The sequence below is a fragment of the Falco punctatus genome (genome assembly GCF_963210335.1).
Source record: "Falco punctatus genome assembly, chromosome: 4".
NCBI lineage: Eukaryota > Metazoa > Chordata > Aves > Falconiformes > Falconidae > Falco > Falco punctatus.
Window position 1 is genome coordinate 31,194,205 of NC_137583.1, and position 281,568 is coordinate 31,475,772.

Consider the following 281,568-nt stretch of genomic DNA (forward strand, 5'->3'; position numbering starts at 1 on the left):
GGTAGAAAGAAACAATAATAAATGATGTTTTTTATTAAGAAATATTACCTACAAATTTTATTTCTATTCCAAGGGCCTCCAACAGCCAGCAATGTAATAAAGAGGAAAAAGATGGGAAGGGGAAAATTAGAATAATGAAGATGATCAAATAAAAACACACGCATATATATGCCTTAAGTCAATAACACCTAGCTGTTGTGGTTGAGTTTGAGGTTTTTTGCAATGAAAGAAAGGCCACATTTCATAAATTGATACAAATTATCCTGGAATCAAAATGAAAACGGCTACAAAAGAGGTGGTGAAATATTATCAGTCAGGAATGGGAACATGGGTCCCTCCATCACTGTCACCAGGTGCACAGAGCTCAGCTCCAGGGCCTACTGCTCCACCACGAGGGTTTTGGCTGGTCCCAGGAGCCCCAGGAGATGCTGTGGTCTCCCCTCCAGCCTCCACATGACTCCAAAACCACTTGGGTACCACCTGCGGCTGGGTACAGCAGTGTGAGGCAGAGGCAGCCTGCCCTCTGCTCCTACCAGGCATGGGGGAAAATCCCTGACCTTCACAATGATGCGTTTTAAAGACTCGTTTGGGAGTTGGGGGAAATTGAGCTACCAGCTTTCGTGAGGCTCCTTGGTCCTGCTCCTCAACCTTCCATCATCACCAGCAAGCCTTTGTAAATCAGAAACACCATTTATTTTCTTCCAGAAGTGTGATCCTGCCTAAGAGCACCTCCTCCCACAGACACGTGCAGCATGGATGCAGCCAGAGCCATCAGCGGGGCTTTGTACCAGCTCTGGGCAATTCCAAAGAACCAGGTCAGTATAAAGCACTTCAAGGTAACACCATCACAGCCATACTGGGACTTAACTAACAGAGCACCAGCTCTCCCATTACACCATGCTCGTGGAGGTACCCTCTGCGTGAGCCTGGTACAGCTCCTGGTGTTGCCCCTATATGCCACGGGAGTAAGACACCACCTGGGAATACTCCTCTGCCTCCTACCCTGACTTACATCCACTTCTTGCCGTGACGGACACGACAGACCCGTCCCAGGGCTGGGTTGCATCTCTGCAGTGGCAGTCACCCATCATTAACCAGGTGACTCAGGGATTTTTCCCGAGCTGCTGCCCAGTTCCCAGCTGGTAGCAGAAGTTTTTGCCATCTGCCCTCAACGTGTGTGACCTTGCACTGCTGGCACTCTTAGATTTAGTATCTTCTACTCATGTTGAGATCATCAGGGTCTTCTGGTATGACATTATGTGCCTCTGAACTGAGGGTGCTTCCCAGGATTGCATCTCCAGAGCCTTTCATTAGCCTAAGACTAATTTTTATACCAAGGGCATTCATTAAAATATTATATGATAAAAAAATTGTCATTCCTGAAATCTGCCCTTGAGAAACTTGGTGAACTGACAGCCCCTTGCTCAGTGCCTCTCTGCTCCACACCATCCCACCTTTTATCCAACTAATTCCCACCTCCTCTGGTTTAGTTAATAGGACATGAGACAGGTGAGGCAGCCAGGCTGTGAAACTGCCCAGGAAGTGAATTTGGGGGTAATAATGGAAAAAGATGACATGATTTAGAGAAGAGACTGGTATGCATACACACATCTTTCAAAGGTGACCCAGCTCCGAGGTGTGCATCTCAGCAGCCTTGCCTTGGTGGAGAGGAGGGGACCATACAGATGCTCTCAGGGACAGACCAAAGCCATCTGCGGTCCCAGCCATGGCCTGGCACAGTGTGACCCTCCATTCCCATGTCCTGCTGGTCACTCCCTTCTCAGAAGGTGGAAGTGATGTCTGGATTTAAAGGTTTAAATCCGATTTTGCTTAGGAAACACCCTGAAACCTTCCTCTTTGCACACACCCTTCCACAGTGATGCCGGCGCTCCACAGCAGGACCCTCAGCCCACTCCTAGGGAACCACAGACCTGTCCCAGCAGATTTTAACATGGAAGGGAGCAGCGTTACAGCATTGCCACATCCCAGAGGGATGTCGCTATTAGTACTCACTGGATGTGGATCACTGAAGTTAGTATCCATGTGTATAATAAAAAAGAGACCAACAGAGAGGATACTAGAAGTACAAGGGACCAGGAAGAGAAGGTACCCAATGGATGGAGGAAACCACAATATCCACAAGGAGCCATTCTGGAGCTCGGCTGATGGGAAGGGCAGGGCACATGTCCTCATGGCCCAAAGTCTTAACTCTTCCCTCCGTCTGAATGGCAGGCAAGAAGTAACCTCAGTGATTGCATATCTTTGTGTGACCCCATCTAAAACTTTCGGCATCAGATAAACAACTCCCAAGGGTCAATTAACAGGTCTTGAGATGATTAGAGTCTGACACTGATGAAACCCAGCAGTAATTAGCAAATTAAAAAAAAAAAACAACCTTTTGATTAGTACTCAGCATAATTCCCTCCAATTATTCAAAGTTCATGACTACAGGGGGTGGAATATCTCCAGGAATATTTATTTATATCCCTATTTTTTTCCAATCAACTTTGTGAATCTAGTTAATCATCAGCACTTGAACTTGTTAACTTGGAGAGTTTCAGAGCTGTCACTCTGTCTGATTGCTGGAGACAGCCTGGGGAAGAGTTTGGGGAGCACAGAGAATCCAAATACCTGTCTCAGGCAAAGAAAAAGAAACAAAAACCCAAGAAGAAAGCAAAAAAAAAAAAAAAAAAAAGAATCCAACTCATTGCAGCAGAGGAGAAAATAAAAAAATAAAAATACAATGTTTTCCCTCTGTTTAGAGTCACAGCTTGGTGCTGGCATGTTTTGCATCAGCCTGTCAGATGGTGCTTTGCAAAGGCAGGCAGTACACCTCCTTCTGCACACGGACAAAATCCTCTCTGAAGAGATGCTCATGCCTGCAAAGCCCAGTTTCTGAGCAGGAGCAGCCCAGGCAGCCAAGCTGCTCCTGAAAATATGCTCCATGGTAATGCAGGCAAAGAATGGCCTTAAGCTACTAAGCTTCTTGTCTGCAGGTGCAGTACATCAGTCCCCCAGCCAGCCCTGCATTGTGGCTGGGGCAGGGCTGACCTGCCCATCATCCACGGGAAGCAAGGGCAAGCCACAAAAAAAAAGCTAGAATTGCTCTGGAAGTCATCGTTGCCTGCAGGGAAGCTTTGCTAAAGCATTTCATGCCTGTCTTCAGATGGTATAAGAACAGTTTTCTTGCCCTAAATCCTCCTACATCCTTTCCAGCAGGAGGGAAGGCACCAGGGACCATGAAATCTCTCCTCCCCATCCCTTCCCAAAGCTGCCCCAGCGACCAGTGCTCACAGCTGTCTGAATGCCAAGATGGGGTGGGGAGCAGCATCCCCACACTGCTGTTGGGGGGTGAGTGTGTGACCCCATCCCACAGTCCCATCTGCCCCAGAACTACTGCTGTCTCCTTGCTCTCATAGATGCCTCCAGACCTATGGGAGAGGCAGCTGAACAGGGAGCCAGAGATGCCACCACCTCAAAGGACGGTCGGAGCACCACGGGGCTTTTTTGGAAAAATGATGCAATGGAGCCAGTGCAAACCTTGGGGATTAAAGCTACACTTTGCAGAGAGGACAGGCACCCTCTCATCTCCTGACACAAGGTCTCAGCAGCTCCATCTCTGCTGGCCTTTGCTTCCTACAAGCCATGGTGCTTGGGCAGAGACACTGTCCATCCTGGTGGCAAGCAGGGACTGTGCTTGCTGACCTACATGGGCAAGTGCCGTGGGCATGGAGATGTGACCACCTGGAGAGTGGCCTTGCCACTGAGCTGCAACTTCTCCACCCTCTGCTTCATTAAAACCTTCCTCCCTGCCTGAGTGAGCCCTGAAGGATGGAGGAGACTAGTCCCAGATAGGAACTGATACGCTTAAACCTTTCAAAGCCATTTTTCATTGGACTTTTCTATATTCATCACTGCAGACTAACAGAGATTTTCTCTCTAGTTTAGATGATTTTTTTTTTAATTTAATCCTATCCAGTGAGAGCCCTCTAGGGAGCTCCTAACCCTGCTTTAATAACATGCTCATTAGCGAGGTTATTCAGGGAGTGGTTTCTGTTTGACACTCCAGCATCTTTCCAATTAATGTTGCTTTAAAACAAGCAAACCTTAAAAAAGAGAGAATATCAAACAGCTCAGAGTCAGCACTGCAGGAAGCCAGCAATTTCCTCTGGATTTTCATCTCCCTTCTCTCCAAAATTTGGTTCTTAGTATCTCAGCCATTTGCTGAGACAGGACTAAATTAAAAGACTATGAGGCCCTGCCATCCAGGTAGCTCAGGGATGTCAAACCATCAGCCAGCACACCAAGTGGAACACCAAGGGTGGTTTTGTTGAACTGGGTTAGGTCCTGCATGGTGCACTCTCTGGGTCAGACATGTGCAGGGTTGTACCGATGAACACAGGCACTCCCACGGGCCAAGGGACAACAGAGAGACATTTCTTGCCATCTCTGCAACTGGAAATCCCCCAATCAGGTCAACACCTCCCAGCACAGGAGCTCTTTCCCTTGGTCCCTCACTTGGGCATGGCAGCACAGGCTGCTGTAGCAGCCGGCAGGATCCCCGGTAGGGAGGCTGTATGAGCGAAGGGATGTTGCCACAGTTGCTGGAGCAGGGACACAAAACTCCTCTGATATGTCTCCAGGTGACCCGGCTTACCTATATATTTAGAGAATTACTTTTCCCTTTGGCTGTTATCCCGTAATAGGATGCTCTAAGGGATAGAACAGCTCAGAACTGAGTTCTCAGCTCATCTCCATCCAGTGACCTCATACATGGTATTTGCCAGGTATGTGCCTCAGTTTCCCTTCCAAGAAGGAAAGCTCTGGACACACATCCCACAGCGAGGTGCTGATGCCTCTTGGCAGCCAAGAAGAGGGAGAGCCTTGTGCAGCAGGTGCTGCTGTGAAGGTGAAGCATTGCAACATCAGGACACAAGCTACCGAAAATGGTTTCAAAACATGCTCAATTTGCCAACGATAAGCAGGACTGAAGCACTTCCTTCGCTGCCCACCACTTCCCCTGCTGCAGTAACAGGACCTATTAATTTCATTTTAGATGTAGAAAATTGGAATCTGGATTGGAAGCAGGGAAAGCAAAGGCACGCACAGCACACAGCCCACTGCAAAGAAGTACAACCCTTGGCAAGTCAGCAGCTGCAAAGGGAGTGTGACAGGGACAAATTCTGCACTGTCAGAGGGCCAGCACCGCTCCACCGACCAAAAAGAGCTGCAGCCATTTGCACCCCAGCTGAGCGTGGCCCCAGAGGTCTGAGAGCAAGCGCTGCTTGGGCCAGCAATGAAATCAAAGCAGGAAAACAGCAAGAGAAGAGATAAGAGGGTTAAGAGCCTGCAAATTCCTAGAGCTGGTAACAATACCAAGAAGAGATTTGCACAGGGCTTCCCTCTGTGTTGTCCTCAAGTAATTCCCCACGATTTGGACTGAAATAAGTGGATAATTGTGTTGCCTACCACAGCTTGCCGAGCACATGCCTCTGCCTGTGACGCAGGGAATAATGTCGGCGTTACCTGGTTGTATGAACAGCTAAACTCTGAGCGAGTCTGCTGGCATCCTCTGCTCTCGATTATCACAAGTCCCCCTTAGGCTCTTCTCTTTGCCTTCCCCAGTCTTACGCAGAATTTTGGCTCTTTCCTTGTTAATTAAATGACAACCATCTGCAGTCAGAGCTTGAATTACACCTGCCTAAAGCGATCCACAGTGATTGGAATTGTCGTATCATTTTGATTGCAAAGATTCCCATGCAAGTCAAAACAAGCAGGGAGCGCAGGCATATGCTGAGAGCTATTACCAGGGCTGCAAGACAGCTTCCTTTCTGCTGACACGCACCCAAGGCCTATCCCGAGCTCTTCTCTGCAAGAGCTTAAGAGCAAGACTGAGCAGAATTTTTTTTTTTTTTTTCCCTTGGGCTCTGGCTCCCTGCAATGGTTTTCAGTGGGAGCAGAAGATGCTGACGCCGGCCAGAGCTGTTTGTGGGACCCGAGGTAGTGCTAGAGATGAGGCACAGACCACGTGCATCCAGCTCCGCTGTTTCAGGATTATTTCTTTACATCAGGCTTGCAGCAGCTGGTGTTTCCCTGTCTTTGTTTTATGACTGTGGTGGAAGAAGAAAAGCCAATGAAAGGGATATAACTGAAATAGGGCAAGTTAGAAGCAGGCACGTAAAGATGAAAGAGCAGAGATCAATGAGGCTATGTGGAAGCTCTCCCCACAAGCGTTGTGCCAGGATTTCCCTAAGGATTGTCCACTCCTCTCCACGCTGCACTGCGGTGCTACCACCAGTCCTCCTCTGCAGTCGCTCTCCACTCCCCCGTAAAGTCTTCATGATACACGCAGCAAATGGGATAGCCAAGCCTTCCCAGTATGTTGGGAAAAGCCCGTCCCCGTTTGAAACAGGCAGAGCTCATGGGCGGCCGTGATGGCACAGCTACGTCAGGAGCGCTGGGGGGACCTGCAGCTCGGGGAGAAGAGGGTCAGGCATCAGCTGAACCCCTGATCCCCTACTGCCACCAGCTCTCCCATTGAACCAGCCACAATGTTTTCAGTAAGTATCAAACCAGTCAGTAAATGGACAATCCAAGAAGCAAAATCATTTGTGAAAACAGGCTGAATTTGGGAAAACTGCAATGAAAATCCCTGGGGGAGGGAGGCAGAGGGAAGACGTTGCCCTTTTGTAAAAGAAAATTTCCACTGTGGTTTCAAACAGAAGTTTTCTTTAAGACCAGACCTCACTTTCAAAGCAAAGCCGGGAGAAGGCAGGAAAACTTCTTGACAGGTCAAATAACCTAAAGGAACACATTTCAATCCAGGTCCAGTGAGAGAGCTGGGGTCCCCAGCTGAAAGACGAAGGGAGGCAGGGGGGGACCTGAACCAAATTTCCTCCCCTAATTGATTGGATCAGGTACCAGCCAAAAGCTCTCTTGACTCACCAGCTCTGCTCTCCAGCCGAGGGCTGTGCCAGGGGCACCCACAGGACACTGCTGGGGTACATCTTCCTCCTGCTCAATCCTGCTGCGGTGTCATCACTCAGTAATTGCCGTGCCCCTTTCTGCTGCTACAGAAACAGCCATGATGTCATCCCCACAGATGAGGAGGTAGCACAGGAGCTCCCAGGAAGGGCAGAGAGGTCACACAGGATCGTGTCCTCCCTGTGCCAAACCCCAGGCCCCCTGTCCCCAGGCATGCAGAGGTGTGCCAGGGAAGGCAAGAGCTGCAGGAGGAGAGTTGAACAGCTTTCTGTCCTCAGGAAGCACATTTTAAGCTTTCCATTAAAAAAAGTCACATTTTTTAAAGGTCTGGAATAGATTCTTCAACGTATTGGTTTGGAGCAATAATGACATCCAGTGGCTGGTTAGCTTAGTCCTCAAGGGGAATTGTGCAGGAGCATCCCCTGTCCTGTCCCTGTTCAAGGGTGTTAAACTGGGACAGGCTGGAGCAGACAGTGTTTTGCAGGTCACTCCAGGCTTCTCTTGCACCCGGAAGGAACAGCACTAGGACAAGCCCTACAGCTACTCCAGCAGCTAGAGAACTTGCTCCCAGGACGTGCTCCCACTGAATCCTCCCCAGCAAGCCCCAAGCCTGCTTCTTTTGAAGTTAAAAGTCTCTTGATTTCAGGGAGGGAGCAGAATGAGAGCCAAGAGCTCTGCTTCTTCTGGCTGCCCTGGGCATACCCTGAGCTTGCTGGAGGAGCCACATACAGTGAACACCAGCTACAGAAGCAAGCCAGGCAGTGTGGGCACCATACACTGACACAGATTGTGGCACTGGGTGACAAGAGCTGGAACATTTGAGGCCAGGCTGAGCTTTCTATGCCCAGGGAAAGCAGGGAACCCTGAAGCACTGGGACAGCATGACAGGGTACATGGACCACAGGATGCCAACACAGGACAACTCGGTGGGGCGTTGATGTGCTCATGACAAAAGTGACACCGACCACTACGCCCGACAGCTTTCTCAGCACTGCCCTGAAAGGGGTCCCCAGGCATGTACACAGTGGGGAAGGGGACAATGCCTGGGGCAAATTTCAACTCCAGACACCTCAGCACAGGAGAAGAACTTTTGTCTACATGGTGGGCAGAGGCACATCTCCTTGGTGTCGGGGAGGTGGTCTGGATTCAGTATCTCCTCCCAGCCACACTGTCCCTCCCTCAGTCCCAGCCAGGATGCATGTGTGGCATTTGCAGAAGCAGTGGCTGGACATCCTCTTGGCAGCCCTCCTCCTGCAAGGTCAGGCTCCCAAGCAGGCACAAAGCCAACCCCAAAATCCCAAGCAGCATCTCAGGGCCTCTGGCAAGAAACAGGGAGTTCTTGTCCCTTTTGGCCAAACCAGGGGCTGGGACAGCACCATTTGAATATCTGAGGCATAGCATATCAGCAGGATTTACATGGGATGAAATGAGACTTAGTGTTTGGGCCTCAGCCACCACAGTGGCTTCATCACGTCCCCTAATGACAGCAAAGGCAGGAGAATGATTTATTTGAAGCCAAAGCCCAGCTGTTGGGTGTTTAAGGTGTCTGACTGCATCTCTTGCAGAAAGCCAGGTTGGCAAAGCCTGTCAGGAGTGGTTTCTCCTCTCAGCCCTGCCAATGATTACTGGGTCAGGCGGAGGTTTTGCTCTGGAGCTGATGGCTTTACATGCATGGATGTCCCCAGTTCCCCTCAAGGCTCCAGCAGCAAATGCAGCTCAGCTCACATGCGCATGCCCAGACCCTGAGCAAGTCACTGAGACATGAAGAATATAGTTACGCAAGCAGAGGAGCGAGCACTAGTGCCTCTGCCCTGGCAGCTCACGAGATGGGCTGAGCTGGCAGAGGGGCTGGCAGAGATAGGGCTGCCAGTGCCACCGGCGGCAGCCGAGCATCCCACTGGGGCTGCACTTGCCATAGGGGCTCTGGCACCCTGCATCACTGCCAGAATGGACCAGATGATTGGGATCGATGTGACTGTAGGCCATGGCCACGGCATGGTCTCAGGAATCTCTCACCCCTCCGCAGTAGCCACGAAGCTCTCCATCGCATGTGCTGTGATGTGTGAGGTTTGTCCCATGCCTGCTTTTCACCTGCTTCTCATCTCAGCTGTAACTGAACCTCAGGAAGAGCCACCTTTGCCCTGGATTAGTAGGTGGAGACATTCATCTCAAAGGAGCCTGGGAGAATGCTGAAGTCAATTAAGCCAGAGGTACTAATTGCAGAGAGTCAACAAGCATCTCTCACTGCCCTGGAAAACATGCAAAGACCCATGAACAATCAGGAACCCAGAAGATTAGTTGATTTAAGGATCATTTCTTTTAAAATCCATTTTAACAGTAAGGTTACCACCTTACTGCATGATCTGTGCTCTCCACAGTGGCTTGCATTTCCCCAACACCGACTGCACCGGTTTCTACCACAGCCTAGAAGCACACATGCACCTTCATTTCAGTGAGCTGGTGGCTGCAATGGCCTTGCTCACGCTCTTCGCTCCTCCAAGGGGATCGCTGTGGCTGCCCTGCACCCAAGCACGGCTGCAGGGGGGAAGGTCCTCTTGCCATTGCTGTTAGCAGGGCAGGTCCACGGTTTAACAGTTGTACCAGCCTCAAAACTGTCTCTCTCCAGCTCACAGGGGAAAGGCACTCTGCCAACATGGTGCTTCTCTGCTGGGTGTTTCACCCAGGTGATGAATGAACAGGTTTCTTGTTCTTTTCTGCTTTTAAAATTAATAGCAAGTGCTCAGAGTCATGTCTGCACGAGAGATGCACTGCAGAGTCCAACGTGTCTCTCTCCTGCTGTTTCTGACAGGCCACCAGTGTTTCAGCAACTCCAGGAGAGGAGAAGCCCTGAGGCTCTCCCTTTGAAGTGCCATGTGCCAGTGTGACAAGGAAACCTCTGCTGAAGTGAGGGAGAGATGAGCCACAGCTGGCCCACGTATTACCTTGGCCAACACATCAACTGGATGGGACACCTTCATCTTTGCCGAGCCTTGGCCAGACACTGCCTGGGTCCAGGAGCCTGTCAGTCTCAGCCAGCTCTTCTCAGCCAGCTGCTGATGCACAGAGAGCAGGAGGCAATCCAGGGCCAGCCACGCTGCAGAGGTTTCTCCCACAAGAAGAAGAAAGAGATTGTTGCACAAGTGCAGGAAAAACTCCTCAAATGTTTGGCAGGGATTTGGGGGGGGGGGGGGGGGGGGGGCAGGGGGGCCACGAGCATACAGCACAGTGCCAGAGCAGGGAGGCAGGACACAGGTCCAACCCCAGCCAAAGGCAGGTGCATGGCCACGGGCAATGCTGCCAGCTGGTTTGCAACCTCATTTTGTACAGACGCTGTCTTCCCTGCTTTCAGTTCATTGCTGTTGCTCATTTCTGTTCTGTGGGGAAAGGAAGGGGGAAAGGAGGAAAACAGGAAAAAAAGGAAAGAAAAAGGAAAGGGAAAAAAGAGAGAAAAATGAGAAAAGCTATTGCAGACCCAAAGGACCCTTCCAGCCCAACATTTAATAGGCTTTCTCCTGTTATATTAGCACTAGACAATCAAACTGTTCAGCACAAGGTTATTTCCCTCTAGGATAGAGTGGTGACTTGGCGAATGCTTAAGGAGATCTAACAGACATGTTATTGCATTCCTGAAGGCTGAGGGATCACCAATGACCCATGCTGGTCTCTAATTGCCTCTGTGCTGCTGGGCACGCTGCGTTTGGAACCAGACAAACCGGAGGTCTCAGCTGAGGGAAGTCACCCCAAGCCCTGCCTTTGCCTCGGGGAGGAGGGGACCCCATTCCCTGGCCAGCCTCCGATATTTGGCATTCCTCTCGCCACTCACCTGTGCAGACACGCGGCTCCGCTGGGCTTCCCAGCGCACTGTTGCCAGCTGCCATTGAATAGCTGCCACTTCGCCCCCCTGAGAGGTCTGTTTCCTAATGCCGCCATCAAATCCTCCATCACTTTGCAAAGTGCTGCGGGAACAAATACAAACCGTACCGACAGCATCCTCCCCGCAGCAGGCTCTGGGCCTGCGTGGGGACCCGCTGAGCACACCGAGTGCTGTGTGCCCAGCGACCTGCTGCCCACTGCCACCACGGGTCCCCAGCCCCAGCCAGCCTGACTGCTAAGAAGTGGGTTTGGGTTATGTAAACTCTTTTTTTTTCTCTCGCAGCTCATGCCCATGAGGTACAGTTTTGTCAGTCAGTAATTAGGGAAAATAATTTCTTTCCTTCCTTTAGGCAGGGCTCCTTACATCCTTATACCTTAGCCTGAATCTCCCTGACTTTCCTGCACAGATTTAATTTCCTTAACCTTTTGTTCTGTAACTCCTCACTGCAACTTCCCACTTTGCTTTATTGCCATGCCCCAAGCTGGGTGGGATTCCCCTGTGATCTCCCCTGTGCTGTGCGACACAAAACAGGTCCTGGGTCTTACATGCAGAACCTCCCAGTGGCACATCACCTGCCACAGGATCTTCTCTCACCCTTTCTTTATCTCTCTTTCTCTCTTTCTCTTCCTTCCTTTCTTTCTTTCTTTCTTTTCTTTCTTTTTCTTTCTTTCTTTCTTTTCTTTCTTTCTTTCTTTCTTTCTTTCTTTTCTTTCTTTCTTTCTTTTTCTTTCTTTCTTTCTTTTTCTTTTTTTCTTTCTTTCTTTCTCTCTCTCTTTTCTTTCCTTCCTTTTTCCTTTTTATTTTTTCCTTTTTTATCTTTTTCTCTTCATTTCTTTCTTCTTCTCTTTCTTTTTCTTTCATACCTTATTTCCTTTCAATGCTCTGATTTCAACCCACGGTCACCATTTCTGTCCTACTGTCCCCCTCTTCATTTAATCAGGCCTCTGATTTACCCAGATCAAGTTATATTATCAAGAATAAAAATACCCATGTAGTTAAAGCTCTGGGGCTGTGAGATACGGGTTTAACTCCCAGCCCTGCCACATTTTGTTTGTGCAGTAAGGTGCTTAGATATGACAGAAGTGACTCCCACAGAAAATCCCTCCTAGGCTTATTTATAGAGGACGGTACAGTGCATTTGAACATCCAGCCTCTACAGGTGCAGAGTTGCTCAATCCCACATCTTCCTATTCCATGCCGCTCTTCTGTGGAGTTTAGAAACCTCGATACCTCCCCAGCCTGGCACTGCTACGTTGCTAGCATAAATCCCAGCTCCCCTGTGCTGCAGCAGGCCATTTAAATCTCTTTTAAATGACATTACCTTTTTCTTGTATATTTTTGATCCAAAGTACAGGGGAAAGCTAAGAGAGGGAAAACAGCATTCTAACTTGGTGATGAAGCAGTTCATAAGCAAGTCAGCTTATATGTGGGTTTGGGTGATACAGAAATTGGCTAGTGGGAAGAATATTTACAGGAGTCTTTTCCCAGCTTTGGAATTAGAGAAAATAATCCTACTAAATTAAACAAAAGTGATAATAATGTAAAAGAGTGCTTCTTAAACATAACAGCTTCCTTCCTTGCCAGCAACATAGAACTCAATGTTTTCAACACATGTGTAATGCATTTTTAATGTAAACAGCGTGAGGCATAATTCCAGCATAGGATATGAAACAGAAAGTAAAATTGTTCAGGAAGGGAACTGGGGAAATTGCTAACACTGCACACAGAATGAAACTTTCTCTAAAGCCCAATCTCTGGCTGCAGGGCATTACAGCATCAATACCATTATCGCTGCGCACCATGGACAGATTATTGCTATTAATTATGTTAGCAAAATAAAGGATCCTTTCTGGATGGACTGGATGGACAACGTTAAGCCATGCTGGAAAAGCTGGATAAACCTCATTAAGGAGAATTTGGCACTGGGAGAGATAAGGCTGCATGCTCACCGAGTTCAGGATACTTCAAAAGGAAAAATGGCTTGTGATAATGGATTTCTCAGGAGTCAGGACATGACTGGGCACCTCACTCATCCTGCAACCAGCTGCTGACAGGGGAGGGGAGGTCTTTCTGGGAAAAGGCCCTCCACTCACCTTGCCACCTTCTCAGCCAAGTGCTGTAATGGTGCTGCAGCTTAACTGTAATTCTGGGGTCACAAGCCTCTGCCCCCTTGTTTCAGTGCTCCTTGATTAACGAGCATGTAGTGAAAGGGCTGTGGCCCCGGGCCCGCAGGCAACAGGATGGAAGATCCCTGGGGAGCTGCTGTTCCGGATGGTTCCCAGGCTGTTGGGCTGCACCTTCTCCTGTGTTTGCTCCATCTTGTGTTTGCATGGAAGACACAGTGAGGGATGAAGGAGTAGGTTTATTATGCATGCAGACAAGAGTGATCAGGGAGGGATGGCAAGGACACTTTGGGGACAAGGCTAGAATTCAAAATTATTTAGACAAGCTGGATGAAATGGCCCCAAATATTGAGGTGAAATGCAAACTGGGGACAACCACAAGGCACTGCCTTTCAGCAGGAGGCACAGTCTGCTCACATCCAGGGTGGGAATGAATGGAAGCACGGCCTTTCTTTCAGAAAGGAGCTGGGATAATGCAGACACAAGGCAAGGGTCTGTTATGAGAAGGCATGGGTTCTTGCAGCTCTGTACCAAATGAGGAACGGTCCCTCTCCTTACGTAGCATAAGAAGTAGCAGAGGAGGGATGTTAGCCTTGTCTCTCCCCCAGCTGAACTGCCAAGTCAAGGCCTTTAAATGATAACCTTCACGAGGAAGAAAACAGCCCGTTCTTTGTAGCTGCAGCAGGCAGGACAAGGTGGTGTGGGTTTAAATTGCAGTGACAGCAGATGAGATTAGATGTGGCGGACTGCCTAACAGGGTCTCTGAAGCAAATAACCTTGGGGTATTGGGGGGACTCCATGTCAAGGGACTTAATAGCACGAGAACTTTTCTCTGCTGTTAGTGTACACATCTCTTCTACCTTTTGTGGTGTCTAAAATGCCATCTTTGTCATGAGAGGAACTTGGGAATTTTACTCGTGCTCGAGGAGAGGAGCTGGTCTGGGTTCCCTTGAAGCGTTCTCCCTAGCACAGAGGAGGCAAGGCCAGCGCATTGTTTTACATACTAACACTGCTCTGAATATTGGGAAAAGATAGAAGTGATGCTATTTTTGAAGGCAATATTGAACACAAATAGACATGGCAAGGTGCCATCTTCAAAACATAACTGTTTCCAATAGAGCTGGGTGAGGCATTCAAAGAGTCTTTTGAAAAATCCATTACAGCTCAAAACAAAGAGCTTCTCAGGATGACAGACACATAGGTGCCTCCTTCAGCTCATTCATTAAATAGAAAAATCAGGCCCGTTTTCTCCTCATTTTCTTTCATTCAGATTCAGCCCCTCCAGGAAAAAAAAAAAACGAAACCCAACATTGAAGTTTCTGTTGCAGGGAAGAAGGCAGCACCATTCCAAGTTTTAACAGATCTTCTGTTGATCAGGCTTACATCCGCTGCATGCTGCCTCCAGTAGAGCTCTCGGCTCCACTGCACTGCTAGTGGCATGGAAGGGACTTAGCAGGCAAGCAGAGAAGAGCTCACCAGCCTGCACCCCTCAGCCAGCACTCGAAGCTTCAATACACAGAAGCCTTTCAAGGCTGAAAAGCCCAGGCTTTTACCCTTCCACTGGTAGGTCTTTGAACACCTCTGGGTCTTCATAATGGCAGCGTCTGCTTCATCATTTCCATTTCTGCATGAGTCACAGTTTCCCTCATGTACTACTTTTCCTTTCCCGCTCTGCCTCAGATAAGATTTCAGTGTCCCAGAGCAGAGATTTGAAAAACCTCAGGCAATGGATTCATGTCCAGAAAAAAAATTAATCTTATCTATGACAAAAAGGGAAAAGGAAAGGGGGGGAAAAATGTGTTTGTAGTAAAATTGTTAAGAGACCAAATTGGTGCTTCCTTAGGAAGTCCCTGGGTTGTAAAGTGCCATTTAACGTGCACATGATGTGAAATATGAATAGGGCAGGGGTTTGACTCACCCCCAATACAAACCAAGGGAAGAGCTTGAGTCGGCAACACAAGCAGCAATTTGAAGAGGAAAAGGAAAGCCTTTCATTTCACTCTGGATGTGCCTCCAGCCATAGCAGAGGGACAGAGGAAGAAATACAAGTTAGGAAATGCCAAGATGTGGAGATGTGAGCTGAGGGTGCCGGCAGCCTGCCTTGGACACATGCCAGATGAAAGCCGCAGGTAAACACAATTCTTTCCCGGTCACGAATCCCACAACCATTGCAAACTTGTGCATGTGAGCAAGGACCTCAGACTGAAAAGGAACAATACACACTTCAGCTGTGGATCCCCAAGCACTGGGTCACGCTAATCAACCAACCCACACGGTTCCTCTGGCAGTGAGGTTTTTAAAAGACTATTTTAGGAGACAGGACAAGGATCAAATTTTTGAGAAAACCACCAGGACTAGTAATACGATTCTTTAGAAGAAGCTTGTTCTATGTGTTTGCAAGGGAGCTGAATTCTGGGGAGATAAGGCCCTTCTCTATGAGAAGTCCTCAGGACCCATCCTCGGTTGTGCCGTCCAACTGTCCCAGCAAGACAGCATTGGTGCCCACGTCCTGCCTGGCTGACCCATGCTCTGGACCAAGCAGTGCTGGGGCTCAGGCGCTGAGGACAAACCAAAGCCATTTTTGGTGCATTCTCTATTTCCAGCTGCAGCACAATCAAATCCATCAAATGGGAAGAGGAGTTCAGTTGTCACTGTCACATCCTGAAGGAAGGCTGGGCTGACTCAATTAGAAGACACACATGAGTATTGATTATTGCCAAGTACAAATTCTCTCTCTTCAACTGTGTGGTACACCGTTAGTTTATTTGCCTCCTCCAGGTTATTCTTAATTTCAAAATAACATGATTGTTGTTGTTCCAAATGTACAATACCAATTGACAATATAATATAGCTTGTAATACTGCAGTCCCTACTGGCCTCTGATGAGTTAGTAATTCAACCATCTCATTTCCTCTTTTTTTTTTTTTTTTTTTTTTTTCATTTTTGCTTGTGGATTCCACTCTCTCTGAAAATGTATTTCTTGTTTCTGTTCAAAGCAAAGCCACCTTGCAGCCGTAGGCTGTCTGAAAGATTTTTCTTGCCCTTCGACTCCACCATAGAGGAGGCGGGATCTGTTCCAAAGCTCTCCTCCTGTAATCGCAGCCATTAGTCACGTATCTCATTCCTAGGGAAACTTGTGCCCAAGGCACCAGCGTGTGGCAAGGGCAGGTTCCTGGGAACCAGCTGCTCTCTGTATACTGGGACAACTGTTTTGGAGGGGATAGTAGAGCCTGTGAGCTCCCTACCTCAGTTTACAAGCAAAACGCAAAGGCTGGCACTAAGCAAGGGAAGGATGTAGCAAGCTGAGGTGTTCCAGGTATTAGATCCTCACCGAATGCATCTGCCTACAGATCCCACTTCCTTCAAGTGGGAATTCATCACCTCTGCCTCTGGGAAAAAAGCCATTAGAGTACCTTGCTATAGACTTATGAGCCCAAAAAACGGTCTCCTGTGGCTGAAAACAGAGATCTCAGGGTCCTGCAGCTCGATCAGAGCAATCAGAAAGGTCCAGCTTTCTACACAAGCATCACCACTCTCCTGTCCTTGCAGTGCAGCCTGGGAGCTCAACTTCTCTCGCACCTGCAGTTTCTTGCGTGGAACCGTCAAAATGCACTGACTGCATTCAATAAGCCTAGGGACTCAGAGGTCCCATGATCTCACCCGAAGATATTAAAATTCTCCATCTTCCTCTTGCCTGATGAAAGAGGGATGAACTGTGCTTGGGCCAGTTAGAAATTAAACTATTTCAAGTGTGTAATGTCTATTGCTCTCCTTGGGGATGACTCAGGATGTGAGCTACACATTTCTGGTGGAACGGTACTGGAGAGGACAGCAGGGCCAGCACTTCAGCTCTGTATTTATGAGTATCATCAGAAAAGCTTTATTGGATACATATTTTGCATCCCTTTCTCTGGAGGATCCAACTGACTTTCACAACATTTTTGTTTTCTTGCCTTCAGTAACTGATTTTATACATGTATGTATATGTTATCCAGGGTGGGATTTTGGTAAGAATTCCTCAAAGTATGGAGAAACAGTGGGTGTTTTCCACTTGACACAGGGAGGAACCATGGAACTCCAACCTGAGTGCAAGTCCAAAGGGGCTGCAGTGGCTCTGACCCTTCTGCCTGTTACAGCATCGTGCTTCCCTCCTCTAAAGGAGAACTGCCACGTGCTTGCCTTGCACAAAGGCCGCCTGCCAAAGCTGCTTTTTCTTTTGGCCCCCCACCAAGATGTGCTTTTTTCTCTGTTTAAGCCACCTGTCAAGGGCACCCAAGTGCCCTCCTTGAGGGCTAATTGTGAGAAGTGCCAGGTTCCCTGAAGGCTGAACGCCAAGAGGTACTCCTCTCGCCAGTGATCCCCGCCAAGGAGCCTTGGGTGGCATTTCAGGGGATGTAAAGTCTTCAGCGGGCCCAAAGTCCTGCCTGCCCAGCACTGAGCCCAGCTTCCCCTAGGGCAGTGCTCACACGGTGACACAACTGAAACAGGGGACCACTACACAGCTAAACCCACCTGCGTTCAGATGTACCACAGGGGGATTCAGTACCAGCCCATGTTCAGCACCTTGATTTTGGCCTCTGTACCAGATGCCCTCCTCAGAGTGAGTTCTCCTTTCTCCAGAGGGTGAGAGGTCCTAGCATTTCCTCTCAAACAGGGAAAAAGGAAGCAATATCTTGCAAGTTTTCACAAAACCAGCATGTCCCATGGGTAGTTTGGGTCAATCAAACGTTTTTCTTTTCTCTCTTTTCCCATGCAAGATAAAATGTGGATGAAAAATTGACACGAAGTAAAATGACTGCAACTTTGTTTGAAAAATCATCAAAGCAGCACACTGTAACCTAAAAGTTACTTTTGAAAAGAGAGTGATAAAAAACAATATGGCCTAATGTGTCAAAATAACATTTCCAATAAAAATTGCTTTGACCACATTTTTTTCTTTTGAGAAACTCTTCATTGCACGATTCCCAAAAGGACCATTCCTGGTGATAGCATGAGGAGATCATCCAGGAATTTTCTCCTCTTATACTTTCTTTTAAGGCAGTGGCAACATGCATTGGCCTCTCCTGCTCTCTTCCTGTACTGTCTTTGAGAATTGTCGTCTTTAATACAAAGGTCTTGTTATTATTCTTCACCGTGGGGAGCACGCATGTGAGACACACAACATTATAGACCCTTGCAGACTTCACAGCTGTGTCATGTTTGCCTGCAATAACAGGGAATTGGTCTGAACTGACACAGGTGTCCCCAAGACAGCAGTGATGTATCAGAAGTGCCAGCACATGAAGGAAAGCAAACCTGATGTGAAGGTTGTGCTACACGTCTTGCCCCATTCATATTCCTAAGCCCAACGTGCATCTGTTAGTTGATGCACATGTATAGAGCAGGTATTTAGATGGGGCGGTGTGTGCTTACGCACTCGTCAGCACAGCATTGAGATGTCCAGCACGTAGTAGAAATATATATAGGAAATGATAGTTGGAGCATGATTGTGTGATCCCTCAGCTCGCGATAGTACATGCTGAACTCTGTCCACACGAGCAGGATGGTACAGACCTGAACAGAGCATAATGAATGCCCTTCTTCATCACGCAGGTGTCACTTCTCCTGACTCAGATTCAATTACACTCATGGAGCTGATTGCAGATTTCAGCCTACTCTTGCATATCAAGAGCATATTCAATGTTCCAGGGACTCGATGAAACAAAATGTCAGCATGTGGTCTTCCTTACAGCCCCTGGGTCTTGTTCACCCCTGGTGAAGCTACATAAAGGAGGAGTTTGGCCTATTTTGTCAGATGCAGGGATATCTCTAGAATAGTATGTTCAATCCTTTATGTCAGGCCATCTATCTCTTCTCAGAAAAATGCCTCTGTGATTACTTATCTGTTTGCTGGGGTTTTAAAATGTAGAATTATACAGTAGCCCTCAAACAGAAGGAGGGGGGAATGAAAATGTTTAATTTAAAAGTTTATCTAGTCAAAGTAAAGTTAGGGGAAACACTGAGCATCTCAGGTGCTGGTTAACCTATAAATGAAAAATAATGACGACAGGCAAGAAGAATATTAAATGAAGTGAATTCTCAGGGGAATAGTATCTTGGCTTATATACAAGTCTGAGCTGCTGCAGGAGAGGAATGGGATGGCTGGGCGAGGAAAGAGGAGACAATCAGTGTCTTCCCATGGAAAACAAGGGAAAACCTCAGTGGGGCTCGGGTAGTATGGAAAACATCTCCACTTACAAAACAGTCTAGGTCACATTTACCCCACATAACAGCAGTGATGGGGTTTGCCCTCAAAAACAAAAAGTTCCATGCTCACATACAACTTAACGACACATGCAGCCGACATAGAGCCTGTAAGGGTTGTTCCCTTTGCATGGAGCTCCTGCTTGACTGTATAGAAGGAGCTGTAGTGTCAGGAAAGCGCCCACAGAGATGGAGTTGCACAGTGCTCTCTCTCTTCCAGACAGGGATCCTGTCTTTTGGCAACACACACTGGCTTTGTGCAGATACAGACCCCTTCACAATTTATGGCAGGCTGCCTCAACACGGTCCCTGGATGCTTTCCTTTTACCCATGCAGGCATGTGAGACCCAGGCCCAGTGCAAGAGGCATCAAATCCCAAGCAGGCCACTCGTCTGGCGGCAAAGATGAGTACTGACGCATTTTTCTCTTAGTCCTGCTCTCTCCAGCTTCTCTGTGGGAGCTGATGCTGCTGGACCCATGTTGCATTGTTGTGTAGATAAGCAGAAATTCCTCTCAAAAGCTCTGACTTGGCTTCCAAGTCAACAGCAAATAAACTACTGCAAAGAATGCTGAGTTGTAATGCGGGTCCCAGCTGGTTTTGGGAATATTGTTCTGTTGGAAACCATATTTCATGGTATGTAACTGTGACAGGGTTTTCTGAAGAAGGCAAACATGTGGGAACATTTCTCAGTCCCTGGAAGTTAATGGTTGTTCCTTAGCACAGATTTACAATTTAATTGAAAAATTGAGAGAAGGAGAAGAAATTTTGATTAACGCCGCTCTTGATCATCAAAGCTTTCACTAGGCACCACCTGGTTCTGCCAGCCCAACCCAGAACATGCATTAGAGGGCTGACAGCATAAACATTCAGAGAGGACAATAAAGCAAGAATGAGGTGAATAATGGTCTCGCTTGCTCAGCAGTAACTCCATGACATGAGTAGCTATTCCACATTTATGTGGCTGCAGAAGCTCAGCTTGGCCTGGTGCCTTCTCGACACTGAACATTTTTCCTGCCTTCTGATCTTTAGGACCTTTCCCCAACAAGCATCCCTTCAGGGTCCTATTTGTAATGTTTGCATGATATATCAGGAAACATCTCTAAAAAGAGACATCGGTCTACAGCATGGAATCCTCTCTGGGAAATTATCTGGGAAGTGCTGCAGGCTGTGAAGGGGAGATCTGTTACCATTCAAGAGCTGTCCCATTCAAAAACTGCTGAAGCAAATAGCAAAAATGCTCTGAGTCAACCCCTGAACCAAAGTCCCAGCCAATATCAGGGAGCCCTATTCTGTTAGAAGAGCCTCTTTTCAGGTAAGACTTTCATCCAAGGTTATCCGAACACTTGCAATCAAGTGGCATTTTGTGCTAACATTAATCCTAGTGTCCTGGCCACATTCCAGTTCGAGTAACAATGTTCTGCCAACCTAAATTCCTCCAGAGGTTTCAGCAGGATGCAATTTTCTTCTTCCTTTTTGTCTTCCATTTCTGGGTGGTTAATCCTGGACAGTGTGAAAGACTGACCATGTTCCACCCCAGTGCTGGCAGCATCTCACTGGTGGGGAAAGCGGACCTTGAAGTGAACAGGACCAAAATACTGTGTGAAAACACATTATTAATGATAAGTGGCTTTTAAAACACATTTCTACTTCTCTTTAAAATTCTGGTATCAATTTAAAATGTAGAGCTGGAATACTACTGACATTCCTGAGAAAGATTATTGGCAATCCCAAGCAATCAGAATGGAGAAGTGCATTTTAAATCGCAATCAATACACTTATGACACAAATGAAAGGGAGATGTTATATAAGGATTTTTTTTCCACTGGAGAGAGACCTGACAGCCAGTTACGGCACTGAGGAAAGGAAGTCATCCAGATGGACTCTCCGTCACACTAATGAAGCCGTCTCATAACTGTAACAGAGACCTCATGTATCTGCTGTGACACTTAGCAAATCCGGGCATGAATAAATAACCAAAGTCCAATTGAATTAACCTCCAGCTGATCAGCACTACTAAACAAATTATCCTAAACTCTGAACAAGATTAGAAGGACTGGCACAGGCCAGAATCATGTGGCAGGAGTGTTAATTCAGTTTAACAAGTTTAAACCTAATCCCCCAGTGTTCTCTGATCTCAGGGTTTCAGGGCAAACTGGTTCCAAAATGCTCTTGGAAGAGATAGGAAAGGAGGCTGACACGAAGTTAAGAGCAAACACATGAGCTCAGCCTACAGTCACCTAGAGAAACAGCACAAGAATCGCAAGTGCAGAGCAGAGAAGGACTTAGGCAGAGCATGTCTTACAGAGACAAAAGAGATTAGGAAAATGACATTAATTTCCTTATGGAATATTCCAACCTCATTTCCAGGATGAAACCTAAAAAGCTGATAGCACATCTGCTTTTCTTGATTATCATGTTTCTTGTACAGAAACAGGAGATAAGCACCCGTGAAATAAGGGACAATACTTTATTTTCATGCATATTTTCTCCAGTATATGATTGTATTTTTCTCCTAAGAGTACATTTGTACTGTCCATCAAATGCACAACTCAATTATCACAACCTTCAGTTCATTACTTAGAATGGCACTAACAAACAATTCCAATACTTATTTCTTTTTTATGTTCATTCATAAAATAATTTATGTGATCAGTTAAAATTAACTTCAAACTTCAGCTTTAACAGGCTCAACATTTTGCAGGTTCTGAAATGTCAAATCTGCTTTCAAGAGAAAATATTATTCTGTTACTCTCTAGAGAAAGGAGCAAACGTAGTAAACTACAAGTTTTCTGAAATGGAGATAACTAGAATGTGAAGCACTTCTAAATACAAATTCCTGCTGCATATGCACATGCCTCACAAAATCTTTCAAACCACAATATTCCTCATAAATGTATTTCCAATCTTCCGTCACATAGGTAAGTCCTTCAATATGGCTTCCAGTTTCCTAAAATCTCACACCTTTTCAGAGAGAGCAAGTGAATCAGGTCAGTATACATAGATGAAGACTGAGATCTGAGAGCCTGAGAGCCCACTGAAGGGTAGGTATTTTCCTTGTCATGGTATGTCTTTATACAGGTCTGACACTGATTCTGTACGGTGATCTACAGCATAACTAATGTTTTATGCGCTAAACTTCAGCACCAAAGAGGATTTTAATTTTGACTAGATGGCAAAAAAATTTAATGTACTACAAAAGAGAAAGTATTCAGACACCAGGCATTTCCACCATTTCTATCTTCAATATCTATAAAGAACTTATAAATCAGATGGGGCCAACCTTCACCTAATATTCAAGAGTAATTCATATTACCCAGAAATCATTTTATTATTGTTCCATTAGCAAGGCACAGAGTTGCCCATTTTGTTCAGAAATGTCTCACTGTTTCCACATATTTAAGTTTTGCAAAATGAATAGCTCCTGTAATTCTGAAATTTCTGCTACATGACCCTCAAAATCGAATCATGACCTGTCTACTGCATACTTTGCTGTTATTTATGCAGTATATAAACAAAAAGTAAATATTTATTCTCATTTTCCACTGTGCGCACTGACTGATATCTCCCAAAGTTAACGGCAGCATTATGAACTGCAAATGATGATACATTGTAAAAGTTGAAACCATTTGGTTAGATGCCTTTCACATTTTCAAATATTCCCAATGCAATTTCATAACTGTCTTGAACATAATGAGACAATGGATTTTTCCTCTTTCAACTGTGTAATAATGAACAACTATTAGAAACACTTTATTATTTCCAGAGTTTGAGGGATCAGTGACCACAGAGAAAATATGCCCTTTTCAACCAAGTTTTTAATTGTTTTCTCACTTGAAAGAGGAGCTAATTTATTACTGGCAGCGCACAAGGCATTTGTCTCATCAAGATATATCATTTTAACTATGGGTGAATTCTAGACAACAACACTATTTAATTTGCTGTCACAATTAAGTGATTAATACAACTGACTATACTGTTAGTATCATACTAATACTCTGTCATTCTCTTGTTGCTTCTACAAGAGCCATGTTGTTATTCTCTGTGCTTTCGCACTTCTTAGGAACAGAGTGGTATGAGTTTTGTTCTTAGAAGCTATGCCACAATTATTTTTACTTTCCACTCCACACGCATGCCGTCTTTCACCTGACAGACCACCATGAGCACCTGAAAAGCTCCTACATAAACTATAGTGAGCTTTATGGCAATTACTGCTGTCTTTACTGATCCATGGAAATAATTTTTTCAGCCATTCCAGTATGCAAAGTCTCTGCTGTTCACAGGGTGGATCTGTTGATGGATGATACCATCCACAGGTGCTGTCATGGTCATGATCTATGTAGGTCTGTTATTTGACAAAAGAAAATTATGTGAACAGTACTCAAACTCAATCTTGCTTCATGATGACTCTGTCTGCTCCATACCCCCTGGCTCCTGAGTCCAGTACAGCCAGCTGTTATCTCATGATAAATATCGGGGATAAAATTATCATTAGACAGCACCACGTTGACTGCATGATGTAATCCTGACTCTTCTAGGTAGCTGGAGCTCTTTTAGCTCTCTTAGGTAGTCTGGAGCTATTCTGGAGATGTATTTCATACATTTCAAGAAGGTCATTTTCATTTCAGTGGTTGTTGAAATAATTTCTGGATATTTTTTGCAAAGAATTGTAGGATCTGCTAGATTTAAGAGTACTGAATCTATGAAAGCTATTGCTGTTCAAGATCAAGCACCCCAGAAACTGTTTTCAACAACATCCTTCTGCAGGTGTGACTCGTCTCACTTTTGCCAGGCTCTGTGATCTCAGCAGTAGCCCCTTCTGAAACTCTCCCCCAGCACCACAGGAGCTCCATCCTCATCCCAGCCTCATGGATCTGAACTCCTCCTTCCCCAGCCTCCACAGCAGCTCAGAAAAAACAAATGACACAGCATAACAAAGTCCTACAAGGGCTGGAGTACTCCTCTATTTATAGGTCGCTAAATGTGACTAAAACAAAAAACTTGCAAAGAGCTCCAGTCAAATTGCTACCTAGATGCTTCCAGGCCCAGCCAGGGTGTGCTGGCTTACTGCCACGTTTTTAAGTCCTACCCTGCACACTGAGCTCCACAGGAAAATACACTAGTGCTTTATGTGGGCAGTTACTATTTACACAAGCATTAATGAACATTCCCATGTTGTTTCCTTACTAAGTTGCAAATGCAAGAAAACAAAACAATAGCATGACCTGACAGTCTCAGGCACAGAAATACATCCAGCATTTCCATTTCAGATGTGCAGCTGAGTGCAGCTCACACAGAAAGAGAACAATTTGGGTTTGAGCATTATGTTTACTTTTTCTTAAAAGACTGTGGGTTTTCTGGCTAAATTCTACACTGGGGTAAAAAAGAAAAGGTTTAATCAGCAACTAAATAGCTTAGGGTGGTTCTGCAATGCCCGATTGATTGGCTTAGCCTTCCTCTTACTCATACAACAAATGAAATAAGAGATGTCCCATACAGCAAGAGCCACGTGGACAACTTAAGAACAAAGCAAACCTCTTAGATTTGTCTCTCAGAATAAGAAATGATACTACTCATCATCCTAGGGAGCAAAGAAAAGGGGCCAATGCACAGAACAGCCAGAATCCCCTCACCTTCCTTCAAAATACGAGCACATAAAATGAGAGCCTCAGAGCTTTAACTCTGAGGATGCTGTTCAGCTACCACCTAATCCTGGACTCATGTGAACTCCTCAGCTGCTCACACTTTAACCTCAGGCTTCCCTGCAAACCTGACATCCCGTTTCTGTCCATGCGCAGAAGCAGTTAGGTTTTGGTCATGCTTGGTAGGTCCATATCTACGTCAGGCTGAGATCTAGAAGCCAGGAGATAAAACAGCCAACTTCAGCCACAGCAGGCTTAACTCCTGACTGCGGATAGCCAGGTTCAAAGCTGCGTTTCCACTTTGCACCAAGCAGTGACACTTTCCACCAACTCCAGAGAGAGCCAGCCAGGGAGACCAGACTTCTGGGGCTAAAACTCATCTTTGAGAACAGTCCCAGATGTGCCTCTTCACCCGCTTCCCCAAGAGCCTCAATTCAGGAGTTTCCTGAACACAGCCTCTGCCGGACTCTATTTAAATGCAGCGGGAACCACTTGAAAGCACCAGGAGGTGGATTTCTGCCATCCCTCCTACTCCTTTGACACAACGGCCCCATGGAGAGAGTGCTCAGACGACCCCACACCACCTCCATCCCCCCGACCTCGCTGTGGCCGTAATAAGGGGAAGAGGAGCACTCTGATATTGTCTGGCCAGAGGAATGTACTTAAAGGCAGCTCTGCTTCATGTACCTGATTTATAACAAGGGTCAGAATAATTCCCAGCAGCTCCCGCATCAGGGAACAAACTAATTCCTTTCCTCTCTCCTTGGCTGCGCAGCCCAGAGCCCAGCTGCACCTGAGGTTCCAGCTCACAGTCTATATTCTGCATCATAAAAGATACAAGAGAGAAATCTAAACTAGAGAAGTAATAACCTGTAAACTAATAAACCAACCCAGCACTTTGATAGCTAGGCGCTCCCAAGAGCAGGGATTATTAATGGATGTCCTGAAACACTGTGTGTCTAGTTTTCAAGAGAAGTGGGAAATATTTCTGATGCTCTGTGGATCTCACGCATTTGCTCTATAAAATCAGTTCAGATAAATGCAAAGATTATTATAAAAGCAGCCTCCTTCTACACACACTGAGGCACTTAAGCAGTTTAAAAAGAAGAGTAGGAAGAAACTGCTCAAATAAATAATAATAAAGGTATAAGGCTGCAATATTATGGGTAGTTTTTCTTGTCAAAGTATGGGGCTGCACAGTCATTGATTTTCTCTGGTAATTGAGATAGTGACATGCATGACTTATGTTTCTTCAGCAGCAAGTGTATGGGAGTGGAAGAAGAGATACTGAAATCCTGCAGAATCTCCAGCCGAGCATCTGATGGCTCTGAACTGCTGTCTGTCTTGATTCTTTATTTCCCTCGGACCGTAAAATGGGGCATATTAATAATCTTTTATGTCGAAAGAGAGTTTATGAAGCTAAATGTAATAATGCTTGCAATGTGATTAGGGATCTTTGAAGGAAAAGTGCTGTAGATAACAGGAGTGTAAGTACAGATACATGTCCTTCTCAGCCAGAAAATGCTGGGAAGCAGGTGGCAGGCAGAGAGACCCCTCAGGAAAGGTCCCATTAACTGCCATGGTGTGTACTCTCAAGTCTCCATCAGTCTGCCTCAGTCACACAGACAACAGAAGCCTTCTCCTTAGTTGTTTGTTTATTTTTTCTTACTGTATTTACTTTCAGGGATAAAAATTTAGTGCTTAGTTACCTCCTGCCATCTGCTTCTCGAGTTTGCTATATCCCACCTCAGCTCCATGCCAAAATGAGATATCCAATTGAATGAGACTGTTAAAAGTTAACTCTTCCGTCCCAAATTAATGCAAAACAGTGAAGTATGGTGCCTCCATGTATATCAGAACTAGAGTGGACTTCTCTTTGTCCTCCTGTCATGAAAAATAAAATGGAGGCTGGCAAGGACGGCAGGAAGAGTCCGGTCCTTTGTGTTTCCTTAAGTAAAATTATTCTCTGGAGAAGGCAGAGCAGGAGTAAACTTCTCTGTGTGTCAGGAGGCTTTAGTGACAAGAGCTGCTATTATCTCCATCAAACAGGCACAGCCTCGAGTGATTGTGGTAAGCAAGAAAGAGGAACGTTGTTTTTTCTCAGTGCTGGAAAGCAGAAAAAAAAAATATTTGCCAGATTGCAAAGAGTTCCGAAAAGGTATCCAGCCTCTCTGGCTGAATTAACCACAAGAATAACCTGCTTTTCCGTGGACCTCTGCTGCTCTCTAACGGTGCCTTAAAGGATTCTCAGCACAAAGTTTAGAGGCTCTTCCTGTAGTCGTTTTGTGAAAACTTTTAATGCAAACCAAAAAAACATTCACGAGGTCCTGAAGAGATGTTATCAGGACAGGTAACCCACAGCTCGGGTAGCTACAGCTGCAGCCACAGCCTGGATATTTTGTGTGGTGGGAATGACAGTAAAGCAGAGCCAACACACAGAAAGGTTTGGAGCATATTTTAGAAACGGTAATTGCATTAGTCCGGAAGGTAGCAAACCTCCGAGAAACACCAATTTTCACAGCTTTGTATAAATTGAATGTACAAAATTATTATTCGTGAGTACTACTATTTTGATGAAAAATATTAGCACTGGATTAACTGTATGCAGTTAACAGACACTGAGTTTGCACGTATTGCTCCTGGGACATAAACATTTCTTTTGGCACTCTGTGTCCCCATCTCCTGCTACAGCACCAGCAGCTGCCACGGCTTGCCCAGGCCCCAGGCTTCGCTCCTGAGGCAGCTGGCCCACGCGTGGGCCGTTCTGGCATGGAACTGGCCACCGCTTGTCCGTCAGCCCCCAGGCAGGAGGCTGGCCAGCCTGCCGGGCACCGGCCGGGGCAGGGCTGAGGCCAAGGCCTCTCCGATGGACCCAAACCCGCCTGACTTTGATGGGAAGGCTCGCTCGGGGCCTTCGGGTGGGAGCGGTCGCCCATGTCGGAATGAGGAGGAGGAAAATAAAATATCAGAACTGGCAGGGGCTGCCCAAGCGCAGGTTCCCCCCTCCCCCCACAGGCCCTGAGGAGGGGCCCAGGCCGCAGACAGGCCTCCCGCCGGCTGCCAGCGCCGCCGCCCGCACACGGGCACAGAGCGGCCGGGCCGGGCGAAGGGCGCGGTGCGGGGCCGGCGAGGGGGCGGGAGATGGCGCCTGGCCGGCCGAGCGCGGCGGGTAATGGCGGCACGGCGCTGAGGGGAGGGCAGCGGCCGCCCTGCGCCATCTCCCCGCGCCGCGGCCCGGCGCAGGGCGGGGGGAGGCGCCGCTTCCGCCGCGGCGGGGCGGGCCTGGCCGGGGAGCGGCGGCGCGGCGGGGCCCGGCGCGGGTAGGGGCGCCGGCAGCCTGTGCTGGGCCTCGGCCCGGGGCTGGTGCCGCCCTCGGGAAGCGCCGGGGCCTGCGGGGCTGGGGGTGGGAAGCGGGGCCCGGGGGTCGCCCCTCGGTGCCGGCCACCGGGAGGGCACGGCGGCCCGGGCCGGGGGGCGGCCCGCTCCGCAGGTGCCGTCGCTGTTAAACACGATTATCACGGAGCCCTGTAAATGGCAGCTGGTGCTGAGGGGGGTGCAGGCCGGTGCTGCGGGGCGGCGGAATTCCCCCCTCTCCAGTCGGGGGTGTGCGGTGCCGACCCTTGTTCCTGCACAGACATACACCTCCGGATGCCTTTGTGCCCTGTAATTAAGTTAACCCCGGGTATTTGGTGTGGAGAGAAGGATTTGGGCTTTTTATAGCCTGTCACCTGTGTCTGTAACCTTACTTTGTTATTACTGTTGTGTTCTTGCTACTTTATCAGCAGCGATGGAAGCGAGGCCTATCGTGACATCCAAGCAGCGAGAGGAGGTGGTCCACGGGGTCCCGACGGAGGTGGTGTGCACGGCGTTCTCCAACTCCGTCCTCGTGGTGGTCACGCAGTACGGCAAGATGGGGACAATCGTCTACGTGGACCCCAACACGGTCGGTGACAACGTGGGCAGGCCCTCACTTACCACAAAGGTGCTACTGGGCAAGGATGAGGTGAGAGTGGATCTACAGTGCACTGGCAGCAAGGATAAGGGGAAAATGTAGTAGGTGGGGGTGTGCAAGTTGCCAGGGAGCTGATGAATCACAGCAGTTAAGCAGTGTTTGTACAGTGGTAAGATTAATTTTAAAATCTCTTCTGAGGAAGAGGGGTTCATCGGAAAAGTATGTGTGCTCATCTGCTCTTTGACTTAACAAAAGTTGAACTAACTGTGAGTGGCTTGGGGATCTGTTATTTTGTGTCCTACAGGATATGGATCGCTTTGCCATGTTTATGGAAGGTTTGATAAAGTTCATGTTGGTTTAAGAGTTGCAAGATCAAACACAGCCTTTGATAACCTTTTTTTGGGTTTCTGTTACAGTGAGTTTGTTTTCCTTTTCAAGTTTCTTTTCTCACCCCCATCCTATCTATGCCAGCCCCATAATGGACTTTAGTTGCCCTCTCCCAAGTGTGCCTGCCAGCACCTTCCCTTGATAAAGTTTAATTTGCTTTGCTTCAACAAAATAAGTTTTTATCAACCATTTCACAGAGCTGGCGAGAAGGCAGAAGAAAAGGTGTTTCACAAAGGGTAAACTAGTCAAGCATTAAAGCAAAGTTACAGAGCTACAAGATTATAAGGCTTTCCATCAGGGTTGGAGCTATCAAATATTACTTGCTAACCTTAACTAGAAAATCTCTAGCAACAGAAGTTCCTGATTCTATCTGCAGCTTCCCCTTATGGAGTTCTTGTTCTTCAGCAGTGGCCTTCCTTTTCTGGACAGGAGATGCTTTGCTTTCCCTGGTGTGATACCTGCTAAGGCTGACCACATCCACCCCCAGGCTAGTTTTGTGTTTTATTTGGAAATGGGAAGTGCCTTTGTTTACTTTGTTACATAGTATTTTTAAATCATTTTACCAACTTACTCAATCTAAACTTTAAGAAAACGCTTTTACTAGGTTGCTGCCTTCCTGTTTGTCACCGTTAACATCCCTGTTTGGGATGGTGCACATTTCCAAACCTAACTGGTAGCTAAAATCAAGCAAACTCATCCTTCTGATAAATGCATAACTGTGGATGTACATACAACCTAGATGAGCTGAATGGTTCAAAGCTGCACCAGGGGAGGTTTAGACTGGACATTAGGAAGCATTTCTTTACCAAGAGGGTGGTTAAACACAGGAACAGGCTTCCTAAAGAGGTGGTCGATGCCCCAAGCCTGTCAGTGTTCAAAAGGCATGTGGACAATGCCCTTAACAACATGTTTTAACTTGTTCAGCCCTGAATTGGTTAGGCAGTTGGACTAGATGGTCATTGTAGGTCCCTTCCAACTGAAATAGCCTGTGCTATTCTGTTTTAGTTTATTATTGTTAAAGAAACCTTATTAACAAGATTATATCCCTTTTCTTCACTCCTTCAGCCTCACTACTTATTTCTGGTTTTCATTATTCTATTAAAATTACAAACAACATGTCTTTTACACATGGCGTGCAAAAACTGTGTATACAATACCAGTTTGGGGTGTCTAGGAATTGCAGAAATAACAGTTTTTTTCCAGAGCTTGTCAGCGGAACATACCCTCTTCAGCAACAAGTTTTTAAAAGAATGTTGTACTTGGAGCCTTCTTCAGAAAGCTGGCTATGATTGAAATAGAGGCATTTTGATCCATGGCATTTCATATAATTTGATACTTGGTGACGTAGTTTGGGTGGGAGGATTAGTGGAAGGAAAGATTCTCCCAAGTTTTCCAAACCAGTGCAAAAGTCGATACAAGTGCAGCTCCAGTTAAGTTGTTTCAGGGTGGTTTGGGTGGCTGTCACTCATGGATCCAAACTCTTTCCTTTTAAGCTAGTTAAGAAAGTACTTTCCAAAGTTCCCTGTACCATGGCTTGGCTATGCTGACCAGCCAAACTGCCTGTCTGTTCCCAATCACATTTGAACAGCTCAGCAAGCTGCACGCTCACTCCAAGTCCAGTACCGACAGGTTCTTGATGTTCTCTGTGTCTTTGCAGGACTCTTCCTCTCCTAACAGCTGTGGAAGGGCTCTCCCAGCTGTAAGAGTGTACATCTATATACCTTTGCTTTTCAGCCCCTCGTTCATGTTTGTGCCAAAAACCTGGTGGCGTTTGTGTCTCAGGAAGCTGGGAACAAACCTGTTCTTCTCGCCATGGCTTTAAAGGACAAGACCATGGAAGGAATACAAGCTCTACGGGAAGTGATCCGAAGTTGCCAAGTGTGGTAAAGTTGTGCCATCTGGATTCAAGGAAATGATCTTGAGTCCATGACTCATCACCACCTATTTGAAAGGACAAGAAATGAAAATGATGGAATGTCTTTGTGTTGCTTTTGGATGAACCGAGGAATTTTGTTAATTTTTCTCTACTGTGTAGAATACTTGAGGGTTTTGTTACTGTGACAGGTTTGCAGTCCATATAGTCAGTGATGAGACAAGAACAACTGTCTCTACATACAAGAGAAGTATTATTTTTATCACATTGGGTGGGATGTGGATTTGGGAAGCAGCACGGCTCTGCGTTTGTGTCCTGAGGAGCGATAGATGCCAAGCTCTGTAGCTACGCTGTACCGCAAAGGGGAACACCCAGTGCAGAGTGAATAAAAGAAACATTGGCTAATCTAATTTTACCTGTTTTCTTTATTGCTCTCTGAAGATCACTTCAACTGAAATACAAACCCCAGTAACAAATCAACAGTTGTATAATAGGAAAGATTTTCTTTCTGTTTTTTAAGGAAATAAGTCCTATATCACCGCTTTGTCCTTATGTCAGACCCTTTCCTGATGTAGTCTGAATCCATGGCTTCTACTTGCGCTCTGGTTTTAAAGAGAGGCAGATAGTTATGCTCTGCAAATTTCATGAAAGCTGACATCAGGGTGGAAGACGAAAAACCAAAGTAGTGAAAAAAAGACAAAATAACAGCTGGTTATGGATTACATGGTACCAGCACATTGGAGAGGCAGCACATACATAGGTTGGACTACCTGCAACAAGCTGGCACTTCCCTGAAGCACCTGTTGTAGGAGATATGGGGAGAGAAGGGTTTGGGGGGTTACACAGGGGTGTTTCTCCGGAGTTGATGCAATACTTAATAGCCAAACCGTTGCCATTTGCTCGGAAAGCATACTTGGTTTTACCTCTTCTTGTAAAAATACCACCAAGTAGAAATTTTCAGAGAGCAAGCTGTTACACACCTCTGTCACTTACACACTTGACAGAGCAGAGGCCAGGGCTTGGGCTCGGGGCAGGGAGGACCTGTGCTGCGTTAGGACCTGTTGGTACAGCAGAATTGGTACAGAGCCTGTGCCTGCCCCATGTAGATCCAGCTGCTGGGTCATTTCTGGTGCTAAAAAAATCCCCTAAAAGTAGAAAAGCAGAAAATGGATTTCGAAAGGACTCTTTCCTCTGAAGTAAGGGTTATTTACAGTATTTAAGGGATTATGAGAAATGAAACTATTTTTTAAAAGTACATTCAAAACACTGCGGGCTTGCAGCTGCCCTTGACAAGAAATCTCATCTAAAAATAATTTTCCAAACCGTGCTTCCAAGAATCAAAGATTTGCATCTGTCAGAACTCCAAATTTTCCCTCTTTTACATCTTTTACATTTCGTTTTTTAAATTTTTTTATTATTATTATTTTTTGTCTAGAAGGGCCGAGAGGCATGTGGAATTTGTTAACGTCAGTCTTGGTTTGCTAGTAGGGATTCTTTCCTTACACAAAATTCAATGTATTTCCCAAATCCTGCTGCTCTTACGGTGTGCATAGCTCCAGCAACTTGTAGAAACCATACATTAATTAGCAAATTGAATGTAAATTGCATCTTCCTCTGTGGTGATACAGTGGCATACCACCGCTATGTCCTGAAGACCTGAGTTACTACCTAAAAGGCAATTGTGAGTTAACCACCTTGATGTCCTGGCCCTGTGTGCCATTGGGTCTGTACGGGATAGTGGGTAAAGAAAGGACATGGAGATCTCTCCGATGTGATGTGGGAGCCAGGACAGACTTACCCTGCTGCGTTTCCACGGGCAATAAATTAGACCACGAGCAATTGGTCCTTCGACTTTGCTCCTCTCTGCTCTGCAGTAAACTAGGGGAACGGCCTGCCTCAAAGAACAGGCACAAGCCTGCCGCTGCCACCAGCTGCCTGCCCTTTTGTCGTCACTGTCCTCCAGGTAAGGATTAATTCCCATTTGCGAGAAAACCTGCCTTTGCCACCCAGGCAGAGCTCTGGCCCACGGCCGCAGGACAAGTGCCCGGCTGGGGGCAGTGGCATAGGGCTGCGCCCTGGCTTTCCATCTGTGTTTGCTTTCCGGGCGTGGGTGCCAAGCGCGCCGGACTGGAAAGGTGAGTTGGGGAGTTTTTCCGAGGGAGGCAAAGGCCGACCTGCTGCTCCAGCTGCCGGGCCGGGGAGCAGCCGGGGTGAGTGGGGCGCTGGCAGGGCCCGCTGCCAGCGGGCGGGCAGGGCTGGGAGGGTGCCCGGAGGAGGAGTCCCCCACAGGTGCAGGTGGAGGAGGGCACAGGGGATGCGGAGGCAGGTGCACGGCAGCCAGACCCGCTCCGGGAGGAGCCCCGCAGGGTGAGTGGGGCCCTGGGGGGCACACAGCAGCCGGGGGTACCCCCCCACAGAGCAGAGTGGGTCCTGAGCACCCGGGGGAGTTGCTGGAGGGGCAGAGCCTGCTGGAAGAGCCCTGTGTGTGTGTCACCTGCTCCTCCAGACGGGCTTTAAGGAGGGCTTGACGCTGCCCTGACTCGATTTATAGCTATGCGCTGTGTAGGTCCTTCCTCCTGGGTGGCCTGGGGTTGGTATGGAGAGGCTGAGCAGGTAGATAACGCCGAGCCCTGGCTTTATCTGCTGAAAGCAATCAGGAGCAAAGGCATGTCTCCGGCACTGGCAGGGCTGAACCTGGATGCGCCCCTGCCCAGGGTGGGGGCCAGCGATCCCTCCCCCCTTACCTAGGCACACAGCCAGCACTGCAGCGGTACTAGTGGGGGCTGCTGGAGCTCACCTTTCCTTTCTGACTGCTCCAGCCCCACGGGGGCTGCCACCGAGGTAGGGATCTGTCCTGGGTGCTCTGGGACACCGGGAGGGATACGAGCTGGGAGTTGAGGCTCTGGCAGCCTGCGGATGGAGGGGAATCCTTGGCAAAGTGAAAAGCCCTGTTTGCAGGTGGCCTGCCTTTAACATAGGTTTCACTGCTCAGTTGATCTGCTTAGTGCTCACTTAGCAGCTCTAATACCCCAGGCAGTGAGCGTAACAGGTAGATGCTGCGTGGCAGGTACCTGCAAGGTGTCTGAAAACTGCCAGACTGGATGTGGCACTGGTGCAGTCCTATTGAGGAGCTGAATTTTGCAGCTAATACTGTTCTCTGTGTCTCCTCGCTGCCTTTGTTTTGGAAGCAAATGGCCCTCTAACTGCATTGAATTGCCCGGCTACCTTGCACAGCCGGGATCTAATTACCTCTGGAGCTGGGAGCCCTGTCTCCGAGTGGCACCGAGCCTTTTGTTTTTAATGACTTGCTCCGGCCGTGTTCAGAGTGTGACAATGTGGGGGAGCCTGCCAGGACCAGCTGCTGGTGCCACCGTGCTTGTACTGCAATGGCTGGGAAAGCTAATGGGAGTTGGGATGTCTTGGGCCAAGCATCTGTGGCACAGCACTGCGTTGAAAACAGAATAAATGGGTCTAGTGATGAGCACAGCTCACTGCCATGTCCTGGGAAGCGAGCTGGATCACGTCCTTCCCTATTGTGAAGCTCTGGCAGAGGGAAAGTCTGGCCAAATGCAGCCTTATGGCCCCAACCAGCAGCAGGGCAGCCCCTAAAAAGACTGAGGAGTTATGGGGAATGGGGGACAGCCAGGCTTTCACCTCCCTCCCTGTGCCACAAGCTATCTCCGTCCTCCTGTTAATGTTTACAAGGCAGGTCTGGTGGTGGTGTGGTCTATCCAAAGACCAGATCCCTCCCCGGCTCTCCCTGGGATCCTTCCTCCTGCTGGCTAGGGCAGGGCCGTGGGATGGTCACAGGGAGGAAAAACCCAGCTCCACTGCCTCTGTAACACTATCGGCCCATTTCTCCAGCCATCTCCAGCTCCACTTCCCCACTCACAGGCGCAGGTATGCTGGGGTGAGCTCCTGGGACCTGGCCAGCACGCTGCTGCCCTGGGCATCTCCGCTTACAGGCGGCTCCTGCCAGGCGGAGGGGGGGAGGAAAGTATTTTTAGGTCTGTTGATCTGACACCAGCTGAGTTTCCTCTCCTGTGAGGTTGGGGTTCGGCAAGAGGGCAGGAGAGGAAGCAGCAGGGCGAGCTCTTGCTTTGGTTTGTTTTCTGTGTTTAGTTGGACTGAGGTCATTCCCTACCACTCTTATCTGTGGCAGATATTTTCTTGCCTCTCACCAGTTCATTGCTTACAGTTTTACCCCCAGGCAATAGTTACCCAGCAGCTAACATCTTTGTTTATTAACAGTGCACAAAGAAGCATCTATATTGTTAGAGCTCTGCTCACAGGTTGTTGGGGTTTCTTTTAAACCGCTATTGTTATACTTGGGGGGAAAAGCAGTTTTCCATAGATTAGCAGAAAGAGAGGCCAAACATAGCAGTTTATGCATCTGTTGGCCTTGAGATATGAAGCTGCCCCATAAATAAGAACATAATATGGTTGGTCCTTGCTGTCTGGAGCCACAGGGTACACGGTGTTCATATGCCCTGGCCACCCTCTGCGATGATGGGAATGCTCAGTGCCTTGAGGCAAATAGCCTTGGGGAAGACAGACCTGCCAGGGAGATGCTGGAGCACTTCAGCATCCTCAAAGGGAAGCAGCTCTGCCTTCGACATGGCAGGCTGGCTCCCTTGTGGTTAATTTGGGTGCAGGAGGGACTGCTGGCTGCCCTTCAGGTCTTGGGGTTGGTATTGCTGGCTTACCAAGACCGCTCCGATCCCAAAATGGATGAGGCTGGCCAAAATGCCAAACATCTGGCTTCCTGAGCAGCCTTGGGCTTTGCCCCAGCAGGCGATGCATGACAAAACGAGCCAAATCTGGGAGGAACCACAGGGATCCCAGTGTTTTCTGGGCTCCCAAGGAGGACCCTTCATTGTCCTGATGGCTCGTTGATAAGGGACTCATTATCATGGGTGAAGGATGTGTTTAACCCTTAAGTCTGTGGGTCCTGATGGAAAAGGGTCCTGAGCCACAAGTGTGGACTCACAGGGGCACAAATGTAGGCAGGTCTTTCCCTGGCAAACAGGATAGTGATCCCTGAGAAATCAAGGAGCAAGGCTGGGAAGGAGAAGTGTTTTGGGGGACACAGGGGCTGCATACAGCTCCTCGGAGAAAAGAGGGTCTGCTCTTGAAGGATGTTTGCATTTTCCTACTGGCAGAAGCAAACCCAACCATAGTGAATAGGCCGGTTTGGGTGAGGGACACCCTGGGAAAACCCTGGGGAGGAGATAAACCTCACAGGAGGTTTGTCTACACTGTGTGGGCTGTGAAATCTGCTGGGACCTTCCCCTTTACCAGCTTACCTTGGTCCTGCCTTCCTGCACCACTCCCCTTGTCTCTCCCTGCCTGCAGATGAGTAATGTCACACATGCCTTGCCCTCTCATGAGTCGCCCGGCACCCAGGGGTCCAGCACAGTGGATGGGCAGGCCTCAGCACCCTCATCCCCAGCCCTTGCCCTGCTCACGGCTGCGCACAACGATTCCCAGCATGACCAGCAGCTTTTTCTGACCACAACGGCGGCACAGGTCATCTCCGGCATCTTTGTGTGGTCAGCACTCATCATCACCTTCCACCAGGTACGGGCTGGAGCGCAGGCAGGGCTCAGTGCTGGGGTTCACGCAAAGACAAAATGATTGATTGGCCCCAGGTTCACCGCAAATCACTCAGCTCTGGATAAATATTTCCTCCTGTTGCTGCCCAGAGGCGATATCTTCATGTCAGGAGCCTGGTGCTGGCAGTTCGGGATGGTGGACTTTGCCCACTCGCTCCCCAGGTGGCTGCCAGAGCTGGGAGAGGCTGCAGGGCATCGGCAGTGCCCAGAGGCAACACGCAGTGGGGTTTCTCGTCTGGCACCCCCAGGGTCTGTGTCTTTGGGGTGCACACCACCAGCTGCTTTGAAACATACTGCCAATGGGCATGGGTTTGGGTGCTGAGCGGATCCCTGCTGCTGAAGGCAGCTCTGGGGCGAGCTGGTACCTCCGAGCACTGGGACAGGGCTGCACGAGAGCTGGCATGGAGGAGGGCATGCTCCTCACACAGCCCTGGGGAAGGGACCTAATTTCCACATTTTTGTGGAACTAGGGACTGGGATGGAGCCTGTTTCACGTGTCTGTTCACGACCATGGGCCTCTGGTGGAAAGCTGGAAGTGCTCTCACCCCCGGGAGGAGGGCTGAGATGGGACGAGCCTCCCGCCGCCCTGTGGGCTGGGGGTACCTCCCATTCCCCTCCTGACCAGTGATAGCTACAGCTCTGCACACTGGGCACTTTGCAGATCTACACACACCTGAGGAATTACACTGTCCCCAAGGAGCAGCGCTACATCATCCGCATCCTCTTCATCGTGCCCGTCTATGCCTTTGACTCCTGGCTCAGCCTCCTCCTCCTCGGAAGCCACCAGTACTACGTCTACTTCGACTCGGTGCGCGACTGCTATGAAGGTGAGTGCAGCCTCTCCTTGGCAGGGAGGCTGATGGCAAAGCAGGGCTCTCATCTCACTGACCTGTCTCTGGAGCATCCTGGATTGCGCAGAGTGGCAAATCTCCATCTCTTTCACTTCTCACTCTCCCTTCCTCTGTGCAGAGGTTTTCCCCTTCTTTCTCCATCAGCAGCAGGGAGGGGATAAACCCATGGGCAGACACGAGCTGGTGCCTTTCTGATGCCTGCCTGCAGCTTTAGAGGGACCCCAGCATCATGCTCCTGAGGAAAAAGGTTTTCTGGCTGCCTTTGGGGTGGAAATGCAGCTTCTCTAAAGCAGAAGGTAGACATACCTAAGAAATGGGAGAGCTGAGGTGTTTTGAGGTGCAGGGGAAGCTCATCAGAGTTGAGGCTGCTCTTCCACCTTGTTGCTCTCCCCCTGGGGAACAGAGGGGTGTGAGCATGTGTATTACTTCAAGTCTGGAGTATAGGAAAAATAAGTGATGGGAATGTCCAAGAAAACTGTGGAGGATCTGCTCCTTGCTGGCCACCAGCCGCTTGTGCTGCCCCTTAGCAATTCTGAGGTCCTTCCACACAGATGCTGCTGGCCATTGCACTCTTGCCTGGGCTTTTTTGGGGGTGTGGGGGCCAGCTCCACAAGTGCTGCTGGGACATCCAAGTGCTGCCACATGCATGTATGGACTCTGTGCGTATGGAGGAGCTGCTGCGTCTGCAACAAACCCTGTGCACATGGTGCGGTGCTTCTGACTCCGCTTGGAAGTCAGGTGGATTTGACCTGCTGCTCCCTTCACGGGGCTCCCAACCCACCAGTGTACCAAATCCTGATGTGGTGCTGGGGTGGATGAGAGAACATGTGAGCAGGAAGGAGTGTGAAATGTAACAACCCTCTCCTGGATCTCTATCAGCCCTGCTGATTGTGTCTGCCCTTGCCTTGCCAGCTTTTGTGATTTACAGCTTCTTGAGCCTGTGCTTTGAGTACCTCGGAGGGGAGAGCACCATCATGACAGAGATCCGAGGGAAGCCCATTGCGTAAGTCCCAGCATCCCAAGAGTTCCTCAGCCCTCCACCCGCTTTCCCCATCCAGCAGCCCTCACAACATCTCCTCGGCTTCTGCTTCCAGGTCCAGCTGCTTTTATGGGACCTGCTGCCTTCAGGGTATGTCCTACTCCATCGGGTTCCTGCGCTTCTGCAAGCAGGTGGGTACCCGCCAGGGTGCACCAGCTCCGCTCCCCTCCAATACGGGCTCTCTGGGTGGCAGGTCCCTTCCCTGCTGCCCTGCCGAGAAGGCTCTGCTTCGTCGCTCTCCCAAGATGCTCTTTTTGGGTTTGTTTTTTCCTCCGAGGGAGGCAGCTCACCCAGCTCGCCGGCACCTGGCCAGCAGCAGGGCGCCAGGCTCGCTGTCCTTGCCTCTGACTCACTGCTGAGTCAGGGTCTCCTCCCACTGCAGAGCTGAGATTGCCATCTCTGTCCAGCCCCAGGTTAGCCTGGACGGCTCTCAGCTCTCCAGGGCTGCACTGTGGGCTGAATCTGGCACTGCTCTGTCCCCAGGCCACCCAGTCCCCCCCCTTCAAGCGGCTACGCTGCTTTTCAGGAGCTGCCTTGCGGGAGCCCTGCTACCCTCCCGCCTGCAGACCCTGAGCTGGTTCCTATCTCATCCTGCAGCATTCTCCACTCCCATCACGGAGAACTGCTCTGTCCTCTGTCTCTGTCCCAGGAGCAGAGAGGGCTCATGCGGCAGGGCTGGGGCTGGCACGCGCTGCGGGGGTCGGTGGGTACCCCTGCTGCCCAGGGTACCCCGTGTCTCTCCCCTGTGCAGGCCACGCTGCAGTTCTGCGTCGTGAAACCCCTCATGGCAGTCATCACCATCGTCCTGCAGGCGTTTGGGAAGTACCACGACGGGGACTTCAAGTGAGGATGCTGGGTCACGTTGGGGAGGGTGAAGGGGACAGGACAGGTCCCTGCTCCATCACAAGGGACAGGGTGTCCTGCCAGCCCCCCGCCCCAGGGAGCTGCACCACAGGTAGTGAGGGCACAGAGAGCCCAAAGCACCAGGGAATGGAGACTCACTGGCCCCCAATAAGAAAGAGATGAAACTCCTGTGAGCCATAAGGTCACACCAACAGAGAAAAGCTGAGAGTGGCCCCCTGCTCCCCCATTTCTCCCTGCCTCTCCTTCCCCTCCTGAGCTGTGCTCTCCCCCACGACAAAGCTATGCACTTCTCCCCTCCCCATGTCATCCTTCTTTGCTTCCTGTTGCACTTGCTTCGCTTCCCACAGCCCAGGGCAGCAGCTCTCTCTCTTCCCACAGTGTCCGAAGCGGCTACCTCTACATCACCATAATCTACAACTTCTCCGTCAGCCTGGCACTTTATGCCCTCTTCCTCTTCTACTTCGCCACCATGGACCTGCTGCGCCCATTTAAACCAGTACTCAAGTTCATCACCATCAAGGCAGTCATCTTCCTCTCCTTCTGGCAAGGTGGGTCCCACCACAGATGCCCAGTGCTCCTCCTCTCATAGCCCCACCTGACCCAGGGATGCAGGACCAGAGCTGATCCCTCTCCCTTCCTCTGCACAGGGACACTGCTGGCAATCCTGGAGAAATGTGGGGTGATCCCTGAAGTTCAGATCATTGATGGGAAGGAAGTGGGAGCTGGGACAGTGGCTGCTGGCTACCAGAACTTCATCATCTGCATTGAGATGCTCTTTGCATCCATTGCCCTGCGCTACGCATTCACTTGCCAGGTGTACAGAGAGAAGAAAGAAAACTCAGCAGGTAACTTTTCCTCTCCTCTTCCTTCCTTCATCGGTGACTGAGGAAAGAGGAGACTCACACACACACCCTCCCCCTTATAGCATTACCAATGGGATGCTAAAAACCACCAGAGGAATTTCCTTCTCCAGTGCTCTGTGAGTTCCTTCTGCCTTTTCCCTCATGATACCCACAAGCCATAGCGAGTGGATAGGAAGAGGGACTTCTGTGTGGATGGGCAGAATTAGGGCATTTTGGTATTACAGCACATGCTGCTGGAGACAATCCATCCTCTTTGAAACAGAGCTGGGGTTGCCTTCCTTCTCCTAGGAACTCGTCACCGCAAGCTGACGTGTCCCACAATGAGCCCCTGATCTTGAATTTCTAAGGAAAAGTGTCACTCCAGTCTCAGAGTGCTTGGGTTCATGTCTGTCTGATGTCCCATCACCCTCCCACTCCTTCTTTTTCAGCAAACCTTGCCCCGATGCAGAGCATCTCAAGCGGGCTGAAGGAGACCATAAGCCCCCAGGACATCGTGCAGGATGCGATCCACAACTTCTCGCCCACATACCAGCAGTACATCCAGCAGTCAATGCAGGAGGCAGAGCACAAAGCACCAGGGGAGAATGGGCATGTAGCCTCCAAGACACATGGACCGAGCAGCAGAAAGAGCAAAAACATTGAGAAGAGAGTGCTGATCCCGTCCGATGAGGAGCTGTAGGAGACACTGGAGAGGACAGTGACACTGGAGAGGTTTAAACCCATGCAAATGGGAGGTGTCTCAAGGCTGAGATAACCTGGTCTAATCAGAGTATGAAGAAGCCAGGAACTCTACCCAATAAGCCAGTTCCTTGAAGGGAAGATGCAATAACCCAGGGAAAGGTTAAAACAAACAGTGCCAGCTTCTGCTGTCCCATCTCTACTGGTGTTAAGGATGGGGCTGTCTTTGCTTCTGCAACTAAGCAGCCCTGCATTGCTGCCCAATGCTTGTGTCTCTGTGCCAGCCCCATGCCCACGCTGGGGGATGCCAGGCGGGGGGGGGGGGGGGCAGGCTGCAGGACAGACCAGCCACCCTCACCCTCCTCTTACCTCCAAGCAGTGCTGAGGCCTGAGAGGAATGCTTTTCTCAGCACAGTTCTGCTCTAGTTTCTCCTGATTTGAGTAAAAATTGATCTCCAAGGGCCCCGTGGAGAAAACCGGCCCAGGAAGGTGACTTCACTTCACCTCAAAACCCGGTAACGGTTGAAAGACGTCATTCTTTATTTTTACATCTTTTCCCCCTCTCCTTCTCCCAGAAAAGCCTACTGAGTTGCGCAGAAGACCTTTACCAAGGGAGGAAGAGAAGTCATCCTCTTCTCCTTCCAGATGGAGATGCAGCTGCCTGCGTAACTCCCCCGGGGATCTGCGGTGGGACCTCGCTCCGGACTAATGCGGGGTCTTGCAGCTGCATTTCTGAGAGCTGCCTGTGACAGAAGTGCTTGTTTATGTCTAAACCAGCTTATCTCAGAATGGATCAGAAGTTAAAAGGGATTCCAGCTTCCTTATCAGAGTCTTTATTAGGGAACCAGACTGTGACTGGTGGTGGTAGGAATGCGCTTACTGGGAACTGTGTGTTCCTCCTAACCCTTCACTATTTACCGTCCCTGTCCCTGGGCTTTGCCCAACCTGTGGGAAGACAGGCGGGAGCTGCGCCCAGCTGGGTGATGGTGGTGGGGATAGGGACGCTGGGGGATGCTGTTGCTCAGAGCAGGACTGCTGGTGCAGGAAGACAGGGCATGGGAGGATTCTCCCCATATCAGCGATGGACAGTGCACATCCTTCTGTTAACTTCCTCTCTTCCTCCTCCCCAAATTTTAGTCCAATTTCTATTCCCTTGTTAATCAGAAGATCCCTGGGAACTTACTTTGGCACTGGCTGGGCTGTTGTTTGAGGGTGGAAGCTGGGTAGTGGAAGGACGAGGGCAAGTCTGCAACCTCAGATTTGCAGTCATTTGGCAAACCAACCAATGGATAAGGCTTAGAGCTGTTTTACACACAACTCCTAGCGTCTTGGGTTTTTTCCTCTGCTCTTAAGCTGCAAAATGTAAATCACAATGTGAAATTATTTTATTTATGAGGGTTTTTTTCTAATAAACAGCAGTTTCTACCAGGGAGCGAGCAAGTGTTTTCACTTAGCTCAGCAAGCAGAGTCCACGATCTGCCTGTTCCTGCTCTAATGCTGATGCTCTTAAGCTCAACGTCCTCTCTGCCCCTCAATGCTGGCCCAGCAGAAATACCTGCACACGCAGCATCCTGCACATTTTGGCATTCCACAGGATTTGTGCTCATCTTTTTCCCTTCACAAAGAGTGTGTGTGTCCCCCGCTTCCTCTCCTTGTGCTGCACCTCTTCCAACCCTTGCCTGGGCTGTGGATGCAGCAGTTCAGAGCTGCTGGATCTGCTGTAGCCGAACCGAACCCAGACTCCAGCACCACCAAGACAACCTCTATTTATTATTATTGGAGAAGTCTTACTGTGCTGGAAGCCCGGACTCCACACGAGCAGCCTATAGCTAAGCCAGTCTTGCAAGTCCCTCTGCTCCAAAGCACCACTGCTTATACCTGTTCAGCCGGCGAGACCGCTGCCACTTCTCCTGCAATGAGATCCATAAACAAGAGCCATATGCTCCATGCATCCAGGCATCCATCCAGGGTCTTGCGCATCCTGGGAGCAAGACTGTCCTGCCCACAAAGCACAGCCTCAGTGCTCAGGGACGAGGCTGCTTGGCCTTGTAACGCAGCCAGCACCGAAGCGGGGACATCTCTGAGCTGAACATCTTGGTCTTCTCCAACCCTTGGGGAAAGGGCTGGCCACAGCTGCAGGAACAGAGGCTGCTCCGGCTCCCGGGGTGAGGACAGACTGCAAAGGTGATGATGGCACATCTGCTGGCGAGCTCGCAGCCGCTGAGATAAAGACTTGCACAAGAACACAGCAAGAAACATAGTTGTACTTCACTGCACAAATGATCGACTCTGGTGCATAATGGGCTGCATTCATTGCTCTTGCCAGCAGGTGCAATTCCCACTGCAGACAGTAACATTTGCCTATTTATGTCAAGCCCTGATCACTGTATTATATGTAAAACAGGTTCTTCTTGCAAGCAAAACAAGGGGGGTGGGGGGTGGGGGGAATCAGCTGTGACTCATCCAAGTCAACAGCATGATACCAGCCTGAAGGAGCCGTGCTGGGCTGGACACCAGCTGGCTGCTGCACCGTGCAACAGCAGGCAACACTCCTCTCTCCAGCAGACGCGAGCTTGGCCTCCCAGTCGTCCTTTTTCTTGGAGAAAGGAGAGAGGCAAGAGCTTACAGCTCAGGCTGGGCGCTGTCACGGCCCTCAGGCCGTCACACTGTCAAAACACTTCCACAGGGGACAGAAACACCAACGGTGTCGTAGGCTGGACGAATTCCCCCGCAGACACGGTCCTGTGCTCCTCTGCTAACACATCTCCTCCACCTCTTCAGTAAGGACGCAGGGAACGCTGGCGATGAGCACACGGGTGACCTACACAGGAGCCCGGCTGTGCCTGGAGCCACGCCAGCAGGCAGCTTGGGAGGAACAGGCTTCTCTCGCTGCCAGCAGCAGGCTCTGGTGGTCGGCAGATTTGTTTTCCAGTTGTCGCTCGTCCTCAGGCTTTCCCCAAGGACGAGACGGGGCTGTATCGGTCCTCCCGGTGCTTTTTGGGCTGGTGTCGGGCATGCATCCTGGCGGGGCATGCTCTGCCATCGCATTCACCAGAGCTGGCGCCGACCGCGCTTCCCACCAGCGGAGGGGAAGGAAGGTGGCCGCTGGTGCCGCAGCGGAGCCAGTGCTCTCACACACGGCTGCTTGCCTCACAGCACCCAGTCGGAGGCAGAAAGGCTTTTTTTTGGGTGCTAGCGCCCACCAGCCAGCCCCTGGGTCCAGCTGCTGAGAGGCAGCAGGCTGCCAGACCTGCATCAGAGAGCAGGATCCGTGCTTTTGGAGGCCTGTTGGCAAAGATGTTTCTCCCCCCAGTTCCAGGACCTTCTCCTCCCATAACCATGGTGAAGGTTGTTGCCTCTCACTGCTGCACCTCCACCCGGCCCATTCCCGACACTTTTTTTCCTCCTGAACTAACCCTCCTCCATACTTCTAATAGACATGGCTGGGCTGGCCCACCTCCCTCTCTCCTGGTCGTCGAACCTCCAGGCAGGAGCTGAAGCAGCTGATGATTTTCTTGCTCAGCACAGTGACTGCAATTGCCCCCCAGGCTTCACCCACATCCCGGCTCAGCCAAGCCTGCCTGACCCCACCTCTGTGCGTAATGACCATCCATTACCTGCTGACACACAAAGCCTTCTCAGCCCTGCTTCTCTCCAGTTTGCTCTACCCCTAATTCTGACCTCGGCCAACGCACCCATCTGTCTCCAACCTCTTGCCTCAACCCAGCACATGCCAAGTGTTTTCCTCCTCCTGCTGTCCCCTGAAAAAAATCCACCACTTCCAATAGGGGATTAAAGGTATCACAGCCCCTAGGAGCTCACAGGCACAAGGTACCAGGCTCTTTAAAGCCCAAACAGGTGAAAACAGAAAGATGAAATATGGATGCAAGGAGTCAAAGCAGTTGATTCACAAGCAGTCGCATAGGAAACCAGTGAAGGGACATTGCATAACCCAAAGGAGGAGAAGGGAGCATCTTCTCCAGCACTGTGACCTGTCCCACAGCACAGGGTCTCCAAGCCATGAGTAGCCTTGCACAGCCACCTCTCACCATCATGACTGCAACAGCCTTGCGCTTCCATAAATACCCACCGACTATACACAAAGGCACAGCCTGTGTTAGAACAGACAGAGGTGGTTCGAGCGTGGGATCTACCAGACAAGCAGCTTGGACAAGAGCTACCCCTTAAGCATGTTCCAAACACGCCAAGGAAGCTCCACAGCAAGGCTGGGAGATGGGTGAGCTGGCTGTGCCGGGCTGGGTCAGATGCTTGCAAAAGCCCAACAGCAGTCACACTCACCCTAGCCCAGCCTGCCTCCCAAAAAACACATCGCCTGGCCCCAGTGCCATGGCTGGCTGCACGCTGCACCAGGGACAGGCGGGCAAAAAGCCCCCCCCCCAAGGAACACACTCCACCGAAAAATCAATTCAAGCTCCAAAACGCTGACCATAGACCAGGGCAAGTCTGAAACCAGAAAATGCTTTATTGGAAAGGTACAAAAAAACCAGTCACTGCAGCTAAATTTACAGCAATAAATTACGTTGTGGCTGTCAAGAGAAAGTAATGGACACATACACAGGGCTATTCGCCTTACAAACAGGAATCCACATTGCTTGGTATATCAATAATTTATTTTATAATAAAAAAGCAGCACAAAAATAAATATTGAAATGAAATTACTGAGTAACCACAGAGGATAGAATGAGCTGGTGATAAAAAACAACTTAAAACAGAAGACTCCTATCATTAAAAAAAATGAAAGCAAGTATCCACCATCTACGGAAACACCCCAGCAGACTGAAATACAGACGAAGGAAAACAAATCCACATTACAAAAGTTTTTTTTGTTTTTGTTTTGTTTCTTTTTTTTTTTTAAATAAAAACAATCATGACAATGAAGTTTAAATGATTTGAGAGAGAAAAAAAAAATGCCAACTTCTCCTCCTCCCCGGGGTCCGAGCCGTCCAGTGGCCTGACCGCCATGGCGCCTGGCCCTGCCACAGCTCACCTCCGCATCAGCTCGCCCGTCCCATCCCTCCCCAGCCGTGTCACCCAGGTCTCTAAGCGTGCGCTTTGCAGTCTCCTCCAGACGGTAGAGTTGGGCAAGAGCAGAGACGCTGACTTGCTTCAAAGGGATCTGGAGCTGCCCTGGAGGGAAAGGTTCCCCACTCCCCATAGAGAGCACAGCAAACACGTCTACACCAACACAGATGTCCCTCCCGGTCCCTGCCCAACGCTTTCGTCTTCTCCTGCCTCCCGCCCAGCCCTCGGTTCTGTCACACTGCAGATGGGGAGCAACCAAAGAAAGGCCAGGCCCAGAGGAGAGGACCCCAGCACCCAAATCCAGAGCCCCCGCTCCTCAGCGGGGCAGGGGAGGGGGGACACACACAAATTAAGAGGGGCAGAGAAGGGAGCCCCGGCATCCAAACTACTGCAGCAAAGAGACAAGCGAGAGGTATGGCTGCAGGGGAGCGCTGCCCGAGCCGCTCGGGGGACCCCCAGCCCCCCACGCGGTGCTCACCCTGGGTGTCAGGCTTGCAAGTGCAGGACGGAGAGAAAAAAAAAAGAAGAAAAAAAAAAAAAAAGAAAAACAAAACAAAACAAAAAAAACCAACAGAAACAAACCGAACCCCAGAGGAATGCAATGTGACAACCCCAAGCTGGAGGGCGCTCCAGGGTGGAGAAGCTGGGTCTCCAACGCGGTCAACAGCTTTCAGGTCATTCCTCCCTCCACGTTACCTTGCAATTCTGATCCCTCTGTGGAAGTTTAGCCAGGACATTTCATTCCCCTCCAGGTCACCACCCAGGGAGCCCTGGACTGGCAATTTCTTTTAATAAAGATTTACAGTATCAAACTTGGAAAAAAAATTATTTTTTTTTACGAAAAATCTGTACGATAAAATGTATATAATTATATATTTATATATATATTTCTCTCTCTTTAAATATTTCCACGTGGTCCTTATGGATATCCAATATGGATTACCTACCATGGCTATGGTATCAACAGCTTTAACAACACCCAGGCCTCTTGTTCATTATCGAGTGACCAGAGATTTAAGTGCCTACCAGCACTAAACTAGCAATCACTTGGACAAGCCTTTGGCACCCTTCCAAGAACTGGAAAAAAAGAAATACTTGGCTGCAAGGGAAGTGCCACGTAAAGATATGTTTCTCAACTCATTCCAACAGCAAGAAGACCCCACGGAACAAAGTTCGACCTCCGTTCCCCTCGGTGCGACTGGTCTGATTTCCCCGGCGGGGGGTCAAGGGCAGCCAGAGGGTGTTCCTATCTAGCCAGGAATGTTATGGAGCTCTGGAGCTGTTTTAAAGACTGGAAGCATTTGGGCATTTTCAAGTCAACTGGCCTTTTTCATTAAAGTTTTCATTTAAAGCCCCAACAGTGCCAGGAGTCTCCATTTTGCCTGTTTTCAGAGGCACCTGTAAGGTCTGGGAAAGTTTCCAATGTCTGTGAGCTGGAGAACATGAGAGGACCAGGAAATGACAGTAACATCTTTCTCTTCCTCAGCTTCTGCTGTGGGAGTCAATAACTGGTACTGATACACAGGACATTGATCTGCCTGTTCGGAGATAGGGAGGGAGTGGAGGAGAAATGAGGTAACGCTAAGTGTCATCCAAACTCTATGTGTTGGAAAATCACTTGAAGGAAACTCCCTGTTCCCCTCCATAACACGTGGATCTGGCAGGGGTAACGAGCCTTCAGGAAGCGTTTCACTTACACCCTTTCTGGCTCAGTAAGGTCAAGGATGTCGTTGTTGAGGACTGAACGAGAACCAAGTCTGAGGTTTCTCTTTTCATTAACCTATTTCACAACGGACCCTCCTGGGAAATCCAGAGACTCCGATGACAAGGTGAAAAAAAAAAGAAAACGCAAGCTAACAACTTCTTCCAAAGACAAGTAGGGCTTCACTAAATTTCAACAAACTTACTGCCATTCAAGGCAAGACCATGCCTCAAACAACAAATTATACTGGGTGTCAGATGCCAGTTCACTGTCCCCTTTGCAACAACAGCGGCACTTGATTATTCTCTTTCAGCCCAAAACACTCGTGAATTCTCCGTGATCCTTCTTTTCTGTTCTGGAGCCCAAATCCTCTAAGCTCTTCTCCTCATCTTAAACTTCAGCAATCTCATTCTCTTCTCACCTGTGTGACAACAGGCATCGTCCATTCCACAAGTCTCTGATCTGCCCTGCAAAACTCACAGTCCCTTTTCTTTCCTACTTCAAAAAGAAAAAAAAAAAACAAAAACAACAACAAAACACACAAACACCAACATAGCTAGTTTGTTTTTTTTTTTTTTTACAGTGACCTGGAAACATTCGTCTTTTCAGCGCTGCTGCGCAACAGCAGAATCTCTCCCTTCGGCTTCCCACCTCCTGCCCATTGTCAAGCCAGAAATCCCTCTCCCAAACCATTGCTCAGAGCCACACGAACAACTTCTTGACCCCAATTCTTCCATCCCCTACACGCACCCCCCGATTTTCCATCCTGCCCTCCGTGCACCTCTCGGGATAATTCACCCATTCGCCAGAGAAAGCATCAAGTTTCAGGGTTACATTCACACAGGTTGTCTGAACACTGAGGGTTGTTCACTGTACTCTTTGGATCCCAACTCCAGCACCTGACACGCTACGGAGAGGAAAAGACTCTTCTAGCTCCCATCCAACCTCCCCACAGCCCCTCTGGTCATCGAAGACTGGTGAGCCCAGCTCTCCAGCTAGGATGCTCATTGCTAACCTACCAACACTTTTAGCAAAGAGGAAGCTCTGCAACTTCTCTCCTCCTGTCTGAACGCTATTGCCCTCTAGTTACACTTCAGTGCTTTAAAAACATCTTTCTGAAATACTCTGCACAAACCCCTTCCCGTAGTGCTGATGCCAGCAGAACTGTCCCACCTTCTCACAGCCAGTTCTGCCTCCACCTGGTAATACTTGCAGCATTTTTCCTCCTAGTCTCCCCTTCTCCTCCCCGTCACACAGCTCTTCACAGCATTTACTGTGCCTCCTTCCCTTAAGCTTCAGGGAATCCAGAAAAAAAAAAAAAAAAAAAAAAAAGCAGCTGCTACTTCAAGACTGCGGATCATTTGGAAGAAATAAAACTGCATAAATATACCCAATTCACAGGCACACCTTAGGGAAGGAGCTATTGGGAAACTTGGGCTTGGAGTAAAGGAGGCTGCAATGTAGTTTTTACAGGCCACACAGGTAATGGGGCATATTAAAATATGTAAAATATATATTTTTCCATATTTTAACAGCATGGATTGAAAACAAAAGGCTATTCCTAATGGGTGTGGTCAGACCCAAGCATTAGTCTCCATTGTCCTCCCGCTCCCATCCACTCATAGCAGGATGAAATCTAATCCAAAAAGCCTATATCCCTGCCCTCGTAATATCAGATGGAAGTGGGGAAGGTAGGGGAGACCTTTCTTACAGGGAGTAGGATGCCTCTAAAGGAAACTCTTTTTTTCCATACATTCATCTCACGTGATGATTTCTACGGTCCATCTGTTTCCTGGCTCTTGAGCATCATTCACAAAGACTCCGGAGGCTCCTCAGGTTATCTTCTCCCAGGTGGAAAGCTGCCCACGGCTGAGAGGGGTTTGGGGAGGCAGGGGAAAGGAGGAAGCAGATCTTGCAATTTGTACTGCAGATAGAGCTCAAATCCTGGACACGAGAGGTTGATGGAGCCACCGAGTCCAGACAGAAGCAGCCAGTGAAGTTCCCTTTGTAGGTTTGGGGTCGGGGTTTTTTTCTTTTCTTTTTTTTCCTATTTTTTGCACTTTTGGAAGAGAATTGTTAAAATGCCAATTCTTGACATGACCAAGGACTCCGGAACAATGCATAAGAGCCTCTTCCCCTCCCCTCTGAAAGGCTGCTAGTTCCCCCCACCGAGGGCACTAGGACGCTGCTGAAAACGGCACAGAACTGGATGAGATTTCGGCTGATTTCACAATGGTGATGACACTGGTGGTGGCAACTTTGGTGGGGGTAATAGGCCCTCGCGCCACAGTACGAGCAAAGGTCTGGAGTGCTTCGTACTTGGAGCGCAAGGCATCCAGCTCTAGCTTCATGCTGCTGTTTTCTCTGGCCAGCTTCTCCACCTCTTGCTGCAGCTCAACCCGCTGCCTCTCCAGCTCCTCTTTCTGAGTCACGCGCTTGATGCGGCAGCTGGCAGCGTAGCCCCGGTTCTTCAGCGTGCGCCTCCGCTGCTTCAGACGGATGACCTCCTCTTTGGTGAGACCCCTCAGGTGCTGGTTCAGCTCCCGTACGGACATTGACACGAGTTCATCATCACTCAGCACTGGGGCATTCTCTCCTGACTCCTCCTTTACCTGCAAATACCAACAGCACAGGGGTAGCAGCAACCCTACATGAACGGATGTTCTGGACAGTGAAAAAAGACAGGCCACCCCTCGGCAATGCGACACCCCTACCTGGGAAACAACCCCAAAGCACTGTAGAGACCACACACTCCGCTAAAACATCTGGGTAAAACATGGCAGAGATCTGAGCACTGCTGTCGTCCAGGTTTGGGTAAGCCTCTTAAGTCAGAGAAAGCAGTGAACCTTACACATGTGAACTGAACAGTATGATTTTTCAGGAGATAAATGTAAAGCAGACTGAAGCCCTTTGTGTTTTCCTTTGTCAGGACCCGGAATTCATACTGAACGCTAAAGACAACACCTTTTCCCAGCACTACACCAGGACACCAGTGCAGCATCTCAAAAGCTGAACAGCCACTTGTTTAATTCAGTATTTTGTGGCTTTTCGTTGAAGGCTGCTCATCCAAGTAGCCAACAAAACTGACCCTGCTTGGCTTCAAGGACCACAGCTTGATTTGGTTTCGCTGGTGCACAGGCCAGACTCTGAAGTTACGTGAGAGACACCAAGGCTTTGTGCCTTTTTTCTCAAGCAGATTTGCTGCCACAATTATTACCAGAACTATAGAACCATTTAGGTTGTAAAAGACCTTTAAGATCATCGAGTCCAGAACCTTTAAGGCATCATCCTTTATGTCTCTTCAGAGACTGCAGGACATCTGGAACAAGGAGCTAAGAGACTGGAAAGAAACCGTGACAACGCACACACAACAGCCCATGCGTAGACCATCACCAAGCTGGCAGGTCCCAGACATTTACCATTTCATGGATGTGAGGGACACCAGCTGAACGCATCCTTTCGCCAGTGCCCCCCAGTCCCTGAGAGCAGAAGTACTTCACCGACAGGCCTGGGAGCACTGGTTTCAGGATGCTGCCGATACCTACTATAGCCAAAAGTCTCTTGGATAGCAACTGGGATACGCCAGCCTCCAAGCCATCCCAGAGACTTTAGACTTCTTTCTGGGTACTGCCAGTATTCTACTATCCTAACCTTTCCTGTAGGCAGTGCGACGTTGCATCGGCACCCGCATGTTAAGAGTCTCTCAGAGTGAGAAAGAACAGTCACGTATGACCAATGTCGCACGGAGCGTGGCTCTGCCACAGCCTCCCCTGCCACCCAGCACTGCCCGCTCGGCCTCCTTCCCTACCTTTAATGCCTTGTTCGGTTTGGGATTAGTCGTCATAACCTGAGCACAGTCTTCCGGACAAAACTGCTCAGAAATTGCAACTGAAAAACAAAACAAGATTTTCAGGTTACAGTAATCTCAGAGATGAAGGTAGGAAGATACCCAACACAGTCCGAACCCCCCAACTCAACCACTGTTAAAGCAAACAACCACGCCGCTGTTCAAAGCGGCGGGATGGATTCACAGATCAGTCCACCCCATTCAGACGGAAGAAAGAGAATCAGTCTTGACAAGCGCCTTGCTTTTCCAGGCTGAAGACCTATTTTGCTATGAACTACACTAAGCCCCAGCAGGGAAGGCAGGGCAGGGAGGGGGGAAAGGACACCAGCAGCAGTTGCACAGCCACCACGCGGCACCCCACGACGTGCCACCAGCGCCCGCTCACCTCCCTCCAAAGGAATCCCAGACGCTCCGAATGGCCTATTAGGGATGGAATTAAGACTTACCTCTGCTCATAAAAGGCACTGAAAAGCCACAAGACAACAACTCCCTTCATTCTTATTTTGATTATTATTAACCTGGCTCGCAACTGAATCAGCAGCCCAGAAGGAAGCTGCCTGGTTTGTAACCTGCTTTCAGCGCTGTCCCCACCCAAAGGAGACGCTACTGGAAAACCCAAACGGCAGAAACAAAAGCCCCCTGATAACAAAGCGAGGCAAGGAGTTTGCCTCTCCCAGCGCACCCAGACTGTTGCTTCCCCATCCTCTCGGCCCCCCGGCTGCGAGAGCCAACCCGCCTGGTATTTCTAGTGACGTGGAGGCATGTCCACCGACAGAGAGACCATCCCCTGCCGAGGCACTGCCCTTCACTCTTACCTTAGCCAGCGACTACACCCCCTCGATCAGCACCTTGCAGAAAATCCACCTGCCCGCACCTCCACCCAAAACCTTCACCCCGCAGTGACGGCAGCACGGGCGGTCCGTCGGGTACCTACCACAAGAAAGGCGACCGCAGCCGTGCCACCATCACAGCCTCTGCCTATCGCTCCCCCAGCGGGGAGGGCGCGAGGCGCTGGTCCCCCCCCTGACGCGCGGCAGCGGGCAGCTTCGAGGGCTGCACGCCCGGTGGCACCGCAGAGCGCGCAGCCTGTCTGGCGGGAGTCCTCTCCCTCTCCCCCCACCCCCTTCCCCAGCCCAGCCCATACCCTCCCCATTTCCACGTCTGCATCGTGTCACACATCCTAATCATTCATGAAAAATCCAGCCAAAGCATCCCAAGCATGATTCCCTTCTGATAGTTGCCATGGTGACCTTGGGAAAGTAGCCAACCCGGAGACAGTCGCCATGGAAACAGAGAAGCCCAAAAGCAATAATGACTTCAGGTCATGTCTGTGCAAAGACATCACGAGGTCGTCGGAGAGTAAACAAACTCATTCATATCTGCAAACAGGGGGTGGCGGGATGCGGGGCAGGGGGGTGGGGGGCACAAAGGTGGGTGCGGGGACCCCTGGGAGCCATGTGGGTAAAGGTGCTGGCTCAGCCCATGCTGCTGTCACTTGAATTTTATCAGTCGAGACACCTCATCATCACACGACTTACGTAAAAAAAAAAAAAAAAAAAAAAATCATCAAGACGAAGAGTGGAGGGGGGCAGAAAAAAAATAATCCCCTAAGTGCAAAGCTGCAAGATACTATCCTAGATATTAGGGAGTGTATATAGGCGCCTCCTCTATTTTTAAGCCTGAGACAGCACAGCTCTCCATGTCTGGAGGAGGAACAAGGACAGCCGCACAGCACACAAGCCAAGATGCTCTGTGATGAATGGACCACTTACAGCAACTGGTGTGCGCTGCGTTTTCCAGAGCATCACTGAGTCCTTCCCTCCTCTCCTCCAGCACCACACCCCACCCTGGGAACACCTCCAGCAGCCCCCACTACAGCGGGGCAGCAGGAGCCAGCTGGGCACGGGGCAGGGCAGCGGGTCCCAGCCCCTGACAGCCACCTCCGAGCAACTGGATGTGCCCGACCCGTGGCTGTTGCCGTGCCATGCGTGTTGCACGAGGGCTGACCGCAGGCAGGCTCTCCCTTGAGTGCAGGTGCTGCCGTGCCACATGTGTTGCACGAGGGCTGACCGCAGGCAGGCTCTCCCTCGAGCACAGCCACCGCTGTGCCACGCGCGTTGCACAAGGGCTGACCCCAGGCAGACGTGTTGCACGAGGGCTGACCGCAGGCAGGCTCTCCCTCGAGCACAGCCACCGCTGTGCCACGCGTGTTGCACAAGGGCTGACCCCAGGCAGACGTGTTGCACGAGGGCTGACCCCAGGCAGACGTGTTGCACGAGGGCTGACCCCAGGCAGACGTGTTGCACGAGGGCTGACCCCAGGCAGACGTGTTGCACGAGGGCTGACCCCAGGCAGACGTGTTGCACGAGGGCTGACCCCAGGCAGACGTGTTGCACGAGGGCTGACCCCAGGCAGACGTGTTGCACGAGGGCTGACCCCAGGCAGACGTGTTGCACGAGGGCTGACCCCAGGCAGACGTGTTGCACGAGGGCTGACCCCAGGCAGACGTGTTGCACGAGGGCTGACCCCAGGCAGACGTGTTGCACGAGGGCTGACCCCAGGCAGGCTCTCCCTTGAGCGCAGCCACCGCCGTGCCACACGTGTTGCACGAGGGCTGACCGCAGGCAGGCTCTCCCTTGAGCGCAGCCACTGCCGTGCCACACGTGTTGCACGAGGGCTGACCGCAGGCAGGCTCTCCCTCGAGCACAGCCACCGCTGTGCCACACGTGTTGCACAAGGGCTGACCCCAGGCAGACGTGTTGCACGAGGGCTGACCGCAGGCAGGCTCTCCCTTGAGCGCAGCCACCGCCGTGCCGCGCGTGTTGCACAAGGGCTGACCCCAGGCAGGCTCTCCCTCCAACGAGTGCCTCTCCAGACCCCAGCGCTGCCCTTGGGCCATCCATCGCTTCCCCTCCGCCACCCACCCCTACCTCCAGGCCGGAGGCGCAGACGTAGGCGCTAGCACGGAGGAGGAAGGAAAAAGCTCCGGGTCTCGGCCAAGCGGTCCCGGAGTTCAGGAGAGCAGAGGCGCTGCCAGTGCGTAAAGGAAAGGGCCGGCAGCCCCCTCCCTGCCGCGGCACCGCGCCGCGGGCGCGCAGGCAGTTGGTGCCATAGTTATGCAGTGAGTCACCAGCTGTTTACAGAGTTTGAGCGCTCGCATTCCCACAGCATCAGAAACTCTTCCTTCCCTCGGCATCCCCCCTCCCGCCGCCCCCGGCCCTACAAGGCGAGGGGCACGCTGCGCCGAGCCGCGCCAGCGAGAGAACCGGAAAAGGAAAGTCAAAAAGACGGGGGAGGCCGACGGCAGGCCCGGCACACCCACCCCTGACACAAAAAGCCTTTTGATCCTCACTCAGCCCGGCTTCAAAGTGCTTTCTACGCCAGCCGATGGAAAAACTGAAGCGGGCCACTTGGCCGCACTGAGTTGGAAAGAAACGTAAAATATCGTGGCCAACACGAGGCGAGGGGTGAGGGTGCCTCTGGCAGGGGGGCAGTGCCTGAGCGATGCTGCGGCCCCACGTGAGGAAACCCCTTCTGATCACCTGTCGCTCCATGTTGCCGAAGAAACATCGCCTTACCCTCTGCATCCCTCGCCAGACGGCGCAGCCGCTCCCCTGCCCAGCACGGGGCCTCGTGCTGCACACCTGCCTCCCCCCGCACACCCGAACACCCTGGATGATGGGCCGGCACCCCCCCGAGACGATGGGCTGGCATCCCTCGGATTGCACTAGGAGCCACGTGCCAGAGCCGCTGCTGGCACGGATGAGCAAGGAGATTCAGGGCTCTGTCAGGAATTGTGATGCCAGGCCCTCTCCACACAAGGGTGGGAGACCAGGATCTGCCCCGACCCCATGGGCAGGATTTGGCAGCACAAGTAGAAACGCTCAAACGGGCTCAAGCCACGCGCTAGACACGAGTGCCAGGGCAAGCCTTATCTCTGCACTAGGTGAACCCACAGGTGTGGTTCAGGCTTTGCTCGAAACCGATACAACAACACCTGCAACCCTCACCAGCAGTCCTCCAGGGCCTCAGGCTCCATCTCCTCACCTACAAAATCCTTCCCATCAGGACCATTTGGGACTATTCGGCTACCAACAAAAAGCAACTAAAATCAGCACGGCATCTCCCACAGTTAGAAGGCAAAATCCCACAAGAAAACGCTAAACCATCCTGCAAACACATCACATCCAGCAGCATTCCCTAAACATGCTGCCCAGGGGTCTTCTGGGACCCTGTCTGCGATTTGATTATTAGAACCCTTTTAGTCTTTACCCTATTCCTGCCCTTCTTTTCTTAATTGGGTTTGCTGCATCACAACTAAAATTAGGAACTCAGCTTCTTGGAACAAGGACTGCATTACATCTCTATTCTGTAAGCAGTACAACACACTTTGAACGCTACGTAAATAAAGCGGAGAGTAGTAATACACCAACTGTAAGGGGCAAAGGCTTTTCCAGTGCAGCTCTGCGCTTGTATTTAAAGCAAGTGTTTTGACTGTGGGTTACATAAAGAGCCCTTGTAATTCTGCAATAAAGTTACCCATTGACAGCCTTGCCAACGCCCTCTTGCCTTGCTCAGACGACTTCCATGCCTCTTGCAGCATCCTCCCAAAAACCTGGACATCTCCAGCTGACATCCCAAGACTGACGGTCTCAGCTCAGACCATCTAGAGATCCCCAACTCCTTTGCTTGGAAAGGGGAAGACAGCAGAAAGCCCAACTCATGCAGAGGTAGGACAGAGCTTTCCACACAAGGCTTGCAATTAGGAGAGAAAACATGCCAGAATTAGATTTCAGACTTTCCACGCTACAGGGCTTTCAAAGCGCGTTACGCATTAAGGAATTACTATAAAGTCACTGCCGACACCCAACAACTGCAGATGAACTCAAATTTTATAACTCTTTCTACACTGAAAGACAACCCCAGCCAGAACACGAGTGCCTGGCAGACAGCCCCGCTGGTGTTTAGCTTCCATCCTCAGACACGTACAGCAAACTGAAAACATGCAACCCTCACCTTCAGCCAGGCCAGCGACGACTTCCAGTGGGCAGAAAAACAGCGTAAGGTTCAAGCAACAATAGGGATCTCTGCCATCGCGCCTCAATTCAGCACCAGCAGTTACGCAGAGAACAACTCTACTCATTCCCAAATGCAGCGATTTAATTCCCAGGCAGCTGTTTTAGTTACATTTCTCATTTATCCTTAAGTTATTCCCAGCTCCAGAGCGCTAGCCAAACAGATATGCCTACCCAGGATAACATCTGAGCTGACAGGTGAAGGGAACTTACAGACGCTTAAACCTTTGTCGCTGTGCCTCTGCCACTCAGAGGCACGACACGGGTTTCCAGCACATCGCAGCATGGTAGGCAGAGCACCATCCCTCTCCCCATCCTTCAAAAAGCCATTCTCCTGCGCTGACAATCTTCACACATCCTGTAAGGCAGACTGACGCTTGTCACTCATTTGTAATGAGAGCGGGGAGGGACGGGCTGATGGTGTGAATCAGAGAGTAGAAGCATATGCGAGGCAATATACTTGACATGAAGAGAGAGAAGACACAAGGAGGGGGTGAGTCACTGTTTACTGTTCTAGAGGAGCTCCACACAGCCCTCGCCCAGCTGGCCAGCTTTCCATTTCCCTTATGGATCGGAACCAGCATCCAGCAGCAAAGAGGAGAGATTCAGGAACCTTCAGAGCACATCTGAGAGCTGCCAGGACACGGCTCTCTGAGGCGCTCTCTGGGGAAGCCTGGACAGGGATCAGACAGTCTTCAGTGGTTTGGTAAACAACCTAGTCAGATGCTGCAGGGAGCCTGTGGTTAGGGAGCAGAGGATACGGAGTACCAGGAGGGTACGCTTGTGTGTCACCTCAGAAGCTTCACAGAGGAGGTGGCTGAAGGGGAAAGATACGTGGCAGCCGGCCCCGCTACCAACAAAGAGACAGCACTTCCTCCATCATGCGCTGATAAAACGTGGTGACAGAGCATCACCAGAATTACACCTCAGCATCCCTAGCCTGGAGACGCATCTCCACGAGACAGCCAAGCTGAGCCACCGAGCAACAAATAAATTGCTTGGACGCACAGCCGGATTCTGGGGCAGAGCTGGGATTGGGATTCCTTGCGGCTCCTGACCCCACGTGCCAGCCATCAAGTTGGACGTCTTCACCAACTGCTAATAACAGAACATCACAGCATCGCTATTCAGGGCCCTGCAATATTGCAGAGCAGCAGGATTTGCTACGCAAGCTGGCCCTCCGCTCAGGAGCTTAGTGGCAGGGTAATCGCTCTCGTTACTGGCTCTTCCCGCTCACTTCTTGTGTTGATGGTCACACAGCATTGCATCGCTTGTGCTTCGTTCGTGCTTGGAAGACTCTCTGCCCGAGTTTGAAGATAGCCTGAAACAATAACTCAGACAGAAGTGGAAACCGCCTGTTCATCTCTACAGGGTGCTGAGCCTGAAACTTCCTGATAATTGAAAGTGCTAGCACTGCTCAAAGTACTTCACAGCTGGATGTTTACAAAAATGATCAGCGAGCAAGCTTATCCCACAAACCCCGACCGCCGTGGGGGCCAGCGCTCCCAGCTGTCCTTTCTTTGCTTCCCAAACATCTCACACAGAGATTTTTAATACCAAGGTCTGCAGCGCATTCCACACCGTTAATCATCTTCCAATGTCGATGGAAATAAAGAGCATACCAGGCTGATCTGTATTTTTCCCTTCCAGGAGGCACACAGCGGTACTGAACTCCTTGCCGCAACAGATTGCCCAGACAGGCGACGGTGCAGAAATGACATAAAACATGACAAAGCACGCTATGCTTGACAGGCGAGCAAAAAAATAAATAAATAAAAACTAACAAAATTTCTGCCTCTGGTTCAGAAACACTTGGTGAAGCAGAGCATGAGCCTGGTGTAATACAACCAGGCACATTTCCCGCGATGCAGGTACCAAGCCCTGACAAGCTCAGGGCCTGCAGGAGCGGGCACGGTGTCCGGCCGGCCGAAGTCACCGAGTGCCCCGATGGTGTGGCAATCACCCCGCCACCATCGGGCCACCGGCCGGCACCTCCGGCGGGCAGGAGCAGTGTTCCCGCTGCCATTGGGCAAGCGTGGCGTCCATCACCTCTAGGAAGTGACTGCACGAGGAAGGCTTCTCCGCAAGCAGCACCGCGTCCGCACGGAAGGCACGGGGGGGAACAGCGAGGCACGCGTGCCCCGTTCAGCAGCGAGGGGAAAAACCGAAAGTCACAAGGTAAATTCGGTAAATTCATTTGCTGCTAAACCCCTGACAGCAGCATGGCAGGAGGTGCCAGGCGAGGGGCTGCGCTCCTCCACGGACACGGCTTCGTGGAGGCCGGGAACGCAAGGAAAAGGCGCCCGGGAGACACCTGCCTCATGGGGGCTCCCCCCGCAGTCCCCGGGCTCCGCGGTGAGGGAGGGGGCAGCCGGGCGAAAGTGAAAACGGAGGCCTTTCCCTTTTCTGTAACAACTTTGCCCAAAGGGGGCTCGTTCCTAATTGGAGCCCTCGTGGCCTGCTTTCCGCAGAAGCTGTGAAACAAACCCCCGCGGCGCGGCCACGAGGGAGGCAGCGGGCCGGCAGCCCGAGGGGGAGAGGGAGCCCTTCCTCCCGCCGACAGACCCGACACCGGGAGAGCCCCGACCCTCGGGCACCCCGCTCCCACCCCGGGTATCCCACCAGCGCCACAGTCCCCGGGAGCCAGGCAGAGGCTCCCCCCCGCCCTTCCCGGCTCAGTCCCCACTGGGGCAGCACCCCCTCCCCCGGGGGAAACGGCGCAGCGCCCCGCTCGAAGCGCTGCCCCCCCCCCCGGCTCCGGGACCGGCCCGAACACACCACGCCCCGCTCCTATTCCGCCCCGCCGTGCCCGGGACAGATAACCCCCGCTGCAGCCGCAGCCCCGGCCCGACCGACGGGCAGCGCGGAGCCCGGCCGGCGCTTCCCCCGGCGGCTGCGCCCGCCCGATAACCCGGGGCGGGGAGCGGCTCCCCCGGGCCGCTGCTGCCACGCCGCCCGGCACCGGCTGCGCCCCGGCTCCCTCCGTTACTACAAAAGCGGCTATTTTTAGACCGCGGAGCGCGCGGCGTCACAACAGGTTTCCTCGCCTGTATTTTCAGAGCCATTCAAAGGCGGCGGCAGGCTGCGCGCTCGTCCGCGGGGGGGACAATCACAATAACCACGGGAGACGGGTCAGCACCGCCCAGGCGCGGCCACGCCGGCCTTCCCGAGGGGACCCCACGGCCCCCGCCAGCCCCATCCCGCGGGCGATTGAGCCGCGTTGGCCCCGCGCTGGGGCTTGAGGCGGCGGGAAGGGGTGACCGCGGGGCCCGCCGAGCCCCCGCCCCGCCGCGGCTCCCCGGCGCTTTGGGGGCGGCTGGGCCGAGGGGCCGCGCTGCCCCGACACCTCCCCCGCCGCCGCCCCGCCGGGGCCCACGTGCGCGCAGCCCGGCCCGGCCCGGTGCGAGGGGCGGCGGCACCACGTGCCCGGCGCGGTGGTGACTCAGCACTTTTACCTCCGCCGCCCCGCCCGACCGGACCCGACCGGACCGAGGCGAGTCCAGCCGGGCCGCACCAGGCCACCGCCCCCGCGCCCCCTGCCCCCCCTCCCGCCATTCGGCGGGAACGCGCGGCTGCTTTCCCCCACACCCCCCCCCCCAGCCCAACCAACCCCCCCCGCCCCCGCCCCACCGCGCCCGGGCGGCTCCTCACCTGCGTGCCGGCGGGAGCGCGCGCGCGCGCCCGGGGCGGGGGCGGCGGCGGGGGGGGGGGGCGGCGGCGGCGGGGGGCGGCGGGGGCGGCGGCGGGGGCGCTGCGCGGCTCCCTCCCTCCCTGCCAGCGAGTCCCGCGGACAACAACAAGCGCGGGGCGGCCCCCTCCCCCCCGCCGCGCCGCCGACCAACCAGCGCCCCCGCCGCTTCCGGCATGGCGCGTCACGCCGCGCGTCACCGCCCGGCCCCGCCCCCGCCGCGCCGCGTCACCCCCCAGCCACGCCCGCGCGGTTCATTCATGGGGAAGGGCGCGGGGACGGGGCGGGGCCGGCACGTAGCGCCCCCCCCGGCGGGGTGTGCAGCGCGGACCAGGGCCCGGGGCCCCCCGAGCGCTCCCGGGGAGCGGGGCGCGGCGCGGCCGTGGGGCTTTGCACGCTGGCGCGCGGTTGGGTTTGCAGCGGGACGGGGCGCCGGGAGGCTCTCGGGGGTCAGTTTGGTCCCAGAGGTCCGTTTGGGGCCTCAGGCAGGGCTTGTCCTGCGCCGCCGGCGGCCACCGGGACCAGCCATCGCCCGGCACCCCTGGGGGCTGCCCCAGGGCCGGATCCTGAACCCTGACCTCGCGCTTTCCCCCTGCAATTGCGAGAGCTGCTAACGCTGTGCCCTGACCCCGTGGCGCACGTGGTGTTTCAGACCTGGCAGCACCCAACAATGATGCAGATGCGTCAAAAAACCATCATGACGCATGTGGCTGCCCAAACCCAGCTGCCTCCATCAAAGCTGGGCTCCCTCTGATCTTTTTCGTGTTCATAACTATACTAGAAAGTCTGTGTTGGCCCCCTGCAACTTGGGCTTTCCAGCCTCGGGCCCAAAGACCCTCACTGGTGCGTATCTAAGGGCCGTAGCTGAGGCTTTGAGTCAGGTCCGGGCTATCGCTGCTCCCTTTGGGCAACACAAGGTGCAAAGCATGGGGACCCCCACGGCTGGTGCAGCCCTGCGGGCCCTGGCTGAAGCGGGGGTTGGGCAGATGCACCTCCCCGCTGGTAGGAACCCCTGTTTTTTATTGGAATTGTGCTAATGAGGTTGGGCAAAGCTCCCAGGTGGCGGCATGAAGCTGCCACCCAGTGTGACTGCAGCAGTGCCAGCCTTCGCCTCTCGGGAGCTGCGGGCTCTGGCTGCAAACCTGCTGCAGGCACTGGGACAGGCTGAGCTCAGGGCTGGAGGGCAGATTTCAGCCATCCCTGTGGTCCCCGTTGATGTCTCTGAGGTTTGTCTCCAGGTCTCCTTTACATCCTGGGTGGCTCAGAGAGCCAAGACAAGCAAGGAGAGGGGTGCTGGTGGTGGGAGCCTTGGGGTCACCAGTGTCTCCAGCATGGCCACCTGCCCCCGTGCCCTTTCCAGGTGGTAATAACCAGAACTGTCCTGCATCATCCAGGGTTTTCCCTGAGACATCCATGAGACAGTGAGGTATTTTCCCCTGTCTTTGCAACAACATGCGTTTGCCAGATTGCATACAGCATGGTGGGGTGCGTGGGTCGGTCATGTCACCTGAAATTCTGCTTCTGGCTGTATCGTGCTGTTCACAACAGCTCTTACTTTTTGTTTTCATTCCCCGGGGAAAGCAACTCCGCTCCAAAGGTCTGTTGTCCTTTGCTGCTGACCTTTAGACTGCAGTGGCCTTCGACAGTAAACAATGAGCAGCTCTCCCAAGTCCCCCAAGAGTGGGGAAGCCTGGCCAGGGAGTGTGCAATTATATGCACTCGTTAACCAGATGAACAGGAGTGCATTGGAGAAAGGACCTCTGGTGAAAACCTGGATGGAAAAAAGGGGCTTCGTTTTGGGAAGTGTGGGGTTTTGTGGGTCTAGCCCACCCACCATGTGCTCAGAACACATCTGGCATCACCATTCCCCAAAGCCACGGTGCAGGATTCAGCACAGGCAGCTTTGTCACGCTGCTTTAGGTACAGTGCTCTCACCCTAAAAGCAGAGTAGAAGCATTAATACTCCAGGCTTTGAGACCCTGTGTGCATCCAGGCTGGGGAACATCTAAAAAATAATCTCCCGTATTCTCCACCTTTGAACAGCATTGAGCATAGATACATATATTAAAAAAAAAAAATACATAAAGACAAAGCACACAAACCAGAGGAGCGAGTGGCTGGGAAGTTGCCAGAGAGGCATGTGTGCAGGCGCTGCTACTAGAGAGGAGCGGTAGGAGCGGGGCGCCTTGTAGGGTGTTTACGGTGGAGCAGGCAGAGCTGCAGCAGCTGGGAGCCCTGCCTGCCTGCTGCCTGCTGCCCGCCTGCCTGCTGCCCGCTGCCCGCAGCCACAATGTCAAGAGGAGACACGTGTATGTAAGCGCCTGGCATGGCCGGAGCGGGGCCCAGGCAGGCCGGGCAGGGGGGTCCTGGGGCACTGTGCCTCCCCGTGCTGGGCTGGGGATCCCCCTGCTGCAGGCACTGGCTGTCCCCCCAGTGAATGCTACTGCATCACGGGGCGGCCTGGCATGAGCATGAGTGCATGGGCTGGTGGCATGCCGAGGTCCCTGGGGTTTGCATGCTGGGTGCGACGGTGCTCACTGGTGATGGTGGGTGGGTGCTGGCACCCCAAAGGCACCCACGCGTGGGTGAGTGAGCGGCGATTGCATAAGGCTGAGGTGCTGTGTGGGGCAGGCGCTGCGCCCAGGGTGGCTTCGGAGCCAGGCCCTGGCAGTTTGAGCCGTTTTGGTGCCGGAGCTGGGGAGGGGCTGCCAGGGAATAAAATCTGCTTTTGGAGGAGAGACGTTTTGCTGAGCTTTTGCAGATTGCAGGGCGGAGATGGGTGGGGTCCAGGTGCCTATGGTTTGGGCAGGAGATGGAAAGAAGAAAGTTGTGTCTCTTATTTAAGGTGTTGAGATCGCTCCCTGGGCTCAGCAGGAATGTGGGGGTCTTCTTTCCTTCCAGTTCAGGAGATGTTTGCCTGAGAGTTTGTGAAAATCAGATTTTATCAGTGGGAAGCAAAGACTGACGGTGCATTCCCTGCCATCCCTCATCCAGCTCTCCCCAGGGCTAAAACCTCTGACTCAGGGCTTTGGGCGACAGCAGAGGATGCTCGGAGCAGAGGATGCTCAGTACCTGGGAGCCGCAACTCCCAGCACTACGGCTCTGTTCCCGTGGGCAGAGGGAGCTCGGTTTTGCCTGCAGCTTCCAGAAATGCTGCAGCCTGTAAATTCAGACCAGGGAAAAACTCACCGAGGGGCCACTTTGGCACCCCCCAAGAGCAGGTGGGGTTCAGGCAGGTGGCACTTTGTCTCTTGGGGCTGGCGGAGAGTCCTGTGGCAGCACCTCCCCGCACTCCAGCAGGGTCAGGACCACCCGCCCCTGGCAAAGCCACCCTTTGCTGAGTTTGCCACATGCATCTTAGCTGAGGGCACCGACATCGAGGTGCTGGGTGCCAAGGTGGGCAGGCTCTGTCTGCACTGTGGGCGTCCGGAATGGGGAAGCCGTCCTCGAGGCTTGGGTGAGCTCCTCCTCTCTAGCTCCTTCACACTTGCCTCCATCTCTCCCTCACTCCAGTGCCAGGACAATGAAGTCGTACCAGAAGCTGACGACAACAGTGCCGCAGCCAGCAGCATGTCGGGTGGAGGAGGAAGGGGCTGCCTCAACACCCACCGGCCGCGGGAAGCTGGCCCCGTGGTGGGTGGGCAGCGGGCTGCTGGTGGCTGCTGTGCTGCTGAGCACCATCACGGTCTGGGTGCTACAGCAAGTATCAGGGGGCTGGCCCAGACCCACACTGCCCCCCACATGTCTCCTGGTGCCTGAAAACCACCGCTTTGACTGCTACCCAGAGCGGCATGTCGTGGTGACCCAGGAGCTCTGCGAAAGCCGGGGGTGCTGCTTCATGGAGACCCCCCCGTCGGCAGGGGGCAAGCGGGGAGTGCCCTGGTGCTTCTACCCCCCTGACTTCCCCAGCTACACCCTGGAGAGCCTCAACCAGACAGCGCTGGGCATGGTGGGGTTGCTGGTGCGGAGGGAGAAGGCTTATTACCCCCAGGACATTGGGATGCTGAGGCTGGACGTGGAGTTTCAGACAGACACGCGGCTGCACATCAAGGTGAGCTTCACGCTGGCTGCCCTTCAGAGCTTGGGACTGCGCTTCTGTACCCTCCATCCCATAGGTAACCGTCCCCTGCTCAGACCAAGTCTGGAAGCTGCTGTGCTCCAGGCATGGTTGTATGTGGTCAAGAGCATCTCCAACCCTTTGCCCTCTTTCTTTGCTGGTCTTTAAAGTGCATTTTCTCCCTTTTGCAGATAACTGATGCGACCAATCCACGGTATGAGGTTCCCCTAGAGGTTCCCCAGACGATGAAGAGGGCAGAAAACCCCATCTACAGTCTGGACTTCTCCTGGGACCCCTTTGGGGTGCTGCTGCGGCGCAAGACGACAGGGACAGTGCTGTAAGAACCCACCTCCTCCACATCCCACAGCAGGTGGGGGGAAGTTCACCCCACCCTAGGCAGGCTCCAGCACGCTTCCTGGAGGTTTTTCCTAGGAAAAACCACACTGCAGGATCTCCAGCCAATAATTACTCTTCATCTTTCCAGTGCTTACTGTGGTCATGTCAGGGCTGGGTGGGATCTGGGGAGCATCTCTCCAAAAACCTCCCAGTGCCCTAATTCCTCTCCGGTCCAAAAACAGACAAGCATTGTGCAGGTCCCCAGCACATCACCAATAAGCCACCTGGTGGCTTGGGGAAAGGGCCACTGAAGGGTTGTGGCTTTGCGTGTCTCGCCTGCTTTTGGATTTCCCTGGTTGTCCAAGCTATAGGGACACCCACATCTCCAGGCTTTTTGTGGAAAAGGACTGTGGGTGGCTTTGCTGTGCTGCTCTCAGTTGCCTCCATGGCTTTGCCTACACTAAGCTGTTGGTGAGCACCAACGGCTTGCTGAGGTATGGCCAGGGTGTTCTGGGATTCTGTCCTTTCCTCCCCCTTCCCTTTTGCTGGTGCCTGTTCTCTGTCCTTTACTTGGGAGCTGCTTATCAGCGACAACAGGCTGAGAAACCCCACCACCATATTGCCTTGGTGGTTAATAATAACCTGGGTGGAAACTTCTGGTGTCAAAAGAAAGGCTGTGCTGTGCTGGGTCAGGCTTGTTTGGGCTCAGGCTGTGCCTCACATCCAGCCAGACTCAAATTTGCTGTCTGGGCCACGATGTTGGGGCTGGATGTGGGGTGGGACATATGCTGCTGTGCTGGCCCTGGGGATGTTTCAAGAGGGAAGGGGTCAATTGTTGATTGGCAAATGGATCCCAATAGATCCCAACATCCCCTCTTGACCTCTCTCCCTCGGTATCACCCTGACAGGCTCAACACCACCGTGGCCCCCTTGATCTTTGCTAACCAGTTTCTCCAGATATCCACATCGCTCCCGTCCAAGTTCCTCTATGGGCTGGGGGAGCACCGTGGCACCTTCCTGCACAGCCTGGACTGGAACACCCTCACACTGTGGGCCCGTGACGTCGCTCCCACGGTACCATCTCCCCCCTCCCCGTGGGGGTGCGGGGGGCGAGGACCGGGGTGCATGGGACAAGCCCTGGGAAAACATGGCAAGGGGGTGGGCGGCAGCACTGGGAGAGGCAGGGGCTGGTCAAGGCTAATGGGCAGGTATGTGCTGGGAGGATTTCAGAGCAATTGCAAAAGGCTTTTGGCACTCTGAGGGCCCTGAGTGTTTTCTGCTCCACCCTGTCACTAGTGCAACAGGTTGTGGCAAGGCAGGAGGTTTCCCCCTTGCCCAGCCCAGCTCTGGAGCAGCCCCTGAGCTGTGAGGAAGAAGCAGCCTCCCATGGCATTCAGCACCAGCTCCAAAACCATCCTCATCCCTCACCTTGTCCTCCACAAGGGGTGACAGATGTGTGGTTGGGTGGTGGCAGCAGATGCACAGAGTTGTTTTTTTACCCCCAGTGATGTGGGGCTCTCCCACTTTGCCTGGGGGCTGCTCTGTCACCCGGCACATCCTCTTTGCAGGAATCGTTCAACCTGTACGGTGCTCATCCCTTCTACCTGCTGATGGAGGAGGGTGGAGATGCTCATGGGGTTTTCCTCCTCAACAGCAATGCAATAGGTAGGTGTCCCAGGGGACCCCAGGCCAGTTTGTCCTGGAGGAGGACCCGGCAGGAGGGGATGGATGGGAGCTGCGGGAGCGGCCAGATCAGGAACTTGGGGTGAGAGGAAGCCGTAAAAGGGAAAGATGTGGTTTGATGGCTCCGTTATTGAGCATAGCCATCTGTTTCCTGGCTACGGCAAGGCTCTTTAGCAACTGCTGAGCAGTTTAACCACATGCCCAGCTGCTGAGTTGCCTTCATAAAAGCAAGTCCCTTGTGTGCGGGTCTCTGCCCATTCCCCCTCGACCCGAAACGCCCTTGCCCCCAGGTCCAGTGGCGTGGCACGGCTGGGGCACAGCTGGGGATGCCGTCAGCCATGCTCTTCCCAGCTGTGGGATCTGGCCGTGTGTGCCAGCTGATAACGCAGCAGCTCCCGTGGGCTCCTGCCGTGTTGGGGACGGCACCAGCGACCACCCGTCCCTCCCAGCAGCCACCGCTTGCAGCCAGCTGGGACGATGCTGCACATGGTAGGACTCCCGGAGCTCCAGCTGCGCTCGGCTTTATTGCAGCCATGCTCCAAGGAGGAGCTCGTGGGAGATGCAACCACCTGAGCTGAAGCTTGAGGGCTCAATCGTCTGAAAAGCCCTTCCCAGGAAAGCCCACATGCTCACTTGTACAAGTAGCTCTTGATTCACTCAGGAGGGGATTTTGGGGAAGGACGTGAAGGGGAGTCCTGCATGTGCTTGGTCTTTACATGGAAGCTGGGAGAATGGCGCAGCTTTGGGCTTAAAGAGCAAATTTTTAAGATAGAGAGCTCTCTCCCCACACAAGCCAGTGATCTCCCAGTCATATGATTTCTTAGTTCCCCTGCCAGAAGCTGAGCATTGCCTGTGGTGCTGCCTGGTCCCCCACGTGGGGGTCCAGGTCTGGGGGGTTCTCCCCAATGGTCACTGTCTTTTTCTATCCCCCCACCTGCAAGAGGTGGCCCTGCAGCCTGCTCCGGGCCTGACCTGGAGGACCATTGGGGGGGTCCTGGATTTTTACATCTTCCTGGGGCCTGATCCCAACATGGTCATCCAGCAATACCAGCAGGTGATAGGTAAGTGCCCGCACCCCAGCATGGCCATCCATCTTCTCCATGCCCTTATCCCTGTCTCACCCCAGCTTCACCACTGTCCCCAGCCCTTCCAGCTGGAGAGGGGTCAGCAGCCCCTAGCCATCCCCTCCCCAGCCCACCCAGCACATCAGGGGTCAGCCTTTCGCCACCCTCCCCTTCCCATCCTTTTGAGATGCTGCTGTCATCTCGGGTCACCCTATCTGTGCTCCCACTCTCCCACAGGTTTCCCAGCCATGCCACCCCTCTGGGCACTCAGCTTCCACCTCTGCCGCTGGGGCTATGGATCCAGCAATGAGACCTGGGAGATTGTAAGAGCCATGAGGAACTACCGGATCCCCCAGGTAACCAGTCGGACCTGTGGAGTGGGGGGGTGTCCAAGGTCTGTTACCCATCCCTGAGCCTCTGTCCCACAGGATGTGCAGTGGAATGACATCGATTACATGGATGGGTACCGGGACTTTACCTTCGATCCCCAGAAATTTGCCTCCCTCCCCTCGCTGGTAGAAGACCTCCACAAACATGGGCAGCGCTATGTTATGATCTTGGTACTCCCCCTCCTTTCCCCCTGTGCTGTCTTTTCTGCAGAGCTGGGATGTAAGACGGAAACATAAGGGATGCTCTTGGACCTAGCCAATCATCCCTGGTCCTGGGGATTTGTATCCAGGGCTGTGCCTCAGTGCTGGGCGGGCAGCTGTAAACTGCCACTGGAAATCCCCCTAATGCAGGGACCACAGAGACATGGGCTAGGTTCTGGTGCTGTGTTCCTGTCTGCTGTGGGAGTACAAGGATGCTCCTGTCCCCTGTGGGTGAAAGAACTGGAGGAACTGTGGGTCAGGCTGTTTAACTCGTGGGTCCTCAGCTTGGGTGCCCTCACAACCCCACGAGTGCTGGATTCTCGTGACCCAGCTGTGATCTCCCTTCTTCCCTCCACAAGGAAAGGGGGTGTGGGTTCTGCTTGCTGTGGGTGGTGGGGATGAGGGGGTGCTGGGGAGGGAAAGATCGAGCTCCCTCCCCATTGAACTCCCTGCTGTAGCCCAAGCCCGTCTGTGACCTGACGTTTCTTGCATAAGTGCAAGATTGCTTTTATTTGTCCCCCACCTCCCCAAAACACCCTAACGGGTCCTGGGGACTTGCAGAAGTGGCATTTCAGAAAACATGCCTGGAAGTGTTGAAGCAAGTTTCTGTTCCCCATGGGGAAAACAGCCACCGTGTGTGGGCTCTGGCTGACCCTGTCTGGGTTGTCCTCTTCTCTGAATCACACTGGCCGGCCAGGGGGAAGGGGCCACGGTCTGCCAGGAACAGTGCTAACCTCTGCTCCGTCCCCAGGATCCCGGCATCAGCAGCACCAACCCTCACGGCTCCTACTGGCCTTTTGACGAAGGCTTGAGACGGGGCTTGTTCCTCAACACCACCCAAGGGCAGCCACTCATCGGACAGGTGAGGAGCTCCAGGGGAAGTCCCAGCCCCGCGGGTCGTGCCATCGCAGGGTTGGGATTTCATCCCTCACACTGGAGGGAAAGCCAAGTGGCCGAAGGGCCTCTCCGGGATGATTGCTAGAGCCTGGCTCAGCCCTCGGCCTCGCGTGTCACCTCCTGGTGTCTCCACCGGCCCCGGGAGCCAGCCCCTGCCCCAGCAGAGGAGCCCGTGGAAGTCATATGAGCTTTACAGAGTTGGCAGCGCTGCCCAAGCCTGGTCATCTGATTTCTCTCCCTTCCCGTTCCTGGGGCGAGGCGAGGCTGTCCGCAACGGACACGCGCCTCTGGATCTGCTCCGCAGTGCTCCCCTTCCAGCGTGTCCCCCCCCACCACCATTTGCTCCCACCAGCTCTCCTTCGCTGTCTGTGAGGAGGAGACTTTTAATGTAGCCTGAAAACATGGAGAAAAATGAATCAGCTAAAATTCCTGAAGTGAGGCAAAGCGTGGAGAAATCACAGCTCTTTCCTGACATGCCCTGGGCTAGGTGGTATCAGGGCTTGTGCAAGCAGAGGCAGAGCAGCCACTCCATCAGCTGCCACTGCCCACCCAGCCAGGTGGGAGTCCCCAGCATCCCGATGCTCCCGGACACCACGGAGGCAGGAGGGATGCTGTACATGCAGCATCCAGGACTGGAAGTGGTTGGCCTGGGTTTACTTTCTGGTTTATTGCTTGTTGCACCCCTGGCCCTCCAGCATGCTCACACCCCTTTGGCACCCTGTTCCCCATGGGGGTCCCCCACAGATCACCCGCTTGCTGAACCCCTGGTTTTGTGGTGTCCCTGCAGGTCTGGCCCGGCTTCACTGCCTTTGCAGACTTCTCCAACCCAGACACGCACCAGTGGTGGCTGGAGAACCTGCAGCGCTTCCATGCCCACGTGCCCTTTGATGGGCTCTGGATCGTAAGTCCCTCCTTGCCCCCGGCTCACTCCCTGCCAGCAGCTCGGCTTATGCTGGTGTGTGTCCCGGCAGGACCGTCTCTCCCTCAAATACAGCTTTTCCAGGTCTATCCACTGATCCCCCAAACCTCCCCCTTGAAGTTGCTTTACAATTTTCTCTGCTTAGGACATGAATGAGCCATCCAACTTCATGGATGGGTCTGAAGACGGCTGCCCCCCAGGAGAGCTGGACAGCCCACCCTACACACCGGGTAAGGAGGGAGATGAAATACAAGGCTGTGCTGGTAGGTATCATGTGCTTTGAGATCGCTGGCAACCAAGTGTGATGGGGGAAACCCATTTTTAAGAGACAGCGTGTCTCCATTTTACACCCTGAATGCCTCCATCCCTACTTAGGTGTGCTGGTGTCCATGCCCAAGCCTTGTACGCTTGTCGGGGCTATGTCAGAGTGCAGGATGGGACCTTCTGCATGAGCTTTTGTTGCTGTGTTGGCAGCAATGGCTGGCTCCTGTGTGTGGGAGGGCTGACCCAGAGCCAGCAAGCATCTGGGCGGGGGTCTACATCCCCTGCACACACACCCCCCCATGTGCCAACGGGGGCTCTCCTTCCTGGCAGCCGTGCTGGGTGATTCCCTCTCTGCAAAGACGGTGTGTGCCTCAGCGAAGCAGAAAGCCTCAGTGCACTACAACCTCCACAACCTCTATGGGCTGATGGAAGCCAAAGCCACAGCAAGGTACCCAAGCATCCTGCTTCCTGCCGGCCTGGGGATGGGATGGGACAAAATCCTGCTGTTGCTCAGGGCTGTGTAGGGAAAGAATGGGAATTTGAGTGCCCGACCTGAAGGAGAGATGCCCTGGCTGCTCACAACCTCTGGGATGGGAATAACGTGGAAGAGGAGGGGGGAGCTGACACCGCTGTGGGAGGGATGGGGGGGTGAGGCCAGTCCCAGTGCTGAGCCTTTGCTGTACCGCTTGGGCTGACCCTCCGGCCCCGCAGGGCTGCCATGGGGCTGGACCTCTCCCTCCATCCTTGTGAGATAAGGTGTGAACTCCTGTGGGGCTGCTCTCACCTCCTGCCCCCAGCTCTCCCCATTGTTTTCCAGCGCTCTGATCCAGATCCGGGGGAAGCGCCCCTTTGTCATCTCCCGCTCCACCTTCCCCAGCCAGGGCCAGTACTCGGGGCACTGGCTGGGTGACAACCAGAGCCAGTGGAAGGACATGTATTACTCCATCCCAGGTGGGTGGCACAGGCTGCCCACAGACACCCCTGCCACCAGCACCCCCAGTTCCATCGAGCTTTCTGCTTGTTTGGAGACACGTCCAAACTCCTGTGCCCTGCTGACCGTCCCTGCCCTCAGGGATGCTGAGCTTCAGCCTCTTCGGCATCCCGCTGGTTGGGGCGGACATCTGCGGCTTCTCCGGCAGCACCTCGGAGGAGCTGTGCACCCGCTGGATGCAGCTCGGTGCCTTCTACCCCTTCGCTCGCAACCACAACACCCAGAACGAGCAGGTCGAGGGCAGCGTGCCCAGTGGGAAGCATCCCAGGGGTGGGATGCGGGATATAGGCTGTGGGATGTGGGATATCGGATGGGGGAAGCGGGATGAGGGAAGCAGGATGGGGGATGGCGGGATTGAGGATGTGGAATGTGGGATGAGGGAAGCGGGATGCAGGAGGTCAGGGGCAGTGGGGATGCCTGGTGGGGTTGGGGATGGGGTGCCTGCTGACTCCCCACATTGCCCCCAGGCCCAGGACCCAACAGCATTCAGCCCCGCAGCAAGGACGGCCATGAAGGATGTGCTGCTGACCCGCTACTCCCTCCTGCCCTTCCTCTACACTCTTTTCCACCGTGCCCACCTGCAAGGGGACACTGTCGCCCGGCCCTTGTTCTTTGAGTAAGAGCATCCCCGCTGGGAGCTGGGGAGATGCTTAGGCTGGATGACAGAGAAGTGGCTGATCCGAGCGGTGTCTCCATCCCACCACAGGTTCCCCCAGGATGTGGCCACCTTGGGACTGGACAGGCAGTTCCTGTGGGGCCAGAGCCTGCTGGTGACGCCAGTGCTGGAGCCTGGGGTGGACTCGGTCACAGGCTACTTCCCCCGAGGCGTATGGTACGACTTCTACACGGTGAGGAGCACTGTGGTGCTCAGCCGGGTTCTGACGGTCCCTGCTTGGGTGGGAAGCCACGGCTGAGCCCAGCAAGCCCCGGTGGAGGAAGGGGTGGGGGTGGCTGCTCCCCAGACCCATGCCCGGGCTACCCGCCATGCCCCCGCCCCCCTCACGCCCATGTCTCGCCACCTGCCCAGGGCTCCTCGGTGAACAGCAGCGGGGAGACGCTGAAGATGTCAGCCCCCCTGGAACACCTCAACCTGCATGTCCGGGAGGGTGCCATCCTGCCCACCCAGGTGAGCACCCTCCCGTCACCTCCCCAGGGGCCATCCCCCAGCACCTCAGCCTCTGGACCCCCATCCTGGCTGCTTGCAACCCTACAGCACCAGTGTCTTTGAACCCCAGAAACCAGGGACCACCAGTGAGGTGACCCGAGGGAACCCCATGCGCCTCATCGTGGCTTTGTCCTCAAGTGCCACCGCCTGGGGGGACCTCTTCTGGGACGATGGCGAGAGCCTGGACACCTTCGAGCAGGGCAGCTACTCCTACCTGGTGTTTAATGTCACGCAGGTGGGACATGGTGGGGAGGGCAGGGCTGGAGTGTCCTGTGGCACCTGGCCACCTTGTGCTCATGGCATCACCTCCTGCAGAACATCTTCACCTCCACCGTCCTCCATGCCAGCACTGAGGCTACTGAGGTCACCATTGGCACACTGAGCATCTTTGGGGTGCGGCAGCCACCCAGCAAGGTCCTCCTGAACGGCCAGGAGAGGCCCTTCTCCTACCTGGACAACCAGGTACAGCCCCGCCTCAGGGTGCCTGGACCTGGCGGTCCCCATCCTGGGGGTCTCCACCCCTCTTTCCCCAGCCCTAAGGATCACAGGGCTGGTGGCCAATGCGGTGGGTAAGGGACGCTGGGGTTGAGGGGGGCAGGGGAAGGGATGCCCCACACGCCCCCCGCTGAGGCCATACCCCCAACATGTCTCCTCTCTTCCCCCAGGTTCTCACCGTGACCGACCTCGGCCTCAGCCTCAGCCGGGGCTTCTCCCTGCGGTGGCTGTGATGGGCTGCGGGCCCCCCCGCCACGCTGAGACCACCTGCCCGGGAGAGGCTCGGGGCTGCCCCCACAGAGGGGAGGGCATCGGCGCTGTCACCTGCCACTGCGCAGCCCCCCTCCAGCACGGCTGGGGACCGGGAGGGGGCTGGCCCCACGGGTGCCCCCCGGGTGGGCGGTACGGGCGGAGGTGTGGGGGCCGCTGCAATAAAGGCACATGGAGAGCTTGTCCTGGGAGCATGCCATGGGGCTGGGGGGGCGGGGGGCAGCCAGCTGCGGCGGGGCCCCCCTGGTTTTCGTCCCTGAGCTCAGTCCTCCCGATTCCATCCCCCCAGTCCCAGCTGCTCACCCCACCCCAGCCCCCCTCAGCTCCAGCCCCCCACACCTCCCCTTCCCGCTCGGATCCCCGATCCCCCACCAGCAGTGCCAACCAGTCCCAGCCTCCGTCTCCCGCCCCGGTCGCGGTCCCTTTCCGCCCCCAGCCTCCCCCGGGAGCCCCCCAGCCCCCGCCCTACCCGCACCCTTATCTCCCCCTTCCCCCGACTCGGGGGTGCAGTCAGACCGCCAGCCCGCTGGGGGGCGCCACTGCCCGCAACTGCCCTGTTGCCACTAGGCGGCGCTGTCCGGCGGGGTGGGAGGGGCCGCCCGGCGGCGGGAGGGCGCGCGCCCTACGCTGTCACTTCGGGGGCGGGGCGCGGCGAGGGACTTCCGCTTCCGGGTGGCGGCGGCACCCCGTCGTAGGCGGCGGTGGCGTTCTGTGCTCGGCGGCACCATGAACCGGCCGAAGGCGGCCGCCGTGCGGCGGCCCAGCGCCGTGCCCAAGCCCTCCGGTGAGTCCTGGCGGGCTGCGGCCGCCTTGCCCGTGGAGGGGGACCGGGGCTGGGGCTGGGGCTGGGCGGGGGGGGACCTCCGCTGGCCGCGGGCGGGCCGGCCGGTGCTGTCACGTCTGCCCCCGGTCACGTCTGCCCCCTGTCTCCTTGCAGCGCACCCGCCGCCCGGAGACTTCATCGCGCTGGGCTCCAAGGGGCAGAGCGGCGAGGGCAAAGCCGCCGTCACCCTGCTGAAGCCCGCGCCCCCCGGGCTGCCCTCCGAGCGCAAGCGGGACGCGGCCGCCGCCCTGGCGGGTCCGGCGGGGCTCACCGGCTTGACCAAGCGCCCCAAGCTCTCCTCCACGCCCCCCCTCAGCGCCCTGGGCCGCCTGGCAGAGGCGGCCGTGGCGGAGAAACGAGCCATTTCGCCCTCCATCAAGGAGCCGTCTGTCATCCCTATCGAAGGTGAGGCCTCCCGGTGCTTCTGCCCTGACCGGCGGGCGAGGACACAAACCTCAGTTTACCTTTTCTAGAGCTTTGGCCCAGGAGCCTGTCGTGAGGCCCGCACCCACGTTTACGTGCTGTCCTTAAGGTTTCCTGTGCTGGGCGTAGGGCTGAAGTCAGTTGTCTCCTCTGTGGTTGGCGTTGGGTTGTGTTCGTCCTGTTTGATAGCTGTTTAATAGCAGCATCTGAAAGACTCCCTGCGGAAGTCTCTTGAGTCTGAATTGTGGTATTTTATTCGTATATTTCTTGAACAGATCTGAACGCTGCTTGCTTTTTGAATTGTCGTTCCGTTTTCTGGTGTTTGATAAGTTTGCAGAGAAGCAAGCTGAATAACAGTCAAGGGGCATTGTCAGGTGTGAAACAGAACTTTTAATAGCAGCTGGGTAGGGAAAAGCCATTGCAGGGGTTAAGGGTGAGCTGGTCCATGCCTTGCTTTCCTGGTGACTGGCCCTGCCAGCATCCTGGGGCAGGTTGTTTTGCATGAGGGTAAATACTGATGCCTGTGTGTTGATGATTGCAGTTGTCCCCACGGTGCTGCTGGATGAAATTGAGGCAGCAGAGGCAGAAGGCAATGATGACCGTATTGAGGGGGTGCTGTGTGGCGCTGTGAAGCAGCTGAAAATGAACAGAGCCAAACCTGATACCACACTCTACCTGAGCCTCATGTACCTGGCAAAAATCAAACCAAACATATTTGCCACTGAAGGGGTTATCGAGGTGAGTGCTGTGCTGCGTTGGGACTACTGGGCTTACTGATGTATCATTGCTGCCAGCTTGCGAGCATAGCTGCAGTTTCTCTGTGGCAAGCTACTGCAATTCGTGTTTCTTTTTCTAAAGCTTTTCTGTATGCTTTCTTGCTAGATGGCTTGCTTATTTTATTTTTTGTGGATGATATTGCAGGCATTGTGCAGCCTACTCCGAAGAGACGCCTCCATCAATTTCAAAGCCAAAGGGAATAGCCTCGTGTCTGTCTTGGCCTGCAACCTTCTCATGGCGGCTTATGAAGAGGATGAAAATTGGCCAGAGATATTTGTCAAGGTTGTTGAACTAAGGGTGCTCATGGTGGACTGAGGCAGTGGTGGGCAGACTGGGTAAAACCAGCCAGGGGTGGGAAAAATGCATTTTGGGGTAGGATAGCAGCACAGGATTTATTCCCGCTTTCGGTGAAGGGGGGTATCCAGCGGCCTGTTGCCAAGTGTGGGGAATGCAGCTGGGGGAGGCAGAAGTTGGAGACAAGGCGCATGATGTATTTACAAGGGAGAAAATCAGAAGTTATTTTTTTTAAGGAAAATCTCCACTGGTTGTTGAAATGTTGCGGCCTCCTTTGCCTTTTGTTGCCTTATCTCTGCTCTTTTCCAAGATGCCTTTGACAATCTGTATTGATACAACTGTTCCAGAGAGTTCTTACTTTCCAGTTTGCCCGTAGGGATTAAAAGAGCCCATTAATTAAAAAAGGCTGATCTTTTAAAAGACCAGCTTCCATATTTTGGTGGTAGACGTTGTAAAATGTTTGCTAAAGCTAAATCAGCTTTGTTGCTTGAAAGGGTCGGTGCCCAGTAGAGCCTAGGATGCAATGGTGTGTTTGTTGTTTTTTTTTTCTTACGTGACTTGCCTGCAGTCATCTGATGTGTTTTTCATCTGTGCAATGGTTATGCTAGTTTCCTACTTTGCAGCTATATATTGAAAATAAATAAAACCTGGGGAAGCTCACAAATACTGCTCTGATTAATCAGTTAAAAAAAAAAAAAAAAGGCTTGAGCGTGGTTTGTGTTCTCTTGTGCAGGTTTACATTGAGGACTCCCTTGGGGAGCGCATCTGGGTGGACAGCCCTCACTGCAAGACATTTGTGGATAACATCCAAACAGCTTTTAACACAAAGATGCCTCCTAAGAGCATGCTCTTGCATGGAGAAGTTGGACGTAGCGGAGGTGACCTTAGTGCTGGTAAGGAGATGTTTGGGAAGCAGGAACAAAGGGGTAGGGAGAGGATGGAGCCTGCTGAGCTTATTCGCTGGTGAGAATAGTTACTGGGTGGAGTCACATAGCCGAGACTTTGAGTTCAGGTATTGCTTTTCATCTGGGGATCTTTAATTTCTAGGGGACGTTTGAGGGCAGGCAGTGAAAGAGGCTTGGAGAATGTGCCTGTATGTGATACAGTGTGAGGAAGCAACTAGTTGTGACTTCCTGCAGTGTTGCTGAGGGGGATCCTTGAAAGAAGCTGAATGTGTAAGTGTGTGAGTGGGAGAACTCTAGAAAGGAGCTGTCTGATGAAGCATGCTGTGTGCTGCTTTCTCTTAGGGAGTAGCCCACACCCTTCCATGACAGAGGAGGAAGACAGCCAGAGCGAGCTGCTGATTGCAGAGGAGAAGATGAGCCCGGAGCAGGCGGGCCAGCTCATGCCCAGGTACAGTGCCTCTTCCTCTCCTGATGTAGCCATGTGGCAAATCTGCGTGCTCACCCGCTCCTGTAGTGCTGTGGCAGGGAGCTCCCTCTCTGCACTAGCTGTCCAGTGGCACTTGCTAGAGAATGTTGAGCACCAGATCAAACTGGTTCCAGGAGAAAAGAGTAGATTTTGTGTGTTTGTAATGTGTACCACAAACAAGAAATGTTGCTGATCTCTGGACACAGCGAAGTGTGACCATGCTGGCTTGTGTGAAAGTGAGTAAAATGCAGTTTGTGTGGCCCAGGTATGAAGACCTTGCAGAGAGTGTGGAGGAATATGTCCTAGACATGCTGCGGGACCAGCTCAACCGGCGCCAGCCAATGGACAATGTCTCCAGGAACCTCCTTCGACTGCTGACGGCAACCTGTGGCTACAAAGAGGTGCGGCAGATGGCTGTGCAGAGGCTAGAGATGTGGTTGCAGAATCCAAAGGTAAGGATAGAAGCTACTGGAGCACAACCCTTCTGGACCTGATCTGGAATCCAGCTGGGAGGGCTGTGTACTGTACATCAGTTAAGTTTCTGATCTGTGATGGCAAGTGGCTGTAGCCTTTCTGCTCTTCCACTGCAGCTCACCAAGCCAGCTCAGGACTTGCTGATGTCAGTCTGCATGAACTGCAACACACACAGCTCAGAGGACATGGAAGTTATCTCCAACCTGATCAAAATTCGTCTCAAGCCAAAAGTCCTTCTCAACCACTACATGCTGTGTGTCAGGTGAGTGAGTGACAAGGGCCGTGAGGGGAAGAGAAGGAAGATGTGCCTAGGGCTTTGGTGCTCTCAGTATCTCTGCATAGTGGTTTTAAATACCAGCTTGGACCATGGAGTGTTCTGTGTGACACTTAAATGAATTAACTGGGCTGGAAGTCTTTCAGTAATCCTTTGATCTCACTGGACATACATGGTGCTCCATCCTCTTCACTTTTGTGTGCTAAATACTTTAAAGAGAAATCAAAACAGTGAGTCCAGCTGCCATGAAAAGTCAACTCTTGACACCTCTGGTCTTCCTTTGCAGAGAGCTACTGAATGCGCACAGGGATAACTTGGGCACCACAATTAAGTTTGTGATTTTCAATGAATTATCAAACGCAAGAAATCCCAACAACATGCAGATCCTGTATACTGTGCTTCAGCATAGCTCTGAGCAAGCTCCGAAGGTAGGTGTTAGGGTCTTGTATGACTGACAGTGATCCCAGAACCCCACCTGAGAGAGTAGTTCAATTAAGGCTCAAATGAAATCTTTTCAGACAACTGTGTGATCTGTATCACACTCTTTTGAAATTACATTATTGCACTTCTTAGAAAATGCCCATGCACATTTATTCTTAACTTCCACATTCTGGGTGACCAACCTTGTGGGAATGAAGTTTCATGAGACAATTGTTACTATAGCCCCCTGGAGGCCTGAAAGACGGGTATACCACCGGCACTGTTTCCCTGTGTCTTTTCATTTTGTGGGTGCAGATACACTACAATGCACTGAAAGTTTTCTCTTTCTGTCTGGCCTCAGTACCTAGCAATGGTGTTCCAGGATCTTTTGACTACTAAGGACGATTACCTGCGGGCTTCACGGGCTCTGCTGCGAGAGATCATCAAACAGACAAAACATGAGATCAACTTCCAGGCCTTCTGTCTGGGTCTTATGCAGGAGCGGAAGGAGGCCCAGTATGCAGAAATGGAGTTTAAGGTACTACTTGCTTTGACCTTTGTGCTGCTGGATGTACCAGTGGTGTACTGGGTTCTTCTATGTCTGTTTTTTCATTCTTTCTTTTGCTCTTTATCTGAGTGCATGAGTATTGGTGTGTCTCATCTCATAGCAGTGCTCCCATATCCGATTTCCAAACATCCATGATCATCATTTTTGATGATGAAATACTTTTTAATACTTTTCCAGAAGGCAGCTTTGGGTATTGCTGATTCAACTAACTTTTTTTAATTTTTTTTTTTTTTTTAAGGAGCGGTTTGTCATCCACATAACTGATTTGCTAGCTGTCTCCATGATGCTTGGCATTACAGCGCAGGTGAAGGAGGCTGGAATTGCTTGGGACAAAGGAGAGAAGAAGAGTAAGTGGATCAACCTAGGTTCCCTCTGAAGATGGGCAGATCGGCAGATATCTCCCCTTGGGGCTGGGGCAAACATTGCAGCTAGGGTTGGGAAGGTCTATAAGCCTCCAGTCTGAATAGAGACATGGGGGTGCTTGCTATCATCCTGAGACTGACAGAGCTGGGAGACATGGCATTTGCATGGCTGGGTGCCTCTTGTATCTATGGAAGCAGTGGATGAGAGGCTGGGGAAAGGGAACTGTGTGTGTGTGGGGGGCAGGGCTGAAGCATGGAGGGGCAGCTGTAAGAATTTCCAAGTACCTAATGCTGAGAAGACAGGCCTTTGGGGTGGCACTGAAGTGACTGCCCAGGTGTTTTCTTCTCACAGTGCTAATTTGTCCACGCTGCACCATGGGGTTTTTGCATCAAAGCAAAGTATGTGTGCTGTCAGTGCCGGGATGCTCAGGGCCGTCCAGTATACCTCTCCCCAGTTCACTGTTGATGTTTCACAGTCCTGTCTGCTCTTGAAACAGCCCCCTCCCCTGCTTGGCTCCTGATGGGCCTCTTGATACATGTGTAGTTTGTAACCTGACTGTTTTTCAGACCTGGAAGTGCTGCGCTCTTTCCAGAACCAAATTGCTGCTATCCAACGTGATGCTGTCTGGTGGCTTCATACAGTTGTTCCATCTATCAGCAAGCTGGCTCCAAAGGACTATGTGCACTGGTAAGAGAGTCAGCCTGGTAACCTGCTGAGCACAGCCAGTCCCTTTCCCAACAGCGTATGATGTATTGATGAACATGTATGCCAGCATTTGGTTAGATTTCTCTCCCCTTATCAGACAAGGAGCATTTAGCAAGGTTCAGGCTGGGACAGCCTCCTTCTCAGGAATCGCTGCAGGTGCATCCTCTTACCAGAAATATATGATAATGGAAAATACTTCTGTCTGTAGTATTTGGGCCCACCCAACAGGGAATTTCTAGTTACCTGGTCAAGCATGATCCCTGTGGACCCCTTGTTCTTCTGCCTGATGTCCTTTTTCAGGCTGTATGGTTGAGGGCTCCATGGATAGCGCTGTCTTCTCTCAGGTGGTATCCTAATATCTGGTACAAGGTGTTACTAAGGCAGGTCAAGCCAGAATTAATAGCAAGCGAGAGATGTTACTGAAAGAATAGAAGCCCAAAGCCCATACTGCATAGTCCTCTCTGTTATGGTTCATGTTGTTACTTTTGCCGGACTAGCTTAGCTGAGGAGGCTCCTTCATGTGTAGGATGGGAAGCATTAGCAGGAGTTTGGGGAGACTGGATTGTTGAATGCGTTCTTAAGCTTCACACAGATGGTGTTTACTGTCCTCTGCACCTCTACAGCCTCCACAAGGTGCTCTTCACAGAACAGCCAGAGACCTACTACAAATGGGACAACTGGCCCCCTGAGAGTGACCGCAAGTGAGTATGTGCCCCATCCATAGCTGGATACAGGCGTGGAGCTGCTGAGGAATGGAGCTGGAGGCAGAGGAATGGGTGTTTTCTGGTGTTCCTTATATAGCTCTGCGTTGGAAAAGCTTGGAACTGTGCTTAGATTTTCTTCATCTGTTACATTGCCTTAAAATCAAGGGATAGTGCTCCATTTTTCCATCTGTTCTTCCTTCATTCCTGTTCCCTGTGCCAAGCTGTTCTTACAATTGCAGCACCAAGATACAGAAGGGCAGCCCTGCAGTGTGTGGTTTACTGGGGTAACACTAGGGAGCTCAGACTCAAGCAGGCTGATTTGCAGAGGTACAAGGCAATGAGAGCAATATTCCATAAAACAATTTCTTTCAGGTAGTTGCATTTGCAGCTGGAGAACAGGGAAGGGGTTGTAAATGAAGCTTTAATTTATCTTCTGCTCAGATGAAGTGTGGTCTGCAGAGGGTTTCAGGAACCCCCGTGCCCCTGTCAAAAGAAGTGCGATTGATATCTCATGTCTCATGCAGCTTCTTCCTTCGCCTCTGCTCTGAGGTGCCCATCCTTGAAGACACACTGATGCGTATCCTTGTCATCGGTTTGTCGCGGGACCTTCCTCTTGGCCCCGCGGATGCCATGGAGCTCGCTGACCACTTGGTGAAGCGTGCTGCGGCTGTGCAAGCAGATGGTAAGACTGCACGAAGCTCTAGCCAGCAAGTGGTTCTTTCTGTTGACGTGTCTTATTGCGACCCAGGGCTGAGGTGGCTGCTACCATGTACTAAAGAGCCTTTCCATCACTTAAAAGCATGTTTTAGTTGTGATGGCTAAGCATTTGGCTCAAAGCCAGACACGTATTGCTGTTGCTTTCTCACTAGAGAAGCTTCTTATTTTCCCATACTGTTTCTCCCTGTCTTGGGAGAATAATTTTCTGTCATGGAGTGTTTGGAAAATTATTGGTTGTGTTGAGGATGAATAACCACCCGAAGTTTTGAGTTAGCATTTTAAAATTCAATACTGTAAAATAAATAGACATTTTTCGGCCATGCAAAAATGAAAGGGTTGGAAGTTAAAAGTAATTAACCCATATGTTGTATGCTCCTCCCAATTCCATTACTCAAACACTGTTACAGAATAGCAGTTACAAAAGCAGCCTTAACTCTTAGCCTTTTTATGAATTCATTCAGCATTTGTCCAAATTCCTGCATCCTTGGAGAGTATGTCCATTCAACTGAGCTGCATGTGTTTATATCAGAGTTGAAGGGTTGTCAAAGTTCCATTCTAAATCATCTTAGGTGCTCTTAATGCTGACTGGTTAATAGCAAAGTCTAATCCAGATCTGGTCAGTGCAAGTGGAAAGAGTTACTTTGCTGTTGAACGTCCTGTGAAACTGTGTCCAGCCTCTCTGTATAGCATTTTAAATGTACCATTTCAAATACTGGAAGACTCAGAGTGAAGTTAGTGAGTCTGAAAACTTGCAACAAAGTTGAAATGCATTTTTAGTTCCTCTGAGCAGATATACTCCTTCAGGTAAGCCGTGAATCTGAATTCTGATAGACTGGTATTGTATTGGATGCATTTGGGAAAAAAAATGCCCTTAAGAATTTAAACCAAATTGCAGCTGCAGAGCTTGATATCCTTAAGTATTGACTTACAGCTTTTTTTAAGTGTTGCTGCTTTGAGAGTGTTGTTGGGTTTTTGGTTCCTGTAATATCATGAAAAGAAGCCCACAATAACGTAGTTGTTTGAAGTAAATTTTTTCTTATAGTGTGATGCTTTTCTTGAAGGACTTTTCAGCCAGGTAGACAGGTCAATAACTTGTTTAGTCTTTTCTTCCCCTTCTCTAGATGTCGAGGTCCTGAGGGTAGAAAGAATCCAGTTGATCGATGCAGTCTTAAATCTGTGCACTTACCACCATCCAGAGAATATCCAGCTACCCCCAGGGTAAGCTTATCACATAGACAATCTTCCTGTGATCTAGCTCATTTTCACCTTCTGACTAACAACCCTGGCTCACAGATTTTAAGATGCTTTTCTCTTTTACGACTTGTCATAACAACATCATAAGGAAACCTTTCCCATGTCATGCTCAGGCAGGAATTTCTCTAGAGCAGTTAAGACCTGAGTCATGGAATGGACTTTCCTTTACAAGCGCTCTGGCCTTCTAGAACTTTTCAGCTGAACCCTGCTGTCCCTTCTCAGAGAGTTTTTTTTGTTGTTGTTGCATTTTCTGAAAACTACTGAGCTGGTGTGGCTGAATCTAAACAGTGCGTGGTTAAGGAGAAAAGCAGTCTTGAGATGGGCTTATATCTTTTGATGGTTTTTGCAGGTACCAGCCTCCAAATCTAGCTATTTCTACCCTCTACTGGAAAGCCTGGCCTCTCCTGCTTGTCGTGGCTGCCTTCAATCCTGAAAACATTGGTGAGTGTGGACATTTCTCAGGACACTAGTTCTGCTGCAAAAATTGGCCAAGGTGCTTTCTGCTGAAGTCTGGTTGCCCATACTCAAGGCATGTCCTGGGTTGGTGAGATAACCGCAGTTAATTGACTGCGTATTCCCTGTGTGTGCAAAAATACACAGTGTAGGAGCTTGGGCCAACGTGTGGCTGGAATCACGTTGTCTGTGCTCTTAAGTGTGGTGAGCTGTTCCAAAATGAGTTTGTTGTGTCTCCCCACTTTGGAGTGTGTTAGAATTTCTATAATACCCTCACTTTTTTCCCTGTGTTCCCGATTGCCCTTCTTTGCTGCAGGTCTGGCTGCATGGGAGGAGTACCCCTCTCTGAAGATGCTCATGGAAATGGTCATGACCAAGTTAGTATGTTTACAGTGGTCTATTTGATTTATATAGGGATTTAAACACATATTTCTGAATGAAATCCGTGCCACCTGGCTCCTTCCTTTTCGGTGGGCCTGGTGTGAAATAAGCTGGCTGGCAACATCACTGCAGTTTGAGTGGGAAAGGTGCCTTCCCTCAGCAGAAATGTTATAATTAGGGGAATAAAGTTGAGGAAAAGGGAGGGATGACTGATGTGCCTTGCTGAAAAGGTCTTAGTCTCCCTGGCCCTGTTAGGAAGCTGCCTTCATTTTTCTGTGTTGCCTAATGGAGATGAGATCTTGCAGAATTTGACTGTCATTTGTGAGTTTTGAATAGGCCGAGATAAACATTTTCTTTTTTTTTTTTAAACTTATTTTCTCAGTAATTATTCCTATCCTCAATGTACCTTGACTGATGAGGAGACACGCACAGAGATGATTAATCGTGAACTTCAAATCTCCCAGAGGGAAAAACAGGAGATTCTTGCATTTGAGGGTCATCTGGCTGCTGCATCCACAAAACAAACAATTACAGAGAGCAGCAGCCTCTTGCTGTCACAGCTGACAAGTCTGGACCCTCAGTAAGTAGCCTTCTGCAGTCTGGTGCCATCATGAAATCCCAGTTAATGCTAGTCAGGGACCCCTACTGCTCATAGGGTGGTTGATGTGGGCAAGAAGAGCACTAAGATTTGGTGGCCCATGGGATAAGTGTCACATTTAGTCCTTGTCCTTGTGTTGCCACCTGCATGTGACCCTCATGCACTGCTGAACTGACTGGTCCTTATCAACACCAGAGTGAAATAATGTCTGCCCGTGGATAACTTCCTGGTTTTTTTTTTCTGGCAGGGGCCCTCCACGCAGACCTCCACCACATGTCCTGGAGCAGGTGAAAAGCCTGAACCAGTCACTTCGCTTGGGCCACCTCTTGTGTCGCAGTCGTCATCCTGACTTTCTTCTCAATATCATTCAAAGACAGGTGGGCTCCCTCGATGGCTTGGCTGTGTTGTGGTGTGATCTCTTGTCTCTAAAACTTGAGCAGAGTGAGGGTCAAAAGGAAGCTAAGTAAGATGCCGGGGAAGGTGCTTTACTGCTCAGGAGTTAAACGATCAGTGTGCTGCATCTACTGCTGATCCTGCATTGTTACTCTCCTGCTTCCTAGGCCTCATCGCAGTCAATGCCATGGCTGGCAGATCTGGTTCAGTCCAGCGAGGGCTCCTTGGATGTCCTACCTGTGCAGTGCCTTTGTGAGTTCCTGCTTCATGATGCTGCTGATGAGTCAACCTCAGGTGAAGAAGAGGAGGAGGGTGAGAGTAAGGACCAGCGTGCCAAGAAACGCCAGGTGAGTAGCAGTCTCTTGGGGATCACTTCTGTTATCTACTTTCTGTGTGCATCCCAGATTTGATTTCACTGGAAAGGCTGCCTTCTCGGTCCACAGAGACAACAGAAACAAAGGCAGTTGCTTGGACGGTTGCAAGACTTGCTGTTGGGTCCCAAAGCAGATGAGCAGACAACCTGCGAGGTGCTTGACTATTTCCTGCGACGCCTGAGTTCCTCCCAGGTGGCCTCGCGGGTCCTGGCCATGAAGGTGAGCAAAATGAAAATCTTCTTGACTAAGGTTTGTCAGAAGCTGAGGGCAGTCTTAGATTCCAATGATTCCCAGAGCCAGCACAGTGGAATTGTTTGGTGTCATCTTTCTTCAGTAACTTGCCTCAGTCTCCAAACCCTGTCAAATGCACTTCTGCTCCCTGCTGCTCTGAATCCACCTTTGTTCAACAGCCAAGTAGTACTTAAGAGGAGCTGGATTTTGCTATGTTTCCTGTGAAGTTCAGGTGTAGACTCAGCAGATCATGTGCTACATGGAGTAATTGGCAGCAGCTGTTCTCTGTGGGGAATGTAAAGGAGCGAGTGTCTGGTGTTCTAGAGCATAGTCAAGGCAAGCAAAATTGCAGAGACCTCAAAAAAATAATGCTTAGAGAAGACTGAAACGCCAAACAGGGTAGTTGTCGAGCAAATAAATTATATGAGATATGAAACCTGTTGTGTGCTGCATTTGGGTCATTCCATGCTTTTAGAAGCTTGTTTCTGTTACATTCACTAGTATGAAACTAGTGGTCCAGCTGTGGCTTCAAACGGCAACAGCAGTGTCCATGTGACTTCTGCAGGGCCTGTCCTTGGTGCTGTCAGAAGGGGGACTGCGTGATGGAGAGGAAAAAGATCACCCCATGGAAGAAGACTCTGGCGATTCTGAACTGCTGCAGGGATATCAGTGGCTGCTGAGAGACCTCCCGAGGCTGCCGCTGTTTGACAGTGTTAGAGCAACAACAGCTCTTGCCTTGCAACAGGTGAGTGTTAGTAGAGGTAGGTGACCGGCTTATTCTTTGTGCTACTCGTGCTAAAATGAATCTGAGCAAACTGTGTGTGGGCACGATATCGACATGTCTGCATGCTTGCAGAAGAATTCTTCTTACGCTCGTCCTTGTTCTCGTGAAGTCCAGATTTCTAACACGGAATTCTCATTCTAGGCCATCCACATGGAGACAGATCCCCAGACCATCAGTGCCTACCTGGTATACCTCTCCCAGCACGCCCCAGTGGAGGAGCAGGGACAGCACAATGACCTCGCTCTGGTGAGAGACCAGGTTGCCAGGGCAGAGGGATTGCATGGGGGAGACCTGGCATGTCTCAGGACCGTGGTAGGCATGTGACTTGTTGTGCCAGCAGGATGAGTGATTTGGGAGCACATGATGAATCTGATAATTGCGTGTTTGTGTTTCTGTGTATGTGTTGGAAGGCAACCTGTGTCTGGTTTCATATCATGAAATGATAATCGGAGCAATAACCTCCAGTCCAGTAGTAAGCAGGTGCTAAACCTGCACTCATGTGTATCTGGGGAGGTCAGGAACCTTAGCGGTGGGATATTCACTCTCCTATAACCCAGACTGGATTTCTCATTTTTTAAATACTTTTTTTAAAAGTTTTTGGTGATATTTTTTTTTTAAGCAATGAGTATTTTTTTAATTGTTCTATCGCTGGGTACTTATTTTTTATTGCTTTTAAGTCTCATGTGCTCTTTCTACCTCCACAGATCTGTTTAGTTACGTGGAGAAGGTTAAATGATAAGAGTCAGTAGATTTGTTTCTTCAGAGAAATGCAGATTTTTACTAGGTAAATGCTCACTTTGTAATGGGAAGCATCAGAATGCAGCTGTGCTACAGCTGTGCTACAGCTGGGGACTCTGTAAGGTATCACACGTTGCATGCAAAGCATTGGTGTTTTCCCCATTGTGACAGTTCTACTCTTGACTCTACACATTAATTTCCAGAGTGGTGTTAACTGGGCTGATGATGGAAACTGGAGAAGGTGATGCAATGAAAGAGGAGGACTTGGCTTGTTGTTCAGTTAAGACCTCACAGATCTTTTCCCCTTGCAGGATGTAGCCAGACTCATAGTGGAGCGCTCTACTATTATGTCTCACCTCTTCTCCAAGCTGTCGTACTGTGCTGAATCAGATGCAGTGCTTGTTGCTCTTCTCTCCATCTTTTCTCGCTACATCAAGCGTATGCGCCAGAGTAAGGAGGGCGAGGAGGTGTACAGCTGGGTGAGTGCCTCCCTGATTTTCTTAAGTGGGAAAAAAACCTGGACAAGTTAACAAAAGAGAAGCCCTTTGTGGGTTACTGAGTATATATAAACCACATCTGGTTCAAGAGTTCCCTGATCTGAAAACAATTGGATGTTGGCATAATTTCAGAGCCAAGTATATGTGGACATAAACTCTTCCTTGAGTGTCTGTTGTGGCCACTGTTGGAGATATTGGGCTAGGTGGAAATTTGGTCTGACTAAACTTGTCCATTCTCATGTTCTCCTTCCATCTGTATCTCACAAATCTCATTCTCCTTTCTCTCCTGACCTTTGTTCATCCCTTTTTTTTTCTGCCTTTTTCCAGTCAGAGTCCCAGGATCAGGTGTTTCTTCGTTGGACTAGTGGGGAAACAGCCACTATGCACATCCTTGTGGTTCATGCGATGGTTATTCTCCTGACACTAGGGCCACCTCAAGGTTAGTGAAGTGTGCTGAGATTTATTCAAGGGATCATGGACAATACGGAGAGCCTTTCTTTTGTCTGCCATCTCCTGACAGGTCAGGGTGTTGTTAATCCTTCTGTGCACAGGCTTGTCCCTTGCAGTACTTGTTTGTAGCTGTAGGATCTATCAGAATATTGCTGCACAGAGTGAGGATTTGCAGACTTATTTTTTGCCTTCTGCAGACAGCAGGAAATATTGAAATGATGGTATGTCCCTCCCTGCTAAACAAGGACTTGGAGACTTACTGTGGTGCAAGAGGTGGGCACTCAGATACGTAGTTCACATTTCCACTTGACAGTGTTTATTCCCAAGTTGTTTCTGACTGTTGAACAACAAAGTGTTCTGGTGTATTAATTTGTATAGAGAAGGGCAGGGTGTTCTAGATGCGTATGAACAGTGGGAGATAATTTTGTATCCACTCTTAAGCAGGGGACGGTGATTTTTATACCCTACTGGACATATGGTTCCCAGAGAAAAAGCCCCTTCCTACTGCTTTTCTGGTTGATACCTCGGAGGAGGCTCTGCTACTCCCTGACTGGCTAAAGCTGCGTATGATCCGCTCTGAGGTCCCGCGTCTTGTGGATGCAGGTGAGCCTGTAAGATGTTTGTCAGTGCTTCAGACCTTCCTGAAAGGAAAGGGAGAGACTTCCCTGCTCCAGCTCTCTGTGTGCCCAGCCGTTCTACTTGGATGCCTTTGGGTGGCGCCGTCAGTCACTATAGACGCTGCAGCTGAGCAGGGAGCCTGGATTTAGAAAGGAGCGTGTCTCTGGATTTTGTGACAGTCGCAGTCTAAACATATGATCAGTTCTTTACTATGTCCCTTAGGGCTGTCAAACATAGACAGAATATGAGCTGGTTCTGGGCAGGGAGTGTTATGGGATGCCCCAGGGTGATTCCTTACTCTGTCACGATGTGTAGTTCATGTACGGTTTGAGAACAAATACAGCCTTGCTAGCCATCAGGCCCCACAGCATTAAGAGCAGAACTTGGTGAAAGCTGAGACTGGAGAGGTCGGTGCCTTTGGTCGGGCTCCTTACTGCAGGATGGAAGGCAGTTCCCCCCACTCTGATCCAGGTGCTCTGTCTTGCTGGCTTTCACATGTAGTCACTATTACTTTCAAAGTAGAGCAGTGAGCCTGTATGGATATTGGACTTTCTGTATTTTAAAGGAAGCAGGGGACTCTGAATTGGGGTTTCATCTTCATTACGACAATTCAGATGGAACGAAGCTATGCAGTCACCAGGCAGCAGGCACAGTAGAGCTTCCATGGGGCATGCCGTGCTTGCAGTGTAGAAAGCAATGCCTGAAGGTTGTAAGGTATACCTGTAGTTATTTTTGTCCTTGCACGGCTCGTCAGTGCTGTTTTTCATCTTGGTATTCAGAGTGTTCATCCCTTTCTTACTAATTAAATGACAGCTGTCTATAGCCAGTGATTGAATTATTCAATAATTCCTGCCTGCAGCTATCAACAGATAGGGTGGAAGTTATTTTTTAATATGAATGATTTGGTTACTGAGGTTTTGATCAAATTAAACAGAAGATGAAATTAGCCAGTGAGTGAATTAACTGGAAGATGCAATAAGGAGGCAATGATTTGCAGAGGAGAGAAAGCATAGTAGGCAGCTGTCGGACTTCTGGCTTTAGGCTCTCTGCAGCCCTGTCATTAGCATGTCACTGTGGTCCAGCCAAAACTACAAAGATCAGGTAATAAAGGTGACCCTCTGTGGGCAATTCAGAAGTCTGAGACTCAGTGTTTGTGTATTTCAGCCCTGCAGGACCTGGAGCCACAGCAGCTGCTTCTCTTTGTTCAGTCCTTTGGAATCCCAGTGTCCAGCATGAGCAAACTTCTGCAGTACCTGGATCAGGCAGTATCTCACGACCCACAGACGCTGGAGCAGAACATCATGGACAAGAGTAAGAGCTTTATATGAGACTGACTAGGCATCTTGCTCTTCCTTGAACAGTTTTCACAAGTGTCTCCTGTGACTTCTTTGGAAAAATCCAAACTAGTTCAGCAAACTCTGTGCACAGGCTGCTTTGGCAGCCTTTTGCCACTGTGGACACCTCCTTAGAGCTTGTCTGGGTGGCCCTTGGCTGTATTTCCTGACATAGAGAAGGATTTTGTGAATTGGATTGTACAGTCTAAAAAGGTAATTTGGAGGCTACCTTGTAAAAGAAATAAGCTTAAAAGCAGTATGCTTATGAAGTCCATAAGAACAGCAAATTCTCTTCACTGTGGGAGCTGTACAAACAGCAACCAGTTCTGTCCTGCTTTGCTAAAGAGGGCAAGATGATGACATATTCATATTTTTTCCTTTTCAGACTACATGGCTCACCTTGTGGAGGTTCAGCATGAGAGAGGAGCAACAGGAGGCCAGACATTCCACTCCCTGCTCACTGCCTCCTTACCAGCCCGCCGAGGTATTGCCTGGGATAGCCTAAGCTTCCAAATCTGAGTCATGTTCCAGACTTCGTTCCTCTGTTGCTGTTGAGAGGAACAGGAAGAGCTGTCTTCAGAATGAGTTATGTTGCAATGTATCAATAAGCTACAGTTAGACACCAGGCCCTGCCAGAGTTTTTCACTCCTGGAAAAGGGAGAAATTCCAATTTTTTGAGTTTTCTACAATGAGTTGTTCTGAGTGATTTGGAAAAATAGGTCTTGCTCATCCTCGAGAGAAAAGCTACTGAATTCCTTAGTAGTTAGAGACTGTAAAGCTGAAAGTGATCTAGTATGAGGGCTCCAGATGCTAGCTACTGTAATGGTATCTTCCTTTCTTGTCTTTTATTCCTCTCACAGACAGTGCTGAGACTGCAAGGTCAAAATCTAGTCCGGAGAACTCCCAAGGTCAGAACCGGATCCGGGCCTTAAGCCAGGTCCGGGTTCTGGGCCCAGAAGATGATCTGGCAGGCATCTTTCTGCAGGTACTGGTATAACCTCTAGCTGATCAGCTGCTTCCCTGCAGCACCTCCAAAAAATCCATATAAGATACTTGGATCTTCTGACCCCTTCCTCCTACAGTGTTTGCAGGCAATAGGTATGAAAGCTGCACATGCAATGAGACTGTGCCATTGCATCCTGGTGGAATTGATACTGGAAGGTTTTGTAGTTTGTACATGGTTGTAGTTTGAACATGATGTGGCTTTTGATCGTGCCTAATACTCGGTGCCTACTAGCGTGTTACTGTCTCTGCACCTTGTTTGTTCTGTGTATAGTGCCTTTCCTCTCAGCAGTGGATGGAGGATTTGTGAAATGCTTGCAGGACCTTGGCAGCAAAGCTGTGTGCAAACAGCATTTGTACTCTGGCTTGTCTGCTCGCAGAGCCTCCCTCTCAGTTGCCTGCAGAAGGAGCCTGCAGGGAATTCATTGGCTGAGTTGGTTGACTGTATCTAGGTAGTATGGTGATTCCACCACAGTATTGGTGGTGATAGTCATGTTGGGGTTGTGTAGATGCTGCTTATGTTCCTGTACCAGGCATTAAAATACTGAAAAGGCTGTGTCAGATGGTTCCAGTTATAACCCACAGTCAGTGTAATTGTATAAGGTAAATCAGTCCTCTGCCTCAGGATGTTTATGGTATAGCAAGTTCTTTCATTTCCTCTCATAAAATTATTCTCTCTTGTATCCTACCAGCTTTTCCCACTAAATCCAGACCCACGATGGCAGAATTCAAATCTGCGCCCGCTTGCCCTGGCGTTACAGCAGGCCCTGGGCCAGGAACTGGCTCGCATCCACCAAGGGAACACACAAGTGACGGGGATCACAGCCCGACTTCTCCAGGCGGTAGCTGCACTGATGAACTCACCGCACAGCGGTGCGTTGGTGATGGCAATGCATCGTAACCACTTCATCTCCTGCCCGCTGATGCGCCAGTTGTACCAGTATCAGGTGAGTGGTGTACGATGAGAATCTCTGTGGCATTTAACAAAGAGCAGTGAGGAGGAAACAGGCTGCAGTGCATCTGCTCTGTTGCGTGCGTGCCCTCTACCTGTGTAGTGCTGCGCATAACACGGAGAGACTCAGGTTGCCTGGACATGGGCATCTGGGTACAGGCTGGCCACGTTAGCCTAGCACTGCTGAGGGTTGGGGCTTACATACAGGGTTGGGTGTACCTTACCTTGTCTGGTTACTGTGCAGCACTGTGGATTTGTGGCTGTGGGTCTCTGTTGGTTTTGGTATTTCTAGTCTGCACTTTTTGTAGCGTGGACATGTCTTGCAAGCCAAGGCGTTTGCAGACAACTTGAGAGCTGAAGTTTGTAATTCCTTAAGGTAGCCTTCAGAGCAGGCTGAGATTTATCCGATGAAATATCTCATTCCTTTCATCATGATGAAAGAAGCCACAAAGTTCCCTTAGTTATGCTGGGAGAGGTACTGTGTGTGTGACAGTCTTCTGCCTTGCATTTGTACACTAGAAGCCTTCTAGTGAGCTACTCCAACAGAGTAGATGTGCTGTATGTATTGGCAGTATGTGCCACTGGTTGCATCTTTCCTGCTGTCTTTGTTGTATTCTTGGAAGTGTGTGTAAGCAAGTCTCTTCTGCTGCACTCCCCAGCGCTGCATGCCACAAGACACTACCTTCTCCTCGCTCTTCTTCAAAGTTCTCATGCAGATGCTGCAGTGGTTGGAGAACCCTGCAGTGGAAGATGGTCCTCTGCGTGCCCAGCTGAAGGCCTTTGCTGTGCAGTACTCCTCAAGGCACAGGATCAGTGATGGTACGGGCATTGTGCAGCTTATGGGACTCAGAGTAGATGAAGTGGGACAAGAAAGGGACAGAAACAACTGTACCTAGAGCAGAAGGTGTGGTGGGCTGCCTTTTAGAGAGGTATGCTTAGGATAAGCAAAGAGAGGTTGGTACTGTGCTGTATAAACTCCATGAGGATGCAAACAAGTGACTTAACTCTGGGAGTTTGCAGTAGACACCTGGTAGCATCTCAACAAGCACAGCAGATCTTTCACAGAAAACCTTCAATTGCTCAGGCCAGGAATTCTGTGCTAGCTGCAGTCCTGAAAGACGAGTGTGCAAGAAATGCCTCTGAAACAAGGTCATATTGTGACTTGTAGTGTTGTTTATCATCCACTATCTGTTAGGAGTCCATAACCAAGAGCTTAGGTATGGAAATGGGTTTGTGGTTATGGTTTTCTCTTCCACATCTCTGTAACATGCAGAAGAGCTGTTGAGGAGTTTGGTGGGAGCAAAATGGCAGTAGAATGCAGCATGTTTATATGTTTGAGTAGTTGTGCCCTAGAGCCACATGGGGCATCTGTAGAAGGGAAGCCTGATGTGGGGGCTGGCTTGGCCCTGTGATGCCAGTGCTGTAATTTCTTTGCAGTTCGAGGTGGTTTCTTGCACCTCACAGAAGCTCTGACTTTCCGCCGTGACCCTGACTTGATCAGCTCCACGGTACGTGCCATCATTGCAACCCTGAAATCAGGAGAGAAGTGTAATGTGGAGCCGGAGCTCATCAGCAAAGGTATGGCTGTCCTTCTGCTCTCCTTCCCTCTTGCAGCAGCAGGTTGAACTTCCAGCCCAGCAAGGGAGTGCCTACTGTGCAAGCTGTAGGAAGCTGCCTTCTGCCTGGATCAGAACATGTGAACTGATCTAAACTTGGTCCTATCTTGTTTACCTCCTTCCCCTGCACTGGTATGTGGGTTTATAAATGGTCATCTGGGGCTGGGGTTAAGCTTCTCGGCAAACCATTGGTTTCTGCTAAGAGAAACAGGAGCCTACTATCCCAGCTAAAAATGGCATCTGTCTGCCTTACTGAGACAGGCTCTCAGGAATGCTGGACTTGTTGCCTTCATGATACTCTTATAAGGTTGCATAGCTTTCACCACATCCTGAAGTTAATGAGTGATGTCTTTCTCCCTCTGCTAGTCCTTCAAGGTCTGATTGAAACTCACTCTCCGTACTTGGAGGAACTCCTGACTGTCCTCTTCTCAGCTACTGTTGAGACCACTGCCAGGTTTCCTGCCATGAAACCAATTGCTGTGGTGAGCTCCTTGTTGCTCCAGGACAGAGAAGAAACACCAGTTAAGAAGGAACTGGACAGTTGCAGGTGAGCCTAGGCAATGATGGGAATTCACTGGTAGGTCTGGGTTCATGACGCCACTGCTGATACTGGCTTTGTTTTCTCCTCAGTACTGAAGCAGCTTGGCTAGGGCCCTCCTCTGGCCTTCTTAATGACTGGCTGGAGATGCTGGACCCAGAGGTGATCAGCAGCTGCCCTGATCTCCAGCAGAAGCTGCTCTTCTCCTGGAACAAAGTAAGAGTTGTTGGGCAGAGGGACTACTGTGTTGAAACCATTTTTCTGGGGTACTGACCTACACCTGGAAACAGGGCAAGGGGGAGTTCTATGTTCTGTCACATGTTGCTATAACCAGTTCCAAAGCAGTACAGGCAGGAGGGAGGTTCTGGTACATCCTTCTCAGCGCAAGGTTTATGTTTCATCTTGCCTTTGTATTTTTCACCTGTATTCTTTTCAGAACTTTGAAGTGCATTACAGACACAACATAGTCCTGTAACAGCCCAGCCAGCTGTGTTTTCAGTGGTATTTTTGCAGACAGATAAATATCTTGCCTATAAACGCTACTAAGCTAAGACTAAAACTGAATTTCACGGCTGATGCCATGTTCTGTTAGGAAGTACTGCAGTTCAAACCTTAAATCCATGCCTTGTCATCTGTGCTGTCTGCCTGCCTGGATTGTCATCCTTCTGTAATATCCGTAGTATCTCCTACATCCACCTCGCAGCAAGGATCTGTTTTATTACATCTCTTTCTTGGTTGGTCCTTTCAGGCAGGGTCTCAGGTGCCCTCCTTCCGCCCATATCTCTTGGCTCTTCTGACTCACCAGTCCAGCTGGACCACGCTGCACCAGTGCATCAGGCTTCTGCTTTGCAGAAACCGGGAGCAAAGGTGAGTCTTGTTTTTCAGACCTAGCGAGGAGTTTTGAGTTGGGAGACTCGTTGTGTCTGAGAGGGAATAAACAGAAGCCAAGAACAAGAGCTGCCGTGTTCCATGGTTTGTCTGCCAGGAGGTGTAACCCAGCCAAAAACAGGCTTTGTGAGAAGGATGCTGATTTCAGTCATGCTGATTTGTGTACCTTGATATAAATATTACCTGCTGTTTGATTGAAGCAGCTCATAAAGATTTGGCTGTGTTCTAAAAAAGAAGTTATAATCATTGGGTGATCCATCTAGCATTGCTTTTGTTAATAATCTTTATGAATGTGGGATTTACAAGATGGCTTGGATAGCAAACTGACAGCAGTCTCTGTACCTGGGCAGGCTCTGCTGGATCTTTCTGCTGTACTAAACTCCATTACTAGTCTTGCTGTGACCCCCTTCCTGGCATCAGGCTCCCAGTTCTGATCTCTGGAGCAGCCCTAGCTCTCAGCTTCTGCACATTGCTCTCAAATACTGAAGTGCCGCTGTAGTAGTATCTTGCTTAAACTTGTTAGGCTTATGGACCAGGAAACGCTGGTCACACCTAACAGTAGTAATTCAGGACATGACTAAACTAGCAATATTTTAAAGCTGGTAGTATTTCACTTTGCTTATTATTATTACGCATCTCTTGCAGACTAACATTTAATGAATTTCTGCAGTCCAGGATAACAGCCAGGGTGGGGTGTTCAGTACTCTGGGACAGTAAATTCACTGGCTTGATGGACCAGTTGTTCGTGTTGATGACCAACTTCTGGCCTTGTGGTGCAAGACTATGTGTAGCTGCCACATGCTTGCTGAATGCCATTTGTTCAGTTCCATACCCTGTGCTGTGCTTATTGCAACAAATATTTAGTCATAATCTGGGAACAGAACCAAACCCCTTCTCGGGATTTAATGGATCCTATTTTTACATTTGCAGATGTTTCTTTCTTCACAGTACTCATGATGTTTAGAGACACTACCATGCATTTGTGTGCTGCCTGAGGGCTTTGTTGAGTCTTAATTGCAAATCTGTCTTCCTTTGTCTTCTGACAGGTTTGACCCAACTGCATCCTTGGATTTTTTGTGGGCCTGTATTCACATTCCTCGGATCTGGCAGGGAAGGGACCAAAGAACTCCTCAGGTAATTGTTCAGTTCTTCCAAGATTCCTGTCTGGATGGAGTGAGAGGCAATGCTTTCATGATGCCTGATTTTTCCCATGGCCAAGAGGTGGCTGGAGTAATACAAGTGCAGCATGCCAAATTTGCTGCCTGTACCTCAGCTGGTTACTTAGTTGCTCTGCTATGTTACATATCACAGTAGCAGCGTTGAGTCCAAAAAACTGATATGAACAGACTTAAGTTTGCCAACTAGGCATTTCCTCTGCAGCAATTGCCACAATATCTGTTACGCATCTAGGCAGAAGGCTACAGTGGTGAGCAAGCTAAAACACAGTGTGGGATAATTCTGATTTTATAAAGAAGATGGGGTTGCACCTCTTCTCCACAAAATAATTTCTTTGGTTTGGAGACTGAATTATGGTTTCTGACCCATCAGCCGTGCCAGGTGGAAGTAAATGAGTTCAGAAGTAGAAAAGGGATAAAGAGATTTCATGTGGGGCTGTGGTGCATGCTTTCAGATTCCTAGATATGGGGCAGTTCTTTAGTTCTAAGAGATGTTCCATTCCAGTCAGGGAAAGCATGACTATAAGGAATTAAGGATGTAGGGATTTGGTGTGGATTCGTTTTGGGTGTTTTCTTGCATTGCAGAAGCGCCGTGAGGAATTCGTGCTCCACCTAAAGGCATCAGAATTAATCAGCATGGTGGAACTGATCCTGGCCGAAGCAGAAACCAGATACCAGAACACTGAGGAGGCCTCCTGCACACTTATCCAGTCTCGACTGCCTTTGTTGCTCAGTTGTTCTCATGGGGACCTTGAGAGCATCAAAAAAGTAACGGAGTATCTGACCAGCTGCATCCAGCAGTGGGGAAGCAGGTGGGGTTGCAAATGGGGAGCACTGTCTACTGTAATTGTAGTTACTGGGGCACGGGCAGGCAGGTAATGATGAGACTTGCCAGCATGTCTTCATTAAGAATGTTGTGTTCCAGAGCCCCTATGAAAAGTGCTGTCCTCCCAGAAGTTTGGGGGAATAGTAAGTCCTTTGAAGTGGTACTTGGACCAGGAAGGTGGCTTTAAAAGTGAAGTTTAAGGGCCCTCTTGCTTTTAGGACTTAGAATGAAATGCTTGCCATGCATTTATTTTTTTTTTTCTCTCAGGCAGTGGTTATTTTTAGTTACTAGTTCCTCACATGGGACTTCTTGTCTATTCATCCCTTGAATCACTCTGCTCATAATGCATCCTGGTTCTGACCATTACGATAACTCTCAAAGCTGAATGGAGACCAGATAGTTTCCTAACAGTGATGTTAGCACTGTGGGAAGAACAGGAAGATGACGTATTTGTGGCAATGAAACAAACTGACCTAATTCTAACCGCACTTACGGTGGTGTTAGAAAAGATACTGAGTAATCTCAGTTGCTATTGTGTTGTACTGCCTGCCAGTACAGACTATACCAGGGTTCTGTAGCGGGCAGGTGTGCAGAGAACAGGCTGGCTAGTCTCGGTAGTTGTGCTTCTGACTACTCTTCCAGTTGGGATGGGAACGACCACAAGTACCATGTGTGGGAACTCTTCACTGGACATGCCAGCGGAACTTTCTTGTCCTGTGCCCCTTTGTAACTGCAGATTTCTAACTCCAAATGGCTTGATGATGGATCCCCATAGACTGTGAATTATATGAGTGGTTCAAAAGAAGCAAAGTCTGAGAAAAACACTAATTCGGATTGGCGGTGGCTGCTTTTACATGGTCTGTTTGCCATATGCAGGACTGCTGTTGCAAATCTGATGGGTCTGGGATGTTTCCTTGTTGAACTAATGTAGGAACCATTGGCTGACCTTTGCCTTTTTCCTTCAGCTCTGTGGGAAAATGCTGCCAGGACCTTCTGCTTCAGTTATACCTGCAACTACCTGAGCTCCTTGTGCCTATGCCTGAGATGCTTCTCACCAGTGAAGGAGCCAGAGACAGTAGCACTTGCAAGGTAGAGTTGGAGGCATAGGAAGGCCTCCTTCCCATTGTGTCTCCAAAGTGAATGCTACCTTGATGCCCAATCTAAAAGGAGAGGACTGGCAAAAGCTTCCTAGGTCACTTTGGTTTCTTTACCTAGCTCTTCTGTTGCCCCTTCCTTGCCTGCAGTCTTCAGAGAGTTCAGGTGTAGTTTATTTTGCAGTATCCTTCTGTAAAATAGTGTAAGCTCCACAAGCTTCTGTGTGCCAAAGGCTTCTGTGAAGCACAAGCGTGCAGGCATCTGATCATATTTTGATGTCTGTGGGGACTGTGGACTTCAGATCCTGTGCCAGCTGGAATGTTGCATCTGCTTGCAGATTCTACCTGAAAATCATTTGTTAACCCACTCTGTAGCTGGAAAGTAATTGGGAAACACTGCTGAAGAGCCAGGGGCTTGATTGTGCTTTAAATTTCTTAACTGTTTACTCATTACTTTTCTTGTAGCTTGATGCCCTGGTTCACAGATTCATTAACCTCCTTGCAGACACCAGTGACTCCAAGTCATCAGAAAGCCGCGTGTGGGATGCCAATATGGCCTGCAGGAAGCTAGCTGTGGCTCATCCCATCCTACTTCTTAGGTACCACTCTCCCCTTTAACCCTCTGCGCATCTGGAGTTCATCAAAAAGCATTCACCCTTGTCCCAGAAGGGGAACAAACTGGCATCAATCACGATGATTGTGACGGAATCCACGTTTATGTACAAAAGTCAAGAGAAAAGGCAGCAAAGTCATATCTCTTATAATGAGGCAGCACCTCTTTTGGCTCCATGTCTGTCTGGCAACAGTCCTCTTGGAACTGGAGACTAGAGAACAGAACATAGGGAAAATGGGGCTTGCTGATTCTATGGCTACAGATCCCAGAACCCTGGGAAGAGGATAAGGAATGCTTCCTTCTAGGAACTGAGTTGTAACAGTATATAACTCTGCCTAGAAAGAAGCTAGATCTGGATTTTCTTCTGTTCGGTGTTTCAGGCACTTGCCAATGATTGCAGCACTGCTGCACGGCCGTGTTCACCTCAATTTCCAGGAGTTCAGGCAGCAGAACCACTTGACCTTCTTCATCCACGTCCTGGGGATCCTGGAGCTGCTCCAGCCGCAGGTCTTCCAGAGCGAGCACCAGGTGGCACTCTGGGACTGTCTCCTGTCCTTCATCCGGCTGCTGCTGGTAGGAAAGTCCCCACTCCCCCTCCCTGCGTGGGCTGCCAGCCACTAGAGGGAGAAGCTCATGTAAGACAGGGCCAGCCAAGCTCTCTCCCATTTGAAGGGAAAAACCTTCATATACCTAAGAACAGAAAAGCGTATCGAGTACCTTAGAGAACTTAAAGAGGAGGCAGGAGATCAAGAAGCTACTCCCTGGTACCTAGAGATGCAGGATGGGCAGTGCATCACTGCTTTTTTTTTTTTTTTTTTTTTTTTAACTCTTATCTTCTCGATCCTTTCTCAGAACTACAGAAAATCCTCGCGGCACCTGGCTGCCTTCATCAGCAAATTTGTCCAGTTTATCCATAAGTACATCACGTGCAATGCCCAGGCAGCTGTCTCCTTCTTGCAGAAGCACTCGGATCCACTCCAGTAAGCTTCCTTACTCTGTTAGCCATAGCTCATGGAGAGCTTGCACAGTCAGGCTGCCATGAGCTAATCAGAAATCAGTATGAATATGTGACAAAATAATAGCTATTAATATGGCACTTTTTCACCCTTAGCTCCCTTAAGTCTCTGTTGAGATGAGCAGCGTATCCCTTATTATAGGTGAAAACTTAAGCTAAGGAAGTGAGATTATTATTTCAATTCGCATGATGGCCTAAACATCCTGTTGAGGCATTGTAGTATCCTGCAGCCATTTCCAGAGGGCCAGCAGGAGGCTCAGCTTTTCCCTGAGCGGTGGCTGCAGGGTCCCACCTGCAGATATGGGAAAAATGCATTTCAGTTCCAGTTATGATGAAAGCGAATCCTGTTTCTGCTTCTGAGAAGCTGTTTGGTTTAGTGTACATATACATGCTGTTATTTGTCCTCATATCCTTATTGCTACTGAAAGCTAAACATGCCATTTCTTCCCCCAGTGACCTGTCATCAGATAACAGTGACCTAGCAATGCTGAAGTCCCTCCTGGCTGGGCTGAGTCTACCTAGTAAGAGCGGTATCTTGGACAGGGGCCCTGATGAAGAGAAGGGTGGTGAGTCCAGTGTGGGGGAAGTTATTCCAGCTGGTGAACCTGCAGTATGTTTTGGAACACACATGCTTTTATTGGCTGTATGCTGTGCTCATTCTTCTTGTAACATCCCAGTGAAAGGGTATTTAGAGTGGAGAATGGCACTTGTATGCTCAGCAGTTTGGAACCAGTATCTGGGATGGGTTAATTTGTTTTCCTGTCAGCGGTATCACTACTGGAGCAGAAGAACAGCTCTCAACAAGGGCAAGTTTCATTGTTGTGGATTTTCCCTTCCTCAGCCACGCTTAAGAATTTGACCTGTCAGGAGACCCTAAGGGTACATCCACTTCTCCACTGTTTACAACTTGCATGGGAAAATTATTCGGTATTAAAACAGCTCAGGAAGGTTCCTTCTCTTCACGTCAGCTGAGGTGGTACCAGAAGGTGCAGTGAGGCTAGAGATGTTGAGGGCCAGGAACTGTATTGCAGTGTTGCTGGTCAGCTTGTGATACACCACTACACTGGTGGGGATACTGGGTCTGTCTCCCTGTTAAAATTACAGAGACTGTCAGGAGTGACCTGTTCTCTCTCTTTCTCTTTCTCTTCCCCCCTTCTCTCCCCCTGCCATCCCCCAAGATGAAGCAGCAGCTGGCTCTTTCCCCCTTGTCAGCGTGTCTCTCTTCACTCCTCTCACGCCAGCTGAAATGGCCCCATATATGAAGAGGCTCTCCAGAGGCCAAACCGTTGAGGGTAAGTGAGGACCTGCAGAGCTGTACAAAGACGCAAGGCAAATGCAGTCACACGCCAACCCTGTTACTTCTGTCAGCTACACGCTACTTTCCAGTTTCAGTCTTGTGTTTGGAAGTCTCAGCCAGTTAGGATGTGGTTTTGTTTTGAACTTGTCCATAACCTATGGTTCTGTGACAGAGGCTTCCTGTGACGTTGTTATCACTTAGCTCAGTGTTGCTGCAGTTGCTTCTGCTTTGAGGCTCTTCAGGGATCTTGTAAGCGCTCTGGAAGATAGTGTGAGTAATTCAAGGAGTGCTGCAGTTCAGCTGAGCCAGGTCTGGAGTGCTGATAGGAATGCCATGTTTTTTAATGATATAAAAATTCCAAACTGATGGGAAGCAGGATTCTGTTAGAAAACCCCAAATGGCCTTCATGGAAGAAAATAATGTTAACCTGGTATAACAACATGCTGCTTCTCCAAAGGTCTGAAATCATAGCTGTCCAGTGTTCAGATCTAAGTGCTGTTGGGGTGACAGTTTTCCTCCCACAGTAGAAATAGGGGGAAGAAATCCTGCCTCGACACTGTTTTTAAAAGAGGCTTTTTGTGAAGATCTTTCACATACAGAAGAATTCTGTGAAGTGTTCTGGAATTGAAACTTCCCAGCCCACCCCACTCCTTCCCCTTCCTATGGCATGACAGTGCTGGTGACCTCTGCCCGGGCAGGTTGGGATGTACTGATCTGGCATGTGGCCCACGTGTTCTCATCCTTTTTGAAGAACTGTCTTTATTACACTAGCTCTGTGTGCAGGTGGGAAAACTTGGCTGCTTGGGAGATTGGATTTTAAAGGAAAAAGAAAAAGATCCTTTGCTGGATCAATGAATTTCAGTCATCTTTTTCAACCTGTGTCTTCCACCAGACATCCTGGAGGTGCTGACAGACATTGATGAGATGTCCAGACGGAGGCCAGAAATTCTCTCCTTTTTTGCTGTGAGTATTAGTGTCTCAAACTGGCACTGGAAGGAAAAGATTCTTTTCACCAGAGTCTGTTTTGCACAGCCAGCTTAAGTGCCTCTGCTTTTTGGGTGGATGTTGCAGCATCATAGGAGAAATCTGTCTTCAGCTAGGCCTTCTGACAGCAGGCAGCATTTATTTCCCTGCAGTCTTCTTTCTATTGTGTACTGGGTCTGCCAGCATCCATTTTACCTTTTCTTTACATCAGAGGAAGAACGAACACTCTGTGCTCTTCCTAGCATTGGGGCAATAAGGGAGCAGAACAGCTCTGTTGAAAACAGCGGAGCCTAGGGAAAACTCAGCTGTCCCACGTGGAAAAAGATTACAGAAGGGTGCTTTAAAGTATTCAAAAACAGGATAATCCTTCTTACAGAGAAGGATTTCCTGGCTCAGCCAGTACCTGCTGGGTGTGTGTTGGGCTGAATTGGTGCTGGAGGGGTAGTAATGCAAGTCTGAGGAGCCTGTGCTCCCTGGATGGCCGTGTGATCTTAATTTGTGCATCTCCTTTCAGACAAGCCTACAGAAGCTGATGAGCTCATCAGAGGAGTCCTGCCGAAACCTGGCCTTTAGCCTGGCTTTACGCTCCATTCAAAACAACCCCAGGTGAGGACCACTGGAACTTAGGCTATCCCAAGTCACTGATGGGCACTGTCTGCCCATCTTGCACACCTGTTGATGGTGATCTGGAGTGTACTTACACTATGTTTTACTCCCAGCATTGCTGCAGACTTCCTTCCCACCTTCATGTACTGCCTTGGCAGCCGAGACTTTGAGGTGGTGCAGACAGCACTGAGGAACCTGCCTGAATACACCCTCCTTTGCCAAGGTAAGTTGATACCTGCCACCTCTGGTGCATGCTTGGCCTCACAAGGGTCTTGTGGGCACCTGTGCTGTGAACAGCCTCCCTGGGAAGTTGCCAAGGGTCAGTGTTGCCTAGACCAAGCCATTGAACACGCAGGTGATCTATATCAGTATCAGCTTTGGGCTGAGCATTGCCAGAGAGATTTGACATAGAAACAAGGGAGGCTTCCCTGAAGTAGATTTGCTCCCTTATGATTTTCTCAGAGTTGTGATCCCTCGCATGATCATATACCTACGGAGCTATTAGAGGGTGGATTGTGCCATGTTCTTATGGAAGGAAAGAATTTCTTGCACAGCTGCAAACATGCACCCCGGTGTTCGTTGGATTGCCTTTGCTTGCATGTCGGAGCTCTCGGATCAGTCCTTCTGCTGTCTTTCCCTTTCCAGAGCACGCAGCAGTGTTACTGCACAGGGCCTTCCTGGTGGGGATGTACGGCCAGATCGACACCAGCTCTCAGATTTCAGAGGCCTTGAAGGTTCTGCACATGGAGGCTACGATATGAACATGTGGTTCTGGGAGCTCCACTTCCAGAGGAATTAATTTAGCTGGACTCAGCAGCTGCATTGAAGCCCTGTAAGAAGACACTGTATTTCACCCCATGTGCTGGAGGATCAAAGAGGTGATGTGGCAAGTCAGACAGTGCTGGAAGAGGAGAGTGTGCTGACTGAAGATCAGAAGGGGGCAAGAATCAATCTCTCTGGCTAAGATACCATTACTGTGGGAGAAGAATCTCCTGAACGTTGTGCCAAACAGGGACCATGTCCTTCATGGGATCTTGGGGCAGTGGCTGTTGGTTTGTTTGTGTTTTTTTTTGTCTCCAAGAAGGCAGCGCTGCTGGGAGATTGGAAGGAAGCACTGGGCCGTGCACTTGAAGTCTCTGCACTCTGTGTTGGAGGGAACATGCAGATTTGTGCAGGGAGAAGAGACCACTTAGTTTTCTGGGGGTCTTTGTTTTTTTTCTTTTTTAATTAAAATTCTCTTTGTTTCCATTGTGCCTTTCTCTGTTCTGTGCTGTCCTGGGTGCAGCTTGACATCCCTCTTTCCCTGTTCTCCAGCCTCTTGTTATTCCACACAAAGCATCTCTGGAAGACCTGTTTCCATGGCCAAATGCCAACACAGCTATCTTGGCCTTTTACAGGATAAGTAGGAGATGGAGGAGGTTTAGAAGGGTCAGTGGGTAATCATAGATAAGTTTGGTCAGCAGCAGCTGCTGACAGGACAGCTTTCAAGAGGTTACTTAGAAAACTTCTTTAAAAACAAGTAAACAAACTTCTTTGTATATCTGCAAACATCCCAGCAGCTGGCCACTGTCACAGTGGAGTCTTCGAACAAGCAGCTGGGTTTCCTCTTTGGGATCTGCCAGTTCCTCCCTGTGACTTTTCTGACCACTGTTCTCTGGTCACTGTCTGCTGATAGGGATGATGGCCTATTTGCCGTCATTTGAGGACACAAGAAGAGGAGTCTTCCTTCCCTCTGCTCCACAGAAGTAAGTGCTGCATATGCTCTTTCTCCAGGCTTGCTTAATTCTAGTCACTAGTTTGCTTTCACATCGTTTCACATCGTTATTCCTGTGGCACTCCACTTGCTAGTAGAGAATCTTTGTAGTATTCTAAGGACGAAGATCCTGGAGGAATTTTATAGATAGCTGTAAATAAGTCTGTATCTCCTTGCTGGTGGTGGGGACAGTTGTGACCTCATGCGTGGCCGGGTGGAGAAATATTGTCCATCCTTTCAAACAAGGGGTACCACAGCTGAGCACTTTGGCTAATGCGTCAAAATATGAATGAATGTCCAGCTGGCTTTGCAGAGAAATAGAGAAGAAAAGGGAGAGATCTGAACCTCCCATCAACTGTAAGTAGCCTTGCCTTTAAATAAAGAGATTAGAGTCATCACTTTAAAAAGCAACATGCTTTTTTCCTCAGCAGCATCTGCTTCACATCCGGAGCCACTACTGTGGCAATTAGCTACATATAAATTATGTGGAGGAACAGCTGAAGAAGATCAAGTCAGGGAAATGGTTTTCCTGAGGGGCTCAGTGACAGTAGGATTAACGCCTGTCTAAAGGGTTCCCAGTGAGATTACTGGCTCCACTTACCTTAGTCCATTATCACAGACATCATTAAGGTACTGCTCAGTTTGTCAGAGCAGCGAGGTAGTTCTTTTGGTGCTGCTGTAGGCCTAGAGCAGCTGGGAACTCGTGGGACTGGCTGGAAGAGGGCTTTTCACAGGGCTTTGAGCCAAGGAGCAAGGAAAATCTTTTGAGACTGTTACCACGCAAAGAGAGCCAGTCAAACAAGTAGTGGTGCTTTGGTGAATGTCCTCCCTGCAGGTGAGGCTTTCCAGAAATCCTGTTCCAGGGCTGCAACTAGAAATGTTTGCAGGCAAAAACAAATTGTGTGGTTAGCCCTAAATTCTGTCTGTTTGGCAATGCCCGCTGTGAGCAGACCAGCTCCAGGATGCCTGGTTTGGAGGAGCGGGGCATGCTTGGATGTTGGCAGAACTACTTAATGACCCCTCAGATGAGGGCAGCCAGGCTTTGCAGAGCAGTGTGAAAAGAGGTGTGTCTGAGACAGTGGAAGGAGCATTTATTTACCAGCAGTAGCAGAAATCATATTTTGGGAGATCGGGAAACAAACTCAGAGGGAGGGAATGTGGGTGGAAGTTACTTTGCAGAGCTGGGCCTTCCCATAGATCTCCCAATACAAAAGGCATCATGATTTGTTGATCTCCTTTTTGCTCTATTGAAGGTTCCCACGATGCGTTTGCTTTGCTGCCACCCTCTGCTTGGACCCAGTGGAGCTGCACAGGTTGCCCTCGTGAAGCATGTCACTGAAACCAGATCAGAGCTGAGAGCAGGGCTGTCAAGGGGTGCCTGGCTGTGCAGAGACAGCTCAGGGCAGGAGCCTGTCCCTCCTGTCTGGGAAGGCAACCATGACAGCTCTAAAACGGTTAGTGACGGCGTTACTGATGCTCTGACACTCGCCCGCCTTTTAATCAGCACTCTGTAACTTTAATCTCCGCCTGGCTGAGCACCTTCTCTCCTCCCATCCCTGCTGAGCTGACAGTGTTATCCTTCACAGGTCTGCTGGGCTCCTCCTGGGGACTGGAGCAGTCTTCTCTGTCTTAAAGAAGAGCTGGTGCCTTGCTCAGAAGAGGAGTGGCGAGGAGGTTTGCAGGGTCGTTCCTTGCCAAGCCCATGGGGCCCCCATGACTCACCCAGTACAAATCACTGCTCCTCTCTGAGTTCCAGACAACACTGCAGAATCCCTGCTTAGACACTTACTTCTCTACCATGATCTGCTGTAGTCAAGAGCTTCCTAGGAGTGCTGGGGCTGGTGTCTGAAGGAGTCCATGTGGGGCTGGGGAATGCGCTGAACACTAGTTCGTGGGGAGTTTTTTGTCTTCCTGGATGCACTGGGAATCCCATGCCAGCTCTAGGGGAGGTATGATGGGGAACGGAAAACTGACTGCAGCTTGTTGGGCACCCTGTGGCTGCACCCAGCTCATGGCAGGGCTGGCACCAACCCCTGTGCATCAGCTGGCCCTGCTTTGGTGCCTGCATGGCTGGCGCTGGGCAGAGGTGGCAGAGAGCTGGGGCAATCCTGGAGCAGCTGAGGGGCTGCAGGGCCCTTTCCCTAAGCACTGGCTGGTAAGGTTGGGGCGGGAACACCTGAATCCAGGCTGGGAAGAGGCACAAGGGTGGAGATGGTGGCATTGCGCAGGCAGGCTGCAGTAAGAGAGCCAAGGCTTGGGCAGAGGGGAACGTGACACCTCCTTGCCCAGGTTGCAATGGCATTCATGTCAGGTCCTCTCTAAAGCCCAGCTGCTTCCCCTCAGAGGTTACCAGATCCCACCTCCATACCCTGAAAGCATCAGGAGATCATAAATCCTTGCAAACCCCAGGCATCTTTTGTGATAGTTTCCTACTGCAAATTATTTCTCTTTGCTGCAAAGATCAAATATTTTTATGACCCAGATGTGGCAGCCTCGTGAGGGAGATGGACAGGTCTGGAATGTCCAGCATGCACGTGATGGACCTTCACAGCCTTGGCCAGGCACGAGTAGGCATCTCTAACCTGACCATACTATGTTCCTGCCAGTCCCAGTGCAGCTGGGAGCATGGCCCCTTGCATGTGTCAAAGCTGCAGAGCAGGGTTGTGCATCCCAGGAACCATAGAAGATGTCCCGGAGCACCACGTGAGTTTGGCCATGAGCAGGACCGTGACTCACCAGGGAGGTGCCTACATGCTCCTGGCTTACTGGCAGCTGCCTCTGGGGCATGCTTGACACTGGGGAGCTGGAAGAGTCTCAGCGCTGAACTTGAAGGCAAATCTGCCCGACCTGCTACATCAGCAGCGGAAACAGGGAGAGGTATACAGGTAACACCAACAAATGGGATTTCATGGCTAAAGGCACTGATGTTTTGCCAGCTGTTAGAAAAAAGGAAGGGCAGAGAAAGAGAAGCCTTGCTTTGCAAGGAGCGGCATGCAGGAAGTCTTGTGCAAAAAGAGAGGAAAACTCCGTCTCCATTACTTATTGTCTGTGTGTAAATGTGGGCCATGGAGTCTATCCCAGGACTGCTCCCTGGGGCTCTGCCATCCTCTTCCTCCAGTCAACCTCATCTGTGACCTCCGTCAGTGACAAATGCAATCCTGGCCCTGCCTGCCCTCAATTAACTTCCTTCTGGCCATACCACAGTTTAGGATAGTATGATTCACACTTCAGGAGTTGATCGCTAAAAGCTAAAAATGGTAAGACTTTTGTTAGCTTTGGGAGTTTCAAAGCCAGCCCTACACCAGCTAAGTAGCCTGGCTTCTGTCGGGCTGGCATTTGCCTAAGTTGGACTGATTTTTAAATCTGTGTTGCCTCTCCATATATTGAGATAATTTGGCCCTAAAGCAGCAGAATATAGAGCTTGCATTTTCCCTTCCTTTTAAATTCAAGAGACCTTTATAATAATATATCTGCCTGTCCTGTGTAGCTGGTGGTGTCTTGCCTTTGGCGTTACCGTGTTTGCGCATGAACAGCATCTCTTAATACAAGAAGATATTGGGTAAAACCCCTGTCAAGACCCCCAGCAGCAATTAAAAAATTCATTAAGCTACAATAGGCCAGTCATTGCTGGGTAATTATTAAGCTGTAAGAATTGCTAATTGTCTTATTAGCATTAAACAATTATGCAAATAATGGAAAACATACCATAAGGCTAATAAAATTACCTTTTTTTTTTTTCAACTAATAATGAGGTTTAAAATCTAAAGTGATGCTTATGGTTTTACTGGGAACATCTTTGGAGAGGAGCGAGACCTCTATGGGCACTCAGCACAGGGGGTGAGCAGGACATCTTGAACCACATCTCCCATGAGTTGTCTTTTGGAGCTCGTAGTGCCCCTGCACCAGGCTCTCCCCCAGTTCTGCACCCACCCAGACAGCAACACAGGGACACGCAGGTGCTGATGACTTTGGAGGACCACGCAGTGGTGACACTGCTAAGCCTGGACCAGAGACAGAGTTTGAGCTTTGTGCTATCGTAGACTTCCTATGGGCATCCCTGTTCTTCCCCCAAAAAAGCACGTGGTGCTTCAGGTTTGGTCTGTGTGAAAACAAGGCAGTTTGTAGTTTTTCACATCAATTCAGTTCAGAAGTGGAAAGTTCTAGCCTTTAAAGTTAAGCTGTGTCAAGGATTTTATTACTGTCAAGTTAGCAACCTGAGGTAAGAGCCAGTCTGTCTTCCAAGTGAGGTTCCAGCTGGATTTCCAAGGTCAGCAAAAAGCTGAATGATAAGCAAGTGCCTTTGTGTTCCTGTGAAACGAGAACAAGACCTTGTTTACCCCCACCCCCGGGAAAAGAAAAGACGACTTCACTTATTCATATTCACAGCGAGCTTGGAAGAGGCAAAGTGTTGCTTTGCTTCAGCATGTTAACATTGTTAATCACTAACAAATATTATCAGTTTTCTAGGCTTTAAACTCTGCTCTGCTGATAAGACGCAGCATTTCAAAGCAGCCAAGCCAGCTCCTGCTCCAGGGTGGGTCCTGCTCCCATAGAGACGGGGGTCACCTCACCCAATCTCGTTATCCAAATGGGATTTGATCAGCAAAAAACACCTTCACTTTCACTATCTGATAAGAATGGTGAAGTTTGCAGCTCCTGGAGGACTGGGGGGAGCGTTCCGCCATGGCACTGCAAAGATCAGGGGTCACCACTGCCTGTTTCAGTTTCCTTGCAAGAGGAGGGGAGGTCACCTTCTGAAACAAACACCATCCCCAGTCCCCTTGGAAAGCTGTTTTTAGCTCCCTGAGATTCTCTGGTGACCCACCACGCAGCTGTTCATAGCCTTTTCATTCTTCCTTCTCACCTGGTGTGTAGGACACAGCATGTGAGCTGTCTCTCATCCTTGTCTGGAAATAACTTTCTGTCATCGACCTCTAGCCTGTCCCGCACCTCACTGTTTTGGGGGACAGGAAAGCCAGCAGGTCATCTTCCTGGCAGGCAGGCAGGAACATGAGAAAGAGGCTTTTTTTTCTTTTGGTGACAGGACACACTTTGCTCTGATGCTCAGTGGTTTTGATCCTTCGAGGTTTTAGGATAATAGAATCACCATTTATGAGCTTCTCAGAAGCATGTGTCGTGGAGAGATGTACCAAAATGCCTCTTTCTGTAACTTCACATTTCACTTTCATCATCTTTCAGTGGAAACTCGTGTTCAGACTTGAATTTTGTAATGGTTTTTTTTCTGCTGCTTTGCAGGTCAAACTAGCCAGACTCCAAGCAGAGGCGGGTTTTGTGTGGAAACATTTCTGTGTGAGTAGCTGTGAAATTGTTGGGGCTTTCTTTTCCCTGGCTTGGGCCTTTCTGTCTCTGTGGAGTCAGCCTGGCTGCCTTCTGGGAAGAGAGAGCTGATGAGGCATGTTACTGATGAGACACATACTTTTTCCTTCTTGTTTTGAATCCCTCATTTTAATACAAGCCATTGGCACAGGAATGTATGAGAGCTCTTGGCTACAACACACACTTCCTATTGTTGGGAGTGAACAGCCCTGCGTACAGCCTGCAGCAAAATTATGAAGTAGCTCAATTTGACCAGCTGATTTCCCACAATAGTTAAAAGATGTGATTTTTCCATGGTGTTACACTGTCTTAGGAAAAAAACTTGTATCACTCGGTTCTCAGCTTCATGAAGCCCCACGTTGTTTGATATAAGGAATCAACTCTTCCCGCCCCTGCCTCAAATCCACAAGCTAACAAACATTAGTTGTTTTTCTTTGGGCTTTAGGGTGGTCCTAGTTGTATATTTAAGTTTTTTCTCTACTACCAGTGAACTCCAGGCTGCTGTATATGGGAACCAGTATAAATTTAAGAGGTAATGGCAAAGAGTGATCCTCACCAGTCATAGCAGCCCTCAGGAAGCACTCAGCATTTCTCTGTTGCAGTTTGGTATCTAGGAAGAGAACTGAAAAGGACTGTGGAAAAGAAAGAAAAGAGTAATCTGTAAGTAGAGAAGAATAAATCGGTCCATGTCTGTGGACTGCTGCTCTCCACAAAGCCTCCAAATGGGCCTCAGACAGGGATCTGGAGGGAGCAGGCACTGCACTCTCAGGACACGCTCTGCTCCATGAGCTGGCAGTGCATCACAGGTGGGAAATTTCACACAGCAGCACTGGGAAAAGCTCAGTGATTGTGGGCAAGGTCCAAAAACTAGGATGAGGACATATAAGGTTCCTCCAAGGAAAAGACGTGGAAGGGAAAAACACAATCCAGAGTAAGGATTTGTAAGCATCATCCCATGAGGAATGCTGTGGAAGAACAGCGGTCGTGGGTAATAGCTAGGCAGCTGCACAGGCAGCTCTGCTCCCTTCCTGCCCCGCTCCTCCGCTAGTAGTGCTTGTTAGTTTACCTGTTGGTGCATTAGAGACTCACCATAGCTACAAACTCCTGCAGAGCTCTCCTTAATCACTAAGAACACTGCACAAGTCACTGATGCCTGTATTTTGAAAACCCATTATTGGCCCAGTAGTAATACTATTACTGCATTAGCTAACTCCTTCAGCGATGTCATTTTAATCACCTTAGCGTATAATGTGGACCTGATTCTTCTGGTGTACCAAGGGCTGTACCTCCAACCTAACCCTTGGGATGCATAGCTTGGAGCCAGCAATTAACAGTTTCTTCTTCTGGCATCTGCAAGCCTGGATGCCTTTCTGATAGGACCATCTCAGTCAAACACAGATGACCAGGCTCAGTGCAGGGAGGGACGAGGTAAAATGTAGTGGCTTGTGATACACAGAAAATCACAGCTGCTCTCCGAGTCCAGCCTAGCTTTCCACTCCATGGGTCTGTGTCCCCTGCCACCCAGCCCAAGCTGCCCCTTCCCAAAGCACGAGGTAATGAGAAGGGACTAACTGCATCAACTCATTAAGCTGGGTTTGTTAGAAGACAGATTGTCATGTTAAACAAATATATTTTTAAAAAACTAAATATCATTCCCTGGGCGGTGCCCCATCTGGGCCATTAAATCTGAAAGGGGTAACTACAGCTGTGTCAAAGCTGAGCTCAGAAGCTGATTTGCACCATTTGTACTACTAGCAATTGGCAACAACTCAATTTTCAAACATAATTTTCTTCTTGTCGTTTCCCAGTGCTGCGCTATGTAGATTGTGAGCACGGCAGGGGGATGCACGCTGCTGAACAAAACAGTCTTTGGGACTTAGAAAAAGAAAGCCCACAAATGCATTTCCTAAACCCCTGACATCCTCTTTATTTCTCACCAAGCCCTAAGTTACCTGATGGCAGAGGACAGGAAAGGCTGTCTATCGTTATCCAGCTGGTTCTTTGTAAATCATGCAGATTTTATCCTTCTAATGAAAAGGTGGTGTGGAAATGAAGCAGGACAGCTCAGCTTTCAGGCCCCCGCATGTTAAGTTTCCAACTTGCAAGAAAGCAAACACCTTTTTCCGGGGAGGGGGAGAACAACCAACAACTCTGAATTAATCCAGTGTTTCTTTTGATTGGTCCCTTGGTAGCCTGATTAATTTTGAGTGCAGATGTTTACGCTTTCCTTCACAAGAATACACCCAGCATTCAGGAGAAGGCTCACTGTGCCGTATTTCCTCCTTCCCCCACCGTTCTTGTTACAGTTGTGCAGCAACATATGCTAAGGCCTTATTACAAGGGATTCCTATAAATGGCATAAAGGATTAATAATGTATTTATAACACAACTTTGTTTTAGTATAAAGTGATCTATAAATTTGTAATAAATGTTTTATAATGTTTTTGTAGCCTGTTATAAATGATAAATGGGAGACTATAGATGCCACATCAAATATTCATGCTGCATTGTGTGCATTATTATGCCGTTACTGTTCAGGAAACCATTAATAATAAAGTGAATGGAGATGTAAAAGTTGCTGACATGCCCAGCAAGCCATTTATAATGAAATGTATAATCCTTACCATAAAGTAAATACATTGGCCAGTGATTGTTGATGAAATGGAAACACACTGAATTATTTGCAAGGTATTTATATATTAATGTATATTATCCATATCATGTCATAGAAATGCCATTAATATATTATATGTATTATTAATTATTTTTACGTAATTTATAGGCAGCTCTTAAAGCGTTACCTTTTCTCTTCTGCCGTTTTCTCAGCTGCACGAGATCTGGTGAGTTATTTTATGTGCTGCAGGGCAGCCACAATGAACTGGCAATCACGGTGCGGCTCCAGGCAGGGCTCAGCCTTCCCTGGCCACCAGCCACGATCCTGCTCCTTCCCCGGCCACGGCCCCCCTCGCTCCTTCGGTGACTACTGCCCTGCCTCCTGCCGTGGCCATGGCCTCCCTTACTCCTTCTGCGGCCACGGCCCCCTCGCTCCGTCCCTGGCCACAATCCCACTCCCTCCCCGGCCACGGTCCCCCTCGCTCCTTCCCTGACTACTGCCCTGCCTCCTGCCATGGCCATGGCCTCCCTGGCTCCTTCCCTGGCCACGGTGTCGCTCCTTCCCTGGCCACAGACCCCCTCACTCTTTCCCTTGCCACGATCCTGTTCCTTCTGTGGCCACGGTCCCCCTCGCTCCTTCCCGGACTACTGCCCTGCCTCCTCCCCTGGCCACGGCTTCCCTCGCTCCTGCCCTGGCCTTCTTCCCAGGCCCCCTCCCTGCCTCCTTCCCCAGCCCCTGCCCCCTCGCTCCAGGCAGGGCCCTGGCCCCGCCGCCCCCTGCCCTCCCTGCCCCGCCGCAGGCCCTTTGCTCCGTCCCCGGGCAGCCATGCTCTGTCGTCCCGCCACCTCCTCACGCCTCCTGCGCGGCTGCCCGTTCCCGCAGCAAACTCCATGTTTTTGCGTGTCTGCACAGGACGCGTCCCGGGCCCCGAGCCCAACCCCGGGACCCCCTGCCGCCTCGGACCCTGCGGAGCCGCCGCCGCCCCCCGGCCCCGCACGCCGACGCTCGTGTCCCAGGCGCGCCCGATTGCCGCCTCGCACCCCCCCGCCCCGGCGCTGCCGCTGCCCCCTCACAGCCCCTATTGCCCCCCTACACGCCCCCGCCAGGCTCGGCCCCGGGCGAGGCGGAGCGAGGCCCTGCGGGGCCGCCGCCGCCCGCCCCCCGCCCGCCCCTCCGCCCGCCCCGCTGCCCGCCGCGGCCGCCACACACCGGCAGCCTGCGGCGGGGCCGGGCTGGGCCGGGCGCCTCCTGCCCTGCCGGGCCGGCCCGCGGGGCCATGGCGGCCATCCAGAACCTGCAGCTGTGGTGCAAGCAGCAGTGCGAGGGCTACCGCGGTGTCAGCATCACCAACATGACCACCTCCTTCCGCGACGGCCTCGCCTTCTGCGCCATCCTCCACCGGCACCGGCCCGACCTCATGTGAGTACCCTCACCGGGCGTCGAGGCCGGGGCGGGGGCTGCCGGGGCAGGGGGCTGTGGGCCCGCTGGGCCTGGGACCCTCTCGCTGGGCTGCGGGCAGCCCGCCGTGCCCCTGCAGACCCCGGTCCCCAGGCCCCTGCCTTGCCTTGAGCACCCCCAGCAGACGCCCAGCTCCCCCCTGCTCCTCCTCGCTCACAGCATCTCCCGGTGCTGTGGGCCGGCAGCTGGCACCAGGAGCAGTGCCAGCACCCATGCTGGAAATCTCCAAGCAACACACTCTTGCTGCCGGCCAGCCTTTTTCCCCCCTATATTTTTCCTTTTTTCCCTCTGTGGCTGAATTATTGGTGTTTTAAATGCGCCCTTTCCATTGCAAAACAAGTTCAGACACTGGTTTCCTTCTTTGCTGTCGGTGTTTGCTTAGGCTAGGCTCTCCTCGGTAGGCGAGGGCTATTTAAACAAAATATAATAGAAGGGCAGGGCCTGGCAGCCGCTGGATTCCTGCACATCTCTCGTTTTCCCCATCTAGAGCTCTGTCTGTGGGAGGCAAAGCGCTTTCCACCCCTTGCTGGCACCCTCTGGGTTTTGACTTGTCCCTGCCCAAACGTTGACATCTGGGAAGGTGAATTCCCACAGGGGGATGTAGATCTGCTTCCCAGGTGGTGGGTTTTTTTATTTCTGGTCTCTTTGGACTTTGGAGAGGGGGGTGTTGATGGGGGGAGGTCAAGGGAAGGGAGCAGCACAAAGATTGCCTAGGAGCACTGGTTTAAGCGTGAGGTCTCTCCCAGCCAGGTGTGTCCAGCTGGTAGAGGACCACACTGGGTTTTCTGTACTGCAGTTTTCCTCCTGTTCCTTGAATTCTGCCTTTTTCCTCATGTTCCCGGGAGAGCCTGCTGCTTGGGTTCATGTGCAGAGATCTCTTTTTATAGGTATCTCGCTCCTGGTGGAAACTAAGGAGAAGATCTTCTCCTGCCCTCTATTTTCTGTTGTTCTGAAACTTGGAAGAGGCAGAAGCAGGCTTGGGCAGCTTCTTGGGCAGCGGGAAGTTAGTGCAGGAGCTTCAGGCACGCTTTCTCTGTAGTCCCCAGTGCTTGGGTAGTCACCATGGTGTTGCTGTCTACAGCTTCCTGACATGCTGTTATCTCCATGTAAACTCCAGATATTTCCTTTCCTTCCTTTTATTCACAGTCCCAAAAACACAAAAAGTAGGGCTGAAAGGTTGACGTGTCCAAAAAGTGCTCGTGGAGGGATTGTAACTGCTTCCTGGCCATCTGCAACTGGCATGAGTGTACACAGGGGCTTTGCCACTGGAGAGCTGGAATAATTCTGTTGACCAGTTTAGTGGGTCGTTTATAATCCTTGAACTGTGCATTGAGGGTTGTGGATAGACGTATTTTAAATAACTTCTCCTGTGCTGAAGAGGGAAGGTGTTCCTTGTGGTATCTCTCTGCTCCCATTCATTTTCTTTTACGATGGAAATTCTGCCTGACTTTATTCAGAACCTTACAGAAGCACTTTCTGACTTGGACCAGCTCAGCAAAGACTGCCTGAAGGTTAAAGTAAGAGAAGCTTTTATCAGCGACCTCCTTCATGAGTGTCAGTGGTGTAATGCAGGAAAGTACCTGGTGCATCCTTGGCTGGGCAAAGTCCTCCTGGAAGGAAATTACGCTTTCAAGTGGTTGGTGGCTAGGGCTGCTGAGTGTCATGTGTCGGATCCTGGGGCTGGATACTTTTCAGATTCTTCATCAATCTGTAAAAACTTATCTGAGTGTCGGGAATGCTAGAGCCACTGGCAGAGAAATGTGGCTGGGTGCACTGGTGGTTGTGACTCCTGCTTCCCAGGGGCTTGAAGTGCTTTATCCTGAGCTCCTCCCCTTGCTTCGAGCAAAGATCCTAGTTGAAGATTGAAAGCATCATACTGAAAATAAAACTAAAAAAGGATAATTGGTGTTCAGAGCGCTTAGTGTGTTTGCAGCAGCTCTGCTATATCAATCGCTTGCAGAACACGGTTCAGTCACGGCATCAGAGTTTTGCAACAGTGTGTTTTCCATCTTGGTTTACACAAATGACATTCTTGGGCTGAGGAGTGCAGGGGCTTTCTCTTTGCAGGAGCCTGAGAAATTCCCAGGAAAACCTCAAGCAATTACAAAACATGGTCATAATCACAGGCTTCTCTTATGGGGTATGTGGCTCAGAGGACGGGCTGGTGGGAGTCTCTTTCCCCTTCCTGCTTTCTTGCTGGAAAACATAAGGAAAATATGATAACTTCTCTCAAACTTGGCTGTTGTTGGTTTGTATGTTATCAGCGAACAGGGCAGGCTGTGTAAAATTAGAAATGCATTTTCCACTCACTTCCCACTCACCCAAGGATGTTTTGGGGGAGTGGAGACGCATACTGAATTACCATGGAAATTCATTTCGCTTTTGTCCCAGCTGAAGAGTGGTTCTTAGCCAGCCCCAGCCAGGCACGCATGCTGTGTCAGGCAGGTCCCAGCCTATTTTCTGGGATGATTGCAGCGGGGCCCTGAGGCTCCTCTCATCAGAGGGACGTGAAGTGAAGCCTCACAGCAGCGTGGTGGGTGGTGGGAGGCTGAGGTCAGCAGCTGCTGTGTGTGATGGTGAAGGCTGTGCAAGCTCCGACCACAGTTTTAGTGGCCTTGGCTTGATAAGTGAGTTAGAAAAAGCAGGGGAGCTGTGCACGCTCGCTCAGATATTGATGCCAGATGTCGAGGAAAGGTTTTGATTAAGCTCCTTCTCTTCGTCCAGGATCTTGCTCTTTCCCAGACTGCAAGCTGGTGTTCAGCTCGGTGTTCTGGGAATTGACTGGTTGTGAAATCCCCCTTGGCAGCTGAGCACTAGCAGGCGCCCATTCCTCCAGCAGCATTTCCTGAGGTGCTGTCAGCTCAGCGCTGCAGGATGAGGCCAACAGTCACCAACCAATACGGACAGGGAGGGCCTTGGGCATGCTGAAGATGGGTTGCCCACAGTCTTCATCTCCTTAGTAAAAGGCTGGGATGAAGCAGAGCTGCTGTTTGCTTGGCCTCTGTGGGGCTGTGGTTTGTGTGACAGGCGTGAGGGGAGGATGGTTCTAGGGTCAAGGAGTCTTATCTGTTGTTAGTGACCCCCAGCATGCAGCGCGCCAGCAAGACCAGAGCAGGGGGAGCAGGCATTGCTGAGAGGAGGATGAGTGCATGGGGGACATCTTCCACCTGGGATTCCCAGCCCTGATCCCCCTTCCCCAGGTTGTTTGCAACTCCAAAAAGAACACAGCTGAAAGGTCCTGCTCCCAGAAGAGCATGCTGATTTAAACCCTCTCTGTTCAAGGACTGTGAGCTGGTAAAGGCTGCATCAGGCTTTTTCAGCAATCTTTTTGGCTGCATATCTTATTGTCTATAGAGAAAATAGTACCAAAGTGCTGAGAAGCAGAAGCCTGTTTGGTACTTCATGGCTCTTGATCTTTCCTGCTCAGTCTGCTCCAAGGTCAAGTTTCCAACCAAGTTAGTACTTGTAGCAGCAGCAGAGATTCCTCCTGTGGAAGTACGTGTGCTTACAAAGGACTGTGGCATGCTTTGCGAGCGCTGGGTCTGTGCAGCTGGAGCAGTGGGTGGTCACGGAGATTTGTGGACATGAGAAATGCTTGGCCCCTTTTAGCTAAAATGATTTTTTTGGGAGTTAAAAACTTCACTTCCATTCCTGTACTAGTGAACTCCACTCTGATTTGTTTCCAACACTGGAGGCCCTCTCTTGGGTCAGATTTATATTTCTCACCTCTTCCAATTAATTCAGTTGCCTGTGTTTTCTCAGCGGAGAACTCCTACTTCTCCGTTTGTATTAGTGTTGCTTTCTTAGGATTACATTGGTCCAGAGAGCTTTGATACTCCAAGATAGGAGATGCACCAGCAAGATCAATTTCCAAAAGAAATATGTGTAAGCAGTTCATCTGACTAGCCAGGGATGGAGTGATGCTGAGAGGGCAGGAGGCTCTCAAAAGCTCCAAGTAACCTGGCTGTTTGCTCACTGCTTCGGGGAACAGAAGGGGATTTCAGACATTCATCATCAAGAGATCTGGGTTTCTAGGTGTCTGTTACGTGCCACGCAGTGTGAAGCGGCACGCATGCTGCCACAGCAAACAGCGTTCAGCACGGCTGAAGGCCACTGACTGACCATGAATAAGTAACTCCAGTATGATATGTCTTGCATGCCAGCATACGGGAAGCTGGAGCTCCCCTTTGCTCTTGCAGGTGTATTCCTGCGTTTCCCTGCTACAGAGACTATTTGGGAGCAGAAGCAGGAGTGAGGCAGAGTGCTGCAATCACATCCTTCAGCTGGCGCTTAAAAAAAGCTGATTTTCTTGCCTGACGCAAGCCAGAATGATTGTATCTATTGTTTCACTGAAACTTTTTTGGCATGTGACTATTTTTGTTGCTCTTTTTAATCCATTGTCTCAGGGAAGGGAAGTCTCTGGGCAGGAGCACTGCTTGAAGAAAAACCTCAGCAAGTCCCTTTGATTTTGCACAGGAGAGAGTATATGATTTAGAGGTGGGATGTGCCTCTTCTTTACATGCTTCCTGGGGGAGTTTGACCTTTGGGTCTTACCTGCTGTTTGTTCTCTCCTTATCCCACACAGCAATACCGGATGTGGGAAGCAGGGAGGAGGCATGGTCTGTGGCATGATGGACAAACCTGTATGAAGCCCCCGCTCTTGTTCATAATGTGATGCTCCGCGTTTTCTACTAAGTAGATAAAGAACCTGGCTTGCTCCTTGCTTTTACAAGTCATGGAAAAAGTTCCCCGGCTGCGATACAGATCATGTGTTTCTCTCATGAATAGGTCACTGTAAGCCAGCTTTGCCCTGGCTTTCACAGCGTTATCCCAGCTCCTCTCGGAGGTGAGGAACTGGCTAGCAAGGGTAGGCCCATAGTGGTTATGAAGGTACTATGTACAGAAATGCGGTTAGTGCCGTAGCCTTTTCTGTTCATCAGTGAGAATTCCCTCTCTGATATCAGTCTTGCACTTAGCTTTATGCCAGCAGGTACAAGGATTGTAAAGTGAAACTGGGTTATCGGAAAGGAATTGAGCCTGCCTGCTTGCCTGTTGGGAGGGCAGGGCTGCTAGCCAACAGTCAGTTTTGTATTCCCAGTTTAGCAACTGGCAGTCACTTTAAAACAAAACTGACAGTGACCGTTTCCTAAATGAGGGACATGCTCTGCTGCGGGTGAGGTAGCATGCTGTGTTGCCGCTCTACTTTCAACAGCACGAACTCCCCCTCCCCCCTGCTTTCTTGTGCTTTCTTGCCTGTCCCGCCAGGTCCCGGTTTCTGAGTTCCCAGGACGGTGCAGGGAGAGGTGGCATCTGGGTTGGACCAGAGAGAGGGGCAAGAGCAAATCTGGGAAGAGGGAGGACAGCAGAAAGGAAGAAGGATTGTTGACTTTGGCTTGTAACTGCAAACAGCAATTGTCTCTTCCTTTTCAGTTATTGGTTCTGATTACAAATCAAAAGTCACAGCCCCAGGGAAAGAATAAGGTTTCCACAGGCAACTTCGGTGTTATCAGCCGCAGTATTGTGTTGTGGGCAGAGGTATTTCCCAGGCAGATTCCTGGTGGTGGTTTTATGGAGCTCTGCCAGAGGAGAAAAGAGGATTTGAAACCAGAACTTGTGTGCTGGTGGAACTAGCAGCTTTTGAGATCAGGGGATATGGGTGTGCTGGAGGAGTGTGCGATACATGCGGCGTCTGAGGTATCCACACCTCCTTGGGGCTGAGGCCTGTCTTTGTGGAGACAACTTGCAAGATGGGAAAAGAGCATGGATGTGACTTTGGAAAGTACTTCCAGGGAGAGAGTGTTGCAAATCTGGCTGGCAGGCATCAGTGTGTCTTTTTGAGGTGGGAGAGGAACAAGGCTTTTTAGGGGGGAAAAAACCCTGCCCCATGAGTTAGAGGTTGCTCCTGGCAGTCTCAGCAAACCCCCTGAATCTGCACGGGATGTCTTCGCATCAGCACGTCCTGTCCATGGGAGGTTGTGGGAGTCAGCACTGCAAGGGTAGATGTGCCAAAAATGTGTTGTGCTGGCTGTGGGCAGATGTCTGTGCCTGCTGAGTCTCCTGCACGTCTTTGTCCTGGGAGGAACAGCAGGTCTGTGACTGGGATGGGATCTGCCACGCTGCTCCCTCCAGAGCATCTCTGAGAAGGCAGGGTGGGAGGAGGTGCTCTGTCTCCCCAACTGCTGAGGCTCAGAGAGGTTGAAGAAGCTGGAAGTGAAGCAGCTTGCTCTACATCACCAACCTGAGATTTTTCTCTTCTTTCTGTATTTCAGAAACTTCAACTCCCTCAGTAAAGAAAATGTGTATGAGAACAACAAGTTGGTAAGTGACTATTAATGTTTTACTTTTGGTCTAGTTTGTGAGCGGGCACCTTCCTTATGTGGTTTAGCAGCAGAAACCCTGCAGATGCAGTGTGCTGAGTGTCATATTCAAATCCTTTGCCTTATTTTGCATGTATCCAACTTTCCGATTTGAATGGCAATATCCAGGCTTGCTGGCTGCTTTAAAGCACCCTCAGGCTGTTCACGCTTCTTTGCTGGCCGCACAGTGGTGCCTGTGTCCAACGTGTCCTGTGGCAGCAGGAATTTGGACAGAGATGCTGGAGGTCAGAACATGGACATGGACATGTTGAGTATGTGATGCTCCCAAGGGATGGAGCAGGAGCTGAGAGATAGCTGGTGTGGGAGGGGAAGTGCAGGGAGTCTCCCCCTACTTCTGCTTGTTCCAGGTGCAGGGGTGAAGGCTGCTGGAAGGTGGAAACATCCTAAAATCTCATCCTGTCTGGACACTTCACTCCAAGATGAGATTTGGGTTTCTCTTGTTCTCTCTGTGAAGAAAGTAGAAATTGGGCAGGTCAACCCCTTCCTGCACTGGATTCAAGCATGGGCTTAGTGCTTCAAGGAAGGATTTTTTTCCTCCCTCTCCCTCACAAAGAGATTTAAACGCTTCTCTTCCCCTTGGCATCACTCCACACAGCTTCATGGCTGCTTGGCAGGAGCTCGGGATGTGAACGAACCACAGCAGCTTACTCTTGTCTGGCTGGAGGAATAACATCCTCTGATGCAGTGAGCCATCTGAGGTGGTCCTTGCCTCCAGCAGAGCTAAACTTGCCCCCGCTTCAGCCCTGGCCATGTTCACGGTGCCTGCAATGGACCCCCCTCTCCCCATGCTGGGGCTGCAACATGTGCGCAGTTATTCACACTCTCTGGGGTTCAGCCCTGCATGTTCCTCTCCTCTAGGTGAGATTCAGACCAACCATTTTTGCCCTTGAGGTTTGGCGTTTGGCAGGCATCGGGGCCTCTTCGCTACGGACAGTTGTCCTGGCCAGAGCGCTGTGTAGCCCTGAGTGTGGCTCCTTCCCCAGCGGGCTGGTGGTGTCTGCTCTGCTGGCAGCTTTGCTTGTCTCTGGGAAATGAGCTGTATGAGCTGCCTCCGCTGCTTTTATTAATGAAAAGCTCCTTTGTGTGTCTCATAAAAAGGGTTGCTCCCCTCCTTTGTCACAGCCTGTCTTTGCTTCACCCCCCCACCTTCTTAGTTTCTTTTATGTCTGTTATTTTGCTCTCTTCCTTATTCCACCTGCTGTAGGCTGCATTGTCTGTGTCACCCTCTCACTGCCAGTGTCCTGCTGCCTTGGCTCTGCCATGCGTGGGGTCAACCCCTCCAGCTCCCCGTGGGCTCTTGGGCTGGCTTCCCCCTTTGGGCTGCTCTCCATCCTGGCTCCTACACTTTCTTGCTCTGGCTGCCCTTGGGATACGAGTGGGTCTGATATCTCCCAGCACTGTTCCTCGGCTATGGTTCAGACCCTCCTTGATACCTCACTATTCAATAACTTATTTTCAGCGGCTGTATTACTCAACTAAAAAAAAAATACTTGTTTGAGCTGCAATTTGCTATATAAGGTCTTCTGCCAAGGAAGAATGTGTCATTTCTCAAGTGCCAAAAAAAATAACCCCAAACCCTAGAAAAAATTTGGTTGGTGGCATTTTTTTTTTGCTAAAGATTTTAAAAATACAAAAAGAGGAGAAAGGTTTCTACAGGCCTGGGATGCAGTTCTTACAGTGCTGATTGATGGTGGCACAGTGTAACAGATACAGCGGTGGCCTGTGTCAGAGGAAAGCTGTGCCTGGCTGGCTCGGATAGCCTCGAGCGTATCACTTTGCCTCCTCTATGCAAAATGGGAGCAGCAGCATTTACCTCCTTTGTACAGCACTTGGAGCAGCACTGATGAAAAATGTCATGCAGAAATAACATGTTGCTTCTTTAAAGGCCAACGTGGGCACGCAGGTAGAGGAGAAGGGCAAGTGGGCCATGTTAGATGGTGATCTTGTTGGATCTCCAGGCAAGCACAGCTCCCAGGAACACAAGGGTACTGTAGGCACAGGGGATGCTGCATCCTAATGCTGCTGTCTGCATTGGCCACCTGGTTCTGGCCAAACCAGCGGTGTGCATAGAGCATCCTCCTCTGTGGGTCCAGGCAGCCCCTCACGCTTGTTCTGTGCCTGGTGCAGTGGTCTCACCCTGGCAGGAGGTGGCATGACCTGTGTTCCTGCTAGACTGCACACCAAGAATGTCCAGCAAAAAAACACTGGTCAGACCAGTTGTGGAGCCAGTGCAATGGGGAACACTCCAAAGAATATATTAAGCACCAGGTTACGAGACAAGCGAGTGCCAGGCTGGGCTGGCAGCTGGCTGACACAGCCAGAAGTAACTGGCTGAAAGCGTTTTTAATGTCAGCTCAGTTACATTTTTACTGGGATACCCAGTGGAAAAAAATGGTAATTATCTTGCTGAAAAATAGTGGTTGTTTGTTTCTTCTAAGCAGGAATGGTTGGCTTGTACACCAACACTGTTGTATGTCTGTGCCAAAGGTCAGATGCGGAGAGTTTTATAATGTTAAGTCTTTCTTTAACCCTTTCACTCTGGGCTTCAGCAGTAGCCTTCCTTGTGCCTCTGGTCCTGCAAGTACTGTTTTCTTTTGCTGTGTTGGCATTTCAAAGGGAATGTTCCAAAGGGGGAGGGAAAGGGTTTTTTCCTATAAGCCAGGAAGGAAGAGGGCTGGAGAAGTCCTCGGTAAAAGCCCTACACCGAGTTGAGCAAGGGCAAAGTTGCTTTATGGATGTTGCAGGGTTTTTTGTCCTCTAGTAAAGGCTCTTGTTCAAAGGCAAAAGAAAATAGCTTGTCCCTCCCTTACCTGACTTTGATCTTGCAGTTTCAAAGCAGAGGGCACCACAGCGGGGAGTATTTGCCCCAAATACATGTTAGGCATCATGGAAATGGTTAAGCTGGAAGGGGAGCTAGGTATCAGGAATTCTTCTGCATCATTCCCCTCTTCCCCCTCTCTAGTCTGGGAGAGAGAGCTCCCTCCTGCAGTCCAAGATTTCCCCTTTTTCAGATGGGGAAGAGCAGGCAGTAGCAGGCAGGAAGCTTTAATATTTGCACAGCACTCGGAGATAGAAAGCTGCCTGCAAGCGCCCACCAGCACACCATTGATCGGGGAGTGCTCCAGGTTGGGCTGGAAGCCTGGAAACAAGTCTGCCAGCCTGGACTGACACATCCCCTTCTGCCAGGCCTCGTTCTGCAGCTGTGCAACTCCAGATAGAGGCAGGCTTGAGGAAGAGCAGGGGAAGCCCAGGTGAGTTCTGTGCAGTGAGCTATGGCCAGCTTGCCAGGCCAGATTTTGGGCTCCCTGCCTGAATTTCTCAATGCAGTGGCTGGAAGCCATGAGTCCGTTGGTTCCTGTAACGGCCGTACGATGTAGGAGTTAAACTGGTGCAGCTGTTCCCCAGTAGAGTTATTATTCAAGTGGGGCTGTTTGCAGTGGAGTTTCTTACTTCTGATGAAGAACAGTTCTGCTGCCTGGGCTGGACAAGACACCCCCCACCCCCACCCCAGTTGTGTTTTTTTTTCCTTCCTTCTCTAGGCATTTCGAGTGGCAGAGGAGGAGCTGGGGATCCCAGCCTTGCTGGATGCAGAGGATATGGTTGCTCTGAGGGTACCAGACAGGTTGAGCATCCTCACCTATGTTTCCCAGTATTATAACTACTTCCATGGACGGTCTCCTAGTAAGTACCGTATTTCTTGGAGGGGTGGGAAGGATGGGGGCTTAATTTTGTGCTGTCCCTTGCCTCCTCACAAGCTTTGAAAAACAAAATAGACTGCACAGAGGCCTTTTGATACCAGAACTGTTTCAGTGGGGGATCTAAACTCTTTACCCATCTGCCTACAGTAGCACCAACGCTTTTGGAAGGCCACAGGGCTGTGCTTTCTCTTTAAAACTAGTGACTTAAAATTTAAAATACAATCTAAATTTTCTTACGCTGCAGCCAGACAGGAGCACTGAAGGTTCCCCTCCATAGTCCCCACCTCAACTTTTCGTTCTCAAGCACCTACATCCCTGCTTCAGTCTTTGCCACACCAGAGGGCTGGTAAGAACACAGAGTCTAATAAGGCTGAGCTTGTCCATGAGGCTATGCCAGTGGAGCAGCACTGATGGTAGGGCTTGTCCAGCACAGCAGTACTGATACAAGGAAGCAGAAGAAAATGACCCCTCTTAACTGGCATAATACTTACAGCAATGCTTTCAAACATAAAACAGGCCACGGAGCTGCCAAGGCATTATATTCATGTACTGGAGAGTTTATCTGGGCTCACAGGAGCATTATTGTAGACTTGGTTTATATTTGGCTTTAAGCTCATACAAAATGAAATAATACCATAAACCGATTTCACAGGTTCCTCTGGAGGACACTTTAGAAAGTGGGACATGGATGCCTTAACTGGTTAAGGTGAATCTAGATGGAGAAGACAGATATGAATTAAAGATGTCCTACATCTTGGAAAGAAAGCACAATTCACTCTGAGAGCTGTCTTTAATGTCTAAACTCTTCCCTGTTCTCCGCCTCTTTACACATTTAAGCATGCTTTTTCTCTCCCTCCACAACCTCTTCCCTCCCCCTTCTTCATCTTTTATTTCTTGTTTTACAGCCGTTCTGATTGAAGTCAAATTCCATCACGTTTATGCCAAGTGGTGGGAATCTGGGTCAGTTTGGGGTCTTTACCCCCTCCCCCCTCCAGCATCTTGCCTACCATGTCATCAAGCACAGCACATTTTTATACTCTCCAGTGTCCCACAACATGTTCTAGTTGCACTCCTGTTGCTGAGGGGTGATTATGCGTGTCTGAAAACGAGCCCAGCTAGTAATGTGCCCTCTGACACCAAGCAGACTCCTAATACCATATTTATGTCCTCCAAATGGGCTCCAGCAGGACACAGGAGGCCAGAGAGGATGAGCCCCCAATATTTTATTGAGGTCATGCATGTACAGAAGAGTAGAGCTGAAGCCACCCGTCTTTGTGCTGGGCTTTGGGAATTCAATAAATGGCACAAGTGGGAAGTGAGGGGGCAGCCTGAGTCTAGAACATTTGCTGGGGTGGCTGTCACCAGGCCACTGGTCACTGCAGTGAAAGAGCCCTGGGTGTTTATTTGGATAGCTAGCTTTCTTAGGCGAAGGCTGCTGGGAACTGGGCTTTCTCTCTGTATTTACTGAGAAGGGTATAATTTCTTTTCAGATGGGTGGTCATATAATTGGTTGCTCTTAAAGTGAAGCTGTGGCTCAAATATCTCACAAGGAACACAGAGACATCTCATTCAGAGTAGGAAGTGGTGCAAAAATAACACCCCTGTGAGACGGATGAGGGGTCTTTGTAAAAACTGTTGCATGAAGCGTTATTTCCTAGGGAAGTCTCCTTGCACTTCCAGCGCATGGGGCATCACTCCTTGCTCAACTGAAGTGTGTTGGACATTCTCTTTTCTCTGCTTGTTACGAATTTAGAAGGTTGTCTTTTGTCTGCAAAGAAAAGAGGACTGGGCATTTGCATTCTTCTCGTGGCAAATCTTGGTTTCCACATCAGCACCACCATGGCACCTCCAAGTCCTTGCCGTTGTACAGTTACCCTTTTTAGCGGTCATTTCTGCATTTGACAAGCCTGTTTACTCTGTGAGAGTCCCAGCTGGGATGTGGAGTGGATACCCACAGCAGGGAAGGTTCAGGGTGTGTAGGAGGTCTGGAGCAGAGCAACCTGAACAAAGCAAACTTCAGCTGTAATACCTGACAGTGGTGCCTGTTTCAGTGGTGATCGCTTCCAGCCAAACTGTGGGCCAGGTAAAAACCCAAGGTCTTGTTCACACCACTGATGGATGGTGGTTTGTGTTTTTCCACTTTTTCATTCACCCCCGTGGAATTCCCTGAGAAGAAAAAAAATCAGCAGTTTCAGCTGAATGTTGGTAAAAGTCACTCGTTCCTCTTGCCCCTCAATGCGTTACAGAACTGCTTGTGAAGGAAGCCTGTGTTTCCTTGTGTGCTTTGCATGTTATCCATCAGGTACCTCTGGGTCTTCTGGTCTTCTTATGCTGTGAATTACTCCTAAGCCCATGGCTTTTCCTTATGTTCCCTTAAAATCTTTCCTTCTTTCTTCCAGTTGGAGGCATGGCTGGAATCAAGCGTCCTTCCTCTGAACCTCAGGAGCAGCCTCTTGGGAAGAAAGCTGTTTCAGAGCCTCCTAAGCCGATGCCACCAAAACTGCCCCCTGCCCACCCACCAGCCAGAGCTAAGCCAAAAGAAGCCTCCCCAGTCACCCCAGTAAGAAATGTGTTTTGGGGTGTTCTTCATGCCTTAAACCTGTTGAGTGAGCTAGAGTATTAGGCTAGTTCAAGGCTACTGGTGGTAAGGACTTAATCTCTAAATTTTCTGCTCACCATGGGGGATTTAATCCAGAGGTCTGGCTACTGCACATATTCAGGTGCAAGTCATTGGAAAGACTTTAGGCAGCTGGGACTCATCTAGTGGTGAACAGGACATGGGTGTCTTAGGACTTACGCTGTTCCTAGATCTTGGGGATGGAGATTTTGAGCAGAATGTATTGGTTTTGCTAGAACACACTAATTAAATTCTTGGAAACAGTTTGAAAGCAGAGTAGGGATGGAAACAGCATGGAGGAAGGGAAGCTTTTCTCAAAAGGGTAAGGCCCTTTTCCCAGCTAATTCAAATCAGAAGTCTTTGCGCTTCGGTTTCCCACAGGTAGACAAAACACCCTGGTCCTCTGGATTTGTGGGAACAAGTCTCTCTTCCTCTGTCCTCCCAAGGGCTGTTCCAGTCTGTACGAACAAGGGGTTAGCAGGAGCAGGGATTTTGGGTATCATGTCTGTGTCCTAGCCAAGCGGCTGTGCATGCCGAACGCTCGCCCACCTGGGAGATCCGTAGCTGTATGCAGGGCCACGCTGCTGCCCGCTCACCCGCTGCTTCTCCCCGCAGAAAGGTGTCCTGGCAGAGAGCGGGAATATCCCTAGCAGCAGCTGCGGGATCTGCGGGAACCATGTGCACCTGGTGCAGCGCTGCTTGGTCGATGGGAAGCTCTATCACAGAAACTGCTTCAGGTATGGCTCTTCTGAGGGGGGGCGCAGGCCTGTGGGTCACAGAGAGGCAGCCTGGCTCCTTTGGGGCTGGAGGGAGAGGGTGGAAGCAACCTGGGCCTGCTCTTGACCTGTGCATCGGGGAAACTCTTTGCACAGGTCTGTTTTCATCCACAGCTTTCCTACTTCAGGCTGTGCTGTCCACAGCTCCCGTTTTGGTGCCTGAGGAATGTGCGTGTGGCATCTGTTCACTGCCAGTCTTGTACCTTCACCCTCCCTGTGCTGGCAGTGGAATTGTGCCTGCACTCTCAGCTGTGTGTCAATGGCCTCCCAGTGCTATGGAGGATGTTTTCTGAGACTTTTGTATCCACAGGTGCAGGGAATGTTGGAACGTGCTTCTTCCTGGAAGCTACAAAGCTGGGCCTGAGCCCGGTACGTTCATCTGTACTAGCCACCAGCAGCCAGGCAGTGTCCAGATCTCTGGTCTCTGCAGCACCAGGAACAAACCTGAGAGTACCCCAGCCCCTACTGCTGCCAGGGCGTTCCAGAAAGCAGCAGAACCCAAGAAACCAGAGCAGGTGTTGAAGAAACCCAGCCAGGAAGGCCTTGCTAATTCAACCAAGCCATCTGTTTCATCTTCTGGAAGCTCTGGCTTCAAAAGTGTCAATACTCCGTGGTCCTCTTCAGCTGTAAATAAATCAGATGACTGCAAAGGTACCCCATTGGGGAATAAAACAGATCACCGTGAAGATTCCCCATCAGGACCTCTTTGGACAACCTCCACAACAAAAACACAGCAAGCCCGAGAAAACTTTTTTCGGTCGTTGGAGTCCTCCAGCAATAAAACCTCTGACACTAAAAACCAAGTCCCTTCTTCTCATGGCCCTGGTAAAACTGCCCCTGCCAGAACCACTGTTGAGGTTAGTGCAGTGAATGCTGAGAAGGATCAGGCACGTAACCATATTATACAGGCTCTGGCTGGATCAAACACCTCTCCAAACAGGCCAGGAGGGCTCAGTTCCATAGGCTCCTCAGCATCCAGCAGGTGAGGACTATTTCTCTTTCCCTTTTTACTCCCAAGAAGATCCTTGGGATAACTTGGAGAAGTCCCAGTTCATCCCTTTTGCCTGATTGCTTTTGTGGCTGAAATTTAAAGACAGGCAGAGGAACTCGTCCGGGTCTTTGGAACAGAGGCTGATAAAATGGTCTGTTCTTTTCAAACAGACTAACTAGGTTGTTCCTTTTTTGCAGTGGCAAGTTTTCTCCCAGCAGTTCTCAGTGGCAGAGCCCAGCTCCAAAAGCACAGTCCAGCAAAACAGACTACACAGCACCAAAACAGGAAAAGATTACAAACCCTCTGCCCAAGAGCCAGGCTTCCAGGAAACCTGTTGACTCTGTGCACAAGCTAGAGTCAAAAGGCATCAAAGGTGAGGATGACTGATTCACATACAGCTCTGCCTGGACACAGCATGCCAGCTTTATGCCTTTCTCTTGGACCAGTACAATGAATGTGTCAGTGACTCCTATACTTTCTGTCTGTACCGCCACATAAGGGTTTTCTGAGTTCTGGGGCTCAACACACCTCCATCTGTCCCTGTGCAGTTGCTTCCTCTAGCATGGTGAGTTTTTCTTCTCTGAGGATCTCCAGGTATTTGAAGTTATACTGTCATCAAACACTGGGATTGTGGTGGATTTCAGAGGCTTAGGTAGACTTTCCCAGATGGGAGGCCTTGCCAGAACTTCAGGATGATTTTGTGATTGCAGTTGGGGCTTACCCAACCTCCTGGTCTGTTTTGAACAGAGCTTCCACCGTGGTGGCTAAGCAGTAAGCAAAGGGATGATGTTCTGAGGGTACTCTGTGTCTCAGCCACTTCCAGATGGCCTTTTCTTGGGTCAGAAGCAGTATCTATCTGCAGTTTGCAATTTTTTTTTTCGTCTCTCCCCCTTCCTGCCCCATCCTTTGGTCTCTGAGATCTTAGCTGTTTGTGTTATATTGTTGTTGAAAGTGCCTGTTCATTTACAGTGCAGCTGTGTTTCTGTAGCTGCATAGATTTTAAAGCATTTTAACTGAAAGGGACAAAAATGCCACCAAGGTTATTTACTACCTATTGTATGTGAATCTGTCCACATTAAACGTGTTGAACTGGTGCTGGTTTTCTGCAATAACATCATAGTATCTGCCCCAGTGCATGGCTTATCTCCTAAGACCCTCCTGAGACTCAAATCTGGCTTGTTGCTCTTTATTGGAACTGATCTTTTCTTGCTATGTTCCTTTCTTTAGGAAGCATGAATGTTGGTGAAGACAAGTCTGAGAGCCCATCAGACTGGAGATCTCTGTTGAAGCCTGTAACCAGCAAGTGAGTGTCTTGGAGCCAAGGGGTCTCCTTAACAAATGAATGGGGATGATGACTATGCTTGCACCCGTGTTTGTTGCTGCAGGTCTGTGTGCACATAGGAGGGTAAAGCTCCTGTGTTTTAATGCTTCTGTTTTCAGAATTTTGATGGAAAAGGCAAAGGCTTTCATTTCCGGGGAGGGAAAGTGTATTTCAAATTGCTGGACTCTGATTAGAAAGATGTGACCATCCCATATGGAGATCCAGCCCAGGATGTCCAGAACTGTTCCGTTCTGCAAGAAGGGTGGTTTCCTACCTTTGTCTTTCTTCTTTGCAGAGACCAAAGTGGCTCTAAGAAACCTACTGATAACTCCCAGGTGGGAACAGGGAGCCCAGCACACAAGGAGACAAAGCCAAGTCCATTAGTTGTCCCATCAGCAAAGCAGGACTCTGGTATGAAGGATATAAGTTTTGCCTTCATTTTGCTAGTCAGGCAGGGGACAGGCGTTAGTGCTGCAAGGCACGTGTAAGGAGCATGTTGGAGGAGGTTGTGCCTCACTTTCAGGGATTTTTGCTCTCTGCACCTGCTTTGGCCCTGTGGTGCCTGTATTTGGAGAGCCATCCTTCCCCAAGGAGAGGGACTCGGTCCTCACAGGGTGCCCTTCTTCTGCAAGACACTAGCAAGATTTTGCTTATGCTCTCTTGCATAAATGTGTAACGGTGAGAAACTTGTTCTTATCCTTCACCCTTCTTTCCTGCTCTGGCTTTGTAATCAGTGGTTTCTCCCTGTTTCAAGTGGGGGCTTGTGCCCCTCGCTGTCATCAAGGGAAGAGAACTAGGACTAGAAATGAAAGTGGTTAGTGGTGAATGCCAGAGATGCTGGGCAGTGAAGGGATTTTTATGAGATGAGGGTTGAAATTTCTTACACAAAACCTGTCTGTGCTTCTTAACCCAGCTTCATCTGTTGGAGTCATGAAAAAGAAGCTGATACCCAGTTCAGATCTTATCAGGAGCTGTCAGAATTCAAAGCAAGTCTCTGAAGACCCTGGAGGCTCTGCCAAGAAGGAAGAAGAGGGCAACCAGCTGAAGAAAAGCACTACCACATGTAAGGTCTCTTCTGCCTGCTCAAAGGCCCTCTCCTCTCTGCACTGTCAGGGAACAGCCTGAGTGGTCAGTATGGGAGATGCGTCCCCAAGTTTTCTGTGGCTAAGCCTGTGGCTGTTGTCATGGGGGAGGGGGGGGAAACTGTTATTAATTCTTATTAGCCAGGTTGGAGGAACCAGCCAGGCCAGAGAATTCAGTGGGAAGGGAAGAAGTTAAAATTAGGATTTGTTAAGGTCACTGCCCTGTCATTCCTTAAACTCAAAGCTATGAAGAGGACCATCTCCTAATTTTGGGAACTGGGATCTAGATGATGTCTCTGTTCCTCCCTAGCTGAGTGGCTTTGGGAAATAAAAGGAATGCAGAGAAGTGTCAGCCAGAGACTCCAGCTGGCGGGACTCATGGTAGCAGCAGCCAAGGCTGCTGCTTCTTGGACTTTCAAAGATGTCCTGATCAGTTCTGACTAGTTTGTCCCTACCCTTAATCCAATTTCTTACTCCTGTATGTTCAACCACAGCTTTACTGTGTACTTCTCCTTTGCCCAGTTGTCCTTGGTCCTATGTAACCCACCACAACACAGATGAAATTTCCTGGAACTGATCTGATGTTTGTTGCTGTCCTGTTTGCTCAGCTTGTTTGTTCTCCCCTTGCCTTACCCCATCTAGATCTGTCTTATCTGCTTGGATTGGAAGGTCCTCACAACAGGGCTCAGCTGTTTGTCTTGGAGCAAGCAGCATGGGTCTTGGCGGCTCGGTAGCCTCACGCTTTAGTATTTGTTAGCTGACTCCAGCGCTGTCCTTAGCCTGCGCCTTCAACAGCTACAGAGCATTCAAACCTCAGTTGTGCTGTCCATTTCAGAAGTTTAGCCTGCCTCCACTGCCATCGTTTTTGCAAAACTTTCCATCTCCTTTTTCCTCAGTCTCAGCCGCAAGATTCAGTATTCTGTCTTTCCCAGAAAGCAAGCTGATAAGAGAGGCCAGCCGGGTTTACATCCTTCTTTCTAAAGCTTGATGACTGCTGTGGGGGAGTGCCCACTGTGGGAACCTTTCCCAGCAGCCTCCTTCCATTTTTCATATGTGTGCCAGTCTGCCATCCGAAAGGCTGTTCTCTCGCTGCTGTCACTTGGCTGTGGATTAAGGACAGACTTGTTGCTCCTCTGTATAGGTCTTTACCTCAGCACTCAGATGCCGTGAACAGTCAGCTACCATTCCTGCCTGCAATCCTCTGTGTTGTGTGGGGCTGTGGATGGTGAGCATTTCTGTAGATCATTCATTATTTTTTTTGGCCTAGGTAGTGTTTTCTGTTGAGAAAGGAGGCTCCAGCATTTTCTTGCCAACTGTCCTACTTCCAGTTTGCAGGCAAGCAGCCAACCCATCCTGTGCCTGTCAAGACAGAACTTGAGGCTATCAGGGGATATCAGACCCTGGGCTGGTCAGGAGAGTCGTTTTACTAGCTGTTCCCCTCCAGTGACCTTTGTCTTCTCATGACCAGTGGTGCAGCTTTCTGCCTTGGTTAGAGGTGCTGCAGGGATCACCTGGAAGGTGCCTGCAGATGCAGGGCTGAGCTGGGAGAGGGAGGTGTTGCTCTGGCGGTAGCAAACTGCTCATGGCAGGTCAGGTCCCTCTTGGAGAAAACTTTAAGAGAAGTGCGAGTCCTAGGTGATGTACAGGGCAGCAAACCAGCAGCATCCACAGGGAAGAGTACCCTGACAGAGGCCAGCAGTGCAGGGACAGCACAGCTGATTGATACATCCAGCATCTTCTTCTCTGGCACTCATCCTGGAAAATGCAATAGAGCAGGGCTGGGCAGTTGGAGAGCTGTCCTTGAGCTCTTCCTCAAGTCAGGACCAACGAGCTGTCCTTGAGCTCTTCCTCAAGTCAGGACCAACTACCAGAAACTCTCTTGAGGCTCCCCTAGGCTCTCTGTCCTGTCTTTCTCCTTGTGTGTGCTGAGCCTGCACCGCTGCTGCCTTTCTTACAGCCATGCTCTTTTGAAATTAGAGTTTTCCTTCCTTATCACATCATCCACGTACGCCTCTGTTCTCTCTCTGTGGTAATTATCCAGCCCAGCCCCTCGGGTATCCAAATACCTCACACTCTTCTGTAGTTATCCTTGCAGCACAGTTGGGCAGAGGAAGCTGAGGCACAGTGGAACAAATACACATTGCTTAAGATTGATTTTAATAGGTGTCCAGGGCCTAAACAGTGCTGTGTAGCAGGGCCTAAGGGACTTCTCACCTAGGAAGTGTTTCGTGGAAGGAATTGAACCTTAGTTTCTTGAGACCTATATGAAGGTCCCCTAGACCATCTTTGTTTCATCAGTATTTACTGATACTTCTTTGTACAAGCACACTAGAGGGGCATTTTTAAGTATATCTTGATGTTTCCTGTGACAGTAGCCCAGTATTTCTGTTCTGTCGTTTGGAAGCTTAAGAAGGGGTGGCTTTTGCCTCAATAAATATCTTTGGGTTTTAGCAAAATAATGAATGAACATAGAAGTCTAAATTCTTGGGTGCAAGGTCCAAAGTCACATCTGAGTTAGGTGACTGCCTGTGTCCTGGGGGTGAAAGCAGCACACTGTGACTGGAAGGAACTGAGTGTCCAGCCACAAGGAGTAAACTGGGCTGTGCTGCTCCCTGAGGACACATCCCTCACCATAGTCAGGCATGCTGATGCATGAATGTCCTCGGTGCCCTCTGTTGCCCTCAGTGCCCTCTGTTGCGTGGCAGGGACCTGTTGTGTTCTCTGGTGGTGCAGGCACTGTCCCACACCACAAAATTATTTTAAGTTTGTTGTGGCATTTTGATTGTTCATTTTTTTCCCCCTCCCTTCTAGTTAAACCCTCTGTTCCAAAAAGCATCCAGAGCCCTGAAGCAGTGTCCCCAACCAAGGTATGGCTGGAAACCAGGTGTAAGAGGAAGAGGCTGGGGTTGTTGGGTGTCCTGCTGGAGTGCTTGCCCATATATATCTTGGTTTGTTTTATTGAGAGGTTTTATTTGAATTCCCAGGAAAAGGGTGAAAGGCTCTGGGGCATAGACAAGATGGAGAGACTGCCAGTTATCTCCCATGTAGGGGGACAATAGAAGCTGGTATAAGACAGAGCCCGACAAAATTCTAGTAGACATTGCATTCCCCAACAAAGGAGGGAGAATGTCTGTGGATTGACAAGTGTGGGTGATGTTGTCACTCACAGTGAACACATCACAGTGCTGTAATGTCGCAGTGGCCACTGCTGTGCTGTGAGCAGCCAGCTCTGCTCTGCTGCTGACTTGGCCCTTCCAGGACGTGGCTCTGCAGTTGGGCTCCTTGTGTCATTTCCCATCTCTGGGGCTGTCACCTCAGCAGGCAGTCCAAAGGCACTGAACTTGATTTGGTCCTACATTTGTTTTCCTAGCTGCACCCGGACTACCTCCCTGAGGAGAAAATCCAGGAGAAGGTGTGTGACATCGAGAAGCAGCTGGATGAGCTGGAATTGAAAGGAGTGGATCTGGAGAAGCAGCTGCGTGGTTGTGAAGGAGGTAAAGGAGACCAGGGGCCACCTCTGTTACAATGGGGAGGTGTGAGCCTCGTGCTGCCCCTGGGCATTCTTAGCTCCATTTGCAGGAGCTCACGCTACATGTGAGACACCAGGTTGTCAAAGATACCTGGTATAGCAAGATAAAGCCCTATGAATTTTGAACCCTCTCTGGCTGTTTCCTAATCTATTGTTTGAGCAAGGTCTTATGTTTATTTGGCTGAGGATCAGGGAGTTCTGGGAGTGGAAGGCTGCTATTGATCTGGCTTCTGGATCCCAAGCCAGACTGGGCATCATGGTTGGCTCCAATTTCACAGGGCTTTGTGGGCTCGTGCAGGATGGCAGGGTTGAGCTGGCCACATGGAAGATGAGCTGGGTGCCCTGTAGCACAGTATCTGTGAGCAGCTTCTTTGAATCTGCAGGGAGTGATCTGCATCCTTTCCTCTGTACCGAGGAGTACCGAAGATGAGCTGTTTTCACCTGAGTTTGCCTGTGGCTCAATGTGCGGCTTAGTTATCCTAGGCTGTCCCTCAGGTGCCTGTGTGTTTGAGCCAGGGAGTCTGAACTGATGCAGCTTCTGAGGGAGCCTTGCCCTTTGTCTCCTTTGCAGATGAGTCTGAGGATGCCCTCATGGTGGAATGGTTCAAACTGATCCATGAGAAACAGCTGCTGCTCAGACAGGAGTCGGAGCTGATGTACAAGTAAGTACAACCAGAAAGTCACCCATCTGCTTGTGCACTTCACCTGTGAGCAGTAAGCAGTGAAGGAGAGGGAGTGGCAACCCAAAAAAATAATGTGCCAGCTGGTGGGACGAGGAGGGCTTGAGGATATCTCTGGGAGAACTGCCAGCATCCTGAGGTATTAGCTGATGGGCCTTTGAGCACTGATGAACTTGTGGGGAGGGAAACTTCACAAATGTGATGGAGGAAGATTTCCACTGACCCACCAGCCCCTGCCCGGGTGGTGTGGTAGGTGATGTGGAGCTGAGGCTTTGGCATGATATGAGAAGGATCTGGCCCTGGGGCATGGAGGGGCAGTAAGTTGTCAGTTCTGTGGTTCCTTCCAGGATGAAACAGCAGAAGCTGGAGGAGCAGCAGTGGAACATTGAGGTGGAGCTGCGACACCTCATGAGCAAGCCAGGTAAGGACCAGCTGCACTGAGAGTCCTGGTGGCCCCAGGCTGTGTGGAGCCCTCCACGTTATGTGCCAGCACTGGGATGTCCTTCAGATCTGAATGACACTGCTAGGGATTGCAGTTTCACTGCGGGGTGTCTGGGGAATGCGCTGTCAAGCTGTATGGTGGAGACTCCCTCTAACGTCCAACTCACATGTGCTTTCTGAGGGGATGATGTAAGATGTGCTCCCGAGTGTGAGGATATTAAAATTTGGGCCTGTGAGAGGGACTTGCTGGTGCAGGGTGGAGGCAGGAGCCACGGTGGGGAGGTACTTGCCTGTAGCGGTGAGATGGGCTTCCCTTGTCTTATGCAGAGGAACTGAAGACACCCAGGGAGAAGGAACGAGAGAAGGAGCTGTTGGAATCATACCTAAACACAGTCAATGATCGGAATAATATTGTGGAGTGCCTGGATGAGGACAGACTCAGGTGAGGGCCCTTAGATGGTGGGAGATGAGCCAACACCAGGGATTATTTCCCTTGTACTTCCTCCACAGACCAGGCTATAGGGGTGGATGAATGGCTGTCGTCCATACTTCTGCTCCACGAGAGGTGGGTGATGACCTGTCACCAACCATCTTGTCCTAAATACTGCTGCCATTGCTTCCTTGGCAGCTGTTAAAAGCTGAGATCAGGACTGCAGGCATGTTCAGGGCTTCTCCCAAGCTAATGCTGCTCTGAGGACAAGGGCTGTGAAAATGTCAAAGGCAGAGGAAGAGAGGGAGAGGCTGGAGGTGGGCAGGATGGAGGCAGTCCGGGAGCTGCAAGAGGACTCTGGGAACATGAAGCCAGGAATGTGTGTGTCTGCTGCAGCAAGTGAAAGAGCAATTCTAGTTGAGAGTTGGATGCTCTCCAAGTTCGAAGGAAGACTGCTGCGTCCAGTAGCTGGATTTGTGCCTCCTGTTGCTGGGAGCAGCCTCCATTTCTTGACCTCAGAGCAGTGATGCCAGCTGAGGATTCCAGTAACGCCCAGGCTTTGGGCTCTGGCCTTGCCCAGACCCAAGGACATAGCAGTGTGTTTGTCCCTGATTTCCATGAGCACCTCCACAGCCCCTCAGGCTACTGGTGTCTTCAACCTTTATTCATCTCCTCGGGTCTGGTGTGGCCTCACAACCTATCGTGGATGATTCATAGGCCAGCTGGGGGTAGGACCTCCCTGCTGCAGCGCTGTACTGCCACGGTCTGGAAATCCCCGCACAGGCCCTTGCTTTCAAGGGAGCCAGATGGCATTTGCTAATCTCTTGGGCTCCTCTAACTTTTGGTTTTCCCCACACCCTTCTCAGAGTGTGCTATGGAGGCTGGTCATTTCTGACTGGGGCAATAACAGCAGTCTTTGCCTGGGTTTTGGTATCTACCACCTTGTCATGAAAGACGGCACAGTTTTTTAATGCCATGCTGTTCTGTTACAGAGAGCAAGAGGAGGACCAGATGTTGGCAGACATGATCCAGAGGTTGGGTAAGGGCCCTTTCTACTCTTACGGAGCAGCACTGGGTGGCTCTGGGGCTGGCGGGTCTCAACCTGCTCTGTGTCTTCTCCCTCTTCTGCAGATGGATCTCTTGAGAGCCAGGAGCCAGAGAAAAAGAAGAACAAGTTCCACTTGCCCAAAATACGGAAGCAGAAAAATAAGAGTAAAGCTCAGGAGTGATGTTCCTTTGCCCAGCAGGGCCATCACAGGTATGTTCCTTCCTTGCTCTGCTTTCCTGGAGTCGTGCAGGACTGTGATGATGCTCCTCTGCTCCCTGACATGGAGGCTGCATATTTGCAGACCAAAGGGACAGTGTGAATCCCTTCTGGCCCTGGTTTGGGGGCCAAGGATACCTTTCCCAGAAGATGGACTTTTAAGACTTTTTTCCTTATTTTGGTATAGCTCGGAGCCGGCTTCAGCCTTCTTGGCAGCTCAGGAGGGCAGAGCTCAATTTGCCCGTCCACTGCTTGGGTTATTACAGTCCTGAATGCAGAAGCATGGCACTGCACGTCACACTTGTCACACTTGTGTCAGCCAGGGCTGCACCAAGGACGCTACGCTGGTCTGTGAAAGGGCCATTCTCCCTCCCTTCCTCCCTCCCTGTGCTTGCTGTGGCTCTTTGGCCAGGATCAGAGATGCGGTGGGAGGGAGGGTACTATGGAGAAGAGAGATGGACGGAATCCCCCTTATTGTGCCAGTGCAAAATGGAGCTGCAGGCCCCACAGCTGGAGGGGGGCAGAGAGCAGAGCCACCTCTGTATCAGTGGGGTAGACTCAGCGTGGTTTCAGCAATAGTGCTGTTTCCAGACCTCCTTTGGGGAGCTGCTGTAGGCTGGTTTCTCAAAGCCATGAGGGGTTGCTCACTGCTTCATTCCCTCTACGGGGGAGATTTGTAGCTTCCTTATTTCTCTGACTGCACGGTGAAGCAGGGTTTTCATTGTCTATGGCCTATCCTGCTGAAAATGAACAGAAGTCTTCTTTTAACAAGCAGGTGCTAACTGGGAGCAGAAGGGAATTAATGGGTTTGCCTCACCCGTGAGTCTTCTGCATGAGACCAATATTTCAGTTCCTGAGGCTCTGTCCCTGGGTAGCCAGCAACCTCAAGGAATGCTGCCATTCATCTTGGTGAGACCAGAAGAGCACGAGCAGGTCCTGGGCTGTGGCAGTGAGTCTTCCTACTCTTCCCTCAGTCCAGTGACTGCAGCCAGACACCTGCCCTGTGTGGCAGCATCCTCTCTTTGCAGTCAGCCTGGGGAGCAGGGATGGAGACAGGCAGGGGAAGATCAGATCAGTTCATGATGCCTCTAGCTCTGGTGTGTGTGGACTTCCCTTCTCCCTCCAAGCCAAGTACTTTGAGGTTTCTCCAAGTCCTGTTCTGCAGCAGGGCCTGGGATTCTGCACGGCGGAGGCTTGCACGCTGTGCCCGATGGCAAAGCGGAGGCGATGCGTCCCTTACCCACGAGGTGGCAGCGGGGGTCTCTGTCCCAGGCAGCCTGCAGGGTGTGCTGGGTGGGGTACCGAGGGGGTTCCTGGTGCCCACGGTCTGTGCCATGTGTGTCCGTGTGGTGGGATACCCTGTACCTGCATATGCTTTTGTCCAATAAAGAACCACTGGAGCAAGTCTCAAGAGTCCCAGTGCGAGTTTGGATGTGGGTCACCGGGTGTGGGCTGCCCAGGGCACTGCGAGCACTCACGGTCCCTCTCTGGAGCTGTGAGAGGCAGTGGAGTACCTGTGATGGAGAGGCTCCCCTGCCTGGAGCTTGCTGCAGACCAGCTGTGGGTCCTGGGAGGGCAGCAGCGCCAAGGGGTTTTTCAGTGATTTCATTTACATGTAAATTCCCCCGGCTCTCAGGTAAGTGCATTTTTCCCGTTGCTGCTTTAGCACTACACAGTCTCCAAGCCTTGTGGGATCCCAGCCTAGCCATCAGTCGGGGGGAGAGGACGAGAGGCAGGGCTTGTTCTGCCACAGTTGTGCTGTGGCATTGGTGAGCCAAGTGGCTGGACCATGGTTCCATCAGGTAAAACACTGATGGAAGCGCTGTCACCGCACTCTTTGCTCCATGTTGGCCTGTGCTCGCCTGGAGGGGAAGACAGGCTGGTTTTGGGGGACATGCTGACCACAGGGGCTGGTGTGCTGTGCCTTGCCCTCCTGGTCTGCTTCTCGGGAAACTCTTTCCTGGGGCTGTGTGTAAACCTGAGGGGAAGGAGGAGGGCCTCTCTGCCAGACCTGGGCATTAGCAGCCTTGGAATTAAACCTGTCTGTGTAGGCTGCCAGCCGAGAGGGAGGGAGCTGAAAGCACCTCTGCTGAAGGAGAGAAATACCCTTCCTCAAGAGTGGGTCCCCCTCCTCCAGCTCTCCCAGACTGTCATTATTGCTGGGCTTTCATCTTTTCAGGCTCAGATTCTCCAACCTCAAGAAGTTTAGTCTGGATTTGGGGGGGGGGGGGGGGGGGGCGCAGCATCATCCAGACTCATCCAATCCTTCCCTCTGCAGCGCAGTTCAACCTTCACCCATCTTGAAGGCAGGCAGGACATGGGTCTACGCAGGAATGTGATCACAGACTTAACCAGCAGTCCCTGGTGCCCTGCAGGGGCAATGAGTGCATGGTTTGACCTGCTGTAGGGTTTGCTTTTGTGAGAAAGCCAGCTGCTCCAGAGGGCAGGCACTCCTTACGCCTGCTGGCTGTGTGCTTACCTGCCTCCAGGAACAGCTTTTGAAGGGAAAACTGCTGCTTCTCTGTCTGGAGGCTGTTGGAGATGGTAACCCTGGTTTAGGGGATATCAGGCTCACCTGGAAATGCTGCGTGGGTTTCAAAGGTTTGAGTGGTCTCTAGACAGAGAAATACTGAGAACAGGAGTGGCGACAGGGTCCCAGCCCTCCTTGCCACGCCGCTGGGAACAGGAGATTATGGGCTGGTGTGAAGCTGAATTCAAGACTGACCTGAGTTATTTCTACACCAGAGGTGAGCAGAGGAATAGTGGAGTAGTGATCCAAGCGCATCCTGCCCAGAGACCCAGGCTCTTGCCTGTACTGATGGAGTGCTGTCTGGTCTGGTCATGGCCAGGGTCTGCTGCTGCCAAGCCCTGCAGAGCCTGCTGCAGCTCCACAGCTCCTGCACCCCAGGCAGCTGCTGGCTGTTAACGTCAGGACAACCCAGCTTGTTCCTCCTTCCTCTACCTCAAATGCGGGACTCAAAGGATTTGCATTTCCACAACCCTCCTAATCCAAGGCTTGAAAAGAGCCCTAGATGAACTAAGCCGTTGACTAAGGTGGAGAAAGGGAATGGCTTTTTCCAGCTGGCTGCGTTGAGCTGAGCTGATTCCCCCCGCCTGACCCCCGTTTACTCTCCCAGCACAAGCAGCTTTGCTCACCCTGTGGAAGTGCTCCAGGAGGCAAAGCAGGAAGATTTGGCCTTGAGGCTGAGCAGAGGGAGGTGTTGGGAAACCAGCTCTCGGCTGCCTCTCCATAGCAGTCACCCCTGAGTAATTAGGCAGTCCAGGCACCCTCCTGTAACCAAACAGGAATCAAATTCCTCTCCGTTCTCCATGGGAAAGGGCCGTTTGTGCTCTGCTCCGGCCCCACCAGCCACCGAGCCCCGAGGTCAGGCTAGCAGGAGGTTGACTGATACATTGCTGTGTGCATGTGGGTGTCTGCATTTTGGTGATGACTGAGAGCTTAATTGCTCTTCTAGGTCAGCTGGTCCACTTCCAAAATGGTTTCAAGGGGGCTGAGCTTCCTGCTCATTTCCTGATGGCCTCCTCATTCATGGCTTCTCCAGCTCCTGGATACCCGAAGCGCTGCGGCTGCTTTCTTTGTAGCTGAAGGGGAGAATGGGGGGGCTGTATGGGGCCTGGGGGCTGCACCCGCGAGCCTCTGCTGTTTAGGAGGCTCTTGGGGGTCCTTCTGCAGGGCTGAGGTGATGGGGAGGCTGCTGTCTGCTCCAGCACTTCAAGACTTGCAAATGAAGCTGTGATTAGGCAGTGTGTGTGTGTATGTTTCTCTCTTCTGCCGTTTTCTTTAATTACAATCTCAGAGGTAATTTCTGACGCATCATTAACAGTTCTGAGTAAACAAGGGGAATTCTCCAAATTATTCGCCATGAGCACAAAGGGAAATTGGCTTTCATCGTCTCCCTCATCACCCAAGGAAGAAGCTGTTCTGCAGTAGGCGTGGGGAGAAAGGGAACTTTGTGGCTGCCCTCAGATGCCTCAAGTCAACTTGAGACGGAGCAGCAACACTTCCAGTTTATCCAGCTGAGAGGCCAGCTCTGCCTACAGCTTTTTGTCCCTGCTCCTGAGCTGGGGCTCGTCATGTTTGCAACTGCAAATGCAAAGTGCTTCTTGCCTACAAGAGCCTTGGGTGCTGCTTTTGAATGTTCACCTCCCGTTTCCAGCTGGATGAATCGATACCCGAGCTGCTCAGGAGACGGGACAGACCAAAAGCTTCCTCAGGGAAGGTGACCCTGGTCCTTGGCTGTTGGGGTGAAGGGTGATGCCAAGGCCAGCGTGGGCTTGGGAAGGGAAGGAAGGAGCACTGATACGGAGGGACTTGGGACTGGGAAACTAGATTTGGTCTGAAGCAAGGACTCTGAGGGATGCTGGTGTGCCCTGTGAGAGCAGCAAATATGCCTGGCAGCTGGAGTGGGAGGAGGTGTCTGGAGAGGACCTCTTTGCTGGGAGTCCATGGGAAGGCATTCCAGCCTAGTGCAGGGCTCGAGGGAAAGTGGCTTCATTAGATGGGTGACACATGGAGCTGAGGTGAGGCAGTTGCACCCACTGGAGCATCCCCACGGTGCTAACAGCCCCTTCACCCACGCTCCGGCATGGTGGCAAAGCGTCTGCAGCAGCAACCAAGGGAGCGAAGGTTATTTATATTCATGTTGCAGCTCTGCCAACCATGACTTTGTTATCTGCCATGCATGAATATTATTTGAATACAGAGTTTGTCGTGACTATTCTTCCGCCTGAAACGAGGGATTTGCTGTGGGATGGGAGCCCTCCCTCCGGCTGTCAGTCAGGAGGGGTTTCCTTTTCCTGTCTCGTTGGAAGCCGCATCCCCAGCAAGGTGAGACAGTGGACACTTTTTCTCTTGTTAATATCCATGTCTAATCTCCTCTCAGAGGGGCCCTTTGTCCTAGACTGTAGCCAAGATGAGTAATTCAGGGATAGATGAGACGCTATAATTGGTTTGTGACAAATTAAAACATTTTTCCTTCAGAGCTGAGAGCAGGACTGTGGTCTGGAGCTGTCAAGCGTCACAGGGGAGGGTGATTTTCGGAGTAAGCGCATTGCAAATTGGCTCCAGATATGCCTTGGAGTCTGAAATTAAACTCCAGCTGGTGACTCTTCTCAGTTGGGGTTTTATTTTAGCAGGGGACAAAGGGAACATGTGCAGGGAGGGACAGCCTGATCGATAAAGGGAACGTGACTTTTTTTGCATCATGCAATGAGCTGGGGACCGGAGTGAGCCCCAGTGGGGATGCTGGGGAGCACCCAGAGGTATGGCAGGAGTAAGAAGACCAAGAGCTGGAGCCCACCATTGCTTGCCTTTCCTCCATGCTGCTCTCCATGGTTCCTCCATCACATCCCAGCGAGGAACGACCGCTACGGAAAGTTGCAGCTCAACCATCTCTTCCCTTGGTCGCAAGTGGGTGCCAGGGACAGAACCTCCTCAGGAGCTGCAGGCTGGTCCTTGCCTGGTAATACTTACTCTCCTGGGCTAAGGAGAGTCCCTCACTTCCACCTGGAGAGCAGAAGACCAGCTAAAAGTCAGGAACACAGAGGTGATCAGGACAGACAGTTTGATGAAGTACTTGGTTTGGCCCCAAGGCGGTTTTGAGCTGGATTTGGGCAAAGGGATGGAGGTGGGAGGACAATGTCTTCCTGATACAACTGCTCAGCATTGCTTAATGGAGAGTGCTATGGCAGCAGCATCTCCGCCTTGCGACGGAGATAGATGGAGAATGGAGTGCGTGAACCTCAGGCTGGGGAAAGGTGTGGGGCTGAAAAGGGGCTTCAAAAGAGGCAAGAGGAGTCACCGTGGGGCTGGTTTGTGTGTAAAAGGCAGTGAAGAAGGAAGCTCTGAGATGAAAAGAGCGAACAAAGTCCAGAGGACAGGGGTGTTGAGCCTGGGCCTTGCCAGACTGGTGAGGTGGAGATCACAGGCAGGTTCAATATGGGAATTTGTCAGATGAGTGGAAGTGAGGTCTTGAATTGTTTGCCTCAAGATTTTCTATCTGATACCAAAGCAAAAGGAGGCCCAAGGAAGGGGTGCCATGAGTTTTCTGGGGGGCCTGTATCTCAAGGAGAAGGAGACGGTCTGGAAGAGTATCAAAACAGAGAAAGTGCAAAGGCTGTCAGCGAGGTGGGGAGTTCAGACCTAGAGTGTCTGGGGAGGAGATCTGGGCATCTCCTAGACACAGCTAGTCTAACTAGCAGGCCACAGTGGCTGGGTGATGGTGATGGTGACTTGGAGGACTTGGAAGGAAAGATCACAGGATCTAGTTGAGCAATGCAAAGTGCAGAGATGCAGCAAATCCTGAAAGGCAGGATCAGATGGTGAGCTGTGACTGGTGTCACTGGCATTAAGATGTTAGCTAATCCGGTTTAAGGGGATAAGCCCAAGAAAAACTGTGGAGACCTAAATTGGAGCTTGTCAGTCTCCTGTGGAAAGCAGAAGTGTGGAGGAGGAGGGTTTGCTGAAAAAGCCCCTGGATGGTTGGTCAGAGACAGGGCGGCTGGTGGAGGGCTGGGAAGGTGAAGGGTTAGGAGGTATCGGGGAGGAAGGAGTGACAGGAGTTGCCGAAAGCTGCATGGGGTAGAGAAACCCCTCACTGTGGCAGGGAGAGCATGGGACAGCCTGTGCGGGGAGCCAGGGCAGAAGGTTGTCTTAGGGCATGTGGGGGGGGAATGGATGGGAGAAATCATGGAAACCCTGCTTAAACAGAGATGGGACTTAGTGCAGGGACAGCTGTGCTGTATTTCAGAAGTCACACGCAATTTTACTGTCTTTTCTTACCATAAGTGTGATGTTGTTGCAACAGAATAGCAAAAGGATAGATCAAGTTCAGTTGTCTTGCTGATGAGGATAAAATAAATGCTTGGCTGCATACTTGTTATCAATGTTGCTTGGATATTTTTCAGAAAAGAGACAGGAGGCACTGGGAGTTTGTAGCTGGAAATGACAAGGTTTGGAAGGAATCACCGGTCTAGTGTCAGTCCATATGTAACTTCCCTTGTTACAGTTTGTCCCGGAGCCGCCTGGGCTGCACAATCTCTCTCTTAATAGCCAACCTATAGCCCGTGCTGTTGGTGAAACTGGTAAGGTAGCAGCAAATCTACAGAAACCCAGTGGTTATAGTCTGGGAAGCTTATATGATACATATCAAAGCCAGTATGTGAATTGCGTAAGTGTGATGTAGGTCTGGCACTAAAGTGATAAGAGTCATATCAAGGGAATAACTTAATTAACTGGTCTTGATCAAAGAACTATATGAATTCAATAGCCCAGTTTTCAGCACTAAATGATGAAGTTTAGAAAAACTGTACTTGACGCAATTATCAATTTTCCTGTCCGAGGAGCTTTGAAGTGGCATTAAGAAGGGACAGTCTGTTGTTCCATTTAGGACAACTTTCTCCCTCCCTCCAGTGATCAGGAGGCAGAGGGGCTCCCTCTCCTTTTCAAGTGCTCATTTGAAATGGTCTGAAGCATAATAAACACTGGATGCCAAGGGGAATGGTATCTCAGCTTTCACAAGTTAATTGTTTCAGATGGTGTAAATCAGGAACAAAGAGCTGTCCTTTCCCTGCCAGCCAGAAAAAAATTCTTAATTTCCCTTTAGCTTTAATTTTGCTCAGGATTTTGGAGGGAAAGGGGTCTCATTTAACTTCCAATGGTCCTGGACCTTTTGGTCCCTCTGGCACGTTCCAGCTGCATGCTGTTCAATCAAGGTGCCAGGTATGAGAGCAAGGATGGAGTTAGGCTGTAGAAAGGCTTCTGGAAGTCTTTAAAATACCAAATGCCATGTGTGTTTATCCAGTCTGGATGTGTCTATACATACCACAGTGTTGGTATCTATCCCACAAGTTGGGCTGGGGTGCAGGATGACTTTCTGGGCCAAAGGGAGAGGGAAGCAACCTCTTTTAAAAATATTTTTTAAAAACAAGAAATCAAATGCTGAACCATCATGAAGAATACCAGTGAAAGGCCTGTTCTGCAGAGGGGTAGGGTTTTACTGGCCTTTCTGAGCAAAATGTGGCCTGTGTATTTGGTCCGGGACTAAAAATGGTGTCACGGATAGTCGGTGAGGATCTGGCTGATGAAATCCACCCCGTTATGGAAGCTGAGGTTTAACCTTCTGCACAACTTCACAGCTATTTCAAGGGGCAGTGGGCAGCCCTGCACTGCGCCCTGCACCACTGTATGTGCCCTCCGCTTGCTGCTGGCTTCTCTCCCCTCCTTCGTGTCCAGCTGGCACCCTGTAGACTCACCTTGCTGGGTAGGTAGGGTCAGGGGAGGAGGTGGTTCCTTTCTCCAGTTACCTTGACTGATCTCAACCAGGTCTTCCAGAGAGGCAGGCCAATGTGTTTGGATATGCCTCTTGGAAAAGGATGGCTAAACCTCGTTCATCCATCAGTGACAGTGCTGGGAGAAAAGCCCCACTGCTTCCAGCTGCTGCTACCTGTGAACAGACTTCCCCACTCTTCTCCATCCCCGGGGCACTGTGTCCTTTCCACCGGTGAGTACCTCATTCCCAGGGCAAGGAGAACTAGGGATGTTTCATGTCTGCCAGGTACGGTGTGAGGCTGCTGTGAAAAGCTGAGAAGTCTCAGAAAAGCCCTCGGGAAGTCAAGGATTAATTCAATTTCCTTACAGATCCAGGACTTCCCGCTGCAGAACGCAGATGGACTTTGGTTTTGCTCTCTGAAATGAGGTGGTTCCTCCTCCCTGGGCAGGAGGAGGGAATGATTTCCAAGGGCAGTAAGCCCAAGGTCCGCTCGCTTGGGTCTTCCCCAGAATAGGGCTGAGCGATGGAGGTGGGATGACTCGCTCTCCGAGCCACACTGCTGTTTTTTCTCCAGGAGATGGAAGGAAGCTGGGTGCTGGTAGCCGGGAGGCGAAGCTGCAGCTGGCCACGCCGGCTCTGAACAGTGAGGGCAATTAGAGATCAGAAGAGCTGGGGTGGCTTCGTCACATTTCCCTGCTGCTGTTCTGGAGGTGATAATATAATTCATATCAGAAGAGTTAGTGGGCTGAAAATGAATTGGAGAAATCAATCCAGAGGGTATAAATGAATTAGCATGTAAATGAGGACACTTGCTCTACATAGTTTAATATTGCCTGCAGCTGTAAATAATTCCAGGGATGGAATCAAAAGCCGCAAACAACTTCATTTTTGTACTCCTCCCCCGTCCGGGAGCACCTGCAGCTACGACCGACCCACCCTTGCAGTATCATCGCATTGCAAGGGAATTAAAGGCTATGAGATGTATATACTCTTCACCCCCCCCGCCCCCGATTGGCCATTATTTACAAGGCTGCTGCTCCTGGTTCCACGCACCGAGCGGCTGTTTGTGCACGCACGCAGCAGTGTGCGCACGGCGAGGGGGTGACATCTCGTGCAGCACATCGCAGGCCACCGCGGCCACCCCATGGTGGGTTGACATGTGTGTGAAATAGCAATTTCTCACCAAGACCTGCGGCATGAAAGGCCTTGATTGGGGTGGAAGACTTACCCCTCCTGGGGTGCCTAAGGATGCGAGAGGTGGGTGCTTGGAGCTATCTGGAGAGGCGGCATTTCCAGGAGAGGTGGAAAACTGCACTAGAAGTGCTGTGGGACCGAGTGCTGTGTACGGTCTGGAAAACTGTAAGATGTGCAGAGATGGGTCATTACGGTGGGGGAGGTGTCGGGAAGGTCCTTTATGAGAGGTGACTAAACAAGCACAGCTTATTTAGCCTAACAAAATGAAGGCTGAGAGGAGCTGTGATTGCACAGGCAAATAAACACAAGGGAAGGAGAGGAGCTAGTTAAGCTAAAGGCCAGTGTTGATACCAGAACATGCAGATACAAACTACTCATGAATAAATTTCAGAGGGAAATGAGATGGAAGTGTCTTAAGTGCCAAAGCAGAGACTATGGACGAGCACTGGAGAGTCCACACAACCAGGCTGCTCTCGCACTGGCGTTTGACTGTAAAATAGGATTATAGGAGCAGGTCCCTCAAGATCACGCAACTGTGTTTTGTGATCTGGGAAGTCCTGCCTGTTGCCAAAAGCCCCTTTAATATTCTGGCAGGGGAAGGTTGCAGATCTGAGGAGGGCATATGTCTCGTTGAATGACTCCAAGAGTGGTTGTTGAGAGCTTTTGGAGTGGTGCTGATGACAGGAGGTTAAAGATGATCCTCAACAGTCTTTTATCAGTGCTTCCCTCTTGTTTTTGACACTGACGGATCACTGAGTTCCCTCTTTCATCAGGTTGGAGTTTCAGGTTCTGTACTAACTAGATCTCCCAGGTGGACTGGAAACACTGATTAAGATGGATAGAGTGAAAGCAAGTCCATTAAATTGTTAATAAAGAATATTACACACATACCTTAATCTGCAGCTAGCCTGACACTTTATAAAAGTACATTAGGATATAATCCAATTGAAGCCACAATATCGAGAACATCTTATCTCATCACAAATTGAAGTTATATCATATTCCTCATTTCTTAAACTAAAAAGCTAAAACCTTTTAGTTTGCTCTCATATGCTTGTGTAAAACTTAATCAGTGGTTTTAACAACATTATTTTTCAATATGGGCCATTTCTGCTCTCATTTATTTACAAGAGAGAACTTCCTGGTAGGAGAAGTGATTCAATTTGCAGGAGGATACATCAAGCACTTAAGGATTTTGTAGGGATTGATTGATTATTTATCATGTTATCTTGCCTGGAGACGTCTGATATGCCTGTGCTTTTGCTATCTCTCATTCCACCTAATGCTCTTCCTTTGCGTCTCGCTCCCCTCCAGTGCTAAGGGCACTCTTCCTGCGTGCACGTGCCTGCACGGGTGTGTTGGAGGAAAAGGGGGTCAGGGAAGGCAAGGCTGAGGCTGTCTCTGTTGGGATGAAGACGCTGGACTGGGCAGATATGAGAGATTCATTTCACTGGAAGATAGCTCAGAGGTAAGAGAGGTTAAAGGGTGGTTTGCAATTCTGCTGGATTTTAACCACAGGCTGCTGTGCTGCTCAGCCATAGGTCTCCAAGTGCATCAAACACGTCCTTCCGCACAGAGGAGGGAGCTGGGGCACAGAGAAGCTGTGTGGTTTGCTGGAAGTCCCCCCAGGAGCAGAAAACAGCCCTGAAGGGCTGTCAGCCCTGGTTGGTAGCTAGTCACCTTGGGCCACACTTTCTAGGGCAGCCGTAAACACCTTCCAGTTGCCTAGCGAAGCACTGGGTGATGTCTGGGTGCCTCTGTGGGACAACGTGTCCTGCTCAGCCAGGCTGTCCCAGTCATGCACTGTCAGTGGCTTGCCCAGGGCTCCTTGCAAAGCCACCGTTGTCCCTACACTTGTGATGAATCTAGTGACCCAAGAAGGCTGGGCTTGGGGTGCAGAGGGGAAGGGGCCACCTCTTCATGCTTAAAGGAAACCGCTGTCACAGCAGTCTCACAGGTTGGGGGGTGCTAATTGTCTCCTGCTGCCTTGCTATGGCAGGAGGGTTCATTAGTAATGGCACGTCCTCCTCGGAGGTGTTGGAGCTGAGGCCAAAGGGGAGACACTCAGGTTCTCCATTTGGGGGGGGGGGGGGGGTGTCCCTGCAGGAGCCCTGTAAGAGAGCTGTGGCTTGAGCTTCGTCCTGAACGGTGGCTGCTCTGTGGTGCCGGGCATGAGTGGGTGAAGGAGGGGTGCTGCCCACGGGGGCTGTTGGCCTCACATCCCTGGTGGAGCTTTGGGGCACTGGATATAGCAAGACAGAAAACTTTTTTGATTTTAAGTAAGCAAATAATGACAGCAGGAACTCCAACCAAACCCTCAACTGTTTGGACCACAGTTGTCTTTCTGGCAGGGGGATGCACTGGGAACAAGGACATTCGAGGTTTATTCTTTTCACTGCTGTAGATTTTGGCAAATTGCTCTCCCTGCCATAGTTTTCTCTGAGCAGTTTGAGATCAGCTGGGTTTATTCTTTTATGAGTATTGGAGTGCAGGAGCTGCTCTCTTCTGGTGAAAATAAATACAGAAATCCTGAAGCATGACTCCAAAGAGAGACAAGCCTGTGAAAAAGTACCATGCTGGAAAGAGTGTACGTTTGGTTTGTCTTATTTTTCTTTTGCTTTCTGGGCTTTTAGGGTTCCTGTTGTAGGGATTGCACCAAGATGACAGACTAGAGAGGTCTGACAAATGGAAACACAATCCCCTGACTCCAGGAGCTCAGACTTAAATATCAACAAATACCTCAGGATGCACTTGTGAGTGCTGATGGAGCAGCTGACTCGGCGAGCGTGGAGGTGAACAACTCCAGAGCCCCGCAGAGCCCCGCAGTCCCAATTTGCTGAACCCAGCGGAATAAATTCCTGTATAAGATGATCCATGTGCATGGGCCCTCGCAGGATCAGGGCCAACGTTTGCAAAGTGCTGTGAGATGCTTGGATGAAAGGGACTACAGAAGCGCAAAGTATTACTTTTTCATGATTACTGCATTTGCTATCCTTGGGGCTGTCCAAATGTTGTTGTTCCAAGTGAAAATATAAAACCCTTTTGGCACGTTTCTTTTTTGCGTTGTGATAAATAGAAATGCAGGAGGGGAAAAAAAATATCTCCTAACAGTGAGAGAAGGAAAGCAGTCCCTGTGCAATTTGTTACACATCTCATATGTCTCTGACTGCTAGCTGTAGAGATATTTAGAGGGAGTATTTAGCCAACCCAGTGCACAGCCTCTGGAGTACCAGCTTCTGCTTTGGTCCATGCTTGGTTGAACCTTTACAGCAGCTTTATGTTTTTTTGACACAGCATTTCAGGAGAGTTTTTGATTCTGGAAGATGCCAACTGCGCCAAGTAGGGCTAAGATGATTAATCAAATTATTTGAAAGGGTGTTCGCCAGAACTGGGAAGTGACCAGTCTCCATCCTAATCTCTGGATTGAGATGTCAAGCCGGCCTCCAGCTCAGAACACTGAGCTCATCAGGAGGCAGAGGGTGGAAAGAAATCTCCAGCAGCGAACAGCCTGGCAGGGCTGCCTGTCGTGGGAAGGGAAGCTGGCCGTCAGGGGCTGTGGGGTGGTGCTGCTAGGGGGGGCTGGGTGAGGCTGGGGGGCATGTTGCACATCAGGCAGGCCAGATGAAGCTTCTCCAGCTGCTGCAGAGCAGGAAGAAGATGATGGTTGTGCCTCAAGCTGCCTTTCTCCCACTGGGCTGTGGGGAGGAGGGGTATGGCCAGGATGTGCTGCACTCCTGCAGCTCCTGGCTGGCCATAGGTTATGGGCTCCTCTGCTCCCACTCTGATTTTAGGTCATTGCTGAGCAGGATGGAGGAATGTGTGGCCTGGCATGGAAGAGACACAGGCACGAAGCAGTTTTGAACTTGGTGCCAGTGTCAGGTGCTTAGAGGAGCTGGGGCTTTGACTGAGGTCTTGCAGGGAATGGCTGAGGGTGGATGGCATGGGGCCACACTGACCAGGTGGCAGAGGGCTCTGTGGGATGAGCAGGGACTCTGCTTCGACGATGTGCTTTTCTCTTCAGGGACCAGACGGGTTCATCACAGTAACTGTTTGGATTTACTCATAGTTAAAGATGAAGCCAGAGCACCCAAGAAGGAGAAGGCACATGCTGTAGCAGCACAGCGTAGGGCAGCTGGGGCTGGGTTGGATGCTGTGGGGTTAAAAGGGAAGCCACGCACATGGGGACAGCGACCCTCTGCTGTTCTCCTTCCCCACCTGCCCTGGGGCTTGTAGGCAGATGGGCTTTCCCCTGAGCCAGGGTGAGCACTTGGCACTGCTGCATAGGGAACTGCAGGTCTCAACTCTGCTGCGTGGCTGGCAGGGTGGCTAGTGTCCCTGCTTCTGCACGAGCCCCAGAGCATGCTGGTATCCCTCTGCAGCATGAGCTGACAACACCTGGGGCATTTCATGGACCAATGACCTGAGCATCCTCACTACCTGCCCTCCCCGGCATGCTCGATGCTGCCTTCCTATCCACCACTCCGTTCCTCCTCAGCAAACACCTCTCACCATCTCGCCACTTCTCTTCCAGCACCAACGTGGGGGGCACTTGCCCTCGGCCGGAGCAGCGCCAGGGCCGTGGTTTGCAGGGGCCCCGCTCGCCATCTGCACGGTGCGGTGCCGGCGGCCGCTGGCTCCCAGCCAGGCCATGGTGGGTCCAGCCGCTGGCAGCCCTCAGCCGCTTCACCGGGCACCCAGAGCCCGGTGCCCGTGGCACCACGGTCATGTGCGGCCATCAGCTGATGGGGAGGATGACTCAGCCAGCAGCTGTCGGGCCCCTAAAATAATGACAAAAACAATTAGCAGTCCAAGCAGTAGCCTCTCCTTAATTATCTCCTCCGAGTTTAATTAACTAGCTAAATTATCAGCAGTAATGTAGGCATTAATTATGTCAAATTACAGTGTAAAAATCACAAAGTGTGGAAAATGTCAATTCAGCTGTGCTCACCTGCCGGGCTGAGACAGCGCCGGTGACAGAGGCTCAGCCTGGCACAGGGGAAGGGGCTGCTCCCCATCCCCGGGGCATCAGGACCCCGCCACGGCAGCCTCGGCGGGGCCGGGGGGGACGCCGATGCCGGCAGGAGCCGGTGGCAGGGTGTCAGTTGGGGGCCGCTGGGGGACGCCTGGATGGGTGCACGAGCAGGGAGGCGGGAGCATTTTGGCTCTGGCAGAGGGAGGGGAAGGAGTGTGGCTCCCCAAACCAGATGGCTTGGATGCTGAATTATTAAATTATGAATATTAATACAAATCAGACACGGAAGAGGTAATAATTTTGCTGCCCTACAGAAATAATTAACATAATTTTGATAAATTACATGATAAGAGAATCTCAAAATTGAGGTAGATTTATCTTAATTAATATCTTGGACTTGCTCCGAAAGGTAAATTGTTCCATTGGGGACCGGGGAAGGGTGAAGAAGGGGCCCCTGTATCCCAGAGCCGGACCCTTCTTGGGGTTAGCACGTGGGGGGCAAATGGGGCAGCCTCCCTAGACTGCACCCCAGCCCTGGCTCAGCCACACAGCGGGGAGCGATGTTGGGGTTATTCCCACCCACACAGGGACACCAAGTGACTTATTTCAGGTTGCGTGGGTTGGTCAGAGAGCGGAGGTTTGAGCTAGCATCTCCAGACTCCCATATACCCAGTGCCACCCTCCACGGGGCTCTGGCAGGGGCTTCACCGTGTCTCTGTGCAGGCAGGGCTGGGCGTGCGCCGAGGTCCAAGCCCGTGGGATAAATGGCTTCACCAGAAACTGCTGCCCAAGTGCCCCTTGACTTCACGTCAGGTGCCTCTGTACTTCGTGACACGTGTGCCTGTTGGTTCCATCCATCTGTGTCACGGCACACGAGGGGCTTAGGGGCTTCTTGCTTTTGCAACTCATGCAGTAACTTGGGTGTCTTCCCTCATCCGTTTCTAGCCAAGGGCTGGGTGTGTGAGTAAAACATCACATGCTTCCTGTGCTTGCACAAGCATGGTTTGTAATGGTTCTGGTGTATCCTTAACACCTCCACCCACGCCCTGGAGGGGAGCACGCTGCAGGGGCATGCAGATGTTCCCTCCTGGGGCCTGTGGAGCCACGTCCACGCTGCACATCTCTGACAGCACCACTCCAAGGGACTGGGGCAGGGCTGCATCCCAGGCAGGTGGAGACACACCGGGCACGTACAGTGTGTTTGTTTTCTGCAGGTGAACCACCAAGAGTTGTGCGTGGCTGAACCAAAGTCAGTGGGGACATCCCAGGGTGGGAGTTAACCTGGAAGCGAAGGGGATATTCAGTTATCGAGTGATTTGCTTCACCATCCATCATCGTGGTGTTGGGCTGCTTTGCCACTGCCCCACATTGTTTTCCTTCAGCTCGTGTGACTCCAAAGAAGCCCGTGTCCCTCTCCAAGTGTGAGTGCGATGAAGGCAGTGCCCTTCCCCTTTGCTGAGCCACGATTATTGCCGGGCTTTTTGTCTTGGTGCTGCTGCTGGTCATCGGCAAAGCCTGCAAAGGTGAAAAAAAAAAAAAAAAGAAAGGGAGTATAGATGGGGTGTGGAGATTGGTTTATATTGCATAAAATTTTTCACTCATATCCCAGAGTCAGCCAGGAAAGCATAACCTTACATCCTCAGCAGAGGTGCAGCATGGTGCAGAGCAGACTCAGAAGCAGTGGACAACCCCAGGCAAAGGCAATGCATATGCTGGTAAGGATATGTGTATGGAGATATTGACAGCTTATGGCATCAAAACTGCAACTCAAATTAAAGGGCTAATTGTAAAATTAAAAGAAACTATGCTTTACTATGACATATTTGCAGTACCAGTTCAAGCAATCTAGGAGAAGACGTTATCTGCGCAGTAATGGTGTCCATTTGAACGTCCGGAGTGGTAGCTCCACTGCAGTTATGTCAGTAGCCTGGTTATGTTTCAAGTATGTGTCTGCCAAAAAGCATATAGCTCGGTTACTTGATGTATTTCTGACATGGGTGAGCGGGAGGAGTGTGAAGAGCAGCCAGGAGAGGCTGTTCTCAGGAGGCTTCAGCCTTGGTCTCGAGCTTGAGAGCTTTTTAGATTCACAACCATGCGTTTGCCAGCTTAATTGGCAAAAGCTTTAATTTTTCAGAAGGGTTAGAAATCTTGTTGATCTGTTCCCACTGGCAGGATTTAAAGTCTCAAACACTTTCCTTTTTCAAAGAGCTGTACAAATGTTAACTAATACAGCCCCAGTTAAGCATAATCTGCAGATGGGGAAACAGAGTCACATGCTGCACAAGTCCCTTAGCCTGGACAGGGGTGTTGCTGAGTCCCCATCCTGTGCTTGTTTCATCCAGAAAGTGCTGTCATCTCTTCCAAGACTTCCCTGCTCCACCTGATCCCCCAGCCTTGCTACTGTAAAACCAACCTGTGTTTCATGGGTTTTTGCTGGGCAGAAAATAAAGAGAATAAAATCCCAAAGCCACTGACTGACGTGATGCCAAGGCACAGGCCGGAAGCAGAGACTTGTCATGATGTGGCAGCATTGGTGCATCCTGGTATGATAGGAGATGGTGCCCAGGATAATAAGGGATACTCCTGGGTCATACAAGGAGCAGTAGGAACCAGTATCATCAGTATCATTCATGGGAAATACACGACAGGAGAGCCTTTGCCTTACTGGGAGCTTTTCCATGCGACCAAGTGCTGCAGCCACAGGTTATGTGGTTTTGAGGACAGCCAGTGCTGTTATGAAGCATGCAGGCCAGCACCACGGCCACCCTGACACCCCTTCTGCTCCCCACCCAGCTCGCAGGGTGGCAGAAGAAGAGAGGTTTACCTGGGGGTTCCTTCTTGCATGGACCCCATCCGACTGACCGTCCCTGCAGCTGGAGCTGTCGGCAGCCCCAGCAGCCAAGAGGGATGTGAAGCCATGTGTCTGGACGGTGCTGGAAATCCTGTTCAAACAAGGGCACCCCGCTGAGGGGCACTGAATGTGGCTCCGTGCCACCCGCCACCTCGGCTGGGTCCTGCCGACCCTTGTCCAGGTTCAATGGCCACCCAGCACCCACCGCAGCTGGCTGAGCATCCCGTCCTCGCACACATACTGATGGGTGCCCAGCTCCCGCGGCAGGGCAGCTGCACCTTGGGGCTTGTATCTACACACATCCAGCTATTTTCCCTGCAACAGCAAGTTAGAGCCTGGGCTCTGGTGTTGCAGGAATACCCCGTCTGCACCATGCCACGCAGCCCCAGCAGCGTTTTTTGGCCAGCAAGCCTCACGCTGTGCTTAGATATATGCATGCACACATGCACAGGTGGATGGAGGGGCACCAACACCCGCTGCATCCAACAATTCAATTTGAGTCCAGCCTTAACCCCTTCACTGCTGCAGAAGGTGTATCCTGGGGCTCGGTCCCATCAGGAGGAGGGAGGACACGCTGCCAGTGGTGCTTTGATGGAGCTGTCGAGATGGGAGGGATGTAGCTGGCCCCAAGGGGACCAAATTGGTCAGTTGTGTCTGAGGTAGGGGGTGGAGAAAGAAAACTGAAGCCCAGTGTAATGTAGGGCACAAAGGAGGGATTTTGGGAGGTCTGGGTGGAAGGAAGGTTGGATGGAGAGTGGGGCTGGCCAGTCCCCTCGCTTCAGGCAGCAAACCCTGTAGGAGGGGGTGCAGAAGGGGGGGAAACTGAGGCAGGGAATAGGTGGATACACACAGAGGGGACAGTTGATGAGCCCTGCTTCTGCAGAGCAGGGACAGAGTGTGGGGGTGAAGGGCATCTGTATGGAGGGAGGAAGCCAGGCTGGGACAGCAGGAGAGCGCAGGAGCTGCCTCTACACCTGCACATACATGGATGCGAGCGAAATGTTCCCACCTGGGAGAGCACATCCATGATGTGCTGGAAACCTGGAAAGCTGGTGGAAACCTCACCCTTACCCTCCCCTCGCAGCCTCCCCTCTGCTGGGGCTAAAGGTGGGAACACCAGCTCTGCTTCTGCCTTTTGTGCTTGCTATTTCCACTTTGTTTCAGGTTTCTCCTCTGTTGGGACTTTGGGCCTTCCTGTTCCCCAGTAATTACATAATTACTTCACAACATGCTGCAGGAATAGTCGAGGAGACGGCTACAGCTAGCACAACAATGGTGACAAGTAAAACATTAATTTCTGGAGTTCTTTTAATTAATTCATCAGGAATCGTGCTGTGCGGGATGATTACGTTAAAGTGTTTAATTACAAATTTATATGTAATGATGCACTTTAATTACTTTGGACTGGTACAATATTATTGGGCCCTTTTCCCAAGATTCCTGGCACTGGGTTTGGGCTGCACATAAGCAGTGCCATGGATGCTTGTGCCTCTAAATTATTTACATGGCATGGGAGAAATCCGGTCCTGATTGATGAGAGCAAATTCCCCCCTTAGCTGAACGGGAGCGAGGGCCATGGGGAATCCGGAGAAGGAAGGTCAGCGTGGCATGTGTGTATCAGGCAGAACATCAGGGCATTTTTTGTTGGAAGAATCGAGGTTAATCTGGTGGAAACTGAAGTGATAGAGCGCCAGGCGCGATAAATATTTATCAAAGGGACTGGTGTCAGGATTCCGGTTCACCGACACAGATATGTCCCGGATGGATCTCACGAAGCAGCATGAGATGCTGCTGCAAACAGCCCTCGCCAAGCACGTAGAGTGGTTTTCTCCAGCTCCACTCCTTTTGCTTGTCCCCCTTTCCTTTGTCTTGCCTGTCTTTGTGTGCACGTGTGTGAGTGTATGCACGCTCATTTTCTTTCCCTTTAGGCTCCCATTCTCCCCTCGTCCCATCTCTATTTGCCTCCGTGCATGGGGAGCATCTGTCATTCTTCTTGCTCCTTTGTCAGTGTCCTCCCAGGCTAGACGGACCCCAGGGGGGCAGCCACACTGTTATAAAGGCCTGTGAGCTAAAGAGCTTCAAGTTAGGTTTGAGGTCAGCCTGTCTTGAAGCTGCTCTACATGCAAAATGATCAGTTATGTAGTGCAGAATCTGTGCGTGTTTGTGTATCTGTCTATCTGTGCTGCACAGAGCAATCTGCAGGGCAGGCACTGCCTCGCTGTCGTGGGTTCACAGCCTCTGGTGCACAAGGATCTCGCAAAACCTGTTTTGTTTTGCTTGAGTTTGGACAACAGGATCTGGCAAGGAAGAAATCAGACAACTTCCTCTTCAAGAGCAAGGAAAAGAGAAACCAGCATCAGATTTGTTACCCTGATGGATCCCGGTGGATGCACCAGTGAGGTTTGGTGTAGTGTCGCTGACATTTGTCTTGCAGTGGGTTTGTGTCAGTATAACTGCGACCAGAATGTGCTGGCAAGTAACAGCAAATGGACCCTGTGAAATGCTCTGCTCCACTGCAGCCAGGACTTTGCATGCTTATTTCTTGTGCAGTTGCACAGATGATGCACTGCTTTGTCTAGGGCTGCAGTGTCCTGAGGTCCAAGCAGTTTAGTTGTGTTCCTTGGCTTTGAACACACAGAAAAAAGTCACTCGCAGAAGCTGATGTCATACCATTTCTGTGTGAGGGTGCAGGTTGCTTTTATGGGTGAGTTGGTTTCTGGTGAATCTGGCTAGGAAGAAATGGGAGTTTTCCCGGGAGACAGCAGAAGTGCCGGGGCAGAGACAGGTGACAGCCCTCATGGCCAGCACCCATTGCCTGCTCTCCAGAGCACCGGAGATCAGCGGCTGCTTTGCTGCAGTTGAATTGAGCTTCAGACCTCTACGGTGGGCACTGCAGCCATCTCATCTCCACACAGACAGACAGATTGAGCTTCAGAGCTTCACCTTGAAGCTGGGCCCCGGCAGCTTCAGTGGCTTCACCTCCTGGGGTGTCAGCAGTGGCAGACTGTGTTGACTTTGCCTTCATTAATTCTCAGACCAAGTCTTTATTGAATTGTAGCTATTTTTTTTCATCTCCTCATCTAGTCTTCTCTCTCCTGCCTCTTCCCACCTTCCCTTGATCCTTCTTGAGCTGCTTTGCCATGTCAAAGCTGTATTTCATGACAGCAGTCCTGTAAAGGTCTCCCTTACTGGGTAAGCCATAGGTGAGCCCAGGTTTGGATGGGTAATTCTGGGGAGATGCCATGGGGGAAGAAGGTTGGCACATGGACCAGGAGCATCCAACAGCAAGCAGAACAGGGGAGATAACAGAGGGGAACAGAGCCCCTGTCTGCTCAGCTCTAGACCCAGAACATCTCTTTGCCTGCAGAAATGGAGTAAAACCAGATATTTTGTTAATCTCTGGGTGGCTGCTGCCTGGAGGCATGTAGCTCAGATGATGTCCAGTGAAAGCCTCGGGAATATTAGTTGCAATTTGGTCTATGGCCATGGAAAGCTTCATGAGGAAAGACCAACACAGCTCCTACAGGGCTTAGATGGGCAGGAGAGCTCATTGCCAGGGTGACTGGGCATGAAACTAAATGGAGAAGGGTATGGGCCTACTGGGTCCCATCTGAAGCACTTGGTGTTCATCTGCTGGATGATCAGATCATCAATATGTGCAAAAATGGTGGCAAAACAGGGGGCTGTAAGGAGCTGGTTCCCCATATGAGAGCTCACAAGCCAACACTGTCCATGCTTGTGCTGTTGGCTGGGTGCAGCTCCTGGGGATGTTTGTTACCTTCTGAAAGGTGTCAGGGCTGTTACAAGAGGTGATGTAGCTCTTTTGCCACTAGCAGGGATGGCAGAGGGGTTCGGACACCCTCCTGGCAGAGCAGGCAGCGCCTGGTCTGGCTGACACAGACCTGCAGCACAGGAAGGCTGTGGCAGCCCTGGTGGATCATTTCCTAGTATTCCAGATTTGCATCCAAGCCTTCCTTTGAGCTCCTGGCAGTCACCACTCACTGAAGATGGAAAGGAGCATGATGACCGTATACTCCAGCAAGACATAATGCAGGGCACGTGGGATAAACCCTTGCAGTGCACCATGCCTACCCCTGGCAAGCAGGCTAACAACTGCTCAGCAAGAGATGTCCTGCTGAAGTGAGGCCATTCACATGGGCTTCACGTGGGCTTCACATGGGTAAGCAAGCTGGAAAGAGTCCCACCAGGAGCCAAAATATGCATCGCCCTGCTGACTCACAACAGCTGCTGCTCCTGATGATGTTATAGCTGAGGTGAGGGGAGAAATCCCCTTTTTTTCCATGGGAAGACAGGGTGGTTGCAAGCCCAGCTCATACTAGAAAGTTTTGCCCACTGCATACCCCCTTGCGTGGTGGCCAGGCTTTGCAGAGGCTGTCCCAGCAGGTGGAAATGGTCCCTCGCTGCATGCAGAGGGGAGCGAAGCACTTCTCCCCCACAGGCTCCCCGTGCTCCTTTGCAAATGTGCTCACAAGATAAAGCTGCATTGTGGCAGGGAGCTGGGAGTGCTGGGCTTCCCAGGGAGTGCAGAAGTGCTTCTTGCTGCAGCTCGAGTGTTTCCAAGCCGGAGCTGGTCACAGTGTTCGGCATTGCACGTGCTGGGTCACGCAAGCATTTTCCTGGCAGTCTTCAGAGAGAAGGGGGTTGTGAGCAGTGGCAGAACCTGGGCTTTCCCGGAGGGGGGGAGACAGGGGGCTGCAATCATGGTACAGGTAAAATGTGTGAGCATCAGGAAGAGCAAACCAAATGGACTCACGTGTTTGTAGTAGCCATAGACTCTGCACGATGGAGTTTGTTAGACTGGCACGCAAGCTTCAGATGTCCCTTTTTCTTTTTTTTAATTCACTTTGACATTACTCCAGACATCTAGAAAGGGTTTTAGTGCTGGTACTTACTGTGGGAGAAGATGGGGTGCTGTGCGCACACCTTCCTCTCCCAGGTGCACGGTGCCAGTCAGAGGCACAGGGCAGCTTTCCAGGGCAGCCCCCTCCGAGCGGAGAGATTCATTCTGCCATCTATAAATCCCGTTTGTGGCTTTTCTGCTGCCTGCACTGGGCTGGTTCGGGTGCTGGAAGCAGAGGCTGCTGCCTCGCCGCGATGTGTTGGTGCCCCACGCACTGCACTGGGGAGGGCTTCCCTCGGTGCCGAGGAGCCTCCCGATGCCAGCTCCCCACTGATGCTGGAGGGGCCAGGGGCTCCTGGGGGGGATGGGAAGTGGTGCCTGAGCTGTTTTAATGCAGCTGAGGGTTGCCAAAGGCTCCCCTTTGCATGGGGTCAGGCTCCCAGCAAGAAACCCCCCTTAGCCCCCAGGTCCCTTCTCTGAGCCTGTCCCCAGCGGCGTTGCGGCACCTCAGCCATGCCGAGCGTGGCTGGCACCATCCGTCCATCCAGGCTGCCGGCGCAGGGAATGGCTCCTCGGGTGGCAGGCCTGCCAAGGCCAGATGGTGTTTGTGAGTGGTGCCAGGTCCCAGCTGAGCGCTGCCCGGCGAGACGCTCGCAGAAGCTGCCGCCGCAGCCGGCGCTGCCAAACCCGCGGCATATGCTGCGCTCTGCCCTACACCTGCCGATGGGCAGCCTCCGCGCGCTGCTCGCGTGGCGCCGGCGTGAAGGAAGGAGGAGAAGCGGCAGCCCCATCTGGAAGGAATTTAGTGGATAAACGAGGGCAGTGAAACCCCAAAATGAAAAAATAAATAATAATAAAAAAAGAAGATGGCGCAAAGGGAGACGCAGCCATCCTGGTAAGGTCGTGGGGTGCAGCAGGCGAGGGCTGAGCGGTACCCAGGGGTGGTGGTGCATGGGCACAAGGTGGCTGGGCCATGTTCCCTTTGCATGGGGACCCCCATTCGCAGCAGAATCCCCCTTTCCCTGTGCACGGCCCAGGGCCAGCTGCCTGTCCCTGTCCCCACCAGCCCCAGCAAAAGGTGCTGGGAAACTGTTGGGGGACTTCTCCTTCTCAGGAGCAAACCCCAAATGATCATGAGAAAAATTGATGGGAGGATACACTTTCTGTCTATTTTGAATTTACTTTGGAAAACTGTACGCACTCGGGGCTCAGGTCTGTAATTTATTGAAAGGAACCAGACTGGAAGCCAGCTTCATACTGTGAGTAATTTCTAGCATCACTGTAATCTATCACCGGGAGACAGGGCACTTTGTTTCTCTGAAAAATTATTTTTATAGTTGGCTTAGTAACAACAACAATTATTATTATTAATATTAATAACTACTTGTGTAAGGCCTTCCATGCGTGGTTTAGAAAGCATTTTGCACATGGGTCAATAGGTGTTAGCTGCATCTCACGGGAAGGGAAACCAAGGCACAGATTTGGCCGATGCCTTATTTAGGTTCACCCTGGTGTGTGCAGCATCCTCACTCCTAAAATACAGCTTGGACCACTGGATGCTGCTGCCCTTTGTGTATTTCTAAAATATTTGAGGGGTTAATAGTGACGAAGGAGAAGATCAGTCAATACTTTCTTTAAAATTTGGGTCTATTTGAGTTCACAAAATCATTAAGAAAAATCCAGAAATAGCCCTTGCCATGCCATGGTAGCTAGAGCTGATGTCTCCCACTTGCTCCAGCTCATCCCCTGGGAGAGCACGGAAACAAGCACATCTTAGCTCAGAAATAGTGACTCAAACATTTCTTCCACTTAGTTGTCATGTAAGGGAAGCAGAAGATTTTAGAAGCCTTTGATTTCCCCCAGCCTGGCTCGCCAGTGTCTGGCCTGTGGCCACTGAGGCCCCAACACCATCGTCTCAAGCCCAAGGACAGCTGCCTGGATGTGAGAAGCAGGATCCATCCCCAGCAGCAGCGGTGCCAGGGCTGAGATCCGCGGAACACCCGTCCGTAACTCCGTGCTGCCAAGCTCACCAGCTTGGCTTATTAAACAACGAGGTGCCATTTCACAGGGATCTCCCCAGTCTCACTTTCCAGAATGCAAAAATGCAGTTTCTGGGTAGAAAGCAGCAAAGACCTGCTGCTGAGAACACCCCGAGCACTGGGGATGGGGGGAAAGCCCCCAGCCTGGCTCCTGGCGCAGACAGATGTGGATGGGGACACCTCAACAGCACCCTCTCTCATCCTCATGCAAACTAAATGTGGTTGTTCTGGACATATGTGAACTTATTGTAATTTAGAGAGTGAAACTACTCCAGGTGATAATTGCATTCTTTTGTGGAAGTGGGGCAAACTTTCTATCCATACATCGTTCAAGACAGTATTTTATCTGTAATGAGGAAGCTCTTCAGCTGAACTTTATCCCTGTCTCTATTCACTTCTTGCTTGGTAGCAAGAATAATAATATTTAACATTTATGGAGCACTTTACATCTTCAAAGTCCATTTGCAGGTATTAACTAATGAAGCCTTGGGTTGTTCCCATGAGGTGGAGGGGCATGGCGGTGTAACCTGCATTTGCAGGTAGAAAATTCAAGGCAGGAGAGGAGGTAGGGCAGGTCCAACATCCTTCAGTGCCTTGCTGTGGCCCACCATCTCTGGGTTCGCTTGCAAATTGTTCACCTCCAGTAAGAATAACGGATAAAAAAAACCAACAAAAAAATCTTTCTTATTTTTTTCCAATTAGGAATTTGAGCTTTCTTTTGGCATTTTTTCTTTATGTCTTTAATGCAATCAGAAATGTTCGGAGCAGAGCCATGTTCCTTAATCCTGTACAGCAGTAATATAATCTGCATTTGTTCAGAGTCATTCAACCTGAATCATCCCTGAGCACTGAAGCTGACGTACGAGCAATGCAAGGCGATAAATCCACCCACCACCTCGATGTAGGTGCTTCCAGTTAAAACACAGCGAGACAGCCCAGGCGCAGGTGGGGAAGGGCAAGGACACTCACTCCTTTACCCAGGAGCACATCAAACTAAAGCCTTTTCGGAAGATGCCCATTTCTGCTCCGTTTGCTGTGCCAAAGCGGGATGTCTAGGATTTACTGTGCAGGTATGTGAGCCCTGGACACATCTTGCCTGTGCTGTCCGTCTGTCTGGGGGTTCTGGACATTGGCAGTTCCAGCAGGCTCAGGCAGCATCTGCGTATTCCTGAAAAATTCCCCTTGTCCACCCGGAAAAAAAATCCAGGAAGGTGTGTTGTAAGCGACATGGCGCACGGTGGTGGTGGTTGTAGTTAATTATCCAGTATCCCAGTGGGACTGAGCTGTCACCGTCAATGCTGGAGAAGCAGAGCCATGGGGCGGGCAGTGCCACGGCCCCGCTCGCACGCAACGCCAGGCATCAGATGGAAAAGCAAAGTGTTTCGGCTGCCAGACCCATCATCTCTGCCTGCAGAAGTTAGAGAGGAGGGCAGGCAGCAGCTTGCAGAAACCCAGGGTGCACGTAACATTCCCCCCCCCCCCCCCCCGCCCAGTTTTCTTCCGTTTCCCAGGACTTTCGAGGGTTTTGCTCCATTGCAGGGTGAGGAAGCCAACAGATGGCACTGTGCTGTTTCTGGAGAAGCCCAGCCTTGCTGGAGGCCAGGCACGGGATGCCCGAAGGCTGGAGAAGCATTGCACTTCAGGGAAGTTTCTCCCCGTACAAAGGCACAGGCAAAGCTCCCCGTGGCCCTTGGTCCACCCTGAGCTGCTGCTTTGGCCCAAAGCACGACGCAAAGCAGATATGCTTGTACACGACTTCAGGACGGTATCTGTTATCCAGAAAACAGGATGCAAAACTATTCTGCAAACCAGGTCAGTGTTAGAAAAGCTCAAATTCCCATCGATAGCGTTTTCCTCCCTGCATCCTCCATGGTGGGTACAGACAGATCGGACCCCCTTGGCACTGTGCTGGTACCCGGCTGAGGAAATTGATTGTGGGGAGCTGATTATTTTGGCAGGAGGTGCAGGGCTCCCCGGGAGGGTGGCTGGGTCAGCCGGTGGCCCTCATCTGGAGTTTAACTTTAGCCCCGGGGGGTTCCTGCCGTTCAGGACCGGCAGAGCAGAGGTGAGGGCTGGAGTGATGCTGAGGCTCGTTCCTGGCAGTAAACCCCTGCCTGTTCTTTTCATCAAGCCTCCCCTGTGTAAGAGTGGCCTTTATTTACATGTCTCACAGGTTTGCACTTGCTGCTGTAGGAGCAGGGAGATGTTCACGGCTCCAGCCATGGGTTTGTGCCTCATAGCAGTGTTGCATGGGTGGTTTGGCGTGAGTTATCCACACCAGTGAAAATGTGCCTGTTTTCCAAGCTGAATCTGCAACTTGTTTCCAGGCCAGTATTGCAAAGTCCTGTGGAGCCATTCCCCAGTGTTCCCAGTCCTACCTGGTGGATACCACCATCATCACTGATGTGCTGGGCTCCCTTGTTTCCAGCTCCTTAACAAGCTTCTGTGCCCCGAGATCTCCCTTCTGTATTGATATCACCTCCCCCACTGAACCTGTGCTAGGAATGGGGTTATCCCACAGGGTAGCCCTGTGATGGGAATGGAGAAAGCTGGACTCCAAACCCAGTGTCAGGAGCTGCTTTTACCTGGTGGCTACATCTGAACAGACGTAGCTGTCAAGGTGGGGGGAAACTCAGAAACATGGGCCAATTTTCTTGCCTTAAGCTGCAAGACCTTTTCTAGTGCTCAGGGCCAGCCGGGATTGCGCACCACAGCTCCGCACCCTGCCGTGCCGTCTCTCCGCCTCTCCTTCCTACAATTTGCCATTCTCTTTTTTTCTCCCTCCCTCTTCTAAAAACCCTCTCAAGGTCCAATCCAGCAGAAGTATGCGGCGTTTGCTGTCAGGTCCTGAGCATCCCTGTCTCCCGTGGAGCCCCTGCGCACCCTCTAAGGACACGCTCGGCATCGCCGCTGAGCCCAGCCGTCCCCGGCACGCGGCGGGCTTGACCCCGCTGCCATCCGATGCCGCCTTTCAAATTGCTGAAGTCAAATTAGGGTAAGTAGCTATATTAGGCTGACCTATGCCTTGTCAATCTTAACATCATTCCAAGGCAATTTAGCCTATTCATTCATAACAAGAGGTTATTGATTGAATAATCTCTGTTATTAGCATTTGGGTAGAACTTGCTCTTTGTCTTATTTTATTATTGTTTTTGTTGGTTAGCTTAAACCTGCTTCTGTTTTGCCCTGCTGTAACTGCCACTGCAATTACAGTAACGAGTACGAACAGATACTTGATTAAGTCTTGCAGAGATTATTACAAAGCAAGGCCTCTTTCCGAATGCACATATTTCAGAAGAAATAGCATAAAGAAGCAGGCACGTGTGAATTCCTAGAATCTGCAAGCACAATTTATCCTTGCAGGTCAATAGCTCATATTGTCTGCTCTGCCAAATTGTTCAAACATATATAATGCTCTCAAAACATTGCTTAATTAGATTCTAGAGAACATTGACACACAAACAAAAGATATTAATATCAAGGATTTCAGCATCAAATGTAGTTTACGCAGATCAAAGAACATTTTTGGTGCAAAGAGGTTATGAATGTGACAGGTTGTTACTCCACAAGTGAAGAATATGACAAGAGGGGGAAGCAGTGATCAGAGAGCGGAGCACAAAGAGGAACGAGTATGAACTTGTGAGGGACACGGGGAAGATAAAGCTGCAGAAACAGAGAAAAAAGAAAATTACTGGAGAGGCAGAGAAAACACCTTCCAGAAAACAGTGACAGATTCTGTGGCAATGCCCCTAAAAAGGACACGGAGTTTTTTGGGGGTATAAGGTTGTGATTTGCTGCTGTGTGGTAGGATGAGACGTGTCCTCTTTCACAGGGATGGCATATTAAGAGCAAGATCCAAAACTTGAAAATGTGTTTGTAGGCAAAAATTTTCCTCAAAGTTAATGGCTAAGGTCTGAATGGAGACTTGGTCCCTAGCTGGGAGCCCTTTGTTGCTTGGCCATTCACTGTGGTCTGTGCTGCTTGAAACTGGGGTGAGGCAGTGAAAAGGTGAAGCGTTGTGGAGATGAGCTGGAAGAGACATGAAGTAACAGGTCGAAGTCAGAGGTGGGTTGTCAGAATATATGCAGTTCTAGCTGGACATGGGATCTTGGGGGGCAATAAGATAGGAAAGGGGACAAATACAGTTAACAATTGTCTGTCCAGAGTTTCTCCAATGCTACTGAGAACAAGTGAAATATCCCCATATGCCTGGTGTGGAGGAGATTGATGGTCTCCTTGGGATGTGGATGTCCTGTCCCCATCACCTTGACATAGCTACTGGGTCTGGGAGCAGCTTCACAGAGCCTCAGTGACCCTGGGACAAGCAGGACTGTCCCAAACCTGCAGCCTGAGCAGAAATTTTTAAGTGTGGTCAACAGGATCTTAATTCAGCTTATCCACAGCACCTGGAACAGAAAATTGCTCTCCAGTGGCTGCCTGGAACAGAAGCAAGGAGCTGGAAAGAAAACATGGGAAATGGATGTAAGGGTAGGCACAAAGTAGCAGGCCAGGAAAACAAGCAAACAGCTAAAAGAGCAAGCCAAGGGGAAGTCAATAAAATTGACTTAAAATACATATGAATGAAAAAAAAAATTAATAAGCTAAAGCTGTATTTAATGTCAATATTGTTGTAGTAGTCTGAGAAATCATGAATAAATAAAAGCAGATGGTGGATTGATCATACAACACCAAGAAAGGCACTTGTGAAGAATATTTTCTTCTCAAGGCACACAGACTCATATGTGTGTTTCTCGTTTGCTTTAACGGGAGTCATGTTTGCAAACTCCTATTGAGAAACAGGTAAAACCTCAGTGGTTAAGGCTTGTTTTGACACTATTATTTCTTTTTTCTCCTGGAAAGTACTAACTTCTATTTCAAAAGTGTTGCACCTGCATATTATGCTATAAATCACAGCAACCTGCCAGATCCACGGTAAATTATTAAAAAATAGGCTGACAAATCAAGGACTAGCATTTTAAAGTGTGGGTAATTTGCAGCGTTATTGAAAAGCATCCTCTCCCTTCAACTTTTCCCAACAAGCACTAAAAGCAAACAGTCCCTGTTGCTTCTGACAAAGGAAGGATTACCCTCATCCAAATGCTGGCCAAGCTGCTGGGACCTGCACCTTGGTCATGAGTGATGCTGAGTGCTGTCAGAGCCACCACATCGAAGAAGCTCAGCTCCTTGCCCAACTTTTCATCTATTGATTTTTCTATGTGGATAGTGCATTGTAATATCCCATTTAAAGAACTGGGAAGAGAGGAAACTGCATCACAATGAACTACATATTCCTGGCACAGAGGGCTCGCTATTAGGCTCTATTCCAGAAGATCATTTAAGCATGCACTTTCTGAAAAAGCTGATTTTTATTAAGCTCTTTCATTAGGTAGGTCCTTAGTTATACTGCAGGTGCAGAGGCCAAGCAATTCATCTGTCTGTCACTAGTTCTTATTGCTGTGGTGTGTAGTCTTCAGAGACTGAAATAACATCCTTAGCATCCCTGTGAAAATGCATTATTTGTCTTAAAATGAAACTCCTATTATTAAAATTAAAGTGAGAGCAATAAAGAGGTGCCAAGGTACAAAACTGTCAGAGTATCCCAACTTTAGCTCTCCTCAACAGCAAAAACAACATCTTAGTTTCTTCTCAGAGAGCTGAACATACGGTTGTGCCAAAGCATGGTGTGGATGACATGTCCCACCATCACTTTGGAGGAGTAATTGGGGAAGGGTGCGGAGGCAGAGCCATGAGAAGAGCAGAGCAGTGTCCCTGTTGCATGGAGTCACTCAGTTCATCGTCACTTTGGGCCACTGAGCAGGAGTGGTGCAAGCTGGAGGGGGATAGTGCACAGCTCAGGAGCAGGGCTGCTTCATGAACACGCTCTCGCTACTATCTGCTTGTACCTTACTGACTATGTTTCTCTCTGCCTTAAGCAATTCATGTTTAGAAAACCTCCATTGTAGCCTTCAAGATGGACTGCTTGGAATTTTGATCCCTTTCAATAGCCATGGAGCTGCCAGGAAAATTTTGTTTACTTAAAGGAGATTTGTTGTGGAACACCTGTACATGGGATGGCCATCGCATACTTCAAGAGATGCTGGACCACCTGCTGATTATGGTCTGATCCTGAAGACCTGCTCTTTGGTCCCCAAGACAGTCAAGAACCTCTTCATTTATCATTGTCACAATCTGCATCTTGTTTCAAACCTGGTTTTGTAGATCACAGACTGGGTGTTCTTCTGTTTGCATTGTGCCTATTACAGTGAGATCAAATTTATGGTTTGTGCTCTTCCAGTGTTTGACAGTTCTGGTTTAGCTGCCCCAGGAGCTTTGTTTTTTCCCTGGAAATGATTAGGTGGTTGTGAATTGACATGAGGAGCTATAAGGAGGAATAGGCAAGAACAACATTAATGGTCAGTAGAAAACACAGGAGACCTATATCAACAGGTATTTCAGAAAAGCATTAGGGGAATTATTCTCAGTCCTTGCTAGAGGAAACAACTTGCAGAACTATCAACTCGATTGCCACTGGAATTTAACCCAGCTTATAAAGTCAAGTATGATCCCAGTGTGTACACGTGCCCATGGCATCTGTGTGGCTGGGCAGCACGTGGGCTGCTCAGTCTGTGCTGACCTTGACTGCAAGGTCCTGGGTGTGCAGGCTTGTAGGATCAGAGGTGGAGACGGCCTCTACGTGCTGTGATGAAACCAAAATTCCTAAAAAGCAGCAGTCAGGTGCAGGACAGGCTATGTAATACTGAATTGGGGCAGGGGGCTGGGAACTGCCCAGAGGGAAAGGGCCTGGGGGGGCTGGCCAACAGCCGCTGGGCAGGAGCCGTGTGCCCGGGTGGCCAAGGTGGCCAGCAGCATCCTGGCTGGTACCCGAACCAGCGTGGCCAGCAGGGCCAGGGCAGTGCCCGTCCCCCTGCACTGGGCACTGGTGCGGCCGCCCCTCGAACCCTGGGCTCAGCTGTGGCCCCTCACTGCCAGGGGGACGTGGAGGGGCTGGAGCATGTCCAGAGCCGGGCAGGGGCTGGGGAAGGGGCTGGGGCACAAGCCCTGTGGGGAGCGGCTGGGGGAGCTGGGGGGGGTCAGCCTGGAGAGCAGGGGGCTCGGGGGGGACCTGATCGCTCCCTCCAGCTGCCTGACAGGGGCTGTGGGCAGGGGGGGTCGGTCTCTGCGCCCAGGGAACAAGCGACAGGGCAAGAGCAAACGGCCTCGGGCTGCGCCAGGGGAGGTTTAGGTTGGAAACTGGGAAAAACTTCTTCCCCAAAGGAGCTGTCAAGCACTGGAACAGGCTGCCCGGGGAGGTGGTGGAGTCACCGTCCCTGGAAGATTTAAAAGATGCGTAGGTGTGGCCCTTAGGGCCATGGTTTAGTGGTGGGTTTGACAGTGTTGGGTTAATGGTTGGATTTGATGATCTTAAAGGTCCTTTCTAACCTAAATGATTCTATGAATCTATGAATCAAAAAGTTGCTAAGTGTTGGTTACTCAGGGCTGTGAGTACCCTGAGCTGGGAAGCGCCAGCAGTGCAGTGACAGGAGACCCTTGTGTCAAATCAGCAGGTAAGGAGATCCATCTTCCAGTGAAAAAGATGGGCCAGTCCCTTGTGACAAGATGCAGACACACAGAGTGGCACTGCCTACCAGGCAGGGGAGGAAAAGGCTGAGGGGGGATTTGGCTGAGGGCTAGGAAATCCTGAAGGCAGTGGATAAGCTGGATGCAGAGTGGTTGTTCACCAAATCCTGTCATAAAAGAACGAGGGGCACTTGCTCGGAAACAGTAAGATATTAAGTTTGAGATAGATAAAAGAAAGCACTTCTGGACATGGCAGGTTGTGAACTTTGGGAACTTGTTACCATGGGAGGAAAAGGGGATGGAAACAGCTTTATAAGTGGCAGCTAAATTCCCTGGGCAGGAATGTACCCTCCAGAATCCCTGCCAAGGAGCTCAGGGAGCTGGGAAGCACAAGGAGTATGGAAAGTGGCCCAGGTAGCACGCTCTCCATAACACCATCTCCCACTGTGCCCATCAGAGACAGCATGCCAGGCTGGACATCCCACCAGCCAGGGCATCCCATTCCCCAAGCTTTCTGGCATGAGCATGCCTGCTGCAGTGTGCAAATGCTGGCTTGCACGGGGGCTGGCACACTTCCCATGCTAGGCGTGCAAAGGCATCGCCCTGCAGCTTATTCTGCAGCACAGGGCAAGCAGCACAGCTGCTGGGGGTGGTGTTCACCCCCCATCCTAGGGGCAGGGGGCTCTGCCGTCCCCCTGCTCTCCATCCTTCCCGTTCTGTTATTAGCCCCAGCGATGGCAGCTGCCCGGGGAGTACCTCACCGCTACAATATAAGACGCATGGATCAATTAACTCAGTTGCTGGGTTTCGCTTTTGAATCAATTAACTGGAACTGAAATTAACTAAAAATATCCTTTGCTTATTAACAGACCGAACTAATTGCACTAAAAGGTGGAAAAAAAAGAGAAACACAGAGATGTTATTTGTCACAGCGAATCTCTGCCCTCATCTTTATTGCAAATATTCCTTGTTTACTAGGTGGACTAATGACTCCACAATCTCCAAAGTGGTGGTGTTATCTCATGATGAGGAGGCTGCGTTTCCCACCATCCCCAGCACATCCCGGCTCTGCAGGGCTGGGATGGGGCCTGGCCAGGACTCGCTCTCATCTCCACCAGCCCTCCTGCCCCAGCTGCTCTGCGGGGCCTGGCAGCGTGCAACTCTCTTTGTCTCGCCTTCCTTCTCTTTGTTCCTGGCTCCAGTTCTTTGTTTGCCTGGTTTTCCCCTTTTTTGTTGTTGTTTGCATCCATCATTCCTCTGTTGGCCTCTCTCTTCAATTTCCTTCTTTGTGCGTGCCCCCAACCCATCCCAGGCATCTCCATCTGTCCCCCCAGCCCTATCTTTCCCCCCGTTTCCACCATCCTCTTCCCCTTCCCTCCATCCGCAGTGCTATCCCACCCCTTCCCTCTGTCTTCCCAGCTGCAATTAGAGCTAATCAGATACCTGAGCAGCTCTGCAAAGCTATTAGTGGCTTCCCGCTCATCCCCGGGGGAGGTGAGCAGAGCTGGACAATTAGGCTTTTCCATGCAGCCCTCAGTCTGATAAACAACCCGGGGTGATGGGTACATCTCTGCCGCCGGTGGGACCACACCAGGCATGGCCTGCCGAGCTTCCCTGGCCACGCTGGCTGTCCCACAGCAGGACCTGGCACGTGGGCCACTCCCGGGGAGCATGCCCAGCCGCCATCCTCCTCCTCCTGCCCCTGGTCCTGCCCTCGCTCCGGATCACCCAGTTTTAGGAGCCTGGGGGGTGCTTTTGGTGGGGGCCACAGCCGCTCCTGCAGGCCGATGCACGGTGTTTGTTGCAGAGAATTTCCCCGCTCGCTCTGCAGCCCGGCGCACCCCTCCTGCTGCTGGATCTATGAGCTGTGTGTGTGTTTTGTAATTAAGCAGTTAATTGCACTGGAGTTCTTGATTAGCTTTGGGGGATGGTAATGTTCTAGCAGGATGAGATGTTGTGTACAGTTCAGAATCATTTACAGAAATTGGAGCTAATTTTGCTGTCTGTGCTTATTACTGCATTAATTTAATTTGGGTTGCTTTTAGCTCATTAACACATCTAATTAATTCGTTGACATCACTATTAAGATGTCTCTTTGAAATTGGCGTCTCCAGATAATCAGGATGGAAGAGGCTGACAGATCAGGCGCGAAGCTGACTGGGAAAATGGGGAAGGAAAAAAAAAAAAGGGACGACTAATGAATTTTCCATCAGAATCGCACGGTTTGTCAGAGTTGGTATCAGAAAGGCAGAGACAGAGCTAGCGAGACAGAGAAAGGGCATGAGAGAGACAGCAGTGGTAAAGAGAGACTAGTTCTTTCAAAAATATTATATTTGTTAGGAGAGCAAGCAAGACACATGAGAGGACAATAAATATTCTTTAGCGAATAGACATCAAGGCTGCATATTTCTTAGTTAATTTTCTTCTCTCCCTGGTCTTCCATTGCAGCCTTTTGGCTGTTTTCATTTTTTTCCGCACCACAAATGATTTTGTAATACCAGTGCTGGGGGCTTTGATGGACCGATTGGGCTGGGGGCTCCGCGATGCCCCTCCTGCTGCTGTGGGTCCTGCTCTGCTGCAGGGGTGGGAGACCATCCGTGTCCCGTGCTGTGGCGAGCACGGAGTTCAGGGGATGGACGGACAATTGCAGGCAATTAAATTACGGTCATTTAATGGGTTAGCACATATCAGCAGAGCCTCAGTATCTGGCTGCATGCCGGCCCGGCTGCATTTGTGAAATAAAACAGCTTAGCTTAAGCCTGCCCTCACGGTGGTTGTAGCTAGCAGGAGAGAGATGTCTTACAGGTTTGGAGGGGCAGCCGTGGCTCTCTGGTTTGGGTGGAAAGTCACAGCAAGACCATGCCCTGGCCCAGGAGCTGCTGGTCCTGCGTGTGGGCAGGAGACCCAGAGCAGAGGTGGCTGTGGGGCACCCGAGCACCCAGCGCAGCCCACCTGCCACCCTGGCTCTGCAAGGAGGTAAAAGCACCCTTCGTGAGAGGGGAACTGGGAGCCTAGGACACTGCAGGAGGCTGGGAGATCATCTGCACGAGGGCAAATGTGAGCAGACCCAGCAAAACGAGGCTGGCAGCAAGGAGGCGAGTAACACCTTCCCCCAAGCAAGGGCTGGTGCCCTCAGCCCAGTTCTGGGTGCAGCTGTGAGTGTCCTGGGGCTGGGTGGTGGCAAGGCTCGGGGACTGTCCCCTGGCAGGGGTTGGAGATAGGTGGGCTGCAAGAGAGCAGGGAGAGGAGAGGAGCTGGCACTGACCTTGCTCCACGACACAGGCTGGTAAGGGTGCAGCACGTGCTTAAAATAACCCAGAAGAGCTGATTTTCTGGCTCCAGGACCCAAATTTGGAGGGCTGATGTGCAAGGGAAGGGGCTGGGGAGCACAGCTGGCTAAAGGTACACAAAAGGCAGGGTGTGTGTGGAGGATTTACACAGAGGGCAGAAATATCACAGACAGAGTAAAACCAGAAAGGCACAGGGAGGTGGGTCTTCTGTAAGAGGTGAGAACTGGGGGAGTTCTGGCATTAGAAGTATTTAATAAAAGACGAGGCAGCGCTTGAGGGGCAGATGGGGAAACACTGGACATGGACACTTTCCTTTCTCTTTAGCCCCTCCAATGTCCACCTCTGCAAGGTGCTGAGCCTGCAAGCACATCCTTCAGCACACAGCCAAGATCTCCAGCCTTTTGGATTCTCACTGTTCTCATTTCCCTGTTTCCCCAAGATTTGCCCAGAAGAACCCAGTCAGCAAGGTGCAGAGCCGGGAGCCTGAGTGTGGGTATGGTGCCATAGTGGGAAGCTCTCCTCTGCTCCAGCTCCAGCTCTTCCCAAAACTAGGAGGTCCCAGACACCAGGGGAGGTGGGACTAGACACAGGTATGTTTTGAGGTTGATTATGGTTTTCTCCTGTAGATAACACCCATTCAACTGCAGAAGACACAACATTTTTCTGTTGCATGTTCCCTGTGACAAGTGGGACAGAAACAAGAGGAACAGCCTCAAAACCCACTTCATCCATGATTTTAGCCTTTTGGAATTCACAGAACCCCCAGGTTTTCACGGTGTGTGTGTAGACCCTTCCATATACTTAAATTTTGTGCTGACTGACAGCAAACCAGCTTTTCTCAGTTACTTCCCACAACCCGCGATGGGTCCCTCTGGAGTCTGTAGGCAACACATTGAAACCACCAATCTAGTTAACTCAGCACACTCCCAACCGCGTACTGGATGCACCAGGCAGCATGCTTGTTTCTGGAAGCATTTGCAGTGGAGTTAGTAACATTAGCTGGGCTACAAACCTAATGCTCCCTTCCCACCATCCCTCTGCAACTGTCGAGGGAGATGCCATGTGGATGGAGGCAATAGAAGGAGCATTTTCACTGGGAATAGCTACCCTGCAGAAAGGCTTTTGTAAAATGGCTTCAAACTAATTGATTTTAGGAGAAGAAAATCTCAAGTTGCAGGACGAAGGCCGTTGTGGAGGAAGAGGATGATTTTTAAAGTGTCTTTGCATTGCACCTGATCCCTTGAACCTTGAAGTGTGCTGCCCTGTTTGCTGAACCCGGGCAGGCAGCCCTGTGCCCCTACCTCCAGGGACATCTCTGTCACCATCAGATTCGTTGTCTGTGTGCCCTCTCAGACTCAAGTAGCCAAATGGAGAAAGCAGCACCTTCCTGACAGCAATTACAAGCCTTGCTGAGAGTGAGAGGCTGGGGCAGATCATAGGTAGGAGGGCTGGACTCTGGAAGAGGAGGCTCCAGGGTCCTTCCAGGCAGTGCCTAGGTGGTGATGAGGGGTTCCAGAGGTGCAATCTCCATCATTACTTCCTTTGCTTTGCTCAAACCTCACTTTGGAGAAGCTTGTGGCAGTGGATGGCAGTTAAGGAGATGCAAGACCTTCCCATTACAGAGGTGAAGGTAGCTGAGCTTTGTGTTATGCACTGTAGGATGGGTACGGGGAGGCTGTGCACCCTGGCCAGGGTTGTCAATCTTGGAAACATGTCATATGTAGGCATTTACTTGGTTTTCAAAGGTACCAAACCAGACCAAGGCCACATTATAAAGGGAGGAGACTAGTTCTAAAAGCCTCTTTTCTGGCAATCTTGGTTTGCCCTACTGCCATCAAACTGAAATGCCCAGGCTGGTGGCACCACTGCTGCTGTTACCTGTTCCCCTCCCCACATCTGTTCTTCCTCAAACTCTCCTTTCAGCCCACCCCAAAAGACAGAAGCGCGTTATCATACTGAATGCGCACAGTCAATCTGAAAAGCCACAGGAGTGACTTGCGTCGGCTTCCTGGGATTCCTTGTCCAACAGTGGTGCTAAAATGGAGCATGCTTGTGGGTCTCTTCTCCTACCTGTGATCTGGGAGGTAAAAAAGCCAAGAGCATCCCTACATCCTCAGTCTAACAAACAAACCCAAGCAAATCTTTCTCCCCTGCACCGTGAGGCTCTTCCTGTGAGGAGCACAGAGGAATTTACTCCAGTGCTGAGCTGCAGTTTCCACCTGGGGAGGAGAAGTTTGCTCAAATTTCTATTCAATTTCATTCAAGGGAAGAATATTAGAAACTCCACTCTTTAGCACTTCATTAAACACTTTAGTTTAATAGCATCCTCCAGGGAATCCCAGTCTGGACCACGTGAGCCAGGAGTAAACAGCTGCATCAATTAACCCCATAATCTCAAGGGTGCTATTAGAAGGTGAGATACCCTTAGAAAGTGCATATGCCTGCAATTAGGCTTAAAATACTTATGTGTCAATAGGTTTAGTTATTTGCGCGCTCTGCTATTGATCTTGCTTATGTTTTCCACATTAAACAGTCTTTCTTACTTCATCAATAAATTAAGTGCTGTTTAGATTTATTCACTTTTTCTATTAAATGGTGCAAACTCCTGAGCTCCTGACCCTCGTCTGGCTCTGTCTGAGGGACTCCAAACCTCTTTGCTGGCAGCTCCATCTTGCTTTTGTTTCAGGAGCTGTGGAAAGCAGCAGTGGGAAAAGAAATGCAAGAGCTGCTGGCCTGGAATGACCATTAGCAGAGCTTGGGCAGGCCAGATGAGATGTCTGGGCTGGGTTTGCTGGATGTGCCACTTTACATGAGGGTTTTTTTCCTGACTGGGTCAGATCTGGAGATCTTAGCAAGGGCCAGCTTCTGACACCATGAACATAGCAGGAATGATTTGGCTTCTGCCACACAGGGATCTGAGGAAGGGGCAGGATCTACAAGACCATGCAGAAGATGAGGCTCTCCCTGACTTTTCTTCCCAGTAGAAAGCTTGGGGAAGACCTTTAAAACCTCTGAAATGACAACCGAGCAGGCAGGGAGCAGTGCTACCAGCAGTCACCTCACCAGGAACTGGTGTGGTGAGATGAAGGGCTGGTCCTCTCTTTTTCCTTCTCATATTTTCCATCAGCTTCATTACTGATTGCAGTCTCATCCTTCAGACTATTTGGCCCAAACCCAGGTGTGGGCATAGACAGAAATACAATGGTGCTCAGTGTTTCTGGCTGGGAGCTGGGACCGCAGTACAGGTGTTCCCGGGTACCAGAAAGATGGGAAACAGTGGAGAAACGTTTGCCTGCAGAGCTGGTTGAGAAGAGGACTGGAGGAAGGGGGGAGAGTTTTATGATTGTTTCTTTTTTGTTACCAGACATTTACGTCCTAATTTTTACTCCTATGGGAGTGGACCGAGGCTGGGGTCCCGCTGCAGGATAGGTGCTGTGCTGGGGACTGAGCACACTGAGTGAAATAGCAGCTCTTGCCAAGGGCTGGTGACATCGTGTGCTGAAAATATCTGCTGTCCTTTTCATTCTTTAAGTTCTTCAAGAGTCTTTGCTTGTTTTCATCATCTCCCTTGAAGACCTGTTGGCTTTCTGTAAGGAAATTGCACAGATATTTTCATGGAAAATAATTCTGGAGGTAATTGTTTTCTTTTCTTTTTCCTGTGGTTATCCTGGCTTTTCTTTGCTATGCTTAATAAGTGTGGTGGTGTTTCATGAGGAACATGGGTGAAAAAAGGAAAACTTAGGGCATTTAAAAGACCAGTCTTTCAGATAGTTTGCGTTGTTTAGTTTGCTGTTCCCCTGCCCATCTGGTGGGTATTAGTGCATGCAAAGTTTTATTTTTAACCAGGCTCTCCTGACCAAACGGAGGCTGGCAGGCCCTTGTTGTTGCAATTAAGCCATGTGCTGCTTTCCATAACTCATTAGCCCTTTAGTTTCTGGGTTAATTCAATGTGCAAATAATGTCACAAATTGAATATTAGTAGTCTTCTATTGAGGATTAAGCAGCAGTAAAAGCATATCACTGTGTCTTCATTTTGCTTTGCATGACTGTGGTTTGTCCAGCGTAGCAAGTGGTTAGTTAACTACCCGATAGCTCGTCGCCATCTTTCCCATACTGGTTTTTTGTGTAATAGCCCAGCTATTAGAAGAGAAAAACAACAACTGTGCATGTAAAAGTGGGGGTATACAAAAGGAATCTCCCTGTTAGCACTGCACAGTGTCCAAATTCTCTGTTAAAGGTAAGCTTTGCACAAGGATGGCCCCAGCTCTTCTGCAGTTGCTCCCACAAACACCCAGCAGTGCTCAGTCAACAGCAGCCCGTGGTTGCTAATGGACTGTACTTGCTCCAAGTTAAACAGTTCAGCTGTGTCATTGCGTGGATTTTGCAATGCATTTTATCACCTCTAATGCTCAGCAGATAAAAAAATTGGGTGGGATTGCTTAAAGCAGCCTGACCATCCCTTATGTTGCTATAGAGATGAGGCAGAAAAGCAGGCTTTGGAAGGGGTGCAATGTCCCATCCCAGTCAAAGATCTCCATGGGGACCCCAGCATGTGCCTCGAGGGTCTAGTTGTGGGTTTGGGACGCATGGTGTGCACTGCAATGCCAACATGAGCCCAAAGCTTTTAACTTCAGACAGGTTGGTGGTGTCAACATGGGGAGAATGGCTCCATGCCACCAGAACTTTCAGGGCATCACTAAGCAAAATGGGTGCAGCTTTCTTTTAATGCACTGAAGTGGAGGCAAATTTCAATCTAATAATGTAAAGCAGCAATAACCATTATAATTAATTTATATAAAAGACATTATAAAATTACACTTGATGCATTTAAATCCCATCCAGGAGCAGTGCTCGTTTTCCAGTTAAGCTATGGGCTGTGCTAAGGCAGACAGGGAAAGAGGTATTTCAATATTTCTTATAATTTTATATTCTTTCTAATATCTCTCATGCTAATTTCATTATGCAACACAGTCAGCACAGTGATGTAATTATTGAAAAGTAATTTTGCAATAAATGGATTTAAATGTGTTCAAGTCCATTGTAAATTCAATCTCTTGGTAAAGGTGGATTGAACAGGCAGGAAAAAGAGAGCAGGGACATTGCAGGGTGAAAACTGAGAAGTCCTGGGCATCCCATGTTGAGCATCTGCTTACACCAACTAATAACAGCCACTTCAGATGGAAACCGCTTATGGAGCCAGCCTCCCTCCCTTTGAGCCCCAAAGCTGCTGCTTGCAGAGGGCATTTCCAACCTTCACAGCGCAGGAAATTTCGGGTCGGTCACATCTCCTCCCAGGGAAATGCACTGCTGTTGCTGGGTGGCTGTGCTGCTCCTAGCAAAGTGGGTCCTGTGTGGGTGTCTTAGCCTGGATTAAGGGCTCAGTTACTGGGCAGGGACATAAAGATATTCTTCTGCATAAGACATGGGAGATGTGATTTCTATTCCTGGCTCTGTCAGAAACTTCCTGTGCGATACTGGGCAAGCGGTATATCAGCTCTGTGCTTCCATTTCCTCATGTGCACAATAGGGATAAAGAGTGCTTCCCCAGCTCATCGGTGAAATTAATGTAACATATGTAAAGTGCATGTATATCCCCAGATGAAAGGTGCCATTGTAATAATATTCAAATTATTATGGAAAATAGATAAAGCGACCAACTCCTGCTAAATGATCGTCTAGCTTTTCACCAGATTCATGAGATCCACGCAAAATGTGATAAGAAAACTTCAGATGTCAAGTGGTTTAGAGTCAGACTCTGCTCATGAAACAGAGCTGGCTGTGCCTTTTAAGTGGAGGATGAGATAGTGAAGAATTTGGGGCTTGGAAAGTTGCTGCCGTGCTTAAGCTGCCCTGGTTTACTGCATGTCACTGTTCATCTGGAGGGGAAGCCTGGGGGATACATTGCCCCATGTCCGAATCAGGACCCAGGAACCCTGCAGTGACACTGAAATCAATGTGATAAAGCAGGGCTGTTTGCTTTTTCTGACCCTAGCGGCTGCATACAAATTTGGGATATCCCAGAAAGGTTGCGTGGATGGAGGTGACAAAGGGGAGACTGGATGAACTGACTTAGCAGGAATACTTAACCCACAAGGCTTATGTTAGACCTTTATTTAGAGGTAAAGAGGTAAAGAGCTCTGGTGTAACTTGTAGAGCATTAACAGATACTGCAATGGGAGGATGTTCAGGTCTAAGTACCAAGGTGATGATATCTTTTCTCTAATGTCCTTTGTACGTCTCCCCTTTTCCCCAACATTGCTGCAGGGTTTGTTCGGACAGGACGGAGACCTCTGCCATGCAAGCAGTGCCCATGTTCTCGGCAATGGGGTCATATCTGAGCAAGGCTGGTAGCAGGCAGATGTGTGTGCGTTTCTCTGAAACAAATGTACCACCTGGAGTTCCCCTCCATTGTGAAGGAGGTGCTGGCTTGGCCTCTGCAAAAGCCAGGTTGGGGTTCACTTAAAACCTGAACTCACTGGAGATTTGACTCCGATACTGCTGTGCTGGTCTCTTCTGGCACCATTGTATAGTTGCCCAGCACCAAATGCTCAATTATATACAAAATTGAATTTACAATTTGCTTTTGGGCAATGTGTAAATTGGCCCTTCATTGATTATTAATGAAGTGCTAATTGCTCTTTGCAACCAATTTTTATGCAAATGCTATTAGTGCTATTTGCACAATCCTGCAATTTACAGTTTTACATTTGCAATGGCCTGGTGAAAAGATGTGAAAAGATGACAGCTTGTCCTTAAAGAAAACAAGAAGGGGAGGGGGAAGGCAATGCAAAACTTGCAAAACTTGGAGTAGCAAAATAACACAATTAGAAATGAGAAAACATTTAAGAAAAAAAAATACAACCAGTGAACAAACTCTCTCTCTTTATTGATTGTTACAGATTCAGCGTTGACAGGGGTTGTTCTGAATGTAACAGGATCCCATGGCAGATGTAAACCAGACTCCAGGCATTTGCTGTGTGTTTCACCAAGAAGGTCAGTGTATGAATTTGCCTGTGAAAACACTGATGCAAGGCTGCCAGCATTACCCATTCAAGAACCGGGGTTTTTTCCTCGTGACAAACAACGCGGTGTGAGAACCAAGCGTGGGCAGCTGCTGAACTGTTTTGGTGCAGAGCTCCTCTCCAAGATAACACCTCTCTCCCCTGCACATATAGGGTGTAAATCCACAGCCCTCCTGCCCTCTGCCACCACACTGGGCTTCTTTAGACCTCCCTTTGCTTCTGCATCACAGCAACACTTTGTAGACGGCGCAGGGACTTACATTTAGGCTGGGTCCTACCAAATGGGAGTGCTATGGGTCTCCCTTTGCTGGTGGGGAATGAGGGTTTCCAGTAAGGGCTTATTCACAGGTCCATTTTCCCCGGAGGGTCTGGGTGTTGCTACCTGCTCTGAGGCTTCACAGGGAGCCTTTGGTGGAGTACAAAATCGGATTCAGCTCCAGGCTATTCCCTAATTGCTTCTCCTCTCTCAGAGGAACTTCACTGAAGTTTGAGGCAGCAGAGTGGCCTCATCTGCTGCAGGGTGACAGATGTTGCTGGTGGAACAGGGCTTGCTGAGTGCCTAACAGACATGTTTTTTAATTTGGGTCGGGGCAGGCTGTCATCATCAGGACCCAAGGAAGCCACAGGTAGCCCTTGTGTGATGGGATAATAGGAAACAGCCAATATGAGTGCTGGCATGGGTGGCACTAGCCAGGCATGTTGCAAATAGATACAGCCTGGGGGACCTCAAGCAGGGCACAGTGAAAGTGGATGTCATCTTGAAGCTATCCGTCATCACAGAGAATGAGACAACAGGAGAGATTATTGTTGGTCTACAGACACCCTTCTTTATTCTATTATTCATTATATTGCTTAAATCTTTGAGCAGAAAGATGCTGTTTTTACATACAGCTCCTGGGCTCGTACATCCAGGGATCCTGTTTATTCTTTGGCTAGGGAGACACACTGGGAGCTGGTGCCGAGCTGCTTGTTCACAGCAGCCCCAGTCTCTCTAGAGCTGTCCAGGCACATCCCTCTGTGCTTTAGAAATTCTCTGTGCCCTTCCTCCTGACACAGGTGACCTACCCTTTTGCTGGGATGAGTCAGAGCAGCCAAGTGATCTCAACTGCACTGGTTTCCATTCTGCTTTTGTGTCATGCCCAGCTTTCCCAGCAGAGATTTAGTTTTCCTTCTAGAGTCTTTCTTGTTGAGCACATGATTTCTGCTAGACTTCGTGCCATTCTCGTCTTCAGCTTTCAGAGGAGGAGGAAGCAAGCGGATCACTGCCCAGCTATGTTACCCTCATCCAGACCTCGCTAAGGGCATGAGCAGTTGGTCCATACCCCAGGTTCATGGCAGAGCATTGGATGCAGGTGAAGGTCTCACTGCTGTCCCGCTGTCAGGAGCAGCTGCCACTGGCAGGGCTTTCCCATGGCGCTGCCCAGGCAGACACTCGCTGCCTGCTTTCTTTCCTCGGGCAGCAGCGCAGGAATTTTGCTACAGCTGCAGGGATCGCTGCAGGCTGCCTCGCTCTCGCCGGCAGCACAGGAAGATTTCCTCTTGCTTTGATCAGAGCGCGGGTTGTTTTCTCAGTGGGGTGCTTGCTGCTCCTGGCCGCCCTGGCGCAGTTACTGATGCTGCAGGGAACACGAGGGTGCCGGGATGCCGCAGGCATGGAGGACAGCTGGAGCCTGCGGCTGTTTCCCCCAGGAGCTGCGGGCTGTACCCGGCACAGACGCAGCGCGGCACTCTCTTCCAGAGCACCATGCCTGACACCCGTGGGAGCCCGTCCCCACTGCCCACCCCGTCCCCGACCTCGCCGGCAGCCGCAGGTGCCCACCGCTCTCCCAGCCCACTCGCCCCCCCACGCCCCCCACACCGGCCACCCCAGCTGCCCACCCTCCCCCCCAAAGCTGGTGCCGCACTGAGCATCGTGGCTCAGAGACCTGCAGGCGCCTGAGCCATCCCAGGGCTCAGCCTCAGGAAGGCGCTCAGAGGATGCTCCGCAGCTGCTCAGAGAGTATGTCAGAACGCACGCACCTAATAAACTGCAAGTGTTTTGTGGATAGACCAGCGAGAAAATAATTTCCAGGGGAGTAAAATCTTCATTTTGAATCCTGGGAGGACTGTTTGGATGTGACTTGGAGGTATTGTTGGTTTGCCTTGGGGGACATAATCTGCTGTTTAGGGTGGATGTGGCCCTAATCTGGATGAGGACCCAGATGTGACAGCTGAGGGTTCACGAGATAGGAATGCAACCAAACTGTCCCAAAAGTAAGAGCTACCCAGGCACCTCCCAAAAAAAAGCCCCGCTTGGTGCTTGGGGCAAAATATGTATCATGTCCAGGAGGAAGAGCTTTCTTAGCATAGGAAAAAAATGAGAAGCTGAGCTTGGCCTTGGCCTTGGTGACATTGTACGAGTCTCCTGGCAGTTTAAGGTGTGTGCAACCCGCGGCCCCCCACGAGCAGTGCCCAGGGTGCAAACAGCCTGCAGGCAGCGCTGCGGGACCCCCCCACGAGGCAGATGTCAGCACCCGAGAAACAGGGCTGCTGCTTCAATCGAAATAATTGTTGCCAGGGTTTTGGCTGTGACTCGTCCTGTGGAGACAGGATCCCTTGTTAGCGGGGGGCTATCTGGGGAATAGCCCCCACCCCATGTTGCTAAGGCACCTGGACCAGAGGGACTTTCTACACCTCTCTCTGCTCCTTCTCTTTCCTATTGTTTTATAAAACACTCGCCCTGGCCGGGCAGAGCCTCTCTGTGCCCCTCAGCTCTGCGGGCACAGGGGGGTACGTGTGCACAGGGACGTGCTGTCTGCACCCCAGAAGGGCTCTGCTCTGCCGTGGTGGCCAGGCTCTCGTGTCTTTGCCTTTCGTTTTAATGGATATAGGGAGAGAGGCCGTTTTGCTGGACCACCAAGCATCTTGTGGGTCAGTCCATACCACTTTGTCACCAGGATGTCATCTGCATCCAGAGGTCCCAGCACGACAGATCAGTGTTGGGCTTCCCTGGGCCAGATGGACACCTTGAGGAAGGGCAAATGGGATGGTGAGACGGGAGGGGAATAAACTTGCTTAAGCTGTTTTAGCTTTCAGGTTCCCTCCAGGCTCAAAGTGTGTTTTCATTTTCAGCATTTCCCTCTGCTTTCTTTCCAATATCTGGTTTGGAAGGCTATTCTACCAATGAAACAGGAACAAAATTGTGTCTTCCCCCACACCTTGGTAGTGGCTGTCTGCTGTCAGCAGTGGTAGCCTGGGATGAGCTTGTTCAATTCATCCTTAGGCTCCAGACAGCACAGGGAGGTTCAGAAGATGGAGGGGGAAACCTCTTCTCCACCCCATACAAGAACACTTCCCTCCATGTACTGCTGGGTTTTCATGTCCATTAAAAAATCCCTCCTCCCCATGGAAAATAAAACTCAAGAATAAATTATGGGCCTTACTTTTGGGGACCAGAGTCCTAGCAGGATCTCATTTTAAATCCCCCAAATTTGAGGAATATGTATTTTAAATATGATGTTATAAAAATGTAGTAAATATTTAATTTTATTTTTATTAAATACTAAATTGATGATGGCTGACACTTTATTAAAGTGTCAAAGTGAGTGTTCCTACATTCTAATTACTTATTCTAACAAGGAGGCAGCCTCGTCAGGAGCCCCGCACGCTGGCGTGCGCAGGCGAGGGGCACTCCTGTTAAGTAACACCTATTAAACTATCATTTGCACCTAGAGGCATCTCATTAATATCTCAACTGGTGAGACTGCGCTGCCAGTGCCTACCTGACCTGGGGCGCTGACAGGAGAAATGGCTCCAGGAGGCCTTTCCTCGCTCCAGGCTCTCCTGTACAAATAATTCCTATAAAATTAATAACGACCATTTCACTTAATTGAATTCCTGATAAATGAAGAATCTTCCAGGCTCCTGTTAAACGCATCCAAGAGATGCAAGAGGAGTGCTGCACCACAGTCTGGAGAAAGTTTTGGTCTTCTCCCCTCTCCTCACCCTGCTTCCCTTGTTTCTAGAAGATTCTTCCCCCCGCATCCATCCCTCCTGCTGCTCCCTTCTTATCACTTCTTTCCTTCCCCTCCTGACCACGTGTTCTCTCCTCTGCAGCAGTTCCCTTTCTGAACTCCCATTTGACTCGCTCCCACTTCTCTGCCTCTGCCTGGATCTACCTTTATGGTTACCTATCCTGATTTTCCTTCTGGAGCTGCCTTGTTCTTTCTTCTTTTCCCCTTCATCCATCTTCCATTTGGCTCTTCATCTCCCCAGTAAGAGCCATTTTTCTCATGTTTCTTTCAGGTTCTGAAATGGTTGTCTTAGAGGAATCTCCTTGCTGGTGGATGAGGTCATGGCATTGCATCTTCAGAGCTGTCCAGTCACCAAGAAGATATGTTCTCCCCCAAAGTGGAGACTGCCATCCCCCAAAAACTTAATGAAGATGCAAGTTTCCTTTCATCCCACCTTCCCCATGAATACTTCTGTAAGAAGAAGAGGTTGTCCTCAAGGCAGAGCTTATACGGTCAGCGCTTGGATGCCAAATCATTACAAGAGAGGTAATGGGCTTCTGTGACAGACACTTGGAAGTTTGAGGGCTTTTTATTGCATTGCAAGGCTGCCTTTAATGTGATTTGATCTGCTCCTGGCAGTAAAGGGGTGCCTTTTTGCCCTTATCCTGTGCAGCTGCACCACTGGCATCGGGGTTTGGTCATCAGTTTGGTGGGGTTGGCTTTTGTCATTCCTTTAACAAATATAAAAATACCCACTAAAAAATTCCATCCTATTTTTATTTCATTCCAATTAGAAAAACAAACTAGAAACTACACTTAATATTAAAAACACCAACTCGAGATTCAAAGCAAGCAACTTAAAAATAAATAAATACATAATGGAAAAAATATCATTAAATAACACATGAATAACAAGTAATGGGATTTTAATCTTCTTGCTAGGAGAGGCTACTTCTTCAGCACTAAAGGTGACTCACAAGCAGCATCACTCCGGGAAAGTTAAAAGTGGTAATTCGATAAGACTCAAGGATTGTGTGGGACTCAAAGAGGGATAAAACAGCCTTGCAGGGGGCTCTCCTGCCTCTATCTCTTAGTGATGAATGAAACTGGAAAAGCTGATCAGTTCAGAGCTGCTGAAAAATGAAACATGATCACGCCTTCACGAACACCCAGGTAGGCTGGAAATCGCTGCCCCACGATGCCACAGCAGCTGAAAGCTGGACGGGGTTCAAAAGGAGGGTCAGCATTGCTATGGGTAACTACATTCAGAGCTGTAGGAATTATTATTAAATATCTATCTATAGAAATCGAACAAAATAACACCACCTTGTGAAGGGCTCTGGAGAGCATGTCTGGGTGCCTGCACCAGGGCTCGGCTAACCATGGAAGTCAGGAAGAAAATTCCTGTGGCATTAAGTTACTCCCAACACACGGTTTCTTGCACCAGCTTCTGCTGCCTGTAGTGTGGAGGTGAGGGGGAGCCTGAGGCTCCTGGGGCACCTGGAAATGGGGCTGGTGTGTCCAGAGTTTGCACTAGAGTCATGTGTTTCAGTTCAGATGCTTCTGTGGAGACCTCCAGAATAGAGTGAAAGAGATGGAGGTGGGAAAGGAGGAGTATAAGTCAGGGAAGGAAAAGACTGGGCTTACAGTGGCAGTGGGAAAGCCAGAGAGGAGGAAGGAGAAGATGTGAAAGAAGGGAGAAGCAGGTGGAGAAGGAAGAAGAATTTATTTCTACAGGTAGTGGGAGGTTTTCAGAGGCCAGTTCTACCAGATGAGAACCTCTCACTGAAATCCAATGGCAAGACTTGGGGCAAGTCTTTTGCAGTATGTCAAACAAAGCAGAAAAATTGATTCTTTTGATTAAATTGGTGCTTGGTCTTGGGATGGTGGGTGAGCTAGGAAACCAGAAACAGGCAAATACGGACTATGAAGCAGGGGTGCAGGGAATAAGTTGAAGGAAAAAATTATGTAAGCAGAGGAGATGTGTACAGAGCATTAGAGGGACTGATCAAACTATGTATGTAGGATTTTTTAAACACTGGAGTCTAAAAGAGGTGACAACCAACCAACAGTTGTGAAAACTTCAAGAGGACATGCCCATTGGTGTGTTTCTTTGAGTGCAGGGAGGACAGGCACGCGTGACAGGAGCAGGGACTTCACTGACAACAGCAGACACCATGCTGCCCTCCCCATCTCATGGCTCGTCATCGCCAGGGGTATGATTTAAGGCAGAACTTGGCCTGTCTTACATATTTCACTTGGTCCCTTGATTTTAATGGATCCCGTTGTGTGCATTTCAACCGTTTCATCAGCCTGTGGTGCCTGGTTTCCCAGGTCAGGGGGAGGTGAGCAGAGTTCCTCTGCCGGAGGGCGGAGGGGAAGGGAATGCTGTCTGTGCACAAGCTCTGGGATGGAGAGAGGGCTGTGAATTGATGTTGAACATGGATACACCTTGTAATACTTCTCCAGCCGCTTTGCCTGCCTCCGTTTGCCCTCCCTTTCCCTCCACCATCCCTCTTTCTTTGCTTAGAGAATCTGATTCTCTATACTCATGGCCTTTGTGGGAGCCCACCCCGCTCTCATTCGAGTTCAGCTCTGCCACCATCACAGCCAGGTGGTGGATGGGGCTCCGACATGTCCCTCAGCTGGGAGCTATGGGCTCGGGGTGGCTCAGGACGTTGGGTCTCCCTGTCCCCATGGTGTAGGCAGGGTCCCAGGGCTGGCACACACAGTTGAGACAGCAGCATCGCAGCGGGGTGCAGGGCAGGGTGCTGCAGGTCGGGGTGCAGGACAGGGGTGCCATGCCACCCCTCCAGTGAGCAGCCAGGTGTGTGTCCCACTCCTTGCGTGGTGGTGGATGGGGCAGGCTGGTCAGAGGTACAGCTGCCCGGCCTCAGATTAGTGTTTATTTTCCAGGCTGAAAGGAAGCTTGTGATCCCAAAGCCCTTCTGTGTTTAGTCAGACCTCTCATTCACTTGCAGAGGAAACCCACGTCAGCCGCTCCCCTTTGTCTCCCCTGAGCTATTGCTTTGAATCTGAAAGGATTGGGTGCAGATTTCAAGGGATGTCCAGACAAAGGCTGTTTGAACAGCACTTGTGTAAATAATCCATGAAAAACTCTTTGAATAACCTCAATGAAATTTTCTCTGAATTTGCTATTCTTTTTCTCCAGCGGCAGAAAGAAGTGGAAGTCAGGAAAGGGAGGAGAGTCGGAGGAAGGGAGGGAGAGAGGGAGGAAAGGGGTGGGAGAAGGACCGACACTTTTTTCTGCCTGCCAACTTCTCTGAATGCCAAGAAGTAGCTTGGCTTAGAAAAAAAATCTCTTTGTTATTTTTACAGCTTTAGGAATAATCTCATACGGGACCTCCGTGTCCTCAAACTTCTCCGTACATTAAATGTAAGGGGACACCCTTGTATTTAACGCAGCAAGGGTAATGTCGAGCCAGTTAATTATTAGCCGTATGGTTTAATGTTCACTTGCTGTACATATGTACAAAACAATTCCGCTTTAGCATGTCGTTTAGTTTGCATTAAAATGGAGATAATTGTTTTGATGCCAAATGTTCCCGTCCCTCCCTCCCCCTCCCCCCCCCCCCCCATTGCTCTTCATACAATTTATACAAATTACATCCTTAAACAAGAGGGACAAAAAGTCCTTTGATTTGGTTTCTTTTGAAGATATCCAAATTGAATCCCGTGCGGCGGCTGGGGACACCTCAGCCCCCGGCTGGGCGCGTTCTGCCCCGGCCGTGCAGGGGTGGGGGGACCCACCGTGCCACCCCCCACAGCACCCACCGTGGGGCTGCACCCACAGGGGAAGGGGCTCTGGGGGCTCTCGGCTTTTTCGGGAGCCGGTTCAGTGGATGTCCAGGAGATGGAGCAGTGTTTCTGTGGCCTCTGCCGCCGGTGCCCTTAACGAGCCAGTCTGTCTGAACTCGGAATGAATTTTGTTCCCTTTTCATCACTCTCTGATGTCCAGCTGCTCCTGTCAACACCTTCTTATAGCATGTAATTCATCGCTCAGACTGACAGCTGGGGCCGTGGGCCTGGGACCAGCTCCTCCTGCCATCGGCTGCACCTAGAGAGGGTCCCCGGCCGGGGCAGGGGCTTCCCTCGCCCCTTCCCCGCACCTGAGGCTCCCCAGCTCTCCAAAGGATTCCCCAGACAAAACCGGGAGCAGCCAGGCTGGCCCTGTCCCCCTCCCACTGGGTCACCTCTGGTGGGGGCTTTGCAGGGGGGCATCTCCCTTGCAGACACCCCCCCTCCCACTGGGTGCTGCAGGGCTGGGGGAGGCTGGTGAGAAGGGAGAGACCCAGGGCTGCGAGGACGGGGGTGGGGGGGATGGCTGAGGCCATGCCGGCAGCTCCCGCAGCATGTGATGCTGTCTGGGTTGTGACCACCCTGTCCTTTTATTCCGCGGTTTTAACTTACTTGGACTGTAGGTCAAAGCAGGAGCAACCTTGTCCCCAGATTCATGGCCTTGCACCCAAATAATGAATAGTGGATATCACCCCACGCCATCACCAAATTGCATCCCCAAGGCACATCTAACAGGGAGATGCTTTGCTAATGCCACTGTGCACAAAATCACACAGCTTCCTTTTATACCAATCCCCCTACCCAAATGCTCTCTTCCCTTCAGTCTACCAGCCAGTTTCTAATAATTATCCTTTAACTCAGCACTTCTGCCTTCAATTCTCCTCCTGTACCTTCCTGTCTTCCCATAATTTATTCTATATTTCACCCATTTCTTGTCCTCATTTATAATTCTTCTTTATTTTATTACTTTGCATAATTTCCTTTTAGGATTTGTCATAAAATAAATTCTGCCACCTCTGTCTTCTCATTTCTGCTTTCAAGTGTCAGTGTGCGCTCTCCTGCAGCAGTTCCCGACACCTTCCAAGCCCCTGTGCTGGAGCTACCCAAACCTTGCAGGATCTGGGTGCCCATTGGAAGCGAGCTCAGTTTCAGAAGGGCCTTTCCAAATGAATCAGCATCCTGAGCGACATTTGAAAAGGAGACTCTGAGTGTAAATTCAGTGTGAACCTCTGGACAGGTTTTTTTGCTATGGTGAAATGCTGATATGGGCAGAATCATCATGACATGGTTGCCCAAATCTGAGTTAAAAATATTGATGACTAAGTGAATGAGGAAGCTGAGGAGAAAAGCTGCTGACATACTGAAGGCCAATTTGTTCTGGAAGGTAGGAAAGTACATGGGGAAACTGAGGCACAGACAATGTAATCCAGATCCTCCAAGGTGTTTAGGTGCTTTGCTTTCTTTGAAACCCATGGGAAGGAGGCGTCTGACATTTTTGACAGTTTGTGTCTGATTCACCTGTTTAGGGTCACACAGGACACTTGTAGAAAGGTGATACGGAAAACTGAATCCACATTTTCTGTGGTTCATCCCAGAATCTAAATCTTTTAGCTGAAATGTGGCTCAGTGTGAGGGAGAGCAGAAGATTTGGCTAAGCAGCTGTATGTTTCAGTGCACTCCATCTCCAAAGAAAACAGAAACTGTTGATGTGAAGTTGGAGTCCAAACACTGTTGTCTGCTGGTACATCTCCTGGAAGAGAAGGTGAACCTACCACATCCATTCAGTGTCCCCAAAAGCACAAATTTGCAGTTGCCTCCATGGAGTGGAAATTTGAAATGTGCCCAACAACTTTCATGCAGGGTGGAGGATCTGGGGAAACTATAGGAATCCTGCTTCACAAATGGTCCTTGCTGCCCAGACACAGGGAGCTGCCAGAAGGTGAGCTCGTGATGAGGCTCCCTTACCCTTGGAAAGTCCTTTGCAAGAGGAGAGCACGCAGGAAGGACCAGCTCTACGAAAGGCAGCAGAGCTGTAATGCACAATGAGATCTGAAGGAGGAGGAAGTTGCATTCAGTGGAGGTAAAAAACCAATCGAATCCCAACCCTGGTAACATGGTCCCCTCCTTGAAAGCGCCTTTTCCCCCGCAGACGCGAAGGGGTCCCATTACAGCACACACTTGGAGCAAAATTTGGGGCTGTTCCTGAAGTGGCTATGTAGGGAACCAGGAGCCTGTGGTTTATTTCATTTTTAAGTGAGAAAATCCTGATAGGAGAATGTAGAAACAACGGCAGCACCCTCTCTGTGCGCAAAATCTGTAGTGATTTCTCCAGCTGCAGACATCTTCTGTGCTTTGAAAAGTTTGAAGTTGTGACACAACACGCTAAGGTTCATGAACCCTTTTGAAGGCTCTTTTTGAATGAACGCAGGCCAAAGGATGGCTTTGTGCCTGAGAACCACATGGTCTCACTCGCAGTTCCCTATTTTTTGAAGATCCACTTGGATTTGAAGCTCAAAGCAAAACCTTTGAGAACAAAACCTCAGGGGGATCAAATGGAAAACATCCTCCTGGTTCCCTGTGCTGGAAGAAAACCACCAGCTTCATCTTCCTAACACATTTTGGTTCGGTTTGGTTTTTTTCCTGGTATGGAGAAATCCCTGTGTGGTTTGGGTTTGCGAGGAGGATTTTCCCTTCATGCGCTGCCACAACAACTGAGATCAGCTGAGGCACTCGAGTGAACGGATCCGAGATGTAATTGTCTGAGGGCTTGTGGCCAGGTTTTTTCAGAAGAGGGTCCGACTGGCTGCATTTCAGTTCCACCTCTGCCTTGACAGAGCCTGTCTCCTTTAATCATTAGAGTTCAGTGCACGGCTTTTGCCTGGCACAAGTTGGAATTTCATTTGTTTTGGAGGAAGATTGCTTCTTTTGTTAGTTTAGGTCTTTTGGTTCCAGTTGTGTAAACTGGGACAAGCTGATCCCATCGGCTCCAAGGAGCTGACAGCCAGGAGAAGGCTGGTCTGCTATTCCGTTCAGGGGTTTGGTTTTAAATCTTTAAAACGCCATCCTCGTGTCTATAGAAACATTCTGGTTTCTATAATGAGACACATTTTATGAACTGCGAACAAAATGAACGTGTGTTTTTCCCAAACTCAGGACAGTCAACACAAACTCAGCGCCATAAACTGAGTTTCCTGAGTAAACTGAGTTTTGAATTTATTCAAATGAAAGTGAATGTTGTGTTATTACAGCCTTGCAAAACTCCAGTTAATTTATGGTAGTATAAAATCCATTTTTTTAATGACTGTGACACTGCCAAAATCTTTGCAGATGCAGAAATAGCTTCGCAGGAGAATTTCAATCTAACATCAACAGGAGATTTGGAAGATGAATTGCGCAAGGATCTCCTTCTTCTGAAGATGCTGCTTTGTTTTGCTTTTTAGCATTTGGTTTGGCTCTAATATTGTCTGGTTTATGATGTTTTAATTATTCTTGTTTATTTATTATAATCATATTTTAATTGTTTATGTAGTGCCTTGAGTGCCTTGGCAGGGGGGTGCATTATAAATTAAATTATTATTAAAAAGTTATTATTATGTGTACCTACTCCAAACTGAGTTAGAGCAGGGAACACACTCAACTGCCTGGAATTAATCTCCCCCTTTTCTTTTCCTTTGTCTCCTTTCTACTCAGGAGCACAGTTCAAAGGGCTGGAGAGAGAAAATGGTGTTTCACCATCTCCCTCGGGGACCCAGCACCGCCTCCCTTTGGTGCTGGGGACCAAGTTAGGGAAGGAGTGTGCTCGGTGGGCTAGGCAGGGGTTGGAGTTATTTTTTAAAGCCTTTCTGCATTGTCCCGTCCTTGGTCCTGGAGGGCAGGTTGCTGGAAGAGGCTGGTTGATATTTGCTGCAGTGGAACAGGATTTGCTAGCTCTTGAATTAAAAGGGAGACTGCCACATGTGCTTGGTGGTGGGCTTGGAGGGAGGGAAGGGGCTGTCACTGCTGGTGGCCAGGCAAGGATGGCAGGGGCTCCTGGACCTGTCTGAACTCCACTTTGCATCTCCTGATTTTTCTGGTTTGCTGCAGACATCGCCACGCCTGCTAGCAGGGTCGCTGCCAGCCTAGAGAAATCCCACCTCGGTGGTCCATGGCTCTTGAAATCACAGCCGAGGTTTCAGCCCACTGGTCCCATTGCTGGTGCACAGGGTAGGTGCTACGGCTCCTCCACCACTTCTGCTTTGACCTCTTTGGGGTTTCCATGTGCTACGAGGCAGTGACCAGTGGCCACCTCAAGGCTGGTGATGGGAAGGCCAAAGCAAAGCACTCTCACCCCCAGCTCAGCCCAAGGCCAAATAGGACTACTCCAGGACAAATCTGGTGGAGAAAACATTGTCTTTTCATTATCTCCCCACAGGTTTTCTCAGACCCCTCTGTTCCAACATGGTTTGGCTGTTGTGTTGCAGCATGAGCACTGATAAACCTGCCTTGGGAAAACCACTTTCGGTGTGACTGGGATGCAGCTTGAAGGTCGCCAAGCACTCAGACCAACCAACTCCATCAAGATTCTTCCCTCAGCATGGAAAAGAAGGATTTTCCTCTCCCTCAGACCTCCTCACCATTTGCTCAGAGGCTCAGGTATGGATTATTTGGGTTCTCCATGGATAACCCCCTTGCTGTTCCACACAGGCATGCTGCAGGGATGCTAGAGGCACTCGGGTGTCACGGTAAAGGGAGCCACACAAGTGCCATTGATGGATTAGTGATAATGTGAAGGTCCTTGTTACATTAGCCGTCAGTTTGCTAACGAATATTAAGAGACAGATGTCAGATGAGCACCTCTACACTTTGGAGCTGGTGGCAAACTTCACACCTTGAGCTTGCCTAATAAGACAGTATTTCATCCTGCTCAAAATGCTTTTTATAGCTAGTCTGATAGGTACTGTAAGAGCTCATTATTTATCTATATGCTTTATTTTACCTAGATAATAGAAAAAATTATCTAGAAGGGCAGCAATTTATTCCTACCATTTAGGAATAAAGCTGTGATTTTAACAGATTCCAGTTTGTGGACTCCTGAATGAATTTTTCCAGTGGAGGCACAGATCTCTTTGTGTGTTGCTCTGGAGCATGAAAGATTTTACTTTATGTTGTGGCCTGCTACAGACCTCCATTCACAACCCACGGGAGTCTGGAGGCCACGAGGACAGGAGAGGAAATGTGTTTGGTGTCTCTCTAGGACTCCTAATGCCTTAATAAACCTGCAGGGTTTCACTAACCGCTCTCCCATGGTGGCGTCAGACAGGGTCAGCAAAAATAGCTGTTCCCACAGACATTTGGTGTCAGTCCTAAGAGACTGTCATCTTTTCTCTCTGCTTTATTCCTCCTGTTTAACCAAAGCCACATACCAGGCACCTTCTCCTTCCCTGACATGCATCCTTTTATCAGTCCTGCTTTGGGCACTGCTGTTAAGCCTCTGCTTTTCCCACCCATCTCTGGCACATCCCTGGGGATCTCCAGCCGGGGCTCAGCTGCTGCCCTTCTCCATATGCACTCCCTCTTCCTCGGGCCCTTTCTGCCTGGCCGTGATGGGAAGGGAGCTGCAATTCCCCACGCCATCCCATCCTCCAGCAAAGCCCTAGTAATCCTGCACCCAGGGGCCGTTTAGCCCTGTCTGCCTGGTTTGTGGCTCTGCTGCTGAAGGGTCCTAATTTGGTGTCATGTCAAAAGAGGACCGGGAGGCAGGGCAGGCCTCCCGAGGGCTGGGGTCTGCTCCTGATTTTACACCCACACAAACAGTGAGCTCAGTGAGCCCTTTTCCTTCTAGTCCTCACTGCAGCGGTGAAAAAAGGCTGGGAAAGGGTATTATTTAAAACCGAGTACCCACCAGTCATGTTTTACTCTACATCTGCTTTCCTACTTCTGATAGCCAAGCTTAAGGTTTTATTTTTGTTGTGTTTGTTGCCAGTCGTTACTAGACGGGTGGTGTTTTGGCATAAAGACTTTGAGCCCTTCAGACTTTCTGAGTCTGTAACAGGACAAGTAACCCTGTACTCGGAAAAAAAGTCACTTTAGACCATCTGCACTACATATTATCTGATGTACTATGTATTTTTTATCTCCTGTGGGTGGTAAAGCCTTGTTGTGCCTAAGTAGAACATTTGAGGGTGTTTGGCTTTTCAACATGATGCGTGTTCTCTTTCGCGCCCTCTACACCCAGCCTTGCTGGTGCAGGGCTCAGGCAGAGGGGAATCACGCCTCACCCCCCAGTTTTACAGCTGTCCACGGCACCAGTTATCCCTGCCTCAGAGAGGGAAGATTTGGAGGCTGCACAGATCACTGCAGAGCTGTACACAGGCTCTGTGGCGAGAAGTGCTGCTGGTGCCACTTGGGTGCTGGGTGCCACGTGGGTGTTGGACATCACTTGGGTGCTGGTTGTCACTTTTGCCTGAGCTTCTGATAATGGAGTAACATGCCCCAAATGCCCCACTCTTCCAAAAATGTCCTTCCCAAGTAAACTCTTAGGTTATGTTACCAAAAGGGGATACCAGAATGGCTATTTACTTCTTTCTCTAAGGAGCTTACACAAGAAATCTCAGGCTGGGCAAAATATGTCCACCCTTTCCCATGTCCCCCATCCTCTTGCTGTGGTAACGCAAAGGAAAAAGCACTCTTTTCCAGGAGTTTTGTCTTGGGTCAGGAGAGCTTAAGGAGGCAAACACACATGCCTCCCTCCCGTGCTAGTTATAGTGGATGTAGCCGTGGGATGTGTGTCATATAATACACCACCCTGTGATAAACCACACTTATCTCAGCTCCATTATTGCCACTAATCCACCTCCAGCGGGACTTCTAACACCCCAGATCCCCGCACGCTTTGGAGAGTGGTCTTTTTGAAAGCAAAACCAAAATGATGACCTGCCACCTGTCTGGGGTTTGGGTTCCCCCCCAGAAACAGGCACCCACCACCCCGGGTTGCCCCTCTGCCCGCAGTCCGGCACGCGCTGTTCACCCTCGTGCCTCTCCGCCGAGCCCTGCCACGCTGGGGAGTCCACCTTCCATGTGCCATCAGGACTTGGACCTGGAGATTTACACGCCCAGCCCTTTCCACAGACTTCTCCTGGATTTATAAGAGGGCAGGATTTGACCTGCAGAGTTTAACAGTGGTTGTTAACCTTGACTGTGATCAAATTAGGCTGGAGCACAAGCTGGCTGTTGTATCAGGAGCGAAGTTGCAACCTGCCTGGAAAATAGCATGCATTCTCATCTCTTGCGTTAATGTTTGGGTTTTTTCCAACAAGCTAGGATATGTTCTGGCTGTGGCTGTGCTGGGGAGGCATCAGCAGGATAACAGGAGTTTCTGACCCAGATGGGCTCCATCCTTTTCTATTATCTAGCTGGAGCCAGAGGAGCTCTTAACTGAGAACAAATGTTTTTAGGCCCTCTCCATGCTGCCACTCTTCAAATATGTTTGAAAGTGTTTTCCCCAATGCCTGATGTGTTTGTAACATGTTTTAACTTCAATGTGACTAAATACTCGGCTCTTGCAGGTCTGCAGCACAGCTTCTCGTTTGCCTGGCTGGAAATCAAATCTATATGTGCATTTGCATACTGGAGCTGGGCTACGATCCTGCCAGCCAGTTAGTTCATTCCCTGTGTAGACAGGTCCTTAGTGTATCTCTTTCCAGACAAGAAAGCCCTTGTGGTTGAGATGCTAAAAATAACAAATGTGCCTTCATGCCTTGAGTAACATGGGCCATGGGTGGGCACAGCCTGGCTTTTAAAGGGTTAAGGAGGCTGTGTCCTTGGTGACATGCAATTTATGATCTTGTGAATCCTTTTTTAATTATTTTGCTGTGACAGAGGTGGAAATATCCAACTTCAAACGACTGGCTTTATTGATATGCTGCTATTTGTGCCTCTGTGGAGGAACAATCCCATAAAAGCAATAAATTAGAAAAACCCCTTTTCTCATCAGAGAGAGATACTTTCTGGCTGGGAGCGAGAGACCTGGTGCAAAGGCATTTCAGCTCCACGAAGGGGCTCCCTGTGATCTGTGGTGAAAAGCCGTTTCTTACTAACCAGGCACGTTCCTGGTGCACCCACCTACTCAGCTGCGCGCTCCCCTCCGAGCCAGGCCAGGCTCATTGCACGGGGCTGGAGTCTGGGAGAGGAGGAGGAATTTTTGTCTGCATTCTCGGATGTTGGCTTAACAGCTGTAAAACGTTTATGGCTTTGTTGCTGATCGTATCGGTTAGTTATTTACCATATTTGCACTGAGACGATGATCAGAAAGCACATTCTAGGGCAGAAAAAGGGACTTTAAAGTACAATTAACTAATGCTGTTGGAGATGAGCTGGTTGAGGCCAAAATGGCAGTGTTTATCTGCAGACACGAATGACCGGTTTTCACCACAGAGAATATAACAAAATCCATCTCATGAATCCAGATGAGAGCAAATATGACATTGTATAATTTTTTTTAAGTGTAAATAGTTACCCGTAACAAAGATGTACAGGCCTGGCCACAGGAGTACCCAGCCGCAGTCATACAAACACCAGCAGTTATGAAATGATTTGTGCTTCCAGCTGCATTTGGCAGGTGCCAGAGCTGAGCTGGGCTCTGCCAGCATGCATGGGGTGAGCATCACGTAGGGGCTGACCCACTTATGGCACGTGAGCAAGCCCATTCCCCTCTCTTTAGACAGGCGCAGTCAGACGCGGAGCAAAAAATAGATGGAGACTGATCCTGCGGCCCCAGGGACTCCCACCGCCCCGACTGTGAGAGCCCCTGCTAGCACAGAAACCTCTCAGCCTTGCAGGGGGTCTCAGCCCTGCAAAGCTCTTTCATTAATGACCCACCCACATGAACAAGGACGGAGCTTCTTGGCCACTTCTTTTTGCCATATGTGTTACCTGGTCTAAGATGCTCAGAGGTGCTCAAGGGACTGGGATCCAGCATGCCTGTATACCATGGGGGCAGGTGGTAAAGTCCAGTTCTGGTCCGTACTGGGGGCTTTTGTGCCAGTGCATGAGTGTGGATGGCGCAGTAATAGCAAAGAGGCGATGATGGCTGGAATCCGTGTCCAACACAAAGCTATCAGAGCACCCACACTATGCTCGTGGTGAAAAGCTGTGTAGGTTATCCGAAATCTTCAATGGATACTAGTCCCAAGGAAGGTGGCGAGTCTGGAAAGTGAGGTCCTCTCCATTAATACAGCTCAGCCCAGCCCCTGGAAACCCCCCCTCATTTTGTCTCTGTGCTGGTACGCACCTCAGCTTCTCCCTCATGGACCAGGTGAGACTGTCAGTCACCACCAGCAGCAAAGATACTGTAAGTCAAAGCCACTTTGCAAAGGAATTGCAAAGTTTGGGGAAAATGGGGAAAACCGATTCCATGCTCTATCCTGGCCAAACCCCCTGTCTGTAACTGCAGCTACGGGCTCCTCAGTACCAGCCCAAGGAGGAGAGGGAGGTTTCACCAGGGCTCAGCTCACACATCTCTAACAAAAGTAAAGCATCAGCCCCAAGTCTTGTCTTTACCAAAGAGGAGTCAGCAGTGTACCCTCGGTTGGAGCCTGTAATTTGTTTTTGTGAAGAGGATCTGTGAAATATCTCCTATTCTTGTACCAGTGGAAATTTTTATCATACCCAGGACCTCCACTCATTCCAGAGGCTGTCCTTTGGTAATGACTTCTGCTGGCAGCCAGCCTGACCCAGGTCTGAATTGATGACCTCAAGGTAAAATCGCTCCAAATGCCATCGTTTTCCCCTGGAAACACCCAAAAAGCAGAAGGTAGGGCTTGATTGTCTTTTGCACCATAGTATAAATCAGGAATGCCTTCACTGAAGTCCCAGGCACTTCACACACTCTAGAGGTGGTACAAGAGAAAGATGATTTAGTCTCTGAGTATTTACCTGCCGTTGATCTAATCCTGAGATGCTGCAGTAAATGGGATATTGCTTTTGACTTACACAGATGCTGGATCAAGCCTACAGCGATTAACATTCAACACCTGTGCTTCAATCAAGCTACTTTTCCGTAGTAATATCATTTATGCTGAAACTTCTTCTCCTTCAGTCACTGATCTTCAGGCTTATCTGCCTTAGCTTGGTGTAAAGCCAGGGTAACCCTGTTCTTATTGGAGTTATTCCTGATCAGCACTGGTTTAAATGCAATCCGAATGTGACCCACAGGTGACATCATTTCAGGGCCCTGTAAAGATCAGAGCTATAACACAAGTTCATGGGTATCGATTGCCTCATCTATGCCAATGAGAACAAACAAAGCAACATGGCTGAGACACTACTGCATTTTAATTCCTTGACATGTTAAAATCTATTGTGCAGCAGGGTCTTCAGCATCCTCTGTTTTCATGGGAGCTTTTGTTTTCATGGGAGTGGGAACCACCTACCTCTGTGCTGGCCTGTTCTCAGGATTTCTCCTCCAAATCCATAAAATTTCCAGGCTTGGCACACACTGCACTGGGAGAGATTGATTGAAGCCAGTCTGAGGGATGGAGAACATTTCCCATCCAGGGAAAGAGGGACTGGGCAGGAAAATAATCCTGGCCTTGGGAAATGGTATCTGCTGACAGATGGAGCTGGCCACCCACATGGACAGCCCATCTTCTAGATGGGGAGATTTTCCCATGACACCCAGAAAGCCCCGTTGATGAACTGCAGTTCAACATTACCCCAGGTTTACACCCCACCAGGACCAGTGCTTTCAGGTTGGACTGGGCACCCAACGCCGGGATGCCTGCCAGCTCAGAGCCCACGCAGGCTGAGTCTTCAGAGCCCATTTCCACCAGCACCTTGCTGTGCTCATGGGAAAGCCAAAGCACCACCGGTGATGGACAGCATGGGACCAAACCTGGTGCATCGCTGCACAGCTGGAGCAAGCCTGACCCTTGTCCAAAACAGTCTTTTGATGCTGATCAGTCACATCTTGAAGGTCACCCATGAGGCTGGGCAAGGGGAAACCAATGTCTACCACCTCACTGGGCCTCCTGGGCATGTTCACACCTCCGACCTCGTGACCCCTCAGGAAATCATCCCACTAGAGGGCACTGGGAGACGATTTTCCACCCCCTCCTCTTAGTTTCTGCTCTTTATTTGAGTTTCTCCTTGCTTAGTGTTCTCCCCACCTCTCCCTCCTCTTTGCTGGCCAGCTCAGACTGTTTAAATTGGAAATTATTTGTATTACTGTCTGTAAATAATAGATGAGGGAGTGAAGTGGAGTTGGTGTCCCTTCCATAAACTCCTCCTCACTTTAATTAGTGCGAAACAGCCTGGTGAGAATGCGAGCTGCCTTGATGCTGGTAATTAAAATTGAAACCACTGAAAAGCTGCTCTATTTTTTATCGGAGCTGCTGTTCGGAGCTGGGAGCCTGCGGACGGCTCTGCAGTAAAGAGTGATAATGAAGGTGTGAATTCCCGGGGGGAGGAGGGGCAGCTGTAGCGATGGCTGAACTTACACCAGATGAAAATGCAGGAGCAATTAGAGGTGGCTGTGTACAAGCTGGGCATCGGAGATTAGTTGGCACCTTGGGAACATGGCAGGGAGGGACAGGGAAGGGACAGGGATTTTTTTTTTCCTTTTTGAAAATTTTTAATAACCTAAAAAAAAAAAAAAAAGGGGGGGGGGCAGGGGAAATGGTTGGTAACTTAAAATGAAGACAAACATGTGCAGTGTCCCTGCCTGGCTCTGCTGGCCTGCCCAAGCAAGGGATGGGGAGGGGTGGTGGAAGACAGGGCTGCAGTACAGAGTGTGTGGGGTGGGAGACAACAGGGCCCCTTGCACGGGGGGCAGCAGCACTGGCAATGCTGGGGTCTTCGGCAGCTCCACAGATGCCCTTGTGGCAATGGCACAGGTTTGTTGCACCCCCCGGGTGTGCTGTTCCTGAACGTGGGCTCCGTGCATCTGAATTTCTCTGTATGTCTTGTTCCTGCCCACAGGATGGATCCACAGCTGAGGGGTGTCTGTTGAAGACTTCCTCTTGTCTTCAGTTAGGCTCTGGATCAGACCCCATCCCTGAAAATTAATAACTGTTAACTTGGGTATCTGAGAGTGATGGCAGCAGTGGCAGAAGATGGAAGAGCACAGGCAGAGGCCTTTGTTATTGCTAGCCAAGGAGGAGTTTGGGAAGAGCTGCTCTAAGTAATCAGATGTTGTTTATTAATTGCTTCCTGCCCTGGCGTGTTGATCCTAGTGTGGGCTCCACCGGAACAGCTGATAGTCTCTGCTTGGCGAGACTATCTTGGTGAGAAAGATTCAGATAATATAACGCACTTGGTCAAAGCTGCAAGCCTGCAACATCTTCTGCTGATTACAGCCACCTTGCAAGGAAAACACCCGCTGTGACAAAAAAAAAAAAAAAAAAAAAAAAAGCGGGTGAGATAGCAGTACTTTGGGGAGGAGGAGTTCCTCCATCCTCTGGGAGCCTATGGGCTCCTCCACCCACAGGGCACCTCATCCCACCCCAGCTTGTTAGCCACCCAGACACTGGGGAACACCTGAAGATGCCAAATTGTCTTAATTTAGATTGAAGAGAAGTTTTGTAGAAAGGAAGTTAAAGAGGCTGTAAATAAACTCCACTGATTCAGTTGTGGTTTCAGAGGTTCAGTTGCTGGGTGCCTCTTGGATCACGAGTTGCTTCCAAAGGCTGGAGCTCCATGGCAGCTTGTAATGCCATTCCCACTGTGAACTTGGATTTTGAAGTAGGAGAAGCTTGGAATTTGCTGTAGGAAGTTTCAGTATTGGAATGAAAAGCCGAAATTTAAGAACTGGTTAGAAAAGGAACAGATAATATATCCTGTAATATCGTGATCTTGGAAGAGATTTAGAATAGCCTGTGCATTAGTGTTCTTATGCACTAAAAAAAAAATTAAAACCAATTGCTTTATTTGAAACATATACTTGGACCTTAGCAGAATGAAGGATTCTGATCAGTTTGCATTGAAACATTCAGCACACTGTCGGATTTCTAGCAAACTCTGTGTCTTTCTGGAATTAGTCTTTTCTGGTGAAAAGCAGCTCAGGTCTCATATCTCTCCTTTGTCATTGACTCACAGTAACAAAATGTTTTTACACTTGAAATTTATCGCTTGATCTCCTGATGGAAGAATCTGGGAGAAGATCAAGGGCAAAGGAAGGAGAGCTAAGATGCCCACAGGAGGTGCTTTGGTGATTTTGTTTGTTTTTAGTTAATATGATATTCTCAGGAATACGCTGATCCAGGTATAATGGACTGTCCACAATGCTGACTAGTGCTTTAGCATATTAGTGAGATCTCAGTGATTCATATTTATTTCCTATGTCTTCTCTACCTATGAGTTTCTAAGGTTTCTCTGTGACTTCATTTGCAAAGTACACACGTCCCTCAGAGAGACTTTGCTAAGCTCTCCAGAGTTTAGAAACTCTGGCAATTTATAAACCCTGGAGATGGGCAAGTTTAGATTCATGTGAGGCTTAGAGACTCTGAAGAACTGTATTTTCACTTGGTTTTGGTTTGTTATAATGAGGCTGTTTTATTTCATTATAAACCAGCCAAGCCTTACAGTTAGATCAAGCATTTGTTCATTATTGTATACTTTGTTTAACATTATTTTCTCAGTTAATAGGTTGTATTTTCTCACCAGTTGGGCATGATACAAAAATGTGATTGAGCAGATTTCCAAACTCAGAGGGTGTTTTCTCAAGTCTATGAGACATGTTTGTTTATCAATTTGTTTCACACGCTGGTCAGTGGCTATTGCTATTTAAAGCAAAAAGAAAGAAGAACCAATTTGTATCTGAGCCATCGTGTATACAAATATTTAGGACTCTGAATGTGTCTTGGTGCTTTTCCAAAGAAGTTTCTCAAGACAGCTGAGCTCTCAATATGTTAGAAGGGAAAAAATAACTCTTTAGAAATGCTTATTTCCTTTACTGGATGTTAGGAAATTCCCAGGGAAAAAAAAAAAACTTATTAGGATAGAACTAAGTTAGAAGATAAATTGAAATCCTTTGATTGAAAGTAATGTTATTAAAAAGTTTTAATTATTGAGAAGAAAATGTAGGAAAGGCACTCAGAGCTAACATAAAAATGATTGGAAACTGGTAATTAAAACAAAATGCTTGAAAATTAAACATCAGAAAATATGAAAATGCAAACTTGGCTCTGATTCATTGCAACACTTAAAACCTGGAATTGCTATTAAGTTGTAGACGGCTGGTTTGAATTCTGCGGGTCTGTATTGATGCTGAAAGTTGAGCAAACGCTGCAGCACTTCACTGACCAAAGCCACCAGGTTCCAGATTCAGTCCTTATTCTCCCCTGTCCCATCTCTTGCCATCCTCCATTTAGACTTCTACTCTAAAGCAAAACTTCTTGCTTTTCCAGAGAGTATCTGGATGCTACATTCCCTAGATGTTTTTAAAGTTCATCAGTTTCACCCTTTCAAATATTAAGGCTAGATTTTGCAATCCCGATACAATTACTTTAAATGAAGAGCTGTGTCTCTCTGTAGAGCACCTCTGCTCCATACAGGTTGTTTTCCTCAAGTGGCAGCCTGTAGTTTTCTACATAAACATCTCCAGAATATCCTTGGGACCTTCTAGAACTGGGTCTGCATTTCCTCAGGAACGCTTCATGAGGCAGTTGGCATCAGACAGTTGGTTCCTGTGGTCGGTGAGCTGGTCTGGGAGTCTGCATCACCAAAATAGAGTAAGGAGCAACACATAGGAAATTGCAGCATGCTTCTGTTGACATTTTTTGTACCAGAAAAGCCACCAGCACTCTGATAGTCATAGCAGCCAACACCCAGCCATCTTTTCTCATTAGCATACTGGGTTTTTCTACATGATCAGAGCAGCGAATGTCACCTTGTTGCCATCCTCCGCTGGAAAGGCTCCTCGTCCCTGCCTTAGGGACGTCTAGGAGAAATGTCCCCAGCCCCACACAGGACGGTGGTGGCTCCCCACAACCCTCTTTGCCCACAGGGCTCTTTCCCAGGAGAGACCGAGACAGAACAATCTTAGACTTGGAAGAAGGTAATTTGAATTGGATGTGAAGTTGTTACTAATTTAATGTTTATCCAATAACAAGGACTTTGCAAAACCCCTTACCTTTTCATGAGCCTCAGGTAACACTGTCAATTCATAATTGCTATGATTCCTTTATCCTGTGGTTTAATAAATAATTTACCTAAATTATTAAAATGAAAATTTCAACATTATTAAAAATTAACCAGGTTAAATGAGCAAACAGTAAATAGTGCTGGGCTTGTCCTGCGTGACAGGAGTCCGCAGCTTTTATTGTCTTTTTCCCAGGCACAGAGGGTATGTTTCTCCCTCCCCCTCTCCCTCCCTCCCTGTCTCCACTTCCTCTGCTCTACTCTTGTCTTTCATAAACTCTTCTCCTTGATATTAGTTTTCTTTACAGCCTGTTCTTTCATCTCTGTGTCCTCTTCTCCACTGTTGGTTTACTCTTCTTTCCCATGAACCCTCTCCTTCCCTGCTGTAGCACTAGGCATCCGTCTCCGCTCCACACATTATATTCTGCACACATATGTAGCACAAGATGCCTGGCGGCCCTTTTTGTGCTTTCTCCCTTTGATCCGTGGCTGGCAGTCCCATCTGATGCCAGGAAGACATAGATCCAGGAGAACACATGATCTCCAAAGAGCAGAGAGTTTGTCAGGTCTTCAGGATACAGACTGCTTCCATCATGAAAAATTTATTAAAATCTGACTGCTCTTAAAGGATCGCAGCTCTGTCATTTTTAATTGAAACGTTCAGTTTGCCCAAAATGAAGTGCTCCATCTTTCAGGCTGTATCTCTTGCCAGATTTTTTTTCTTCTCTGTAATTCCTGCTGAACTGCTCCTTCTGCTGTTTTCTGGCAGAATTCCTTATTGACTTAAAAGGGTTTCCCCCCCTCCAGGCTTCATCCCTGGAATTTTCTGCATTTTCTCCTTCAGCACATGGGAGTCCTGGAAATGGCCTTTCTCCTGCCTGGTCTTTTTCACCCAGAACATTTGCACCAGTGCAGACCTCAAGGCACACAGCTGATCTTTTCCTGCACACCTGGGAGAATTAGGCACCCAGCTCCTGTTGAGTTTTGGTAAGAGCTTAGTGCCTGCGGAAACACCAGCAAGCCTGTCCATCCCTTCTCCAGGGTGCCCATGACACTATTACCCATCTCCTGCAGATATCTGGGTACCAACAGGCAGATGTGGGCATCTTAATGTGCTCTAATAACGCTCTTCTTTTCTTTCTGCTGCTGAGGGACCACAGAGCAAGGCAACATCTGCAGCTGAAGTTTAGCTTTGTAGAGAGGCTCCTTCCTCACCCTTTCTGAGCAGCCCTTAGGTAGTTCTCAGCACCGTTACATCTCTGCTTAGGATGGAAACCAAAGAAAAAAACGCCACCTGCATGCAAAAGCGGAGGTGGCAAGCCAGAAGCATACCTCAGCTGGAATGTGTCCAGGAGACTGTACCTCAAGTGCCTGCTCCTACAATACACCCCGTGAGGTGAAGCTCTGAGGGTACAGGCAAAGCGAAGGCAAATGGATGCACTAAGGCAGTGGTGAGACCCAGAGCCTATCAAACACTGGACCTGTGTCCGTGGGGAACGGGGCAGTTATTGACTGCACTGTCACATGGCATGGCCCTTTCCTTCCACGGTCAAGGCTGGTATCTGAATTACTTTGGATTTTAACCACAATTAAAGAGCTAATCAAGGTCAACAGCTCCTTTCAAATACAGTTTAGTACAAAATCCTAATGCAGGAATTACACAAATTGATATTGTCAATATAATGGATTCAAACCAATTGTGCTAAACAAGGTTGTATCAAGTCTGCACTCTGTATTAGGTGAGGGCTAATTCTGTCTAGCAGCATTGGAGGCGAACAGAAAAACAGATACATCAAGCCTTCACAGTCTGGATTTATTACTGAGGTGGTTTTTACCCCTCTCAGAGAATTCATTAGTCGAAGAAAAGAGTGCAGTTCCAAGGATTTGGTTCCATTCGAAAGGCAGAATGTGCAAAATTGAACACATGCAAAGTATTGGTCTAATATATAGGAGATACAAGGATGGACCAGTCAAGAGGAATGATGGGCATGGAAAATAAATCTAAGCAGCAGCCCTTGGTGAAAAAATGTGGTGACAGAAGACTCTGCTGAAGTACCCAAATGTATTGTACTACTTGATACATCCTAAAGTATCAAAGATATCTGGCATGGCTGGAAGATGTAACAAGAGACCTATAGAACATGTTCTTCCAGCATGGTGGATACTCTAAAGCATCTCAAATGGACCCTAAGAGACCGTAAGAATTCTCTCATCTCAAGTGATATCTTGGCCTCTTATTTGATTTTCTTCTGAGGCACTTCAAGGTTTCATCAACACCAATCGCTTTGACATCCCGGGTGGTCCCTCTCCCATAGGTGTGAGCCTTACTGCTCCCCATTAGGCATGTGGATTTAGAGACACATCCGCAATCACTCAGTGAATGAGCGATGCTTTTTTTCCCCTGTGTTGTTTCCCACCTAGATTCCAATATTTCTGCTGTGAAGTGGGTTTCTGGGAGGGCAGGTTGGGTGTTTTTTTAATTGAAGTTAAGGGCATCCCTAACGTGGCAAGACCCAAGAAGAGTGGAGGGCTTTCTCCAGGGAACAGGGGACATCCAGGGCTGCAGGGTACTGCTGCTTAGGAGTGGAGAGGTGCAGATGGTGGAGCTCCTGGAGATAGGAAGCCTCCTGATTCTGTCCATGCAGCTCTCAGAGGAGCCCATGGGGCCAACCCTTATGGTGCCCTTTCCTCCTGGCAGCACAAAGACAGCCTGACACCATGAGCAAAGGGGACAGACCACACTGCAATTGCATTTGTTGCTATACAAGGGGAAAAGGCAATCCCTGTCCAAAGAGCTACTGGTGTGAAGGTCCTTGTTAAGGGTTGGGAAAATGGCACCCAGTGAAAAATCTGCCTAGTCCAGGATTTGAAGGCTGTGCCTTTATGATTACAGGTAATGGGGTATTAGATCCCATTGGAAAGTCTCTTCCCAGTTTTGTAGACTTGAGCTAGCGCTTTCCCTTCATCTCAGCATCCACTTTTTGACTCCTCTCCTCAGAGGAAACATGTGGAGTGACCCTAGCCCTTGCTCCCATCCTCCAAACGGCTCTGGAAGGGTGGGAGACGGTCAACCTTTCCAGGGTCCGTGTGAAAGAAGCTAAATGGGAACATGAAGGTGGTAATGGAGTGGAAGCAGAGCAAGGAAAGCCTCACTGATGGATTATTAGGCACTGTCAAAGTTTCAGCAGAGTGGAAAACTTGGAGGCTGGAGTGAGTAGTAACCCATGAAAAATCACCTCTTCCTTTTCCTGTTCATGGCAGGGCAGCGTGTCCAGATCAAAGCCACCCGTCACCGCGCGGCCTCAGTCGCACGATTTACGAGGCACTGGGGCACCAGCCCATTAACAGCCCTGGTAATTCATTGCAAGGGCAACAGGAGGTGTAAATCCCCTCCCCTCCAAACTTACACATTTACCTAATTGTACCCCAGTTGCTGGACCAGGACATCAGAGGGACTGATGTTACGAATGAGAAGGGCCACATGAGGTGCAACAGGGAAGGACAGGACATGGAGGAGAGAGTCTGGGGTGGTCAGCATGGCTGGGTGAGGCATGACCCCAGAGGCAGACCCTCTTTCATTTGCAGTCATTAAGTAGCAGAAAATCTCATTGGTTTTAATTGCATTTTGACCTTCCGGAACTCCTTTTGGCTGTTTCCCTTGGGATCCGTGTTGGAGAAGGAGCAAGGCCGCACATTTTTTCAAGGTTTGTGAGATGTTGTGCTCTACATGCATGGCAGTCCCTGCTGCTGACAGCTGGCTCAGAGGCTCAGCAACACCAAAATCATCGATGGCAGCAGGTAACAACAGCTAAAGGAAGACATGAGGTCCTGACATGCTTCAGGACCTCAAGATCTAGCAGCCCCTAGGTGAAGAACATTCATCTGCCACTCCATGACTTTACTGGTGGTACTCAGACATACTATTTTTTCTTACCGTCTTCTGCAACATGTCCACATTCAACAATAGCTCTGTAGAAAGCAAGTTGTTTGATGGTCGCCAAAGATAGCAAAGATCAGAATTACTAGTTTTCTTGTTTCTGGCTACTCTATCCATTTGCTCTCACTCTCTTCCCCTCTGTCTTTACCCTCCCCTTAGTCTGCCAAGTCCCCTTTCTGATTTCACATTGCCATTTCTCACATTGTGCTCTCTTTTCCTTGCACTGGTATCTTTCTGCTTTTTTGTGTTTGGCTCCAGATGTTTCTGGCTTTCAAAAAGTCCCCTTCAGTTTGCTCTCCCTTGACTTTTCTCATTCTTCCAGTGCTCCCTGTGTAACGTTCCCTGTGTAACTCAGTAGTGTTAGCTAATATTTGATATAAGGAAACTTGCCCTCAGCTTATATGAGTAGGTTTAAAACACCTACGTATTTACAAGAAAAATTTGAATGTGACTTTTCCACTCTCACAACCTTTACACTAGAAAAAAATCCTCATCAGAGGTGCTTGCCTTTAAGAGTAGCAGTAGAGATAAATAGGCTGTGAAGCAGAAATGGGAGGCTCACCAGTAGTATTCAGTAAGTGAGTTAAGATGGCCAGATCAGTGGAGTGTTTTCTGGCAAAAATCTTTCACATTTCCCTTAAAAATGACCTTTTTAAAATGAATTCCACTGCAGTTTCTTTTTTGTCATTTTTAAGTTACCACTCATAATTTCTTTTTGAAGCAAAACTAGAAACATATTTCCATGAGCAATTTCCCTCACAACCCCCCCTTTTTTTTTACACTCTGAAGTTCACAAGAAATACATCATTGCTTGATGTGCACTTGATCCCACGGTCGCAGGAGCAGGCAGATGCGCCTGCAAGACAAGAGAGCACTGGTTTGGTTCAGCAAGGGACAGGGCAGCGACCAGTTAAATGGGGATGAGGTCTGAGTGTTTCCTGTTCCTCCTCATAGAGCAAATGCTGGCCCTTAAAGCATGACCAAGAATGAGAACTGGGCAATGATCTTTGGTTAAAAGATAACCAGAAAAGGAGTTAATGGAAAGAAAGTGCAAATGAGAAGAGTCTGGTCTAGCTGGGAGAAAAGGGCATTGTTAGGGTAACAGTTTGGAAGGAAAACCTATGACATTTGGGTTCATAAATGCTTATGACTCTTGAAAATATGATTTAGGCACTTCAGCACTTTTTAGGTGCAAGAAATTCAGTTCTTGTTAAGAGGAAGGAACACAGAAATGTAGCAATTCCATGAACTACTTGTAGTAGAGGAAAGTTAGGACACTTTGCCAGTCTTGACTTACTAGAAAGCAGATCTCAGCCTTACACACCGCTTCTCCAGGGTTTGTCACCCTCGGTGGACACAAGAAGGAGATAAGGAAAGGTTTTGATGGCTCGTCTGTGTTGTTTTCCCAGAAAGGAGCCTCGTAAATGATCTTGGATATTGCCATGGGAGTTATGGCCAATTGAGGACTCAGGGTTATGGTTCATTCCCACCTATAAAGGCAGATGGTCTTTGCCAGTGAGAAGGGAAGAAGAGGGATGAGATTAAGCTGTTCATCAGACAGAAAAATGAAACAAGGCTATGAGATGCCAAACTTTTGATATTGCACAGAAGAGATGCCCAGCGTGTGAAAGGGCAGAGCCTGCACCAGGTCTTGCAACACATGTGAAATACATCAGGGTCACTGTTCCCATGGTGTTCTGTTGTCCGAGCCATAATACGGCACCCTACAGGGAGGGAAAGGCATCCTGTGGGCAGGGAAAAGAGCTATCTGTGCTTTTAAGAGGTTGGGTGGGAATTAAGAGAATACTTTATGGTGGTTACACTCTGAATTTATAGTTTCCTCCTCTTGGTTTTTAATGTTCTCCTGCCAAATTGCCTACGGTTTGTCCCATAACTTCAAGCTGCCCTGTGGTCTGACATGTCCCAGCACCACCTGGGACACATGAAAGAACTCAAAACAATCTGTCAGGGAAAAGAAGGGCTGCACTGCAGAATGTAGATTATTTTCTGGACCTAAACCCTAATTGTCCAGTCTCCTAGGTCAGGATTTAATAGATTTGCCCTAATGTAATAGGATAATGGTGACACTTAGATACAGATCAGAACACTTTCTTATTCCAAAAGTATGGCTTGGGCACTCTGTTTTCAAGAAGCCTTTGGCTGTGAAGTCCAGCAGATATCTACTACCTATTAATTAACCTCTCTGTCTTGCCACTTACAGGTCTGAGCTATTCTTCACACATCTACTCTCAAGAGATTGAAGAAGGTTCATCATCAGTATCTCCCAGAGCTTCAGTGCACAGTAGGACACCTGTTCAGAGCAGATTTTCTGGTACTTCCCATTGCTTTCCTGGAGAAGCTAAAATCAGGTCATCTGTAGCTGCTAATAAAACTACTGAGAACCTGCTGGCCATTCGTTACTTGAAGGTGAGTAGTTGCCCCAGAGTCAAGGATTTGGGAACCTATGTAAAATATTTTTGGAAACCTGGCTATATTCTGTGGATGCCTGGAAGCCTGGGTGGCTTTTACAGAACTGTCTAGGGAAACCCAAAAAACCAGCAGTGGTCACTTTCAGAGAGCTTTGGGAAACTTAGATGTGAAGGAGGCAGGTGTGCAATGGAAGAGCTCTAGACTAAACATGAGTGACCACCCATGGTTGCATCATTTCACTCACAACTGACCTCTTTCAAGAGTAAGCACAAGCAGTACATTTGCAAGTGCCTGCTAAGATGCTGTTGCACCATGCTTTAAGAAGCCCCAGACATCAACAACTCATTTTTCTCCCCTCCGTTCTGAGAGCAAAAAGCATGTCCTAGTCATAGATGCTCCTGTCCCGGTTAATCTCTGTGCCATTGTCTGGCCTTCAAAGGAGATCCTCAAAATTAAGGTGGTGTACTCGCAATGGAGAAAGTCTTCTGGTAGTAGAGGAGAAGAAAAATCAAGCCTTCTCCACAGGTGGCACTGTTAACATGACTTTTGTTTCAGAGAGTTAGTCAGGGTTTATAACTGCTTGTCTGTGCGTCCTGGCGTCTGCCTGTGTCTTTATCTTTGTTAAGGTCTTTTCTAATCTCCCAGGCTGTGTTCCCCTCTGCAGCTGACCCATCTCTCCTTCCATCCCTGTCGCTTCCTGGTGGGGAGCACAGGAGCTGAGGCTGCCATGTATGGGCTTCCAGCAGAGCGGTTCCCTGCCACGTGTCCTCACCGGGAGCAGAAATGCAAACCCAGCAGTGGGAATGAGCTGCCTTTTCTCTCGACTGCCCTCCCCGGTGCTGTGTTCCAGCAGCTCACCTCAGTGGCTCTAAAATAATTAAGAGGTTTGAAGTTTCACACGCCCCAGCAGATACAGACAAGGCGACTCATCTGTTATTGCAGCCCCAGCGCACAACACTTTGTAATGATGTGGGGAATCCTGAACTTGGTAACCCCTCCTTGACCTTTGTCTGAGAGTAGGGTCATCCCCAATATCCGGGTTGGATGCTGGTTGAGCTCATGTACCAGCCTCTTTCAGCTGCAGAGCAGGGAAACCAAGCATCCCAATGCAGAGCATCACCTGCCAACTCAAGCATTAAACATTAATCCCACTAGGACTTTCACTCCTCCGTCTTTAGGGTGGAAGCAGATTAGGAATTTGATCTCCCCAAATTACTGCGTGAAAGTCGCCCTTGAATAGGCTCCACGTAACTTGTCGATCTCTTGTCCATCTCTTTGGGGTTTTGCCTTTCATTAGATGCTGCTACCCTTCAGGGGTTTTTTTTGGGGGGGTTGAGGTTTTCTTCTTTCACCTCCTAGGGGATTGCAGGGGTACCTGGAGGGTGCTCAAATAACTGGATCCCAAGCTGCAAGGTTGGGGGAACCCCAGTGGTTGTAAGACCTCCCTCAAAAGCACAGTGCCTACACTGTGGGGCTCCATGGCCAGAGGAGAGCTCAAGGGTTTTGCTGGGACTGTGAAGAGGCCATAGCTGCAGGACAGGAAAAAAGCACTGCTTGCAGTAGCGGCTGTTTTACCTGCAGGCAGGGTGAAGGAATGACCACCAGTGTGGCATAAAAGGGATCATCTGAGGTGGGCACAGGGCCACGTCTGGCAAAGGAGGGCCACCTCCTGCTTTCTTCTCCACAAAAATACTTCCTTCAGTGTATTGCCTCCAGGAGCTGAAACTTTTTAGAAAATAAATAAATGACACCTGGTACTAGGCAGCTGATGACAGAACCCATGTCCTAGCATTGGTATCCAGCAGGGTCCCCTACCTGGTTAGTCTCTGGTTTGAATAAGGAGAGATGTCTGCTTTCAGGGGCTTTGCTGCAAAGATGCATCTCTCTAGCATTTGTTTACTGAATAGAAGATGCTTCGTCCAAAGGGGAAGGACCTCCTGGGCCATGTGCTGTCTCCCGTCTTGTCCTGTGATGAGGGACAGCCAGTGGGTGCAATGTGGAGGGGAGAGGAAGGTTTCTCCTGTTCCCACTTGCAATGTTAAAAAAAGAGACCGCATGAGAAAGTGGAGACCTGGGGCTGCTGTTAGGTGATGTGGTGTCTCCTCAAAGGAGAGCCCATGGTGTGGAGAGAAAGAGCATCTGTCCCTGAGGATGCTAGGTCCTTGCTGCTGCCTGCCAGGGCTGGGAAAAGGCAACCACAGCATCTGAGGTTTGAGAAAGGCAGCAAGGTGAACCTCTGTTGAAAATGAAAAAGGGGGAAAAGAAAAAAGGAGAATCCTTTCCAAGATCTGTTTTCCTTGGGACAAGCAGACTGATGATTTAGCAAGACTGCCTGGTTATTTTTCCATGTCACTGCCTTCGGTCCCTTGTTCAGAGCAGCTGAGCCAGAGGGACAGGAAGGCAGCAAACTCTGGGCAGGAGAGCCAAGGCCGTGGGCTGGTGCTCACCAGCACGGGCTAGTATCTGCAAAGCCCACCAGAAAGAGCAGGGGACTACAGGAACCTCCTCCATAGGAATTTTCCCCCCTCTGACTCCAGGACCAAGCACCCATCAGGCTCAATGTCAGTGTGGGCAGCGTCCTACAGCACCTTTGCTCCATCTTAAAGTGCAGAGGGAGAAACCAGCCCAGGGAAATGTGCCCCAGCCAGAGCCCTTCTCCCATTGAAATTCCCATCCTTGCAAGCTTTCTACAATCCCAGACATCACTGTGGCCTTCACTCCACAGAGGCGCCGCAGACCAGTGAAAAGAGAAGTCCTTCCCTACCTGCTCACCATTTCATCCCCAACACTATCATGTTACGTCAAAGCAGCTAGTCATAAACCTCCTCAACCTGCCTCCAGTGCCTTGGTTTGATCCTGCCACGCTGGAGGGAGCCAGTCCCTACCTGAAAAGTTCGTATGAAGTCAGGTCAGGTCCCCTGTGGGGTGTCCCCAGCTCCCCCTATTGCTATGAGTTGCTGTATGGGTGGAGAAGCCCATTGGTGCCATTCCCAGCTGTGCTTGGCGGGGAGGTGGCAGTGCCGGGCACGATGCTCTTTAATTCGCGTTGCCGTTCTCCACCGACAGCACCTCTCACAGGGATTGCAGAGTAGCCAACGTGCCGCGGTTGGATTGAGCAGACAGATTTAATTAAGTTGCGATTTAATTACCTATCAGCATCCCTATTTAATAAAGCTCAGGAGGATTTTAATTTTAAAAAAATAATAATAATAAATGGTATGGCCTGTCACAGAGCAGCAGTAACAGCACCCGGTCCGGGTGGGATGGTGTTGTGAGCAGCGTCCCTGCCCTGTGGGGACAAGGCAGCAGGAGGTGGCCAGGCCTCAGGCAGATTGTAGGGGGGAGCATGACCCATCTTGGCAGCCGGTACAAAGCCACATGCTTGGGGCTTACCTCTGAGCACTCCTGCTCCTGCCTCTGCTCGCTTGTTTTGCCTCTTGTGTGCAGAGACTGAAAGGCACTCGCAAGCCCGTGCCCGCTGCCAGCAGCCCCGTATTTTCCTGAATATGGTTTGTCATTTTTGCCATCTGCCAAAGCTTTCTATCGGTGATGGGAATTTGGCTGTTGTGGTTAGATGGCAAAACCAGGGTGTGGATGCTGGTTGGGTTTTGAATACCGTGACAGAGACCCAGTGGGTTATTTTAGCCTGAGATTTGGTTTTGAATCACTGAGCCAAAGTGTAGATCCCCAGCTGTGTGTGATGCTCAGGGCCATTAGGATTTGGGGACATTTGGAGAAGACACTTTGGCTTGTCTCTGACCAGTAGGTTAAGATGTCAGCTAGTGGCCGTGCCCAGCACCTGGGAGAATTTCCACCAAAGAATATACTCATCCACTTTAGCCACTATCTCTTTCCAAGCTCCTCCCAGTCTTGCTAACTTGCACACAACATTCATCTCACTGTTTTGCTGAGGATGTTTCCTAAGAGTTCAATTGTGCTTGAGGTTTTATTTCTTTTGGGTCAGATCCAGCCCTGCGGCAAGCAGGCATGGTCGTTATCCCAGGGTGAGACTCACCAGCTTTATGTGAGCTCGGATGCTGGCCGGGGACCTTCTGGTCTTTGTTACCGGTGGGGACAGGTTTCTTGTTCTGCCATCTGTGATCATCCTGTTTTCTGGTTTAGAGCTTCTCTTTAATGGAGACTCACCCGGGACCTCTGTGTCTTGCAGGGCCCCACTGCATCTCCCCACGGATGAAGATATGTCAACACCAAGTTTAGCACTTCTTGAACTATGATAACTGTAAACACAATATAAAGGAAGCAGTGTTTTTAAACAAGAAAAATTAAGGAAAGCCCAAACCTTTCCCTAGTTACCCGCATCACACCAGATGAGATCTAGCCTGAGCTCTAAAATACCTCCAAGGGGATCATATATCCATATGTGCTTCCCACCTGCACCTGGGACATCACATATGGCTTGCTCAGCTCTTGCTCTGGCCTCTAAAAGACATCTAGATTTGGGGCTTTCATTTTTAGCCACCCCTGAGTTAGGCGTAGTGGGTCTGCTCCCTCTGTCCCCCCCCAAAAAGCCACTTTCCAAAGGGGATAACATCCGAGACGGAGAGAAACAGACCTTGATATTTCTATTGTTCCATGGTAACGGCGCCTGTCCTGAGACCCCAGGCCTGACAGATTGACATAACAGGTTAATAAGTGCTTTCCACTTCTCCTAAAGGCTAATTAAATATTAATCCACTTGGTGAGGTCAGCAAAAATAACAAACAATTGGCAGAGTGAAATTCGTTTAATTAATTCTCCTGTGGAGGTTTTCAAAGCATCTTCCTCCCCTGACACGCCGCTGCCTCGGCTGCGGTAACCTACAGTGAAATCAGACCTTATTGGTTCTGGGCCTCCTTTTCTCAGATATTTAATTTTGCTTCATTTTTTGTGTTTTTTAGTTTCAGAATGCTTGTCAGGTCTTGCCGAGGGCCCTAAGCACAGAGGTGAGAGGAGAAGAGAAAGAAGGAATACAGAAGTGGGGCACTTCTGTAAAAGAAGGATGAGGAAGAAGAGGTGGACAAAGTCACCACAGACAGCTCCAACCTTCAGCTGCCAAAGGCGTGAGGTGTTCTTAGTCTTTGCAAAATGAAACTCGGGCACAGGTTTTTGTATTGATTTTATTGCTGGAAATATCAAGAAATCGGTATCCTTATTTCTAGACAAAAACCCCTTGTAGAGACTAATGGGGTGTGACAGCAATCTGGGCTGCCAGTGGAAGGAGCTGTCCCACCATCATCTCAGTGACCTGCATGTGGGTTGGTGGCTTCTGTGACAAATAGTTGCAGTTTGCAAATAAAAGCACCATCAAATCCAGAACATGCAGAGACCCAGCCCTGGTGCCCATAGCAGCATATCGAGCACCCTGTACCCTCCAGTACTCCCAAGCCAAGCTGTCTGTCCCTTGCTTCCTTGTCACCCTCTCCAGGAGGACAGAGGAGAGCCCCTGTGTCTCTGAGCACTGTGAGCACCCACAGCTCCTGAATTCATGCAAACACACCCTTGAGCATCTTTCCTCCTCTCACTACCAGTTCCTTTAGGGATAACTGCAACAGGAGGCCTTGAGCATCCTTTTTGGTGGCTGGCTTGGTCTTCCACCAGAGCAAGCTCACAGCCAGTGTAATGATATTCATCTGACTAATGGTCCCTATTCTAACAGTCCTACAGCAAGACCCCATTTGCTTTGTTAATAGCTCCATTAAAGCACATCCCTGCATGGCAGGAGATGCCAAGAGTTGCTCTGGAGACGGTGCTTTTGCTGTCTTCTGTGCCCACCATCCTTAACATGAGCACGTCACTAACGTGCTCAGTGTTATTCTACTCAGTTCCAAAGGGTCTCCCTAGAAGTGCTGTCCACTGTTTTCCAGCTCCATTCAGAGTGTTTCTGGATGTGGCACCTCACTGCGCTCTAGCAATGAACATCACCTGTGTGTTTGTGCGCTCACTCATCCTTCCACACTGCAACTGACGTAGACGCAGCAGCTGGAAACAGGCAAGGAAGACTGGGAATTTCTTCTGTGTCTGCTAGAGGACAGACCCATTACAGAAATAATTTCTCGAGTGACCCCTGTCTCCTCTGCCGCAGCCTTCATGCTGCAGCGTGCCCAGCATGCTGAGTGGGAGCACAGTGCTTGGGGCATCTGTCACTGCAGAAATTGCACAGCAGGTGCCCCTTAGCCTTGGTGGGGGTGGTGTGGGGTGCAAGGGGGGCAAGTCACCTCAGCCAGCCTTTAGGTGAGCCTTTGAGTGCCTTTCTCACATCTGTAATCTGGGGAATGAGAGAGAAGGGGGTGATGCAGAAGACAGCACAACTGGGGAGCAAAGAACAACTCCAAGAAGGAAACTGGAGCCTCCTTGCCTCCAAAAGACACTCTTAGAAACAAATAACAGAAACTTCTCCAGGAAAGACATTCAGAAAAAAAAAAGTCTTCATACACAGGGGTTGTATTGGGTCTGTCTCCAGCTATTTCTCCAAGCGTCATGTGTCTCCCCACAGACGGGGATGGTCTCCCCACAGACACTCCATGGCCGATTTCCCTGTGCCATGAACTGCAACCCAAGCTCACCTTTCAAAATGATGGGGGAAAACATCTTTGGGCATGGAGCCTTCCAGGCATCAGCCCAGGCTTGAAGAGAACTGTTGGAGTGTGGGGAAACTTGCTCTGGGTTACTGCTTTAGTTCCACGTTAATTTTTTATTTATCTGCAAGTGGCATTGGAAGGGTTTTCAAAGTGAGTCTAAAGTAATTAGGCGCTCCTGCTGATGGATTGCACTGGAGAGACATGTGGATTATTTATTACAAAGTCACTTGCTGGAAAGGTTAGAGGCTGAGAAGTAATTATTTTTTCCTTTTCTTCCTTTTTTTTTTTTTTTTTTTTAAGTGGAGGAATCAGCAGGGGAGAACAGCTAAAGTTTCTCCGTGAAATATTCCCTCCTGGATAAGTGCCCCTTTTGTCCCTTCTCCCACAGTGGCAAATGGGACAGGGCCCCCAGGGAGGACCTGAAACAGGAGCTCATGAAGCCTCAACTGCTGGAAGTCTATTTTGGGTTGAGACCGCTGCCCAGCACCAGGCACTCCTGTACCAGAGACAATTTGGGGTTCTCTACTCTTTGCTCTCAGCATCTCATGCAGCCAGGGTCAGTTTTGGGGCTGCCCGGCTCCCCCAACCAAGCCCACAAAGACTGCGAGGATGGCTGGCTCACATGGCATGTCTGGCACACGTCTGGTGCATGTTTTGAGCAATACCAGGAGGATTCAATGCTTCCAGCAACCTCAGCTGCCTCCTCCTCTCCTGCCTTGTAATCTACGTCTAGGAGGGGAATTGAATCCAAAGAAATGCAATCCTCGACCTTGAAAAACAAAGCCAGGCTTGGTGCAGTCTACAGATGAATATGCAACAGCCCTAATCAGGAATCCTTTGTCAGAAAGGGGATAATTGTGGCTAACAACATGTTAGTGTAGTGCTGGATCTTCAGGCTTCTAACAGCTTATAAAATCAGGATCCTTTTTTGGTGGGAAAAGCTGAGTGAACAAAGACATGCTCAAGCAATTAGTCACTGGAGAGTTCAGTTCCTGCTGGACAGCGTTAGTGTTGCATAAACCATACAAAGTCTCCTGACATTCAGAGCAGGAGTCTGGGATGGAGTCAGGAATTAGAGGATGGTCTCGGGGGAGTAGTGTTGACACAGGGAAGTTGGGAGGATCGAGCATTAACAGCTCTGCTGTTTGTGTTCTTTAAATGGTGCCCATCGCCATGGTGTCTGGGCATGTATTATCTCAGCTTTACAGGGGATGGCTATTTGAGGTCCTTGCCGAAAAAAAAGAAAAAAAATACTGAATAACCCTTGTTCCCTTTCAGAGGTCAGTCCGGTTTCAGGTGAAAGATGATATGAGCTGTTCAAGGCCAGCGAGGAGCAGGTATCGGTGCCGGGGCTGGTGCTGAGGACCCCCCGGTCCTGTGGTCCCATTGCCTGGCCATGTTTCCAGCTGCTGCTGGCCATACATCAGCAGAGCCCTGGGAAGATGCTGCCTGTAGTGTCACCACCTTGTGCTGGTCACATCTCCCCAGGGTGCCCCGCTAGGGACACAGCCTGTGTTCCTGGGGCCTGTTGTCCATGGCTGGCCTCCAGGCCACCCAGGCAGAGCTCTCCTCTGACAGCAGCAACCCCCGGCTCATGGTATTTATAGATCCCGTCCATGTCCTCGGCTAGGAAGGCATCTGTAATCTCTTACAGATGTTGGCGAGAACAAAGCCAGCCAGTGACTCGAAAGGACTGCCTAGCAGAGTAATGGATGGAGACCTATTTCTTAGTCAGCTCTGACATTCCTGCCCCTGCACGCTCTCCCTCTTCCCCAGGAGGCTCATTGGGGTCTGCCTGGTGCTCCCTGGTGTCCGAAATCCTTTCCTTGGGGAGGGACTCACCCCCCCTTCCTAGCAGAGGGAGTCTCAAGAAACTGTCACCCATCCTCCCCAAAAGGGATGAGATGGTCTCCTGGAAATCCCAAAAGCCACATAAATGAAGGAGGAAGAGCACGAGAGGAAGGTGCTCCTGCATGCCAGCAAAGCATGTGGCTCCTGCCTGGTGGGCTGGCTGTTCTGACAGGTACAGCCACCCCAAGGTGCTCCTTGCCAGCTCTCCTGGGGCTTTAGGGTCAAGTAGCACCCATGCCACCCTGCTGTATATGCACATCTCCTGGCTTTCCTGCACATCAGGGTGTTTCACCTTCCCCTAAATCCTTATATAACCATCTCAAGTTTTCTCCTCCACTTGTCAATATATCTGCACAGGAACTCTTCTCTGATCTCTTCAGCATCCTTTCCCTTTTTTAACTCACCATCTCCAGCTTCCTCTTCATCAGTTGTCAATATCTCTGCACAGGAACAATAAGCTTCTCTGATCTCTTCAGCATCCTTTCCCTTTTTTAATTCACCGTCTTCAGTTTCCTCTTCATCCCTGCGTCAAAGACCACCCTCAAATTGTCTCTTTTCCCCTCTGCTTTCTTTCCCTTTTTCCCTTCCTGGACCTTTTCTGTGCCTTCCTCCGATTTCCCTCTTGCCCTGCCCCAAATCCCACCCTGCCTTATGCACGGGGAGGCTGGTACTTGGCGGTTCTGGCGTGGGACCACCCGGCTGCCCTGGGGTCTGGCAGAGCATGTCCTGTCCTCGTTTTCAGGTCGACATCCCGTCTGCCAGGAACCCAACTGTTCGCCTGGCAAAAACTGAGGTGCAAGATCTGATTAGGACCTTACTTGCCTGGATGCTGTCATCTCTCCCTCTGTCAGTGCCCAGGACCTCTGTCTCTTCTTTTGGTTGCCTCTTGGAGGGTTTCTGGGGAACTTCAGGAGATGGTAAGGAGCAATAAGCTCATGGACTCACCCCAAGCAGGTGAACTCAAAATAGCGCTGGCAGGAGGGGTGAGCCAGCTCAGTGGAAAACGAAGCACGTGGAGCTGCTGGACACAGTCCTCTGGCAGCACCGAGGGGAAGGAGGGGTGTGTTGGCTGGAGAGGTTCAACTGCGAAGGCAACGCCAGCTCCCGTCCCCTCTGCACTTAATTGCACAAAGATCTGCAGCCAAGCAACCTTTTAATGAGGGTTCGATGCGTAACATGCGTTTTCCTTGAATCTCTGCTAGAAATAACTGAGGTCATATATCCTGGCCAACCACCTGCTGAGCTGGGCGTAGTGTTTAGGCACTCAGCTATTTCATGTGTTTTGGAGCCACAGGAGCATGCTGAGCAGCTCCCTGGCCAGCAGTCCTGTCCAGCTACCCCGTGCTTCAGCTGAGTTTCACTTGCTTTTAATTGCATCTTCTGTGGCACCTTATGCTGCCCAAAAAATTCACTGCAGGAACTGAGGCAGCAAGTAGAGGGAAGCTGGTTCCTCCTCTTGCTTTGCTCAAGTCTCAAATCCTTTGCCTCGAAAGCCAGCCATGACGATGCCTTCCTCCTCACTGCAGCACAGCCTCTTGGATGGCCGTGCAGGAATTTGCACCTGGTATTTCCTATGAGGCTGAATGTGCTGTTAGACCCTGACTGAAGCTCAGCTGTGGGGAAGAGGAGCCCTTTGGAGACCACCTTCAAGGCTTGGGCTCCTTACCAGTGCTGACCCCCTCCATGTGGAGGGAGGCAGGATGGACAGACGGATGGACGGGCAGGCAGTGGGTTGGCAGCACTTGGCAGAACAGCGCTGTTGTACTGAGCCAGAGAAGGACCAGCCAAGGTCCTTTTAATGAGTTATTCTGGTCAGGGAAGCCCACTGAGACAGTATTCACATTGATGCTCAGGCTAATGGCAAAACCTGCTTCCAATCCTGCGGTGGCAAGGGGAGGGAGAGGGGCAGCCACTAGCATGGGGGGGGGGGAGACACGAACTGGTGCCACCAGTGTGGGGAGAGGGGAGGCTGAAGCAAGAGGACAAGTGGGGAAAGGAGGCATCTCCACCCATCACCTATGTCCCCTTACAGACCTCCCGCTTTTGCCTCCCTTTGCATTTGTTGGGGTTTTCCCCTCCATCAGCCCCTCACCCCCTCCCCAGCCCCTCCAGCACAGTGTGTGCATCTGGAGCTGTTTTCCCGGGGTGTGGGGTCTCCCCAGGTCTGTCCCCCACCCCGTGAGAGCTGCTGTGCAGCCAGCGCAGCCGTTGGCGGGGCTTTGTCGGGAACCAAACACAGTAACTGTTTAACGATTTAACTGCACTAATGAATATTGGGCCAGATATTTTCAAGGCCTGTTCAGACTGATTACTTGGAGAGCTGAGTATGTCTACCAATTACCCAGGCAATTAGGCAACTAATTAAACACTTACCCTCAGCTTCATAAACAGAACAGAGAAAGGGGGGAAAAGGAGGGAGGGAGAGAGCTGGCTCCAGTTTCTGTGAAATATTAGCTGTCAGAAATTGCTGCTTGCAAGGAAAGGTGCACAAAGGCAGACGGATCCAGGCGGACAGAAAGACTGACAGCTCACACGGGGGAGGACAGCCCTCAGCCCCTGTGCTGCGCCAGCGCCAGCAGCACAGAAGGGTGCAGAGCCGCTGCGTTCGCCCTGCCCAGGCGGGTGATGGGCTTTCAGGACACGTCCAAGCCATTGCTCCCTGTCCCTTTCCTGCTCGCCTGTGACCACCGGGGCTGCAGAGTCAGCACACACCAACACACCATCATCATCTGGCACGGCGCTGGCAAGGAGGTGCTGGGGAGGGCACTCAGGGCTACCAAGCACCTGGTGGCTCCTGCCCTATGCAAAAACACACGGTGAAAGGAGAGAGCAGTGAGCTGCAAACGAGACTGCTGGAAGAACTGCTTTGCAATGTAGAATAAGCAGAAATGCCCCCAGAGTGTGCATGCAATAGGGTTTATGCCAGTTTAGAACACCATGGTTTTCATCCTTTTAGAGATATTGAGGACCAGCGCTGGTGACCAGCTTGACATCTTGCCAAGGGCCAGAAGGTGGAGGCCATTCACAGATTAAATCCCACATCTGACATTTGCTCAGGCCACTGCTACAAAGGAATTTTATGCTAAACCTAAGGCTCATGTGACAAAGTGAAGCAGTGTGGCTCCCTCCAGGAAGGCCCAGCAGAGGCATTTCACATTGAGCTCCCCACTTCTTCCTGGCTCTGCACTGGTGGTAGGAACCAGCCAGGTCCTGCCATTCACCTAACCTATTCAGAGACATGTCTCTTCCTAGAAATAATGGACTCAGGAGAGAATGTTGTTGCAGAGAATTCAGAAATACTCAAGGCTGTGAGGCAAATTTTGAGAAATAGTTCTTCCATCGGAAAAAACTGAAACCATTGGGAAAGGTAGAAATACGTTTGTTATTTTTTAATTATTTTGCTATACATTTTTATTTTTGAAAATATGTTTTCCCCTCCGTTTTTGAAGACTTCCTGAGAGCTGTGCTCCTGCCTGATGCAGGGTCAACCCAGCACTAGTGGTGAACCTGCTTGGAGGCTCAAGAAGCCACCAGCCATACTCTTTGTAGCAGGTTGCACGCATCTGTCAATTTTTAGATGCATCAGGTCTTCATGACGTGTATTTTTGGGATAGCCTCAGAGCTGAAAGGACAGGAGAAAAATCCTGAAGTCTCTCTGCACTGAGGCACTCTGACAACGTAGACCTATCTACTCCCTTTTGATACTGTCCATCTGGAAGTGGTGCTGCCTTCTGAAGACCGTAACAAGGTGTATCAGATTGCCTGGGGGCAATTCCAAATATTTCAGAGGATAAAATCAGCCCCATGAAGGTGGGATACTACAGGACCCACCCTGAAAAGCTATATATTGGTAGTATGGGCAGATGGGCTTCATCTTGCTTGTGAATATTCAAATATAGATGTACCTTTGCTGAGTGCAGTGATGGAGCTGGTAGGAATAACTGGATGTGACACGCGGTTGATAATGCACAGATGGCATTTAACAAGGTAAATGAGTGAGCTGATGGGCTTCACTGGAGCCTTCAGGCAAGGCAGAGATGGAGTCTGCATAGCTCTGGAGTTTGAATGACCTAGAGGTGATTCACAGAAGGGCCCTCACTGTGCCTGCTCCAATGGCACCTCTGGGTTCAGGGCAGCTATAGCTGCCTGTTTCCTCTTTCTAAGCCCTCCAAGACTTTTCCACTCTTTGGCATTGTGGTCCTTCAAAAATAGCCCCTCTATTACTGTGTGCCTCAGGAGGGCTGGATGATGATTCACCAAGCCATGTTTCATTGCCGAGCTCCTGTCTCACAGTTCAGTTCCTTCCACAACCTCCTTCCTCTGGGCTGCCTGCTTGGGCAGCTGACAGTGGCTCTCCTGGATGAGCGACAGGACTCTCTAGGACCTCGGCTAGTTTGTTCTCTGATGCTTTTGCAGCTCACTTCTCCACTTCATTGAACTTCCCAGATGTACACCACTCACCAGACTGGGAAAAAACACCCAACTTTGTGTAACGCCCATACTGAATATAACAATTACCGATGAGCTGGTTTTATTCAGATCTCGTTTACTAAATCAAATATATATTTTTTCCTCTTAGTGTGGATTAATTTCCAAATCTTAAAGGTTTCCAGTCTCTTTCTGACTCCTCCCCTCTCCACCTTTCTGAGATGTAGCCCTGCAGAGCTGAGATTTCTGAGGCCCTAGGGACTGTGGTACTGCTCTCTGGCTTGCAGATGTCCAAGTGACATGGCCAAAAGGTCAGCCAGCTGTAGGACACCATGAAACCACGGTGGCCTGCTGTCACAGGTCAGCCTGTAGCAGCATTGTTTGGTTATGCCAGCTTCGAACTTGCATTTCATTGGGAAGCCACGATGTCTCCACCTTTGTGTAGGTGGAGCCATGGCAGAACTTGCTTGAACTGGTTTTGCTTCTATAAGGAAAGGCAAAAATACCTCCTAGTACCAGTGATATTTATAGTGTACTGTGGGGCTCTCTTGGATTCAGGCCCACTGGGGGCAAAGAGGGTTTTCTCAGTGGCTCTGGGGATGCAGGATGGGACCCTTAACTATTACTCAAACAAAACAAGCTGTCCTGGTAATTGGGGTAGGTCTGCTCTCCTGCCAGAGAGTTGAAATGTTTATTGTGTGAAACATCAGAAAAAGGAAAGGAATCTGCTGGGAGCACTTGGTTCGTTCCTGTACAACATGCCCCAAGTCTCTGTTTGAATGCCGGGTCTGTGGCATGGAGACGGGAGCTTGTTTTGATAGTTTCTCTGTATTCAGAGGCATGAACACTTTACAGTTTTCTGTTTAAATGACCCATTTCTGAGAGCGGAAAGCACCAGCCAATAAGCGCCCGGGCCCCTCCGTATGTATCCGGAGTTTACAAACCGTCCCCACCGATCCGTGGTAGTTAATGGACACTCCTGCTGCTTAGGGGGGCTGGAAAACTGTTCCAGGTGACTACCGGCCTCAGCTAGAGACAACTCAGTCCCCAGAGGTCTGAGGAGACACATGAGAATGAACTCAGCGTTTCTCTCGAAGCATGACGTTGATTAATGACGGTGCACGGCTACATCCTGCTGGCAAGCAGCGCGGTTGATGCAATCTGCAGGGAATAGCTGTATATAAAGGAACTGAGCACCAGTGTTCACAATGAGCCAGCCACCGACTGTCCGTAAGAGACTTTCAGACATAAAATTGGCAAGCAGCTTGTAGCAGTTTCAGAGCTACACCTCATCTCTGCTTGCTCTTGTCACCTGCCCGCCTGTTGTCACCTGGCATTTTGGCTTCAGCCTCCAGACAGATTCCCTGGACACTCTCCTTCTTGGGGATCAGCCTCTTTTCAATCTGGGTCTGCCTTTGGACTGAGCAGTGCACTGGCTCTTAGGAATCTGGAGCAGTGCTGCTGCCAGGAAAGCTGATTTTCCTTCTTCTCTTTGTTGTTTCAGCTCCTCCCTGGGCTTCCACAGGTGATGGCTGATGCTAGAAGAGACCATGAGTTGACCTAGTCCATCCTTCTGCATAATGAAACTGCAGGAGCAGAAAGGTGGGCAAGGAGGTAGAGGGGAGGTTGAAGAATTTAATTCTTCTGGGGGTTTAACGGTTTGCATCTGTCATCCTAAGGAAATTTAAACATGGCCTGGAGACTTGAGTTCCACCAAAAACCTCATCCCTCCCCAGTGGACGATGGTGGGCACATCTGACATGTGGCTACAAGCAGTCCTTCTTGGGGGTCTCTGAGCTGGACTTGATAAATGCTTAGAACAGCAGCTTAGTTGGAGCTGAGGCTGCCTGGATGTGGTCCTTCAGTCTTCCTTACCCTCTCCAGGAGTCTGTTTTACCACCACCCCACCGGTATGTGCATGACAAAGGTGCTGTTGCTGTGGGAGGCTGCTGCTTTCTGCTTGCTCTCTGGCACTGGCCAGGAAGGACGGGGATTATCCTGTAGTATATGCCCTCAGTCACCAATTTTGTACAAAATAGTATTTTGATGTCTAGGAAGAGTTGAAAACCCCTTCTCTTCTAGTAGGGCAAGGCTGCAGCCTTGAGACCAGCTTCCTCCAGACCTGTTTCCCTGCCCACCCCAGGAGTGCTGCCATCCCTTCTTTGCTCCTTTGGGTGGGCAGAGGGGGAAGACCCTAATGTCTTTGCCACCTCAGCACAGTGCAGATGCTGAGTGAAGCGTGAGCATCTCAGCATCTTTCTTCCCATGTGCTCAGCATCTGAGCCTTCCTGGGAGCTCCTTGTGCAAAGCCGAAAACATCTGCAAAAGCAAAGGTTAAGAAAGCTGCTGGAGATTCATGTTACCGGTCTCCCTCGAGGACTCTGTGACTTGCATTCACACCACTTCCCGCATAATCAAAAAACAAACCTTGAATGCCCGAGAATGTAACTTTTCTCAGAGGTAGGACCCACTGGTTATAAACCCTTTGTAAAACAGCAGGTTTTCTGGTAAAAAGCACTGGCTGTTTCCCAAGGGGGGTGACGCCGCCTCTACAAACCCAAGCAACATTCACAGCAGGGGGCTTATGCAATGCCAGGGCAGGGGTGGTTTGGGGAGAGCAGAGGTACGAAGCCAGCTCTGCTTTTGCCTGGGATGGTGGGTGAGGAGCTGATCAGCCACGCTTTCATCTTTGCCATCCTTGGAGGATGGCAGGACAGCAATAACTTAGCAATGGCTTATCAGCCCCCAGCCAGAGCTGAGACTCACCCCAGCTGGCTGCTGAGGATGTGCTGTGCCCCTGCCCAAGAGCTTTCTTTTGTTACAACCAGAAACAAACTAGAAAGGAAGAGGGAAACCCAATGCACTTCACAAGAGCAGAGATAAGAAGCTCCCAGTCAGGGCATCGAACCACCCATGTGCCACCAGGATGCCCGTGCTTTTGCATTCATGAAGTCTGCATTTGCTAGAGACATCTGGATTGAGCTCCCAGTGCGGGGTGTACATAGGAAGCAAAATACCGGGGCTTGGAGGATGCTCTTTTAAAAGCTACATACTCTTTTGGGCATCTGCCATCATTTGGAGAGCTGGAAATGAAACAGAAGTTCATGTCTGTCTGTTTAACACCAGCCAAGCTGCCTGCATATTTATTTATATCCAATGCATATAATACACACTCCGGTTTCATAACCTGCTCTCTGATGGTGCAGCCGAAGATGCGGTGTCCCATTTACCCTTAGTTCAGGCAATGCCAGGAGATGTCCGCGGCTCTCTGTGACATGCAGAAGGAAAATGCCTGTTTATTTCTGCGTGAGCAGCGGGTTTCCTCTGGGATGCCTTGATTGATATGCTGCTATTGATTCAAGCGGCAGCTGGGCTGGATGCGGGGCGCCCAAATATGAAACCAAGGGGAAGCATGTGCACAGACCACAGCTGTCCTGCCTCTCCTTCCCGCCTGAAGCCTCCTGACCCCTCTCCTATTAACCACAGCCCCAAAGCAGGGTGCTGGCAGGGTGGTTGCCACCTCCGGGCTTTTTAGCAAATCTCTCCCTCAACCTTGGCCCCGGAGCCCAGCCACAGCTGCTCTTGGGGTGGGTGCTGAGCCTGCCCAGAGGAGGGCATCCAGATGGGATGGTGGAGCCGCTCCAGGGCACCTCTGGAGCCAGGGGGTTGCAGATGTGTGGGTCAGGCTGATTTCTGGCTGTAATGCTCCTCCTCCCTCTGCCATGGGCTGACACAGTCCTACAGCAGTGGCAGATAGGCAGGACAGGGAGGAAACTACCAAAATTCAAAACAGACAGGTGTAGGATTTTTTTGTTCTTTTTAACACCCTGCTTGTGTTTATTCTTGTGATATTTTTGAAAAAAAATCCTGATGAAACACTAGTCAGGACAGAGGGGAGAAGCAAGTATGAGTGCTGCCTTCTGGAAAACAATTGGCATAAAATAATAAACGAGAAAACAAGGCAACCTGCAAAAGCAGGTGGGAACAAAGTGAACATGCAAAAACTTCTGGGACACATATTTTTTCACCCCTGTCTCCAAAAGAAGCCATCTGCAGGAGTTTGGGATCCAGCTCCCAAGTTGTCCACAGTTTAACAGAAGTGGAGTTCTCTGCTCCGTGTTTCTAGCATGGGTCCACAATCAAAAGCCAGAACAGTTGCACCTGGATTTTATTTTCATCACTGCAATCCCATAACTGCATCAAGGTGTTTCCACCCCCGTGTCCTCCTGGTGCCAAAGGAATACACCAGTGCTTGGAGGTGAAGAATGGCAAAGTTTCTGGAGAGCAGGAAAGAAATTCCCCCTGGAGTCTGGAAAGACCCTATCATTTAAATTAAATGTTAGCCTTTGAGAAGACAAAAAGAGCACTGTCTCCAACAGAGCTGCCTGGCGACATGGCTAATATTTATTACAGTGCAGGTAGTTTAAGAAAACAGAGGCATTTCACTGGAGATTTGGATCTTCAGTCTAAATAGGAGCTTGGACTGGAAAGGTTCAGTTGCTAATTAAATCTAAGTTGGACACTGTTCCATAGAGGGCAGATTGTAACTATAAGAGGATGTTAATGTGGATTTTAAATATTTATTATAACTGAGGTAGGTTATAAAAACAGACATTCTCCCTTTCAACACTCTATAATGTCAGATTTAGAGGTTTGTCTCGGGCCGTGAGTGATTTCCCAGCAGCTGTCAGGGGCTGGAGGGCAATTTATCACCCTCCCAGTGAGAGATCTCGCTGGACAGTGAAAGATTAGCGTGCTGATTTATGGCACGCAAGGAAAAAACAACGTTGTTCGAGCGGGTGCCTGGGTGCTGATTTTCACACACCTGTTCCCGGCCCAGCCGCACAAGTCAGTGATTTCACTTCTCTGGTGGTTCCTCATGGAGTTGAGACTTTAAATCACTCCGGTGCCACTCGCCAGGACTGGGTGCTCCCGCTCCGAGGGTGGTGCGGGCTGAGCAGGCAGGCAGCCCAGCTGGGGCAGGGGGCTTGGTCTATAAAAGCTTTACAGAGCCAGGCTTGGTTTGATGCTGCGGTTCCTGATGGGGTTGGGATTTTTCTTTGCCAGGGCATGGTTGCAACGAGCTCCATCCAAGTTGAGGTGATGGAGCAAGAGCTGGCAGAGATGTACATGTCTTCAGAAAGGGAAAAAGTTTATCAAGAGCCAAATGGTATTTTGCCCCTGGCAGCAGCCCAGGCCCCTGGCGTTGGCCTTTGGAGGGCATTAAGTACCACTCCTAGCAGATAGGCAAGCTTCTCTCACCTCCAAAGAGCACAAGCCTGCAAGGGTTAAAGCCCCTTACTCAGCCCTGCAGTGTAAATCTGCTCTGAACCACGATTCCCATGTCTCTTGACCCTGTATGCTCACACCTTGGTCCCTTGCCCTTCACCTGCAGCCAGCCCACACACAGCCCCAGCCCCAGCAGCATGGTGATGGGCAGCCCTGGGCCAGCACTGCCCCCAGGCAGCCCCATGCAACACGGCTCCCTCCGAGGGACACTGGGAACCAGGGACCTGACTGTCCCTGGATTTCATGACCACAGCAATTGCTGCATAATTTAGGCTCTGCCACGGAAATTCATTCATAAGGACACCTGTTCTGTTTAGTTTCTCCTCCTCCCTCCTCATTATTTCTCCCCCTTACCTCCTCTTCTCTTCCTTCTGAAGGCACTTATTAATAGGCATGTCTTCAACACATGTTCAGGAGCTTGAAAGCCTGTCTTCAAAAGATGAAAGCGAAGGGCCAAGAGGGAGCTGGGGCACTGGGATGGCAAGAGAGCTGTGCAGGAGGTAGGGGTGCAAGGCACCAGGGTGCTTTTTTAACTGTTAATGATGCTCTGTTCAAAGGCAGGACAGAGGGTCCTCAGTCTTCTCACTTTGGGCCCAGATCTTGGAGGAAACTCGATGTGGGTGGCTTGGTGAAGAGAGAGAGACCACCAGCGCTTGCTGGTGAAATGCCCCATCCCATATGTCAGCTGCCAACCACGGGCGCTGCAGGTCTCACCTCCCTGGCTCGAGGGAAAACTCTGGCTTTGTGGTGAAAATATCTTTTTTGATATTTTGATATCATAAGATGAATCCTCATGTTTTCAGTGAAACAAATGTATCCAAAAGGCAAGCTGATCTGTCCCACACGTGGTCTCAATTCCACACGGGCTGAGCCATGCTCCGACGGATCATCTCTCCACAAACCATGCATGATCGTGGCATGAAGGAGACACCCAAGTTTCACAGAACAGAACCTGGGTGCCCCTGACAAGCTATACTCTCCTCATCGAGGTCCCCAGCCTTGTGAGTGTTGGACTTTGATGCCCGGGTCTGGTCTGTTTCCTCCCTCCCTCAGTCTGGGATTTATTGATATCTTTGCACGCTTTGTCTCCCCCTGTGTAGCACGGCTGATGCCCACATCCTGAGACATGGATACACTTGTGCAGCTCAGTCAATTAGAGAAGACCGTGCCGTCATCTGATTTGGTTTGTTACTTAGGAAAGGCGACAGTGGAGACAGGATTGATTCAATAGTCTAAGACAAAGCTTGGGATGCTCGGATAAGGGGCTGTGTGTAAGTGTTAGTGATTGGTTTTAAATCAGTCTTCCTTCACTCTGGATTTCACGTGGAGGGGGGCTGGGGCTGAAAATCCTCCTGTTGGAGAAAACGTGCTAAAAGGGCAATTTACTCACTCCCTGCGTTGCCATCCAGGCTCAGCAGGACTCTGGAGCTGTAGGAGGCCTTCTAGTTAAACACTTAAGAGTGGAAAAAACAACTTTCAGGTGTGGTTTATGACGTACCGAAAAGAGATCCTGTGGGTCTGCCTGATGCACAGCCATTTTCAAGAGACAGCAAAGCAGCTGGAGCACCCAGAGCACCAGTGGGGCTGAGCTGGCACCAGCTCCCGTTTGGGCATCCTTCATAGGAAGGAAAAGTCTGGAATGGTCTAAGATTCTGCAGCCATTAACAGGAATGTGTGTCTGTGGGAGGAAGGGCACAGAGAGGGTCATTTCTTGGGGGTTTCTCACAAAAAGAGGGAAGGAGGGTTTGGGCATGGGCCCCCCTGTCTCCCAACCCAGGATGGGAGGTTTGGGAGGGAGATGCTGTTTCTTGCTGAGATTTGTCTCCACTGGAGCCAAAAACGCCGGATTAAAGGCCTTGATGAAAACATGCATTTAAAGAAGTGAATATTGCTGAGCAAAATGTGACTCAGAAATCCAGGAAACAATCTGATTCCCCCTTCCAGAAATGTCCTGGTCACTAAACCAAAATGGTTTTAAATCAAAGCTGCAAAGAATTCCATTAAATGGGCTGAGCGGGAGAAAAGAGGCTGTGTGCAGCAAATAACTGCATTAGCCACACGACAAAACAAATATAACAAAAGCTTCCAAACAAAATTACATTTCACAATTAGGGAATGAATAACTCTTTAGACAAAAGCAAGGCAATGGAAAAAATTTTAGCATAGACTGACGCTTCTAATTGTCTTTCTTTTAGCTCCTCTGTTCACTGATCCATTGAGCAATGATAAAGGCATTAAATTTGGTGATTATGTTCAGTGTTTCTAATGACAGTGAGCTGCCTGTGACTTGTCTGGCTGTGCTCAGGTGTGGGCTGGAGGGAGCCGTGTGCGTCTGCACCGCACTGCAGTGTGCAACTGGCTACACGGAGGAGGTGAACCAAGGTAAAGCCTCTCAAGCACCTCTGTCCTTAGCAACTCTGGCAAGAAACTTGCCCCTGAGCTAGGACAATGCTCCACAATGCCAGCATAAAGGAAAAATCCTGCTGAAGATGGTTCTGGGTGCATTTAGCTCTTGAGGTGGCAATGATGCCCTGGAGCTGGAAGCCCCTCACCGAAGATGCTCAGGGCCAGCCTCTGTCTCCGGGGTGCTGAGAGATGCTGAGTGCACTTGGGCTGGGCTGTCGCGTGCACACTGTGGCATCACAGTCTATCATTCCCTCTTTTATTTATTTTCTTAACTGTAGGAGCTTGCTTTCCCAAAGCATATCTCCAGTTACCACTAGCTTGAGCTTTCTTCTGATTCAGATCAAGTTCGTATTTATGGCTTTGATTGAAATAGGCGTGTGATCTTATTATCCATATGTCCACCGGGGTGCGTGTCACAGCTTGCCTAGCACATGGTAGTGCTTATAATATCATTAACAATGTCTGAATAACAACTGTTAGTTAGAGTCAGCCTTTATTATCACATGGGGCTTCACTGGGTTTTCTTTGATCATTATTTTTTCCATCTTGTTGTGAATACCTCCAAATTCTTGTTAATTAAAGGCAGTTGCCTGCAGAAGGACACAACACCACCTTTCGAAGATGCTTGTGATGGCTTTGGTGTGGGTAAGAGGTGGGATATTTTGAACAACTGCTCTGGTCCCAGGCATGTCAATGCTGCCTAAGCTACCTGACCCAGATCTTCAGTGTCCCTATTCCTTCCAGATGAGATTAATGCAGAGGAAGGCCTGGTGACCAAACATGGACTTGAACTCCTTCCTGACAGAGTTTAAATCTCCACCACCCTGATACTTTGCCAGAGAGACAAACTTCTCTTTGCCTGTTTGCAAGGTGCTCAGGTCCTGGCTTGGGCTTTGCACTCGCCACCAACACCTTTGCTCCTGGCAGGGACAATGGGGATGCTGCAGCCCATGGGGACATCACATGCGGTGTAATTCACGCAGTGAAAAAGTGTCAGAGCCAACACCAGACCCCAGCTGCTCCTGAATCCAATGGTCACAACCGTTGCTCTGAGTGGGGGTTATTCAGCAGCTTTCACATCACCTCTGTCCATGCTCTAGCAAGGGTCTAAGCTTCCATTAACATCCTCAGGTCAAGAAAGTTCCCAGCCCTGGGGCTGTCCTGAGCATCAGGGGAAAGGGCGCAGGGTTTGCCCTGCATCAATGACAGGAGTTTTATGCCTCTTTCCTTTCAAGTGTGTGCCCTGTGATGTATTGATCCCTGTGTTTTTTCAGTTGTGTTGTGGTTTGGAGAAAAACAGCTCTGTTCCTGCAAGGAAGGCAGCTCCGAGCTGGGGCAGCCTGGGCAGGGTGAGCTCATAAAACCCTGCTGTGAGCCATGGTAGGTGGAAGGGGAGGAAGAAAACCTCCATGGCACAGGAGGGAGTAGCTGGTTTCCATCGCTGACAGGTAGAACAGGCACAAGTCACAAAGCAGCCGGTGCCATGGTTGCAAGCCCCTTCCTTCTCCCTCCAATGCTTTCAAAGGGCTGGGTCTGTGCACAGCCTGGGCTGGAGGAGTGGCAGGACAGAGGCTGGCATGAATGTCCTCACTCACACGCTGCTGCCTGCATTGCCCCTGTGTTGGGAAACTCACCTGCTCCCTGCAAAGTGTCTTTTCACAGGGTTGCTGCACATGCATACCCAGACCCTTGTGTGCTCTGTCCCCTGCAGTTGTCTGCTCAAAGATAGGAGTTGCGAGACATTGGCCACGAGTCCTCCCATGGACACATGCATTAATGTCCCTTTTCCCACATGAGATGCTGTATGCATTCCCTTCTCTCAGAAAGCAGCCTCAGCACCCAGATTCCTCCTCCCGGGGTCTCTGACTGCCCTGGCACAGAGTATTTCCCTTGTCAAACTGGTCTTGCTGGGCTTGGAGCCAGGACAGTGTATCCACTAGCCCCCACCCTGTTCAGGAGCATCCTTGGCTTCTCACCTCCAGCCAGACTCATCCCCAGGGTGGACAAACAGACCCACCCCAGGACCCCATGACCCTGAAAAGGTTTCAAGTGCTTTTCACCCATATTCGTTACCCTGCTCCCTTTGTGCTGTCCTTTTGTAGACCAAACTTTCCTTGCAACAACTTAATACTGACATGAGCTTTTGAGAAAAAAGGCAGCATTGAGAGTGAAGCTGGAAACACGAGATCAGAGGATCGGGAGAGCTGGTGCCACAAGCCCAGGCACAACGAACGTGACCATACACTGATTTGTACGTTGTGTGCCCTGACTGCAGAGCAGTCTCCAGCGAGCAGAATGGGCCCAGACTCCAGCGAGCAGAATGGGCTACGTACTTAAATAATGAATTAAACAACTATAATTAATTCTATTTATAAGATGCCTCTAGGTGTATTTACAACAAGAACAATAAAAACATTAACACATTACATGATGCCAAGCAGCATTAGTTAATGCAAACGAGAATGCGCCACAGCCAAGCCCCAGCACTGCCTGCCCGGTGCTGCCAGCCTGGCTGAGCAGCATCACCTGGGCCACTTCTCAGTTTGGGTTTCCTCCCCTCTGCTCTGATTTCATGCTCTTGTTTGTTTTTTGAGAAGATCCTTTCTGTTTTTTTGGTTGGAGAGGTCTCATAAGTCTAATAATCTTCAGTTTTAAGATGGGTCTTCCTATCTCATCATGCCCAGCCTCCAAGGGGCAAGTGTGTCCATCTCAAGCAGTAACATTTTCCACCCATTTGCACCCAACCACCGCCCCAAAGCCCCAGGAGCACCTAACGCAGTGTGGCTGGTGTTGCCAGAGGCCAGCAGGGCTGGGCAACCATCGCAGCAAATCCCAGCATGATGCAGGGCCCAGCTGGCAGAGACCCTGCATCGTCACCAGCCCCACAGCACTGTCCCAGTGCAGGGACCTGCCCACAGCAGGTGACAGTCAGGGATGGAGGTGCGGCAGGAGCATCACAGAGGACGGCAGAGCCAGCTGTCTTATGGGAGGGGAGGGAGCTCATGAGCCATTGGGGTTTGCAGGGATTTCCCCACGTTCAGTTTTACCACCACATCCTCCTGTTGGGGTCGCTGGCAGTTTGGGCTGGTGGCTGTTGCTGGTTTGACTTTCATCATGTGATGGCAAGGTTGGGGTAAAACATTCCCCCCACCTCTGCATACCAGCTCTCCAGGGTAAGAGCACGTCTAAGCCTTCTGATGGCTGTTAGACTTGGTTAAACCAATACTCTTATTTTATTATTTTTCTGGCAATAAGCATATGGGCTGTAACTCTTTTTGTCAGCTCTCCAAGAAGGATTTAACACCTTCTCCATAGAGGACAGCCTACTGATTGCCTGCTGCTCTGCTGGGATGTCTACAGGCTGCCTTCCCGAACTCCAAACCCATTTACAAATCCAGCATGCTTGATTTTAAGAAGAGCTGCAGCACTTTCTTTAGTGCAGGCATGCAGTGGTCTGCACTCCATGAGAAGACACACAGAGTCAAAGCCTGAGCTTGGAGGCTGCTCACTCTCCACTTGCTGTAGCAGCTGGGGAAGGGACTTGGGTGTAGCAGAGGGTCTGCCCCTTCCCAGGACTCCCAAGAGATCCTCAATGGGTCGTGCAAGGGATGGTGAATGTGCTCGATGGGGGTTTGACTACCAAAATCCACTTCCACGTAGTCTGGTGCCCCAGGCAGCACATGTGATGTTTTCTGTTTCTTCCGCTCCGGGGGCTGCCAGTTATTGATATGTTGAATGATGGGGGATGAACAATTAATGATAAGAAACTCCAAAGGTTTGTTGTTCCACTTGTAGCTATCAGGTGTGATGCCTGTGTGGCGCTCCTGAGAGCTGATTTCCCCTCCAAGAGATCTGTATAGTGGAGGCTGGGCACACTCCAGAGCCGAGCTCAGCTCTGCACTGGCTCTCTTGCCCCCATGTTGTGTGGACTGAGCCAATATCCAAGATGTTCTGGGGGGCCACGGCTGCAATATGCCGAGGCAAACCCACTCACCTCATTTTCATGCTCTGGTTCACTCTGGCCACCACCAGCACAATGGGATGTGGCTCCTCGCAAGCAGCCAGCCCCCAAAGGCAGTGAGCCCCCCACCGCCCTCCTCCACAGCCCCTCGGCAAGGGGGGTCATGCAACCCTCCATCCCTGCTTTCTTTGGCAGAGATTTCTTTGAGCCTTTCGGTTTCGATAGCTCTTCATGGCACACGGCCAGCCAGCTCCATGCTCCTCTTTGCTCGTCAATCTTTTCACCAAAACATGGTGATATACGCTGCGATATACACTGAGCAGCGTCCCACGGGCTTCCAAGACAGCAGACAAATTACCAGATTATTTGTGAATTTTACCCACCCGATGGGAATTCAATGCTTTGACTGTAAACGTGAAATCAGCTACTTCCTACAACTTCAAAACAGGGAGCTGTTAACAAGTCAGGTAAATTAAACAGCAGACTCACTCCACTAACAGGCAGAGCTGTCAGGAGAAGACAGATGTGCACAATCAGCGTGGAGCACAGCACGGCTCCATGGGGTCCAGGTTCCCCGTCCCCAGCTTGGGGAAGAAAGCACTGACTTGCTCCAGACCCGCTGCCCAGGAAGTTCCTCAGGAGCAGATCTACCCCAGGCCTTTGCTTGCCCTTTGCTGGGATGCTCTTGCACAAACCCATGTCAGGCAGTGGGACCAATTCTTGCTACGGTGCCTTGTCCCAGAACCCTGCTCCTTTTTGGTGTTGGCCACTTTAAATCCTTTAACAGCCCTTAACACTGAGCATCCAAAAGCTGCAGGAGAAAAATCTCCAGAAATTACACTGCAAGCACAAAAATGGCTTTAAAACCTCACATTGCCAGAGATCAGATAGAGGAGGAACAGCACTCAATCAGAGATCAAGTTAAGGGTATCGCTCAGCTGAACAAAGCCACCTCCCCGCAAAAAGCCATGAAAGCCAGGGTTACAGGGGCTCATCCTCTCCCATGTGCATGAGGATCCATTAAGCCAGAGCGTAACTCTGAGTGTTCCCAGCCAGAGAAACTCCGACAAAGGGAAAATGCAGCTACACTTGAATTTGTTAGGTAAATTTATTATGGATAATTTAAATACACTGCAGAACTTAGTGTGCCGTATGCACCCTTTGATAGGGCTCCACAGTGCTGTAATCAACTAGTGCTGACAATAGGAAATGCAGATTTATTAATTTTCATTTATATATTGGTTTAAATAGCATAAAGTTAAATAAGCAGATTTTTTTTTTTAATTCCCCCTTCTTACTGCATGGCAGATCAGGTTAAATTACTTAAGAAGAGTCACTGGCATGAACTAATTTATACAACACTCTTTTGAGATGTGGAAAGTATTCACCAAAAATTAATATTTTTGGGGGTGAAACCAGGAAAAGCCATCAGGGCAGGAGATATTTTTTTCTTGTCTGACCAGTTGGAACAAAATTGCTATGGAAAAGCATATGCCATCCTTGTACCTCCCTTGGAAAATTCTTGTACAGCTTATTTAAAATATTTATGCAGGTACAGAAGGAATTACTCTGAGCTTTGTGTCTGCAAACAATTCTCAGCAAAATACTACAGGAGGCTTTCAAGGTTTGGGCCTTTTTTGAGGTAGTTAGGAGCGCTTTGCATAAATGTCATCTGGTTTTATTGTTTTGACACTTCCGCAATGATAAATATTGTTACTGAAAGTCAGCAAAACAGATGGATGACTGCCTTGGCGAATTTCGTGAAATCTCATGCTAATTAAGGGACTGTCAGAAAAAAAGGAAGAAAAAAAAAAAAAAAAAAGAGAGAGAGAATTGAGATACCGCGTTTGCTTCTCTGATTTGGCACACGGAGAAAAATGCAGCAGCCTTCCGAGTGAAACCTCCCGCAACTCCAGGGGAGTTGTGCTGGGTAAGAGCATCGGGTCTGCTCCGCAGCGCTTCCTGATGCTGCTTTTCCCGAACGCGCTGTTGGACTTCGCTCCGCACCCAAATACATCTCTATGCCTCTGCTCCAGCCCATTTGCCTGCTCTTTGCCCATCCCTGGGCTCTGCCATGCTTGGCTCTGGGGTGGTGGCTGGACCATGAGCGCTCAGAGAAAGGATGTCCCCATATCTGTGATGCTGCCCATGGGGCAGCTGCTGCAGCTTGAGGAGTACATACCTTGAGGGGCTCCCACCTCCTCGCCCTGCTACTCACTACTCAGAAATCTAGAAAGATTTTGGAGTAATGTTGCCTTTCTCTGAGCTTTAAAGGAAGTGGATGACCTCACGGTGGAGGGCAAAAGGTGTTGGGAAATCAGTGCTGAAACAGGAGGATGATAAAACTCTTTGCATGAATCTTTCTTGGCCGTGTCCATCGAGGCGTAGACCTGCGATTGCAGGATGGTCATGGACCCAGTGATGAAAAAGCAGCGAGGGACCCCTCTGAGTCTGAGAGAACGGGGGCAGGAGAGGTCCCGGCGCTGGGCAGGGGGGGAGGGATGCAGCACCTGGTTGTCTTTAACTGAAACAGCCACAACATCAGTAAAAAGTTACAGGCTGGCACGAAATTGATTGGTTCTAGGAGGTAAAGATTGAAAAACACCAGTGGACTCCGAGGGCCGGTGGGAATGAGGAGGACCTGCCCAGGGTTTTGTTTACACTTCCAGGTTCCCACCATTAAGCAGACGAGCAGCCAGAGTTGTTTTCCTTCCAGCAGCTTGAACTCATCTGTTTGTCTTCATCTCTATTTGCAAACAGCAGCCCAGGGCCAGCTTTGCTTTCACTTTATCCTCGACAGCAGGGAGAGCCACAGAAACTAGAGCCGCAGCCCATCCAGCAGCATGAGGGATGGGAAACAGCTGAGTGGGGAGACCCCAGATCCCCCAAGGAGCCTGGGTTAAACAAGCCAAGCGTGGGACCCATGGGCATTCGCAAGCCTCCCCGCTGGCTTGGGAAAGGTGCTGAAACATGGCCAAAAGCGTGCCATCACTGTGGGCTCCACACCCTGTGAGCCTCCTTCTTGTGAACGAGCAAGAGGATCCTGATACCATCCTGGAGGATCCTGATTGTCTTTGATAATCCTTGATTAGCATCCTTGATGCTCTCCTAAACACAGATGTTTTCTCTGAGACACCTAAGCTATGTAATGTGGGACAGCAAAATGCAAAGGACCCGTTGCCGGTTTGGCATCCAGGAGTAGTGGAATTACAGAGCCAGACCTGTCACTAACTCATTGACTAAGTTAGCGATAGTTCATCAAGGATATTAATAGTCTTTTCCATCATTGCAGCCTTCAGTTGGTTTCTCCCACAGCAACCTTATATACATCACCAGGGCAAACAGAGTTGACAATAAAAATCCATCCTTCCCCAAAGGGAAGGGACTGTTCATCACCACGTGCCTCTGCTGCTCTGGGGACACACGTGGGTGATTGCAAGCAGGTCATGGTTCATCTCTCTCATCCCTCCCGAAATATTCCCGAGGATTTTTTAAAGAGAACAATCGCAGGCTTGGATACGTCTCACTAGTTACCTGAAAAGCTTTGGTGGGAGCTTCAACCCTCTGGGTGTCTTCTCCAACCAGGGCAGTGAATGAAGAATTCAGGGAGCAATTTCTCCAACCCAGCAAGGAATTGCTCACCAGAATGTCCCTGCACAGGTACCAACCTTCTGTCCCATGGTGAACAACCCCCACCACGCTCCCCGCAGTGGTAGGGTCCATCCCTGCACCCCAGCCCCTTCTCCTGCAGCAGCACCTTGCCTTCCACACCCAGAACAGCCAACTATTTCCCCACTTTCACAGGGTTCTCCTAGACAGCCCCTGCTTTTCTTCCTCAAGACATCCAACTCTAAAAAGAACTTCTCACTGACATCTGCGTTCCCTGCTGCCGTGCATGGTTAAAGCCTTACCACTGCTTGCTCAGCAGCATTGCCCGGATACCCTCAAAATGGGCACCGAGAAAGGAAAGCCCAACCATTGCCCCTTCATTTGCCAGTAAGCATCTCCCGACCCTCCAAACCTCCAGGGCACTTGGCTTTTGTAAGCTTGGCCAGACCTTTCTTAACCGTCATACTCATCTTGTTGCTGCATTTAAGGCTTCTTTTTAATTTAAAAAATCTCATTGATATTTTGTATCTTTTTTTTTTATTTTATTTTATTTCCCAGGGTGCTAATATTCCTTTCAACAGACCTTGATTAATAGCTGAAACCTCAGGAATATTCCTGGTATTCACTTAGCCAGAGCAATTACACTGCAAAGAACAGCATGAGGACCCTGGTTTGACATGCAAATAGCCATGTTACACAATTAGTTGATGCACAATTAATTGGAATAACGACAAATATAGTCAAATAAGGCCGGATTTAAGCTGTGTAAATCTGAGGCGTACCTTAGGGTTATACAATTAAGAGAAGCAAGGAGACAACAGCCGAATCCTTCAAGGACAAAAAGCCCATTCCTGAGAAAAACGCTTTTCTCTTTAGATCCAACCTGGGAAAAACTGGCAAAAAAACAGACAAAGTGACCTGACTGTGACAAAGACTCAACAGATGCGTGTCCCTTACTTACATGGGCTTGCACCAAGAATTACCAATGCTGGCCAGGGCACCTCGCCACAGGGACAGGTGACAGGGGACAGAAGGAGGGAAGCTAGGAAGGGATGACCTCCTAAACCTGTTGGCACTCCAGGTGCAGAGAGGGGATCACCTCAACACGGGTGCTCCTGCCCCTGCTCCTGTCCAGCTGCACTCAAAACGCGGCACAGAGCTCCTCCATACCAGTCTCACCAGCTTGGCAAGGGTCAATCACCCCCCGACCTGCCCAAGCCTCACAGGACAGTTTTACTTCTGTTTCTCATCCTTTTTTATAACGCAAGAACCACCAAACTTTCTTGAAAGAAGAAGAAAAAAAATCTCAATAACATCTTGTACAGCATTGCCACAATGGTCTTCACTACGACCCACTAAAAATGAGGATAAACTTTGAATGTTCATCTGTCAGTTTTATTTCCCTCCCATCTGTTTCTTCCCAGTTTGCAAGCCCAGAAATGGGGAGAGAAAGTGGGATGCAAACACTTTTTTTCTGCAGCTGCTTCAGGGCTGGCCTTCCTGTCCTCCAGGCACCTGATCCTCCAGGATCACAGTGGTCTGTGATCCACACAGTGACCAAACCTGCACGGCCCCATGGTGACGAAATAATTAACCAGCAGGCAAGGAGCACTGAGGGCTTCCTGCAGCCAAAAAAAAAAAAAAAAAAAAACCAGGACACGTTCATCACTGCATTGTGCAGAGGACAAGCATGCCTCAGAGTCCTTGCAATGTTCATTTTATTTTATTACTACTTTATTTTTCTGTCCTTTTGAAAACGGCTACATTAACCCCCAGATCTTAGATATTGAGCCTAGCCGGTGTTAAAAGTTTAATTACTCTTACTGTTAATTACAATGCTTGCAGAGAGTGCTTGCCATCCAGTCCTGACAAGCTCTGATTCCCTGCACATTTTTAATGGTGAGATGTATGGGGGGGGGGAGTTTTAAGCCCTCTGATGATAGAAGTCCCAGATGGGTGCTGGGTGTAGAGACATCAAGATGTCTGAGAGCATCCCAGGATGCCTCCAGGCAAGGTCCTTCAAATGTGGCAATAAAGCAAAATAACCTGGAGGTGTCCTGACCCAGTCTACGCTTGCTTCCCTATTCCTGGTACCTTGGTCTATGGATTTGGGTGACCACTTCATTTTTTTCCTGGTCTCCACTTAACCTTTGCTTCTGCTGTTTCTTGCCCATCTTCCCAAACGCTTCTTTTCTTCAAGTTCCCATTGGACGGACCTGCAGAATGGACTTCAGTGTAGCTGAAGCAATTGAATAGATTTGCAGAAAACTTTTGTTCATGTTTCACCAGCTTGTGATATTTTTACAGGCTTTAGTTATCCACTTATTCTTCTGCCTTGATCAGTAGTTACGTGCTGTAGCCTTACTCCATTGGTAGAAGAGGGAATTAATCAAACCCTATACAACATTGCCCACGTTCAGTCTCTTACTGGGGTTCTATTGAGAAACAAATGATGCTTTAGGACTTAAATCAATGTCCATTGAGCCAATACCCTTCATGTGATCTCAGTGTGGTTTGGATCAGCTCTTTAGCATGCACATTATTACAGTAAGTGTTATTTATCTAGAGATGATATTTAGCCTTGAAAAACGATCAGGAAAATTTTAAGCAGCCAAAGACAAATTCTACTTGATCACACATACAATAATGATTGATGGTAATGGAAAAAAACAAATGCTATAATGATGATTTACTCGCCTGTCAAAAAAAATTAGTCATCCTAGAATTATGCCAAGCTTATGTGGATATGCGGACATGTACACAAACACACGTGTGTAGGTACATATGTGATGTTGCATCTGTGACGGCAGTGGCACACATGCTCTGGGGCTGGGGAGCACAATGGCACAGTAGAAAATATAATTCACCAGGGTGGCAGCAATGCTTTGCAGAGGGATGATGAGAGGAAGCATCTAATTATCAACATGTGCCATATGAACTCCTTGCTGGTACGTAGGAGAACATACAAAACATGTGCTGAGGCCTCATTTCACACTGTAAGTTAAACCAATCTATATTTAAGCACGGATGATTTGACCATATTTCATCCCAGGGATTTCTGGTGATATGGAATGGGGCTGATTTTGCAGGACTCCGGTGTCATCTATATACTGTCACATATTTGAAATAGACTTGCGATGTGTTTGATCCAACATTTATTTTTTCCAGCTGGAATGCAGGGGTTGCTGCTATCAAACATTTGTGTTCCTTGCTGTTGATTAGGAAGGGGGGCTTTTAATGGGGTTTTATTTTTTGGGGTGTCCCCCCCAGCACAATTTCAGGTAGTTTCAGGTCATTAATGCTGGTCCTGGATCTCCCCTTTCATTTGAAACCAGCACGAGGGCACAAGAGTGAATGAGACCATCCCAAGATTTCTGTTTCTTTACATAAATCAAATTCTTTTACAATCCTTCAACATAACGCATTAAAATATGCCTGTCTCACCTGCTCTCTCCCAGCAGCGTTCTCCCGGATTGCCTGCGAGAGGAGTGCAGACCCCTGGGAATTGTTTAGCAGCGATTCACTGGGTCAGTGTATTAGAACAGACTCAAGTCTATCAGCCAGATGGTGACTTCAGAAAAAAATTGACACACCATTTCAAACTGATTTCACGCAAACCCTCCTGAGGGGAGCCAGTGGGAATCCAGCAATCAGATCTGTTGTGAATAAATATTACAAAATTGTCAATTACAAAAGGGATGTTTAAAATGTTTGACTGATTTAGAAGTCTATTCATTCCTTGCCTTATACTTTGATGATGGATCTTTCAATATCACTGACTGATTGCTTCACTTGGCCAGAGAAATCTCAGCTTTTAATTTTTTTTATCAGAAGAAGTTACTGTACTGCCTTTCCAGGCTTTTATGGTAAGCAGGCATCTGAGATAAAAGCTAAGCCAGGTACAATCTGGAGCATGATGTCTTCTACAGATAGTGGCTTAAAAATGAGCATTGGACTACTTAATAAGGTAATCAGGTCTGAACACTTTCAAAGCTACACAAGACCAAGATCTCTCATGGGTAAATTTAATCAATGTACATGCAAATGTCTGCCTTTACAGAGAGGAGAAGTTGCAATAACCTTCCAAGCACCAGCTATACATGAACATCAAGTCAGGTATTCAGCTGAAGAAGGTATTTGCCTTGCATTGCAACTCACAGCAGAGGCAGTTTTTGCTGTCCTGCTGCTCATGCGACTGCTGTCAGTCCTTCACTTTCTCTGGCCTCGTTTCTTTGTCTTGAACTGCATGTCCAGGCAGGCCATTCCCAGCTTGGCAGGGCTGGCTGAGCCTTTCCCATCCTTGGCCACCTCTCCCCTCCGTTAGACTGGAGCAACCCATGGGCCACCTAAGCCCATTCCTGAACCATTGCAGCTTCCTCATCACAGACATTTCTGGTTCCAAGGGATCTTTGAATTTGTAAGCACTACTGGATCACTCTCTGCTTCCCTCTGATGAAGACCAGATCCCTGATGTGGTCACTGTTCACTCCTCTTCCCCACCTCCCCAACTCTGAGGTGGCCTAATTTATTGTTCCAGGGTAGTATTACCAGTTGTCCCTCTCTTTTTAGATCTTCATATAGTGAACAATAAAGCTCACCTCCAGCTGAAGCCATTGCTCCCACGTGGTTTTCAGCTGGGCTGTGCTGGTCAGTCTCACCAGTCCTTTGCTCCCACCAGATGGAGATACAATCACTGCAAAAGGACAGTGAGGCGTAAATCAAAGTTATTCCAGAAACAGAATTTCAGAGGGGTTTTAAGGATGCAAATGAAATGTATAAAGCTTTATTAGTGCGGTATTATCTAATTGTACCCAGACTGTTGTAAAGATGTGATTTATAGAAATTTATATACTATGTTTCCATCCTAGATTTACCTCCATTTCTGAGAGATTATAGCGCTTTCTAGCAGTCCTAACAACTCTTCCATAAACAGATAAATCTCTCTTTTAAAAAATCCAGATCCCAGGCGTTGCCTCTCCAGATGATATGCACAATTCAGCCATCAGCCTGAACCCGAGCCAGGCCTGGAAGAGACTTTCTCAGCAAATATTTGTCCACCCTTTTAGAGATTTGGTTTGCCTGGCTCGGAGGCACTCTGGACACAAGTGGTGATGCGTGGTATTTATATTGCCTTTCCCTTCGCCCTTGCTCCCTGCGCAATGGTCATAGGCAGCTCCAAAGAGGAAAGAGCCATAAAAGCTGATGTCTCTGCCCAGGAGGGATGGAAGATGGCCTTGCCTCTGGGTGACACCTGTGGGCTCTGTCCCTCTGGCTCTAAATACCCGCTGTTCATCAGCACGGCTGCCCTGCTCCTGGCTGAAATGCCCCACGCTGTCGGGACAGTCTGGGTCACGCTGGTTCATGAGAAACCCTCACTGCAGCCCCTTTTGCCTTGGGTACACACCACCCTCCCTGGTGCAGTTGCATCCCGATGCTTTTCCTCCCTTCTCCTCCTCTACCCAGTGACAGCATCACTGACCTGCTGGTACCCCCAGCCCCAGCTTTGCCTCTCCTTGAAATTTTATCTGGCTGCCCCTCCAGTGAGGCCTGGGAGAATCACAGGCTTTGCACTGGCAATGTCATGGTATGGCAGCCCCAGGCAGCCCTGGGAAGCTGGGATGAGCCACAAGTCTCTCAGGCACCAGGGACATCTCCTTACCACCCCCCTCTCAGCTCTATGTCCCTGTCCCTGTGGTCCCCCAAGTGTCCAGCCACTGTTTGTTCCTTGGGATGGAGCAACAAACCAAAGGCAAAACTCCACATGATTTTGGTGGCTGTGACCCAGGTTTCTCTGCTGAGGTCTGAGGCTCCTCTCCTGGCTGTCCTGGCCATCAGGTCCCTGCTCCTCTTTAACGTCCTTCCCAGGCGCTGGAGAAAAGCTTTTCTGGCACCAGAGCTCTTTCATCAATCTTCCGCAGAGCTCCTCCTCCTTGCCAGACCTCTCAGCGGTTTCCCAAACCCAGGACCCCCCGTGTGCCCCTCGAGCTCTGTCCCAGCCGTCCCCGTGCCCTGCTGGGGTCCCAGCACATGGTGCTTCAGATGCTGTCCAGCCCACTGGCCTGGGAAACTGCCTGCTGCGGGGACCACTGGAAACAGAGACCCAGAGACATCAGACTAAGTTGCACGGTCATTATTTCCAGGAGTCTCTTGATCAGTGGTATGAAAGGCAACAACAAAGGTCATCCTGAACTTTAAACTCAACACCATGCCCCATCCCCCCAACAAAGCACTTTCCACCCAGGCAGTAAATCTTGCCACAATGAGGGAGAGCTCACCGTTTCCAGAGAGCAGGTCCTTCCCAGACGTCAACTTCAGCATCTGAGCCTGTGTTCATCCAAGAGACAGACCCAAACTTTTTGGTTTTGAAGTTCTTATCCAGCTCAGCCTCCAGCTCTGGCTTCTTTGCCACTGCAATGTGTTGGGTGACCCAGCCCTGGTGCTGCACTGGGCTGTCCCTGCAAGCACAGTGGGGCACAGGGATGGCTCTGACAAGCTTTGATGGGGTGTGCTAGAGACATCCATGGCACAGGAAAACTCAAGGGACCTGGGGTGTGCTGGAGACACCCAGGGCACAGGAAAGCTCAAGGGACCTGGGTCTACCTGCCACCCCAAAGGCAGGGAGATGCCGCATGCAACATCGGTTTTCTCCCCCTCAGGACTCCAGGGGCATTTTCTGTCCCAGGGAGCACTGAAGGCATTGATGAGTCAGTGTTACCAAATCACTGCCGTGCTTTCAAAGAACCATCTCTCTCCATGGTGGGGGTGTATCTTTAAAATATCTGCTTATTGCACACCAAGAGGCATCGCCTGTAGCAAAGAGAAACACTTGAAGAACAAGAAATTAAGTCTCTGGCTTCAGAAATGCTTCCACCCAAAACAGTCAGATTTTGGTCAATATTCTGGGGAAATTTTAATAAAATTACTCAGAAATTTCCCTCTGAACGGCAATCTGAAACCACTTTTGTCAGCCACTGAAATTGCCTCGCACCCTCCTAGGTCGTCTCTGAGGTTTCACACTCTTGCATGCTCTCTCCTTTTTTTTTTCCTTCCTCCCCTATAATAAGATTTATTATTGGGTTATTCTTCATGGTATATTAGCCCTTAGCCAGAGTCGGTGCTGACAGAAATGTTAGTCATTTGGGCTCTGCTTAACCTGCTAAGAAGAACTGAATTTACAGAATGGGACGAGGCTTTTTATGATTTCATTCCAGAGCCAAATCAGATAAGAATAATTATCCTCTCCTGGGATATTAGGCAGCACCTCCCCAGGACCGGCAGCTGACAGCTGTTTTATTGGTTGAGTCACTTGGGTCTGGAGTCGAGGATTAATTGTTCATGTGTCCGGGTGGCTCCAGGAACAACAGTGAAAGGTTCTTTCTGGAGATGGGAGATAATTTATTTTCAATTGTTTTCATGAACATGATTTCAGTGGACAAGGCGAATTAAAAATAAAATCGCATAAATAACCTCACGCCCACCACCCTCTGCACCCCTTGTCAAACACTGGCTTGTGCATTTCAGATCTGGGGATCTTTTAGCAGAAACAAAAGTACATCAGAGGGAAAATATGCTCCTTCCAAGACAAGCCCAAGTCCACTTTGTTACCAAACGTCCTCTCTGACCGCCCCGCGAAGGCAGTACCCAATGCCCACCCCTGCCGTTCCTTGGCACCCGCCCCCGAACGCTTTTATTCAGAATTAATTTACTCCTGCCTATCACCTGCTTGAGATTATTCTAATGATAATGGCCATGATCCAAAGCAAATTAAAAACCAGTGGTGAGGCTCTCCCTGACTTCAGCAGCCCTGCACTCAGCTGAGCGCAGCTTCGCAGGAGCCACCCTCTTCCCCCCGACGGCAGGATTTGGCCTCCCCCCTACGGGGACACACGCTGTGTCTATCTGACGGGCAGAAGGGGCCCAGGACGTGGCGAGGAAGGCAGTTGCCTTGAGCAGCAGGGGCTCAGGCAGCACAACACCCACTGCCCAGCTTGCCTGTGTGGCTCTGCCAGCACTGGGGTAGCCAGCGAGGTTTCCTCAACCACCCAGCCCTGGGATGCAAGCAGCAGCAGGAATAAAAATCTACCGTTTTCCAGGGATTTGCTGCCAGATTTCTGCCCAGCATCCCTTCTCCTCCAGCTTGTGGAAGGGGCCTGTCCCTGGGTTGCATTTTGCCTGGATGTTGAGGAGGGGGAGCCTCTCCAAGGGGGTTTTGGGGCTAGGTTTGCTGCTGGGCATTGCAGTTTGTTTGAATGGGATGGGGCAAGTCCCCCAGCCCTCTTGCAGAGCTCACCCCAGTGCTCCCACGTTGTGGCTCATCCTACAAACCCCAAAACAGAGGTGATGCTCTGGGAGAAACAGCCAGGCTGTGTGGGGAAAGACATTTAAAACCAGTGTTTCCCACCCTTGCCCCTCTGACATCTTCATGTCATGTCCAAATCCATGGTACAATCGCTTTGGATGGCCAGGGGAGTTTTAAGTACATCCCAAAGACAGCAAAAAGAGTCAAGCCAAACCATCCCTGGGGCTCACTGAGCAAGTGCCAGGGGTCTTACAGCTCTAGAGCAAGGTGGGTCCTTGCAGTGCTGCACCTCAAACCCAGGGATGCAGATCCTGATGCCAGGTCTGAGTCAGCAAGGACCAGAGCCACAGGGACTGTAGTCAGGTGTAAAATGCACCGGTCACTGGCTTTTCACCCAGTGTTAAGAGTATGAAACTACACAGATACTCAGGAGCTCCCAGATGAGCCTTGATCCAAGGTCCGAGTGCTGCTCCAGCCTGGGGTTTGGTGGCCTTTGCTCTCCAAGGCAGACAAAACTCTTCTTTACCATGGCCTTCGTGCTCTGCTAAGGACCTTGTGTACTGGAGGTGGGTGCAGCCGGTGGAGCTCAGGCTTTCTGCACTTCATCAACAAGCTGGTGAGCACCATGCCAGCACCAATGTCTTCCTGCCTCAGGAGATATTTCAGTGTTATCTTAGTGCAAAATATGGAGGAAAAATGTGAATGTGCCTAGAGACAGGATACTTTAAGACAGACTAAATTGCAGTAAACATGGATGAGAAGCCATCTCCAAGTTTCTGCATGAGCCATAGATGTGCTTGTATGCTACTGTAGCCCCCAACACTTTTCCCCTACAGCAGATAAAGGCGCTGAGGTCTTTGTGTGCATGGAAGAGAAGTTGGACAATATTCAGGCTTGGCACAAAGTGAACAAAACTCCCCCTGAAGCCAACAAGCATCTTTGCCCAGTTCTGCCAGGGCTAACTTTGTCCCTGAGGCTATTACCCGAGGGCTCTCAGGCGGTTCGGGTGCACAGTGCTGATCTGTCAGATGAGGAAGTTATGAGGAAGCAATGGAGTGTCACGAAGGGATTGAAGAGAATTGATACGTGAGCCCGGATAATTATGAGGTTGCCAGTCCAGTGTCATTTCACGGCTGGGCTGGCTCTTTGTGGTGTATGATACCCATCAATGCAAAAATGGAAATGAAGATAAATGGGGCAATGGCAGAAGCAGTTAGATCTCTCTTGCAGGCTGATTGCCAAAGCTCTCTGTTGATCGAGGAACAGCACCCTCCACCAGCAGCAAAGGGTGAACTTGTGAGACAGAAAGTGTGACATGCTACAATCTGCTGTGGGAACCACCGCAAGTCATCAAGGACTACAGTCACCAGGCTGAGCAGTTTTAAGAAAGCAGTTTGCCAAACTATACTTTTCCAAGGTAAAATTGTCACTCTGCTGTGTCTACTTTGCGTGTTAGGGTGAGCATCACAGGCAAGGCTGAAGTAGGACAGTGATGCAGCTGGGCTGGGAGGGCACAAGAGAGTGACAAAGCCAAGGGGTGGAAATCTTAAGGTAGATAAGAAATAATGTGAACTAAGACAGAGAGTCTTAGAATGCCGCATGCAATTTAAAAAATGTAGGAGAAGCAAAGGCTCAGCTTCAGAGGAAGAAGAAGAAATTTTTTCCACACAGGAGACAGCTGTCTCTGCTGTGCCTTGTCTGAGTCCCAGTAGACAGGACACTGAGGCTCAGCTGGGCTGCATGACTTTCTCAGGTTCACATCAGTTCTTCCTTCCCTGGGAGGGAAGCATGGACTATGAAAAGATGGAAACTTGTGATTTGCACCAGCACGTGTTGCATCATCCCAAAGTTCACCTACACTCACTGCATCTGTCCCTACAGCAGTTGCAGGCAGGCATCCCTGAAAAGTTGGAGAAACAAAACTTTAGAAAAGGCAAGAAGTTTTCTACGAGTTGTAGGAATCACAAGAAAAGGAGGAACAGCAGAAGATGATGCACATTAAGAAAAATTATGCTGGGTATAAATGGATTTAGATAGGGAAATTACTGTTGCATGTATGCAGCCACCCATTGCCTGACAAAGTCACCCCAGGAGTGACGGCGGAGGTCCACTTTGGAGGCTCTGTCTACAGAGAGGTGCCAGAAACCCCAAGGTAGTTGTGGAGGGCCTAGTGGTGGAGGGGGGAAGCTCTAAGGATGGTTTCAAGGAAACAAGTATTTTTATTATGATCCCCAGCCCTCTGCAAAGGGGAGCAATGCCGAACAGATGATGACATGATTTATTTGCAAAAGGTGGTGCCCTCACCATGCATGAGATGTCCAAGGGAATAAAAGCTCTCAGACCTCAATTAGCTATGAGATTCCAGTGATAACGAAGTGCTGATTGCTGCCTCAACTGGAGGAGAGAGCGAGCTGATTAGGGGAGTAGTGGAGGGTGTCTCTGTAAACACGGCCAAATCGGGGGCAAAAGTGTTGGGCTGACACTACTCTGTCACCCTCCACGTCTCCCCCTCGTTCCATGAGCTGAGAACATGTGGAAGCATTAGCCCATATTCACTGTGTGGTCTCCGCAGAGAGGACATCTTTTTGGACTCAAGAGATGGAGGGAATGAGCACCACAGCAAGTGTGCATGGTGTTTTACAGATCTTGGCAGCGATGCTGCCCTGCATCCACTTCAGCCAGGAAAGAGAAAGGCTTGGGTCAGGCAGAGGGGCACTACATAAAATACAGCTGCACTGAAATCACCACTTCACCCCACATCCTGTTCAGGATAAGGGGAAATTCAAACATCCTCCAAGTTTAGGACACTAAACTAAGTGAGGAGCACCTGGAGGTCCCATCTCACCCCTGCAAAGAGGAGCGCTACCGAGAACAGAAGACACAGTATCCATATTACAAGCCTAGCAAACATTTAATACGAAGTCCAGCAGCTCCAGATGGTTCCTTCATGAAGCATAACTAAGACGTTGACAAGGGATTTAAAAACTTTGCCACGTCAATGCAAGAAATTGGAACTGGATGCAGTTTTATTGGCAATGTGTGGGGGGGTTCCATTTCCATGTTCAATAGAAAACTTAAAGATTGAAAGGAAAGGTCCCTGGGGATGGAAAATCTCCTCCACTTCACCCCACGGCTGACAATGGGGACGATAGCTTTTCAAATCAGGGCTGAGACCTCCCGTGGGAGGAAAAACGGCAGGAACAAGGTTAAAAGGTTAAAGCTTAAATTTAGGAGACTTGTTTTCTTCATTACTTTTTAATTTCATACTTCAAGAGAAGAGTTTAACAGCACAAATTTGGGGGATATTTCCTTTTTCCCTGTTAGGAGGTAGTTGCATGCAGTGGGTGCACACAGTGCTCCTGGGTCTCGTTCCCTTCCCAGCAGAGCAGTGGTGGGAAGTCAGTGTGTTGAGGATGAAGAGACCTCATCCACCCCAGCTCACCCCATGACCTGGGAGCAAGTCGTTTACCCTTTTCTGGGTTTTGTCCCATGTGAGAAGGAGTGCAAAACAAGTAACTGAAGCTGAAAAGGGCTGGCAAGTACTTGGTGTGGTCCTCACCAGCAGTACTCCTGTGTCATGCCCAAATTTCTCAGGGAGATGGTGGGACACTCGTGCCTGTGCCTCAGTTTCTCCAGCTGTGGCAAAGCTGTGCTGGCCCCCAAAATGGGCTGGAGACATGCTAATAAATCAGCCAGCTAACAAGACTTGGAGCTGCTGTAGCAAAAGCAAGCAGGAGAAAGTTGGTATCTTTTCTTTTTTTCTCTCAAATCAGATGCAAACCTACTCTGCTCAAATCCTCTGCTCTTAATGTGGGACACTGCCAGTTTAAGAGAGGGGCAAAGCGAGGATTTCTGATGCAAAATTCAGGACAGTCGAGAGGCAATGTAATAATTGTCAGTCCAGAGAGCATCCCGGTGCACATGTTCGGAGGATAAGAGTGTCACCAGAGTCTATTGTCTGTCCCCTCTCTGTTAAAGTAGAGATAAGGCTGGGATAAATCTCACTGGGACATTCTGCCCTATGATGTTATTTCATGCCACATCACCTAATAGGTGTATTTTCACACTGCTTGCTACTGCTGTGAGGCTCTGCAGCTCCTAGCCAGGCTGACAATCTCACTATATGGAGAATGGAATAGTGACGGCTAATTGATTTTACAGCAGTACCGAAGGACAGACAATGAAAGTACCATCAATTTAATCCACTATTTAATGGTTCCAATTTAGCCTCTGTAAATGCTCACTAAACTAATTTCTCTGGGTTCAGCAATCTGAAAAGCTATCATATCTCTAATCTCCTTCAATATATTCATCTGGAAAAGGGAATTTAGCCAATTCTGATGTGCGGAGATGATCTGTTAGCACAGTGTAAATGTTTATAACACGGCAATCTAGTTCGTTTATAAGGATATGAAAAGTTTTATTGGGGAGGGCACTGAAGTGGAACCACGGGATAATAGGCAGTTACCCAGCAGTCTCTGGGAGCCAGGGAGCGGGCAGGCATGCAGAAAAATACTAGGATTTACTTTAATCCCAAATTGTAAGCTAAAGTTCTGCCCAGTACATGATGCACCTGGGACTGCTAGAACAAAGGATTGTCTCCCGTCCCCCCGTGACCCAGGCTTTCACGCTACACCATGATAGCAACAGTCATTTTGTTTCCTCCAAGAGGCTGAAAATTAGTTTAGTTTTAGCTCATATATATCTCCTTTTCCAACCAAGTTGCTAGTGAGGAGCTAGTCTTGAGGGGACTTTCTCTGCTGTAAGGTTTGGGGAATTTGGGTTTTGGCTTTTGACATTTTTTAGAGAGGTTGGATTTTTCTTGGTTAAGTCTGGTTGCCCCCCAAGCCCTGGACCCCACTGCTGATCCTCTCCAGATGCCAGGGTCCCTCTGCTACCCACTCAGCTCCCAGGCAGCCCTCAGACCCTCCTGAAGTCAAGGTGGAATTTTGTTTCCAATTGCAGTAGGAACAAGACCCAGTGAGCTGTCTTTAGAGGATAAAATTCCTTTGAGCATAAAAGTTCATCTCCATCAATTAATCTCTACCTTCCTTCCCTGGGAGGAGAGTCTGTCCAAGGTCCAGGTCCAAGAACTAAAATCTGCCACTGGTCCAGGATGAAACGTACCAAGGGTGGGGTCTGGACCCCATGCAAGCATCGTCCCTCCCTCTTTGTTGCTTGTATCATGAAGAGAAAAGAGACTGGTGTGTCCTGCTTCTGCTCCCAGAAAATGGTGGATGTTGCTAAAGCTGCTGTGGACACTGGGAACATGAGACAGGCCATTTCTTGCATTTAGAAATTTTGAAGCTCTCATCAAGATTACGCTTGCAGGGGGGACATTCACTTTTGGGAGCAATTCACGGCCTCAGTTTTGACAGTAAGAAGGAAGATACAAAGCCTTTCACCCCATCACAAAAGAGGGAGATGACAGTGAAGTAGCCTCTGTGTGTGTGTTTTTATTTTATATATATAATGCATACTTCCATTCCTTCCTCTAATAATTGCCACATGCCAATATGACCACAGGAGAGGATCTACCCACGCAGACATACACACAGACCTGCCTCTGTGTGTAGACGCATGGGAGCAGCTCACAGCGTGTCAGAGGAGCTCTTCATCCCCAGCTTGCCACCACCATGGCTGGTTTGTCACTCCCTGGCATTCCGACAGGACCTGGCAAACCCGTATGGGCATCCAGGAGTGGGGCTGGCATTAACTGGCCCAGGCTGTCAAATGTCTTTTATGGGAAGAGCACTTCTGGACTGCAGTGGCTTTGTAGTTTGACCATCTTTTTTCCCTTTAAAATTCAAAGACAATTCCACAAATGAGCTTCTGCTTGATTAGTGTTTTAATGAATATATCTGGATACACCACAAGTCCACCAGCCGTGACTCCAGAGCCACAGGCTATGCTATCCAGATGCTGCCTTTGTGCTGTCAGTTCAGGGTGTTAATGTCAGATACGCCAGGGGAGCGAGAAGGGCAATAGTCAAGGAATAAGCATCCTGCGAGACCATGATTTTCCCTGGACCGAACTCTCCAGCTTGGGCGCAGGCACTGCAAAGTCCAGATGGGCGATGAAAGGCACTGGGCTGTGCTCCCGCCTGCCTGGGACCCCGTACCGGGGCAGCTGCGACCCCGCGCCGGTGAGCAGCCCGACCCGATGCTCCCACTCTGGGCAGCCCCTGTGCTGGAGCTGCGGCACGGATTAATTAGCTCCCGTTTGTTGGCTGCGTCGTGGATTGAGAAAGGGCTGCTCGCTCACCGAGTGCGGCCGTGATTACTTTGGATAGGGAAATCCTGAGCAAGGTATCGCAGTGCGTGTTTCCTTCTGCTTCTGGACTGATCCCTGGAAAGGGACGCGGCGCGAGATGGTTGGTGGCAGCAGGGCACATTTTTTCCCTTGTAAATTATATTTAACATTCCAGAGAACTTTATTGCATTTGGTGTTAGGGTTTATGAAAAAATCTGTATTTAACTTCAAGCCCTGGTAAACATCTTTGCTTATGTTGTTATGTGATTCTTTATTTGAGTATTTCGATTTAATTTCACAGTTCATATACCTTAAAGTTTTGATTTTTTTCCCCCTCCCCTCTCATTCAGAGAGAGCCAGGGCTGGCCAGGGGCTTGTTGGTCTCTGGTGAGCTCTACTCTCCTACAAGGTGGGTAATCCTGGGCTGTCCCCTTCCTCCTCATCCCTAGAGAGGGGAGGGAGGGGAGCAGCCAGGAGACCCTCAGAGGATGGGGAAACTGCATCTGAGCCCACTGCCATCCTCAGCAGCTTGCAAGAAGCCAGTCCTCTGAAATAAGCCATCTCTGGGAGCTCCCAGGGCTTTTCCAGATGGGAAATGCATAGGGCTAAATGTGGGTCAGCACAGTGGGGGTCTGTCCTGGGGACCACATCCAAGGTGGGTGCCAGGAGTCCATCCCAAAGTCTGTTGAAATCTAGGGGAGGTTTTCTGCTGGCACCAGTGGTCTCTGAATCCAGCCAACAAATGCATCTGTCACAGCTTTAGCCACCACAGAGGGAGGAAGGGGAGGATGAAGAACCGAAAGGATGGCAGCAATAAAGGCTGCAGGAAACCTTCAATATGGAGCTCAGTGGCAAACCCCATCTAGCTGGCCTCCAGGTGCTAGGGCCTGGCTGCTGAGCATACGGATTATTTTGATAGCACAACATAGTTTATTACCTTGGGTTTGTGCTGCTTCCACCTCTGGTTCTGCCCTCCCAGCCTCACAAGGGACACTGCGTGTTCACCTCCTGGGAACCACCTGCCCAAATTCTCCTGCAGCTCTATGGCAAAGGGAAGAGAAGTGCAGAAGTCTGACCCACTTGGATAATTTATTAAAAGCTTGTGAGGTTGCTGCCCAAAAGACAAGAAATGGTGATCTTGGATAATTATGGGGATATCTGTGATTCTGGTTCTATTTGAAAGGTCTGTGTGTAAGGCCTTGCTTCTCCATTTGTCCACTCTTCCTGTAGGATTGTCCCTCTCCGGACCCAAATGCAGCTCTGCTTTGGCAGCTAATACAGCCACAGCTGTATAGCCACTTCCCACTGCAATTTACAGAACTCTGTTTTTAACTTGAGCTTCTGTTTAAATTGTCTGACCGATGATACTGAAAAAAAACCCAATGGATTTAGAGGTTTTGGGGGGAGATTTCCCTTTCACACTTAAGATTTTTTCTCTGCTTTTTGCATAGATAAAACCCAATGCACCACTGCAGAATTACCATCCACTTTAAGAAGACCTTGTGGAGGAGAAGTGACCTTGTGGGCAACCCCATGCACGCAGGCTGCACCAACAGGACACAACACCTTGGCATTTTTGACCAGATGGATTATTTTTTTTCAGTCCTGTATGCAGATCCTGTATACTGGAGACTTCCTATTTACTTCAGCCTGCCTGGCTCACCAAATAATCGCTATTTGCATTTTGAAGGACTTTCCCACAAATGCAGATGTCATACTGATACACAACTTCATTTCCTTTGGATGCTTTAGGCTGTAAGTCGCAGCCTTTAATATGAAAATCCTGTCCTGGAATGCCAAAGGTCTCAATAAATCCAGCAAAAGGAAAACGTTATTTTATTATTCTTGAGTAAAATCAAAACAGACATAACTCTTGATCAGGAAATGCACCTCTCCAAAGAGGGGGAGGTTAGACTACATACAGAAGGGGTGAAAGAAATTGTATCTTCGCCTTTCTAAATGAAGTCATACTCTACTGCTCATCTTTGTACAAAATTCCCATTGACACCAATTTCACTTATTTATTGATTGGGGTTTTTATGTGCTCAATGCCATAGTAACTGGCTGCATTCCATAAATTAAATACAACATTGCATTAAGTTAAACTTCTGGTAATGGAGAACACACACAGCACCCAACCCTGTGCTGCTCCCAAGCACTGATAAATAAAACAGCAATTATCCAGAACCGAGCAAATGTTGGCAATGAATTGTGAAAGATAGGCAGTTTGCACTTCTCTTGGTGGATGTGCACAGGCACCTCCATGGCACACACGTGCACGCACAATCACGTGGAGTGTGATACATCGTGGAGCGAGGCCCTGAGTCTGCAGTCAGCGGGAGCATTCTTGGCTTGCTGCTGGTGTGATCCTATTTAGCTCCAAGCTACTCCTCACATGTGTAAAATTAAGCAAATGAGCAAAGAGAGAAGTCCTGGATCATCAGAATAACTACAGCTCGTCTGCATTTATGGGTGTCATTCATTTTAGTGACATCATTGCTCCATGGTAACGAGTATATTTTAGATTAGAGAAATAGATGGCATGAAAAATAGATTAGTTTTATTTAGATAGATTATATCATTATATAAATAGATAGACCACTCTATTTCTACTCATCTTCCACCTCCTGGTTAATAAGACATAGTTTTATTTATAGATAGAGAAGCAGGAAATGTTTCTATGTAAATGTTTCATAACTTTGTTGTATCTCTGTGTTTTATTTTATCAGGTCACCCCGATTGTATCAACCTGAGCTAGGTAATATGTCTGTGCAAAGAGAAGGATATTTTGGGGTTGTCCAGTTGGACCCAGAGTCAGGGAGGCTCAGAGAACATCCACCTCGTGTCAAATGTGGGAGGGCAAGGACTAAAGCCAGGTCCTGGAAGGACATCCAGGGAACTTTGGCCCAGGGAGTTACTCATTTGGCCTACACGAAAAAAAAACCAGGGATTGGGAAGGGAGAGGATGAGGGTGTCTGCCTGTCCAAGCTGAGCGGGTGCTGAGCAGCCAGGACATGCCACGCTGTCCCTGCTGCATGGTCAGAAATGGAGAGAGACCCCAGGTGCAGCCATCCGCACCCCGACAGCCCCACAGAAACTGAAACCAGCACCCAGGTGGGACAAAGCATTTATTGCACTAAATAAAGCAGCGAACCCCCCAACACCCAGCCGGGCCAGGCTTACCCTCCCTCCTCGCAGGGTGCCGAGGAGCGGGGCACGCACGAGGCTGGCGCAGTGCCGGCACCTTCCCCACGCGGCTCAATTACAAGCAGACAAGGCAGTGTCACATGTGATTCACAATGTCGATTTCATGCTCGCGGTAACCATTTACGAAAGAGCTGCGGAGGTTTTACATTTGATAAGAAATCAACAGTGTTTGTGTTTGTAAAAGACCGATCACAGAGTGTGACAGCTCCAAGAGATTGCTGCAGAGCATTGACTGCACGTCTGTAGTCTGTCATGGACCCATAAGTATTTATTTCAAATGTTCGTGGGTTGTGGTTTGGTGGTTTGTTTTTTTTTTCAACCAGAATGTTTGAAAATAAACTGTCAGTCTCTATTTACAGCTGAACAAGTAGAAAATACGAGGGATTTTAGGTTAAATTGTCAGTTAACAGAATTCAAAATAGAAAAAAATATGTACAGCACTTGCTGGTTTATTACCTGCTGGAAAGAGAGTATCGTTTCTAAATTTAGAGATACAGATGTCTCTCTTTCAGGAAACACACACTGTCTATATAGCATATTCGATGGCATATTCCTGAACCCCCCATACCTTGCATATCCCAGCACATTTGCATCCAATTACTAGAGCATTAGCTGGCAGGGACCTGGATGCAATCCTAGCTGTGCTGGCATAAATCTCGGCATTTTGATAGAAATGCTCTGGGTTTACCAGCAGAGCTGAGATTGGGGTCTGGCCCCTATATCCAAGGTCTGACAGGGTTTTGGAGTCAGATGATTGGGGCCCAGATACTCATTTTGAAGGCATCTTGGCTTCTTGAGAGAGCCCAGATACAAAGGTGTTCCTCACTTTTACACCAAAATAGCAGCCTCTTCCATACTAACTGAATTACTTGTTCCTGCCTGAATTTCTGAACCTCTTCTCCAAATGCAGGAAGAGACTACATCAGGTCCTGGTGACTTTTCTTGGCAGATTCATGATGCAAACCCAAGCACCTGAAGCAGGCAGGCAGGCAGGTTCGGGTGCAAATTCTCCTGCATACTTTCCATGCCTGGGTTCCCTGATTTCTAAACTCAGTATAAGTTCACTGAACCTTACCCAAGCGAGCCCAAAACCTTCCCAGTCTCTGGAAGCCAGAATAAGAAGCACTAATTTATACCGGGACTCATGCATTTTATCAGAATGTAAATAAGATTAGGCAGGAGTTTTCCCAGCTGTGAATGTCCAGCTCCAAAACACAATTAGGAGCCAGATTTGAACTATAACAGTTGGGTATTGCCTATAACTCAACCTTTGGCTGCATTTCAAGCATGAGCTTTCTCAAAAACACAAGAGGACAGGTGCTATCCTATACTAATAAGTGCTTCATTTCTTGACGGATGCTCTGGGTAGTGAATAGCATCAGAGAAAAGTGGAGAAGAAAAAAAATGAAATATAACATGAAACATATATATTGGGCCAGGACTTGACTGAAATAAATCTGAGCATCTCACAGTTCAGTGGAGCAACATTGGTGAGCCCTGACTGAGGATGTCGCCCTTTTAACACATGTTACAGTCTGCAACGGTGTTGTGGAGAAAATCATAGACCCAGAAGGAAAGAATTCTTTGCTCCAACAGTTCATGGAGGTCTCAGATACCACCATGGAAAGCCACTGGCTTTGTTTGAATTCCTCCAGTTTTCCATCAAATTTCCATTCCAAAAATGCTGTTTGTAAAGGCTGGCCCGAAGTTTCTATTTCAGTTTCATGTTCTCAGCAGAAAGGAGAGACACTGCATGGCCAGCAGAGCCAGCATGTGGTCCCACCATCTGATCCGTTCAATGGATGGAGGCATTGCCCTGCGGTGTCAGCACCGCCAAGCACCTCAGTGGTACAGCCCCAGGGCAGAGCCGCTGGCTTCCACACAGCTACTGGTCCCTGGAAAGCTCAGCTGAGAGACAGAATTTGTCATCTCTAAGCCACAAGGGTCTGTGCAATGTGACAACAAAGCTACCACTTCTCGGTGGTTTGCAATCCCTCTTCTCCTCTATAGCTGGGACATCTTTTGTAGAAGGTAAAGATGAGTTAACTAAGGCAGGGTTAATGCTGATCTGCTTCTGCGGTGTCTGTTCAAGGAATAATGCATTTATCTATGTATCTCAGACAATATCAGTCTAATTTGCACAGCCCAAAGCATACAGGACTTAGATTTGCTCCCTGCTGATTCATCAGGAAGTCCCTGCTGGCTCCTGTGGTCAGTGTCTTCCCCCAGGTCTAGCACCAACAGCTGGGTTTGCAGGGGCCTGAGCTAAGGAAAGAAAGAGAAAATTAATTCAGAAGGTCCAAAGGCTCATTTGTACTGGAACAAGACTGCTAGAAAAGCCTTCGTTTTACTCGTTTTGGAATAACCTGTATCCAGTGCTTGTGCTGCTGGAGGGTGGTAGATTCCTCTGTAAGGTGCCGGCAGTCCGTGCCATGGCGCCACTTGGCTGCGTTTCTGGTGTGGCAGCTCCTGGGACTCTACCATGAGCGTTGTAATGACAGAGATGTTTTTTCCCAAAGCTCTGGCTTTTGAAATCTTGTAAATAAGAGAACAATTTGGATTTCTTCCAAGCAAATTTCTAGCTCATGGTTAGAGAGAAAGAGTCGAAGATGTAAAGCCTTCAGGCTAAGCAAAAATAAATATATATATTTAGGGAAAACAATTAAAAAAGAAACATTTCAAATTAATTTCTTAACATCTCGCACATGGTAGGGCCATGTCATGAGTTTCTGACTCCAGCTGTTGGATGCTGGAGGTTCGCAGCCCTGCAAACTTCTCTATAAACTAAGGTGCCTCTGTGTTTCTGCTGGGCGCGTTGCTGAGCCACTGCTGAGAGCAGCTTTATGCATTTCTGGCCAGAGTTTGCCCCAGGCATCTTCCCAGCTCACCTGCAGCACCCCTGCCCTGTCCCTGCTCCTCCTTTCCATTCCCCAGCCTAACAGCACTGAAGCTGGCTGTGCTCAATGCAGCACACCGAGAAGAGATGTTAACCCTAGTTAACGTACTCATCCTCGCCACGGGGCGTTCCTGAGACCCTTCACCTCTTCGCCCGTGCTCCCAGGTGCGCAGCTTCAGCCTGCAGCCTCCCCCGGCCCCACACGCACCCCAGGGACCAGCCCCGCGCTGAACTCCCTGTGACCAAGGGAGACCAGCGCATTTACTGCAACCGTCTTGTCAAAGGCCAGAATTGGAGCCTGCCTGTTTGCAAGCTCTGAATTTTCTCCATGTTTATCCCCTGGAGGGGCTGTTTTGTGGGTTTATTGACTAAATAAGGGTATTGATTTGTTAAGAGCTTTTCTTCCTCCCTTCAGTGGGAAATATTGCTATCTCTTTCCTCTTCTCTGTACTCCAGGTGAGAAGTTCTTTTAGTGACACCATAAATTTCCATCTCTGTTTTTCTCTGCTCTGTAAACAAGTGTTTGCCTGTCCATAGGGGTTAATTTGGTTGTGTTAAATGCTCTGCAGCTCCCTCCTGGGCTCTGCACTTGCAGACTCCTGCTCCTAGGGAGATCCCCATGCTCACCGTGCAGGCACAGGCACCCTCCATCACCCGCTGCTTTTCTCCCACCACCTACTGAGAGCTCCATCCATACAAGCAGCTTCGAGATCAGGGTGTTGCAATGGCCCACACCAAAGTACCATGCCCACACCAAAACATTGCTTCCTAAAACAACAGGCCAGGCCTTCCACTAGGAGAAGGATGACCTTAGGAAACCGTCTTGGGGCTAATGCACAATAAACATTGTAACGATGAATGAAGGTCATATTATCATTCCCTCACATCTGTTTTATAGGGCAAGACTCTGGTTATTGCCTGCCATTGTCATGCAACACTTAGATGTGCTGGTGTCCATAAATGCGAAAGATTTTCCTTTCCAGAAATTCATGGTCTCTGTAAGGCTCCCAGTCTTTCTGGGTGAGCTTGGCTTGAACCCAGGGAATCCTTCTTCCTAAGCAGAAAATGCAATTCTGAGGAAAAATGCACAGATAAGTCATCTGATTCCAAGCTGTGCAGAGATGTCTCCATTTTTACAGACTCCCCCTTCCCACGGAGGGTTGTGTTTGCCTATTGTTTCCTTGAAATCCATCCAAAGTCCCAGACACAGTGGAGGAAGAGGAATAAGTGGTTTGGTTCACAGTGTATTTCCAGCCAGAGTAGGATCATCAGCACCCTGGGTCAGATGAACTTTCTAAATCACACTGTTAAGGACCCTTCACCATGATCCTCCTTAGGCTAATTCTCCTCTTCTCAAGATTATGCTCCAGCAGTGAAACAAACTATTTTAATCTCTTGGGATGCCGGAAGAGATTACAAGTCCCATTAATCTTTTCCCTGGCTTAACTGTGAGCCATAGCTGGCTTTGGAAGGCTGTGCCAGGGCCGGACTGTCAGCAGGAGCAAGGCTGCTTGGCCAGCACGCTACACCAGCAGCATGTGCTGCAACCAGTCCCACTGGGCTGGATCCCTCCTGTTGTCCCCTGGGCTGCATGGTCTGAGCATCATGCTGTAAAGGAGTTGATTTTCAGAGTATTGCAGCACTGTGCCAGCCTGGGGAGTCAGCAGGGAGCAATACAACCCCAAGCCCATGCAATACTTTGGAAATTCACTTTTGTACACCGTATCCCTCAAAAGCCTCCTGAGCTGCCAGTGTTATAGATCACAGGGAGGCTGGCTGTGCCGAGGCACCATCGGGCAGTTACTGAAGGTCTTGTGAAGCTGTAGAAAACATATCCCAGAAGGTGCTGTGTCAGCTCCATTACTTATACAGCAGCAGAGCTCTGTAGGCAATGGAAACATAGCTAATGCAACACAAAAGCTGCAGTATCTGTTGGGCTCTTTCAGCATCTTGGCCATGATCTTCGCCCCACTGACATCAGGGAGAGGAGGGTGCCATTGGTCTTTGCAAAGCCAAGATGTGATCCAATGACTCTGTTCAGAGAGTCCCTGGGATAATGTCAGCACAGCACAGTGCATCATCATCATCCAGTGAGGGGCCTCGGAATTGAATGAGAGCCCCCAGAAGAGGAAGGGAGTCAGGGAGCCTGGACCAGGCACCAGGCTATGCTATAGGAAGCACCAGGGCTATACTTGCATGACCATAGCAGACACAGATGCTAACACACTCCTGCAAAGTATCTATCCACATTTCTGTAGCAGGCACTCTCGCAAGACTGATTTGGACACAGCCCGAATGTCTTTACACTAGTATTTGGACCAGTCACCCAAAGGTTTGAATCGTCCGGTTGAGTGGCATAAAACACCGACTATGTAGCCAGCAATTTCCACCTCGCCACCCCAAGAGAATCCCTTACATCCGATTCTGTGGGTTATGGTGGGAAAGAGCAGGTAAAAGCAAGCCCAGGAATACTGCCTGCAACAGCAACACAACATCTGCTGCACCCAACCTGCCTCTGGATGCTCATGCCAGCCGCTGAGCTGACTTACTCTTGCCTTACGTCGGTGTGAGAGATGAATCAGGCCCTTGGTGTGCAAGGCGAACATATGTCCCAGCAGCTGCCGGCGAGCTGTGCTTGAACCCAGTTGTGTGAGCAGCAGGTTCGGCTGGGTTTCGTCAAACCCAGAGTGTCACAGAAAGCATTAATAGGCTGTTTGGCACGTGTTTGAAAGCACCTAGAGGATAACCGAATCACAAGCAATAAACAACATTGGTTTCTAAAGAACAAGTCATGCCAGACCAACTTGATAGCTTTTTTTTTGGATCAAATTACAAAATTAGTGGATGAAAGGCCTTACAGAAGATGCAACGCATCTAGACTTCAGCAAAGCATTTGATATTGATCCTCGCAAAACGCTACTTGAGAAACTAATCTGGGCTGCCTTAGATATGAGCATTAACAACAGTGCAGATTGAGAGGCATCCGACAGGCTGTAAACAGAGAGGAAATGCTAAGGGCCAACACATTGATGTACGGAAACTGCGTCACAGGGCTGGCGCTTGGTGCAGCTCCACAGAAATATCTGTACGGGGGGGTGATGGGGAGAGGGTGATTCAACCGTAGGTTGATCTGGAAAGGACCTGAGCAGAGACCTTCCTAAAAAACACAGCCATTGCACATAGGGACTGGTGCCTTAATTGCAGGGGTGCTGCTCTCCTTTCTGGCTGGGAAACAATCTGCCCCTGCCCCAGCACTGAGCTGGGACTAAGGCAGGAGATGGAGGTCACCAAAACCATGTCTGAAGCCAAGAGTTGTTCACCCTGACCAAATCCCTGCAGGAAATCCCACGACCAACCTCCTTTGGCTTCAGGGCTGCTCTTTCCTATATGCATTTTTTAATGCTGTTTCATTTTTACAATGGACTATGCTGCTACTCTTAATGAGGACCACGGGAAGAGAAAACTTTGGGAAGTTCTGTTGCAAACGTGAGAGGCAGCTGCGGCAGCCGCCCAGCCGGACTGACAGGGGTTGTGGCTGGCCCCGGCGCGGTTCAGCAGCTGCCACGTCTCCCTGCCAGACGAGGCTGACCCAGAGCCTGGGACCCTGTAGCAGGAAGCTAAGTGCATGTCTGGCACATGAGCTGTGGAAAAAGCGCCACTTTGATCATCACTGGCAGAAAAACTGACGCTTTTTGGAGTCTGACATCCTCCTGATCGTGCAGGCAGATCCGTGGCGGGAGCTCAGGTTTTGGCTTCCCAATGAAGGCACCAGGATTTCCCATCAGGTCCAGATGTGCTACCCAGGTTTTTACTGAAGGAGCAAGTTGCAAAGTGGGGTTTGACCATCACAGTCCTTTGCAAGACTATCATTCTTGCCCCCTTGTCCCATCACACAAGGGTATAACCCTCCATAGAACCCACACACAGCTAAAGCCCACCTGGGAAGAGTAGGCACTTCAGCCACAAGTTTCTCAGTTGTGTACCCTCCTGCTCAGCCTCTGATTACTTGGCACTCTTGGTGCCTGCACTCCGCTCACCCCCTTTTACCCTGGTCCTCCAGCCCATCTCCCACACCGGAGCAGCCATTCCCCACATGCAGTCCATCCTGCTCCAGCAATGGGTGCCCCAGCCACTGCTGATTTCACCCAAAGCAATCCTAGGTGCCAGCAAGTCACGTCTGATCACACCATTAATCTGATTATTTACCATGTGTGTTTTTAAGTTCTTTCATTGCTTCCACACCTACAGAGATTGCTAAAAAGGGAGGGGGGAAAAATAATCAGCCGCATCAAATCAAATAAATAAATTCTTCCGCAGCCTATTGGAAAAGTGTTCGATCCAGGCACACAAACACACTTAATAGGTCAAGCACTCAATCAGCATCCACTCTCCATGCTGGAAGCCAGAAGCCAGGGCAAGGTTTCCTGAGCTGGCAGGAGTGAGGTGGCACCTCCCAGGCTCTTGGAGCAGGGAGGGCCAGGTGGGAAGCAGCTATGAGCTGGCATCACCTAGGTCCCACCAGCTTCTCTACCAAACTCCACCTGGGGGAAGCCATCCTTGCAGAGACATCCACTGAGGCTTTTAAGCTCCAAAAAGATGTCCTTTATTTAATCCAGACTGATGGAGAACCTCAATAAACCCCCAGTTCACAACATCCCCCAGCCTCATGGTCCTTCCCAGGCACATGCCACCTCCTCGCCTACCCAAATACTCTCTTTGCACAGATGTTTTGCATGGCTGTGGGGTTGCAGCGCCCATTGGACACCCGTCCATCCTTTAGCCAAGGGGCCAGAGTGGCTGTGCCAGACTTCAGGCAGCACGCCATCCCTCATGGGGTTCTCGTGGCACACTTTGATTCCTGCACCCAGCAAGTGTGTGCTTCCCCTCTGCCCCTCAGCTCCGGAGCCCGTGCATCACTGGGCCAGGCAGCCATCACCCAACCACTGGACCAGAGACGGGGCAGCATGCGGGGAGCGAGAAGGACCGAATGGGGCTGGCTTCCCTGATAAAACCGGGGAAGGATTATGGTCTCTTTAAGCCTGTCTCCGCAGCCGCGCTGGCTCCCCGCGCGCTGACCCAGTCGTGTGCTGTATTAGAATTGTAGAGTAATAAATGAACAGTGGAGGGGTTTGTAATGATGATTAGGGACTGAAATTGGTTCAGATTTACAGTGTCACTCAGGAGCGGAGGCAGAGGGGGAAGGCATTCTGCGCGGCCTAATGGATCCATCAACTCGTTTTGGCTGCTCGGTGGGCCGCGCAGGGTCACCAGGCTTTCCGCTGGCAGCACAAAGCACTTCAATTTTGTTAGGAAATGTATCAATTTAACTGACTTGAGCAGCGCGCGACTGGAGAAAAAAAAAAAAAAAAGAAGAAGAAGGAGGGGAGGGGGGGAGGAGAAAAAAAAAAAAAAACTAATGAATCTGGACTCAATTTTCCGCCACACTGCCTCTGCGAACTGTCGGAAACAATGTCTGCGGTCGGGGTGAAGGCAGCGCGGATAGGCTGCCCAGCGCCCGCCGAGCCGGGGAGACGGGCTGCCTCCCGCCAGCCACCGGCCAGCGCTGCCACTCTCCTAACAATGATGTCATTAAAGGTAAATTGGCCTCTATTTCAGCAGGATGATAGTGCTAATTGAGTGGGAAAATATAATATAGGGAGCTGTTGTCTGCAGTTAAAGGGAGGAGGGGGACAGATTAAATGGCCTACAATAGTGGGTGTCAGGCACGGCAGATGTTGCTTTCCGCTGATAACTGCGCTGACATATCTCGAGCTTGTCAAGGCTGAGGTTTTCAGAGAGACTTACAGCAAAAGGCAGCAGATGGCCCTCCTGAATGGGAATGAAGTGCTTAAACAGCCTGGCTGCTGAAGGCAGCTAGTTTGTAAATAGAGGAGTCGGAGGTGTCTTATTGATCCCGCTCGCTGCCCGCCAGCGCGGAGGACCGGTGGGCGGCGGGGAGCCGGCGGGATGGGGGTGCCGGTGGCGGCGGCAGTGGGGGCCGGGGCTGGCAGATGCTGCTGGATGGCAGCCCGGGGTGGTGGGGCCGAGCAGGGCTCGGCGCTGGGGGTGCGTCGCCTTAAAAGTCACAGATGTCAAACAGCAGGACAAAAGTTGGGGCGGTGGCCAAGCGAGCGGGTGGCAGGGCTCGGGCACGGGAGCGCGACGCCTGCATCGCCAGCAGCTGCATGATAGGGACCAAGACCCCTGCCCCCCAAAGCATCCCACCAGCAAAGCCCATCCTGAGGCCATCCCATGGCAGACCCCATCTGCAACCCTGCTGGCCCAAGGCGTGCAAAAAGCTGTGAGGTGAGCACAGGTATTTCAAAGAGGGGAAGATATTTCCTGGAAACGTGTGTCTGCGAGCGCAATGCCACTGCAAGGTGCAGCGTGTGACACCACGTGTGGCATGAAACAGCCGGCACCTCTGCTGTCTCGGGCCACAAACGGGCCTTGGTGTCCAGCAGACTTAGTGCGGATAACCTCTAGACGGAGTTTTGCTCAACTCTGTGAAGTGGTGCCCCAGCTATATTGGGATGTGCAGGGAAGTGCCCGGTGCCTCAGCTATACTGGGATGTGCTGGGAAGCACCCTGTGCCTGGGACATGCTGCACGCTGCAGGAACAAGTCGGTAACAGCATCAAACCCACACACATGTCCGTGCTGTATGCATCAGTAATACACACTCATCTGTGCACTTATGCCCACATCATACACACTGCACAGAATTTTGGAGGGAACAAAGGGATGCTGGTTTGGGTCCATAAGCATTGCCTTTCTATATTTGCCCATCGGAAATCTTGCAAATACATCTTCACAAAGCACCCACCAAAATTAAATGGTACACGGGCTTGTCTCACATCCAGTGCCGAAACAACACACACATAAATCCTCTCCCTCTGTGTGTGGGATCATCACCGGCCACACAAGAGGGCTGAGACACGGGGTCAGGAATGCCCCACACGTGGGCACGGGCAGACCCGGTTGCCACTCACACAAAAGGCAGACCAAGCTACAAGCCTCCAGAAACCCTCCCCAGCCAGGCTGTCCTGATGCCGTTCCCTGTGTGCTAAGCCTTTCCCATGAGCCTGTCTAAATATAAACACACGCACATGCATGCTGTTATTAAATCTATCCAAACATGTAAGCATGCCTTTCACAAAATCTCACGGAGTCTGGCACAAACAGTTATCTGCTTACAAAATGACATAAATTGAGTCTGTATACACAAACACACTGACGCAGCTGGGGAAACACATTGCTGATATCCAGATACACAGAGATTTACCGCTGATAAGGTTATGGCCACACTCCCTCTCCCACGCACCCTCCTGAACAAAACCCTCTACCCCGGGATTAATCCTGCTCTCCCTGAAGCCAGTGGGGGCTGCTCTGGTTGCGAGTCTTTGCCATCAGTGCCATCCGGACTGTGTTCTTACACAAGGAGAAAACCAGTGCTAAGTTTGCTGACTCGCATGGAATTAAATTGAGGTTCGGTTGTCTGTTGGGGATGCATCAAGTTTATATTCCCAGGCTGCCCAAAGCTGAAGGAACCAACACCAGCGCCGAAACACCTTACAGAGCCCTGGAAAAAGAGGACCATTCAGGGACAAGCGCCAAGAGCTTTGCACATGTCGCAGGCATGTCCCACCAATGCCTTTGCCACTGGGCCCCCCGCTGCAGCGAGCAACGCAACAACCCTCCTGCAAAACCGGTCCCGCCAAGGGGAGGTGAGGGGTGGCCCCAGCCCTGCGTAGGCTCCTGGCTCTGCCCAGACATCTGCTGTGTGCACAGAGCAGGATGCTTCCTCCATGGGAAGGACCTTCATTTATCCCTGTGGGCTCTGCTGCATGGGATCAAGGCAATGCTGCACTACTCCTTGCTCTTTTCCATCACCAACTACAAGGACAAACAGGGACGTTGAACAAATACCACCAAAGCCAGGTAGTTAACCAGTTTTAAGGCCATTTCTAATTTGAAGATTGCCAACAATCAGGTCCTTCCGAAGATATGAGTGATGCCTTACACAGCCACCCAATACTCCTCTCCACAGGCCCAAGCTGCTGCCCCCAGCTCACACCAGTGGCTGCAGGCGATGGGCCACGTTTCATACAGCACAAAGAGGGAGCATCAGCTGCTGGCCAGGCTACCGCTCGACCAGGGTAAGGTGACAGTGAGACCTAAAGCTCTTGCTCTAGGGCCAGGACAAGTCTTTTTGGTGTCCCTTCTGTCTACCCTCAAGCACCTCACAGTCATTCCCTTCCCTCCCTGCGGTGTCCCCTCCAGCTTTTCCCAGATCACATCCTTGCTTAGCTCAGTCTGTTATCTCTTGACAGTCCATCTTCTCCCTCCTTTAATGTGTTTTTGCCTTCCCTCCTGTTGTTTCTAAGTCATTGTTATTGGCAACAGTGAGCAGCCTCCAGCCCTCTCATGTCTCTCCTCTCTTCTCTGTGTTTCTCCACCACCCACTCTCACTCAATTAGCCCTGAAAGTCCCATTTCCTTGCTTCTCAGGCAGCTTGGTCACCTTCAGCTCTCCCACATCCTCACTCCAGGGCACCCATCACCCACAGGCAGTGCTGGCAGACAAGCCCAGCTGAATTTTGCCATGGCTTTGCCAGCAGTGAGGGATTTGACTGTCATTCCACCCATGAGAGGAGGTCCATAATTTTGCACAGCAGGCTTGGATGCACCATCAAAGCTCAAGCACAAAACCAAACATTGGATGGACAGATGTTGAGCCAAGACTTTCTGCTTCTCACCCAGCACCCTGATTATTATACGACATTTACAAGCCCCTGTAAAATGCTGTTATCTGATATCAGAAGCTCTCTTGCCTTCAATGCAACATGTTTGCAGCGCTCTCATTTCCACAGAGGTGATGTTCCCCCTCAGTGTTCTCCTGCCAAGTGGAAAATGGCTGGTGTATACAAGGATGTCCTGGATTTTGATCCACTCAGTGGTCATGCTGGTGCCAGAAGGAGAAAGAGGCAGATATGCCTGGTATGGGATGATGGACGCTCCGACCTATCCCCAAATAGCTCAAGAGCCCTTTGAAAGCTCACAGAACCTTCAGAGATGTGAGGAAACCACCTTGGACCTCTCTACTGCTTCAATCTCATTGGTCCAAGTTGGCCACCCCCATGGGTGCCAAGGGACCCTCCGTCTGGAGGGTGGGATGTCACTGCCCCAGTTACACACGCAGTATGTAAAGAAACTCCCTCTGCACAGAGGGAGAAGCTCCTTAACGGGGAGCCCAGCATTTACAGTAATCAAGAATGATTCAATTGACAGGTTTGTGTGGTGTTTGTTAATTTACTTGAGATTCATTCCTGGGAACAGCTGGCTGTATCCCAGCAGGACTGTGACTCTCACTAGCCCACCTGCTGCTAGACAGACGGGCTTTGGGTACAGTTGTAGTTAAAGTTTAGCAGGCAGATATTTCTGGCCATTAAAAATGGAAAAGTTCTTCAAAGACTCATGTGCAGAGAAGGTTTTGGAGGCAAAGACATTGGCTCTGGCCTTTGCTAAATGGCTTCACTTGGGCTTCCAGGGTGGTCAAGGAGCTGAGGGCTTGTTTTGTCATTTCAGCATTAGCAGTTGAATTACCAGGATCATGGTACGTAAAGAAGAACTCATGAAAAAGTCACTTAATATTCAATTACAGGGTCTGTTCTGGAAGCTTTTTACGGGAGTTTGACTCACAAGGGAATTAGACACCCAACTCCTCCTGAAATTCAGTAGGAATGGGCACGTACCTCACTGCTTTGGAAACCTCTGACCAATCAATTTATATACCATTAATATTTGTCTTCCTTTAAATTGACTGTATTCTTTTAAGATATAATTAGATTTTCCTTCTAGTGCCCATGTGGGCATGAGTCTTTAAAGTGTATGACAAAAAGATGTATTAAAAAATACAGAATTATTTCTCAGAAGAATCTTTTAAAAAGTCATAAGTAGGTTTCAGCAAAATGTATTCCACACACAGAGAATACAGATGACTCCCAGAAATGCCAGCTGGCAATGAGATGCTCAGAAAGGACCACTTGGCCCCACAGACCCACAGGGTCGCTGGACCCTGTACCACAGCCGAGCCCTCAATATCTGCCTCCCTCTCAGGTGTTTAGGGGGCAAGGAGCCCTCCTGGTAGCAATGTGGGTTACTCAGAGCCCAGGCCAGAGCCTCCGTGACCACAGGGTACCTACCACCAGTGATGGGAGAAGTGCTGCATCCCACCACTATCAACAGCAGCAGTGCTTGGTCCCAGTTCAGAACAAGGGTCGAGTGTCACCAAACCAGAGCAAAATGCCTGCAGTGCTTGGGGCAATTCCCTCTGCTGGGTTTTCCTGTCACTAAACTATTGATTAGCTATTGATTAAAACATGTACTAATCTTTATAAACTATTTATAAATGAAACCTTAACATAAAATGTGACCTGTACAATATTGAAATAGAAATTATACTTAATATGGATTTTTAAGTAAGTTAAATGTGTAAGTGAACACCACATCACATCCCCTAAGTTTGTTCATTATATGTCAGGGGTGGAACATTTCCACTAAGCTATATACTTCTGGCTTTACTTCAAGTGCTTGCACATCTGATAAAAAAATGTAACCGTTTTGATTAAGCACCTGCCCTGATCCCTATTACACGCCTGTATTTCCCGTGCCGCGGGGTATCCCGGGCTGCTCCCCTCTGATCTCTGCAGCTCAGCAGGGCTGTGGGTAGGAGCTGCCCCTCCTGGCACTTACCTCCCTTCTTGGTTGTTGGCTGAAGGACTGCTTTGCTCCCATCCCTCAGCAGCACTTCCAAGTCTCGCATCAAGCCCAGGACCACCAAGGCGGCTGCTAGAGGAGGTGGTGGCAGCGCTGGGCTGTAGGTTATAAGCTCAAACCAACAGCACTCGTTGGCTAAAAATCAAACAAGGAGCTCGCTACTGTGAGATCTCAGCCGACTCCATTTGTTACATGGCACATCCAGGAGGGGTAACCAGCTTGCAATATATTAAACAATTAATCATTTAGATTGTGATGCTCTTAATGCTGCAGACATTTCCCACTGAACATGTGGCACAGGTGCGGGTGCCCTGCAGAGGAGCCCTGCCTGCAAACTTGGGGAAACAAGGACACAAGCAAAAAGCCCGGCTGGAAGGAGTGTGTCCTCCAGGCTTGCAAGCCTTTCCTAACGATCCTGCTCCTCCATGCCCTGTTTGTTTCCACACACATTGACCAATAACCCCAAAAAGTACCACTGCAACTGGCATAGCTCGGAGGGAAGGGCAGAGCTGAACATGCTGTTTAACACGGGGATGCTCTTTGCAGACAGAGCTGGGCTAAGCCTAACATGGCCTGGCTCGTTTGGGCTAACGATGCTGTTCACCACCAGCCTCTCGCTGGCCAAGGTTTGAAACAAGGACCTTAACGCCTCTTTTTGCATCTATTTCATCAACAGCTTTTGAAGCTCTTGGCATCACTTTACGGCATTTTCATCCCTATTTCCAGCTGAGGGACCAGGTCACGTGACAGAGGAGATATTGCTGTCACGTATAGTTGCAACTAAAGGGTTTACAACATTTACATAGCTGTTTTTCTTGTCCGTTATAGATTACACATACCCTTTGAGAAATAGGTCCAGGGAGGGAGGAACATGGCTCTGCATCACGTTCCTCCTCGGGTAATGCCATAGCGGCTGGGGGGAAAAAGGTGTCAGGATGGCACCCAGACTGGTTGCAGACCCTCAGGCAAATAGCTGAACCACATTTTTGTACCACAGTTTTCTCACCTATAAGGGAAGATTTTGGACAGCACGGAAGAGGCCAAGTGCAGTTGTGAGGATTAACAGGAGGGTTTAGGGGTGCAAAAAGACTTCATCCCAAGTCAGCTCCCCTCCACAGCCTTTTGCCTCAGAAACACCCTGGGCTGCTGCTTGTTTCCAGCCCAAATGGCCAAAAAGGCTCTTGCACCTCTGACCCTGCCAGTGGATTGCTACAGATTTACTGGCTCACGTTAATTTGTGAGTGTTTTTGGGGGAGCACTCTACAGCAATAATACCTTCACTGAGGAGCTGGTTGCAGTAAGAGAATAATGAAACCCCAGAAGCAGCTGAGGCTTTTTAAAACGTCCCTGGCACAGGGATTTGCCCCACATACCGCTTTCCTATTCATAATGCATCAAGAGCTCCTGCTCCACCAGCAAAGTGCCCTGCACATAGTCAGGCTCCTGGACACCTCACCTCCATGGTGTCCAATGGCTCCTGTGCCACCACAAGAAATTCGGAGAAATCCTACCCAGCAACAGAGGTGCTCCAGATTTGCACTCTGCAGACCTAGGAGCAGCATTTGGCCTTGTGATTTCACCTGGTGTCTCGTGAGCTGTGGGCTGAATGAGAACTGTAATTGGTGCAATTCTACATCTTCAAGGCTATTAGATCCTTGTAGCTCCCCATCATGCTGTGTTTGGAGTAAATAGAGAGTGTTTAGCCAAGCTGAGAGATTCTCTAATGGAACAGACAGTTCTTCCTCTCTTCATCTGCTTGTCCCCACAGCTTTGTTATTTAAAGTCAGGTTAGAGAAAAAAAAAAATCAAAAAAAAAAAAAAAATCGGTAGACAGGTTTGGTTTGGAAGCCGGAGGACAGGAAAAGTTAGAGATATTTATTTGACAGGGTCAAGGTTGCTGCTTTTCTTTTCTCTTTCCCCAGGTCCCATAGGTGTTAGACTGAGAGACATTTAATCGAGGGAGTAGCGGTTTCATATCTATAACAAAAATCAAATAATGCAAGATGATTTACTCCCCCTAGCAACCAGGGAGCTTACCCTTAGCAACCAGCCTAGCCTCAGGCAGCGGTGTAATCAGCTTGAAAATATTTCAATTATTGTGTTGATTTTAGTGGATTTGAGAAGCGCTGTGCAGAGAGACCAGGCACATTCTGCCCACGACCTGGAGAGGAAGATATTGATTTAAACAGGTGTCAGAAAGGAAAAGTGGAGTAAATTTAAATGCAATAGGAGAACAGCGCATTGAGTGTGGTTCAGTGTGGGGGTGACATTTTGCTCATCGCCTTGAATGAAAGTGACTCAACTGAACTAGAAATTTCACCTTGAAAATCATCTCCCATCGACACAATCAAGAGAAAGCCGTTCGCCATCTCTTTTCCCTGGTCTGGGGGAAGAAGCGGGGGGGCCAGCACCTGGGTTTGAGACAGCTTTGAGGAAAGTAACTATCAGAGAAATATGGGATTAGTGTATCCCGCTCCAGAAATTAGCCGAGTGGTGCTGGAGGAGAAGCGGGGCAGATGGGAAGGAGAACATGTGCCAAGGGTGGGCTGCAGGAATCAGGTGGACTTTGCTACACAGAGTGGTGCCGTACACAGGCTCCAGGCTGCTGCTCTGGGAGCTGGGGGTTTGGCAGCAGGACCAGGGCTGTCACCCGCGGGGTTAGCAGGGAGAAACTGCCCGGCAGGTCTCAGACATCAGACCACGTTTCTCCTCCTTGCCTGGCATGGGCCAAACCCTGTTCTCAGTAGCAACAGCAACACCACAGCTCCAGAGAGCAGCATATCGGGATGTCTCTGGCCTCCTTCAGCCTCCACAGTGTAATTTGTCCAGGCTTAGCAGCCCCGGTCTGGCACAAGAGAGGCAAACCAGAGCCTGGTCCTTAGGAAAGTGTCCCATTCACCTCCACCCGTTGCTGCCTGCCCCCACGCACACAAGGTGCTCCCAGCAAAGCCCCAGCCTGGCCCCAGGCTGCTCCCACACTCTCCACTCCTACGTTTTGTGCTAATCACTCAGCCCCCCGCCACAGTAACAGCCTGTGTGTAGTTCAACAGAAACCAGTGACATCTTTGTACACACCGCACCGATGAGCTGTTTTCTGATGCAGCAGAAGCCTGTAGACAGTGTACTGATAATAGGGTTTCATCTGTTCCCAGTGAAGTGACAACTGACATGCCATGTTCTGATGAGCCTCATTCCAGTAGGGTGACACCGTGCATAGAGTGTATTAAAACCCTGGTTCTCCAGGCTGTGACAGTCCGTACACAATACGGGTGATAACCGAAATCGCAGCAGAGCTGAAACTTCTGTCCAATTGAGGAGGGAGCTGCTTGCGGCGTGCCCCTGAGTTTGTGTACAGGGCACTTCTCACCTGCTCCCCCACAGCAAGCCAGGAGCATGCAGCACAGGGTGCCCAGGGTGGGGGACCGATACCAGGCAGAGCCGAGCAAGTCACAGCTGCAGAGCTGACTGTGGGATCCCTGCCTTGCCCTGGACACTGCTGATGCATCCTGGGCTCTGCTACCTGCTCAGAGCCATCCTCCCCATCAGCAAGGGAAACAGCCAAGGCTCTGTGCAGGAACAGCAGGGACCAGGAGGGCTCCTTCCCCACCGCAGCTTTTGGGGAGCCTGGCAGGTTGGCATAGCCTTGGTTTTCTTCCTGTCGTTGGAAACTCCTTCTGCACTTGTCAAGTGACCAAGGTGAATTGTTTTTCTTTGAGACTGTTCACACTTCTCCAGGTTCAATTTCAAAGTGGCATTTTTTTAGAGCTTATCACATGCCATTTATAAACGTTTGAGTGCCTGCTCAAAGGCTTGGCAGAGGGAGGGATGCTGCATCCCTCCTCCATTTGACAAGAACACAAGCCCTGCACAATCTTCAGACAGCAAAGAACACTGCCTTATCTCTGGCTAGTAAAGGGTGTATCTTGACATTGCTACAAAAACTCTCATGGTGTAAGAAAAGCAAAAACCAGCCTTCCTCCTGGATTTTGACCCATTTGGAGGCTTTTCTCCGTGTCATAAACCAAACTGATTCCAAGATCGCAGCTGTTAGGACAGACACCTCCAGCTACAGTGGGATTTGGGCTTCAGTTGTGGTAACCCCACCCCACACTCATGCACCCAGTTTTGCCTTGCTGTAGGTACAAGGTGGATTACCCAACTACCACAGGGGAAAAAGCCCTCCCACGGGCAGTTACCACCAAGCAGCCACCATGTTACAAATCTCGGCTTTAGCTTTACCTCATAGTAAGTTTCCAAAAGGAGAAGGGTAAAAACATCTTCCTTTGGCTTAGTCAGGATCTCCTAATGACAACATCCACTGCAACCAGAAATGCAGTGAGGCCAAGAACAGGTGAATTATGATGTGCCTGGGAGAGATGCTGTGCAGATACACAGCCAAAGACCTCATGCCACCAGGACCAGCCTAGTAAAGGCACACATCTAACCTTGCTGACTCGCCCTGGGCAGGCAGGATCCTTCCCCCACCACTCTCAGCACTGCAAGCAGAGCCTGTTTGATGTGCTGACCTGCCCTCCACAAGCATCTTACACTCTCTATCTTTGTCGGATTGGGAGAGAGAGGGGGGTGGAAAAAAAAGATTCAGATTATTTTTAAGCCCATTTGCTGCCTTGCTCTGAAATATGCAGTCTCTTCCCTGGAACGTACCTTCAGTGTAATCTGCTCTTTACCAGAGTCTGTAGTTGCTCATTCACGCGTTCCTCTGCCTTCCTTCATTATAACCTGTTGCTCGTCAGAAACCTTAGCAGCTTAAACTGGACTGCTTCTTTGCTTGATAACAGTAATCAGGGCTTTAGCAGGCAGCTTTGCAGAATCAGCCTGCCCTGCACCACTCCCACTCCCCATTTTCTGATGGATAGATGATCACTCAAGGAAAAAAAAAATGTACCTGTTCACCTGGAAAGCAGAACAATTTGCATTTTGGGAGGCTGTTACTGCAAAATGAGGTATTTAGGCAGTGCCACATGAGCTTTCCCAGGGAATTCCTGATTTAAATTTGCAGAACCAGTGTCCTGGCATTTTGCCTTATTAGTATCTATAAAGTTAGTAATAATCAATAACCAAACCAGAGTAGGTAAATACATGGGGGCATCTCCTGGCATTGATTTTTGGGTGGGATACCCCTCTGAAATCAATGGAGAGCTTTGCTTAAAAACTAGTGGCATGATAAGGACCACATTTCTTAAACAGAAAGACACACAAATCCAATATGATTTTATCTACCAGCTCTGTCTCCCAAACCTTATGTTTCCGTCTTCTCAATCCCATTTTCCTGTGGTACAATCCAAGTAACTCTCATTGATCATCAAAAGTCAAGTCTTATTTTCTATTGCTGCTCTTCAAAGGGAATTAGGCGATTGTTGTTATCATGCATTTGGAGATACAGATCTGGAGGTTCAGGTTATTCTGCCTTTTAGCTTAGGACTGATATGTTGGACAGTCAGTCTGTATGAGTGACAGATCAATTCATTCACTTCTGGAAACTTTTTTCCCTTGAATTTTAAATGCTTCAGTTTGGTAATGGTTGTATTAAGCCAGTGTGTGTAATTGAAATAAGAAAGTGAAATAGGAAATGCATCATCCAGCTAAACTACATTGACTGCTCAATGCCAACACTTTAAACTGCAAAGGCCATCCCAAATCATAAAGCCCTTCTCTGCCACCCAGCAGCTTAGGGATCAGACACTGATTTAACTCTGGAGCCCGTCCAAGGCCTCTGGAAGTCAGTTAGTGGCTTTTCTTGACCTGGCAAATGCCCGAGAGCCACTCTAAGGCTCTTCTGTGGGTTACCTTGAACACACACTGCTTCCTCACCCTGGCCAGTTTCCTTACGCTGCCACATGCAACAACAGCTTTCTTTGTGTCTGAATTATTGCTCACATTTTTGGCTTGACAAATAGCATCATAATCCCTTTTTATGTTTTTTTTCAAGCTTCCCAATCAGGCATGAAGCTGGAGACCCATTTTTCAACCCAGCAGCATCTCTGCTACCAAGGCTGCAAGCTCCAGCACCCCTGCTGCAAACACTGCTTAAAATCAGGTTTGCAACAGAAACTTTTAGGGTAGAAGCAGCCCTTTGAGCATGACACCAAGATTTAGACTTACAAAATTCAGGAGATGTGACATCAATCCTTCTCATGGATGCTTGCCTCCATGTCTGCTACAGTGCTGTGCGAGGCAGTTGGGCAGGAAAAAAACCTGACATGCCAACATGGGCATCAGGTACAAAAATTTCATGGCACAGGGAAGAAGCTTTTATCCCCTTAGCTGGGCTGCAGCTTTTTCAGAACTGAGGCTGAGCCCCATCTGGGGTATGGAGCATTCATTCTCCACCTGAACTCCTGGTTGTGATCATGGGCTGCACCTGGAGAGGAAACCCACCAGGAAGCTGAGATGCTTCACCTGGTGCTTCCACCCTGCTGAAGCCCTTCTGCCACATCTTCCCAGCCCATGTCTCTGCACCAGCAAGATTCAGCTAGCTTAGGTGCTCACTTGCATTAGACCTGTATTTCCTTTCCTGGGAATAAATTTTGTGGCAGCTGCCAAGGAGGATCCCCTTAAGCTTGGTGCTAAAGGCAGTCTGCCCCATCCACTTCTCTCCTGGAGAAGGTCCGCACATGGAGCAGAGAGAAACAGCAGGAACTTTCATCTCAAATGTACAGAAAGTAAAAAAGCAGCATCCTTCCCTGTGCTCCCACCTTTCTCCAAGTGAAGACGGTAGTCTTCAGGGGAAGAAAAATAAGGAAACCACAAGCTGGAGCCTCAGGCATGGCTGAAGGAAGCTGGTGGAAACATTCCAGCCAGGAAATAAATCCAGCCAAGCCATAACATGCTTCACTCAGACAGTTTTTCTGACACCACCATGGGCCCCCTGCACTACATCCCACACTGCCAGACTTGCCACATATAAAACTGAGGCAAGTGACCACAAGCATAAAAAAGAGTTATGCTTTGCTGCGATGCATTTCCAGCACTCCAGCAGCCAGCACCACAAGGAGAAACAGGGTTTGTCTGTTTCCTTCAGGAAGAGGTTTCAACCAGCAAACTACCCGCGTTATGCCCGTGCCAGAAGTGGCTGCTACACAGTGAATGGAGCCCAGGAGACCTTGTGCAGAGGCAGATCTTCCAAGAGAGCTCCGCACTCACCAGCTGCACATTCCTGCCCAGGGTAGGTCACTTTGCTCTCCAGTTGTGGGTACGCTGTACCTCAAATTTCTGGAACCCCATCCATGTTTGTCCTGGACTTTCTAGTTGCCCTCTTATCCACTGCTTCTCTCCATTTCCTTCCTGGCTTCCCACCAAGACTAGAGCTGTTTCCTAGGATGCAAAAGGAAGCTTGGCCAAATCTAGCTTGACATTCGTGGTTTATGGATGACAAAGGGGTCTCCTTGGCATTTCCAGCTGACCTAAATCATCCAAGGGAACCTTCCCCAGCAGTACCTGTCAACCTCAGGGAAACTAGAAGGGTTCTGTGCAAACTCAAACTCATTCTCAAAAAAAAGAAAAACAAAAACAAAACCCACACCTCTGTTGGTTTCAAATGATAAATGCTCCCACCAAGGACCTTTCTCCAGTTCTGTGTTCACAATATGCGTCCCCTCTTCACTTTCTAGCTGTAGCAAAGGATGAGCGCCAAGCTCGCACACAGTGATGACCTTACAGCATCCAAAATGAGAACAGTTTCTCAGTTATGTTTCACCAGCAGACCTTTCCAAATAACTGATACATCTTAAACCACTCATGTACACACCTGAAGCTGCTCAGAAATAAGCTCTTGCTGCCTTTTTGCTACAGACACATCATCACTTCAGAACATAAAAATAAAGCACCCAAAGCTCCAGAAACTCTTATTGCAAATAATCTCACTGCCAGAAGAAAGGCAGCGCAATGTTTATCAGAAAACTGGGTTCATATATAGGACCTTTAGCATCTTCAGATGAAAGCAATCACTCCACAAAGCACAGCAAGCCTTCGGTGTGAGAAGGTATTTACCTTCACCATGGTACTGCCCCAGCTCAATTTGCCCCAGCAGGCTACTCAGTGATGCAAAACTGAAAACCCTCTGTTCACAAAGTTTCCAGCCGGTTCTTTTTCTGTCGAGGTTTTCCTTGTTTCAGGAAGGAATTTGGGATAACTCAATGCCAGAAAGAACCATGCCTGCTCCTTCAGGTTTTGTAGAAACTTAGCAAGGAAGAGAGAAACTTTTTGTAATCTGAAGAATTTAGGAAATTAAGCCCAGTTCTGGCAATGTTGAGGCCACAGCTGTGCCATGGGATCCAGGAAGCATCCACCTCCTGTGTGTTGGTATGAAGTTTAAAAAATAAGCAGCCCTCACAGGTGGATTAAACCCAGACATTCTCCTGCAGCCATCAGAAAAATAACACTTTGCTTTCTTAGGAACCAGATGTTCCCCACACAGAAAATGCTCAAAATGTATAACAGCTATGTCAGACTCCTCAGATCTGTAATGGTATTTGGTCAGAGGGAAAATAAAGCAAATAGAAAATATACAGGAGGAAGCTGAAAAAAGCTTCACTCCACATCCTCAGCTGTAGAAATGTATTTGGAGTAAGTGTTGAGGGCTGCAGCTCCTGGAGGAGGCTGCTCCATCTCTCATTGAAAACAAGACTGGTATCGGTGAAATTATGTTCCACATCAGCTGTCAAGTAATGGTTTTGAAACCTTAAACAGAGAATACATTTGCAGCTATTAGCACGGTATGGTCATGGTTTGTATTTGAAGGTGAAACCAGTTTGTAAGGAGGGAAAGAAAACATTAATTCTATTCATCTTGAGAGTTACTTTAACTTTTCAAAATGCTATGGTAAATTTTGAAACTTTAAAATTAGTTTCAAGATGAATAGAATTAATGAGTGAATTAGAACTGGTACAGAATTGCAATAAATAATATTCGAAACCTTTTAATAAGCTTTGCAATGATTAAAATGAATGGATTTTTTTTTCTTTTTGCTATAAAACTGGAGCTCTTTTAAGTATAAATTGTGATAACGACTCAAGAATTTCCAGCATCAGGTTTTTCCATTACATCTCGGCTTCCACAGTTGATCTAAGGCTTCAAGAATAACATTCAAACCTCACTTTCTAATGATGAGGTGTTTGACACAGAAAGCAATCCTAATAGAGAAGTCTGCTTGCCCGGTGACTGCTGGCAAGTAGAGCTGACAGAGACAAAGAAACATTTTTCTATCAAGTCTCCTAATGAAACCTCCTCCTTGGACCTGGGACCAGGACTATGAAGAGGAATGCTGTCAGAAGCACTCAGCAGAGCAGACCTGTGTTTGTAACACTGCCAGCATTTGTTTTAAGTCTTCCTTTTAACCAACAAAAAAAAAAAAAAAAAAAAAAAAGAAGAAGAAAAAAATAAAGACAAGATTTTTAGTAATGCTCATTGATGGAGCACTAATACAATTAATACTATACTGGTTTATGATACTGGAGGTCTGGTTCAACACAGGAAAACCTTTGAAACTAGGTTTGGAAAACTTTAAAATTCCTTGCCCACAGCTCCTGCCAAGCCTTTTGAGCTCTGAGTTTTTCCAGGACACATTTCCATTGCTGCTGAAAGAGCTGCTGCTGTCCTGGGAGTGGGTCTTCAAAAGTCTTGCACCGAACTCTGCCTAGACCTTTTCCTATATTCCCAGTGCTAGGGGGAAAACTCACCTTGACATCAAAAAGCACTGTAGCAAAAATGTCTTCTTCTGTTTGTTCAGCCACTCTCCAATGCACGCCCGGGGGGAGAGGCTTTGCTCACAGACATTCCCACCAGCACAGCTGCCCATCGTTGTCTGCAAACACAGCCCCTGCCATGGCTGGCCTGAGGACACCCTCAAAGACTGTTTCTTCTCCTGTCCCTTTTGGTATCTTTCGTTCCTGCCTCTCCAGGTAGCTATGTAACCCTCAATCCCTTCAATATTGCAGTATTGCGCATCCCCAGTTGGATTTTTCTCTGCTCTTGCCCCTCTGGTGAGTTCTACCAGTTCCAGCTGGGAAGCAGATGCCCCAGGCTGGCCACCACTTGGGCTGACACATACTGGCCTCCTGAGATGATTGCTTTCTCCATGGGAGGACGATCGGGACTTGAGCCTCATCTCTCTGAACTGGTTCCCCAGCTTGCAGCAGGAGGGTTTGACCTGCTGATAACCATCCTCCAAATCTGCAGCTTTTCCTGGAGGACCACCGCTGCCCAGGGGAGCCAGCACTGCCCCTCCCCAGCCCCTGCTGGCTCTGTGCCAGCCTCACTCAGGGTGAAGAAGAGGGTGCTTCTGCCTGGCAGTGACCACAACTCCTGGGCATCCACCGCTCTCTAATGAGCTTCTCTGTGATGCCGAGATTCATTTTCAAGATCCATCACACCTCCATAGCTTGTTTCTCCTGCCCTCTCCAGTACGACACCGCATGGTCCTCCCCAAATCCCCCACTTCCCACTTAATCAATCATTCCTCCAATACAGCAAAACACAATCCCGCTCATTTGGCTTTCAGCTCCACTTCCCCCACCCGAGATGTGAGGATGCAGCCGGAACCGTGCTTTCTTTATTTCTTAGTTTTGCATGAGAGCCCATAATCCACTCAGAAGCAGTTTGTAATAATTCTGCATGGGGAACACCACCCAAAATAAATTGCGCCGCCACAACTTCACGGGTGCTCACTGTGCTGAAAGCCAGGCGGAGGGAAGGACAGAGCCGTCTTCCAGGTGTATTTATTTCACTAGCCTGGACAGCTCGTAATCGCAGACAAACTGTTTGTCCTTGACTCCTGTCTCAGCAAAGGAAGACTGAACTTCCCGCAACACGATCCATATCACATCAGATTTGATATATTTCATAACAGCCTTTTATTCTCCTGTCTTTGTTCATTTATTTATCAATCTGACACTTTGCTAGATATGTCGCTGTCTTTCTTTTTATTCACCTGTCATTATCTCCCGCTCACATGTTATAATGCTCACCTTTTTTATGTATATTAAAAATAAAAAGGCTCTTGCCCTGTGCCTTTTCACTGTGGATTTTCTCTGTTGCACTTAAATAGCAATAGAACGGATGGTTTGCAAATCCTTTCTGACTTTTAGTGATATAAATCGTCACTATTTGGAGATTCCAGCCTGCCTTGAAGCACCAAAAGGCCCCGCTGCTACGCACGGCTGCGCAGCTGAAGTCACACATGTGACGCTCTCCAGCCTTTTGGGATCAGGTCCGTTGAGAGCGAACTCAGGAGCGGAGCAGAAGAGCGTCATAAACACCCAGGCACCATAAATAAACATTTACCGGCTTTCCATGATCTAATCCACTGTGTTAACCTGCGGTAAATCCCGTGGGAGAGAGCCCGAGCAGCCTTCCCTCCTGCAAACTGCAGGGGCTCGAAGCTGGTGAAGGCAGCTCTCTGCCTCGCAGGTGCAGAGCTTAGCCTGCTCCTTCAAAAGAAAAGTTGGCTCAAAACTTACAGCCCAATAAAATCATCCTCTGCCTTTCCTCAAGCAGTTTACAAAAGCGGTTAGATTATTCCATCCTGAATTTTTACTACCATCGCAGAAACAACTAAAAATATTTAACTTGTTTGTTAAAATATTTAACGTGATCTTGACAGTTCACCAGCTGTTTAAAAGTAGCTAAAAAGGATGGCAAAGGCTGTTGCTGAGTTTAATAAATATGTGTGTGTGTAATGTTTGTTATCTGAGAAGTACATTTAGATGTCTGCTTAGGTTAGTATCACATATGCTAGAACACATGTTCCTATTCTGGTACACATCTATAATTGCGCCCATTTATCTTATTGTAGTTTCAAGCACCAACAGGATAAATAAAGGCACTGCCTATTTTACTTTGAGAAAGAGAGAGACCAGGCTATTAAGTCAGTGAGAAAACATAAAATGTTGTAGATAAAAACTTTCAGGGGTGGGGAAAATTACTTTTTAAAATAACACAATCAAGGACATCTTTGCTGTGGAAAGATTTTGGTTAAAATGAAGCAATTCAAAAGCTTCCACAAAATGAATGGTAGAAAGAGGCTAGCAACAGAAGCAGGGAGGTATTCCACCTGTGTCCTTTTAAACAGTCATTTCTAGGCATTAATTTTCCTTGTCTATTAAAACAAAACACTCTTGCAGATTTACTGTCCCATGGCATAGAATCCATGCACGGGCAAGGGATGCCAGTGCTGCAGGTGCAGGGAGATGAGGGTGAGGAAGGCATGGAGGAAGCACAGCCAGGGCTAAGCCTGCAGCATGGCGTTACCAGACCCAATGAACCCGGCAGGACAAATACCTCAAACCAGAGCACAAGTGACATCCATACACCAGTATTAGCTGGGGAACCTTCTGGGATGCCTCACATTCACCATGGACTGGGGCTGGGGACACTGTTGACACATAGCCCCACTCAGGATCAGAGAAAAGCTACCAGGACTTGGCCTTTCTCCACATTTGCCTAGTCTTGTCGAACACAAGGTGTAAAGATTTGCTGAGACAGCACTAAAATGCTTCCCTACTCCATAAGCATCCTGAAGACAAACCGAACCAGGGTTTACGCCTTTCAAAGCAAACATCCTTCAAGATATACCCACTCCAGACCGACATCTCACACCTGGTTCTTCTGATCACTACCATGTTAATTCAGATGTGGAAGGAAGCAATCAGCCCACGCTAAAGCCAGAAACAACTGTCCCAACCCTTCACACCAGCCACGATGTGCAGAGCCAGGAAATAAAACAGATCAGGAATCCAGCACTTTGTGGCTTGGATTTGTGAAAGCAATGATAAATTAAAAAGGATTTAGGAAAACTCTAATTGCAAGAATCAGTCTTGAGAGACAGAGCGAGACTCACAGACTTCTTTGATGTTCAATCCATAGAAGTCCTCAAATTACAGAGGGAGAATCACTTTGCAGCTTGGAATAAACTGACAGTCCAGAAATCCACTGAAAACCAGTCACCAGGCTTCAGCAAGAAGCAAAGACAAACTGGCAGTGGCAAAAATTAACATTAAAACCAAGATGTATAGACACAAACAAAATGTATTTTGGAGAGGGAGCCAAAGAGTTTGCTTGTATTTGTGACTGGCCATGACTGCTCACAAACCAGCCAGGGGGCACGGGATTTTCCAGGGGTGATTTTTTTTGCCTCTTGTTCTTGCAGATAAGGTTCCTAAAGGGAGTCTTGGAGAACAAATGAGGCTACTACCATCCCCCAGTTCTGCTGTAAACTATTTGAAATGAAGTAGAAGTGATGACCAAGGGCATTAGGGTTCTGATTTGTCATCTGAGAAGAACAGTGTATTGGAACACCTCCCCTAGCCACATCTTAGGTGAGTGCATAAGCAACGGTGATGAAATGGACAGTGAGCATCAGCAGCTGGATCTGCTTAAGACTTGCAAGGGCCCCATAATCTCTTCTTACCTAAACTGATCAAAAATATATCCAGCGGAGCACTGAGGTTATTTTCACCACGCACACAGTCAGCATCAGTTAAGGCAAGAACCATCCTGGAACACACTACGTACTCTAAGAACATCAAAGCTATTCTACGTGGAATAAAACATGATCCTGCAGGAGCTTCTTGCAGCCTGAGTTATGCACCAAGTCCAGACGACAATTTAAGTAACACTGGGAAAAGTAATCCCAAGCTGGGCTTTGAATTCCTAGGTGTAGCAAGAGCTGGAAGCCTGAGGAATGCTTCTAAATCACCCATGTGTTATGGACCATCACAAATGTACCAGCATTGCTGGAAGTCTTGCAAATGACAGAGGCTCAAATGAGGGCTCTATCCTGCAAAATAAAGAGCGGTGCCAAGACCACAGCTACACAGACGCCTTGCCAGAACAAACCACCTTGCGAGAGCAAGCCCTTGGCTGCCAAGATGAGAGCAGTTCCTGGAGATACGGGGATGGGGAAGAGGCGGCCGCGCCGAAAGAGCTGCTGGAGGCTCACCTCCTTCCAAAAGAAAAAGGCGATGATAGAAAGAGGGATAGGCTTATCAAGCGTATTATCTTTAGGAGAAAGAGAAAAGCTTCCAGTGCCTCCAGCTGCCTCCGAGGCTTTGGGGTGTTGCATCCAAGCCAGGGTTCGCCCGGCGGGGCCGCAGGTGCCTGCTGGGGCTGGTACTTGCTGCACCAGCAGCCTGGGAGGAGCAGAGGGGAAGGAGAAGGGAGGGGGAGGCAGGAAGGAGAAGGAAATTGTGCTGTGTCCTTCTCTTATGCCAAAAAATGAAAAGAAACTATAAACCCCCTGTTTTCAGAATATAAAAAGGTTGTGAAAATAGGACTCCAAGGGCTCTGCAAATGATTATGCTAATTAGATCCAGGGCTATTCAATAGCACTGAAGTGATGCTCAGGAATTTTGAACTACAGTTTTTAGTGTGATTACAGATCATATTAAAATTCTATTAGTCTTCACTTAAGTTGTGAGTAAGTGGGATGGAGTAATGGGTTCATACTTTCCTGAAACCAAATACTTTTAACGTAGCAGACATTTTAGAGTGAAAATACCCCCTTTTAAAAATAAAAAGCAGCTTTATGGATGTAACTACACTGA

At 49.7% G+C, this 281,568-nt stretch overlaps 8 protein-coding genes across 30 annotated transcripts in view; 6 read left to right on the forward strand and 2 right to left on the reverse strand.

Annotated features, from left to right (window-relative positions):
* Positions 1 to 27,782, reverse strand: part of ELFN1 (extracellular leucine rich repeat and fibronectin type III domain containing 1) — a 149,783-nt gene extending 122,001 nt beyond the window's left edge. For all 7 annotated transcript variants that reach the window (XR_013927370.1, XR_013927371.1, XM_080382410.1 and 4 more), the window contains exon 1: positions 1 to 27,782. This exon is cut by the window's left edge and continues 13,437 nt beyond it. The gene's annotated coding sequence lies outside the window, so the exon portion shown is untranslated.
* Positions 27,783 to 27,877: 95 nt separating this feature from the next.
* On the forward strand, positions 27,878 to 31,486 carry PSMG3 (proteasome assembly chaperone 3). 4 transcript variants are annotated; one of them, XM_080382487.1, is made up of 3 exons: positions 27,878 to 28,033; positions 28,650 to 28,867; positions 30,938 to 31,486. In XM_080382487.1, the coding sequence occupies exons 1-3, from the start codon at positions 28,006 to 28,008 to the stop codon at positions 31,088 to 31,090; spliced, it is 399 nt and encodes a 132-aa protein (XP_080238613.1). In that variant the 5' UTR covers positions 27,878 to 28,005; the 3' UTR covers positions 31,091 to 31,486. The 4 variants fall into 4 exon arrangements, with proteins under 4 accessions (XP_080238613.1, XP_080238614.1, XP_080238615.1 ...); XM_080382488.1 differs by lacking the exon at positions 27,878 to 28,033 and adding an exon at positions 28,100 to 28,184; XM_080382489.1 differs by lacking the exon at positions 27,878 to 28,033 and adding an exon at positions 28,129 to 28,184 and having other exon boundaries at positions 28,647 to 28,867.
* Positions 31,487 to 33,298: 1,812 nt separating this feature from the next.
* On the forward strand, positions 33,299 to 48,268 carry TMEM184A (transmembrane protein 184A). Its single transcript, XM_080382439.1, has 9 exons — positions 33,299 to 33,443; positions 36,432 to 36,656; positions 37,353 to 37,518; positions 38,455 to 38,545; positions 38,637 to 38,712; positions 39,333 to 39,424; positions 39,824 to 39,993; positions 40,093 to 40,290; positions 40,737 to 48,268. The coding sequence occupies exons 2-9, from the start codon at positions 36,432 to 36,434 to the stop codon at positions 40,985 to 40,987; spliced, it is 1,269 nt and encodes a 422-aa protein (XP_080238565.1). The 5' UTR covers positions 33,299 to 33,443; the 3' UTR covers positions 40,988 to 48,268.
* On the reverse strand, positions 45,450 to 60,382 carry MAFK (MAF bZIP transcription factor K). 4 transcript variants are annotated; one of them, XR_013927378.1, is made up of 3 exons: positions 51,540 to 51,619; positions 49,485 to 50,343; positions 45,450 to 49,024 (listed from the first exon to the last, which is right to left on the reverse strand). XR_013927378.1 is itself a non-coding variant. In XM_080382480.1 (3 exons), the coding sequence occupies exons 2-3, from the start codon at positions 51,573 to 51,575 to the stop codon at positions 49,909 to 49,911; spliced, it is 471 nt and encodes a 156-aa protein (XP_080238606.1). In that variant the 5' UTR covers positions 51,576 to 51,619; positions 60,305 to 60,382; the 3' UTR covers positions 45,450 to 49,908. The 4 variants fall into 4 exon arrangements, 3 of the variants coding, with proteins under 3 accessions (XP_080238606.1, XP_080238608.1, XP_080238607.1); XM_080382480.1 differs by adding an exon at positions 60,305 to 60,382 and having other exon boundaries at positions 45,450 to 50,343; XM_080382482.1 differs by adding an exon at positions 54,509 to 54,729 and having other exon boundaries at positions 45,450 to 50,343.
* LOC308061838 (lysosomal alpha-glucosidase-like) lies at positions 56,723 to 73,255 on the forward strand. 7 transcript variants are annotated; one of them, XM_080382381.1, is made up of 20 exons: positions 56,723 to 58,840; positions 63,855 to 64,392; positions 64,590 to 64,735; positions 65,643 to 65,808; positions 66,303 to 66,399; positions 67,359 to 67,478; positions 67,719 to 67,837; positions 67,910 to 68,041; positions 68,823 to 68,933; positions 69,756 to 69,869; positions 70,033 to 70,117; positions 70,482 to 70,599; positions 70,969 to 71,102; positions 71,224 to 71,375; positions 71,610 to 71,758; positions 71,849 to 71,990; positions 72,170 to 72,268; positions 72,378 to 72,542; positions 72,623 to 72,876; positions 72,973 to 73,255. In XM_080382381.1, the coding sequence occupies exons 2-20, from the start codon at positions 63,865 to 63,867 to the stop codon at positions 72,983 to 72,985; spliced, it is 2,844 nt and encodes a 947-aa protein (XP_080238507.1). In that variant the 5' UTR covers positions 56,723 to 58,840; positions 63,855 to 63,864; the 3' UTR covers positions 72,986 to 73,255. The 7 variants fall into 7 exon arrangements, with proteins under 7 accessions (XP_080238507.1, XP_080238504.1, XP_080238503.1 ...); XM_080382378.1 differs by having other exon boundaries at positions 56,723 to 58,831; XM_080382377.1 differs by lacking the exon at positions 56,723 to 58,840 and adding an exon at positions 60,952 to 62,654.
* A 447-nt stretch (positions 73,256 to 73,702) lies between these two features.
* On the forward strand, positions 73,703 to 102,944 carry INTS1 (integrator complex subunit 1). Of its 4 annotated transcripts, none has more exons than XM_080382369.1 (47): positions 73,703 to 73,856; positions 74,010 to 74,300; positions 74,860 to 75,056; positions 75,240 to 75,377; positions 76,123 to 76,282; positions 76,637 to 76,742; positions 77,026 to 77,212; positions 77,351 to 77,496; positions 77,795 to 77,936; positions 78,290 to 78,466; positions 78,735 to 78,843; positions 79,426 to 79,546; positions 80,188 to 80,265; positions 80,793 to 80,950; positions 82,107 to 82,203; positions 82,589 to 82,680; positions 83,009 to 83,069; positions 83,456 to 83,653; positions 83,919 to 84,048; positions 84,232 to 84,411; positions 84,508 to 84,657; positions 85,235 to 85,414; positions 85,595 to 85,699; positions 86,503 to 86,670; positions 87,016 to 87,127; positions 87,580 to 87,741; positions 88,921 to 89,067; positions 89,476 to 89,574; positions 89,951 to 90,075; positions 90,785 to 91,039; positions 91,704 to 91,863; positions 92,482 to 92,622; positions 93,027 to 93,207; positions 93,291 to 93,414; positions 93,947 to 94,065; positions 95,133 to 95,220; positions 95,847 to 96,073; positions 97,053 to 97,176; positions 97,647 to 97,780; positions 98,175 to 98,367; positions 98,647 to 98,774; positions 99,263 to 99,375; positions 99,988 to 100,101; positions 100,999 to 101,069; positions 101,605 to 101,696; positions 101,810 to 101,919; positions 102,342 to 102,944. In XM_080382369.1, the coding sequence occupies exons 1-47, from the start codon at positions 73,799 to 73,801 to the stop codon at positions 102,455 to 102,457; spliced, it is 6,564 nt and encodes a 2,187-aa protein (XP_080238495.1). In that variant the 5' UTR covers positions 73,703 to 73,798; the 3' UTR covers positions 102,458 to 102,944. The 4 variants fall into 4 exon arrangements, with proteins under 4 accessions (XP_080238495.1, XP_080238497.1, XP_080238498.1 ...); XM_080382371.1 differs by having other exon boundaries at positions 99,263 to 99,372; XM_080382372.1 differs by having other exon boundaries at positions 99,263 to 99,330.
* A 9,483-nt stretch (positions 102,945 to 112,427) lies between these two features.
* Positions 112,428 to 137,469, forward strand: MICALL2 (MICAL like 2). Of its 2 annotated transcripts, XM_080382376.1 has the most exons (17): positions 112,428 to 112,819; positions 119,128 to 119,176; positions 122,775 to 122,916; positions 125,333 to 125,493; positions 126,166 to 126,287; positions 126,637 to 127,308; positions 127,515 to 127,690; positions 128,545 to 128,620; positions 128,934 to 129,049; positions 129,552 to 129,701; positions 132,532 to 132,587; positions 133,091 to 133,214; positions 133,821 to 133,911; positions 134,277 to 134,350; positions 134,698 to 134,812; positions 135,793 to 135,839; positions 135,932 to 137,469. In XM_080382376.1, the coding sequence occupies exons 1-17, from the start codon at positions 112,677 to 112,679 to the stop codon at positions 136,027 to 136,029; spliced, it is 2,412 nt and encodes an 803-aa protein (XP_080238502.1). In that variant the 5' UTR covers positions 112,428 to 112,676; the 3' UTR covers positions 136,030 to 137,469. The 2 variants fall into 2 exon arrangements, with proteins under 2 accessions (XP_080238502.1, XP_080238501.1); XM_080382375.1 differs by lacking the exon at positions 134,698 to 134,812.
* LOC308061875 (uncharacterized protein) lies at positions 136,019 to 230,275 on the forward strand. Its single transcript, XM_080382493.1, has 4 exons — positions 136,019 to 136,058; positions 152,131 to 190,605; positions 207,246 to 207,451; positions 212,353 to 230,275. Exons 2-4 carry the CDS (start codon positions 190,485 to 190,487, stop codon positions 212,455 to 212,457), a joined length of 432 nt encoding a protein of 143 aa, XP_080238619.1. The 5' UTR covers positions 136,019 to 136,058; positions 152,131 to 190,484; the 3' UTR covers positions 212,458 to 230,275.
* Positions 230,276 to 281,568: the final 51,293 nt, after the last annotated feature.

Excerpts from the sequence above, each read along its gene's own strand:
- TMEM184A (XM_080382439.1), top strand. The coding sequence starts at position 36,432 with ATGAGTAATGTCACACATGCCTTGCCCTCTCATGAGTCGCCCGGCACC. Across the intron at positions 38,713-39,332 it reads TCCTGCGCTTCTGCAAGCAG|GCCACGCTGCAGTTCTGCGT; the intron begins GTGGGTACCCGC and ends TCCCCTGTGCAG. Across the intron at positions 39,425-39,823 it reads TACCACGACGGGGACTTCAA|TGTCCGAAGCGGCTACCTCT; the intron begins GTGAGGATGCTG and ends CTCTTCCCACAG.
- LOC308061838 (XM_080382377.1), top strand. The coding sequence starts at position 62,632 with ATGTCAAGAGGAGACACGTGTAT. Across the intron at positions 64,736-65,642 it reads AAGACGACAGGGACAGTGCT|GCTCAACACCACCGTGGCCC; the intron begins GTAAGAACCCAC and ends TCACCCTGACAG. Across the intron at positions 72,269-72,377 it reads GTGCCATCCTGCCCACCCAG|AAACCAGGGACCACCAGTGA; the intron begins GTGAGCACCCTC and ends TTTGAACCCCAG.
- INTS1 (XM_080382369.1), top strand. The coding sequence starts at position 73,799 with ATGAACCGGCCGAAGGCGGCCGCCGTGCGGCGGCCCAGCGCCGTGCCC. Across the intron at positions 80,951-82,106 it reads TGCGGCTGTGCAAGCAGATG|ATGTCGAGGTCCTGAGGGTA; the intron begins GTAAGACTGCAC and ends CCCCTTCTCTAG. Across the intron at positions 84,658-85,234 it reads CGCGGGTCCTGGCCATGAAG|GGCCTGTCCTTGGTGCTGTC; the intron begins GTGAGCAAAATG and ends TGACTTCTGCAG.
- LOC308061875 (XM_080382493.1), top strand. The coding sequence starts at position 190,485 with ATGCAGCTTGAAGGTCGCCAAGCACTCAGACCAACCAACTCCATCAAG. Across the intron at positions 190,606-207,245 it reads CCATTTGCTCAGAGGCTCAG|GTCTGAGCTATTCTTCACAC; the intron begins GTATGGATTATT and ends TGCCACTTACAG. Across the intron at positions 207,452-212,352 it reads TGGCCATTCGTTACTTGAAG|TTTCAGAATGCTTGTCAGGT; the intron begins GTGAGTAGTTGC and ends TGTGTTTTTTAG.
- MAFK (XM_080382480.1), bottom strand. The coding sequence starts at position 51,575 with ATGACGACTAATCCCAAACCGAACAAGGCATTAAAG. Across the intron at positions 50,344-51,539 it reads AACCGAACAAGGCATTAAAG|GTAAAGGAGGAGTCAGGAGA; the intron begins GTAGGGAAGGAG and ends TGGTATTTGCAG.
- MICALL2 (XM_080382376.1), top strand. The coding sequence starts at position 112,677 with ATGGCGGCCATCCAGAACCTGCAGCTGTGGTGCAAGCAGCAGTGCGAG. Across the intron at positions 134,813-135,792 it reads CTGGATGAGGACAGACTCAG|AGAGCAAGAGGAGGACCAGA; the intron begins GTGAGGGCCCTT and ends GTTCTGTTACAG. Across the intron at positions 135,840-135,931 it reads AGACATGATCCAGAGGTTGG|ATGGATCTCTTGAGAGCCAG; the intron begins GTAAGGGCCCTT and ends CCTCTTCTGCAG.
- PSMG3 (XM_080382486.1), top strand. The coding sequence starts at position 28,396 with ATGGCAGCTGGTGCTGAGGGGGGTGCAGGCCGGTGCTGCGGGGCGGCG. Across the intron at positions 28,547-28,649 it reads TGTAATTAAGTTAACCCCGG|CGATGGAAGCGAGGCCTATC; the intron begins GTATTTGGTGTG and ends CTTTATCAGCAG. Across the intron at positions 28,868-30,937 it reads TGCTACTGGGCAAGGATGAG|CCCCTCGTTCATGTTTGTGC; the intron begins GTGAGAGTGGAT and ends TTTGCTTTTCAG.